The sequence below is a fragment of the Brassica napus genome, chromosome C3 (assembly GCF_020379485.1).
Source record: "Brassica napus cultivar Da-Ae chromosome C3, Da-Ae, whole genome shotgun sequence".
Lineage (NCBI taxonomy): Eukaryota > Viridiplantae > Streptophyta > Magnoliopsida > Brassicales > Brassicaceae > Brassica > Brassica napus.
The window spans coordinates 39,573,426-39,831,815 of record NC_063446.1 but is presented as its reverse complement, the minus strand read 5'-3'; the positions used below and the strand labels follow the sequence as shown (position 1 = coordinate 39,831,815).

The 258,390-nt window shown below is 35.9% G+C and overlaps 32 protein-coding genes, 8 long non-coding RNA genes and 1 pseudogene across 52 annotated transcripts; 16 read left to right on the top strand and 25 right to left on the bottom strand.

The window, feature by feature from the left end:
- Positions 1–4,392: 4,392 nt before the first annotated feature.
- Positions 4,393–10,938, top strand: LOC106348147 (beta-galactosidase 6). The gene is made up of 16 exons (XM_013787823.3): positions 4,393–4,849; positions 6,403–6,498; positions 6,600–6,712; positions 7,497–7,656; positions 8,210–8,353; positions 8,439–8,533; positions 8,618–8,723; positions 8,799–8,883; positions 8,967–9,250; positions 9,358–9,539; positions 9,625–9,716; positions 9,855–9,964; positions 10,059–10,166; positions 10,255–10,368; positions 10,463–10,608; positions 10,712–10,938. The coding sequence occupies exons 1-16, from the start codon at positions 4,583–4,585 to the stop codon at positions 10,851–10,853; spliced, it is 2,244 nt and encodes a 747-aa protein (XP_013643277.1). The 5' UTR covers positions 4,393–4,582; the 3' UTR covers positions 10,854–10,938.
- A 1,283-nt stretch (positions 10,939–12,221) lies between these two features.
- LOC106348130 (beta-galactosidase 10) lies at positions 12,222–16,520 on the top strand. Its single transcript, XM_013787800.3, has 18 exons — positions 12,222–12,609; positions 12,800–12,895; positions 12,976–13,088; positions 13,164–13,230; positions 13,319–13,411; positions 13,499–13,642; positions 13,740–13,828; positions 13,944–14,049; positions 14,217–14,304; positions 14,392–14,510; positions 14,588–14,752; positions 14,838–15,022; positions 15,099–15,208; positions 15,299–15,408; positions 15,502–15,609; positions 15,703–15,813; positions 15,902–16,122; positions 16,195–16,520. The coding sequence occupies exons 1-18, from the start codon at positions 12,427–12,429 to the stop codon at positions 16,310–16,312; spliced, it is 2,226 nt and encodes a 741-aa protein (XP_013643254.1). The 5' UTR covers positions 12,222–12,426; the 3' UTR covers positions 16,313–16,520.
- Positions 16,392–17,777, bottom strand: LOC106348140 (zinc finger HIT domain-containing protein 2). Its single transcript, XM_013787810.3, has one exon. The coding sequence runs from the start codon at positions 17,739–17,741 to the stop codon at positions 16,518–16,520; it is 1,224 nt and encodes a 407-aa protein (XP_013643264.1). The 5' UTR covers positions 17,742–17,777; the 3' UTR covers positions 16,392–16,517.
- Positions 17,778–17,921: 144 nt separating this feature from the next.
- On the top strand, positions 17,922–21,991 carry LOC106348121 (probable glucan 1,3-alpha-glucosidase). Its single transcript, XM_013787788.3, has 6 exons — positions 17,922–19,556; positions 19,943–20,216; positions 20,308–20,443; positions 20,683–20,893; positions 21,016–21,222; positions 21,454–21,991. Exons 1-6 carry the CDS (start codon positions 17,988–17,990, stop codon positions 21,820–21,822), a joined length of 2,766 nt encoding a protein of 921 aa, XP_013643242.1. The 5' UTR covers positions 17,922–17,987; the 3' UTR covers positions 21,823–21,991.
- A 2,144-nt stretch (positions 21,992–24,135) lies between these two features.
- Positions 24,136–26,982, top strand: LOC106348111 (amino acid permease 4). Its single transcript, XM_013787776.3, has 6 exons — positions 24,136–24,237; positions 24,371–24,431; positions 24,538–24,771; positions 25,095–25,188; positions 25,263–25,477; positions 25,991–26,982. Exons 1-6 carry the CDS (start codon positions 24,151–24,153, stop codon positions 26,785–26,787), a joined length of 1,488 nt encoding a protein of 495 aa, XP_013643230.2. The 5' UTR covers positions 24,136–24,150; the 3' UTR covers positions 26,788–26,982.
- Positions 26,983–27,569: 587 nt separating this feature from the next.
- Positions 27,570–31,149, bottom strand: LOC106348096 (ultraviolet-B receptor UVR8). Of its 2 annotated transcripts, none has more exons than XM_013787765.3 (12): positions 30,886–31,149; positions 30,554–30,740; positions 30,231–30,377; positions 29,981–30,062; positions 29,472–29,627; positions 29,153–29,326; positions 28,874–28,945; positions 28,552–28,623; positions 28,335–28,453; positions 28,147–28,232; positions 28,011–28,066; positions 27,570–27,816 (listed from the first exon to the last, which is right to left on the bottom strand). In XM_013787765.3, exons 1-12 carry the CDS (start codon positions 30,980–30,982, stop codon positions 27,757–27,759), a joined length of 1,308 nt encoding a protein of 435 aa, XP_013643219.1. In that variant the 5' UTR covers positions 30,983–31,149; the 3' UTR covers positions 27,570–27,756. The 2 variants fall into 2 exon arrangements, with proteins under 2 accessions (XP_013643219.1, XP_013643211.1); XM_013787757.3 differs by having other exon boundaries at positions 27,570–27,910; positions 30,886–31,140.
- Positions 31,150–40,406: 9,257 nt separating this feature from the next.
- LOC106367369 lies at positions 40,407–47,326 on the bottom strand (annotated as a pseudogene).
- An 11,284-nt stretch (positions 47,327–58,610) lies between these two features.
- On the top strand, positions 58,611–60,397 carry LOC106348087 (vacuolar protein sorting-associated protein 20 homolog 1). Its single transcript, XM_013787744.3, has 6 exons — positions 58,611–59,050; positions 59,249–59,401; positions 59,490–59,642; positions 59,733–59,816; positions 59,910–60,051; positions 60,142–60,397. Exons 1-6 carry the CDS (start codon positions 58,949–58,951, stop codon positions 60,165–60,167), a joined length of 660 nt encoding a protein of 219 aa, XP_013643198.1. The 5' UTR covers positions 58,611–58,948; the 3' UTR covers positions 60,168–60,397.
- Positions 60,344–63,202, bottom strand: LOC106348076 (histidinol dehydrogenase, chloroplastic). Its single transcript, XM_013787733.3, has 13 exons — positions 62,949–63,202; positions 62,742–62,851; positions 62,623–62,675; positions 62,482–62,554; positions 62,304–62,405; positions 62,130–62,231; positions 61,960–62,031; positions 61,790–61,852; positions 61,660–61,701; positions 61,507–61,566; positions 61,234–61,344; positions 60,950–61,120; positions 60,344–60,861 (listed from the first exon to the last, which is right to left on the bottom strand). The coding sequence occupies exons 1-13, from the start codon at positions 63,025–63,027 to the stop codon at positions 60,490–60,492; spliced, it is 1,410 nt and encodes a 469-aa protein (XP_013643187.1). The 5' UTR covers positions 63,028–63,202; the 3' UTR covers positions 60,344–60,489.
- Positions 63,203–68,169: 4,967 nt separating this feature from the next.
- BNAC03G50410D (retrovirus-related Pol polyprotein from transposon 17.6) lies at positions 68,170–72,615 on the bottom strand. The gene is given in 5 exon segments (XM_048749623.1): positions 68,170–68,548; positions 68,786–68,937; positions 69,261–69,400; positions 69,496–72,126; positions 72,129–72,615. Coding segments are annotated over 2 exon segments (1,686 nt in total). The 3' UTR covers positions 68,170–68,548; positions 68,786–68,937; positions 69,261–69,400; positions 69,496–70,927.
- A 3,877-nt stretch (positions 72,616–76,492) lies between these two features.
- On the top strand, positions 76,493–78,379 carry LOC106367352 (increased DNA methylation 1-like). The gene has a single exon (XM_013807115.3). The coding sequence runs from the start codon at positions 76,799–76,801 to the stop codon at positions 78,176–78,178; it is 1,380 nt and encodes a 459-aa protein (XP_013662569.2). The 5' UTR covers positions 76,493–76,798; the 3' UTR covers positions 78,179–78,379.
- LOC106348069 (farnesylcysteine lyase) lies at positions 78,247–80,528 on the bottom strand. The gene is made up of 5 exons (XM_013787721.3): positions 79,934–80,528; positions 79,502–79,675; positions 79,051–79,410; positions 78,779–78,954; positions 78,247–78,690 (listed from the first exon to the last, which is right to left on the bottom strand). The coding sequence occupies exons 1-5, from the start codon at positions 80,474–80,476 to the stop codon at positions 78,423–78,425; spliced, it is 1,521 nt and encodes a 506-aa protein (XP_013643175.1). The 5' UTR covers positions 80,477–80,528; the 3' UTR covers positions 78,247–78,422.
- A 1,400-nt stretch (positions 80,529–81,928) lies between these two features.
- Positions 81,929–84,872, top strand: LOC106409380. Of its 4 annotated transcripts, XR_007320580.1 has the most exons (3): positions 82,662–83,873; positions 83,935–84,281; positions 84,397–84,872. XR_007320580.1 is itself a non-coding variant. In XM_013850030.3 (2 exons), the coding sequence occupies exons 1-2, from the start codon at positions 84,267–84,269 to the stop codon at positions 84,737–84,739; spliced, it is 387 nt and encodes a 128-aa protein (XP_013705484.1). In that variant the 5' UTR covers positions 82,604–84,266; the 3' UTR covers positions 84,740–84,872. The 4 variants fall into 4 exon arrangements, 1 of the variants encoding a protein (XP_013705484.1); XR_007320581.1 differs by having other exon boundaries at positions 81,929–84,281; positions 84,400–84,872; XR_001282037.3 differs by having other exon boundaries at positions 81,929–84,281.
- A 2,006-nt stretch (positions 84,873–86,878) lies between these two features.
- Positions 86,879–88,848, bottom strand: LOC106380323. Of its 2 annotated transcripts, none has more exons than XR_002657133.2 (4): positions 88,337–88,848; positions 88,198–88,242; positions 87,607–88,051; positions 86,879–87,461 (listed from the first exon to the last, which is right to left on the bottom strand). It is a non-coding gene; the product is annotated as an uncharacterized LOC106380323 (long non-coding RNA). The 2 variants fall into 2 exon arrangements; XR_001276328.3 differs by having other exon boundaries at positions 86,879–87,214; positions 88,337–88,814.
- Positions 88,849–94,582: 5,734 nt separating this feature from the next.
- On the top strand, positions 94,583–97,340 carry LOC125583566. The gene is made up of 4 exons (XR_007320579.1): positions 94,583–95,341; positions 95,423–95,530; positions 95,620–95,708; positions 95,797–97,340. It is a non-coding gene; the product is annotated as an uncharacterized LOC125583566 (long non-coding RNA).
- Positions 97,341–102,704: 5,364 nt separating this feature from the next.
- LOC106367343 (protein kinase STUNTED) lies at positions 102,705–105,998 on the top strand. Its single transcript, XM_013807104.3, has 10 exons — positions 102,705–103,110; positions 103,199–103,281; positions 103,352–103,583; positions 103,664–104,230; positions 104,323–104,571; positions 104,652–104,815; positions 104,920–104,999; positions 105,087–105,234; positions 105,339–105,491; positions 105,579–105,998. Exons 1-10 carry the CDS (start codon positions 102,924–102,926, stop codon positions 105,810–105,812), a joined length of 2,097 nt encoding a protein of 698 aa, XP_013662558.2. The 5' UTR covers positions 102,705–102,923; the 3' UTR covers positions 105,813–105,998.
- Positions 105,999–106,380: 382 nt separating this feature from the next.
- On the bottom strand, positions 106,381–107,488 carry LOC106348057. Of its 2 annotated transcripts, XR_001270864.3 has the most exons (3): positions 107,315–107,488; positions 106,514–107,112; positions 106,381–106,432 (listed from the first exon to the last, which is right to left on the bottom strand). It is a non-coding gene; the product is annotated as an uncharacterized LOC106348057 (long non-coding RNA). The 2 variants fall into 2 exon arrangements; XR_002657132.2 differs by having other exon boundaries at positions 106,381–107,112.
- A 63-nt stretch (positions 107,489–107,551) lies between these two features.
- Positions 107,552–108,696, top strand: BNAC03G50330D. The gene is made up of 2 exons (XM_022698234.2): positions 107,552–108,093; positions 108,174–108,696. The coding sequence occupies exons 1-2, from the start codon at positions 108,055–108,057 to the stop codon at positions 108,468–108,470; spliced, it is 336 nt and encodes a 111-aa protein (XP_022553955.1). The 5' UTR covers positions 107,552–108,054; the 3' UTR covers positions 108,471–108,696.
- A 1,178-nt stretch (positions 108,697–109,874) lies between these two features.
- On the bottom strand, positions 109,875–111,272 carry LOC106348047 (pectinesterase inhibitor 12-like). The gene has a single exon (XM_013787695.3). The coding sequence runs from the start codon at positions 110,472–110,474 to the stop codon at positions 109,947–109,949; it is 528 nt and encodes a 175-aa protein (XP_013643149.1). The 5' UTR covers positions 110,475–111,272; the 3' UTR covers positions 109,875–109,946.
- Positions 111,273–114,784: 3,512 nt separating this feature from the next.
- Positions 114,785–117,383, bottom strand: LOC106348062. Its single transcript, XR_001270866.3, has 2 exons — positions 115,302–117,383; positions 114,785–115,221 (listed from the first exon to the last, which is right to left on the bottom strand). It is a non-coding gene; the product is annotated as an uncharacterized LOC106348062 (long non-coding RNA).
- Positions 117,384–121,089: 3,706 nt separating this feature from the next.
- On the bottom strand, positions 121,090–128,006 carry LOC106348031 (protein CHROMATIN REMODELING 24). Its single transcript, XM_048750699.1, has 22 exons — positions 127,750–128,006; positions 127,516–127,638; positions 126,438–127,390; positions 126,220–126,350; positions 126,053–126,107; positions 125,585–125,713; positions 125,289–125,396; positions 125,145–125,200; positions 124,978–125,068; positions 124,461–124,592; positions 124,296–124,373; positions 123,366–123,575; positions 123,208–123,279; positions 123,049–123,129; positions 122,825–122,943; positions 122,630–122,741; positions 122,468–122,536; positions 122,241–122,335; positions 122,028–122,159; positions 121,855–121,929; positions 121,632–121,767; positions 121,090–121,542 (listed from the first exon to the last, which is right to left on the bottom strand). The coding sequence occupies exons 1-22, from the start codon at positions 127,865–127,867 to the stop codon at positions 121,375–121,377; spliced, it is 3,243 nt and encodes a 1,080-aa protein (XP_048606656.1). The 5' UTR covers positions 127,868–128,006; the 3' UTR covers positions 121,090–121,374.
- Positions 128,007–132,650: 4,644 nt separating this feature from the next.
- On the top strand, positions 132,651–139,894 carry LOC106348005 (DNA polymerase delta catalytic subunit). The gene is made up of 29 exons (XM_048750698.1): positions 132,651–133,024; positions 133,107–133,217; positions 133,288–133,394; positions 133,470–133,629; positions 133,722–133,917; positions 134,024–134,159; positions 134,249–134,386; positions 134,564–134,641; positions 134,814–134,905; positions 134,984–135,050; positions 135,156–135,227; positions 135,304–135,390; positions 135,681–135,800; positions 135,882–135,980; positions 136,096–136,203; positions 136,311–136,406; positions 136,502–136,567; positions 136,659–136,715; positions 136,831–136,918; positions 137,000–137,079; positions 137,180–137,293; positions 137,435–137,722; positions 137,979–138,050; positions 138,656–138,730; positions 138,821–138,910; positions 138,998–139,158; positions 139,340–139,407; positions 139,484–139,571; positions 139,685–139,894. The coding sequence occupies exons 1-29, from the start codon at positions 132,754–132,756 to the stop codon at positions 139,770–139,772; spliced, it is 3,273 nt and encodes a 1,090-aa protein (XP_048606655.1). The 5' UTR covers positions 132,651–132,753; the 3' UTR covers positions 139,773–139,894.
- Positions 139,895–140,670: 776 nt separating this feature from the next.
- On the bottom strand, positions 140,671–143,121 carry LOC106348015 (E3 ubiquitin-protein ligase RGLG3). 2 transcript variants are annotated; one of them, XM_013787666.3, is made up of 10 exons: positions 142,828–143,121; positions 142,659–142,742; positions 142,475–142,559; positions 142,253–142,393; positions 142,045–142,158; positions 141,781–141,958; positions 141,589–141,694; positions 141,377–141,495; positions 141,056–141,248; positions 140,671–140,959 (listed from the first exon to the last, which is right to left on the bottom strand). In XM_013787666.3, the coding sequence occupies exons 2-10, from the start codon at positions 142,725–142,727 to the stop codon at positions 140,876–140,878; spliced, it is 1,089 nt and encodes a 362-aa protein (XP_013643120.2). In that variant the 5' UTR covers positions 142,728–142,742; positions 142,828–143,121; the 3' UTR covers positions 140,671–140,875. The 2 variants fall into 2 exon arrangements, with proteins under 2 accessions (XP_013643120.2, XP_013643112.2); XM_013787658.3 differs by having other exon boundaries at positions 141,056–141,251; positions 142,828–143,061.
- Positions 143,122–143,539: 418 nt separating this feature from the next.
- LOC106347997 (SAL1 phosphatase) lies at positions 143,540–145,580 on the top strand. The gene is made up of 7 exons (XM_013787640.3): positions 143,540–143,798; positions 143,983–144,058; positions 144,189–144,262; positions 144,345–144,556; positions 144,629–144,947; positions 145,025–145,178; positions 145,268–145,580. The coding sequence occupies exons 1-7, from the start codon at positions 143,583–143,585 to the stop codon at positions 145,435–145,437; spliced, it is 1,221 nt and encodes a 406-aa protein (XP_013643094.1). The 5' UTR covers positions 143,540–143,582; the 3' UTR covers positions 145,438–145,580.
- A 1,180-nt stretch (positions 145,581–146,760) lies between these two features.
- LOC106347988 (probable SAL3 phosphatase) lies at positions 146,761–149,143 on the top strand. The gene is made up of 8 exons (XM_013787627.3): positions 146,761–147,012; positions 147,354–147,429; positions 147,508–147,581; positions 147,656–147,861; positions 148,080–148,302; positions 148,380–148,469; positions 148,552–148,705; positions 148,806–149,143. Exons 1-8 carry the CDS (start codon positions 146,947–146,949, stop codon positions 148,994–148,996), a joined length of 1,080 nt encoding a protein of 359 aa, XP_013643081.1. The 5' UTR covers positions 146,761–146,946; the 3' UTR covers positions 148,997–149,143.
- Positions 149,144–150,295: 1,152 nt separating this feature from the next.
- Positions 150,296–152,236, top strand: LOC106347966 (SAL2 phosphatase-like). 2 transcript variants are annotated; one of them, XM_048750697.1, is made up of 8 exons: positions 150,296–150,523; positions 150,614–150,689; positions 150,757–150,830; positions 150,906–151,114; positions 151,189–151,402; positions 151,476–151,565; positions 151,664–151,817; positions 151,893–152,236. In XM_048750697.1, the coding sequence occupies exons 1-8, from the start codon at positions 150,458–150,460 to the stop codon at positions 151,898–151,900; spliced, it is 891 nt and encodes a 296-aa protein (XP_048606654.1). In that variant the 5' UTR covers positions 150,296–150,457; the 3' UTR covers positions 151,901–152,236. The 2 variants fall into 2 exon arrangements, with proteins under 2 accessions (XP_048606654.1, XP_048606653.1); XM_048750696.1 differs by having other exon boundaries at positions 150,297–150,523; positions 151,922–152,236.
- On the bottom strand, positions 150,326–153,843 carry BNAC03G50250D. Of its 2 annotated transcripts, XR_002657131.2 has the most exons (8): positions 153,607–153,843; positions 153,426–153,537; positions 153,154–153,309; positions 152,933–152,970; positions 152,721–152,814; positions 152,540–152,603; positions 152,340–152,442; positions 150,326–152,191 (listed from the first exon to the last, which is right to left on the bottom strand). XR_002657131.2 is itself a non-coding variant. In XM_013787615.3 (7 exons), exons 1-7 carry the CDS (start codon positions 153,799–153,801, stop codon positions 152,391–152,393), a joined length of 711 nt encoding a protein of 236 aa, XP_013643069.1. In that variant the 5' UTR covers positions 153,802–153,843; the 3' UTR covers positions 152,208–152,390. The 2 variants fall into 2 exon arrangements, 1 of the variants encoding a protein (XP_013643069.1); XM_013787615.3 differs by lacking the exon at positions 150,326–152,191 and having other exon boundaries at positions 152,208–152,442.
- Positions 153,844–156,642: 2,799 nt separating this feature from the next.
- LOC106347945 (protein trichome birefringence-like 14) lies at positions 156,643–158,836 on the bottom strand. 3 transcript variants are annotated; one of them, XM_013787595.3, is made up of 4 exons: positions 158,622–158,836; positions 158,208–158,443; positions 157,914–158,109; positions 156,643–157,771 (listed from the first exon to the last, which is right to left on the bottom strand). In XM_013787595.3, exons 2-4 carry the CDS (start codon positions 158,368–158,370, stop codon positions 156,901–156,903), a joined length of 1,230 nt encoding a protein of 409 aa, XP_013643049.2. In that variant the 5' UTR covers positions 158,371–158,443; positions 158,622–158,836; the 3' UTR covers positions 156,643–156,900. The 3 variants fall into 3 exon arrangements, with proteins under 3 accessions (XP_013643049.2, XP_013643032.2, XP_048606652.1); XM_013787578.3 differs by having other exon boundaries at positions 158,208–158,453; positions 158,622–158,802; XM_048750695.1 differs by having other exon boundaries at positions 157,914–158,114; positions 158,216–158,453; positions 158,622–158,802.
- A 7,843-nt stretch (positions 158,837–166,679) lies between these two features.
- Positions 166,680–171,200, top strand: LOC106347911 (probable methyltransferase PMT26). The gene is made up of 9 exons (XM_022699779.2): positions 166,680–166,869; positions 167,376–168,786; positions 168,863–169,012; positions 169,221–169,491; positions 169,620–169,730; positions 169,813–169,987; positions 170,086–170,358; positions 170,440–170,634; positions 170,720–171,200. Exons 2-9 carry the CDS (start codon positions 167,416–167,418, stop codon positions 170,949–170,951), a joined length of 2,778 nt encoding a protein of 925 aa, XP_022555500.2. The 5' UTR covers positions 166,680–166,869; positions 167,376–167,415; the 3' UTR covers positions 170,952–171,200.
- A 69-nt stretch (positions 171,201–171,269) lies between these two features.
- On the bottom strand, positions 171,270–172,286 carry LOC106347931 (photosystem I reaction center subunit N, chloroplastic). The gene is made up of 3 exons (XM_013787558.2): positions 171,766–172,286; positions 171,545–171,670; positions 171,270–171,439 (listed from the first exon to the last, which is right to left on the bottom strand). Exons 1-3 carry the CDS (start codon positions 172,060–172,062, stop codon positions 171,350–171,352), a joined length of 513 nt encoding a protein of 170 aa, XP_013643012.1. The 5' UTR covers positions 172,063–172,286; the 3' UTR covers positions 171,270–171,349.
- Positions 172,287–189,444: 17,158 nt separating this feature from the next.
- On the bottom strand, positions 189,445–191,220 carry LOC106380315. Its single transcript, XR_001276326.3, has 2 exons — positions 190,442–191,220; positions 189,445–189,648 (listed from the first exon to the last, which is right to left on the bottom strand). It is a non-coding gene; the product is annotated as an uncharacterized LOC106380315 (long non-coding RNA).
- Positions 191,221–193,755: 2,535 nt separating this feature from the next.
- LOC125583565 lies at positions 193,756–195,873 on the bottom strand. The gene is made up of 2 exons (XR_007320578.1): positions 194,752–195,873; positions 193,756–193,967 (listed from the first exon to the last, which is right to left on the bottom strand). It is a non-coding gene; the product is annotated as an uncharacterized LOC125583565 (long non-coding RNA).
- A 2,193-nt stretch (positions 195,874–198,066) lies between these two features.
- Positions 198,067–200,057, bottom strand: LOC111213550. Its single transcript, XR_002663360.2, has 2 exons — positions 199,063–200,057; positions 198,067–198,278 (listed from the first exon to the last, which is right to left on the bottom strand). It is a non-coding gene; the product is annotated as an uncharacterized LOC111213550 (long non-coding RNA).
- A 2,315-nt stretch (positions 200,058–202,372) lies between these two features.
- LOC125583564 lies at positions 202,373–204,237 on the bottom strand. The gene is made up of 2 exons (XR_007320577.1): positions 203,370–204,237; positions 202,373–202,584 (listed from the first exon to the last, which is right to left on the bottom strand). It is a non-coding gene; the product is annotated as an uncharacterized LOC125583564 (long non-coding RNA).
- A 3,784-nt stretch (positions 204,238–208,021) lies between these two features.
- On the bottom strand, positions 208,022–209,399 carry LOC111213551 (SUPPRESSOR OF GAMMA RESPONSE 1-like). The gene is made up of 5 exons (XM_048749622.1): positions 209,344–209,399; positions 208,917–209,062; positions 208,661–208,819; positions 208,471–208,575; positions 208,022–208,209 (listed from the first exon to the last, which is right to left on the bottom strand). Exons 1-5 carry the CDS (start codon positions 209,397–209,399, stop codon positions 208,022–208,024), a joined length of 654 nt encoding a protein of 217 aa, XP_048605579.1.
- Positions 209,400–223,063: 13,664 nt separating this feature from the next.
- On the top strand, positions 223,064–225,390 carry LOC125583073. The gene is made up of 5 exons (XM_048749621.1): positions 223,064–223,137; positions 223,281–223,701; positions 223,798–223,852; positions 223,906–224,715; positions 224,810–225,390. The coding sequence occupies exons 1-5, from the start codon at positions 223,064–223,066 to the stop codon at positions 225,388–225,390; spliced, it is 1,941 nt and encodes a 646-aa protein (XP_048605578.1).
- Positions 225,391–225,757: 367 nt separating this feature from the next.
- Positions 225,758–228,773, bottom strand: LOC106347903 (glutamate--tRNA ligase, chloroplastic/mitochondrial). The gene is made up of 12 exons (XM_013787524.3): positions 228,364–228,773; positions 228,171–228,292; positions 227,915–228,097; positions 227,665–227,783; positions 227,522–227,570; positions 227,322–227,423; positions 227,123–227,225; positions 226,959–227,022; positions 226,744–226,858; positions 226,559–226,659; positions 226,326–226,482; positions 225,758–226,232 (listed from the first exon to the last, which is right to left on the bottom strand). The coding sequence occupies exons 1-12, from the start codon at positions 228,713–228,715 to the stop codon at positions 225,999–226,001; spliced, it is 1,701 nt and encodes a 566-aa protein (XP_013642978.1). The 5' UTR covers positions 228,716–228,773; the 3' UTR covers positions 225,758–225,998.
- Positions 228,774–230,317: 1,544 nt separating this feature from the next.
- LOC106347893 (NAC domain-containing protein 82-like) lies at positions 230,318–232,824 on the bottom strand. Of its 2 annotated transcripts, XM_013787512.3 has the most exons (5): positions 232,676–232,824; positions 231,860–232,188; positions 231,489–231,766; positions 230,971–231,405; positions 230,318–230,857 (listed from the first exon to the last, which is right to left on the bottom strand). In XM_013787512.3, the coding sequence occupies exons 2-5, from the start codon at positions 232,014–232,016 to the stop codon at positions 230,687–230,689; spliced, it is 1,041 nt and encodes a 346-aa protein (XP_013642966.1). In that variant the 5' UTR covers positions 232,017–232,188; positions 232,676–232,824; the 3' UTR covers positions 230,318–230,686.
- A 1,255-nt stretch (positions 232,825–234,079) lies between these two features.
- Positions 234,080–241,599, bottom strand: LOC106347884 (phosphatidylinositol 4-kinase beta 1). The gene is made up of 16 exons (XM_013787500.3): positions 239,461–241,599; positions 238,996–239,187; positions 238,850–238,898; positions 238,187–238,319; positions 237,476–237,923; positions 237,121–237,204; positions 236,925–237,044; positions 236,487–236,556; positions 236,252–236,349; positions 236,045–236,149; positions 235,704–235,757; positions 235,374–235,517; positions 235,222–235,275; positions 235,038–235,112; positions 234,846–234,929; positions 234,080–234,737 (listed from the first exon to the last, which is right to left on the bottom strand). The coding sequence occupies exons 1-16, from the start codon at positions 241,015–241,017 to the stop codon at positions 234,636–234,638; spliced, it is 3,369 nt and encodes a 1,122-aa protein (XP_013642954.2). The 5' UTR covers positions 241,018–241,599; the 3' UTR covers positions 234,080–234,635.
- Positions 241,600–242,226: 627 nt separating this feature from the next.
- Positions 242,227–243,762, bottom strand: LOC106347873 (non-specific lipid transfer protein GPI-anchored 31). Its single transcript, XM_013787488.3, has 3 exons — positions 243,235–243,762; positions 243,006–243,032; positions 242,227–242,643 (listed from the first exon to the last, which is right to left on the bottom strand). Exons 1-3 carry the CDS (start codon positions 243,593–243,595, stop codon positions 242,468–242,470), a joined length of 564 nt encoding a protein of 187 aa, XP_013642942.2. The 5' UTR covers positions 243,596–243,762; the 3' UTR covers positions 242,227–242,467.
- Positions 243,763–256,543: 12,781 nt separating this feature from the next.
- LOC106380242 (peroxidase 69-like) lies at positions 256,544–257,997 on the bottom strand. The gene is made up of 3 exons (XM_013820046.3): positions 257,479–257,997; positions 257,227–257,386; positions 256,544–257,143 (listed from the first exon to the last, which is right to left on the bottom strand). The coding sequence occupies exons 1-3, from the start codon at positions 257,905–257,907 to the stop codon at positions 256,728–256,730; spliced, it is 1,005 nt and encodes a 334-aa protein (XP_013675500.2). The 5' UTR covers positions 257,908–257,997; the 3' UTR covers positions 256,544–256,727.
- Positions 257,998–258,390: the final 393 nt, after the last annotated feature.

The following is a 258,390-nucleotide window of genomic DNA, read 5'->3' as shown; positions in this document are numbered from 1 at the left end:
AGAGAAACCAGTTCAGACAGAGAAATAAGGTTGCGCAACTACACATCTAAGGTACCAGACCATGTAGTTTGGGACGCCAAACTGCAAGGTATAAAGGTCTTGGATAATAAGATCTCAAAATCTAATTAGATCATGTCTGGAACAGTATGAAACTAAAGATAAAGAGTGTTAACACTAAAGATGTATTTACATACATAAGAGCTCATAAAAGATTGTAGTACTTGGGATTTGAAGGATATAACCTGAGGATCATGAACCCACATAGAGTACTCATAAACCCTATATAGGGACGTGGGGTGTTCAAAGAATTCAAAGTAATTATAAGACAGATGGGCGTAGTAACCATGTACATACAAACTAGCCACCTAAGAAAGAAACCAGTGAATGGATCTTGTGAGATAAGAAATTTTGTGAGATTAAAGGACATGACCACATGGTATAGTGTGTCCATGTTCCTTCTAAATAACGTTCAAGTATAGCTTGATTACACAAGGATACTCACAAGGACCAAGAAACAATTTATAAAGAGATATGCTCCTATATGGTGGATGCTACTACAGAAAATCAAGTTTAATTTTGTCTGGATATTTACTAAAGAAATAATGGTGTAGTAAGCAGCAAATGGATCACTGGATAAAGGTATCAACGTACCATAGAAATATGAGAAAGAAATTCTTATAGAACAAGCTTTGTTCCTAAGTTGTTTATGGATTGTAATATACAGCAGCTGTAAGTAATATGAAAGACTAAGTATTTACTTAGTACAGTCAGTCCATACAGAAAATATTATAATTCCTTGTGATCATAATAAAGACCAACTGAGAGAAAAAGGTTTAATGGTTCAAAGGTTCAATGATACAAGTTGTCGATTGATTAAACAGGCTATGTTTTACATATGGAAAGTCTGTAGAAAAATCATAGCCGTGTGTGTGTGTCAGCACGCCTAAGTGAGAAATAAAAAGTAGTGAACTAGGTCTTGGATAATAAGATCTCAAAATCTAATTAGATCATGTCTGGAACAGTATGAAACTAAAGATAAAGAGTGTTAACACTAAAGATGTATTTACATACATAAGAGCTCATAAAAGATTGTAGTACTTGGGATTTGAAGGATATAACCTGAGGATCATGAACCCACATAGAGTACTCATAAACCCTATATAGGGACGTGGGGTGTTCAAAGAATTCAAAGTAATTATAAGACAGATGGGCGTAGTAACCATGTACATACAAACTAGCCACCTAAGAAAGAAACCAGTGAATGGATCTTGTGAGATAAGAAATTTTGTGAGATTAAAGGACATGACCACATGGTATAGTGTGTCCATGTTCCTTCTAAATAACGTTCAAGTATAGCTTGATTACACAAGGATACTCACAAGGACCAAGAAACAATTTATAAAGAGATATGCTCCTATATGGTGGATGCTACTACAGAAAATCAAGTTTATTTTTGTCTGGATATTTACTAAAGAAATAATGGTGTAGTAAGCAGCAAATGGATCACTGGATAAAAGTATCAACGTACCATAGAAATATGAGAAAGAAATTCTTATAGAACAAGCTTTGTTCCTAAGTTGTTTATGGATTGTAATATACAGCAGCTGTAAGTAATATGAAAGACTAAGTATTTACTTAGTACAGTCAGTCCATACAGAAAATATTATAATTCCTTGTGATCATAATAAAGACCAACTGAGAGAAAAAGGTTTAATGGTTCAAAGGTTCAATGATACAAGTTGTCGATTGATTAAACAGGCTATGTTTTACATATGGAAAGTCTGTAGAAAAATCATAGCCGTGTGTGTGTGTCAGCACGCCTAAGTGAGAACCATAAACCAGGATAGTGACCAGAAGGATGTTTGGTCGTGGCTTAATGATTATAAGCATTGTTAAAGCAAGAAAAGATCGATAACCATGTACAAAGGACATGAGTGTATGACTGCGAATTCTTTGTGTGATGAGTTTCATTGCAGCAAATAATTATTGATGGTATGACCTTAGACACTCATGATTATGAACGAATATAGACAAGGTCTATAGCTCCACATGGATCGACAAAAGAAAATAAAAAATGATTGGTTACAATGGATAAAGCCATTGGCACATACGAAGAGATATAAGTCCGAATGAACGAAAGATATGAAGTAAAGTTGTTCGTATGTGTTCTGGGTCTATGACTCAATATATATTGAATGTCCACGTTTTGGGAAAGCCATATAACCAAAGAGAATCCGTGGGACATGAAAAAGGACAAGCAAGTAAAGTTTTATTGCAGATTATAAAGTCCATCCGAGCACCGTTTGAAGCACCATTAGTTCATCCAAGACTTACAAGTTCATTCAAGGAGAATCCAGCTGATCATCTTCACCAAGTCATAGGCAACTTCAACGTTCAAGAAGACTCGGATACCAGATGGGAATGCGTCTACTACAGTGATGCATTCATCTGGGGGAGTTCATGTGTTGTACTCTTTTTCCTGTCCTTGGTTTCCTATTTTGCCACATTGGTTTTGGGGTTTTTCAGGAGAGGTTTTAATGAGGCAACATTAAGCATGCAACGAACCTGTACCGGATGTGTCGATCAAGGGGGAGTGTTATAAACCAAATGATGATCGACCATGGACCCGCCCGTACTGCAGGCCCAATCCGGGACATGATAAAGACAACCACAGACTATGTGTTTATCTAGTATATATTCCATGTATATCTGTAACATAGTGTTTATCCTTATTATTATCTTGTTAGGATAAACATGACCTTATGATGGTCTAATACCTTGTATATATGGATCTTTTGGTCGACAGTAATAATAACAGAAGGATTTCCCTTACACTTCATTTACAACAAAGTGTGCATTTTGTGGGCGAATCTTGATGTTTCTTTAATACAGTACATGGGTTAGTAGAAAAATGTTAATGGGTACTAAAGCACCCAGATGTAAAATCCTAATATATGGTGGGCCTTACGAAAAACTTGAGACCCATTTAAAGCCCTTTTATCATTACGTGAAGGCTGTGTTGGTGCAAGTCCTGACTTCCAAGTTCCAATTTCGGTGTCGTATATGCTAAACCCACGAATCATTTATCTGGGTTTCAGCTTTTTCCCAGAATTATGGTATTGACGAAATTACACTCCCCTTACTACTAATCTTTTTTTGTCATCACCTCTTCACTACTAATAGCTAGTCACTAATCACTTTGCAATCACATTTTTTTTTCTTTGGCTCACATAATGCACCATTGACTTTAGTATAGGAGCCGAAAATGTTGTCAAGACTCAAAAGTATCACCTAGCTAGGCAATTAGTACCACTGTTATGATCTTCATTTGTCTCTCAATAGTCAATAAATACATCTAGGCCTGGGCGTTCGGATCTTCGGATCGGGTTCGGACCGGTTCTTTTCGGGTCCGGGTCATTTCGGATCTTAAATATTTAGACCCAATAGGTACTTAGAAATTTTCGGTTCGGGTTCGGGTCGGTTTTTCTCGGGTCCTGGTCGGTTCGGGTCTATAATTAAAATACCCATAAAATACCCGTAATTTTTCGGGTCCATGTCGGGTCCGGGTCGGGTTCAGATATTTAGGATTTGAGAAGGACATGATATACCTAATTCCATCAACTTTAGTTGAATATTTGTCATATATATCTAAAATTTTACAAAACAGTTTAAATAAAACTATTAATAATTAAAATAAAATATTTTAAAACTCTAAATTTTACATTTTAAAACTTTATATTACTTACAAAATGTTAAAAAATAATAACAAATGTTGTTCACAAAAGATATTTCAACTAAATCATAAAATAATATATATAAAATAGAACACAAAAACTTCATAGTTTTAGATATACATGTTTTTAAGTCGGGTACAAATCGGTTCTTATCGGGTCGGATCTATTCGGGTCGGGTTTTTTCGGGTCCGGATCTATTCGGATCGGTTCCTTTTCGGTTTCAGTTCTTTCGAGTAAAAAATTTTTTTGACCCAAAAGGTACTTGTACATTTTCGGTCCGGTTCCGGGTCGGGTATTTTTGGATCGGTTCCGGTTCGGGTCTTCGGGTCCAGGTTAAAATGCCCAGGCCTAATTATACATCAAACTGTTTGGATTCTTTACGAGATTATTTTTGTTTATTTATAAGGTAATTTAATTTAGTTACTTGAATAGTCTATATAAATAGCTAGTCTTTCGGTTACACATATATAGATTGGTGGTTTGTACTAGTGTGGTTGATATGTTAGCATGTTACCATCCTGCATTTAACAAAGGAACAAAAAACACTAGTCTAATTAGAAGGGCACATTAGTAATATGTTGTTAGAATCGTAAGAAAAAGGCGAAAAGCATATTGCAGTTTTCCAGGCTTATATAATCTTACGAGATGCTCCATAACTTTCCCAATTATTTCAGTCCAGTCGATTTGTATACATACTATATATACATATATACAGCTCCAAAATCTCAAATCTCAAATCTCAAATCTCATCTTTATTCAACGCTTGCATATTATAGTTACACTTGTATTCTAATCATAAACTGTTCTTGGATTTATATAATGCGCCAAAACGTGTACCCACATGCTTGATGTGTATATATACTCACACACACACATGTTCGGACAGTAATACAAACATAAGAGGAAGAAGAAGAGAAAGGAGAAAGAGGATGGTGTCAGATCGGTGCGGGTCGTGTTGGATTATTCTGGCTATGGTTCTTGTTCTCTCCGCAGTTGGCGCCGGCGGTGCTACGGCAGAGAAGGGAGTAACGTACGATGGACGTTCTTTGATTATCGATGGACAGAGGAAACTTCTCTTCTCCGGTTCAATTCATTATCCTCGCAGCACACCCGAGGTAAATATTTTTCATCATATGTTTATGAATGTTCATATGATAATAACTGTGTATACATACATATATTCAAATGTGGTAATGTGATATATGCATATAATGTTTTTGGCAAATGTAAAACAGAAGAGAATGGTTGGTCGTTAAAAAACTAATGGTTGGGGCAATTGATGTAATATGACAAAACTCTGCTATCAAGTTTATTAATCGAGCATTTAAATTTTGGATATATATGAAAGAGTTTTAAAATATCTCAAATTATATGCGAACTAGGTTGCTTGAATTGCTAACATATATCTTACGAAAAAAATATTGCTAATATATTTTACTAAAAATATATACAAATTTCACCAAAAAATATTGCTCATACGAAATGATTGTTTTATCTGATTGTCCTATTTTATAAACATACATATATATCGTGGCTTCTGTATATATCAAAACTTAGTAACTGAATTTTCTTTCACGGGTTCCTTTACATTTGTTAAGTTGTTTTCGGTTTTCATGTACTTTGTGTTGCGTGAGAAACTTATTTTCGTCTTTTTAGAAAGAAAAAAAAGAGACTCATTCGGCGAAATAAACAAGGAACTCTTCTTCTTTTTTTCCTTGAAAAGAAATTAAACTTTTTGAGGAAATTAAGAAATATTTACATATTTGGTAATTTGGTTTCATAATTGAGTATGGAACTAATATCTAGTGGGAACCAATTTTACGCACAACAACAATATACACGCATCACAAATGTTTTGCCGTGTACGTGATTATTATTTTTGCTTTTTAGCGGTTATATATAATATACATATATAAATTTAAAATATTGAAAATGAGATGTACTCTGTATTGAAGAAAAAAAATCTGTCAAATAAATTTTAATCAAATATTTTATTGTATGGTTCAGTTCACAAGTTTTTTTAGCCTCACTATCAAGATTATGACAGAGATTTCATCTAACACAACATTTTTTTATTCCTTGACTAAACTTTACTGAAAATAAATGTCACGGGTCTCAAAACGACACAGTTTCCGTTCTTTTTATAGATTCCTCCTAACTTCTTGTCAGTGTCTCTACTTCTTCGACTCTTTTTGTACTTCCAGAGTTACCAGTATAGTAGTCTACACAAATACAATAGATTGCGTATTAATTCATTCATAATCTGAAACTAATTAGACACAGATCCGTCCAATGTGCTCAATGTGCTCCATTTAATGTTCTTCTCATGGTTTCCATAAATAAAGTAAGAGAATAATTAATCATATCAAATAAAAGGTCAAAATGTCCAAACATAACAATAATGTTTTTGTTGTGAACTTACATAACAATATTTTAGTATTAAAAAGCATGTGATGATCATTGATTCTGCACCTTACTATCATTTGGTCTTTGACAACTTTAACACAAATCACGTGAAGAAATCTTATGTCATTAAAATTCTCTAATCAATGGGGATCCAAAGACAGCCAATCTCATTTTCTTTGCAAAATGTATTAACATGTTAATTGGTTGGATAATTCTTTGTTTAAAGTATGTTAATAAATAAAATTATCCTCTTTGTTTGCAGATGTGGCCGTCTCTGATAAAGAAGACAAAGGAAGGAGGCATAGAGGTGATTGATACGTACGTTTTCTGGAACCTCCATGAGCCTAAGCTTGGACAGGTCTATCCATTTATTTAATTGCTCTCAGTGAATTTTAAGATTCGTTACCTTTTTATGAGATAAAATAACATAGTTTATTGCAATAATAATGAACAATGCAGTATGATTTTAACGGAAGAAACGATTTGGTGAAGTTTATTAAAGAAATTAGATCGCAAGGTCTCTATGTCTGCCTACGTATTGGACCCTTCATCGAAGCTGAATGGAATTACGGGTACTAGTTAATTCAAACAATTTTTTTTAGTTTTTAATAGGGCTGGGCAAAAAACCCGGATCCGAAGAACCGAACCGAATCCGATCCGAAAAAGTAGTACCAAATCCGAACCGAAATTGATTAAATATCCGAACGGGTTCAAAATTTTAGTATCTAAAGAACCGAAACCGAATCCGACCCGAACCGAAGTATGTCGGGTACCCGAATGTAACCGAAATAGATTTATATACCTAAATATATTACTTATTTTTAGATTTAATATATATTAAAAATCTCCAAAATATATAAGATACTTTTAAGCTGTCTAAAATACTTGAAAATATACATATATAGTCAAAAGTAAATGTCTAAAATAGCTAAAATATATTCAAAACACCAAAATGTTTAAAATATCTATTGATTTTCTATCCAAATATTCAAATCAAACCAACTTATATGTTAATTTTAGGTATTTTGACATATATTATACAAATTTATATGTAATATATTATTTTGTTTTATAGATTTTGAGAAATTTTAAGCATATAGTGAATATTAAATTTTTAAAAATAATTTAAATGGGTTATCCGAACCCGAACCGAACCCGCAAAGATCCGAACCGAACCCGAGTCTAAATTTAAAAATACCCGAATGGGGCTGAAGTCTTTAAACCCGAAAACTCGAAACCCGATTAGATCCGAACCGAACCCGAACTGGTACCCGAACGGGTAGCCGAAGGCCCACCCCTAGTTTTTAACATTGAAAATTTTGTTTAATAATTTTGACAACCCGTTTGGTTAATCAGGGGATTGCCATTTTGGTTACGGGATGTACCCGGTATGGTATACCGAACCGACAACGAACCATTCAAGTTCCACATGAGAAGATTCACGAGTAAGATCGTAAATTTGTTGAAATCGGAAGGCTTATATGCGTCTCAAGGAGGTCCGATCATTCTTTCTCAGGTACTTTTCTTCGTTATTGTTCATCTCAATGTCAAGTAGGATTAACTAGCTAAAACGAACCAATGCTTAGAAATGCAACCTAATCATAACCAAATGACTTTTAAACCAGTGTTATATATGAACCGCTTAATGTGAGTTCCCCAGCTAGTCCAGTTCTTAATTAATGGGGGAGTTGCTGCGCTCTCTTCTATGTAAATAGAGAAAATTAGAATTCCGGTTCAAGCTGGTATGACTTACCATATCTTGGACATGACTTTGAATTAGAACTTGTTTTGATTTGTATGATAGAGAGCATGAATTCATGGTACTGGTCTTTTCTAAGCAAAGCCAGATGACATACTCGTTTTTGGTTCCAAATTTTAAATTTAAAAGAACTATTATACATTTGTAGAATGACTCCTAAATTGTCCAAAAAAAATTAATTAAAATTAACGTAAAGATGTTTATAATCATTTAAATCTTAGACCACTTAAATATAAGATCTAGACATGTCCTCAGCTTCTAATTATGATGTGTGTTTGGGTTCTCGTGGACTGTGGTTTAAATCGTATAGATCGAGAACGAGTACGGAAACGTGCAGGCGGCTTTTCGTGAGAAAGGAGCATCGTACGTCAAGTGGGCAGCTAAAATGGCTGTAGGGCTTCAGACCGGAGTGCCATGGATCATGTGCAAGCAGCCTGATGCTCCTGATCCAGTGGTTCGTACCCTACCCTACTGGCTACGTGTCTAAGAGCAATGTTTCTTGTTTTTCTTTACGATTGTTTATGTTTTTAAATTTGTAGATCAATACGTGCAACGGAATGAGATGTGGCGAGACATTTCCAGGACCAAACTCACCCAATAAACCGAAAATGTGGACTGAAGACTGGACATCTTTGTAAGGGTTTTTACTTCCTTGTCTATACTGACCTGTTTCTTGTTCAATAAGTTAACTGTTTTGCTTTCTTTGTGATGAAAACAGCTTTCAGGTTTACGGAGCACCACCTTATATTAGATCTGCTGAGGATATTGCTTTCCACGCAGCTCTTTTCGTTGCAAAAAACGGAAGCTACATCAACTACTACATGGTAATATAAGTTTTGATCTTTCTTCTCGATATGATCATTAAGTACTCATCATTCATCAACCCTAATTTTATACAGTACCATGGTGGAACAAACTTTGGAAGGACATCATCTTCATATTTCATTACAGGATACTATGATCAAGCTCCTCTCGACGAATACGGTTCGATCTAAAGCTCTTAACCCCGTTGGGCGGTTCTTTGCATCAATTAAGTACCTGGTTTTGATCTTGTGTTGTGTTTCAAGGTCTTTTAAGACAGCCTAAGTACGGTCATTTGAAGGAGCTTCACGCTGCTATAAAATCAACCGCGAATCCTCTGCTTCATGGGAAGCAAACTATTCTCTCCTTGGGACCAATGCAACAAGCTTATGTCTTTGAAGATGCAAGAAGTGGATGCGTTGCGTTTCTGGTGAACAACGACGGGAGAAAAGTCATTCAAATACAGTTCAGAAATAATGCGTATAGCTTGCGCCCCAAGTCAATTGGCATCCTTCAGAATTGTAAAACCCTAATCTATGAAACAGCAAAGGTATATCTTTATATTCCTTATTTGACAATTTTCAGATAATATATACTAGTGGTAATTAACGGCTAACTAAGCATATGTACCGGCTTGACAATGATTATCGATGAAAGGTGAATGTGCCCAAGAACATGAGAGTTACAACGCCGGTTCATACGTTCAACGTTCCGGACAAATGGGAAGTGTTTAGAGAAACGATCCCAACCTTTTTAGGCACATCTTTGAGGGCAAATACTTTGTTGGAACATACTAAGTTGACTAAGGACAAAACTGATTATCTTTGGTACACTTTAAGGTAAATATAAAATACTTACTTCTCATTTACATTTCTAATGTTCATTTTCTCATTTCTAACACAGTTTTGGGTCATGGAATTTAAGGTTTAAGCGGGATTCAACCTGCACGAAGCCCTCTCTCTTCATCGAGTCATCAGGACATGTTGTTCATGTGTTCGTCAACAATGCACTAGCAGGTACTTAACTATTGAAAGCGGGAAGGGGAATGTGTTTACAAACTTTGATTTAAAATTGACTTGGACGATCTATGTTAATATATATTTTGGTTGTTAAAATTGTATATATATAAAGAAGCTGGACGTGTGTTCTTGCAGGATCTGGCCATGGAAGCAGAGACATAAGGGCGGTTAAACTCCAAGTTCCAGTTAGCTTAATCAATGGACAAAACAACATTTCAATCCTCAGCGGCATGGTTGGTCTACCGGTACGGCATTTGCTTTAACCAAAACCCGGTTTAACCTTTCTTTTTATTACATAGAGATATCATAACACGTTTTTCTCATCATATAAATAAAAAGGACTCTGGAGCTTACATGGAGAGCAAATCTTATGGACTAACCAAAGCTCAAATTAGCTGCGACGGGACAAAGAGCATCGATCTGAGTAGATCTCAGTGGGGTTACTCGGTAAAATAACAAAAACGTCTACGGTCATGAATCTGATTGAGGAATGTGTTTGTGTTGATACATAACCTAACATGTATGTCTTGTGAAGGTGGGTTTGCTTGGGGAAAAGGTTAGGATACATCAATGGAGGAATCTAAAGAGAGTGAAGTGGAGCAATAATAACGCTGGACTCATAAAGAATCACCCTCTCGCTTGGTACAAGGTATGCCTATATAGTATATACTTGTAAAATACTATAATTTTATCAATACGTGTGGGTGTGTGACAAATATGTAAAAATTATTTTATATATGCAGACGATGTTTGATGCGCCGAGTGGAGATGGGCCGGTGGGGCTTAACATGGAGAGTATGGGTAAAGGAGAAATGTGGGTGAATGGTGAAAGCATTGGTCGTTATTGGGTTTCCTTCCTCACTCCTTCTGGCCATCCTTCTCAATCTATGTAAGTGTCACAGGTCCTTTAAATTAGTAACCACTTACACATTTTGAATAATTTAAATTTTAACTGAACTTTTTTTTGTTGGATATGATTTCGATTGATGCAGATATCATATTCCAAGAGCGTTTCTGAAACCATCTGGAAACTTGTTGGTGGTATTGGAAGAGGAAGGTGGTGATCCTCTTGGGATATCTTTGAATACAATATCGGTTGTTGGTTCGAACAAATCTCAGTCTCAACTGTCCTGAATATTTTTTATACATTTGTTTTGTTGGTAATTGGGGGGTTCTTTGGACCAAAGTGATCAATAATAAATTTAATTGAGTGATCAAATATAAGTTGTATGCGGTTTAACACAACTTAATACCTACAATCTTATATCACTGATCTAAATCTTTTGGTGAATATACACACTGATTAAGTGAAAATACTGTGAATATACAAGACACACTAGAGTGTTACAAAAAAAAAACAATACACACACCACTAACAATTTATTAAGGTTTATATAAAATAATTAATATGGTTTATATTCTTCAGAGATTAAAAAATGAAATAAAATAGAAATATCCACCGATCTCGCCTCGTATCACAGAGTACTAAAAGATCTAACTGAATCCTGACACTTCGTCGGTCCGCCGAATCCAGTTGTCTCTTCACCGACACCAGTATTCACAGAACTTCACCCGCCGTTTTAATTGTGGAAGACACGCACACTCTTACGGTATTTTTACTCTTACCCCGTCTACCTCACGCTCCCTGAGCAACGCGTGGGTTGATAAGAAGCAGAGTCACGGGACATGGACCCCTTGAAGTTAAGACTTCAACTCTTTCGGCATTGGATTTGTTGGGACTTACTGTATAAGTCTATACTCCCTTAAACTTACAAAGAGGATGATGACCCACAATTACCAGTCTATAACCTAACTCAAAACAAGAACTTTCCTATTGAAATTCCGAATCATGAAACATGTTCAAAAGTAGAAAAACAGATGTTCAGTGTTTATTTGAGTTAAACACGAGTTGTATAATGACAATGTTCCTCAACCAGTGGAAGCCCTTCAAAATATAAACAGCTCTACAATGAAATTATTTGGTCACACATATGGCTAGATGAAAGAAAGGCACCGTGGAGACACGAAGATGCCAGAAAACGTGGATTTGTCGGAGAGGAGCGATTTGAAAAATCTGTGTTTAAATAAAATATCTGCAGTATCCATTTTCATTTATTCAGTGCATGTGATATGTTTGCTTTGGTGTTAAAAGTAATAAGACATATTTACGTATCATAGTACAAAAAATATAACAGGTATTTTTAGCCTTTTTCTTGAACGTCTAAAGTTGATTGTTTGATCTTACGTGTTGAGAGAACAAAGAAAAGGTTAAAGGTCCTTTTGTATAAAAGTCAAATTTGGTTAAAAATTATTGTAAAGGTGTAACGACTTTGCTTTCTCTCTTGAAGTTTACTTTACTTCTTCACTAATCCAAGGGACCATGACGATTGTCTATTCAAGGGCCACGCTACGACCACGCCACAGATGATCGTGTTATTTTTTTTCCTGTAAATGTAATCTGACATGTACATTAATAAGATAAGCCAAAAAAATCTTTATAACAATAAGATGCAATCTGCAAAAAATAAATAACGATAGTTCACACCGATGAGTGATTTGGTCACTCTCTCACACAAACCAAGAAAGATTGTTGGGAAGCTCTTAAAAGGGATAATAAATCTTGTTTCTCCCTCTCAGCCGGAGAAAAGAGGGTTTAAGTCTTTTTTACAAGACACAGAAGAAAGCTCACTAAAACTTGAAAAAGAAGATGAAGCGAGCTACTAAAAGCATTGCTTCACCTGCGATTCTGGTGTTGGCGATTGTGTTTCTCTTCTCGTTGAAAGCTATTGCAGTGGGGAATGTAACTTATGACCACCGTTCTCTCTCAATCGGCGGTCGCCGCCAGCTCATTATCTCCGCCGCCATTCATTATCCGAGAAGTGTTCCAGCTGTTAGTAACTCACTCCTCTTCCTCTTTTTTATTCTCTTACTTGATTTTGAGTCTGCTGATGCCAAAGTTCGAAGCTTTTTTCCGGATTCGTGCTCTATGCTTACGGTTCTTAGCTATGATTGTAGTTTGATTTGGAGAATGTCTCTCTTGGGAATTTTTGTTGCTGACAGTAGTAGATTTTTTATTGCAGATGTGGCCATCACTTGTAAAAACGGCAAAAGAAGGAGGCTGCAATGCAATCGAGTCTTATGTGTTTTGGAATGGCCATGAGCCTTCTCCTGGGAAGGTTAGTGTATTTGTTGAGCTTTGCGTCCATCATCAATCCTTTTTGCTAATCAAGATCCGGTTTTCTTGTTTGGCTTGTAGTATTATTTTGGTGGACGGTATGATATAGTGAAGTTCATCAAGACTGTTCAGCAAGCTGGAATGCATATGATTCTGCGTATTGGCCCTTTTGTTGCTGCTGAGTGGAACTTCGGGTAATGCTCTTTCTGGAGAATCTTTTCTATTTCACTAGTATGTAGTTGTGTTATTAAACTCTTGTTGGTTAATAGGGGAGTTCCGGTTTGGCTGCATTATGTGCCAGAAACAGTCTTCAGGCAAGATAACGAGCCATGGAAGGTATCAAACCACAAATATGAAGAAAAAAAAAAATCAGTTTTCTTTTTTACTAGAAAATTCATATGCTCTTTGTGAATTTTTGTTTCAGCATTATATGGAGAGTTTCACAACGTATATAGTAAACCTACTGAAGAAAGAGAAGCTTTTCGCACCACAGGGCGGTCCAATAATCTTGTCTCAGGTTAAGAGATATGACAAAACGTTATTAAACTTCAGCATCATTCTGTTTTGATAAAATTGTTCTTTAACAATGTGATTTTTTCATTAGGTGGAAAACGAGTATGGGTATTATGAGCGTGATTATGGGGAAGGAGGGAAGCGGTATGCTCAATGGTCTGCTTCTATGGCTGTTTCACAGAACATTGGTGTTCCATGGATGATGTGCCAGCAATGGGATGCTCCTGCCACTGTGGTAAAGTCTATATCCAAATCTGAAACACAAGATCTCTACAGACCTTAAAGTGTATATGCGCCGGGTCTTGATAGATTTCTCGTATTAACTTTTGCAGATTAGTACCTGCAATGGCTTTTACTGTGACGAGTTCACACCTAACACAGCGGATAAACCCAAAATATGGACTGAAAACTGGCCTGGATGGTAACAAAATTGATCATTGGTCCCTTTCATAATTCCTTATAGAGTCTTTTGGAGTATGTTGTTGTTCACTGAATCAAATCTGATTATGGCGGTCTCATTCTTCTTTTTCTTAAAGGTTCAAAACTTTTGGAGGCAGAGACCCACATAGACCAGCAGAGGACGTTGCTTACTCTGTTGCTCGTTTTTTCCAGAAAGGTGGAAGTGTTCACAACTACTACATGGTAAATAACTAAATACAAAAAAAAAATACCAGGATGCTCCCCGGCCGAATTCACACCATATAATATTAGTTTCGTCACAGCAGTCACTCAAAATCAGTAACCTCTGACACAATGGTTAGGGTCCTATATCAGCTTGTAAACTGAATGTGGCTTTGTGTTTTGTGTAGTATCATGGAGGAACAAACTTTGGACGTACTTCAGGAGGACCATTCATCACAACAAGCTATGACTATGAAGCTCCCATCGATGAGTATGGTGAGTTTGCTTAACAAAGAGATCACTATGGAGTGAGTTAGCTCTTTGATAATTATAACTTATGTTTTGCTTCTGTACCTTTGTTAGGATTGCCAAGATTACCAAAATGGGGACACCTTACGAATCTCCATAAAGCCATAATGCTCTCTGAAAACATGCTGATCGGTGGCGAGCATCGAAACTTTTCGTTAGGCCCTTCACTCGAGGTAGACTATTTCCGTAACAAAGCACTTCTGTTATTGTCGAAATGTTCCTTCTGATGGTTTATTGTTTCAATTTTCAGGCTGATGTGTACACAAGTTCTTCAGGAAGCTGCGCTGCGTTTCTGTCAAACTCTGATGATAAAAACGATAAGACGGCTGTGTTTCAAAACATGACATATCACTTACCTGCTTGGTCAGTTAGCATTCTACCTGACTGCAAAAACGAGGTTTTCAACACTGCAAAGGTAAAATGAAAAAGAAACTGATTCAGACAATGACACCCTGACCCTGAGTAACGCAGTTTGACTGATTTATTTACATTTGCAATAGGTAACTGCGAAGTCCTCCAAGGTAGAAATGTTACCTGAAGATTTGAAGTCTTCATCAGGTCTTAAATGGCAAGTGTTCTCAGAGAAGGCAGGTATCTGGGGAGAAGCAGACTTTGTGAAAAATGAACTTGTTGATCATATCAACACCACAAAGGACACAACTGACTATCTTTGGTACACAACAAGGTTAGTATTTACTGTTAATACCACGGAAAAGCCTTTTGAGAAAGAACCTGAAGCAACTATATCCAATCTCTTGCAGTATAACAATCAGTGCTAATGAAGGGTTTCTCAAGAAGCAAACTCTCCCGGTTCTCTTTATTGAATCAAAGGGGCATACTCTTCATGTTTTCATTAACAAAGATTACTTAGGTACTATCAAAACTCTCTGTGATTCTTTTGGTTAGTGCTCTCACTCGAGTTGCTCTTTGATTGCACGTAAATGTGTCTACTGGTTTCTAGGAACTGCGACAGGGAATGGAACCCATGTGCCTTTCAAACTCAAGAAATCAGTTCCTCTCAAAGCGGGAGAAAACAATATTGATCTGCTTAGCATGACTGTTGGTCTTTCGGTAATTCTATAAACAGAAAGTTTCTAAGTATTAATATCATTGTGGTTATGCATCATCATCCTCACTCATACATTTGGTTTATTTCTGGTACAGAATGCAGGCTCCTTCTATGAATGGGTTCCAGCCGGACTTACAAGCGTCTCAATCAAAGGACTTAACAATGGCACATTGAACTTGACAAATACCAAATGGACCTACAAGGTTATATAACTCTACCTAGATACCTCTCATTGTCCCCTTGAGTGATTCTCTGTTAGATGAGTACTTCAATACTAATCCCATGAAATATTGCAGCTGGGCGTGCAAGGAGAGCATCTAAGTCTATTCAAGCCAGGTAACTCTGAGGCTGTCAAATGGACTGTGACTACTAAACCTCCCAAGAAACAACCTTTGACTTGGTATAAGGTAATGCAACACTTTGGCATGATCCAAGATTGTTTGTAGAGGATCAAGTGTTGTTTCCTGTCTTTAAAAGATCTGAATCTTTTGGTAGGTTATCATAGACCCACCTTCTGGAAGTGAACCGGTTGGGCTTGATATGCTCAGTATGGGGAAAGGAATGGCTTGGCTGAACGGTGAAGAGATTGGAAGATACTGGCCCAGGATTGCTAGAAAGAACGCTCCAAATGATGAATGCGTTAAAGAATGTGACTACAGGGGCAAATTTATGCCAGATAAATGCAACACTGGATGTGGAGAGCCATCTCAAAGATGGTATTAAAGCCTCCGTCTTTCGTTTTTCACAACTCTCTTTTGTTCAAATCTGATTCTTGGCTTTTGGCTTAGGTATCATGTTCCACGATCATGGTTTAAGTCTTCCGGGAATGAGCTTGTGATCTTCGAGGAGAAAGGTGGCTACCCCATGAAGATAAAGCTGTCTAGACGGAAAGTCTCAGAGGTTTGAACAAGAAGTTAGAGAACAATGCATGAACCTGAGTTGCAATTGGCAAAGAAAAATTGAGATTCAGATGTTACCATGAAAGTGAAAGAAAAGATTGTATTTTTGTCTTTATTTCTCTGTTGCAATTCCAAAATAACAAACAAGATTTCCATTACATTATGAAGCTATAACTTAAGCATTGCTCACATGAAACTCACTACATTTTTACTCATTCTATCTCTTCAATCACCACGCCGCCTTTTTGGGTATGAGCTTTCTCCTTCAGGTCTCGGAACCCTTTGTAATCGTTAAGCTCAACAATCGAGTTCTTCTCTGCCCTTACCGATGATTCCAACGCTTGCCACACTTCCGGAATCTGGTCATTGACCCAACACATCATGAAGTACACTTTCCTATCAGCAAGCTTTAGTTTCTTCTTCAGATCACGCCCTGATGATTTCACTTCCTGTATTGCACAACGAATCAACCTTTGGAGATCACAGAGCAAGCACACCAGAGCTGCATTGCCAAGAGAAAGCAAGTGAATCACATCATCAACCAGATTCAACCCGAATTTCAGACCACCGCCAAGGCTTTTATAAGCTGACGAACATGTCTGTTCCAAGCAAAACGACAACACTTCCTTCATAGTCCCAGGTTGTGCATTCTGACCCAGCACTGATGAAACACTCAGCACCATTGTCGCTGCCCCTAACGAATCAGATTGCCATTCTCCGTTATAGATACGAAGAGTAAAACAGTAACTGTATAAAACGTCAACCAAGTGGAGTGGTAAGAGCGGAGATGGCTTCGTGGAGCTAAGCTTGCTTGGTGAGATCAGAGGTGCATCAGGCCCTCGAGGTATGTCACTCACAAAGGTTCCTTCTTTATCATCTTCATCTTCAACGCATTGTACCAATTGTTTACCTTGAGCCCCAAGAGAGATCCTTTGAGCTGAAGAGCTTAACCACCAAGGATCCCAAGGCTCAATCATTTTACTAAGCTCTCCAGAAGCTAACGCTCTTTGGAACCCTTTCCTCTCTTCTAAGCTCAGATCATCGAAACTGATCTCATCTCCGGCAAGAATCTTCTGAATAGTTTCCTCCGGTAGCGTCGAACTCGAACCTTCACCATCATCCGTCATGATATCGTCATCGTCTTCTTCTTCTTCTTCGTGAAACCGTTTCAAAATCTCGAGCATCTTCGTCTTCGTCTGATCATCGGAGCGAACTTGCCGCAGCTCGTCGACCACGTTCTCCCTCATGAATGATTCAGTGCATTGAACACTGTGGGATTTGTAACAGGGAAGAGAGCAGTAGCGGAAGTTGCAGCGAGGACACGTGTACTGTGCGAACTGCTTGTTACAAACATGGCAGATAATCCGCGTTGAAGAAGGGTTTAAAGGAGACGACTTTGAAGTCTCCGATGTAATGATCGTCTTCTCCGGTATCATCCTTCGCGAGGATTCCAAATTAGGGTTTGGTTTGATAAAGACAGGATCCGAAAACTCAATACCCTGATTTTGTAAATCGGATTTGGGCCGGGTTGGGGATAACAAGTGCCTTAATTGGGCCTTTAAGCCCAGACTAATTGTGCAAGTCAGGTATTCGGGTGGATATATCCGACCCGGAAAGATCGTCTCCCTCACCCTCAGTCTTCTTCTTCCTCAATCTAGAGATTTCATGAACGAGGAACCAAAATGAGATCTCTTCTCTTTATACTATCACTCATTTGCTTCTACTCCCAGACATCATTTTCATGGAAGAAGGAGGAGTTTCGCAGCTGCGACCAGACTCCATTCTGCAAACGCGCTCGATCCCGTTCTCCCGGCGCGTGTTCTCTCATCGCAAGCGATGTTTCCATCGCCGACGGAGATCTATTAGCGAAGCTCCTTCCGAAAATCGCTAACCAAAGCGACGAGGATCAGATCAAGCCGTTGGTACTCTCTCTCTCCGTTTACACCGACGGGATCGTGCGGCTCAGGATCGATGAGGATCATACGCTGAATCCGCCGAAGAAGAGATTCAGAGTTCCAGACGTTGTAGTCTCCGAGTTCGATGAGAAGAAGATCTGGCTTCAGAAAGTAGCCACGGAGACGATCGCCGGAGACGCTACTCCGTCTTCAGTAGTCTACGTATCCGATGGATACGAGGCGGTGGTGCGTCACGAGCCGTTTGAGGTCTTTGTCCGCGAGAAATCAGGCGATCGCCGTCGTGTAGTGTCGTTGAACTCTCATGGCTTATTTGATTTTGAGCAGCTGAGGAAGAAAGCTGAGGGAGATAACTGGGAAGAGAAGTTTAGGACTCATACAGATTCGAGACCGTATGGTTCTCAGTCTATTAGCTTTGACGTTTCGTTTTATGATTCAAGTTTCGTTTATGGGATACCTGAACACGCCACTAGCTTCGCCTTGAAGCCTACCAAGGGTCCTGGAGTCGAGGAGTCTGAGCCTTACAGGCTATTTAATCTTGATGTCTTTGAATACGATCACGAATCACCGTTTGGGCTTTACGGATCGATCCCATTCATGGTTTCACATGGAAAATCTGGTAAAACTTCGGGATTTTTCTGGTTGAATGCTGCGGAGATGCAGATTGATGTTTTGGCTAATGGATGGGATGCAGAGAGTGGTATTGCATTGCCTTCTAGTGAGAGTAGGATTGATACGTTGTGGATGAGCGAGGCGGGGATTGTGGATACATTCTTTTTCGTAGGGCCTGGGCCTAAGGATGTTGTGAAGCAGTATGCTAGTGTGACTGGTACTTCAGCGATGCCTCAGTTGTTTGCTACTGGTTATCACCAGTGTAGGTGGAACTACAAGGATGAGGAGGATGTGGCTCAGGTGGACTCGAAATTCGACGAGCATGATATTCCTTATGATGTTCTCTGGCTTGACATCGAGCATACGGATGGGAAGAGATACTTTACGTGGGACAGTGCGTTGTTTCCGAATCCAGAGGAGATGCAAAAGAAACTGGCTGCAAAGGGTAGGCGGATGGTCACCATTGTGGATCCTCATATCAAGAGGGATGACTCGTACTTTTTGCATAAGGAGGCTACTCAGATGGGATACTATGTTAAGGATTCATCTGGAAAAGACTTTGATGGTTGGTGCTGGCCTGGTTCATCATCTTACATTGATATGTTGAGTCCAGAGATTAGAGAATGGTGGGGTGGAAGGTTCTCGTATAAGAACTATGTTGGTTCAACTCCGTCGTTGTACATATGGAATGACATGAATGAGCCTTCCGTATTTAATGGTCCAGAGGTATAACATTCTGTCTTTATTGGCCTTTGCTTGTTCCCTTATTGTTTTTCTATTATTTGTGTAGCTCAAGATCTTGTATTCAGTGGGTTTGCGGTTCATTGTTTCCCTATATCGTAATTTTGGATAGGTTTGAACTCTGTTTGTTTATTTTATTTTACACATCACTAATCTGCCATGAACTGACACCTTTTTATTAGTTAAATATTGCATTGAATCTTCATCCTTGTGACTTCTAAGTGTAAGCTATGGTTGTTTATTTTCACGTTTGTTGGTTTATTAGATATCGACTTATCGTAGAGAAAGTTCACTTTTTCCCCACATTGAACTTTCATGGAAAAAAGGTTATCACTGGGATGAAAACTGACTGGCTTTTTCTGTTTGCATAGGTTACTATGCCAAGGGATGCATTACATGTTGGTGGTGTTGAACACAGGGAAGTTCATAACGCTTATGGATATTACTTTCACATGGCAACTTCCGATGGACTTGTTATGCGTGAAGAAGGAAAAGATAGGCCATTTGTATTGTCAAGAGCAATCTTTCCTGGTACTCAAAGATACGGAGCAATATGGACTGGAGATAACACAGCCGAATGGGAACACCTTAGAGTCTCTATTCCAATGTTATTGACACTTGGTCTAACTGGAATCACATTCTCAGGTACATGGAAATTATTATGTTCAAATACCGCTGGAGGATTTTTTTTTATATTTTTTCTCAAACCTAATGGAAGTTTTCTTTTATTTTGTAGGAGCTGATGTTGGTGGGTTCTTTGGAAATCCTGAGCCAGAACTACTGGTTAGGTGGTACCAAGTCGGTGCTTACTATCCATTTTTCAGGGGTCATGCTCATCATGACACCAAAAGACGAGAGCCTTGGTTGTTTGGGTAAGACTCTAGTACATTATTATTATAGTATAAACGCTTCAGAGGTCTAGTCTGTAACAAACATAAAAATGGATATGGGTTTTACATAAATAAGTGCTGCAGTCTAGTCAGTTAATTTTATTAGTTTCATCAAGTAGTTGTTGTAACGGTACGGTTGTCCAGAGGTTAATTGCCTTTGTTTTGCTGGCTTATTATTTTTGTTGTCTTGTTCGAATCAAATCAATTTCATTTTGTTTCAGTGAACGGAATACAGAACTCATGAGAGATGCCATACACACTCGATACACGCTGCTCCCATACTTTTACACATTATTTAGAGAAGCAAATGTTACGGGTGTGCCTGTTGTACGTCCGTTATGGATGGAATTCCCACAAGATGAAGCTACTTTTAGCAACGATGAAGCCTTCATGGTCGGTAATGCTCTTTTAGTGCAAGGAGTTTACACTAAGGTACTTCGAGCGCTTCTTTCTACTGATTTATTTCGCCTTCTCGTCTCTTTACTTAATGAATCATCTCTGAAGATATGAGCAAACCAGTGACATACTTTCTTCTCGTATATATACAAAATTAGGGAACAACACACGCTGCCGTGTATTTGCCTGGCAAAGCATCATGGTATGACCTGAGAGACGGAAAGACATACGTTGGAGGCAAGACTTACAAGATGGATGCTCCGGAAGAAAGCATTCCAGCGTTTCAAAGGGCTGGAACTATTATCCCGAGGAAAGACCGGTTCAGGCGAAGTTCTTCTCAAATGGACAATGATCCTTATACTTTGGTACGTTCGACTCTTCCATTATCACAGTGTTTTGTCATCCGCTAGCAGTTCAATGAACAACTCGACCAGGGAATAGTAATTGTAAGAAAAAGGCATCTCAGTAACTGAATCCAACGATGAACTATGTGATCCAACTTCGAAACACCAAGGGAACATAGTCGTATAAATTGATCCATAGAAAGTTAAACTGTGATTGGTTGGTAACGATCTGCAATCTTTATTATTATTCAGGTGGTAGCTTTGAACAGTACACAAGAAGCAGATGGTGAACTCTACATCGACGATGGAAAAAGCTTCGAATTCAAACGAGGCTCTTACATCCACCGCCGCTTCCTTTTCTCCAATGGTGTTCTTACATCAACGAACTTAGCTCCTTCTCAAGCTAGACTCTCTTCCCAATGTTCGATCGACAGGATTATACTCTTAGGACACACCTCAGGTCCGAAGTCTGCACTGGTCGAACCTTTGAATCAGAAGGCCGAGATTGAGATGGGACCATTGCGAATGGGTGGGCTAGTAGCTTCCTCTGGTACAAAGGTCTTGACTATCCGCAAACCAGGTGTCCGAGTGGACCAAGATTGGACCGTAAAGGTTCTGTGACTGAACCATTCATGCTCGTGGCCGGTATGTGCTTTACCAGCGACAGATTTGCATATTACCTTTCTTAAAATATTTTTGGAGTTTTAGACTTAGTAGTTGTAAGACCTAAGCAGATTGAAAGTCACTTGCATCGTTGTTTATTTTTGATATAAGAGTAGCGTTTTGATAATTTCATAATGACATGGTTTCATACTTAAATACACTCATCCTATAAAGAGTTGGGATCATAAAACGAATTGTCTTGTAGTCAGACCGTTCTATCCATAACCATTTTCGTTTTGCTCAAAACATCCACGGCTAGTTAATCAAATATTTCATTGCTGCAAACTATATTATTTCTCTACGTTTCACCCTAATTAACCCATTCAAGTATTACGTTTCAGGCTTTCAGATAAGACAAACAAGGATGTGAATGAGACAACGAACGTCGTCTTATTCTCATTTGCGTTTCAAAGTAAAACAAATGTTAAAATTGTAGAAAATTAATCAGATTCTGTGGGCTATATTTGATTGTCTTCAGTTTTGAACTGTATACAGGTTTTGGGTGTATAAAGTTACCGCTGTTTTTTACCAAAAAAAAAAGGTTTGCCGCTATTAGTGTTAGATTCGTGTAGGTAAAACAAGACGCCTAAAGTTTCGTGTAACAAGAGTCACGTAACTATCTAATTTTCGAAGGTATAGAATTAGATACCTTAACCTCATGTATGTTTCCAGACAGTATTCCGGTCATGAATCTCGAATTATATATAAACTAATAAATTTAGGATCTAGGAATGTAAATGTAGAATAATAAATAAAATAAGAGAATCTTGAATTCAAAAGGAGTTTTTGGAAATTTTCATCAAAGATACTCTTTAAAATTTGAAAATGCTATAGATAATAGCTCACTTGCATGACAAATTCGATTCTCTTCTGATCATGCATCGTCCCTTTATTTTGTTCGTTTAAACCAATAATACTATTGGCCTAGTACATATATATTTATTTTATTCATTAGTTCTTAATATAGCCTACTACTCGGAAGCAATTGAAGTAAGAATGAGCTTTGTTAATTATTGAGGGATTAGGTCGAACCCCAGGGTATGGAGGTGTAAAACAAGCATTTGATTCTTTTTCTTTTTACGTATCTTTCGCTAAAGAATAGAGGAATCAAAATAAATCTTAAAAATGTCCCAAGTTGACATACTTATATACATATTGTACACTTAGACGAAAGACAATATTATTCGCTTGTGATATATATATGTTTATGTCAGTACGTCTTCCTAGCTCATTCATGTTATATAATATTCTTAACTAAATACATATCATTCAGTAGACTTAATCATCAGCGATGTAAAAAATATATAGGATCAGAAATTGATCAACCCATGCAATCACATGCATTAGAAGAGTAGGACGAAGTATTCGAAATGTTCAATACTCAAAAAGAAGTATTCGATATGTCGACCCAGTTTGCGAATCAAGAATCCTTGATGAATGATCTATTGAGCGATTACATGATATTTGCAGTTGATGAGAGAGAATGAAAACATTTGAGAAGAAGGGTACACATTATATCACACACACCCAAAGAATGGGAGAAATAGGAGAAGAAAACCATATACTATGCTTTTAGTAGTTTTCTTATTCGTTGTCCCACACATGCAAATATGTATACTTATGACAAATGTTTTAGCATCCGGCCATTGATGTACAAGTACTGATGTACATACTCGCATGTAATAATACTGTGAATACTGATCATATACCCATATTCTTTTGAGGAATATTTATATTAATAGCCTATATTTCCATTATGAGAATAACAAATGTGATGTTTAGCAAGAAACTGTTTTTCTTTTAAAATGTATGTTATATATGCACCACAAACAAATTTAATTCACTTATATTTTTTTAATTCAGATCATATATAGACATGGTGGATGCCTTTAATAGCAATAAGCATATCATACAAACTATAATATAAAATGTGTAGGCTTACTATGTTGTTCAAGAATTTCACATATCTTACATGTAAAAAATAATTTCGTCGGCTTGGAGCTAAATTATCGATACTTTACCGGTTTGGACTTAAGTTTCGTCCTAAATGGTTAATATGGTAGGTCACAATCCAGATATTTCAAACTTAGTTCAAGTAATATGGTATTTTGGACTAGTTTACTCTGTAACACTAATTGCGTTCGTTCCGAAGCCGACAAGATCAACCGATAGTGCATATATAAAAATAATAAAAATAAATAATAATTTCGTGTACCGAAGAAATAAGAAAAGATTCTTCTCTCCACTTTTGATGGCTTATAAAAGATATGACCCAAACAATCATAAATGCAGCAGCAATATTGCTCTCACCACCGATCTCCTTTGCATTTCTTTCTTTGTCCATTGCTTATTCTCAAGGCTCAAAAACAAGAGGTACTCTATAACTACTCTCTCTCTCTCTCTCTCTCTCTCTCTTAGAAAATATATATTTACCCCCAAATATCGTTACTTATAACAGTATTTCGAACTAATATTGACTCTCTTTGTAACGTCTTACTAAACCTAGATGGATGTTCCTCGACCAGCTTTCAAATGTTTCGATGACGATGGTCGACCTAAGAGATCAGGTAAAGTAACAATAAACCTATGTAATGGACTAATGGTTAATTCTAGCTTAGAGAGTACGTAAAAAGAGTCAGGCCATGATAATAGATGAATGTTCATCTTTTTCAGGGACGGTTTGGACCGCAAGTGCGCATATTTTAACCGCTGTAATTGGATCTGGTGTTCTCTCGCTGGCATGGGCCATAGGTCAACTTGGTTGGATCGCTGGTCCTGCAGTGATGTTCTTGTTCTCTTTTGTCACTTACTACTCTACCACTCTTCTCAGTGACTGCTACAGAACCGGAGATCCTGTTTCCGGAAAGAGAAACTATACTTACATGGATGCTGTCCAATCAATTCTCGGTACTATAAACCATTCATTATGTTTTATAAAGTGTTATTTTGATACTTTAATTTCCACAAATTTTAAAAATTCGGTTATTCTTTTAATAATTAGCGAAATTATATTTATTCAACTAATAACTTCTAAAATAATTAACATTAAATCAAAATATTTTGTAACTAATACTGATGTTGAAATATACATAAATTGTGTTAGAATTTTAAAATGATATTTTTTGTGTAACAAATAAAAAATATTAAAATGATACTATTTGTAAAGCAGAATAACTCTGCTCTACTTTGCTTTCTTATGCCTTATTCTGTCCGGTTATGTGTTATGATAGGTGGGTTTCGGTTCAAGATTTGTGGTTTGATGCAGTTCTTGAATCTTTTCGGTACCACGATCGGGTACACTATCGCATCATCTATAAGCATGATGTGAGTGTCTCTAAGAAAGTTTCTTTTGATATAAATAATCAGACAAAACCCTAAAAGTCAAGTGTTTTCTTTAGGGCTATCAAGAGATCCAACTGTTTCCACGAGAGCGGAGGGAAGAACCTATGTCACATGTCAAGCAATCCGTACATGATCATGTTTGGTGTGATTGAGATCTTGCTCTCTACGATCAAAGACTTTCACCAGATTTGGTGGCTCTCCACAGTTGCAGCCATCATGTCATTCACATACTCTTCAATCGGTTTAGCTCTCGGTATCATTCAGGTTGCAGGTAATAACAAAAAATCTAACCACATGGCTGTGACCGAGTGGCACAGTGAACTCGGAAATGTGCTAAATGCTACGGATTCGAAATTTATCACTTAGATTTAACTCGCCTTCACCTTCACCGGTGGACTGCCTCCTAGGAGTTTAGTCGGGTATTCGCATTAGGATACCCCGAATTATCAGGAAAAAAAACATCTAAAAATTTCAGAAAAGATGAAAAATACATTCAAATAGCAATAAAATGACATTTTAATCTCAAAATAGCACATAAAAGACAAATTTACAAAATAGTATTTATATAAAATTGAAAAATATATAACATTTGGATTTAGTGATTATGGTTTAGTATTTAAGAGTAAGGTTTGGAGTAATTTAATCATTTAATAAATATTATTTGGAAATTTTTTTTGATGCTATGGTAAATTTTTTAAAGTTACTATTTTTGAAGATCTTTCCATATAAGATTCTTTATAAAAAAAATTCTACAAACAAACCAGAGTGCGTTAATGGGTTTCAGCAAATGGAGTCTTCAAGGGAAGTCTCACTGGAATAAGCATCGGAGCAGTGACTCAGACACAGAAGATATGGAGAACGTTCCAAGCACTTGGAGACATTGCCTTTGCTTATTCATATTCTGTTGTCCTTATCGAGATTCAAGACACGGTAAGATCTCCACCAGCTGAATCAAAAACGATGAAGAACGCCACAAGAATAAGCATTGCCGTTACGACGACGTTTTACATGCTATGTGGTTGCATGGGCTATGCTGCTTTCGGAGATGCTGCACCAGGAAACCTCTTAACCGGGTTCGGTTTCTACAATCCGTTTTGGCTCCTCGACGTGGCTAACGCCGCCATTGTTGTCCACCTTGTTGGAGCTTACCAAGTCTTTGCTCAGCCTATTTTCGCGTTTGTCGAAAAACAAGCAGCTGCTAGGTTTCCTAATAGTGACTTGGTCTCCAAGGAATTCGAAATCAGGTTCCCTGGAGTTAGGTCACCGTACAAAGTCAACGTTTTCAGAACAGTTTTCCGGTCTTGTTTTGTGGTTTTGACCACTGTGATATCTATGCTTATGCCGTTTTTCAACGACGTCGTGGGGATATTGGGAGCGTTAGCGTTTTGGCCTTTGACGGTTTATTTTCCCGTGGAGATGTATATAAAACAGAGGAAAGTTGAGAGGTGGAGTATGAAGTGGGTTTGTCTACAGATGTTGAGCTGTGGTTGTTTAGTGGTCACAGTGGTGGCCGGAGTTGGCTCAGTCGTCGGAGTAATGCTTGACCTTAAGGTTTACAAGCCGTTCAAAACTACTTATTAAGCAAAACCATGACGATCGATGATGATGAAAATGAGAGGAGAGAAACAAACGATTCAAAATTTGATCGTTAACATATTTCATTTTGGTGAAATGTGAATAATGTTAAAGCTTCTTTGTTTTCGTATAATTTAACCTTTACGTAATTCATTTAAATATCATATGTTGTGAATTTATAATCGACGTAAAGTTTGTTAATTTGATTTGTTGTCAACCACATGCATTCAAAGAAATAAACTATTGAGACTTGATAAGATGTATAAATTGAACACGCATATAATACAATACACACATCATAATTATCTAATTGTGTGTGTTATTTTTTTCTTCAAAATTTTAATACGACAAATTAAACTTAACATTGGCACACTATAGAACATATGTTGGTGAAAAGAAAATTTCTACACCACTTGCTTGGCTTCTTATGAAAAAAAAAATACAACAAAATAAGAAAATGTGGGACACTCGTGGAGGAGACGGGAAGAATCTTCAGAGAGTTTAAAAGATGTGACATGGAACTGAAAAAATGAAGGTACTAAAACATACATGGAATCGAATCTATCTAAGTGACATCAATTTTCGAATAACTGAGCAAGTAACCCGACACAGAAAGAGAAACACTCAAAGCAGCAATTTGGATGGTTGCTCTTTAAAGAGAATCCACTCAGATAGAAGATTTTCAACGCTGCACTTAGAATATTATAGCTAGGAATATTTAGCGAATTTAATGCATGTTTACTAATTTCTCTAGTTCCAAACTTCATTAGATAATCTAATTGTCGGGATGCTTAAAAGAATATATAGAACATGGAACATGCTTGATCAGAAGTGCAATCGTAAGAGAAAACCACATAATTCGTAAGACATTATTATGGTTAAAATAAAGAGACGACTCTGGAGTTTAAGTTACAAAACACGAACTAAACAAAAACGACCAAAAAAGAAAACTCAAAATCGAACACACGCTTGACATCAGTTTGTGGGGACACTCATATCACTTCCATTGCCTTTGCTTGAACCATCCGTTTGTCCCTGACATACAAAAAACAATACCAATGAATCAACACATATATTCTTCATCATTGTTCCTGAAACCAAATGTACTATCAATGACGTTCACTGATGTCTGCACATGCCAAAAAAAAACTATAATTGTTCCATTTGCTAAGAGGAAGTTAATGTATTAGAGAGCTTCTTAGGAAGAAAGAAGAAAAATAGAAGCTCACAGTTTTTTCATCAGGAACAACTGCATATCTCTCTGCCGGTGACACCCAGCTTTTCCCTGCAACATAGTAACGGAGCAATTGAAAATATTAGCTCAGTTGTACCCGTTTCAAGAATAGTTTAACGGTAATTTTTTACCTGAAGATGGATCAAAATTAGAAGACTCTATATGTTGTCCACTTTCTCCATCAACGCTCAATGCTTCTATAATCTGAGGATAGTTCCTAAAAACCACACAGAAGATCAATAGTCAATCTTCATGTTTCTGTTCATAAAACCAAAAGGCATATATGGAACTGAAAACATAAGATGATCACAACTTTTACCTGTCAATGGACTCTCCAATGCCGAGCTGTCCATTTGTACCTCTCCCCCAAGCAAACACATTATTTTTTTCAGTCACAGCCAATGTATGTCTCCATCCACATGAGACTTGAACTACTTTCTGTTCCACAAAGATATTTGTGTGTATATTAGAAAAAGAGTGTGACAAGCTGTCTGGTTAAAGTCTTGTAAGGGGTCATTGTAAGATAAGAAGCATGCCTGATCGTCGGGAAACCAAACTTGCAAAGGAGAACACTGATCTAGGTTATCGCCCACTCCTACTTGCCCAAACTGCATGCTAAAACGAAAGTACATTAGAAGCTTGTCCTATTCAAGGTGAGTTACTTAAATTAACCCAATATATGCATTCCATGTCTTGCTAACAAAGCCTTATCGAATTTTACTTAATACATACTATTCACGTGCATGCATAACGCAACTGAATGCAAGTCTAAGATGAATGTGTAGATTAAAGCTTAGAACATCATAGTGTGTGTTACTTATACATTACTACTAAATATAAGGTCCAGAAATTCTTGACCTTATTCCAACCCCATCCATATAGTTTCCCATCAGAAGTCAATGCCATTGTATGTCTCCAACCTCCCGAAATCTGGAAAAATAAATTAACCAAAAAAGGTTCATAAGATGTTGAGACATAAGAACACAACCAGCACAAACATATACAACGAGATAAACTGTCAGAAACTCTTACTACTTTGTTCATTCATCTAGAATAAGAAAATTATCCAAATATTAATCCCATCTGATGGATATTTCAGATGTAGATATAGAGTTTTTAAAGTCTAGCTAGGTAAACCTGGGAGATAACGCTGTTGCTCAGCGCTTCCAGTTTGTGAGGAACAAGGTGATCTTCCAAGTCCCCATGTCCTAACTGTCCATATTTGCTCCATCCATAAGTATACAATGCTCCAGAATAAGAAACTGCTATTGTGTGCCGCCATCCACAAGCAACCATAGACATCTTCTCACCCTACAAATTGTAGTTCCCACAACCATATATGGCTTCATTGAACTAACTTCGATTTATTTTATGTATTACTGAGTTTCAAATGCAAGTTGAACCAAGTAGCAGGTGCGTATAATAGTAATAGAAGAAGATTCTGATAGATTCTTACACTAGCAGAGGTAACTCTTTCAGGAACCAAGCGGTCATTGCGGTCACCTAAACCCAAATTTCCATATCGTCCCCATCCCCATCCATAAAGATCACCATCTTCTGTCACCGCAGCAGTGTGTTCTGCACCAGCTGCTACCATTTTGATTCGTAATCCCTGCACCCATTACCAAATTTCGAAGTGTTGATGTAAGTAACACTCTGGATTAACCAGCCTAATTACATAAACTTACAGTCTCCTATAGTTGAATCTTCTCATTTACTAGGCCATAGAAATTGTCAACAGACACTACCTTGTATCCGTGTTAGCAGATAGCATAACACACGTTATACGTTGAATATATATCCACCAAATAACTAGTATCTTTAAGAAGAACAAAGTTGCGTAAATGGACCCAACATTGACTCAATTGTGATGCACAAAGCTGTCTTTGGTGTAAGTTCAGGAAGCTACTATGATAAAAAGATGTTAACATTATGCCACTAGAAGAATATATAGGGGACACTAACCTCAAAGACTCGAATCTTCTGAGGCACTAGAGAATCTTCTGTGTCACCCAGACCAAGTTGACCATTCTGGTTGCGTCCCCAGCTTTATATACAGAGAAATCAAAAAAGGTATGTTGTCATCAACAAGACAGGAATGTACACAATAACCCAAACATATAAAATTATTACACACTTGAAGGTAAGTATTAACAAGTGACAACACTGAGCTGCGATATAAGTAGAAGAAGAATAGGTAAGTAAGAGTAAATACCTCTGCACCTCTCCGTCCATAGTAACAGCCAAACAGTGACTATCCCCACAGGCAATCTGCTTTATACGAATACCGTGCAGTGCTTTGATAGGCAGTGGAGTAAACAAGTCGCTAGAGTTCCCATGTCCTAATCTCCCAAAGTCACCCCTGCCAAAATAAAGACACACATGGAAGCAAAGCTTAAAAGTCTGTCCAAATGAATGTACTAAAGAAAACAAAATCTATCTAGCCAGTAAACGAGTGGTCATCATATCATTCCAAATACATCAAAGAATCTCTGTGAACAAAACAAAATGAAAGAAAGATGTTTAAGAGAAGCAAACCATCCCCAACTGTAGACCTCCTTGCGTGATTCAGAATAAGCAACCGTGTGGTCAGCACCACAGGTAACTGAAACGATTTGGTGGTCATCCAAGGCGCTTAGTTGAGTTGGAGAAGGTCTATCCTCTGCATCTCCATGACCTAACTGTCCATCCTCTCCTCTGCCCCATGAGCAAACAATGTCCCCAGCTACAATAATCAAAACATGAAACTATCACATCCTTTGCTTCCTCTTTATCCATTAAACGATCTAGAGTTTGTGAAAGCTCAGATCAAGAGAATCCATGTACAACGTATAAAGACTTGTAACCGACAAAAAGAGTGAGATACATACTGAGAAGAGCTACGGAGTGGCTAGCCCCAGCAGATATGATGAGAACCTTACGAGGCGGACCTGTAACATCACCAGCCACCATCTCCTCCTCCGCCATCGATCACAGTCTCTCTCTCTTTCTCTTTCTAAGATATTTTTTTATGTAAAGAAAATATCGAAAATAATATTTTTGTGATAAAATTTGGAAAAATTGTAGCTTCTCTTTCACTATCCGTAAGAGCAGCAGCAGATGGTTGGTAATAAAGGCGCCATGGCCGGTGCTTTTGCACATGTCAAAATTGCATTTTTTAACTTTTAATAATTTTATTTATTTTTTTGTAAACCAATTAATTTCGAATCGCATAATGACAGTTAATAATACTAATAGTGTTTTTACTGTATAATGATTATAATATATAGTTTTGTTATTTAACCGCACGGTAATCTGGTTTCCACTTGTCGTGTATGAGAGAAAGGTGTAGAAGCTTGTACAGAGGCTTTAATTGCATAGGGGTCCCTCTTCACATAATAATAATTCCAACATCACCGGTAAGTTTAATACTACTTTAATTCAGCGTTTCATTTTTACCTCTCTCTCCGCATTAACGATCTCTCTTGTCCGTTCAATTTTTTCAAATTTTAATGGGAAATTTGAGAACGAAAAAAACGTTTTAGAATTCATTCAAACTAATTTACTTGTCTTTATTGTTAGTCACTTGCGTTTCCGTACTGTATTAAAGATTCAAAACTCTTGAAATCTTTATTCCTTTTGACAAAAATGTCAAAGAGTAACGGGTTAAGAAGTAAATTACTTTCTTTTTGTTTGCTTAACCTGTGACGTGATATTACGTTTCAACTTTCAATCGTTATTTGTTTTGTGACTTTTTGTCTAGTGCTCAACTTTTCTTTGTGAAACTGAGCTGTATTTTTATGCATTCCATTAATCCCAAACTTTTATGATTATATAAACCATTTCATTAATTCATGTTGCTCGTTACATACAAATCCACACAAATTCAGGATCAGAGATATCACATAGATCGTAAATTAATTGTATGAACATGTTTGGACATTCACACGCGTAACACATATTAGATTGTAAGACCGTATGAGTCATGCATACGTGTGGAAGTGTAGAAGCTGGTCAATATTTTCGTGAGTTCCAAATGACATATTCAGTTTTGTCTACAGTTCTAGGTATTCTTATTTTGTTAGCGATCAAGGTATAAACTTGAAAATAAGTATCCATCTTTTTTCTGAAAAGTAATTTTTGCTACATTTTGTTAAATTTAAGCCCAAAACAATCCAGTTCAAATTATGCATGGGCACGAAGCGAATATTAGAAAAATTTGCAGTATTCGTGATCCGCTCGGTCCCAGATGAATATCTACATATTTGATTCGCTTCGATCTAGAAAATTCTGGATATCCGGAGTATTTTTAAGTATTCGCGGATTATTCGATTTGATCCGCTAATTATATCAAAAAAAAATTAAAAATAATATATGACATTAAAATTAAATTTAAAACTTTTAAAATATCAATTTAAAATAATAATAATAATATCATATGAAAAAACTAACATTTTTAACATAAATTATAAAGAAAAATTCAATATTAATAAACTTAATAAGAAAACTCATATGTTAACATTTGACTCAATATAAAAATTAAATTGGATATGCAATAACCGAAACCAAAATTTGAAAAAAACAACAAAAAATAAAAAATTAACCAAATTATATAATAAAATATGTATAGATATAGTAATTTGTATATACAATTACATTACATATCAATAAATATACGGATCAGATCGAATATCCGGCTTTCCAAAAAATAAAATTGGTGATTTGTTTCGTTTTTTACGGATATTACATTTTTCTATTTGTTTCGATCGAAGCTTTACATATCCGAAATTTTTGGATCGAATCAAAACAAATAATGAATCAGATTAAATTTTATGGATAATTTGTCCAGCCCTAGTTCAAATTACTCATATATATTCCATAAACTTAAAAACCTAAAAATTCCAAATAGAAATTCAAATTATCTTTTATATTTGTGTTTTGTTGAAACGGTCAAAGAAATTACATGAGTGACAAGATGTTTGATTGGATAGGATACACATAACCTTAAAGTATGCAACTATGGATACAGTTAAATATCCACCGGCTATCATCACATCGACTTTTTTTTTTTTTTTTTTTTTTTTTTTTTTGTCGACGCCCATCTTTTAAGATCAAGTGGTAGTCGGGTTTGAGTCGTTCCGAATAGACGCTCTATCCGGCTGAGTCTGATCTATATGAGAAAAAAGAACACCGGTACACCTTTCCTCCTTGGCGAGAGAATCTGCACGAGAATTCCTAGTCCTCGGTATATGGCTGATGTTGAACTCCAAGAAACCGGCTCGTTGAAATCGGAAGGAAGCTAACTCAGAGGCAAAGGCCGGCCAGTCAGTAGGGTTAGCAATTATATCTACCATGTCGGAACAGTCTGTCTCGATATGAATCACGGTGTACTGTAATTCTCGCAAACAGGACATCGCCCATATGAGTCCTTCCATCTCTGCATGGAGGCTTGATAGGCTTTTCCTGCAACCTTGTAGTCCAAATCTTTCGACTCCCATTTGATCTTTGTAGAACCACCCTAAGCCACTAACCGTGCTATTATCGATCCATGATGCATCGATTTGGCAGGTCGGACGTTGGGGGTCGACAGGAAGAGGCGAAACCAGCGGCGGAGCAAGATGTTGCTCCTCTTCTTCTCCCTCCTCCAGTAAATTAGCTTTTCTCCAACATTCAGCTTCAAGGGAAGCTAGCTGAAGGGTATCCAAAGGGGAGATATCCTTACCATTGAAAATTTTATCATTGCGAGCCTTCCAAATGTACCATAAGATCCATGGGAAAGTCTCAATAAGTGGTTCCATAGAGGCCACGTTTCTCTTCTTCCAAAAAAGGAAGTTCATGTTTTGATAAACAGAGGTACTCGGGAAGTAACCCGGAAGGGACGAATAGTCCGATAAAGCCCACACCTGGAGGGCTGGGGGGCATTCAAAGAGGAGGTGGTTAATGGTTTCCTCAGGGTCACCACATCTAGGACAGCTCCTATCGGTGCCCAAGTGTCTATAGGCGAGTCTCTCAGTTGTCGCTATACATCCTGTCAAAGCTTGCCACATAAAGTGTTTCATCTTCCCAGGAGCGGGGATACTCCACACATGGCTCTGTAAACCAGTAATACTCGGTTGTACAATATGAGCTTCATCATCACCCAATTTTGCCTTTTGTAAACGGTGATATCCTGATTTTACTGAATAAGCGCCCGATTTTGTAAAGTTCCACGCGTACCCATCCATCGACCACGTATTACTTGGTCGTAGTTTGAGTATTAACGGGATATCCTCAGGATGAAAGTATTCTAGTAACATGTTAGTTTCCCAATCCCTTGTATCACGCCTAATGAAGGAATGGACAAGGAGTTTTGGGTGTCTATGAGTAATTCGATCAGACGGTCTCGGTGGGCGAGCCTCAATGTCCGGGATCCAAGGCTCGGACCAAACACATGTGTTTTGTCCTGCCCCAATAGTCTTTCGTAGGCCCGATTTTAGGAGTGGTTTTGCTGCCATAATACTACGCCAGCCATATGAGGGTGAGTAGACCTTCCGATCTTCCGATCATCACATCGACTTAAACACAAGTTATATGCTTGTCAGCAATGTTTTTAAATCCGACCCGAACACTGCGATTTACCGGATCACTAGGTCAACCGCGGATGAAACGCGGATTAATAAATAAATTAATTTTATTATATAGTAACATATTAGCTATGAAAATAAAAATATCGGAACTAAAGTTTAATATTTTCAAAATGTTTTTAAGACATAAAATAATTGTTTGGATATGTATATATTTTATGTTTAAAAAATATTTAGAAAATACTTAACTTTATTTTTATATTTTATTTTCATTTGACACACAAAATATCAAAAAATAGTTTAGACTATTTAAAAAGTTTAGATTATTTAAATTTTTTTTGTAACAAGTTAAGATTTATGACATTTAAAAAAATCAAGACATAAAATTCATAAAGATTAAAGGGGTTTTTGCCAAAACTAACCCACAACTTGATTTTAATCCCAAACCTATACCCAAACTTGAATCAAATGCAAAACTAACCTAAAAGCCTAGTGAAATTACAGCTCAACCTCTTGTGACCAAACAAAAAAACAGAAGCCATTTTTACGAATATAGCCCCAGTAAATCGTCTGAGATGTTGGAAGTCGTCTGGACGACTGAAGTGTAAGTCGTCTGGTACCAGTTTATTTTAAAAATAATTTATAAATCTTGTAAAAAAATATTTTGATGCGTGAAAAATAAAAATCAAGTAATTATAAACAGTTTTAAGTGATATAAATTAAGATATGATAAAATTGATTTGTTTTGAATATAGATGAGTGGAAGTAGTGAATCATGAAATACTTTGGTTTAGGAGTTTGGCAAACATATGTTGTAGTATTGTATGTATTGTTAGGGTTAGATTTTGGAAAACTAAAATGTTTTTTTCAAAAATTAGTTTTCACCTATATGTGTTTATTTCTGTGTATAGTAAACACTTTTCAAGTTTGATTTGGTTTTATGAAGTGTTTAATTAGATAATTAAGTTTAGGGGTTATGTTTAGGGTGTGGACGACTTATATTTCAGTCGTCTGTTGAATAATTTACCCGGACGACGTATATTTCAGGCGTCCACATCGTACCGAACCTTTAATTTTACCAATGTACGTTTTAACCTAACCGGATCATTTTACTCGGACGACTTACATTTCAGTCGTCTGGTGAAGAAATTAAAACAGACGACTTACATGTAAGTCGTCCAAATATTTCCGCCTAAATTTTTTTAAAAAAATTATTTTCCCGCTTAAATAATTTAAACCAGACGACTTACTTGTAAGTCGTCTGGAAAGTCTTCTATTTTAGTTTCCCGCTAAAAATATTTAATTTCCCACTAAAAATATTAAACTCTTCTGGACGACTTACATGTAAGTCGTCTGTTTTAATTTCTTCAACAGACGACTGAAATGTAAGTCGTCTAGGAAGTCGTCTGAGTCAAAAATATTTAACCTAATTGGATTTTTTGTCTCCCTATATAAAGAAAAATTTACACATTCTCTCTCCTCCTCTCAAATGGCTGCAACAAAAATGTAATGTTCATCATTCTAAAACTCTTCAACCTCTCTCTAATCTCTTTGACTTGAAAACACCAAACTTTATATGAATTTTTCAGTTTTGTCTCATGTATTTCTTATTAATCTATCTCTTTTGCAGGTTTTTAATCAAATGGTACTCATCTTCCACTAATTTAAAGGTAGATCTATTAATTTTAGATATGTATTTTTGTGTGTTCTATAAATGTAGATTTAGCTAATCTTCCACTCATTTTCTCTATTTTTAAGTCATTTGAACGTTTTTGGATATGCAGGTTTTTCAGATCTGGAAGACTTCTGAGACGACTTACTTGTTAGTCGTCTGGAAGTCGCCTGGAAGTCGTCTGGACTTCTTGGAAGTCTTCTGACAAAGTCGTCTGGACTTCCAGGAAGTCGTCTGGATTTTTCTGAGCGTTTTGGTAAGTTCTTATGTCTGATTTTCTTCATTTGGTAATTTCTTGTTGTATAAAGTTCTTACTTTTTTCCCAAACTAAAACTCTCCAAACCCACTCTAATCTCTTTGACTTGAAAACACCAAACTTTATATGAATTTTTCAGTTTTGTCTCATGTCTTTCTTACTAATCTATCTTTTTTGCAGGTTTTTAATTAGATGGTACTCATCTTCCACTAATTTAAAGGTAGATCTATTATTTTTAGATATGTATTTTTGTGTGTTCTGTAAAGGTAGATTTATCTAATCTTCCACTCATTTTTTCTGTTTTTAAGCCATTTGAACGTTTTTGAATATGCAGGTTTTTCAGATCTGGATTTAATATGCAGGTTTTTCAGATCTGGAAGACTTCTGGGACGACTTACTTGTTAGTCGTCTGGAAGTCGTCTGAAAGTCGTCTGGACTTCCTAAAAGTCGTCTGGACTTCCTGTAAAGTCGTCTGGAAGTCGTCTGAACTTCCTAAAAGTCTTCTGACAAAGTCGTCTGAACTTCCTGGAAGTCGTCTGGACTTCTTAGAAGTCGTCTGGACTTCTTAGAAGTCGTCTGGACTTCTTAGAAGTCGTCTGGACTTCTTAGAAGTCGTCTGGACTTCTTAAAAGTCGTCTGGTCTTGTCTACTCAAGTGGAATCCAAGCTTGTCTTTGTAGAGGAATGATCTATAATAGTTTTGTTTGTGGTTTGTTTTGTGAATTGCATGTCTACTCTTTTAGTTGTGAATTTTTTGTAAAATCAGTAATAATGTTTTCCAAGATGTATTAAATGTGCTAACAATGTGTTTACACATTTACAAATCAATGAAATAATAGACTTCAGTAGCCTTTTTCTTATCTTTGGATCTCTCATATGCAATAATAAACTCCAATGGCCTTTTCTCATCTTAATAAACAAGAATGTTGGTAGCTTCATATTGATACAACTTCTTCCAACTCATAACAATAGTCATCATTAAGAGATGGAAACAAACAATAGTAACTAGTCAAAGCATATCATATTTTTTTATAAGTTTGCGTTGAAAAACTTAGTCAAATTTAGTAAAACTAAGGGAGAGAACATATTTTGTAAATATGAGTTTTACATATCTTGAAGTTACTTATCACTCTTAAAAATACAAGTTATTCAAAAACTAACGTAGAAGACTTAAAAACTAGCGGAGAAGACGCGGACGACTTCAATCTAAGTTGTCCAGACGACTAAACTATACGTCGTCTGGTCAACACAGAGGTTATTTTTGCAATTGATTTTGAAATCTGTTATTTCGGACGACTGAAAAATAAGTCGTCTACTATTGTTTGGTTAAAAAAAAACTCCAAAAAAGCTAGACGACTTACATTTCAGTCGTCATAGGTTAGTTTTGCATTTGACTGGATTATTTCAGAAGTTTGACTTTTCTAGACAACTTACATTTCAGTCGTCTAGTGAAAATTAAAATAATAATATTTTTTTAAAAGTAGACGACTTACAGTTAAGTCGTCATAGGTTAGTTTTGCAATTGAAAAAAAAACTTCAAGATTTAATTATATACAGACGACTTATAATTCAGTCGTCCACGAGACGACTGAAATGTAAGTCGTCCAGGATTTACGAGGTTTGACCAGAATCTCGGAAAAAAATCCTCGACGACTTACTTGTAAGTCGTCTGGTGGACGACTGAATTATAAGTCGTCTGTGTATAATTAAATCTTGAAGTTTTTTTTTCAATTGCAAAACTAACCTATGACTACTTAATTGTAAGTCGTTTACTTTTAGAAAAATATTATTATTTTAATTTTCGACAGACGACTGAAATGTAAATCGTCTGGGGAAGTCAAAATTCTGTAATTATCCAGTCAAATGCAAAACTAACCTATGACGACTGAAATGTAAGTCGTCTAGGTTCTTTGGAAATTTTTTTGAAACCAAACAATAGTAGACGACTTAACTTTCAGTCGTCTCAGGTTACAGATTTCAAAGTCAATTTCAAAAATAACCTTTGCGTTGACCAGACGACTTCCAGGTAAGTCGTCTACAGCCAGACGACTTCCAGGTAAGTCGTCTACAGCCAGACGACTTCCCAAGTAAGTCGTCTGACGAACAGATCTGGAAAAAAACTCGATGTCATACCTTAAATTGGTGAGATAAGTTCTTTAGCATACATAAGGCTTCTCCAAGCACACAGAATCACAAACGAAAGTCACCCACCCAGAATCGTTAGCTTCTATGACTCTATGAACCATAAAAATTTTAGAATCAAAATCTTGGGTTTTTTTAGCTCATTGTGGAGAGAAAGTGAGAGATATGTTGTGTTTAGTTCACAAGAATGGAAAAAGAAGAAGGGTAAATCGATTTTGGGAGCATTAAGAGCTTCAAATTGGTTGTTCATGGTGGTTGTGGTATTGATGACAATGGCAATCTTGTAATTACTTGAAGATGATGAGGGTGAGAGAATAAAGATGTCATTTTCGAAAAAAAAAAAAAATTGATGGCATTTTCGTAAATTATATGAACTTGTGGGGTGAATAGGGCAAAACCAATTTTCAAAAAAAAATGAGGTTAGTTTTGTGTTTGACTTTAATATGCAGGTTTTTCATATCTGGATTCTAATGTAAATAGTAAATTAAACTTCAAATCTAAAATAAACCAAAAGTAAAACATCATTGTTATAAATAGTCAATAACAAAAAAAAAACTAACACTAAATCACATCAACTAATTTTGGTTCTCTCTACGATTGTTCACTTCATTTTCTTCAGGTGGCATAGTAAAATCTTCATCAAAATCTAAAAATCATAAATATAAAATTGAAAAAATGAAAACCTAACTTCTTAGTTGAAAATTTAGAATATAAAACAAAATCTAAAAACATAATTAAAAAGTAAAAAAAAAAGTTATCTATTGGTCCAACCGGTGGTTCAACCGGTATCGGATTCCGAGTTTTAGTGGGTTTTTGCAAATTTTTGCGGGTTTTTAAATATTGAGTTTTTCATAAAACCCAAACCGAATTTTTTCTGGGTCACCGGATTTATCGGTTCAGCCGCGGATCTGGGTCGGATTTAAAAACACTGCTTGTCAGTGACAAGTTGTCACATCTCTAGTTAGGAAAATAATTGAACAAAGACATTATTGCATTGCCTGATACATCATAATTCATAGGTATTGTCCGATTATGGCATTAAAGTCAAAAAGACACAACTCTAGATTATTAAGATAGTCTCTAATTGGGACATTTGTTGTGACCTCTTCCAGAATGGTCTCGTCTCCATCACACAACACATATGTTTTTCGTTATCTTTATCTTTTCTTTCTAATATTTACAATAATTTAGGCTTGAGATGAAGTTTTAACAATTATTGTTGTGACACTAACTTTATGCACATGAAAGCATTAAAAACATTGAGGTGAGTACATGTCGAAGTTTGTCGATGAACAATGTACACAGTCAAAAGACTCAAAACCAACACCCACATGGGGGGAGCGAGTCTTTGTATATTTATGTCTCAAAACTTTAAAACCACTTTCGTCTTGGACATTATTTTGGCAAATATAACAGACCGATTCAGGTTCTTCATAACATCTTATCGAAAGACAAAAGGGGGCCGATCGAGTTTAACTAACATTCAAGGGCTGCAAGCAAAAAGTTCTAACCTTTTTGGAATTGAGGTATGGGGAAGATCATGTGAATATTTGGATGAGTGATGAAACTATCTGTAGACAGTTGAGAACGGGGATTGATAGTCTAAGGATAACTGAACTATTTAGCGGAATGCGCTGGTTTAGAGGTGGTCGAGCGAAGTTAAAGATGTTTAGTTAGATGTAGACCATTTTGTTCAAATCATGTTTGTAATCAAAGTTTGAATTCCCGTTGCGGGTTGAATCTTTTTTTTTTCCGTATTAGGTTTTGATGTTTAGTTTAATTCCGTAATCCGCTACTAGTTTTCTTTGTAATTTCTGTCACAAACTTGAAAACTTGGTATAATATTTAATATTTTTACCAAAAAAAAAAAAAAAACTATCTGTAGACAGGACAGGACAGTTTATCATCTTTAAGCGTTAGTACTTTGGATGTCTCGTGATTTTAGAAAATGAATGACATGGAGAGAATCATCTAGCAGATGCTTGAGTAGTAGCTTTATGTGTTGAGTTTGTGGCAACTGATAATGAAGCTGCTTGAAGCCCCTGCCGGATTCGTTCTCTCTTTAGACAAAATAAATGATACATTATTAGTTCAGCAGCCCGTGATAAAATCGAAAAAGGGTAAACAGCAATTGCAAGAAATGATTTAAAGTAAACAGCCTAAGGAAATAGCTAGGCATCAACCACATCTCATTACTATCTTTCAGTAAGAACCAAATATATCATTCAGAATGCAGCTAAAGCAAATCAACGCTAATGCTAGTTTGATCTGATCTACAGACTACAGTCCTCAATATTTATGCTAGACTCATATACACAAACAAATATCTCAGTCACAAGAACATAAAGTGAAGGGAAAGCAATGCACATTAGATGTTACTTGGAGATGAATACAAAGAAATACTTAAGCATAATAATTAACTAGGAATATAAGAAGTCTGTCTCCAAAGTTATTCTAGGACAAACATACATTCCCGTTTCTCCTAGTAAGGCAAGAAGCAGACAAAGTCATAAACTGGAGTAATGGTCTGCACCAGAACCGCGTCAGACCGCGTTTATTCCTGTGAAAAGCAACAGCCCCATCAATGGCCGCGTTCTGTGAGGCATCCTTTACCAACTTTATCAGCTACTCTGCAATCATTAGTTGAAACCTCAAATCAATCGACACTATCAATGTATCTACCTATTCTACAACTATCTCATTAAAACCTAAACCAAAGAGACTCACCACTATCTGTGGATTGTCCCCGTAATTAGCGTGGAGATTAGGTTTCCTACATTTACCTACATTTCGTTTCCGGTTAGTTCGGTTTAATAAAAACAACTGATGAACGTTTGGTTCCATTTTTCTTCGTGTAAAATGATTATCAAATTATAAAAAAAAAACTGTAAAAAAACTTCAGTTTCAAGATTCTCTTTCATTTCAGTTGTTTTACACAATCAATCAGTGACTTGCTGCTTGTTCCTCGTTGCCGTCCATTGCAGACTTATCCATCTCATTTTCAAAGTCATAATACGGATTCGCCTGCACATTTAAACAAAACGAATGTCACATCAAAAAGAAAAGATCAGTGATTCCTTCATTAAAAGAGTGATGAAGTCATTAACCTTTGGTCGTGGAGTAACTGCTTCAAAACTTCTAAACAGAGGATCAGATAAGTCAGGAGCCTGCAATATAATATATGCTCCTTTGTTTCTGTACCTCTCTCTCGTTGCCTGTATCACAACAACAACAAGATAAAGATTTTGATCCGCATCAATCTTCCTGTGTCAGATTACATCAGAGAAGTACCTGGAACTGTGGATAGTCTGGAGCACTGAAGATAGTGATAAGCTTTCCAGATTCAACATCGTGATCTATTGTATATCCTAAGTCCATACCAGCTAAGCCAGATCTCTTCTCTCTAGCATCTGGACCTTCATGTGATCTGATGATTAACTTTAGTTGGTACTTTTTCAAAAACTCTTCAGTACAATCAGGACCCCAAAGAAGACCAATGCCTCTCTGTTAATTTGGAGAAAGGCCTGGAATCAATGAAGGATCAGACCATAAAACATCTCCTGGAATCAAGTTGGAACCTTCCCAAGGAGGATCAAGAACTGATCTTCTAGCTTGCATCAATTCTTCTAAAGTACCAAGCTTCAATGAGCTCAGCTCAGGTTCTTGACGAAGCACCAGAGGGTTCTTCTTTCCCTTTGTTCTCTTAGGCACAACAGGGCTGCTACAGCCCTCCGTGTGCTGTATAGACACGTCCAGAGATAACGGAAGCCAAAGGAAGACCTTCAAAGCAACCTAAACACTTGAGGTACACATGTTTCCCCTTGTCACCGTATTTTGTAAGCACTTCCTTTTCGAAACCGTACATAGATGTACAGTACTTAGATTCATGATTACCCCGGAGAAGGAAGACTCTATCAGGCATCAAAACCTAAACAACCAAAAAAAAACATGAGCGTTAAGATAGAAACCAAGACCAAAGTATTAATTCTCGAAGTGTCTTGCACCAGGTAAAAGATCAGCATTAGTTGGACCGAACTTAGTCTTTTTAAAATTAAAAAACATTACTGTTTTTAAAATTAATTGAAAAAGAAAATCGAGTTTTGAAAGCACTATACATACAAATCAAAGAAATTGTATATTTATTCATTCACATAATTAATATATACATTAAAACGGGCATTTGATTCAATAGTATTTACTCTTAAATTTTCTTTGCTTTCTTGTAGTTAATTCGCGTTGGTTCATAGCATGAGCATATTCAACAATCACCTTTTTATATAGGTACCAACAAAGCGCCGTACAAGCGAGGTACCTCGCCTGGCAATGGGGTCCCTAAGCGTTGAGGTCCTCGCTTTTTCGAACCAAGCTTCCAGGAGAAGAGGATGAGGAAGGTCTCGAGACCCCAAGCACCACGATCAACGTAGTCACCGTTAAACACATAAAACCTGTTTTGACATGGAAAGCCAGCGTGTCTTTTAACAAGAAGAGAAGGTCATGCATGGAGCTGACCATGAATGTCACCAACCACAATGACTGTTGATTCAGAGTTGAGATCATCCAGATGGACGCAGTTACGTTCACTGTGGAAGATTTTGGAAGCGGTGAGGATGAGGGAGTCAAAGACGTTGACAGGCATTACTGAAGGTAAGTGGGAAGGAGGAAAGTTCCATGAAGACCATTCAAGAGATGACATAAAAGGCTATGTACCGGAATGTACTAAAATCATTTGTACTTACTTTTGTTAAAGTCGTAAGTCGAGGTTCGACAATCGTATAAAATTAGGTGGTTATAATGTTTTGCTAGAAACCGCTTATAATCTATATATTGAGAATCTATTACTAATTTTATATGATCCTACAGGTTCACACACCTAAGCAAATTGGATCAATAATATATATTGGAATTATGGGAATGAAATATCATAATGTATATATGTGTTTTATATGATATATATCTCCTATATATTATTTGTGAAACATTACAACTTCTTTTTGTAGCCACGTGTCATCACTAGGATGATTCTTAGAATTATTAGAGAAATATGTTGGTCCATCTAATTATATAATAAGATTTTTATTAAACTAACCATAAATTCATTATTAATGTCATTTATTATTTCCTTAAATAAAGATTACGGAATTGCCTAATGTGGCTAAAATATATATGACAATTAATGATTTTGAATAATAAAGATCTGATAAAAAAATAATGTATCTTCTATCAAATTTGTTTAATTTTTAACTATTAAAATAATTTAAAAAATCACAATAACCATATTATAAGAAATTTTGATTTTTCTTTATATGTTATATTTTGAATTTTTAAAAATGACTATAAATTACTAAAAGTGTTAAAAGTCTAACATTCAAATTTTGCGATCCATGGTTTAAAATTTTTGTTATGACAAAATACAAATAATTAGAAAATCATATAAATAAAAGTCTAACTTAATTAATCATTAAGATTTAAAATATAAATGTATATATATCATTCTAAATTAAACTATAAACCATATTGAATAAATAAATATTTTAATTTCAAAATTTACTTTGAATAATTTTTTTTGATAAAAGTTTTGAACTAACATTGATAATTTTTTTTTAAATTATAAATTACTAAAATTATTAATCCCACAATAAAAAAAATTTTATCAGTAATTTAAAGATACACATGATAAAAAAAACATATGAGTAGAAATCATCATTTAATAAACATTAATATTAAAAATATACTATGTATGTTAATATCATTTAAATTTAATTACATATCCTATCAAATTTTTTAAAAAAATTGTTTGGATTAATAAATTTGATTTATACGTTCACACCAATTTAATTATATATGTAATAGTTACTGAGTTTTAATTATTCAATATATATTTATTATTTCATAATATGTAAGAACATATAATACATAAAATAAGTTTTATATATAATGTTTATTCCGCGCAAGGTGCGGGTCTTAATCTACAATATATATACATAAACACGTGAAGGAATCAAGAGATGATAATCTCTTTCACGTCACATTGTCTACATGGGCTTGGCCCACATTCCTAATTAAGAGAATTAGGTTATGATTATTGTAATCGATTAGTTTTCACATGTTGTATTGTGTTGAATTGAACTTGCATGTCTCGTAGTTGATGCTTGTATAAATATATTATTTACATTTTAATATATGCATTATAGTAATGTCTCAATTGTTTATGTAAATAAATATATTTGGATTATCTCGATAATATCAAAGTGTTGATATGGGTTTAGATATTTATATACATGTATATATATTGATTTGGTTAAATCAACTTATTATCGTTCTAATTGGATTAGAACTAATATTATTCAATAAATAATATATTATTTTAATTAGATTAAAATAAATAAATTATTTATAATTCAATTAAAATACATATTAGATATGTATTAGTTATATTTATATTTTATATTAGATATAAATTTTAAATATAAATTGAAATTAAATTAAAATTTGTTCCTCAATTAATTTCAAGTACTTTTGATGTCTACCCAATCTTATCAACTATCAAGGCTCGTTTCGTTGTAAGATGAGCTTGCCAAAGCAAGGTGTCTGCAATTACATGAGTGAGGTGGATAGTAACGGTTACCATATGAATTAAGATTGGTTTACTTGACTAGGCTATCAAAACGATTTTGGGCTTAGAGACATAGGTTGGATAAGACATAAGATGTCGTCTGACAACCAAAAATTATATTTGATATAATTAGCAAAGTGTTGCTTACCTAAATAGCTAAACTCATTTGAAGCTCACTCGAATTTTAGTGAAATATGGATCTTGGATTATTATATTCATTTGAAGAAATTGTTTGAATATAATATGAGTTTTCTTAATTGTTAAGATTTCTTTAATTCCTGAACATCATATTAATATTCGCTATTCTTTTATTCCAGCAATGTTAACTCCTCACAACCCATTTTCATTCCAATATGCCCTTAAGAAGGACAAATTGAATGGATCAAATTTCCTCCAATGGTATCGAAACCCGAGAATTGTTCTCAAACAACAGTTTAAACCCTACTTGGAAGATCTGAAAAGAAAAAGACTTTTGAAACATCGTCTAGAGGTATTTATGTTATAGAAGTAAATATTACTATTTCTAGTTCTACTTCATGGGTATTGGATACCGGCTGTGGTGCTCATATTTGTACGAATATGAATGGCCTAAGCAACAGTAGAATTTTGGAGAAAGGTCAAGTGGACCTGCGAGTGGGAAATGGAGCAAGAGTTGTTGCATTAGCCGTGGGAACATTTCACTTGTCTTTACCTTCAGGCTTGGTTTTAGAACTTAAGAATTGCTACTATGTACCTGCTATAAGTAGGAATATTATTTCCATTCCTTGTTTGGATTTGGAAGGATCTCAGTTTTCGATCAAAAACAAGTGTTGTTCCTTTGATCGTAATGATATCTTTTATGGTAGCGGTCCATTAGAAAATGGACTTTATATTCTAGACCAAAGCGTGCCTGTCTATAATATTAGTGCCAAAACATTCAAGTCTAACGACACGAATCAGACTTTTCTTTGGCATTGTCGTTGGGGCCACATAAATGAGAAACGCATTCAAAAGCTTCATAGTGATGGACTTTTGAGCTCATTTGATTATGAATCATATGAAATATGTGAATCTTGTTTATTGGGTAAAATGGCTAAGGCTCCTTTTACTGGACACAGTGAAAGAGCCAAAGACTTTTTGGAACTTATACATACTCATGGATGTGGACCAATGAGTATACATGCTAGAGGAAACTATCAGTACTTCATTACATTTACTGACGACTTCAGTAGATATGGTTATATTTATCTAATGAAACATAAGTCTGAATCTTTTGAAAAGTTCAAAGAATTTCAGAATGAAGTACAAAATCAGCTTGACAAGAAAATAAAAGCTCTTCGATCTTATCGAGGTGGAGAATATTTGTGTCAAGCGTTTAATGATCATCTGAGAGAATGTGGAATTGTTTCACAACCCACTCCTCCAGGAACACCACAATGGAATGGTGTGTCCGAAAGGAGAAATCAAACTTTATTAGATATGGTTCGATCTATGATGAGTCATGCAGATCTTCCACCATCTTTTTGGGGATACGCTCTAGAAACGTCTGCGTTTACGCTGAATAGATGTCCATCAAAATCAGTTGAGAAGACTCCATATGAGATGTGGACTGGAAAGGTTCCAAATTTGTCTTTTCTGAAAATTTGAGGTTCTAATGCTTATGTCAAACGTATGTTTACGGATAAGCTTGGACCTAAATCTGATGAATGCTACTTCATTGGTTGTCCTAAAGAAACCAAAGGTTATTACTTTTACTACCCCAGCGAGAACAAAGTGTTTGTTGCTCATAGTGGTGTTTTTTCTTGAGAGATAATTTCTTTCTAAGAAGAACAGTGGGAGTAAAGTACAACTCGAAGAAGTTCAAGAAACACAAGAGATGGTTTCATCATCTTAGGAAGATGATCAATTAGATTTACGAAGAGTCGTAGAATCTACACCTGTGAAACCTGAAGTGCGTAGGTCCGAAAGGATACGTCACGAACCTGATAGATATGAGGTTTGGGTGACGGATCATCATATGATCTATTGATAGTAGATAGTGATGAACCTACGCCCTTTGAGGAAGCTATGATGGGCCCTGACTCCAATATATTGCTTGAAGCAATCATCTCGGAGTTGTAATCTTTGTTTTAATGAGGCAATCAAAGAGTTTGATTTCATTAGAAATAAAGAAGAACCTTGCGTTTACAAGAAGACTAGTGGGAGCATAGTTTTCCTTGGTGTTGTATGTAGATGACATACTTTGAGGTTGTTTCTTAATGAAACATGGAAAAAGCTATATATATCCTTGGAATAAGAATCTATAGAGATAGATTAAATAAGACTATTGGATTATGTCAAGATACTTATATAGGTCTTACATAGATTCAAGATGCATGATTCCAAGAAAGGCTTTTTGCCAATGTCTCACGGCATAACTCTTAGCAAGACTCAGTGTCCTTCGACACAGGATGAGCGAGAGCGCATGAGTAAAATCACATATGCTTCTTCTAAAGGATCTATCATGTATGCCATGATATGTACTCGTCCAGATGTTGCATGTGCTTTGAGAATGACGAGTCGATACCAATCTGATCCAGGTGAAAGTCACTGGACAACAGTCAAGAATATCCTCAAATATTTGAGAAATACTAAGGATAAATTCTTGGTTCAATGGAGGAATTTATGAGCTTGTTGTAAGTGGTTACAACGATGCCAATTTTTCAAAATGACAAAAATGATTTTCGATCACGAGTTGGTTTCATCTTTTGTCTTAATGGAGAGTGGTGGGTTGGAAGAGTTCCAATCAAAGCACCATAGCATAGTCTCAATGGATGCAAATGTTGTTGATACATTGACCAAGCCTCTTCCATGGCCTAAGTATGAGAGTCATACTGCAGCCATGGGTATTAAGTATATTAAGATGTGATCTTGATTTTAGTGGGAGACTTTATGTTTATGATATGATGTTCATATTAACATACATTGGTTATGTTTTCAAATTAATGAAATTGTTTCAGAATTATTTGATTATTAGATAATTAAATAAATGTCCCAAAATAATTTATAACATTCTTATAGGTCATCAAGTACGTGACTTGATCATGAAACCCTATAAGTGAAAGATGCTATAAATTATTGAGGTCCCTAGTCAAAGTTGTTAACGTGGGACATTAATAACCATGAATGGCTAGTATGTGAGTGATTGATGACTAAGTTTCATGGAGTTATTCAATATGTGGTATTAAAGTCAATCACATGGATATGTGTTAGAGAACACATGATCGGACTGACCCGCTAACGAGAACTCTACAAGATTGTTATATGAGTGTCATAAGAGTTGCTCATCACGACTATAGAGTATAGTCCTTAGACCTGAGTTCGTCATGATTCTTTACTTGTGGATTAGTTAACTTTGACCTTGTCAAACGTCAGTCGTAACTGGTGATTATAAAGGCATTGATTAGGTGTTCTATGAAGTGTGTAAGGAACAAGGATGGAACAAGATGGAATTTGTCCCTCCCATATAACGGGAGATAAATATCTCTAGGCCTATCGAAGATTTGATACCGAAAAATGCATGGCCGTGCTCAAACGAGGTGATTGTCAGTCGTTTGTTTTATCAGTATAAATCAGAGTTCGATAAACGTGATCTAGCTTAATAAGGATGACACAAGTTCTTGCCTTATGCTGAGATCGAGATATAGAGACAAAAGGATTATAAGAATAGATGATTCTAGTACAAGTGGGAGATTGTTGGGAATGTCCTAAAATCATTTGTATTTACTCTTGTTAAAGTCGTAAGTCGAGGTTCGACAATCGTATAAAATTAGGTGGTTATAATGTTTTGCTAGAAACCGCTTATAATCTATAGATTGAGAATCTATTACTAATTTTATATGATCCTACAGGGTCACACACCTAAGCAAATTGGATCAATAATATATATTGGAATTATGGGAATGAAATATCATAATGTATATATGTGTTTTATATGATATACAATATATATACATAAACACGTGAAGGAATCAAGATATGATAATCTCTTTCACGTCACATTGTCTACATGGGCTTGGACCACATTCCTAATTAAGAGAATTAGGTTAATGACATTTGTTATAAAACGTGAGACGTGAACATAACAAAAGGTAGAGACAAAAACCCTATAAATCCAAGACAGCGACAAAAGAGTTTGTCAAGGTTTTGAGATCTGATCTCGAAGGCACTAGCATCCCGTTCTGATCCAGTTTGTGTGCGTGTGGATACCGTTAGAGGCACGACGTTTGAAGTGCTTAAAATTTCGACTTGGTTTATTCATCTTTCCGCTGCGAATACCCAGATATATACGAAGCCTTAAAAACTAGATTTGTTTCAATATTGACATGAGATCTAGGCAAACTAAATTCATAAGTTGATTTATAAATCGTTATAAACCGAATATGAATTCTAACAACCCACTCGTTGGTAAGAGTCCCACCATTTGGCCATGTGATTGGTGGTGGTGAAAGAGGTTCCATTGGTTATAACTGAAAGCTTAAACTGTAAACATAATAGAGAAAGATGCTCGCTGATTCATCAATATACAAAAAGCCAGCATTTAGATTCATACATTGTTCTAACCAATCAGTCTAGACATGACAAAGTTGGTGTAGATGTTCGCCCTAAACATTAATCTTCTATAAGACGCCTAACTACCTTCTAGCAAATTTTCGGAACATTGGATTCATAAGAACCATAACAGCTCAAAATTAATCATGCTATCTAGTTGAATTATCATAAATCTATTATATATTAAAACACAAGTCATCTCACCAATAAAAATCAGACACATGGATAATATTTAAAATTTTAAAGAAAAAATGTAAATAAAGAAAAACTTAAATCAATAAAAAGAAAAGCAGTTTCGAAGCAAAAAAAAAGCAGTTTGATTTAGTAACTGGTCCATTTATTTTTCTATATAAAATAAAAAATTTAGATAAAAGTTTTTCTTATATTTCTCACACCACTTCGTTATCACACGATTTTTGTAACAGTTACTCTTCGTGTTGAAGGAGGTTTTGACTCACAATGTTATTGTTATAAATTCATCTCTTACTGCATTCAAGGTACTTTCTAAGATTATCGTAATGGCTCCATTTTAACTCTTCATATTAAAGAGTGATGAAATTTCATTTTCTAACCAGGTAAAGCGATGACTTCTCATGATATTCTTCCAAATAAATTCTTTTCAATGATTAAAAAAACACAAGTTTTGAAGTTTCAAAAAAAAAACACAAGTTTTATGGGAAGCTTAGTGCAAAGGCAGCTGAAGATTAAAATACAAGTTAGTGTCTAAATACACCCAAATTCTTCAATACTTCAATCTTAATTTGCATCATGTTGATTTTCCTTGAATCCTTATCTCCTCTAACCTACTTTTAATAGTTATCCTTATGAAAGTAATTCGTGCGATCAATTTTTAAAATATATTAAATTAATTTTGATTTGCTAGGAAATGTTTATTGGATGTAGTGATAATTAGACGAAGGAAAGCAAGAAGCTCACCTTAAAGCAAACTTACAAGGCTCCTAACAAACTTGAGAAGCACTACAAGTAACAAAAAAAATAAGAAAGTGTGGTGATAATTAGAAGGCAAAAATAGAGCATAAGAAGCGGTGGTAGAAACGAAGATTCACGTTTACTCTCTAAGATCAAACCGAACCTCAGGTTTGCTTTTTTTTTCTTAATCTTATAGAAATATTATATTTGTTTACTGTCGGACTGACACACACATTTTTTAGTATAACGTTACTAAATTTTGTAGATTTTCTTATAACAAATACTTCAAAAAGAATCTACCATTGGAAATGAATGAAATAAAAAAAAAGTAATACGAGAAAACAAAAATATACACGAAAGAAGGAAAAGACTACAAAAAATACGGACTTCAATTATCTACAAAAGTATGTTAATTGTTATGAATCATGAAGTGGATGGTCCATAACCTAGACCATACAAGTTCAAGAGTAGAGTCCATTGGAGGTTTACATCCAGCCACATGGAAAACCCATTCAACCTTAGTCTTTATGAGTTTGACCATGTCATTATGTAGAGTATCTTTATAATCAATTCTCTATTTGACTCCACCTTGTATGAACCACTATATAGTGGTGTAAGCAATAAGAAATATACAACACATTCTCACAAATCTTCTCTCAAATCTTAACACGTTATCAGCACGAGACTCTCTCAACCTGAGCAATCCCATCCGCCGGCGATCATCTCTTTTCCGGCCATCTCTTCCGGCCCTCAGCCTTGCTCCGCCGGCCAAGTCTATCTCTCTCACGGTTTTCCGGCCAGCTCCTCCACCTCTAGAAGAACCCTAAGATAGGGAGGATCACTTTAGCTGGGTGTTGGATATGATCCGAGAAGGCAAACGACACTTCTGGAACTGAGATGGATTGAAAGGATCCTCAAGAGATGCAGAATGACTCTTGATATACCCACGATCTAAGGCTAACCACCAAAGAAAGAATGAATGTGTTGGCTAACCACCAAACAACACACAAAGATGAATTGGCTGACCACCAAATCAACAAGCCGGTTCACACCAATGAACTAGCTAAAGAACTCTCTCTCTCTCTCAGAGAAGAAACAAATAAACAACCAAAACTGAACTGAACTGATTTTATTCATCAAATGGACTACATATTTATAGTGTTTTATAGTCAAAGACAATTAAAGAAAATGTGGGAAAACAATGCATAGAAAATACAAATTTGACCAGATCTGAATTAATGAGTCAAAGACTCAGTCTTCCATGCAGATTGGTCAAAGATGACCCTTCAGATAATGTCCAGGTTCATCCGAACCAGATGGATGCACGGGGTAACGATAAGGATGCTTGCGGGACTGTCCGGATGGTATGCCGGATGAGAATGCATGTCCGTCTTTGGTTTCTTCACCACCCAAGTCAAGTCTGGCATGATCCACGTCAAGTCTGGCATGATCCAAGTCAAGTCTGGCATGATCTTTCTCAAGTCTGGCATGATCTTTCTCAAGTCTGGCATGATCCAAGTCAAGTCTGGTACGGTGAAAAACATGAACCTCGGTTGAAATGTTCAGAACGTCCTGAACTCCATGCTGAGCTGGTTCCATGTAATGATTCGTGGACTGCGGCACATCACCTCTCTCTCAACCAGCTCATCCGCGGATCAACTCTCTCTCACGGTGGTCCATTCAGATCAATTTGGTATTTTCTAAAAGGTAAACTAATCTATCCATAAAATCTAAGAACACCACATATCTGAATCCTGATTATTAGATCTATTTGAATCATAAAACTTATAAAAATGTATAGATCTAAAATTATCACAAATATTAATCTTGAATCTAAGATCTATATGAATCTTGATTCTAAAATTATTTGAATCTCTAAAGATCTAAGAATCTCTAAAAACTTATAAAACTTATTAATAATCTAAGATCTATATGAATCTTGTTTCTAAGAACTATTTGGAATTATAAAAGATATTAGATAAAATCATAAACCCCTTTTAGCTAGCAAGCCTTAAAATCGGTTCCCCTTTCTCCTATTTTGATCCGGCCTTAAATCCGGATCGACTAAAGGATTGAAACCCATAATCTTTGTTTGGCCGTATTACCGGCTGTATATCCGGATGAATAAGCTGGCCATCAAAATCTTAATCCCATTCGATGTGCTTACCGATCCAAATCGGCCCTTATCCACATCAAAATCTCAAATCCCCTTGTTTGTTTTATAACCGGATATGTATCTTGATGGCCATTATACATATCAATTCCCTAAATCCTTTTTGCTTTATTTTTATCAATCCCCTAAACTCTAAGCAATAATCGGCTGAACCCCTAAATCCAAATCCGGCCATGTTTTTTTTTTTCCGGCCATGACCTTTTCCGGCCACAATCTTTTCAGCCATAATCTTTCAGTCAAACCCAAAGATATCAAAACTTAAATCCTAATCAATGCATATCTTTGACCATTGATGTTTTATATTGTAACTGATCAAAATTTAAAACTTTTATGATTGTTTTAAATGCATATGTTTGACTAGGTAGTATTTATCAAAATATTATAACATATAGTCTTGATTTAAATAGTTATGACATAGGCTAAAAATAAATACTAAGTTGAAATCATTTGATCACATAGTTGTTTGTCAAAAATTTTCTAAATCTAAACCGGCCTTGAAATCGGTTCATTATAGTTTGAACAAATGATATAAATTTATCTTGATCTAAAAACCAACCTTGAAAACTGATTTTGTGATGATTGAATTATATACTGATCATATATACATACCTGATAGCATCTATTAGATCAAACATGGATTAGTAAATTGTTAGATCATACACATATCATGAACTGATCATTTCCATGCATCCTCTTGTCATATAGTTTTATTAAAACTGAGCATGCATACATATAATAGATCATTCTAATCATGGGGCATTTAAAATAAAATCTAAATTGGTTCATATTGCTTGCATCAAATTAGATTAAATCGGTTATTTTTAAAGTTAAGCATGTTTGTTTAATTTGAAAACATAAACCAGCTTTGAAACCGATTGATTGAAAATCTAATTGAATTTGTTCTAGACATATCCTTAAAATTATAAAATTTTCTTGTCTTGGTTTACCCTGTAAAAGGAGGAAGGAATCGGTTTTTGCTTTATGATCTTTGAAAACCAAATATCCTCATGCATTAGGAATCACATATAGATTGTTTAAGTCCAATGCTTAGTTCTGAACATGCATTCAGCTATTTCTTGATCCATGCATTTGCTTGATTTCATCCATCTTGCTTGATCTCATTTAATAAAATGATGATTGATCCTTATTCAAATTCTAAAGGGCCTTAATACCCTATATATATAATCAATCCAATTTAAATTATAATTAAAAGGATTACTAGATGCAATGATCAATTGATCATTCTCATACTAAGATTGCTTAAGCAAATAGATTATATGATTTGGGGGAAAGCCTTATTAAAATCATATACATTGATTTATTCTATTGCTTACATAGAATTCTGAGTGCTTGAATTACTCGTTAAATATTCAGATGTCGAGATTTGAACCCTCAGATTACTCTGCCCTAAATCTCTCTGGAGATAATTACCTAGAATGGGTAAAGAATACTCTTGTTGCCCTGAGATCCAGAGGACTCGGACAATGCATCAATGAGTACAATGATATCATTGACAGTGAAAGGCATAGAGCTATAACGATTATTCGTTATCATCTCACTGAGGAATTAAGAGACATGTATCTCCATGTTGAGGATCCTTGTGACCTTTGGTTACAGTTAAGGAAAAGGTTCAAACCGGTATCGTGGCAAAAGGCCAACCATGAATGGGAGATCCTCAGATTCCAGGATTTTGAATCCGTGGACAAATATAATTATGCTCTGATGGATATTGCTTATAGTCTTGAACTATATGGTGAAAGGATAACACATTATTCTTTATTATATAAGACCTACTCCACATTCCATCCAAAGGATGTGCTGTTGCTACACACAGCTAAGAAGTTCACCACTTATAATGACCTTTTGTCATATATTTTGGCTTCTGAACAAAGAAAGCAGAAAATCAAAGATACCTTCAACACATTTGACAAGCTTCAGAAAAGATGCATTGAGCTAAAGAATAATGAGATGATGCCTCCTATAGCTGATGAAGCTGAAGTTGAGCGCCATATGGCAACACATGCATTGTGAAGACCATATTATATAATTGTCTTTTGACATTCTCATTTTCATGTTTCCTGAGTTTATGTTTCATGAATTGCTTTGATACTTTGCTTTATACACGACTTCATTAATAAAATGAATTACTTTGAGTTCATCATTATCTTATTCAAACTGTTGTTTGATAAGAAACTATATCTATATGCCTTTATTGTGCCAAGATAAATATGATTGAGGATTAATACCTCAACTCATTTTTCCAAAGAGTTCAAAGAAGCCTTTGACAAATGGCACTACATGCTCTGCCATCCAGACTCAGTTATAAAATACTCTTGAACTCAACTGGACATTCCTTGAAAGAAAGGAAAAGAAGTTCGACCAAGGATTTGCCTAAATGACATTATATTCACCCTATAAGGTCCATTGAATTAAGAAGAAAAAAATGGTTTCCAACAATGGATAAAACGGAATAATAGTACCTAAATTAAAATCGCCTAAGTGGTCGAGACTACATTCTCTATTGATCTAGTGATCAATATGATATTAGGCAAATAGCCAGGGCAATCATGTTTGATTAACCCACGGAATTTATCACTTAGATGGCATTACCATACTTAGCCATTCGGATTATGATGCAAATATTTAAAAGGGCACAAATGTTATCCCATAAGATCTCACGTGTGTGCAATATATCTATGCATAAGGGAATTTATTGTCCCAAGCACCTCGAATTTGAGTATGTTCATGAGGGGGAGTGAGGACAAATCCCAAGATACATGACCATACTAAAATCCGTGAAACATGGTCCACAACCATATTACATATTGGTTGAATTTGATATAAAGACCATTACCTATAAGGTTCAAATTCTAAAAGTCCATATGCTTGGGGACACCATGAGTTATAAAAGAATGAACCTACTACATCAGGCCATAGTAATTATATCAGGCCATATAAGTGATCATAGATATTCCCACCTCAGACTGATACGGGTCATGAGTCCAGACATATATCATCTTAAGATATTATGAAAGAATCCACCACAAATATATGTGCCATCTAAGATCATGTGATCTTAGAATCTCATAAACAGGATTGGGAATATATGTTGGATATATATTATGAATATACTTTCTCCATAAGTTTAAAAGAAACCTTGAGCCAAAATGGGTGATCTAATTATAGACCAAGGAACAAGGATTATATAAGGTTTATGAATCCGAATATCCAACAATGAAAGGAGAAAAGTAATAAGCTGGTATAAAGAATGATAAAGAATAGTATCTACCATCTGGTATCAACCATCAATGTCTTGGCAAAGATCCTCGGACTAGAAAATAATTTATAGACGTCCATATGCTACAATGATAGCAAAATAAAATGCCAGACACATTGACCTGAGAGAAAGAATGACTATGTCATCCCAGCTTAGCACCACACGGTTTTGATGTCTTAAAGACACAACCAAGTTGCTACAAAGTCTATATAAGATAGACCAAATAAATGTTCCAAATAAAGTTCCATAAATTCTAAGGAACTTCAGAAAGAAAGAAAGGTGCATGAGATAAAATCCGAGTTTTATTAAAGAAAACCATTCCAGACATTGAGATATAAGGCTGACCAGCTGAACAACTAGGTACTATACCATATAGCTTGGGACGCCAAGTTATAAGGTTATTAAAGTCCTAGATAATGAAATCTCAAATTGATTTATACCATGTCTGGAACTAAAATGAACTATATATATATATATATATATATATATATATATAAGTGTGTCGACACATACATTCATAGAAAATGCGCAAGTATGTAGCACATGAATACAAAGATATGAATCGAGGATCATAAACCCACACAAGAGTACTCATAATGAATAATGAAAGAAACGTGGGGTTTAAAGTGATATATAAAAGGCGTATTGTATTGGCCATGAATATGTAAACGCCATATGATGCCCAGTGAATATATAAATCCTGAAAGAAGGATAAATCGTGAGACAGACCGGGAAATGTCTATATAATCCAATGTGGTGGATACTACTACATATGATGTCTGGAAGAAATTCAAAAGATGTAGTATGCTATATATGACTCACTGGATGATGATGATAATATTATTGGTACCAAAAGGTTTACCAAACGGTATTGAGCTCAGAATCAAAAGATGAGAAAAGAAGTTCTCTTGAACAGCATTTTCCTAAAGTTGTTCATGGACTGAATTAAATTACTACATGTAAGCAAGTGAAGAGTTCTATAAAAACAATTCAAATCAGTCCATATAGGAATTTTAAATTCCTTGTGTTTTATACTAACCAGCCTAAGATAGGTTAAATGGTTATTCATTAAACCTTAGAAAAAGTTATAGACCATCACCACAAATTAGCCAAATTTTGGTAATACTTATGGTTGGTCGAATTCTCAGCATGAACCAACCAAGCTGTGGTATGAATGAATAAGCTATCATAAAGATAAGCTATAAGATCAAAGTTCATCTTTGAACAAAAAGGTATAGGACCACATTATGCTTCCATATGCGACCCAACGGGTCCGACCATCATATATGAAGATAATGCAGCTTGCATTGCTCAACTCAAAGACATGTATATCAAAGGTGACCGAACCAAACATATTCTACCCAAGTTCTTCTTTACCCATGAGTTGCAGAAAGCTGGAGAGGTCAACGTCCTTCAGATCCGGTCTAGTGAAAACTCAGCCGACTTCTTCACCAAATCATTGCCCTCTTGCACATTCAAGAAGTTCACGCAACAAGATGGCACGCGTAGACTCAAGGACCTTCAGTGATGTCCAAATCAGGGGGAGTAATATGTGTTGTACTCTTTTTCCTTTCTCTGGTTTCCTTTTTTACCACATTGAGTTTTGAGTTTTCCGGGAAATGTTTTAATGAGGCAATATTAGCATGTTACAAACCCTATATGGTTATGGCATTCAAGGGGGAGTGTTATGAATCATGAAGTGGATGATCCATAACCTAGACAATACAAGTTCAAGACTAGAGTCCATTGGGGGTTTACATCAAGCCACATGGAAGACCCATTCAACCTTAGTCTTTATAAGTTTGACCATGTCATTATGTAGAGCATCTTTATAATCAATTCTCCCTTTGACTCCACCTTGTATGAACCACTATATATAGTGGTGTAAATAGTGCTGGGTTCGCGGGTCAACCCGCCCCGACCCGCCCCGCCCCGCCGCGGGTCGAATCATTTTTTCGATTCAAAAACTCGACCCGTATAACCCGCAAACAAAAACTTTCATATCCGCACCCGCCCCGCCAAAACCCGCGGGTAATATTAATTATATTAAAAATAGTTATTTTAATTAAAAATAATTATTTTTTATTTATATAATAGTTATTTTTAAAAAATACTATTAAAAAATATATTTATAATTAAAATTATACAAATATTTATTGTTTTTTATATATTTTACGAAAAAATGTTTTTTTTTTCAAAAATGTTTTTTTTTTTTTTTTAATTTGCGGGTTGGCGGGTACCCGCGATTCAAATTCGGCTGACCCGCACCCGCCCCCCTCAAAATAATCTCGACCCGCACCCGCACCCGCGATTTAAAATTTTCAAATGGTTCGACCCGCACCCGCCCCGCGGCGGGTCAAACGGGGCGGGGCCCGCGGGCAATGATTAAAATTTCCAGCTCTAGGTGTAAACAATAAGAAATATACAACACATTCTCACAAATCTTCTCTCAAATCTTAACATTAATATTTTAGTTGTATCTGTGCAACAGGGATGCTTTCCCTTAATTTTCACAGTATCTAATAATTTTTATTGTTTTGTCAAATAAGAATCAATATATTTTTTTCGGTTCGATTAGTCTGTTCCAATTATTGGTCAGATCGAACCAATTTGGATAATCTAGATCCGGTTCTTGCTATTCTGTTTGTTGATCGAAACTGAAAATCGCAGAGAGGAAGAAATTGGCGTTGTTCTTCCCAATTTCTAGAGCCGTCTAATTAGTTTCTTTCTCTCATAATTGGATTGCAAAAGTGACGAAGGATGGGGAATTTGTTCGTGAAGAAACCACAGATCACGGATGTTGATCGAGCGATTCTCTCTCTCAAAACCCAGAGACGCAAGCTCGGCCAATACCAGCAGCAGGTTTTTCGATTTGATCCAATCTCATGTCCCTTTTTTCTATTTTGATAAACTGAGATCAAATAGGTTTAACCATTGTAGTTTTGTTTCATCCGAGGATTCGATTGTTAGTACTTCTGATGAGAAAAAGGCTCAAGCTTTTTGAGTTCTAGGCTGATTCCATTTTTAACCCATCATCTTCTTTAACGTTTCTAAATTTAGCTTGAGAAAGTAATTGAAGCTGAGAAGCAAGCTGCAAGAGACTTGATCCGCGAACATCGAAAGGAGAGGGCTTTGTTAGCTTTGAGGAAGAAACGGACGCAAGAGGAGTTGTTGAAGCAAGTTGATCAGTGGGTCATCAATGTTGAACAACAAGTAACTCCTCTTTCTCCTTAATGTTAGACAGCAAGTAACTCGTCGCTTTTGATGCATTGATGTGGCTCGAACTTTTCATGTGACTCAGTTGGCAGATATTGAACTTACCAGCAAGCAAAAGGCAGTGTTTGAGAGCTTAAAGCAAGGTAGCAGTGCTATTAAAGCCATTCAAAGCGAGGTTGACCTTGATGATGTTCAGAAACTTATGGATGATACCGCTGATGCTAAAGCCTATCAAGATGTGAGTCCAAGCATTTTTGTTTGTTTGTATCGTTTATGTGCTGCGTTTTTAGTCTCCTCTTTTTACAATGCTATATGTTTTGGATATTAGGAGCTGAATGCTATACTGGGCGAGAAACTATCAGCAGAGGATGAAGAAGAGATATTAGCAGAATTTGACAACTTAGAAAGTCAGGTATGTTTCACGAGTCAAATAGAAAACAAACTTGTTTAGTATCATCTTTGATATAGGGAGAGAGACTCATGATGATGTATGTTTTGTTTAAAGCTTGCTGTTGATGAGATGCCTGATGTGCCTACAACAGAGCCCCAAGAATCTGAGAATTTGCATCTTCCAGACGTACCAACTAAAAAACCTATCGCTTCCAATGCGGAGATCACACCAGCTGAATCAGACACAAAGAGAAAAGGTCTTTCCCTTTCATTTTTTTTTTCTTTTGATTGCCTTTTAGATTTGCAAGAACTCATACATGTTTTGGTCGGTTCCTTTCCCTCTGCAGTTCTCGATGAACCTTTGCCAGCTTGAGCTAGAAGAAACTGATCACCAAAAGATTATATCATTCTTTAAGCACTTTGTAATGCTCTTGAAGTTTACTGTACAATGTTGAAGTCTCTTGACGTTTGTAAAGAACGAAGTTTTTGTGGAATCCCACTGTGTTCGTTGGAAGTCCACATCACTAAGTACTCTTCGGTTCAATGATGTTACGCGTGAAAGGATTCAAATTTCAATAATGAAAGAAAATCCAGATTATGACAGAGAGTGTTACAACATCTCTTATATTATTCTTATTATTATTATATCTTTAAACCAATGTCACCTCATTTGAATATGAAGACAGCCATTCAATTCACTTTGTTTGGGTCTGTTTGGCTTCGATATCCTTGAGTCTGAGAGTGACGGCTCTCTTGTGTGCATCTAGACCTTCAATTTCAGCCATAGTCGCAACATACGGACCAAGGTTTCGCAGACCTTCCTCTGTCAAGGACTGTACAGTCATGAACTTCAGGAAAGAGTCGAGAGAGACGCCACTGTACATTCTCGCATACCCGTACGTTGGAAGAACGTGGTTTGTCCCGCTCGCGTAATCACCAACGCTCTCAGGAGTCCACGGCCCTATGAAAACCGAACCTGCGTTCTCTATCAGTCCCTCCCATTTCTCAGCGTCTTTGACATTGATGATCAAATGTTCAGGTGCATACAGGTTTGAGAAAGTTATTGCCTGGAGGATTCCGAAACAAATGATGATCTTTCTTACACATGCTGTTTTGAGTTAGTAACAGTAAGTGTGACGGTAAAAGAGAGATTACCTCAATCATATCTCGAGCAAATACTGTGAAGCTGTGACTTAGAGCTTTTGAAGCAAACTCGCCTCTAGGAAGGCTTTTGCATTGTTTGGCAATTTCTTCTTCGATGGCTTTGAGATTTACACCATCGCCTACAACAACAAGAACAACCTGACTATCTGGACCATGCTCAGCCTGCAGAGAAACCAACAAAAAAGAAAGAAAGAAAGAAATATACAAGTTAGAATCCTGATGAGTTAAACCTGAAAATGTGCTATGTTGAAAGTAAGTCAGTGAGAGAGGAATACCTGAGAAAGCAAGTCGGCTGCAATGTAAACTGGGCTAGCATGTTCATCAGCGATTACTAGAACTTCTGAAGGGCCAGCAGGCATATCAATCGAAACCATTGCCTCGCTGTTCTGAAGTAAGAAAAACAAAAACAAGATAAGAGGGAAATTTCAATCCAATAGGAATTATAGGATTCATAATCTCCTCTTTTTTTCTGTTTCTGCTTTCCAGCATGATAAAGACTACTCTAAACAAGTTAGACCCAGAAAATAATAGAGGAATGGTATCTGTACTTGAAGAATCATCTTCGCAGCTGTAACATACTGATTCCCAGGACCAAAAATCTTCTCAACCTGCCAATAATAACCAACGCAAATTCATGTGTGTTTGGCTGGAAAAATTGTCTGATATAAGCTACTGAGGCATATTATAAACCATATTTATACCTTAGGACAAGAATCTGTCCCCCAGGCCATGGCAGCTATAGCCTGCAAAGGCAAAATGGAAATTTTCAAAATCTGAAACAAAAAAATCGACAGCATGAAAACATATACGAAAAAGCTAACACAAACACACCTGCGCTCCACCAGCTTTAAGGATGTGGGTTACACCAGCCCTCTTAGCACAATACAGCACCTCCTGCATCAACAAGAAAACATACTTATCAACTCAGCAGCAAGATATATATAAAAAAAAGCGAGTAATACTGAATATAATCCCCAGAAACAAAGCAGCTAGAGTGCTACCTTGCATATGCTTCCTTCCTTAGTTGGTGGAGTTGCGAGGACAACTGTTTTACATCCAGCAATCTGAGCAGGCTGAGAGAGGAATTAAAGAAAAACAAAGACCACGTTATTGCACAACTAGAAGAAGAATGAGAAAAAAATCAAAAAGTAGTAAACAGAAGAGAGCTTACGATTGCAAGCATCAAAGCAGTAGATGGCAAAACAGCAGTTCCACCAGGCACATAAAGACCAACAGAACCAATAGATCTCGACACCCTTTTACATCTTACACCCTAAGAAAACGAAAGGAGTGAAGATCAGTGGATAGACTTTAAGTAGCTAATAGGTTTACCAAATCGACTTACTTTCATATTCTCAACGCTTTTCTCAGTTGACTTTTGGGCCAAGTGAAAGGCATAAATGTTGTCATACGCAACATCAAACGCTTCTTTAACTGCGGAGTCGAGCTGAATACAAAACAGCAGACAAGAAAGGATCATATTCGAATAATTTGTATGTACACGGTGCTAATCTATCTACTACCTCAGGGATATCAAGTTCGGACACATCCTCCACCACTTTATTGAGCTGGACTTTGTCAAATCTCTCAGTATACCTGAAAGATAACCAAGCTAAATTGGTTTCCACCTAAAATACTTCAAATATAAAGAATCGGTCAGTTACTCTTTGACAGCAGTATCTCCTTTGCTACGAACAGCGTCGATGATTGGGTTAACCTGATAGTAACAAGCTCATGTCATACGAAGAAGACAAGTGAGAGAAGGAGAAAGGAGGAAGCTTACAGTGGTGAAAATGGAAGAGAAGTCAATGCGAGGGCGTGCCTTCAAGTTCTCAACTTGAGAGAAACTAAGTTCAGATAATCTGTACGACTTCATCGAACACCTAACGAATCCTGTAAAGTAATCAATTTTGGGTTGAGCAAAGACGGAACATTTGAATCTAGACATCTGAGAGAAACCCACACATCAATTCTCATGAGATTATATTACCTTTCTTAGCAGCAGTGCGAGTGAGAAACGAGAGACGAGGCGAGGAAGTGAGGGAGAGACGAGATAGATCGAATGACATCCTCACCGGGTTTGCTCAAATAGGGAAGGAGATGGTTGACTTGATTTTCTCTCTCTCTCTCTCTCTCTACCACTTACATCATAGGTGTTATTTCTTGATTTTAGAATACAACTAATATCATATGAGATTTGAGTGAGTTAGAGAGAAAATTTAATGATGAGAGCTAAAGTAATATATTAAATTTTGGGTGTTTATTGTTTATAGTTTTTAAAACGATTTTGGAGAATGTTTGATTTATCGTTTGTAACCAACAATATATAACAGTCAGTCTCCCTTAAACAAGAGTAAGACGAGAGAATAATCTAATTAGTCTCTAATTCATCTTTGCGAACTTTACCTCTTGATAAATCTTTAACCATAGAGATATAGAGAGATCAATGGGATGATAATTCAGATTCAGTTTTTGATTCTCTTATTTTAGTTCTTGTGAACAACAAATCATACATTATCCTAAAAGAAAGATATCTTGAATAAGAAGCTAATATTCGTAATTCATAGATATTAAGGCCTAGATCACTTTTTCTGCACTATATTAGTACTCCGCTCTGATCCACTTCTTAATTCATAGATATTAAGAAAGATATCTTGAATAAGAAGCTAATATTTTAAGTTTTAATCTATGAAAAAATCACTTTTTCTGCACTATATTAATACTCCCTTGTCTTGAGGTAGGCTCAAATGAATCTACAGCGAAATGAGTTACTAGATCGGTTACCATACTGTAGGAGGTGCTTATGAATAAAGATTGTGATCTCTTTTTGAAAATGTATAATTTTTTTTGACATTTATATTAAACTGAACAAAGATCCAGTCTACCATCTATCTTGTCAAACGCACATATCTGCAGCAAAAGCAGCTCTACAAGTAGCATCACTCCATCTTTCGCAAGCATGATTAGGAATGGAATTGGGAAACCCGCCCCGCTGTGGCCCACCACGCTGAGGTCTCTATCTCTGGTGGATCTTTGCGGGTCAACCCGCCGTAACCCACGGTTCTCAACCCTCTACCCAAACCCCCCGCTTGCTACATAGAACTTTGCGGTCTGGCCTGAGGGTAGCGAAAATGCAGTCCTCATTCTTTTGTTGTTGCTTGACTCGTGTGGTGGTGGTTCATATGTGTCTCCTCTCTGTTCAAAGGAGCTTGGTCTGAAGTAAGGCAAACAATAAAGCAAAAGATCAGTTTCTATAAGAGAAACATATGAGCAGTACTAAAACAATAGTCAAGAAGTGGATCAGAGCGGAGAACCATTTCCAGTGATTATATCAAACAACTTATAAACAAAAAAACAATCTCTTCTGGAGTTGATGATAAACCAGATATATGAGACATGATCACGGTTTCTTTGGTTTTTCTACTAAAGATTGAAAGTGTAATATTGTATCATACGACTCGTATCAATCTGATACCAACGCTTCATTTTATGTGACAGTGATATTGTTTGCAAAAGTACATAACAATTCTTATTGAAACTGGTGTTAATTATTAACTGTACACTATTTAAATATATGAGAAGTATAGTATTGTAATAGTGTTTGGAATTTTTTTGATCCAAAACACTTAAATATTCATCAAATATAAAAATAAATAATTATTTAATTGTGTATATTATATTTTTTAGTTATTTATTATCTGTCATTTGTCATTTATGTTGTTTAATACTTTTATCTCCTTTTATATTTTGTTTTCTTTAATTATTATGATAATGTTTGTGTATTATATATACAGAAATAAAATTTATTGTTCATCAAACAAAATATATGCAATAGGAAGTTTGTTTATTTTAGTTAAGAGTGTGAATTCTTAATATTCAGAATATTAATGTTAAATATTTCAGCATAAGTAAAAAAATTTATCTTTTGGGCTTCTATTTAAAATGATCCATTAAATTATTACTTATCATATTAATTCATTATAATTTATTGCATATGTTTTGGTTAAATTATTTTATTCATTAAATTCTTTATTTCACCCACTTACTCGTATCAAATAAATAATGTATTGTATTTTTCTTTATTGTATATGTGTTACTAAAAACACAATATTAAGTGGCCATCTTGATATAGAACCATAGATGAAATTCTATTTGGGAATTGAGGAAACCAAAACTATTATTTGTTACTTAAGCTTAAATCTTAAACAGTTTGAATTGTTGAGTATTATTTTACATTCCTTAATACTTAAGTTATTATATAAAGTTAAAGTTTAGTTTTTTCGAGCAATAATAAAATTCTGCATAGGAATACAAAACCGGAAAAAAAATTGACAATCTATAAACTGTAAAATCTCATTGTTCTTCTCCGACATTAGCATGATCAAAACATGAAACAAATATTTCTTATTCTTCAAGTGCAGCATTCACCAGATGTTTTTTTTCACCATACGTTTCTTGTAATACAATTGTTCAAAAACAACAAAATGAATGTCTATATAATTGCCTATCCCCAAGCCTTGGGTGAATGTTTTCTTCTTGGCGTGTTATGTTCCATTACCTAACATTAAATCAATTTAAAAAAGCAAGACTATATTTACCTACTTACTCAATATATTCTTATGGAATATTATTTGATTACTACAATATAAAATCACTAAAACTAATCACCTTGGAGCTCAAAGATGTAAATTAAGAAAATATACATTTTCTGTTATCATTTGAAGAAAATAATTTATAAAATTATTTTAAGTTCTCAGAATGTATATTACATGATTGTTTTTTACTATGTTTAATTATATGGAGTTTCAGAACCCTTAGATGCTTAGCATATGTGTAATAATGTGTATATTTTATATTTATATCACATGTTTAATTTTCAGTGTGATTTCTTAGTCAGGCTTTTATATACAAAACATTGAAAGATTTGAATTTAAACCAAACACCAATTTGAATTGGAAAGAACACGTAATTGGAATTTGAAGACTCTTTATATAGTTTTCAAATTTGATTTACAAAATTTGTTTCCAAAAAGAATCTAATACCACTTGAAATGATAATTCAACCAAGTCATATGGTCGTTATATAGATTAATATTTGTCTTTTTCATAATGTATAGATCATTGTGAATGTGAAATTTTCATCTTTGTATTTATGTATCTTAGCTTCAGTTCCTTATTTAGTAAAGAACTTATGGAAAATTATGACGAAGTTGACATATACGCAAACAACTATAAAACATACACACGTCCCGTCATGCTATTGCAGCACACAAAAACAACCTATATAACATACACACTGATGTGTTGCAAAAATAAACATACACACTAACGTCATGCCATTGCAGCACACAAAAACAAAGAAGCAGTAAAGAGGAGTTGGTTCGTCGAAGTCAAATAAGTTCCAATATATATAAAAGCTGAACAAAGAAAAAAAAAGCATAAGTGCCCTTTTACAGTTAAAAAATATAAATTAAACTTATTCCAGCAAACATAATTTGTCATGTTGGAACAACAATCTCTGACTTTGGCAGTAACTGAAAACTAAATAACATACACATTGTTCTAACTGTAGGAGAAGACGTGAAGTTGTCTTTATTACTCTCTTCATAAAACTCTTCACCTCTTGGATCCCTACACAATGATTTTGTGATTCTTGAGCTTGATTCTACAGATTATCAACTTTGCTTTCTGATTCTCCGAGCATTGACAGCATCTTATGAAATTGATTCCCAGCTAATGCATTTTCCTCTTCAATCAGTTTGACTCCATCACTTTAGGTTTTCCACAAGACACTTATATATTCATAAAATATAAAATAAAATAATAACCTGATTTTTTAGTCCAAAATCATTATTTATGTTTTGCTAATGAAGTCGGGTAATCAGGATGACACAACACACCTCCTGACATTACTTGATATGCATCAGTTTCTTGGAACGCTATTGCTACGTTATCTCCAGCTCTTGCAATGGTGAAGCCCTGAGAGTCATGCTCCAGAGAAAGCAAGATTTCTTGATCTCCCGATGTCATAACCATTACCTAGCAGAATGTTCCAGTAATGTAAGCCATTAGTTGAAGCAGACTCATTAGTATCTTTAAACAATATACTAAAAGCACATCCATAAGAAAGTTTTTCGATTTAAAGCTAATGACAACAAAGAGAACTTGGAAACTCATAACACCTAAACATAACTTGTACACAAAGTAGTAGTTCTGTTTAAGGATACTAATGAAAAACAAACGAAGGGAGTGCTCTGTTAAACCCTTGTTGAGCGAATCTGGTCTGAGTCAAACTCTCTCAAAGACTGCAACTTTAACTGTCTCTGTGTCTCTCTTCATCTCTGTCGCAAACTTGTGTTCCAACTTTCCGACATGTCGTTGTGTACATCTAATCTCCACCCTTCATCTTCTTCTACCAATCTCTTCTCCAACAACAACAACTCCCCAAAACCATCTCTCAACTCTCTCTGGTTCTTCACCTCTACTTCTCCTTCTTCCTCTGTTGCTCCTCTCAGTTTCTCCACCACCAACCACGCTCTCGTTTCCCTTCAAACCATATCCAAAGCCGCCAACTTTGGCTTCGTTGCGTCACGTTAGAGTCCGAGCTCTCTATTTCGGTTTCTCCCGGCGGTAACGGCGGCGCTGGTAAGTTCCAGTGATACCCTTTTGCTCGCTTAATATTCAGTGTACTAACTTCGTTTCAGTTACTGCAGAAGAGAGAGGGATAGTTCTTGTAATCGGTACCGGAGGGAGAGAGCACGCCCTTTGTCACGCCTTGAAACGCTCTCCTTCCTGCAACTATGTGCTATGCACGCCTGGAAACCCCGGCATCCCGAGCTCCGGAGACGCTACTTGCGTACCTGACCTCGACGTATCAGACAGCTCAGCTGTCATCTCCTTCTGTCGAAAATAGAATGTGGGTTTAGTGGTTGTTGGTCCTGAATTGCCTCTTGATTTCGTAGCGCTTTAAATAGGAGGAGGATCAACGGGAAGTGAAACGAAACAATTAAGAAGAGTTTAAAGATCATCATTGATTGATCAGTAGTGTCTCAAGGAAACTGAAAATTCTGAGTGTCGGGGAGGATCATCGACTCTCAAAACTTTAGAGGAAAAACAAAAGTTTGGCAACACGGGCCTGTATAGACTGAGTTAAAATGTTAACTCAAAAATAAGTTCAGTTTTACTCTTCTTCGGTAGAAAGCAATGGTGACGTGGTGAAAACAAACTTACTCATTGGCTGATTTTTTTTTGAGGACGTGGCATCCCTCTTTGTTGAGAATATTGTGTTTTTAGTATTGTTAGATTACATCATTATAGGGATGGGTCATCAACAAGACTACAACTACTGTTCTGACCGTATGGTCACTTCTTTTACCAAGAAGCACATCTTCCATGAACCTTAGACCGCACAGTCTCCATAGCTTCAAGACCACCCGGCCATTGCTTCCATTAACAGAGCCACCTTCGGTTTTTGGTGTTCTCTCCGCAAGTCTCTCCAGCAGCTCCTGGCAATCAGCAGAAGTGACCATTATACCGAAACTATTCTTCCCTCTCCAGCAACTTATAGCTATTGTTGATGCATCCACCTTCACTGGTTCAGTAACAAACAGAAGACCAACATTAGTTACTGTTACCAACTTCACATAACACACCACATGAAACTAAAGCTCCTACTACATGTAAACCATAAGCAAAGCCAATACACATGAGACAAGGAATAAGGAACAATAAAAGCAACAACAACGAATGAGATTCATCCCACCTGCCACAAATTTTAATAGCAGACAACAAAGAAAACAAAGAGAGGGTGTTATAGGGACAGTGATACCGATTTTGTTCTTCCCAATAGTTCTTCTTTCACCCACAGCAACGACTTCACCTCCTTGAGCCGTGGATGGAAGTAAGATACCTCCCATAGTCTTTTCCTCCGCCTCCTTAATCTTCACCAAAACTCTCTCCCAGTGGCTTAATTGAAGTGTACTGTAAATAACCATACACAAGAAAACATCAAAGAGAGAAGCAAATAGGCAGGAATGGAGATTCCTCCCAGATTCACCACATTTTTTAGAGTCTATCATTCCAAAGTTCAGACCTTTATGTTCAACTCTAGTTGTTAACCATAAAAGACAGTGAATAGAGTGTAACCAAGTGATGAGAAGTGAGACTCTTGATACAGCAAGAGAACAAATAGTCAACCAAAATCAAAACCCCCGACACAGATACAGATAGTCACGACAAATCAAAACCCAAACCTAAAAATTCCACAAATCGAAACCCTAATAAAGATTTAAGAAGAGAAGTACCCAGGAGATTTAACTTGGTGGTGGTGGTGAATGTCGCACGAACAAACCACCGTCGCTTCTATATCTTCACCGCCGTCATCCTCCTCCTCTGTCTTCTCCGTCTCCGCTTCAGAGGAAGAGAAGCTCTGCCGTGGGTTCACCTTTGTCAAAATACCGTCAGATTCAAAATAGAGAGAGTGAGGGAGAGATAGAGTAGAGAGAGACAGAGTAGAGAGTGATATAGAGACAATCTCACCTCGTGGATGGTGGAGAGTCATCGGGTTTCTTCCTGCATCTTGGTCTCTGCTAGAGGACGGCGGGGACGAGCTGGTCTCCGGTGAAGTTGCCAAACGTTAAACCAAATAATATCATCACTTAGTGCTTTAGCTCATCTTAAAAACAATTCATGTTTAGTAAATCTTAATTTATATCAGTATCTTAATTTATATCACTTTAAATTGTTTATAATTGCGTGATTTTAAGTTTTCACATGTCAAAATATTTTTTTAACAATTTAAAAATTATTTTTAAGATCAACTACATCAGAAGACTCTCCTGAACGTCGTCTAGACGACTTACAATATCTCAGAAGACTTTCTGTGGCTATATTCGTAAAAATGAGTTTTGTTTTTTTGTTTGGTCACAAGAAGCTGACTGTAATTTCACAAGGCTTTTAAATTAGTTTTACATTTGATTCAAATTTGGGTATAATTTTACATTTAAAATCAAATTTTTAGTCATATTTTACAAATTTTCTAACAATTAATATAAATAATTGAATAAAGTAAATATATTTAGCTGAATTATATAGACTAAGATTAATCAAAATATTTACTCCATAATAACAATTATAATTTATATCTATTACATTTTGAAAAATCTGTTTCAATATGCAAATTATATCTTGACAAGGTAATCTGAAAGAAAATAAATCTTTCACACTAATATTCATATGTAATTAGGCAAAGGAATCACTTTTATATTATTTTGACTATAAATCTCATAAAATTAATTGAAAGATTTTCCTTAAAAATAAATATATTTTATGCAAGTTTATGTTTATATGTATATATTTATCAATCTAAAATATAATAGAACTCTCAAACAATTTATAAAACATCCTACAAAATGAGTCTCTCCAAAAATATACTAATCGCATTTGTTTTCACTCTTTTCTTCGTGATAGGGGTGGGCGTTCGGGTACCCATTCGGGTTCGGTTCGGATCTAATCGGGTTTCGAATTTTTGGGTTTAAAGATTTCAGCTCCATTCGGGTATTTCTAAATTTCGGTTCGGGTTCGGTTCGGATCTTTGCGGGTTCGGTTCGGGTTCGGATAACCCATTTAAATTATTTTTAAAATTTTAATATTCATTATATGCTTAAAATTTCTCAAAATCAATAAATCAAAATAATATATTACATATAAATTTGTATAATATATGTCAAAATACATAAAATTAACATATAAATTGGTTTGATTTAAATATTTGGATTGAAAATCAATAGATATTTCAAGCATTTTGGTGTTTTGAATATATTTTAGCTATTTCAGACATTTACTTTTGACTATTTATGTATATTTTCAAGTATTTTAAACAATTTTAAAGTATCTTATACATTTTGGATGTTTTTAATATATATTAAATATAAAAATAAGTAATAAATTTAGGTATATAAATCTATTTCGGTTACATTCGGGTACCCGAGATACTTCGGTTCGGGTCAACTTTAGATAAAGTTGAGTGTTTATGCGTCTGACAGATCCCACATTCCGCCACATAATGTTGTATCTGTTTTTGCATTCCTTTCCAAAAGAACGACCCCTGAACTCGCTTCACGGTCTTAAGAACTTCTGAATTTCCTCCTACTTTACTGTCATGGGCCTCTTGCAATATCACCGAAATGAAACGAGAAGATTTTGGTATGACCAAACGCCTTTTAGACCATAACCTCCCCTCGATGACTTGGTATTTAGTTGAGACCAACGTTCCATCTCGTATCTTTCGAATGATGTCTTGCAAACCCACATCTTCTCCAATCTCCTTATACAAATCTTCCCATTGAAGCACAGTAGGGACAGTAAGTGCCACAAGGGAAGAGGAATTAGAAACAGAGCGAGATAATCCATCTGCCGCTTTGTTCTCCTGGCCCGGCTTGTAAAATATATCAAAATCGAACCCCAGTATCTTTGTTAGCCATTTCTGATATTCCATATTGATCTCTCGCTGTTCCAATAAGAACTTCAGACTCCGCTGATCCGTGTGAACATGAAACTTAGGCCCAATCAAGTAATGTTTCCATTTGCGGATAGCCATGACTATTGCCATCAGTTCTCTCTCGTATGCTGGTTTCAGTTGTTCCCGGGGAGTAAGAGTGTGACTAAAGAAAGCAATAGGTTGCTTGTCCTGCATCAATACCGCACCCAACCCGAATCCCGAAGCGTCTGACTCTACCACGAACACCTTCTCGAAGTCTGGTAATGCTAACACTGGTGCGTGACCCATAGCATATTTCAACCCATCAAATGCCTCTTGTGCCTCCTGAGACCAACAAAACTGATCCTTTATGAGTAACATTGTCAGAGGACTTGCTATAACTCCATAACTCTTGACAAATTTTCGATAGTAACCCGTTAATCCCAAGAATCCCCTCAGCTGTTTGATTGATTTCGGTGTTGGCCAGTTCTTCATTGCTTCAATCTTTTCTGCATCTGTTGCCACTCCCTGAGCCGAAATCATATGACCCAAGTAATCAATTCTCTCAACACCGAACGTACATTTCTTCTGGTTAGCAAACAGGCTCTGATCGCGTAACACTTGTAACACCAAACGAAGATGTGCCTCATGTGTTTGTTCATCCACACTATAGATCAAGATGTCATCAAAAAGACTAGCACAAACTTTCGGAGGAATGGTTTGAAGACTTTGTTCATCAATGCCTGAAACGTCGCCGGGGCATTAGTGAGTCCAAACGGCATAACAAGGAATTCATAGTGACCCTCGACGGTTCTGAACGCAGTCTTATGAACATCAGTCTCCAGCATGCGAATGTGATGATAACCTGAACGGAGGTCGAGTTTAGTGAAGACAGTAGCCCCATGAAGCTCATCCAACAATTGATCTATCACATGAATAGGATACTTATCCAACACTGTAACTCGATTCAATGATCTATAGTCCACACAGAAGCGAAAGGAACCATCTTTCTTCTTGACCAGCAGGACTGGACTTGAAAAAGGACTTGTACTTGGTCTAATGATACTTGTAGTAAGCATATCATTGACCATCTGCTCCATTGCGACCTTACTGGCATGAAGATATCTATAAGGACGCACAGACACAGCTGAAACTCCTGGTTTCAGGATGATTGCGTTCATTTCCTCTGAATGGAGGTAATGCCGTAAGGAATGGTGAACACATCCTTAAACTCAAAGAGTAACATAGAGAATTTTGTACGAACTTCTAGAATCGCAGATGTTGCTATAGAAGTAGCAAGTAGCACTTCTCTTCCTAGCTTACTACTCTTATAGACTGGCATCAATGATTTGAAAGAGAGTTTGGTGCAATGTAGGGATTTATCACCCAATAGAGTCACCTTATTCCCTTTATAGACAAACGAAAGGAGCTGCTCCTTCCAATCCACTTCGCACTTGCCTAAGGTTTCAAGCCACTGAATGCTGAGTATCACATCCACGTTTCCCAGTTCAAGAGAGATGAAGTCACTTATGAAGTTGGTTTCATTTAATTGGAAGTGGACTGCTTGGCAAATTCCCAAAGCGTTCACAGTCACTCCATTACCCAACAACACGTCCAAGCTACTATCAGCATAAACTTTCAATTGTAGCTTGTTCACAACTCCTGGTGTGATGAAGTTGTGAGATGCTCCGCTATCGAGCATGACTATCACCTCTTTACCGCATATGTATCCCCTCATCTTAGTCGTATTAGGAGAATCAATGCCAAGATATGAGTTGAATGACAACGTGTAAAGTGTCTGTTGACGCATATCTTGTAGCTGATCTTCATCATCGTCACGTAGATCAACCACTTCCATCTCAAGGCCATTAATGACTGTTAAGACTCGCAACTCTTTGTGAGGACACACGTCTCTATGTGCTGGTGACCAAGGTGCCTTGCACTTGAAGCAGATCTTATCCTTTCGCATACGATCGAGCTCTGCGTCAGTATGTTGTAATCTTGGTCTCACATTGTTGCGTTGAAGGGGTGTGTTTTCCTTATTAGCCGTTGAGTCCAGCTTTAGAGTATCAGTACGGTGCTTGTTGTTATACGTACCAGCACGTGCTCCCGACGTCTGCCTTTGATAGCCTCCCCGCCCTTCACCAGCGGCCGAGCTTATCATGCTACAGAACGTCGTACTCTGCATCTTCAGCACTGCCAATTTGTGTTGTGTTAACGTGACTGGTTCCTTCAGGCGAATTACTTCTTTCATGTCTGGTTTCAAGCCATTAAAAAATACTTTAATCAAATTCCTCTCATCAATCCCTGTGACTTGATTCCGCAAAGCTTCAGACTCATTCACATATTCCTCAATCTCGCCTTCTTGTTGTAAACGGAATAATCTTGTTGCAGGATCATTATCAATAGGGCCACTGAATCTGTCAAGCATTCGATCTGTGAATTGCTCCCAACTCAAGAATGGCTCACTGAGAATCTCCCCGTTGAACCACTGTAACACCGGTACTTCTAAGCTTAGTGACACCAAATGAAGCTTCTCCTCTTCATTGTAGTTACCAAACCTGAAAAACCTCTCCACACGAGAGATCCAATCGAATGGCAAAGCACTAGAAAACACATGCATTTCTATTTTCTCAGCATCTTATCTCTATTCGCCAGAGTACCATGGATTCCCCGATAACCTAATAGCGTTGGAGATCCTTCCGTTTCTGAGATAGGAATTGATACCTGATCAACTGGAGGCGCCGACGCGGAAGCAACCTCCTTCCCTGGTCTTTGAACGAACGGCGCCGAGGTCTCAAACCGGCTCAAAACGTCGGTGATATGATTCAACTTCGCTTTGATTGAATCCACCTTCGTCTGTAACGAATCGAGCTTCTTCGTTGTCGTTCGATCGTTATGAACTAGGTTCTTGTGATTGAGCTTCGATTGAGCTATATCGTCTTGAATCTGCTGAAGATCCACCGATTTTACTGCATCTGAGGGCATCGTCTTTTCCCGATCACTTCCGTTACGCGTTTCGACCATTGCTTCGATTCGCGGTGGTTCCGATCAAGTTTCGCCGCACCAATGATAGACTTTAGGTCTATTCTCTCGTAATGTAGCAAACTCTGTATCGAATAACGAAGTACAAGTGTTTATAGCTTTGTAGTCGATCTCGAGTTACACTCTCATGACGAGCTTCACTCTAAATCACCGATCTCATATCGATCGGGATGTACAGACTCATGACGTCTATAACAAACTACAACAAAGCATGAGCATCACATATTCAATTACTACTTTATTTATAAAGTTACTCTCTTTTCTTCTTATTAATAATACTTCTTGACTTCTCAACACTCTTCCTCCAGTTCTAGTTCTTCCACTCTCTCATTTCCTCTTCTCTTACGATAATAAACCTTCTTTAGTCTATCATAATCTCCCCTCACTAATTTATTTAAGAGTATTGTCCACTAAATTCTGTAATAATTCATCCCAGCCGCTGGATCCAACCAACATTGCCACCTCCTTGAAGAAGGGAGGATCTACCACTCACTGCCATCTACCAATCTAGCAGGAACTGTTTTCATGTGGGCAGATTTTCCTGCATGTAGTGAAGGTTGTGAAAGTGCAGTTAAGAGATGTGGTGGTTGCCTTGGGGGTGCAGGGAAATCTGGAGTGCCATTGCTCTTGATAATATCATTTGTAGTTCTCGGTTTATTTACGGTTATGGGTATAATCTCTAAGATATTGGTTGCAAACATGGTTGATCAATAGTCTTTGCATCGCCATAGCCATATTATAGCTAAAATAATGTTAACAAAGGTGAGATTTTTACTACTTATATTGTTCTCTGTTGGCGTGTTTTGTATAATTTATTTTTCATTTTTGGCATTCGGGGAGTATGTGTTTTAAGGATGTCCCTGGGAAATGATGGGATCTGCATGGTCACCACGGACTTCACCGTCTGAACATGTCCACCAGCTGAAGACGCTTAGCCTTCTTTGAAAATCGTATGGCTTGTCAAAGATGTTTCAACTGCTCACAGGGAAATCCATCTGACCAAGTGGTGAGAGAGAACTCAAAGAGTTTATAACTTACGTAGACTTTTTTTAGAGATTCTTTGTGTTTGTAAGGAAATCCCGTTGACGAATTGAACATTTGAGAGGCATGTTTAATAGGCAAATACTAAATATCCACCAACTGTTGCTTTTCTTTGAGAAAACTATTAGTCTATTAAATAAGTGGTTGAAAATTGTTCATTCTTCCGCAATCATAATATTTGGTCTGTGATCGTCGCAACCCAGTGCTTCAATACATATGCGTAACCAAGGCTGACAACACTTAGAATTTGAGAGGGATATCAACTCTGAAACACATAAAATTTGAATATAGTGTAATGTTACACACCGGAACAAAAGAACGTAAAAAATGGATAACCATAAGCAAATCTAACATCAAATGGCAGAATAAAACAAAATGTCGCAATATATAAAACACACAGTTAGTCCCCGCAAGTGCGCGGGGTGGAGCACCGAACGTTAATGTCATCTCGGACATTTCAGACTTTTTTTGGTCGACCTATTTCAATTTTTTTTATCCACCACAAATCATTATTAACAAAATCCAGTAAGAACTCTAAAAGTAAATAATTTTGTAACTATATAATTTTATGATTTTTAAGAGTTATTAATTTAAAAAAAAACAGTTTATTACAATTCTATAATTTTTGAAATTAATTTTGGGTAAAATAAAGAAAATTAATTAATTTATTATTCGTATAAATTGTTAAAAAATTTAATCTGAATTTTATATCTCTTTTTTATATTATTTGATTTATATACTAACAACTACTTAAAGTAAACACTAACCAATCCATAAACCTCAACTTTTGAACGGTAATGTGATCTTTCAAATCATTAAGAAGATAAGATATGAAAATATCAAAAAAGGACAAATCCCCTACACAAAACGCATCAACAACATATTGGGCCCGCGCGCTATGCCCCTAGTATTAATAATGTAATACATCACAAATGCATAGAACTGTAAAATATGGAAGGGAAACACATGAAGAACATGCAAAATCAACGTTACATATACTATATCTCATGCAAAAATAAATGAGGTGAAAAAGGAAACTAATAAGTGAATGTAAATGTAACTAAGTGAAAATATTCATTTTTTCCTTTGTACATATATATTTCCTTTTTTCTTTCTTTTACCAAACAAAATATTCATTTTTTTTTGCAACACAAATATTCATTTTTTTTGTCAACATATAAACAAACCGTATGAACGGAGACGTCTCATGAAACCTACATATATGTAGTAGAAAAAAAGAAGCTATCATAGGTAAAGTCTTGGAAAGATTCCAAGAAGATGGAGGACTCATGTTTATTCATCACTGTCGAAGCGGAAAGGAACCCAGAATCACTCCGAAAATGGCTGACCATTGCAAAAGAAAGAAAGACGACGACGAAAGGAGCTCAACATTTCTCGTTGAAGGCGAAGAAGCATCTCTCTGCTCTCGGTTGGCGTTTCGCTTACGTTAGCAAAGGGACGTCACGAGAGCTGCGCTACAAATCTCCCGAGGGTAAGTGGTTTAACTCTTTAGTTACAGCTTGTGGTGCTTGTCTCGAAGATGAAGACGACGACGACTCGAGTACTCAAGAACAAGATGATAACCTAGAAGCGCCTGCTTCCGGTGGTGTACCGAAGAAGAAGAGAACGAAGGTTTGTGATACGGCGCCGTTTACTGGGGACAAGAACCGCTCTTCTCACTTGGCCAAGAAGATTCTCAACGAACAGGCCGAGAAGGCGTCCGATGAGGCTGAGCTAACGCCAAAGCCAAGGTTTGGGAAATCGAAGAGGACGAACTGTGATGTGTGTTGTGTTTGTCATCTTGGTGGAGATGATTTGCTTCGATGCAATGGTTGTCCTTCGGCATTTCACCCTGCTTGCTGGTCGATTGCTCCCGATGAACAGGATTGGTTCTTCTGTACTTGTTGCTTCTGCGATATCTGCAATCAAAGGAGAACGCCAGGAACCAGCATGTTATTGACTTGTGAGCAATGCCATAGAAGATGCCATCGAAATTGTCTTGAACCACCTGAGCCTTTAATTGATTTGCCATGGTTCTGTAGTTCACAATGCAGCAGTGTCTTTTCCGCGCTTCAGAAACTCCAAGGAACTAAGATTGCATTAGTAGGCGACGAGGGTTTGGTCTGGAGTTTGATGAGAGTTCCTAATGACGGTGAACAACAGCTGGATTCTGCTGTTAAGATGCTTCAACGCTCGTTTAAGCCTACACCAGACCGTTTCTCTGGGAGAGATCTTGTTGAGGAATTGATATTCAGCAAAGACTCAGATGGCGTGGGACGCACGTTTTACACGGTTTCAATTGAGAGGAATAATAACCCTATCATTGTGGTGGCAATGAGAGTTGGCAAAGATGTAGCTGAGATCCCTTTGTTGGCGACACTGACTAGAGATTCTTATGACAGGATAAGTAGCATGTGTAGAGCACTTATGGATGAGTTGGAGAAGCAAATGTCTGAAATTGGAGTTCGTAGATTGGTCTTACCGGCTTTGGCAGATGATGTGCACACTTGGACTCAGCAGTTTGGGTTTTCACATATGGAAAGTTCTGAGAGGTTGGAGCTTCTGAAACATGGATTGTTTGATTTTGTTGGTACTGTAATGTGCCATAAGTTTCTGAAGGGAAGAGAAGAGCAAGGAGAGTCGAGCCCAACCGATTAAACGGTGGAACCAATCCTGATACCTTTCTGTGATGTATTGATTGATTCTATGTGATGTACAGTGTGGAATTCTGTTTTCACAACTCTTATAAACTTCATGATAATGGCCTGAATCAACAACTGTAGACAAACAAACCATAGTTTACAGTTTTTACAGCTTTACGGTTCTTTATACACATCAAAGCATATTATTCTTCAAAGACCACAGTCAAAAAACCTTGTTCATGCGGAGATAATAAGTTTATTCACATGTCTGAGTGCAGACCAGAGCTACAGCTTCTTGTGTCGGACGAAGGTGATGATGATGATGATTCTTTTGTCCTGAATCTGGAAACTATTAGCCTCGCCATATTCTCACCAGCCACTGCACTTGTCTCCATCGTGCTAGCCGCGTTTTCAAAAGCATTCACATAGTACAAATGATGATCATCTAATATGAACGGTGCAAAAACTTCAGGAGCGTGGTACTTTGGATATGCACCCCAGTCTATGCGAACGGTCTCGGTTCTCGCACTGTCACATGAACAAGAGAAGCAAGTCTAAATGAAACTGAAGAGATCTAAGTTAGTAATGAATCTGACACGGGTTGTGCTGTAGCTACCTGAAGAGCTCATCAAGCAATGAATCTGATGCTGGTTGTCGTGTAAACATCTTGTATGTCATATCTGTTGCACTATATTTCCTTAGAATCGAGATGCATGAGAATGGAATTAGAGGATCTTCAAGAGTTCCCACCAGAGCTGGAACATCCGAAACCAATTTCATCCCAAAATATTCCTTTGTACAAAAAGAAAAACATCAAAGAATCAGTTGTGGAGCCAAACAAACTCATCATCAGTTCATCACCAACACCACAGTGATCGACACACTTACAGGGTTTAAAAGTCCCCTCACGAATGTTGCGTGTGTGTGCTGTAACTCCCTCTTGGGAATTGAGATGGCGGGTGAGAACTGAATATCCACCTCGTCTAACGGCGTGGAAACTACAGTGACGTCACATTTGAAGCTGTTCCCTTTTGCGGACTTCAGCTCGTAGTAGTCACCAAGGTGTGAAACGGATTGGATTTGCTCGTTCAGGTGTAAGGTAACATCCGAATGATTGATCAGCTTCGCAGCCATCTGCCAGTTCCCACCTTCAACAGACCATAAACCTCCACCAGAACCAGCCAAAGAGACTGCACCTGCTAGTCCACTGATAAGTACACTCTGCCCATAGTTTATCCTCGTTATAACCTGAAAAAAAAATGGAACTTTTTGTCAGCAGAGGAACCATGCCGCACGCAAGTAAGAGATTAAAATGACTCCAGAGAGAATGAATACTTACGGTAACAAGCTCGTTGACTAACAAAGGAGATAGCTGAGCTTCGGATAACTTCTCCTGTAGAGTGACCTTAGTGAGATTGTACAAGCCTGACCATTTAAGCATCCCTTCAACACTGTCGAAGACAGGTCTCGACTCTAGGCTTTCATAGTACTTCAAGAAGTTATCAATCATATTCTACATCCATAGAATGTACACATCAGTTAACACCAGTGTTCTAAAAATCGGTGCCTAGTTGGCAAATCGAAACCATTTTTCTAAAAAAAAAATCGGTTTAAGACACCCGCTTAACCAATAATCTCATAATAAACCGTCTAATTAAACATTGGTTAACACAAATCCACACAAAGGCAAGACTAATAATAAGTCACTGATACATAAAAACATCACATAGAATAGAAGTAAGAAAGAAAAAAATCATTTTCATTAGGTTACCTCAATGAAGTTACTCATTCTCAACAGTGAGAATCCGTAACGCACAAACATGTACACATCATTCAACCAAGAGACGATCTTATCCACAAACGGTATACTCGAACCGAAGGTCTTGAAGACGAACCTCTTCCCATCCCAGATTCCCACGGCCGAACACTCTTCAACCGCCGTCGGCGATCGAACCGTCAGATTGAACCTCTCGACGAAGTCCCGCGCGTGGTAGTTTTTCGGGTGCAGAATCGAGCCGCCGGCTTCGAACGTATCGCCGGAGACGGTGACGGTCCTCATGCGCCCGCCGACTCTCTCGTGACGCTCGAACATCAGGATCCGGGAACGCGACAAGGCCGTGGATGCAGAGTAGTTACGGAGGAAGTGAGCGACGGATGAGCCTCCGATCCCGCTTCCGATGATACACACAGTTGGTGGAGATTCATCCTCGACGGTGGTTGAATCGCCGGAGCAAAGTAGAAGAGTCGGCGAGAGGAGAGCGAGGAGGAGGAGAAGGGAGACTGTTTCCGGAGAGAGATTCATCATCTTAGTCATCTCTCTTACCGATTCTACATTATTCGTTTAAACCATAGTCTATAAACCATATTGTATAGTGGGATTATAATTTTAATTGCTGTCTTAACTATTTTGATTAATATTCGAAAGATAACATTCTAATAATTTTGGGCCCTACATAAAAACAGACTTTGGGCCGGCCCATGAAATAACAGCAGATCCTCTAAAACCAAGTGATTTTGCCACATGTCCTCCGTACAATCAATTTCACGAAACAAATATGACATGACTACTGAAATTGATAACATGGCTTCCAAAAAAATATGACATGGATAATTTCATTTAATGTTGATTTATATTTTTGGCAAACTTATTAGTTAGTGGTAATAATTCATATATTACATTTAATATTAATTTTTTGTTTGGTAAACTTTTTTTTAAATATGATCATAGCTTATACATCATCTATAAAATAAATATATTCATATATAACATTTCAAATTTTGAAATATTATTATTTTTGTATAATTATACAATTTGTATTACTAAAGCTTTCAAAAATTTCTACAATTTTTTAAAAAATTAAATATCTAATCGTAAAATCATTAATTTCTTATATATCTACAAATTTTATAAATATTGTTTAGGCTAAATATTTGATAATTATATAATTTTTATTAGTTTTATGCAAATTGATTTAATATATATCAAATCTATATATTAAATATTAGTAAGAAAATAGTAAAATTTATAATATTTAATAAAATTTATTTTTAAATTAAAAAAATTCTTTATCTGCATATGCAGATATATATATTTATATACTAATATCAATATTTGGAACGGAATGGATCATCCTTTCTATAATGTTTTCGCAAACAAAGATCATGTCATATATCTCAAGTAAATCGTCTAAGATCAAATCTTCCTTATCGACATGATGTGAATTTCATTTGTCATAATGCAGATGAAACTAATGTTTTCATGTAACACTTGTGGAACACCATCTCCCCTTCGTATAGCCAACAAACATGGGAAGGATGTTCTTCTCATGTCCATCACAAGGCTGCAACTTCTACGCATAAAAATCCATGACTCACGGCTTCCATAATTATTAATACATTTTATTTGTTCTTGTGAATCTCTAAATTTGCCTTTTTATTAATGAATCACGGCTTCTATTTATTAATACACTAGGAGTTTGCCGGCGCGTAAGTTTTGCTTTGGCTATAATTTTATAATTAGAATATTTTTAATAATATTTTAGAAAATATGTATTGATGATATGGAGATATATTAATTTGATTGTAGTATATGCATAGTTATTATAAAAGAAATTTAAGTTTAAATATATACATGGCACTTAAAATTTAAATATATGCATAACAATTAATTTGAAAGTGTAATTGCCAAATTGTTTATTATTTGATTGAAAATTATAATTTTATTTATGATATAAGATTAATTTATAAATGTGCTTCATCATTAAATAATTATATTAAATTAAAGTTCATATATATATATATATATTATGTTGTGAAAATATTACCTTTTGCACCTAATATATATCAACAATTAGATATGATAGTAAAATTTCCCAAAATCTTAAATTTGATAAATCCATGTTAGCTATATAAACTGCATTCTTTATTTATCTTTTATTTTGCATCATCATTTGGAATCAGATGAACTCTTCTTTTGTCATTTTTCATACTTATCAGCTTTATATTTGCTAGTCGCAACTATTTTTCTTATCTTCCTCTTGTTTATAATTTCATTTTTTTTTTACAAAATATTAGCCTATTAGCCTTATTTGTTACAAAGTTTGTTGTGTTATCGATAGTGTTCCAAATTATGGAACAAACTATAATACATCTTCTTGTGAAGAGAAGTAACCGATATCGAATATTATTCTTATAAACTAATACGTTTTCTTTTACATTTGGTTTGTTAATCTCAACTTTAAAAAACATATTTCATTACTGTTAGTTTTGATCATCCAACCAATTAATCTCTTTTACTCTTCACAACATGACTTGCTTTTGTTATAAAAGGAAAACATTTGCAAGTTAAATAGTTTTAAAAACGGTTTATTATATATGTGTGGGTGGATTGATCACTTTTCAATGAACGCCAACACATCGGCCACGTTTTAGTTTTTAACAATGTTTTTAAAACTAGACTGGAAACTGAACCAGATAATTATGTGAGTCACGATTCAATATTTTTCGACTGAGTCAAACTTGATTCAATAATATGGTTCAATATTTTAAATTAAAGAAATTTAAAAGTAAAGACAGTATCTATCCTATACTAAAAGCACGATATAGAGTGATTTTACAGTGTCCACGTCGACAAATTTATTCAGCCAATCAAAACATTTCAATAATACACGTATGATCTCCTAAACTGTTGCTTTTGTATGGGCTTCAATGTGGTTTTACTGGGCTTCGTCGGTTTCAATTTACCGATACAATTAGAAAAAAAAAACCCGAGACGGATAACACGATGCTCTCTCCTCTATCGCTTCGTCTTCACCGTTTCCTCTCCATCCTTTCAGTTTTCTCGATCCTCATATTATAAATATTCGGCTTTAAGGAATTCGGAGAAGGAAAGAAGGAGACCATATTGACAGACATGCATTTGAAGATCTTCACAACCACATCAAGAGCTCGGCGGTGATCGTGACGGAGCCCGATTTCAACGCCAAGATCTGCCACTTCTCTGCCACTTCGGCACCGTGCAGCTCTGCGGGGAAACAGACGGATCGAGAGATTCCAAAGCCGTTAGATTCGAAGGAGTGAAAGGATACATGTCGCCGGATTTTCAGGCTTCGGGGGTTGCGACTCAGGAATCAGACGTGTTCGCCTTCGGAGTCATGATGCTTGAGCTTCTCTCCGGCGAGGAGCCGTTGAAGTATACGTATGAGAAAACTGTCGGGGATTTTGAACGGACTTTGGTGATTGAAACCGCGAAAGCGGTGGTTGACGGCGGAGATGGTGGTGACATAGGGGGCGGTTGAGGAGGTGGATGGATCGGAGGTTGGGGGATTCGTTTCCGGTGACGGTGGTGGAGAAGTTAATGCGGTTGGCGTTGGAGTGCGTCGAGGATGAGGCGGTGAACCGGCTGGAGATGGGAAGAGTCGCCGGAAAGATATCGCAATTGTATTTGGAATCGGAGAAATGGTTGGCGAATATGAAGACTTCCTTTCCAGGTTTCAGAAGTCTCATTTCTTTGTTAGGATCGCAGAGTCTGGTGAGCCGCTTTGGTCAAAGAAACCTCTGTGTTGGGAGATACAAAGCTAGAGGAAAAGCGGGAAAAAGAGACCTTGTGTTAGTGCTTTTTTAGATAGAGGAGAGTTTGATCTTAATGTTGCTGGAGGTGCAGCAAGAAGTAAGGCAAAATGTTGTGCCTTACCCAATGGAGACACATGATGGTAATTCTTATAAGTTGTTGTTTTAACCTACTGATTCTCACACAATGTCTTTATTTGGAAGGGTGAAGGTCTCTTTACAAGTTTATATCGCTGACTGTCCCAAAGAACCAATCATTGAGATACTGCAGTTTGAGAAGCATCAAGACATGGACCAACTTTCTGATCATGAACACAATGATCCATATGGGAACCTTTTGAAGTGGTTGATACCGTTGGATAACACTATTTCTCAGCAACCCCGTTACCTCCTATAAGCTCTACCCCAGATATCAGCAGCAGTGCACACAAGCCATTACTCTCTTCTGGCTCAGGATCTCAGCTCTTCTCATTCGTCCATTTTAGAAGCTACTCCATGTTAGCTCTGCCGGCGCCGTGTTTATAGTTTCTGTACGTATGTGTTTGTGGAAGGTAAAGGTCTTTCTTTTTGAATGTGGGTGTGGCTAATGAGCTCAAGTGTTGTGGTTTCATGGCTCAAGTTGTTCTTTTTTGTGTAGCTTAAGCGTTTTGGTTTCATGTCTTACAGCAGTGCACACAAGCCATTACTCTCTTCTGGCTCAGGATCTCAGCTCTTCTCATTCGTCCATTTTAGAAGCTACTCCATGTTAGCTCTGCCGGCGCCGAACACTGCACCAGTTACTGGACCCGTAAAAACTGAAAGCTCCAAACCATCATTTGACCTTGAAGACTGGAACTGTTACTCAGGTCAAACATTATGGAACGGTCACAAGTCTGGGACTGAAGAGCTCTTATCTTTCCGGGGTGTCCCTTTGGAGCGGGATAAATTCTCTGTTCGTTGTGGACGTGAAGGCATATGCATTCCTGGTAAGAAGATGGAGGAAGAAACTCGAAATCATTCAACCTATTGATATCAATTCTTTTACAGCTGATTGTAATACAGATAAACATTTAATATAAATAGTTTTAAATTTTTATAATAAATTCTAATGTATATATGTAACATGGTCATATTTAATATAATATGGGTATATTTTGTTAACTCTTTGGAGGTTCAATCTTGACGGACAAGAGGGAATAGCAGAGCATAAATCCCAGTGATATATTGATGGGCTTTAAAACAAAAGAAATGTCAAAAAAATGTTGATTACATACAATCTGTATCACCTGTTTACGAATTTATAAACATAAACAAAGAAATAACTATTTAATATCACTAAGCTTCAATGTGAAATAAACTTTAGTATCATTTTTAACCATAATTCTACCATTTTATTTATAATTTCTGCTTCTTTGTTTTAAGACTTTAGCATTTGCTCTTAATAATGATAATAACTTTACTCTGCTTCTAAATATGATATATAACAAACTTAAATATTAAAACTGATCTACCAAATGTTTTTAAATTTACATTACTGCTTCCTATGTCAATTAAAATAAACATTGTATCATTAAGTTCTAATAGCTATCGATAATACTTTTTTCATTCAATGATTATTTTAATCCAAACACTATTTTACATTAAAACATGATTTAAACAAAAATATATTAAATTAATATAATGTTCTATTTTAATATTTTCATAGAAAATAACCCGGGCGTAGCCCGGGAACTGCCCTAGTATACATAATTAAAATATAAATAGATATCATATATAAAACACTATACATATATACTATTTTTGTTCATATGGCTTGTTTATATATTTTTGATAGTTTTAATGATTTTATAAAGTTCAATAACTTTGAAATTTAATCGGACTACTTGATGATTCATGGTCGAACCAGTTATTAGATCCAATTCGGTTACATAACTGGTTCATGGTCGAGCCTGATACAACCATCAGGTTGGTCAAGTTTTTAAAACACTGAGTTTTAATGTACACTACAACTTTGCATATACCTAGGTATATCTCTTGTCAAAGGTCATAAAATTCAATATCGAGTTTAATTCAATATCAAAATAAAAATAAAAAATGGATACTATGATAAATACCCTATTTATTATTTATCTTTTGAAATTACACCTTTTAAGACATTTTAATCTAATTTTAATCTTAATTTTAATTATATTTAAAAACTATAAAGAACTAAACTATATATTTGAGTTTATTATTTTTAATATTTCAAATTGATATATATATTTGAGATAAATACATATTAGTATTTTTTTAAAAAAATTGGATAGAATTTCTGAAGTTTTATTAGGGTTTCTCTAACTTTTTCAGTTTCAAAACTCAATACAAAATAATTCACACTACAACATTGTAATCAAATTTATACTCCTTAAAAATAATTATATTCCTTATTTATACAATCTTTTGTGTTTTCCACTAAGTCAATATTTATTATTTAATTTTGTTATAAGTTCAATCTAATATCTTAGGTTTTTATTTGCTATTCTTCCATCCTCTATAGTGATTGTTGTTGCTCAGATAGTTAAAGTGTTATGACTTGTTTAAATTTAAAGCAAACATTTGATCTTTTTCTTCTAAATACGTTTTTCCTTAGATCATTTCAATATTATGGAATATATATAGTTCAAAGAAAAAACTGGGGAATTAGGGGGGAAGGAGATGTGAATAATTTGAAATCAAACAATATAATTGGTGGAAAATGACTTCATTTTTAGTGGAATGTCAATTTGGAATTTGAGGAACAAAAAAAACAATAGCCCAACATCCGTCGATTCTGAAACTCTGAACAGATGCTTCTTGATATTGTTAAACCTTATTCTTATTTTAATTTCAACTGATTCTTGCTTCCTCCCTTCTGCTACTTGAAAAACAACATAAAAGTGTTAGATACAAACTTATACACATTACAGTAACAAACAAAAAAAAAACTTATACACATTTTGGAGTTTCTCTTTAGTTTCCCCCTTTCTTATCCAAGTAGTTGTTCATTAGTGTATAATATCGTGTTTCTCTTTAGTTTCCCCCTTTCTTATCCTAGTAGTTGTTCATATTGTTTTTTGTGCCACAAGCAAAGGTTATCTAAATACGTTAATAACCAGAGCTTGGAATAAATGTCAACCAAAACTGAGGTGGATTAAAATGAAATATGATTTTATTCATTTAGAATATAGGAAACGTGAACGTAGAACCATAGGTTTTTTTAAAGAAACTAAAAGGAAAAAAGCTTGCGAGAAAGTGGAGGAGCCTTCATTTGGCTATCTTCAGCATCTATGCTTTGGGTTCTTTCTTAAACTCCCTCTCTGTTGTTGAAACATGTGGCTCATTTGCTGAGCTCCCAACTGTGTGGTGCTCAGCTACTGCTGTTTCAGTAAGTGGACGCCATCACTGCCGGTGGCCTGATCAGTTGCAGACGACTTGTGGCTTTTAGAGCAGATGCAGGACACACATGTAGCTCCTGGCAGATCATCACCTAGGTTGTTGTCCCCGCAAACGCATTATAAGATGTTAGACCGTATGTTAAAAGGAGAAGTACATAGTATGAAAAGAGATGGTTAACATGTAATCCAAAAGTTGCAGTAGAGCTAAGCTGGTGGCGATCAAAGAAACATGTGTATAAAACTAACCAACCATGAATAGATGGATGATAATAACCAAAGCATGACGACCTATTCCGAATCTTTTTTAAGATCTAAGATGCTGCTGATTGGATGCAACGCCTTATAAATAACACAATGTTATATTAAGAGACGAAGTTGTTTTGCAAACTTGTAGTAAATCGGAATCAAGCAGTCGGGCTATTGACCTCTCTCACTCTCAGGTAAGTACTTGATCGATTTAGTGATGGAAAGTACTTACACATACCTCATAAGCAAAAGTTTTCTCAAGCAAGGAAGCATAATCATTCCAAGTGATTTGATGAAGCTTTAAAGTAGCAGGACTAAGCCACATCCGTAGTATGACTAATGAAGATCAACAGGATTGAGTATTTAACATCTGAAAGAGAGTTTCAAACGTTGGCTTGAGAGCATGTCTCATATTCCACTCAATGCGATAGGAAACAGTAGATAAAGCCTCATTATTTGTAGAACGAAGCTCTCCATCGTCACCTAAAGAGCGCTCGTTCATCAAGAGAGAAATCTATTGAAGAGTATCAATAAAAAAACAAAAACATAAGGTTTATTGGGTGGATTCTCAAGTCCAAGTTATTGCCTAATGAGTTCTCGGACTTGCTCTCTGTTAACACCATATTCTTTGGCTAAAGCAAGCAGTAGCTTCACACGGTCTTGAAGCGAGAGGCTAGAGTTTCCTAGAATCATTTTGAAGATAAGTAAGAACATGGACAAAGCACTGTAAAGATAGTTTATTACCGCTTGAAATTCAATAAGAGGAGTGTCTGAGACACCAATTTTACTCACTGATTACGCAAAGATAAAATGGCAGCAGTTTAATTACCTTCCTTAGGCGATGAACAAATATGGAACTTTGGAGACGTGTTGACTGAAATTTGGTTAAAGCATGAAGAAGGGGATCAAGTTAATGAGTGTAACCAGCCTAGAATTGAAATATATATGGGATGGAATATGATGCAAACCTTTTCATCAAGGAGGAGCATGACTACACCCATCAGCTCACCGATTTTCTTCGTATTGCGCGCTTCAATGTAGGAGACGCGTCACCACCGTTTGAGAACACGGACTCGGCTTCAAATCGGAAAGAACATAAGGGATCCCACCATTGATATAGGATGTGTTTGTAAGGACGATCGGTGAAGAATCTGGTGAAGCAGTGAGATTTGGAGATGGTTGCATCATTATTTATAGTATAGAAAATTAGGGATTTCAAAAGGAGGTGAGGAGAAAAGTAATTAAATTTGACGTAGTAGGAGAACTTCGAGTTAATGGTGAAACTTAACGAGAAGGGACAAGGCGTTACATATCGTTCTGGTTGCTGTAGTGAAAAAAAGAGGAATAGAGACGATGAAGATGGTCAAAGACGGTCAAAGAAGAAGAAGCTCCGAATGGGTCTCTAACATGGCTTTAGGTCCGGATTTAATTTGCATATGTAATAAAAAGCCCAGATCACGTTAGAGAAATAGGAGAAGCGCCTACCGAAAATCGCAAGGATGTTTGGCGTGTCGACACGTGGCAAAAAAACCCCATCTCCAGAGCGACGTGGACGCTTGAAAAGGCAGATATGTCAACTTTATAAAATTTAATTGTTCTTGTGAATCTCTAAATTCGCCTTTTATCAATGCCTTGCGACAGATGGAGATGGGAAGATAGCATCAGCAACGGTACTGGGAATGCGACAATAGGTTCTAATAGTGGTGGACGCGGTAGTTCTTCTCATGTCCGTCACAAGGCTGCAACTTCTTCGAGTAAGAATCCATGACTCGCGGCCTCCATTTATTAATACAATTTTGTTCTTGTGATCTCTAAATTCGCTTTTTATAATGCCTTGTGACAGATGGGAAGATAGCATCAGCAACGGTACTGGGAATGAGACGACAGGCTATAATAGTGGTGGACGCGGTAGACGCGACCGTGCTCGTGGCCGTGGAACAAGCTTCGTCTCTGCGACTGGAGAGCCAGTGAGTGGGAGAAAGTGCTTCTCATGTGGTGATCCTTCACATTTTGCCAACGCTTACCCTAATCGTAACTCTAACGGTAACTTCTAGTAAAGCTACTTTACTTTGTATATTTTAGTAGGACAGAACTTAGGTTCACCCTTAAGGGTGAACCTTTAAATTCAACCCATCCTTTAGCACCAATCAAATTTCCACATAGATTATTAATTAAAAAACATTAAATTAAATAAAAAATAGCTACAAAAAATAAAATTTTTAATTTTAACGACGCTAACGCTTCCAGGTAAACCCTAAACCCTAAATTTTAAATTCAAAAACCCATACCCTAAATTCTAAACCCAAATCCAAACCCCTAAACCCAAACCCTATACCCTATACCCTACCCTAAACCCAAATTATATACCATAAACCCAAAAACTAGACTATAAACCTAAACTCTATACCCTAAACTCAAGTCCTAGACCCTAAATCCAAACCGTAAATCTTAAACCCAAATTATATACCCTAAACCCAAAACTTTAACCATAAGTCCAAACGGTAAATCTTAAACCCAAACCGTAAATCTTAAACCCAAACCCAAAACCTATACCCTAAATCCAAATCCTAGACCTAAAACCCAAACGGTAAACCCTAAACCCAAACCCCAAACTTAGATGCTATAGGGTTTGGGTTAAGGTTTAGGTTTAGGGTCTAAGACTTGGGTTTAGGGTATAAGTTTTAGGTTTATAGTCTATTTTTTGGGTTTAAAGTATATAATTTGGATTTAGGGTCTAGGATTAGGGTTTAGGGTATAGGGTTTGGGTTTAGGGTCTAGGATTAGGGTATAAGGATATAGGGTTTAGGTTTAGGGTCTAGGATTAGGGTTTAGGGTTTAGGATTAGGGTTTAGGGTATAGGGTTTGGGTTTAGGGGTTTGGACTTGGGTTTAGAATTTAGGGTATAGGGTTTTGAATTTAAGATTTAGGGTTTAGGGTTTATGTGGAAGCGTTAGCGTCGTTAAAATTAGTATTTTTTATTTTTTATAGCTATTTTTTGTTTAATTTAATATTTTTTAATTAATAATCTATGTAAAAAATTTATTGGTGCTAAAGGGTGGGGTGAATTTAGGGTGAACCTAAGTTATGTCCATTTTAGTATGAGTTATTAGTGTGAACCCGACCAATATCCTTGGACTTGAACGGTAAGAACATATTTACAGTTGTCTTTACTAGACCAACGTTCTTTAAACAAAAAAAATATATTATACTACGTAAATTCTAATCGAATAATATATAATACTATAATTTTTGTTATACTAACATTGGATTTCAGTCTTGGGTCAACACAGTTAATTGGATGAACTTTAATCATAACTAGACCCTCATCCGCGCGCTTATGAATTTTCAGTTTTTAATTATTTATTTTATTAAATAATGTATTTGTAATATTCGTTTATATTATATTCATTAAGTAAATATTTTTTGTTGCATCTTAAACTATTTATTTTTTTTACGAATGTGTGATATCATATAAAAAATATAAAAAATGAGTATAAAATTAATTAGATAATTTTAAAAACAAAAATTTTTCTTTCGTGTGCGATATCATATAAATAATAATCCGCCCAGTTAACAAAAATCATGATTATTTTATGTGTAATTTTTTTTATTTTGACCATTTCCATAAAACTATATTAAATTTTACATATTTTAATTAGAATAATTTTAATATCTTTACCTTTTTATTTGAAATGCAACTCAATATTTTTTTAACAATTATAACAAAATATTTAAAAACTATTTTTAGAATTTGTTTGAAAAATATGAAAATTACATTTTAAATTAAAATTATTCTAAAATATGATAAGTTTTGATGTAAACGAAAACTCAAATTATGTCAAAAATAATGATATTCAATGATAATAACAATTTTAATTGATTATTTTTTAAAAAATACATTTACAAAAATATTGTTTGAAAGAAAATTCATTTATCTTTCAAATATAAAATGAAAATATTATAATTAAATAATAAAAAATATAAATAAAAACCATAAATTTAGCAAATGACAACTGAGTTATATTATGCTAAAATTTTCTTTCTAACAATTTATCAAATGACAAATGAGTTATGAGCAAATAATATCATATAATTTTTAAAAACATAGTCATTCTTAAATATTTTTTGAATAAATAATTATTTTTAAATTTAATCAACTGAAAATAATATCCGTACAATTGTGTGAGTCAAATTCTAGTTTTATTGATGCATGTTATATATTAGTGATGCATGTTTTAGGAAACATTTTAATGATGCACGTTTTTAAAAATCTCAATTATTAAAATTATGAACGTAAGGATAACTCATGAGTTTTTTTGGTTGATTAAATGACATTATGTCCAAATTTATTTAAGGATATTTCGTTAAGGTAACTGAAAAAGACAAATAATAAAATAGAAAGTTTAAATCTATTTAATCATATTTCATTAATGTAACTGAAAAGACAAGTAATAAATTAGACAGTTTTATTTGTTTTAGGATATTTTATAAATGCAATTGAAAAAAACAAACAAAAAAAAATAGAAAGTTTAATTAATGAAATAATAACATTTTCAAATGAGTACTTTTCTTTTAATAATATAGATTGAATACTAAGTTGTCCATGTACTTGTGAATTATACATGATTTTTGTAAGGGTTAGGTTTATAATTTATTTTATTTAACGACAACGACAATAATAGTTAGCGGACACTTTGGTTCACAGTTTAGTATGATACTAGGATAAGACCCACGCCTTGCGCGGGATTAAGTTATTATTTTTATTATATTTTGAAGAATGAAACAATAGTTTGGCTTCATTTGGATTAGGGGTGTTCAATCCGGATATCGGGTTGGTTTCGGTTTTTTTCGGTATTTCGGTTAGTAAAATATAACTACTATTCTAAATTCATATTTACTTTGACTTTAGTCTTTCACATACTTTTGAAAGATTTCAAGTGGACGACAAAATTGATCAGCCAATCTTGTTGCTTTAAATCATTAGTATTTATATATATTATTTAGTTTGAATATTTATTAAATAAAAATTCATATGCGTTATATTTTATGATCATTTGTAACTTATTATAACAAAAAAATAATCTATTGATCACAAAATTTTCACAGTGGAAATCTTCAAATTTCTAATAATATATAGACGTTTTGAAAAATTCAAAATATAACATATAAGAAAAAATATAAATGTTTTTATTATATATTTAATGTGGTTTTTTAATATCTTTCAATAATATAAAATTAAAAAAAAGAACTAAGATACCAAAATTGTTATCAAATATTTATTATTCATAATAATTAATTTTTATATATACGTTAATCATATTAGGTAATTTCGTAGCTTCTAATTAAGGAAAGTGCAAAAAAAATTTGGTAGATTATTTATCAATTCGATAGTTAGTTTAATAAAAATATAATGTAAGTTAAGATGAATCAACCTATTTTTCTAAGAATAGTATATTTTATATAGTCATTTATTAAATGAGAATTTATAATCATACAGTTCTATGATCATTCATATCGTTTTATAACTGAATATTTAAATCATCGATAACAAAATTTTCAATGTGAAATCTTTAATAAGTTTATAATTTATAAATGTTTTTGAATATTCATTGAAAGTTTTAATATTAAAATATTTATGTAATCTTATGGTATATAGCTTAATCTATAAATATATATGTTTTATTATTAAATGATATTTTTTACTCATATGGTTTTAAAAACATGTGTATCTTCTTATAATATTAAATAAAAGTTCATATTAATTCAATTTTATGATCATTTGTAACTTATTATGACAAAAAATAATCTATTGATCACAAAATTTTCAGAGTGGGGATCTTCAAATTTCAAATAATTTATAGACGCTTTGAAAAATTCAAAATATAACATATAAAAAAAATATAAATGTTTTTATTATATATTTAATGTGATTTTTAATATCTTTTAGTAATATAAAATTAAAAAAGAACTAAGTTACAAAAATTGTTATCAATTATTTATTATTCATAATAATTAATTTTCACATATACGTTAATCATATTAGGTAATTTCGTAGCTTTTATTTAAGGAAAGTGCAAAACATTTTTGGTAAGTGATTTATCAATTCGATAGTTAATTTAATAAAAAGTGTAATATAAGTTAAGATAGACCAACCTATTTTTCTAAGAATAGTATATTTTATATAGTTATTTATTAAATAAGAATTTATAATCATACGGTTCTATGATCATTCTTATCGTTTTATAACAAAATATTTAAATCATCGATAACAAAATTTTCAATCTGAATCTTTAATAAGTTTATAATTTACCAATGTTCTTGCAAATTTATTGAAAGTTTTAATATTAAAATATTTATGTAATCTTATGGTATATAGTGTTTAATCTATATATATATATATATATATTTATTTTATTATTAAATGATATTTTTTACTCATATGGTTTTAAAATCATGTGTATCTTCTTATAATAAAAATGTTAAACCATTGATCATTAATTTTTAACATAATAATTTTAATAGTTTTAGTCATTTATTGTCGTTTTTAAAAATTCAAAATATAACATATACGAAAAAATCTAAATTTTTACTTTTATAGCTAATTTGATTGTTTAATTTATTTTAATAATATAAAATTAAACAAAAAATGATGGAGGAGATATAAATTGTTATCAAATCTTTATTATTAAAATCATTAATTGTCATATATATATATTAGTCATTTATGGTAATTCCGTAGGTTTTATTTATGGAAAGCAAATAGCATATCATATCATTATATCATATAGTTTGACCAACTTATGTATCTAACAACATATAAAAATCGAATGTGGACCTACTTATTTTTCAATTGAATGTAATTGACTACCTAATTGAGTGCCACCTATGCATTGGAGCCTCTTTTAATTAATACAAAATTGAGGTTATATCTTTTCAAATGTTCCTCAATTAATATATAAGGGATTTATCAATGTACTTATGAATTATACAATGGTTTTTCCAAGTGATTAGGTTTATAGTTCCTATTGTTTAATGACCACTACCATCATAATCAGCGGCCACTTTTGCTCATAATTAATACAAAAAATATCGATGTACTTGTGAATTACATTATTTTTCAAGTAATTAGGTTTGTAGTTTCTCTTAGTTAATGACCACTACAATCCCACTATATAAAAGGAACTAATTTTGTGGCTTCTAAAAGTGTCCACTTCAGCTAAAATATTCAGGACCAATCAATGTGACATGTCATCTAGCATATTCTCCAGCCCAAAAGTATACTATTACAACATATATCCGAGCCCAATTAATTTTGTGGATTGGTCTTCCGTAAACTCATTATGTGGCAAGAAAGTAAATATTAACCTCTACTCCACTTACGTCGTTAACTCTCTTCATCTCCCTCATTGTGACCAGCCAAAACCAAACCTGATATACTCTTCAAGATCTCCAATGTAACGCCTACCATTATGATTTATTGAGGGCTTCTTCATGAAAGTAACTATAGAAAGCAATCAACCTCTTCAACATCCCTACCTTCACAACACTGTATATAGATATATGTCAGCTGGTTCTCTCGCATCCCTCCTACTCCACAAAATTTGCTAAAATTCATTCACATCCATATGGAAAAGAACACAGCAGAATAAACCAGACCCGTCTGTTTATTTCTTCGACTATGCTAATGTTAGACAAAGAGATACAGAAACTTTCCGTAAATTATTTATTTTATTATGATTTTTTTTTTGTTTTTGGAGATCTTTATAATTTAAAACATTGTTGATCTAATCTAATTTTTACCCTTCTTCTGTTACAGAATGGCGATGAAACATCTTTTTCTTACAGTTGACTGAATGTGCTTTGAGCCCTTGATAGTAACTGAGTAATCAAGTATTAACAGTACAATATTTTTATTGTAGCGTTTAAAACAAGATCAGCTGCATAACACTTTCTATGCTCTTATTGATACGAAGGTAGTAACATAATCTCTAAGCAAATAATATTGATATATTTTGTATGGTGACACTAATTCATAGAACCTTTTAATATATTAGGGACTGCGGAAGAAGGTATTGTTGTTAATTGGAGGTGGATGCATTCGGCTAAGATTTGCATCGAAAGTGGATGCCATTAAAGGGACTCTAGCAGAAGATAAAGAAAAGGTTAGTCTATACTACTAATTACAGCAGGAAAAACACGTGAATGAGTTACATGGTTATAATAGCGTTTTTGCAATAATTTTATCCGTCAGGTGCTGGCGTTGATAAGAAAGCATTGAGCTGCCTGTTGAATTTAACCGCTAAGAACGCTGGTGTTTATGGTAGTGTTGTCATCGAAAAGGTAAAGAATGTAAAAGCATATTATATATATTGCAAGTTGGAGTTTTAATATAGAAACTAAGCTAATATTCTTTTCCTCCGGTTCACAGGTACTCTCTAGCTGCAACCAGAAAAACTGCCACAACAATGCAGCTGACACATACAAAGATCTATTTTTAGCAGTAATCATTGATCCAACCAAAGTGAGTAAAGATCCTTATTTTATTGCATATTGAAATATCATATTTTTTATGTTCTAAACGAAAGTTTTTGAAGGTTGTAAGATGTTGCTTAGAGTATGCTTCAGCCGTGGCTAAGACATTTTTTTTATGTCTGATTGTGTTGTTGTTGAGATGAAGGAGCCTGAATCAGCATTTCCCGCTGGTAAACCTATGGACAATTCAGGCTTCTCTGTATTCTTTTCTATCCAACCCTCAGATACATTTTCGATGAAGGATTCAGGTTCACTCATATCAGTTATGGTGATGTACCAGAAACACTGTCGATGAACGATCCGCTCACTGCTGTCAATAATGCCACACAAGCATCTGATCGTCTTCATCAAGTGTTCACAATGCAGTCACTCCATCGGAAACAGCAATCTGATTTTTGTGCAACAACAAGTTCTTTGTATATCACTCGAGTTGGCTGTTTCTATTGCATATTGAAAGACTAAGAAGTCAGGACACAGTTGTGTGTTCTTCTTGCTGTTGTAGTTCAAATTCAGAAGGAAAAAATTGGTTGGCAGAAGAGAAAGGAGTTCCTTTTGCACCAACAAAGAATCGTCAAGATTTAGGACTGGATAATTTATGTAAAACGTGTTAAGGTGTCCAGCTTTATTTTTTTTAAGAACAGGTTTATATAGCTTCGTTTTCTTCTGCTTCTGTCTTATGGCTGGGTTTCACTGATTACCCTTTTAGTAACATTTTTCCATGATCCCGCAACTGTTTTGAGTAAAATCTCTTTTGCTGGGTTATAGGGTTCTCTGTTCCTCAAACTATTAAAGTTTCTGACTCTATGCTTCTCATGATCCCTTTGGCTGAGTCATGCTTATTTATTTTTAATACTTCTTAGGGCTTATAGTCTATAGAAAGTATGTTCATACGTACGTGTAATCATTTTGATGCCTTCGAGAATTGACAAACAGAGGCTTCAGTGAAATCAGACGAGCTTCTTTTGTTGTTAATCAGACGAGCTTCTTTTGTTGTTAATATGGAAAGTATGTTGTTGTTGTTGTTTTTGTTGTTTCTATTTCTTTCTTGTGTAATAAGTTGCTTGCAACAATGTGAAAAATTGAAAATGGTATAATATTAATATTTTACCAAAAAAAAAAAAAAACCCTCAACTCTCCCTTAGACATGATCATTTTACGGGAATCCGACGCAACTATGAGCTGACTATATGTTCAAAAAAAAAAGCTATGATCTGGCTACAATTTAGTTTACATAGAACGTTTTTTAAAAACTGTTAATTACATTAGGGGTGGACGTTCGGGTGTCCATTCGGATTTGGTTCGGATCTAATCGGGTTTTGGATTTTCGAATTTAAAGATTTCAGTCCCATTCGGGTATTTCTAAATTTCGGTTCGGGTTCAGTTTGGATCTTTGCGGGTTTGGTTCGGGTTCGGATAACCCATTTAAATTATTTTTAAAATTTTAATATTCATTATATGCTTAAAATTTCTCAAAATCTATAAAACAGAATAATATATTACATATAAGTTTGTATAATATATGTTAAAATACCTAAAACTAACATATAAATTAGTTTAATTTGAATATTTGGATAGAAAATCAATAGATATTTCAAGCATTTTGGTATTTTGAATATATTTTAGCTATTTTAGACATTTACTTCTGACTATTTATGTATATTTTCAAATATTTTAGATAACTTAAAAGTATTTTATATATTTTGGATGTTTTTAATATATATTAAATCTAAAAATAAGTAATATATTTTAGTATATAAATCTATTTCGGTTACATTCTGGTACTCGAGATATTTCGGTTCGGGTCGGGTTCGGTTTCGGTTCTTTAAATACAAAAATTTTGAGCACGTTCGGATATTTAATCAATTTTGATTTAGGTTTAATACTATTTTTTCGGATCGTGTTCGGTTCGGTTCTTCGGATCTGGGTTTTTTGCCTAGCATAGCGTTCTCGATTTGACAAGCGAATTGGTTAATAAAAAAATTAACATGTCAAAATTTTATTTACCGTAAATGTGATAAGTTTGATTCCGAACAATTACACCCGAAAAAATATGAAAAAGTTAACACAATCTCCATTATCATCTAAAACATTACTGTATGGGACATATGTACGCCTTTCTATATGTGAAAAACATGCGACTAATTTTTTACAATTACGAAGTGTCAATGATTAGAAAACCAAGTTGTCTTCCTAAGAGTATTAACCCAAATATAAATACACCTCAAAAGCAACATTTGAATTACCATGTACGACATTTTGTATTTATTGCTCGATTCAACAATATAAACGATATTTTACTTCAACAACAATATAATCAGAAGCTTTTAAAAGAAAAACAAACCAAGATTTCCAGGTAAAGAAATTCTTCAAAACATCGACTTACAACAAGAGAAGATCCAAAAAAGAAAAAAGAAAAGATCATCAAATAAAAAATGACAAAGCTGACACCTCAATTTATCATCATCTACTTTTTTTAGTCAAATATTCTACGATTATGGTCGAATATTATATAAAGCTATTTCAAATTTTAACAAAATTTCTTTTAAAATCCAACTTATGATATTGTGATATGCAATCCGCGCGTAGCGCGGACAAGACTCTAGTCTATATTATAATAGATCAGTTTTTGCTCACTCCTCAGCGCGCCATGTCATTATTTTGTAGGCTCCACTTTTAAAAAGTGTAAAAAAGTGTCAAATCCATGGCTCGAACCCGGGTTATTGAGATATAAACACCAACATTTATACCACTAAGCTAACTGATCCCTTTGTACATTGATGGCCGAACCTAATATATATTTATAAAGGTCGGAAGCCCTTGCTTCTTCGGCTTCCTCTGAGGGTCGGACCTACAAGTGTGTTATGAGTTTCATTTTTAAATGAGATTCATCACGTTATGAAAAAAGCTTAAGTTTGCAACAATTATGGTTTTCCTATATTGTAAACTGTTGTAGTTTAATATGGGTTCTTTTCATCATTGTCTCAAACAAGTCTGAGTTACAGAGTTGCGCCGTGTGTATGTTCGTAATCTATTTTTTCACCGGTGAACTCTTCATGTCCCCATCTTAAATCGCTTGATCATAAATGTTCCTGATTTGTAGCCCCTCTGTAAACCATATATATATGATTCTCATCTTTGATGAACTCAATCTGCATCTTCACAAAACTCATTGATTCCTCTTAGCTTTAACCATCTTCTAGAAAATGTTTCTCTCTCCCTCTCCAGTTCGTCAAACCGGCGTCCCGGTGTCCGTCACTCAACCTTCGAGTCTCTCCGTCTTGGTCTTAGTAGTCAGAGCATAGCCTCTGGCTTCCTCCGCTTCTGGGATTCCCTGAACTTCAAGAAAGACAGGGAGTTTGTGGAAATCACGGTTCTTTTCCTCGATGAAAAGGTAAGTTAATCTTCGATCTATCACACTTATTTAACATAATTGTTTTAATTTATTTCCTGATTCTTTGTTGGATAATACTATTTGCAGATTCCGTGATTCATGAGTTTACTCCCGTCGGACATGCTAATCATTACATGCCATCTTTGAAAGCAGATTCCATTGTGAAAGTCGATCGTTTTGAGGTTGCTAGGTGCTCCAAGTGATTGCGAACACAAACCTAGAAATTGGTAAACATAACATATTTGGCAGCTTCAAGCAAGATTACAATCATGCAAATTCAAGTGGAATGACATACCAACAACTGAAACAGGTAATTAGTCAATAACTTATCCCATATTTTCCTTATCTGAAAAAATCTATTGTGTTTCTGATCTATTTTTTTATCTACGCAACTTTAGCCTCTGTCATGGATAGCTCTCTCCCAAGAATTGCATTGACTATGATTTCTGGGAAGAAAAAGATCTTGCTCCTGAAAAAAAATCGTGACAACCCTGTTGTAAGATTTTAGTTTGTGCAGAACAAAAAACTTTGATTTATTTTCTATTTAGTATAGTGATAGTTGTTGACAATCATTAGTTATTTGCCAATATGTTTTTTATGCGGCATTTCAGAACTCTCCATTCCAAGCGGAACAGCAGATGGAAGTTAATTTTTCTGGAAGCTCCTCGACTTCAAGACAGAATCAGAAGATAGATGTTGGTGGGAGGTTAATCAAGGGAATACTTTAGAGAAGTGAGACAGCCTAGCCAGACTTCATCTTTTGTACAGCCTGAGCAGAGAATGGAACCCACAAAACACGAGAGAAGAAAAAACAAAATACGAAATTAACATATTCAGATCTTCTCTCTTGCATGTCTAACATATGGCGCCGACGAAACTCAACACCCACGGCAGACGAAGCTGATGCAAGTAAACCTCTCATCAATCATGCTTAAAATCAATATACGCTTTTCAATCTCACAAACTAAGAAACAATTTTACCTACATGAATCGGGAAATTAGTGCCCACATTCCCGACATAGAGAAAAAAATGAGTTGAAGTCCTAACAGTTTTTTCAGTATTAGACTAAACCACAGATTTAAGGCCCAATTATTTTGAAACCCTAACATTTTAAATCCAGATTATTATCTTTTTCCATGCACTATTTGATTTATATACAAACAACTACCTAAGTAAACACTAACAAGTTCCATCACCCTCAACTTTGAACATATAAGATATAAAAATATCAACATATGACTTCGTCGTTCATTCTTATATCAAACTCATTAATCTATGTAATATCCAAAGTCTCATCAATCACATTATAGACAAAAAACAATAAAATCTTGTAAACAAAACTATACAATACACCTATAATGTAGCCGACTCCGCACTTGCGCGGAGACTATGCACCTAGTAGTAATAATTAACTACCACTTTTGCTCTGGAAACCATGATTTGCGTAGATCCCGGTTAGCTGGATTTCTCAAAATATTATATTTCACGTGCTATTCTAAATCGTGCTCACCAGATTATATATCTCATCTATAATGATTTTATATGTTGTAGTGAGTTAATGTGGATCCATTTTCTTTGGTTATTTTTTTGTTTGTTTTATATATCTCATCATGGTCTTCTTCACCTTCGAGGGATATGATTTTAAATCAAAGATTCGAGTCAAATTAGACTTATTTTAGTACACCATGAAAGGTATTTTATTTCTTGTCTTCCAAAACAATTTTAAAATAAAAGTTGTAGCGATACTAATAAGCGGCTAAGTTCTATTTTTACGTTTCATCCCGTTGGTTTAAATCACGATGGTAATGTGATAGCGAGATACTGATGACATGCAAAAGCTATTTTCACACCCAAACTTCAACATTAACAAATGGCCAGAGTTTTTATACTGTTTAGACATAGGATTCGGTCACGTCAGAAAGAAAACAACGAAGATTTAGGATTCGTCTCTTGATTAATAATCAGTCCAGTACGATATCTTTAGTGGAAGGCTGATATGCAGAATTTTTTTACCTAACTCCATCATACACTTTTATATGACTGGTAGCAAATAATGTAAGTTAATAGGTAAGTGATGCTTTTGAGACATAATCTAAGGAATAAATTTAGTTTTTGCTTTGTCGTTCCCAAATCCCAATGTTAAATGGGTTGATAACATATTTACTATGATTAACATTTGATTACCACATAAAACTGAACTCGTGGTAGTTCCAAAGCATTTAGAAAACCTCTGCACCAGCCTCTAATCCATCCAAATAAACTTTAATCACAAAGTCAACATCTCACCAATATAGTTGTTGTTAAAAACAATTTTTCTTTGTTTTTATATTCAATATCAGCTACATAGATAGAACAGAAATATGTTACACATGATTTGACAATACCTACCAAAATGGCTGGGGGAAAATACAAAGCAAAATCAAATCAAACCAAAATATAAGAGAGACATTTTTGGTCTTCACGGACGGATCTATTCATGTCCTCTACTTTTTAGCTGATTTTTCTTTTAATTCAGAAATAAAAGAATGGAGGCGTGGATACACAGTTGACAGAATATGAAACATGCATGAATATTTTTGGGGGATGAGACATGTACGAAAATGACATTTAATGAAAACTTAAAATGATAAAACTGATAACTAAAAATAAATAATAAAAATCAAAAGTTTAAGGAAAATAAAGGAAAGTGGGGGAGATTAGATATATAGGTAGCCCTGGGACGGATCCGGATATCCGGGAAATTTAGGGTATCCGGATCCGGATCCGGATCCGTCGGATCCGTGGATTTAATATCCGGATCCGGATTCGTGGTTTCCGGATATCCGGGTTTCGCATATCCGGATCCGGATCCGGATCCGTCAAAATAATTAAAAATAATTTTTTAAACAAAAAATACTATTTTTTTTAATATAATACATAAATTAAATATTTATAAATATATTTATATATGTTTATAATATTTTAAAAACTAAAATATAATATTATAAGATTAATTCATATATAAATATTAATATATCAAATATAAATATTAATAAAATTTAAAAATTTAATGTATTTTAAAAATACGGATCCGGATATCCGGACCTAAAAATTAAGATATCCGGATCTGAATTCGGTTTGCACGGATCCAAGATTTTACTATCCGGATTCGGATCCGGGCACCCCGGATATTCTATTTTCGGAACGGATCCAGAGCGGATCTCGGATCGAATCTGGATCTCGGATAATAAGTCTCAGACCTATATATAGGAAAAGATATTATTGGGTCCGGAATAAAAGAGAGAATGGAAGATATCGTTGTCCATTAACCCATTCATTATTATTCGCTCGTGCTTAACTAATTAAAATTAATAATTTTTTAAAAAATTAAAGTCATGATCGGATCAAGAGGGTAATCAACGGCTCAGATTGATTCAAACCAGAGGACACAAAAACATGGCTCTCTCTCTCTATTCCCACTTTTCTCCCGGAGACAGTTAACTTGATTCGCTCTCTCCTCTTTGCCTAATTGCAAAACGACAAACACGATAGAGAGAGAGAGAGAGAGAGAGAGAGAGAGAGAGCGAGAGCGATTTGCCACTTAGAGAGAGAGAGAGAGAGTGAGTGAGTGAGTGAATCGCTAAGAGAAGAGATGACACCTAGCGGAGGAGGAGGAGTGGAAGAACCGGCGACGGCGTCAGATGCGGAGGGTTCGGCGTTAGTAATAATCGGTGTGAAGCCCGACGAATGGAGCCGAGAGGTGCTAACGTGGTCTTTGGTGAATGTAGCTCGTCCCGGAGATCGAATCGTTGCTCTTCACGTTCTCGACTACTCTCTCGGTCTCTCCTTTTTTTTTAGATCTCTCTCTCTCTCTCTCTGTTTTTTTTTTTTTCGTTTTTTTTTTAATTTATGTTTTTGGTTGTGCAGAAGGCTCAACGTCGCTTGTTTCGCTGGTGAGGACTTTCGACACTATGCTTGGTGTCTATGAAAGCTTCTGCAACTTAAAACAGGCATGTTTCGTTTGTTTGTTCTCAAACGCTTATAAAAGTGGAAACTTACTGATGGATGGTTTGTAAACAGGTTGATTTAAAGTTGAAGGTTTTCAGAGGGAAGTCAGCTAGGAAAGTTCTTGTTCAGGAAGTGAAATCCTCCGGAGCTGCGAGTTTAATCGTTGGTTCTTCTAAGAGACATCACACCATCCGTTCTTCAGCTTCCTTAGCTAAGTACTGTGCGAGGAATCTTGCCAAGGATGTCTCTGTTTTCGCTGTTAAGAGTGGCAAGATTATGTTCCGGAGGGTGCCTAGTAACAACGGTATGCTATAAGGTTTTAGATTGCCTACTTTGGTTTGTTCTCTGTTTTATGAAAGAAAGTTTTGTGCTTTGAATGTGTAGATGGACCACACATGGTTGTTCCCTGTGGATCACCCAACATTGCTATTGAAGCGGCAAAGATTGGAAACAGCTTTAGCCCTGCAAGATCGAGCTCACGCTGGACTACTAGACCGAGTCGCACCTCGTCATTACAGTCTACTGAAAGCTCAGGTGTAGACAATTCGTTGGCTTTAGTGCCAGTGCAAACGAACGAGACTGATTCAGAACAAGGTTGGCATTTCTTCCGGGGGCTTTACGGTAAACGAAGTAGCTGGACCAAAGTCTCTGCTAAGAGGGCTGTTCTTCAGTGGGTTTCGAGGCTAAGGGGTCGAAACTCAGAAGCTGTAGCGTATCTGGACAGGAAACGGAGTGATTCTGGTTGTGATGAAGATTGCTCTTCTAGCGTCGACGGTGAAGATGTCTCCGTTTCACGTTCTGGTTCTGAGCATATGCTGTCTCCTCTTTCTCCCTGCCTTGGATCAGACAACGTTCCGGAGGAGCTGCAGGGTCTACATGAAAAATACTCCTCCACGTGTAGATTATTCACATACGAGGAAGTTGTGTCAATTACCTCAAACTTTGCATCCGGTATGTCCCTTTCCACGTTCTAACATGTGTTTGTGTTTGGTTTTGGCATGAGTTCGCTAATGGATGCATCTTTTTTTTTCTGTTGTTTCCAGATAACTTGATTGGAGAAGGTGGTAATAGTTATGTTTATAGAGGAGACCTATCAGATGGGAGGGAACTGGCTGTCAAAGTATTGAAGCCTTGTCTGGATGTGTTGAAAGAGTTTATACTGGAAATTGAAGTCGTTACAAGTGTGCATCACAAGAATATAGTGTCACTCTTTGGTTTCTGTTTTGAGAACAATAATTTGATGCTGGTGTACGACTATGTACCACGAGGAAGCCTTGAAGAAAACCTGCATGGTATATAAACTGCATTTTCAAATTCCCTCTGGATTCTCATTTGAATTATCTATCTTGATTGTTCTCATTTATTGGTTCAGGTAATAGAAAGGATGCCGCCACCTTTGGCTGGCTGGAGAGATATAAAGTGGCAGTGGGTGTTGCAGAGGCGTTAGACTATCTACATAATACTCATGATCCAGAAGTGATTCACCGGGATGTCAAATCTTCTAATATTCTTCTGGCAGATGATTTTGAGCCACAGGTACTGATACATTTCAATCTCAATCTTAGTGTTCATTCACAGATGCAATGAAAAAAATTAATCTAAATTTTTGTGACTGACATTGAAATTATTTACTGGTTCAGCTCTCAGATTTCGGATTTGCCAGCCTGGCTTCAAGTGCTGCACAGCATGTGTCATGTGGGGGTATTGCGGGAACATTTGGGTATTTAATTTGTATCTTTAGTCCTTCCCTGATAACCATCATCACTCTATTAATCATCCTCTTAAACTTTCACGTTTCTTTTGACAGTTACCTAGCACCAGAATACTTCATGCACGGTAAAGTAACCGACAAGATTGATGTCTATGCGTTTGGTGTTGTATTGCTCGAGCTCATATCGGGTAGAAAACCAATTTGCGTTGACCAATCTAAAGGCCAGGAGAGCCTTGTCATGTGGGTAAGCATAGCTGTCCATAACTTTCACATTTTTCTATCCTGCAAATTATGCCATTGGGAGAAGCAATGTTACTCTTTGAAATGACAACTGCATCTCTTTCCCAGGCAAATCCAATCCTAGAGAGTGGAAAATTTGCTCAGTTACTGGATCCAAGTCTAGAAGCTGATGATAGCAGTAACGATCTAATCGAGAAGCTATTGTTAGCTGCCACACTATGCATTAAACGCGCACCTCATGACCGTCCACAAATTGGCCTCGTAAGCTATATATATCTATTATCTTCTCCATCTCTCCTTTCTTTGCACTGTTTTGGGGGGTGATGTTAATTCATTATTAATTTACAGGTGGTAAAGATATTACAAGGCGATGAAGATGCAACGGAATGGGGAAAGCAACAAGTAAAAGCCTCAGAAGATGCAACGGCGTACTTGACAAACATAGAATCACACATAAACCTTGCACTGCTTGATTTGGAAGATGATGCAGCTTCGGATAGTAGCCCTGAAGCTAGTAGTATCTCCGTTGAGGACTACTTGAAAGGAAGATGGAGCCGCACTGCTAGCTTTAGCTTCAACTAATAATAATAGTTTAATAACTAGATTTTAGCTGTTTTGACGATGCAAGTTGTGTGTAAATTTGTAATGGATTTTTCTAAGGTTTTCAAGAATGCGTCAGTTTAGAAAGAGTGAAGAGCTCTTGTAGAGGCCACCAGATTATTGACTTTGTGTTCTGTGTTTGTGAAGAGTAGAAAATATTTTATTGTTTTTTGAATGTTTTTTTTCTTTCTGTATTGATGACAACGTTCTTTCCACTTGTTTTTTTTTTCTCTTTCCAGTTCGGTTTTAAGGATACAAATTGTAAGTATTCCAGTTCGGTTTAAGATTGGATATGAAGAGAAATTGTAATTCTGGTTTACTTTTAAACCGTATCAAGGAATTAGGGTTTAGTTAAGTATTACACCAGCCCTAGGAAACCCAAAAAAAGTTATCACAGATCTTCTGACTTCTGTATAGATCAGATAATCAAACATTAAGATACTAGAAATATTATATTATCGAACAAAGGATATAGTAATTTAAGATCTTTGGATAAGTCATGAATTTGTCAAGGTTTATCGCTGGAATAGAGGTATATAGAGGAAGGATGAACATATAATGAAGAGAAGTTCCAGTTAGAAGCAAAATATGACAGGAGTGATCTGTGAAGATAGAAAGATTGAGTTCAAAACAAGAAGATGCAAAATATATAATAACAACCGATAAGGAAAAGCTCTAGTAACCTCATGAGAACATGTTCTCAGGCTCAAATAGTCTTGTCCAGTCCAATTTATGAAAACTCATACCACTATATTCCTCACATAGTCACATCACGTCTAACTTGACAGAGTCATATGCTCAATGTTAATCTCCAGTAGCAGAACATCATTACTCCCTAAAGGCAGATCAAGTCCATAAGGCACAATTAGAAAATGTTTCAACTTGAACAATTTTTGATAAAATTAGCCTCTCAGTTTTCCTTGGCAAAACGTGATTTGATCCAAAGTGAAGTAGAACACAAAGAAGTTCGGATGTGCAGCAACACAGCTTATCTTGATCCCATAGGCCATAACACAAGATATTTACAAAACGTAGAATCATGAACGTTTCCATATGCCGAGAGAGGGAGTTTAGTTCAACATCCAAAAAGGTGATGAGCATATATCATCATGCTTAATCGTAAAATAAAAAGTACACGTTGCATTGCTTAGTAGATCTTTTTTTGTAGTATATATTTGAAAAAGGTTGGAGTTAAGAAAGAAGAAGATTGACAGCTCACTGTTCTAAACGTAGAGAATCATTAACGTCATCAACTCAGCGTTTTGCATGCTTTAACTATCTTCTGTAAAATTAAGAGAGATAGAGAATTAGAGATGTTTTTTTTTTTGGTAGTTGTTTCATGAGTAGTAGTAGGCTAGTCCGTGAGTACACCGGAACCGCCGGTCTCGGGTGTGACTGCCGTAAACTTGATTTTACATGAATCCTAAGATCTTTAACATCTAGACTAATCACATGATATAACTATAAGAGAGATTATAAAGTACCTCCATTCATTGTTGCGGAAATCTTCTTGAACAGTTTTGATCATGGAATATGATTGCTTGATCTTTAAGTTGGAGTTAGATCTTCTCTCCATAAGATGATCTCTTGATCTTTAAGTTGGAGTTAAGTCTTCTCTCCCCTTGCCAACACTTTTTTTTTATGTGTTTCTCTTAGTTTTGTTGTGATGCTTTAGGATGGAGCAAAGACATCTATTTATAAGTGGGGAGAGAGACCTAGCTTCCTCATCAAGTTTTGATAACTTTCTCACCAATTTTTTTTTACTTTCTTGACAAGTTTATCATTTAATCTCAACCATCCATCAAAGTTAAGTAAGTGACAAATGTTTTGCTTAAGGTGACTCATTTTATTAGGATAAGACAAGTGTGAAGTGTTCTAGAACATTATATTCATACATTGAATTTGTTCTCTTAAGCATATTCCATTAGACTTGTCCTTCAAGTCACTCTTCTCTTCTAGAACATTTGCTACTTATACTTTAGTTAAAACACTAGGAAATAAACTTCTGTATTTACCAATTTTATTGGTTACCAAGTGTCATTAAGTTTAACAATTTCAATAAGAAATAGATTACTATAAGACCATATCATGAGAAAGAAATATCCATTCATATACATTCATATATATGATATTTCTTACAACTGCGGCGAGATAACTGGCGTGGATGCGAAGATGAAAGATGGAGTCTTGAGGATGATTGTGTCAAGGGTCAAAGTCAAAGACCATGGCAAGAAGTGTACTCACACTCTCCCTCCCAACACAGGTTCGAATACACTCAAAAAAACGATCACACCTTTCCTTTTTTTTGTATTTATCCATTAAATGCTTTAGTTTATTTTATAGGTAAATCTGGAAGATACAGTATGTGGTGATGGAAGTTTTTGCATGTCATTTGACTTGCCAGGTGTCTGTGGTGATGATATCTTGGTGCTGCCTAATGAGAATGAAGTCAAGTTCTATGGTGAGAACAAGGAGGTGTATGAGCACGATGAGAGTTGCCGTATCTTCATGGGAGCCGTCAACGGCGCCTTCTTTTGTGCTCCTGGAGTTCCACTTTCGAGCCACCACATCGCCTGGGATGCTGAGTTTGGTGTTCTCAAGGTCCGTATCTCACCTCCTGGCAGAGCGAGGAGTAGCTAGTTATCTCTCCACTTCATTTCACATGTTATGGTCTTCTTTTATTTGCCGAGAACTTTTGGTTGTCTTTTGTATGAATCAATCTATATTTTAAGTTCTTGAAGACAAGTTAAAGCTTTCATCTTTACATTTACTTTCTTGCACACAATAAAGCTCTATGAGCTATTTTCCTTTCTATCTTTTATGTTTAATCAATTATGAGAAAAGGTCTAGCCTTGTTTTGAGATTACTTACAGTTACTCCCTAAAGACAGAGCAAGTCCATAAAGGTACAATCAGAAAATGTCCCAAAGTGAACAATTTTGATAGATTCAACATGTTATGAAAAAATGGTATCACCACGGTAGCCAAGGAGAGCATCAGAGCATGTGACACAAATTTATTATAGCCTCTCAGATTTCATTAACAGAACGTGATGAATACTGGATCAAGATATTTTGGTGAAGAAGCCAGGGACATTTTTTTTTTTTTGAACACAAACTTTCATTAGATTCAAATTCAAAGACTACAAAGACAAGAGGGAATTAAACATCCTCTTGAAAACAATTCATGAACTACAATAGCAAATAGAACTAAGCATGATAAATCTTCATATAAAGTTGACAGCAAATTCAAAGCCAAGCTTGAATGCGTCAATAAAGCTTTCACGACAAAGTCGGACAGCCGAGAGATAGTCACAAGTGACGTTGAGAAACCTCACCAACGAGAAAAACCGAAGTAGTCTCGATTGCACCTTCAGGGACGTATACTACTATCATTTGGTCTAAAGTGAAGTAGAACACAGAGAAGTTCGGATGTGCAATATCACAGCTTATCTTATGGGTTTGATCCCATAACACTAGATACTTACTGACTTACAAAAAAGTAGAATCATTGATGTTCCATTTGCCAAGAGAGTGGAACATCCAAAAAATGGTGATGATCACATCATTATGCTATGCATTGATGATTACTACCCTCTTAATCATAAAATAGTAAAATTTAAAAATTTCAATAAAATAATGGTGACCAAGGAACGAAATGGAACACTGAATTCCTTAACATTCCCAAAAAAAATCACCATTCACAAAGAATAGTTTTTCTTTCTTGTTCCTCCCCGTTCCTTTTTTTGTAGAGAAATATATAACAAAAACATTCCTTGTTAAATTTGATAAGGAACAAACATTCATTTTCATTTCTGCAATTTTATTCCTATACGTTCTTTTCCTATTCGTTCTTCGTGTTCCAGAAAAGGTCACCCGTCGTATTTCTAAATCATACTTATATAAATTGTTACATACTGTATTGACTTTCTTCCGGTAAGATCAGTGCAGTATTTTAATTTTTTTAACAATTATTATTTTTGTGTTTCTTAATCTCAAATACATAATTTCACATATGATACCAAGCTTTTTCCAGTAAGATAACGTTTATTTGCTCTTAAATTTATTAGGTAAACGAAAATCTATATTACATAATACAAGGACTAATAGTAATTTCATCATAACATATTTGTAAAAGCTAAAGGAATCACAATCTTCTGAAACAAAACATTGTTCTCGTTTGTGACGGGAGAAGTCGTGTGCTTCTCTTTGAAACCATCTTTACAAGTGCTCGGTGCATCCAGAGCAGCACTCAGATGCACATTAGCACTTCTATAATCGCCGGATTTAACGCTCATCAAAGCTTCATTTAAAGAACCATTAGCATCGTCATAAAGCTTTACGCATGTGCGTAACGCAGGTTCAGTACCCGGTGGATAACTTTTATTCTTGAGAATAGTTTCAACTATTCCTTTAACGTTCGTTGTTTTGGCCTCAGCGTTATTCGTTGACGCTAAGACCAATCCTGATAGACTAGTTGCGGTTTTGCTTTGCGGATCTTGTTCAAGTGATTGGACGCAAATATCATATTTGAGATTAGGGTCTTTTGCTGCAACTGTTCTGCAAGAATTTCGAATCAAAGTTTGCGCAGTTGCGAAACAGTTTAACAAGAGAAAGAACATGACAACTAAAACGAAGAACTTCATGTTTTTTCTTTTCTTTGTGAGAGAAGAGAAGAGATGAATATGATGTTCACTTTGTGATTTTACGAGGCTGTTATATATATATGACGTAAAGGTTACATTGTCGTTTCTTATATGTCATTGTTCCTGTATTTGTGTGTGTTATGATAAAAAGAATATTTCAGTTTTTAAAAGAAGATACTATTCCTTATTAATAACTTGATTTATATTTTCATAAAAATCATAACATATTCACTTTTAAGGATTATTTCTCAAATTGTCAATTTATCTTAACTTGGTCAACATGTAATAGTTTTTTTTTAATGAACAACATGTAATAGGTTAAACATAACATAAATCATTATTTGTTTTCAAAACTAATACTATGTATTTATAAAGAGTTATCAAGATTTAGATTTCCTAATAATTGTAGTGTTATTCAATTATGACTTTCCAAAACTATATTAAAGTCTGATATTATTGGTTTATGATTTTTTAATAAGTTGTTAAAAGTTTATAAAAAGCTGGAGTTAATTATTAGATTTGTTATTTTAGGAAGTCAACAAAAATCTTGTGTTATTCAAAAAAAAAATAAAAGTAACTAATGTTGTCATTACTTAGAAGTATGTTCATTACTTAGAAGTATGTTGTCTGTTGTTATTCGTTTATTGATTCTACATATTTTTCTTCATAAAATCTGTTTAGCAGAGTATTGCACATTAACCATGTTTTGTCATATACTTTTTATAATTTAATAAGAAAATTACCAAAACATAATGCAAAACAGCCTCTTTGTCCCTTTAGTATAAAATTTTTTTTGTCCATTTTTTTCGTTTTTATGTTTTTCATTTTTCAAACTTAATGAAATAAATAGTTTTATGAATAAAAAAATATAATAAAATATAAATAATTGATAAAATATCCATATACACAAACTGGTATTTTTTGGTATGAAAATTTGTTAAATTAAATCTTTAAATTATGTTCATGAGAATAATCTATTTTTAAATAAAATTATAAATAAGAGGAATGCGAAGTCTACAAATTGTAAAGATAGCTACATTTTCTTTGAATGCAGTTTCTACTTTATAAACAATTATAAAATTCTAGGAATACAAAATCCAAACATAACTCTAAAGGCTACATATGGTGGAATCTGCTTGTGGAATAGTTGTGTGGTTGCTACATTCCAAAAATATGGCAAGTTCAGTTACAAAATATTCTAAAATATTTGGAATTTTTAACTTTCCTAAAATGTGTTTCAACGATTTTCTTGTAATTTTTTAAAAATTTGTTTAAAAAACATTAAAAACAATTTGATTTATTTTAAATTATATTTAAGAATATATATATATATATATATTTATGATTATAATTTATGTAGATTATAATTTATTTCTTTTGGTTAAGATATATTAAATCAAACTGTATAAAGTTAAAAATGATATATAAATAGTATAATTATCAAAAAAAACTAAACAAAATTCATATATTAAAGTGATTTGGGGTTTTTTTTTTTCTTTTTGTTTCCATTTAGATTTTTTTAAAGTAGATTTTGATTTAATTTATTTTTGTTTTATTTTTTTATCTTAATTCGTTTTTGTTTCTAATTGATATTTAAAAGTGAAAATTTAAATGTTGATTGATAAAGAAAGAGTTAGATTGGGGTTTTAGTAAATATTATACTAAAAAAACTAGGATATGCGGGGTTGTGGACAGAATTCTTGTTTCATCTCAATATTTGCTAGGATTATTCTAGTTGTGAATTTTGTGTTTGGGGTTGATCATTATTTTTCAAGTTCTTTATTTTTATAGGGTTAGAGTTGTGATAATGAACTATGTAGGTATTGTTCTCCACTTATGAATGACTAAATTGTGTTAGTAATGTGATTGATATAGTCTGTGGTGTTGGTTGCTGTGCAACTGAGACTTATTGTTTGTTTGTCTTTTTAATTTGTTTTTTGTATTATTGAGAGTACATAAATTATATTAAGGCTGTTGAGAGTACCTTTTTGTTTCTAGATATTTTTTCTCGAGTTTAGTTGTGTAAGTTGTGTTTATTAAGTAATATTTTTATTATCGTTATTATATTTGTTATATGTCTTTTTATTTTTACAATTGTTGCTTTTACCGGACCTTTAAAACAAATACATGACTTGTAGAAATAACTATAAAATGAGTGACAATTCTGAGTATTTGGGCCTTAATGAGTTTCAAACGAATTTACGTATTTCTCATAAGAAGACAATAGCATTGGTTTGTTTGACATGTAAGCTATTTTCATAAGACAAGAAGAGTGAGCACGTGGAGATGTTGTTGCCGCCCTTGTGTCTGTCGGGATTGTCTCTTGCATATTTTGGTGTGCATGTGTTTGTTTCTCTTTTATTTGATGGGTAATATGTAAACAAAAATCATTGTTAGTTGTATTTATCAGAGTTCGTAACTTACTTTGATTTTACGTTTAGGTGATTTCACTGATCTTGGTTGTCGTCTTCGTCTTCTTCATAAGCATCTGCAAAAGTAAGTTTGTAAATTGTTAAATAGCTGGTCGTATATTTTGTATTTGTTTAGCCGACTCAATGTATGTGTTGTTGAGTTTTAGTTGAGGTGATTGGTTTGATATATTTGTTTTGAAATTTATTTATAAGATTAGACAAAAAAAAAGAGAGGTGATCATTAATGATTCGTCTTTTTTGGGATTCTAGTTTTTGGTGTTTTGATTGTTTGGGTTGTTGTGGTTTCTTTTAAGCTGTAAAATAAGGTTTGTGTGAAATTAGTTTGATAAGTAAGGGAGATAAATAGACACAGATCTTGGGTAGGAAATATTTTTGATCATTGATGTTAGCACAATATAGACAGAAATATGAAGGGAATTGTGTGTTGATTGTTTCTTACGGATCAATGAGGAGACGGATAACGACTCGAGATGTTTCTTTGGTGAGGTCAGAGCTCTGGACAGAACGGATTTGTCCAACCACATCTGCGAGTTTAAATATCAGTTATGATATCGAAACATAATATAAACTCAGATGCAATATGATAATATACATGTGAGTTCTAGGTTTGTGTTCGCAATAACTTGGAGATTGTCGAACAGTCTAATCATGACTGGAGATTGATCTCAGGAGCATGGGTGATGACTTGATCAATAATGGTTGATGGGATGAAACAAATGAAGAATGAATTATCAGTTATATTGTACATACTTGAGCACCTAGCAACCTCAAAACGATCGACTTTCACAATGGATCCGACTTTCAAAGATGGCTTGTAATGATTAGCACGTCCGGCGAGAATGAACTCATGAATCACGGAATCTGCAAATAATATTATTCAACAAAGAATCACGAAATCAATTAAAAAATTTATGTTAAATAAGTGTGATAGATCGAAGATTAACTTACTTTTTTTCAAAGAAGAGAACCGTGATTCCGATAAACTCAATGTCTTTCTTGAAGTTCAAGGAATCCCAGAAGCGGAGGAGGCCAACGGTTATGCTCTGACTACTACGACCAAGACGGGAAGACTCGAAGGTCGAGTGACGGACGTCGGGGACGCCGGTCTGAGGAACTGGAGAGGCAGAGAGATAAATTTTCTAGAAGATGGTTAAAGCTAAGAGGAATCAATGAGTTTTGTGGAGATGCTTATTGGGTTCATCAAAGATGAGAACCATATATATATATATATATATGGTTTACATAGGGACTACAATTCATGAACATTTATGATCAAGTGATTTAAGATGGAGAGATGAAGAGTTCACCGGTGAAAAAATAGATTATGAACACACACGATGCAACTCTGTAACTCAGACTTGTCTGAGACAATGATGAAAAGAACCCTAACTCATGTTAAACTACGACAATTTACAATATGGAAAAACTATAATTGTTGCAAACTTGAGCTTTTTTCATATAACGTGATGAATCTCATTTAAAAATGAAACCCATAATACACTTGCAGGCCCGACCTTAAGAGTAAGCCGAAGAAGCAAAGGCTTCCGACATTCATAAATATATATTATTTTCGGCCATCAATGTATAAAATATATTTTAGTTTAGTGGTATAAATGTTGGTGTTTGAATCTCAATATTCCGTGAGCTCACAAAACGTTAACGTGGTGTACTGAGAAGTGAGCAAAGTGATTCGTTATAATGTAGATTATACTAAAAAAAACTAATTTAGGTTGGTTTTATAACAAAGGGAAGAAGAGTATATTTTCTGTTCTATTTTAGTAAATTTCCCTAATTTAATCACATTTTAATTAATAGCATTTCAAATAGAATTCTACAAATTTTGGTCGTAACACGTCTCCACTCACTGGCCACCATAAAGACTGCAACAACTCTCGTTCACTTACCCCAATGTAAAATGCCAACTAAGAACATAAAACCTATAGAAGCATAAACTAGTCGCCAATGAAAAAATTAGAAATTAGTCAATGAGATTCTTAAGAAAGTGAATGATCTGGGAAGTGGACACAAAATCTTTGATAAAAGAAAAAATTTAAATTTGCGAACTACGAGATAAAGAAATGAACTGCTGCAAAATGCAAATACGAGAGGAGCAAAGGAAGAACAAGAAATAAAGCTTTCTAACATGGCTATTCGTCCTAAACCGCTGTCCAACTAGGGATCGTCTTCGTAGCTGGGGGCTCCAGACAGATGCAACTTGCTTACTCTGCAATCAGGCGCCAGAATAATGGGATCACCTATTCTATCGATGCCCTTTTAGCTGGGCAGTTTGGGAGGAAGTAGCTAGGAGATGCAACCTGCAACCACAAAGGAACTGGGATCAGACAATGATTCAGATGCAATCACTTCAAGGTAGCAAATACACAAAAAGACTTACTCTTCTATGTTGGCAAGCGGAGATTTATTGGATTTGGCAGGAGAGAAATAAAAGATTGCACACACAACAATTCCGTTCTCCAGATGTTGTTATTTCTCTCATCATTCGTCAGATCACCGATCGTATTTCGAACCTTAGACAGAAATCTCCGGCGGAATCTTCGAGATACATGCAGCTTTGGTTCTCGACTCGTGTTTGAAAGTGGAAGCGTCTTAACTTGTTCATGGGCTTTGGGCCAGATTCTGATCTTCTTATTTAGGTATGGGTTAAAACTATGGGTGGGACTATAGTCATGTTATATAAACATGGGCTTGTAAAATACTTTTGTTTCTATTATAATATATGAAAGCCATTGGTCAAAATAAAAAAGAACAAAAAATAAAATGTAAACTTGGAAAATAAAAAAAAACTTGGACTGCTGCAAAATGCAAATACGAGATGAGCAAAGGAAGAACAAAAAATAAAATGTAAACTTGGAAAATAAAAAAATGAACTGCTGCATCTCCCACCCAGAGGTTAGGTCTGTGTCTTTAATAGATCCAGATTTAATATTTTTAGTTTCAAAAAAAAACTTGGAAAATAAAGAGGATAACAATATTTTAAAATACTCTTATAATTATATTCAGATAAACAATCTAACAATTTACAAAAGTCTTCAACAAAATTTTAAGAAAATATAAAAATCATCATAACTCTTTTTAAATTAAGAAACTAAATAAAATTAAAAAATCATCAAAACTCTTTTTAAATCACAAACTAATAATAGCCCCTTAGTTTAAGATATTAAATCCACCAATACTATTCATATACTTATAATTATACGTTTTTTACCAGAAAATTTGATATCAGATTCTTTGTAAACAAACTATCCTAAGAAAAATCTCAAGTATCAATTTTCAAAAATATAAATATCATCATCCAGTTTTATTGCGTTACCCGAAAATAATAAAATTGTTTAACCGATTTATTGGTCAATATATAACAGTGAAAAATTAAATTATCTTATACGAGAAGATCTATTAATCTTTTGAATAAAAAGATTCGCCTATAATTGTTTCCCGTTCTATTCTCCATAACCAATAGTTATTGATTCCAAAATTCTAAAAAGTAATCTATATAGCCTGCAACCAAATTATATAACTAATCCACTCTAATGCTTACTAGGTGTTTTGCCCGTATATATGAACATAATTATTTTGCAAGTATTTATTAATAATACATTAATACATTATCAAGTCAATTATAATGATAAAATCTGTATAAAATTTAATCAAAAACGATAGCTTTATGCCTTTACTATCAATTTTTAATCATATTTGACTATCTATTTCATTAATGAATCATATGAACAATTAAAAATCTAAAGTTATAAACATTTCTTACTCAACCTTAAATTTTTGTTCTATATAATGAGTTGAGTTTCACTAATCAAATATAATTGATATGAACCAACATTTATCGAGCATTTTTTATTTATAATCAAATTTTTGAGAAACAAATTCCACTAAATGTAGTTAATGATCATATTAGTTTTATACTAAAAACTGGTAATTGTTAGTAATTTATTAACAATTTTACTTTTAACATTTTATAAATATATACTTTTATTCTTATTTTTAATTAATTTTAAATAATAAAATGAGAAATAATATTTTTACATAATAATGTAGAATAATTTTGGATAATAACATAATAGATAATATTGTTAGATAATGATAATATGACAAATAAATCTTGTTGATCATTAAACACAACTAATATATGAATTATATATATGAATTATCTTTTATTTATTTTTTAAATATTTTTTTATTTTTGGATAATTTTTGCTACTTTAAATTAAATTCGTTTTTTTGTTGCTAATTTCTATTATATTAATTTATAATCAATAATAAATTATAAATCTAATAAATATTTTTAATTATTCATTAAGAGTAATAACAACTTTATCAATTCTAACTTTTAACGTGAGAGCACGAATGTGAAAAATCAATTCGCAAATAATAGTATAGATATCTCATTTAAATTTGGATACTTAAACAATATATCAATATTCATGGCATATTCTTTTTGTTAGTTAAAGAAATTAGAGATAAGAATTTATTATGAACACAATTTTGTAAATACAGTTACAAAAAAAAAATTATTACTTATTCTACACGTATTATGCTTCCTACAAATACAGATCTACCACTCTCTTTTTTTTTTGGTTAATATGTTAAGATATTATAACCAGTTTTCAAGTTTTACAGAGTTGTGGAGGACCATTTATTACAAGAAAGAAACAGAAGCTTTAGACAGGAGAGAGTGAAAAAGAGAAGAAGATTTGCAGCAGGGAAGGAGCCGGTGGAGGACGCGTAGGAGGCGTTGTAATGGAGAGCAAGCGGTCCCGGATCATCCTGTCAACCCGAGAAGTGGAGGCCTGGAAAGTTGATGAGGAGTCTCTGAAGATTCGGAAGTTCCTTTTTTCGCCAGAGAACATACGTGATGACTTGCAGCAACAGCTTTAGAACCGATTGAGCACCAGGTGTAGACGCCAATGGGCCTTGATCCAGCAGAGCAGTACACGAGAGGAGAGAAGGCGGAGGAGCCGCTAAGTATGAAGCACAGAAGTGAATTCAAATCGCCACTGCATATGGGCATTGAAAGAATAGGTGATCATGGGACTCAATTCCAGATGAGCGTAGGACACAACTCAGCGGAACAGTTAACCCCCATGAAGCTAGACGGTCTCGAGTTGGAGGACGTCCAAGGATGGCTTGCCACGCAATGAAGGAACACCTCGGGATTTCCTCCTTGAACCAAATTAGTTTGTGCCAAGGGACTGGGTGAGAAGCAACTCGAGTTCTGTTCCAAGTAGCTCTTGTTGAAAACTTGGGAACGTAGTGATCCGCATCATTTCTCCATACGTATTTATCAGGTCCTCTTGATGCTGAAGGAGAGTTGATAATACTATTTGCAGTGTTCACATAGTTGATAATACGGATCTACCACTTTTTCATTTGCATGTTTGGATTTTTCACAAGAATAACAATATTGTACCATAAAAAAATTGTACACTTATTTCTCCTTCGAAACACAAATTTATCACCTAAATTAGTTACTAATAAATTAGATTTTTTCTTCAATTTTATATATTAAAACAGAAGTCACAACCTTGATTCATATGCGTATTTTTAAAAAATGGATCTAATGGACATATTTCTAAAAAATCATGTTACATTTAATCTCTAATCTTATCATTTAAATTTTGGGTGTACCAGAAATTTTTATTGAGCTATCAATAATTGGTTTAAACAATAGATGATCCATTGGATTTAAATATAGTATAAATTAACTAGATATAATTTAATGTTGTAATACTATACTTCCATATTTAATTATTTAAATATTTGTCAATGTTAACTTTTAAAATTATAAAAAAAAATTTTAAACAACAAAAATCATATTATCTAACAATGATTAATCTTTACTACCTCAAACCAATGAAAACAAATTTTAAACTATATAGTTTATTTTAAAAATTAAACAAAAACTAAATGTTTAATTATTTACTCGATAATATAAATCTATGAAGCGAAAAGTTTAATTTTTTAAAAACTTTTTAAATTTGTGAAATGTTGCAATATTTTTGAATATGACAATAAAACAATATTTTATTAATATTTATATATATAGTTACGATTTTAATAATGAAATAATAATCCAAAAACATATATATAGAAGAAGATACAAATACATGTGAAAGTTTGAAACAATCTATTCAATGAAAAAATATACCGTAAACTTATTATGTTTAAAAAATTGATAGACACATATATATTATAATATATACCAATTTAGAATTGAAAACAAAATATTTATATAAAAATAAATGAAAAAAAAAAACCGCGCGGTTGTGCGGATCGAGATCTAGTAATTATTAAATTTAGAGTCATTCGAGTAGAAAACCATGAAACAAAAGTTATTTAACCAAAAAAAATAATTAGTTGTATGGATAAAACAACGAAAGCAAAGTTACCTTATTGTCCTTTTAGTGATGTGCGTTCACATTAAGTGTAAAACCGGTTATGTTTGTTAAACATAAATAATATAATCAAATTGATTAAAAGGATATGGTAATAGTCCAAAACCCAAAATAAAAAATTCTAAACCCAAAGTCCAAATAGAAATTCTAAATTCTAAATCCAAATAAAAACTATAAACTCTAAACCCTAAATCCAAATAAAAACTCTAACTTCTAAACCCTAAACCCAAATAGAAACTCTTAACCCTAAACTCAAATAATAACTCTAAATTCTAAACCTTAAACCTATATAGAAAATCTAAATTTTAAACTCTAAATCAAAATAAAAACTTTAAACTCTAAATCCAAATAAAAATTCTAAACCCAAAATCCAAATAAAAACTCTATATTCTAAACCATAAACCCTAAACCCAAATAGAAATTCGAAACTCTAAACTCTAATTTTTTTTATATGAGCACTATAATACTTTATATGGATAACTTCACTATTCATACATAAAAAGATTACACATAAAAGGATATGATAGAAGATAAATATAACTTGGGTTCAGTCCCTCTTAATCCCATGTCGGTTTATAAATAATAGGGTAAGGAAAAAAAAAAAACCAGACGTCAAAGAGTTCGTTACAGAGGGAGCGGTCAGAGAGAAAAAAAAAGAGATTTTTTGTGACCTTGCGTCAGTGGCTTTTTGAGTATCGGTGCTGAGATTTATCTTTTAATAGTCTTTTCCAATGTTCTAAAAAGTGGTAGGCGGTAACTAGGCGCTTTATGGAGGACTATCGACTAGGTAGATTATAGGGGCCTAGCAAATTATTGATTTATTTTATATATTTTATACATTTGTATGGTTTATTTTAGTTTTTACGTTAATTATAAAATTATTGTGATGCATTATCAAAATAAGATATACAAAACATACGAAATTAGACAAATTTGTAGATTTGTAATACTATTATTTCTTAATTTAACATATTTAGACAAATTTAGATCGGTTTAAACCGTTGTAACCCGATTTAGAATAATTTAAACCAATTTGAATCGTATAAATCGGATTTTAAGAAAATCGTTTCGGATAGTACCGAGTTGCCGCCTAGACCAATTTTTAGAACTTTGGTCTTTTCTTCTTTGTTCTCCAGTCTTATGGTTTTATTTTGGATTTTTTTCCCTAAGTTTTCGGAGATATTTTCGTTTTCTGCTGGCTTTTGTAATCAGAGATATGTTCGTTTTTCTCTGTTTTATTGTTGTAATGGTTATCGCAGATTGTTCGACGGGTTCAAGAATAAACTTTTCGGAAGGGAACTCTTCCTGAACAGCTTTAACCAAAGAAAAAGATATATCTTTATCTAGAGAACTTTTCTCGTGTAGGCAACGCAAGTGACTGCAGCCCGTTGTGATGCGGGAAATCACTTCGGTTGTTGACAAGCGCGAAACAAGATCAGCTTGATATCAATGTATTGTCATCATCCAACCAATATTCGGTCTGGATTTCATCATTGATTTCTCTTGTAATCGTAATTGTCAGATCATATTTTCGGTCGGATTAAATTGTTTTCTCAAGAGCTTGTTTTGGCTTTCTTGATACGATGTACCATATCAATTATTATATGTTATTTTCTTTGATAGACAATATTGAATAAAAGAAACCTTAGATGGAAAAAAAAAAGAGTTCGCTACAGGGGAAATTTTGGGTTAAACCAGAAACTGTACAGTTTTGTTTCTTTGCTATGACCATCCACCCAAATAATGTTTGAAACATAGACATAGCGTGCAATTACTCTTAAATTTAATTTCAGATTTATATAATGTAGTGTTGAAATATTCGTTTTACTGATAACGGTCTGCGCTCTCGTCTTGTTCAAGATGAAAAGAAAAAAATCTGGTTTAATACACCGGAGAAATATCAACAGCCGTTTATAGCTTGAGCAACAAGTCATTTGGTAATTGACTTGTTGTCAACTCATGAACTCAACCAATCAAAGATCTGGCGAGAAACAAAAAAATAGCAATAAAGCGTACGTTAGTCATCGCATTTTTCTCATCTTACTCCTACAGATTCAATCCTTTGTGCATCTTCTGGCTTATATCCTCCAAGTCAATAACTTGATGAGGCATATCGTTGCTTTTCACTGCCTTTATTTCTTCGAGCTCTCCAGTCAATTCAGCAATCTGTTTCTGTATTTTTGCTCCTCTGTCAGGTAAACTTGCGACCATACTCTGCGACACAAAAACAAAGACTTAGAGAAACCTGAAGCTTTACTAGATATAACATTGGTATAACAAGTGTTGGTTGATGGTGTCTTTACCTTGTTCTGGAATAGCATAGATAGCCTACTGATTCTTGCTTTAATCTCGCTTTCCGACCTTTCACTCTCATCGATTGGAGAAATGTTGATTCTCTTGTCCAAATTCACGTCCTTTGGTTTGAAAGCATACACAGCCCTAACAGAAACAAATTTTTCAAACTGATGAGAGATTATAGAAAAACACAACAGTTTAATTTGACAAAGGTTGTTGATGGTAATATACCCATTGATCATGTTGTCCTGTGAAGAGCTTGCTAATTTTGCTGATGGACCTCCCACGAATGATGTTGTTCTTCTCCTTTTTTGCATCAAATATTTACGAAATAATCATAATCAGGATGTGCAGATGAAGGAAGTCTAGTCTGTTTTATAAATAAAAGGAAAGAGAAGTTTCACCTTATTTCTTCTACTTCGTCCTGTTGTATAGGTTGAATAGGAGCAGTCTTGGAGAAGAGTAAGCTGTGATGACTCACTCCAGCTATACCCAGAGTTTCCAGGAACTTAACATGTGATTCCAGAGTTTCATCTCTACGGAAACAAACAAGCAAAAGTGAAAATCAACTCAGAACACTTTCTTTTCTCTTTTATCAGAATCAATGATTTCCTTACAGTTTGATCTGGTTGTAATGCTCTTCGTATAGTTGCTGTTGTGTAGGTGAAACATCAAATCCTCCCTTAGGAAGACTGAAAAGTTCTCGAAGGTCCTGAGATATACAAAAAAAAAAAATTTGGTAAAACGATTAGAAAGTAGGATAACAATTAGACCACCATTGACAACAGAGATTAGAAAGTAGGATAACAATTAGACCACCATTGACAACAGAATGCGACTAAACCTGTTGGCTGAAATAGCGGATTTGTTCTTTTTGCTCAGTCGCGGTTTTAAACAAGCCTCCCTTGTACACCTACAAAAGCAAATACCATTGGCATTACATCATACAAAATGATCATATCAAATCACTCAGCTAACCAAAAAAAAAACAGAAAATCTAACAGACCTGCTTTCGGTAAATCTTTTCTTCGACAGTTGCTGAGCTCATTAATCTATACACAATGACATCCTTGGTTTGCCCAATTCTGTATGCTCGATCAACGCTCTGGTTGTCAGTACTGTACAGAAATCAGAAAATTATGTCATGAACATATTTTCAATAGAGTAAGAATATCAAACAGTTTTCAAAAGAAGGAAGTACCTTGGATTCCAAGCCGGGTCAACCACAATCACGCGGTCCGCCTTTGTCAAAGTAAGGCCGAGACCACCTACTTGAGATGTGAGAAGAAATATAGGCGCCACATGACCACTTTGAAATTCCTGTAATAGATTAAGGTTTAAAAGAACTGTGATAGCATGAAGACAAGAGGGAATAACTAAGCTCATGATGAGAAGATAATGAAATGTAATGTTAGAAAAACTCACTTCAACAGTCTTCAATCTGTCAAGGCCTTTTGTTGTACCATCAATCCGCAAGAAACTATAACCGTTGGAAGTAAGAGAATCCTGAAAATGCCAAACGCAACCTGTAAAGAATCCATAAAATTTCAAGGATAATCGTCAAGGGTGAAGTTGGGAGCAAACCTGAATGAGATTTAGCATCTTGCGTGTCTGGGAGAAGATTAGAACACGGTGCCCTTCTGGAATCAAATTTTCCTGAGCAAAAACGAAGCACAAAATGTCAGTCGAACAGAAAAACATCAAAATGAATGTCACCAACTGAACCATATATGTGATCTAACCAGTAGTGACATGATAAATGTCAATTTGCAAGAGATACTGTCATTCTTGGTCTGAAAATCATCTGTATCCACATTGTCTGCAATATGCATAGCCAATCTCTCTGCCACGCCTGCTTCTTCCTGTGTTAATGTTGATTCCATTCCTTCGAGGACGTCCTCAGCAGCCCTCTTAGTCAAGAGAAGCGGATGATCACATATTTTCTTCAAAATCTGTTTATAACAAAACAGTCAATGTAAGCTCCCAGATATTGAACAGACAAGATTTGTAACAGAAATATATGTTTGAAGCATTTAAACAGAGAAGAAAGGAAACCATTTTCACCAAGTAACATATAGCCTAAGCAAAATGGATAGAGATCTGAAATTGAGACCACGTTTACATAGAGGTTAATTGTTAGTAGTTTTTGGCTTTTTGTTTTTCATCCAACCAAGATTTTTAAAGAATAACTTCCCTAAAATGTAGGGAAACTAGTTTTTTCAAGTAACTGTTTTTCACACAAAAACCAAAACCAAAGTTCTCCTGGTTTTTTCAAAAAAAACTTACGTTGATTTTCAAAATATAGCTATTATTTTTATTTTATAATATATATTTTTTTAAAAATCTTAACTACTAGTTGTATAATTTTCTAGAGATATAAATTAAATTTATTTTAAAATATAGCTATTATTTTAATATGTTTTTTTATTTTTAGTGTTAATAATAATATTTTGTATTTTATTGTTTTTAAAGAAATATTTTATTTTTAATATTAAAATCTAATGTCACCATACTTGTCTTTTGAAAAATTAAAATCTACAGAAAATTCAAAATTCAAAAACTAAATAAAAAAACAAGGCAAACAATCACCACCATAATATTACTGGATAAGACAAGACGTAGACGCTCATACTTGATTTAAGAAAAAAAACAAGAATAGAGCTTCAAGTTACCGTAAGAGCTGCTAGAGGCGAACCATCAAAAGCTGACAGAACAATTTCACTGTTTAAGAAAGCCTCATATATTTGCCTCTGCAACACAAAGAAGTAAGTATCAGTGAGTCTGTCTGATTGAAAATATTAGACCAACGACTACGTTAATGTGTTAAGGAGTTAAACCTGGCAAGCTGTTAACCGTAGCCATACAACAATTTCGTCCTTCTTTGAAAGTTTGGAGGTTGTGGCATCATCACCAAAGACTTCACTCTTAAGGCGACGCAAGAAGAAAGGTTGAATATGCTCCCTCAATTTCTATTAATCAAAAAGAGGTAAACAAGGTAATAGTAAGATCATAAGCGAATTGATAGATTATTTTCTTCTTTCGGAGGAACTTAGCTTGTGTACCTTCGGTAGCAATAGCACACACAGAATACCTTCGGTAGCAATAGCACACACAGAATGCAATCTCACAAAAGAGTTCAAGACTAAGACTGATACGTGAAAAGACTGATACTTCAATATTTGCTATCTACCATTAAAGACGTTTCATTTTCTGCCTAATAGGTGAAAAGTGATATAGAAAAGAGCTAGATTCACGAGGCATGCTAATATAAGAGGAAGAACTGAAGTTCAAAACCTAATAAAAACGTCTTCAGCTACTGTCTGAAAAAATAATAGCCACCAATGAAATCCTCACCTTTGCTACTGTTGAGCCTATTCGCTTGTCTCTATCAGAGGCATCTTTGTCATTTCCACGAAGAATGTAATGCTCATAATTTTCCTTAAACCTGTTGAAACTTATAAGGATTAAATACAAAGCTAGTATATGTAATCTGACATGTATGGATTAGTGAAGATAATTACCATTTCTTGTCACCAAGGAGCCCGGGGCAGCTGAAATTGAATAAAGCCCACAGTTCCTATTAAAAATAAGATGGAATCAGTCGACGCCATTAGCATTGGAATAATACATTCTTAGATGAAAAGACATTGACAAACGTGAAATACCTTTAAATTATTTTGGATTGGTGTACCACTTATAATTATACGGTGAGAACTTGGAATCTCAAGCAAACTTTTCGCCCTTTGCGTGCTGGGGTTTTTGATAAGATGTCCCTAGAAATATAGACAATATCAATACATCACTATGGTACCAGTTGAAAAAGGTCAAAACTTACACTAATGCTACCATCTCAACGATTAATACATCAAAGTGCATAAACATTATACCAAGCACCGGTTTCTAAGCAGGACACTACTAGCACGCAAACCTTGCAAATGACAAATGATTTAATATGCCTTACCTCGTCCAGAATCATGTAGTCCCATTTGATGTCATCATCGTCATCATCATCAGTATACAGTTGATAACCTTGCAAAGCCTTTGTATTGTTCCGCACGATATCATAAGTCGTTAGAAGAACACCTTTACCCTACAAAAGTTAGAGATATCTCAGCTTGAAACCCCATACTTCAAACAATCAAAAATTAACTATCTGTAGGAGAACAAGACCAAGAAACAACTGATAAAATATTTCTCAGCTTAATAATATGAACAGTGCTGCAACACAGATAAAGATGATTAACAACAGGATAGGATGTAACAGTTTAAGGCAATTGAGTTTTAACAATACAGCACATAAATTTCCATACAAGTTCCTTGTTGATCTTCTCGTCACCAAATCAAGTCAAAATGCAAAATGAAATATGATTGCATTGTTAAGGCACTTAGTGATATCTCCCAGGCTAACAATGGAAGAAAGAACAGGTACCTGTAGAATGTGGTTGAGATCATACTCTCGGGCTTTTACAGAAGTGCCGTAGTATCTATAAAGAGGAAAGAACAAAAATCAGAAACACAATATTTACTACAAATAAATAACATGATCTTAGTATCTATAAACTTCAGTATATAACAATGACAGAAAAATGATCTTACTCCCTAGTCATTTGTGAAAGTCCCACGGTAGCTAATTCTTTCATCCAGTGAGGCAGCAGGGTTTTTGGTGCCACTACCAGGGCACGTTTGATCAACTTCGAGTGGAACAAACCGACAAGGAAGCTACATATCTGTAATGCAAATCAACCCAAATCAGCAACGTTACATTATTACGGAAAAAAAGAAAGAAAGAAAGTGTCGGTTGCAAATATCCTTACCTGCATAGTTTTACCCAAACCCATATCATCTCCAAGTATTCCACCTTTCTCTTGGATGTGCAATGACCAGAGCCACTTCAACCCTTCCCTCTGATGTGGATATAAAATTGTTGCAATCTTCCCACGCAGTGTGTAAGAAGATTTGGGGCCAGTGAAAGTGATGGAGCCTTCATCCTCCGACACTTTCTCTTCATAAGCATGTGTTGCAGTGTTGTGACCCCGAGCTGGCTTTGTAGGCTTTTCAAGATGGATTTTCATTTCAGCCGCCTTTTTACCAGTCAACACAACACAATCATCATCGTCGTCTAAATCTCTTAGCCTAGCAGCATTCGACCTTCCCACTGATCTTAGCTTCTCACTGAGCTCTACATGTCTAGCCGTCTTCAGACTTCGGTCGACTTCTTCGAGTTTGCCCTTCCCACGGTCGAGATAGTATTCCTGTTTATACCCTTCAGACTTATCAACATAGTGCTGCTGACCAGAAAAAGGTTGCTGCTTTCCAACGTTTGAAACTCTTTCCCCCCTTTCGCCTGCAAAGGCATTACTAGCTTTCTCTTCCCGGATGGCAAAACCAACATGCCCTTGCCTGTCACCGAGACTATCAGCACCAGCTTTAGTTGTGGTAACGACATCTGACGAGGATGACTCGGATAGATCCGATATCAAGGAAAATGAGGGTTTAACACTCTCAAAGTCACTGCTTTGGATATCTTTTTTCTTCTTAATAGACATAGTCCCGAGCTTAGAGGTCAAATCATCCAAAATATCCATAATCTCGTTCTGTCCTCCACCACCTTGCCTTTGCTCAAGATGAGGTGAAGGTGAACCAAAGTCTGTGATCATCGAAAAGCTAGGCGCCACACCCACCTCTGTTTTAGCTTCCTTCGATTCCTCATCCCGAGATGTGAACTTGTTCCCAGTTTCAGCTCTCTCCAGTGGTGTATCTCCTTTACCTGATTCGAGCATCATATACAAGACAAAAGCATTCGATTTAGCTTATCTAGCGAAAATCAAAGAAAATATACAAACCCAGATTTGGAAGAACCCTAATTTCACGTTAAAGCTAATAAGAACAAGCCTGGGGAATCGAAATCAGCCAAATCAGGATCATCATCTTCATCCGATACATCTTCCTTCACCGAGGCCTTGCATAAACGACGCCGTCCCGCGAGCTTTATCTTCGTTCCTTCATCTTCTTCATCTGAAAATTAAAAAAAAAAAAAAAATTCTAAAATCAAAGACGGAAACGAATCCGAGACAACAGAAAAAAAAAAGAAAAAACAATCGAGGAGGAGGAGGAGGAGTTTCGTACGGGTGGAAGAAGAAGAGGGGGCGTGTTTAGGAGGCGCAGAGAGATCCTGGAGGAGACGATAGTGACGATCGTTCAAGCTCTGAGGCCTTCTTCTAGTGCTGGTCGTGTTTTCCGCCATCGCCACAGATGTGTTTGCGTCTCCCGATGATGAGATTTTGTACTAATAAAGGAGAGAGAATCCCGCCTTTCCTTGGAGCTTTTGAAATTTGAAAGATTTTCTGAGAGTTCCAATACACAAATTAATGCCGAGTGGCTGCGTATCTGCTGTTTTAACGGTAATAAAATATTGTTTTCCTTTTCTTTTTCAGATTATGCTTTTAATTTGATTTTTTTTTTAAATTTGTTCTATGTATTATCACATCATTGGTTGCTGGATTGTTTTAGGCGCGGGCTACCGTATTATCACTTATGTGTGTATATAGAGCATATTCGTTTAATCCTATTTAATGTCATATGATACATACCCTCGAACCCCGTATTTGATAAACAGATTGGTTTCGAAACAATGCGAGATGCGGGAAGGAAGGGGTTTGAGATGGCAATCGAAAGATGGTTTGGTACAAGGTGAACTCATTCTCTGTCGGGGTCGTGTTGTTAATAAGTATAATCTTGTTGGCTAGAGTTCAGCTATTGATAGATCTCAACTTTGGGCTGCATATTGTAAAAAACGATTTTTTTTTGGTTGAATTAATTTTATTCATTCAAAAAATAATGTCATAGTTTAGCAAAAAAAAAGTCATATGATACAGAACTTATAAAAAAGAACAAAGCAAAAGTTCGAGTACAGAAGATTAAATTCAACAGACGAAACGCAAAAAAGAAAAAGAAAAGAAAATACAATTGTTTTTGACTTCGTCTCTAACAAAGGGAGACTCTCGTGCACTGCAACGCTCCCACGGAACTTACGTATTTTTAGCGTTTGCGACTGTGAACCACTAATATGGCCATAAATGGACCGGCCCTTTCCAATTCCTTTTGAAAGGCCGAAACAAGCCCCGTTCTCAAAGCAATCACGCACCGAATATAGTTTCGATTTACATGAAAAGTCAATAAAATCTTTTGACATACAGTATAAGACAGTGTTTTCACGCCCGACCCGGACCCGCGGACGGACCGGTAAACCCAGTGACCCAGCATATATTCCGGTTTGGGTTTTAAAAAAATTTCCACTATTTAAACACCCGGTAAAATCCGCAAAAACCCGTTAAAACCCGGAACCCGGACACCGGTTTAACCAGTGGATAACTTTTATTTACTTTTTTAGTTTTTTTTTTAAATTGTGATACTAAAATCAGTTGGATATTCCAAATAAAAGGATTAGGTTCTCAGTTTTTCACTTATCAATTTCCTAGTATTGTTTTTCTTGCGGCTGTCTCACATACTCTGTATCCCCGACTAGGTTTATAGTTTTTATTTGTTCATCATGATATGTTTTGTATGAATCAAAGTTAGTAGTCTTATTCTAATTGTTTATGCAATACCATATGACATGAATCATGTTCTGCGTGACTTTTTTTTGCTGTGACTATTGTTTTGTTTAATCACAATGATGTGTCATGTTGTGTTTGTTTTGTACAACACTATATATTTCCTTTGTCCCATGATTTTTAAAAAACTTTGTGTATGATTTTTACAGGCAATGGAGACTGGCCCTGAGGAAAACTACGAAGAAATAGCTGCTGCAAACCGTTCGGTCCGAGAAAAAAAAGATATTGCATGGTCCTATGTGATTCAGTCAAACGATTCAAGAGGAAAACTGGTTTTAGAATATGGATTTTGTCAAAAAAAAAAACTAGGAGGTGGTATTAATAGGATGAAACATCATCTTGCTGGTATGAAAGGGGATACTGATGCATGTACGAAGGTTCCGACAGATGTGCGATTTAAGTTTATGCAAACACTGAAAGAAATTGAGAGCAAGAAGAGAAAAAATATCCAGTTAGATGATTCTAACTTAGTTTATTTTTATTATTGACAATCTATTACAATTATTACAATTTTGATGTTTTAGTTTTTTGGAATTAAATTTTGAGAGTATTATTCATATTAGATTTTCTAATATTTTTTTAATAGTTATATACAATATTAATTTTAATGAATTTATTGACTCATGGTTCGTCCGCGGTCGAACCGGTGACCCATGAAGTATTCTGGTTCAGTGTCCGGGTCGGGTTTCAAAACATTGGTATAAGGTTAAAAAAAGAAACAATTACACTTAGAGGCAGTTTTATGTTTTTATTAACACGATAGGTCAGTTTGTTCTACTAAAACACTTTTCTCTAACATCTTCCCTGATTTCTAACTAATTCAGTTACTCTCTAGTTAAATCATAACCAATATTACTTTTTTCTTTCTCATATCTTATTTTTTAATAACTAGATCTAAAAAAATAACCATGCATTCTGCCTTGTGCTTGTCTCCATCGTGCTCTACAACTCCAAGCATCATCCTCAGCTCATCTCCGCCCCATCTGTTGCTCAACGACGTTTATCATATGCCGCATTTCCATCGATCTCGTCGCGTTCTCCATCGATCTCGTCGCATTCTCCACTTGTTAACTCGCCTGAAACCCTCCCAATTCGAAGCTCTCCTCTTCCACGATTGAAACCATGAATTAGGATTGAAATGTAAAGCCATGAATTATGATTGAAATCTATCAGATATGGACAAAATACATAAAAAACTAGTGAAGAATGTAAAGAATCGTGAAAAATAGGTGCAAGAGGCGGAAATTAGGGTTTCTGGTCGACAGTGACCAAGAAAGAAGACGAGGGTATTTTCGTAAATTTCCATCATTAATCAAAAAAATCAAAATAAAAAGTTTGTGTGTACATTACTTTCAAACTGTACATGTGTACACCTAATTTTGTATTATACATCAAAGTGATTGTGTACACATATTTGCTTCTTGTAGATTTTCTATCTAAATAACTAAGCATCTCCGACTTCGTGAACTCACGATAATGCTAACACAATGTACATGTGATTTTTTCATTCTTCCCACGTACACGCAGGGTCGGGGCATCTTTGAAATTTGACTGAAACCAAAGTCATTGAAATGCATCTTTTTAGCAACCATACTCAAAATCATTGAAATTATTACATATTTTAGCAATGTACAAATGAATCGGTGTACATGTGATTTTTCGTATTATATTGTACACGTGGACAATAAAATATATTTGTACACGTTGACGATATTTGACACACTGAGTATCTTTCAAGTATCATTCTCATAACTAAATTAATATCAATGTCGTCTGTACATTACATTTAAGCTATACATGTGTACACCTAATTAAACCATTATTGAGCAACATTGAAACTCGCTCGTACATGTCCTGTGTACATTACATTTAAGTTATACACAAATGTCGTGTGTACATGTCGCTCGTACATGTCATGTGTACATTGAAACTCGCTCGTACACAAATGTCGTGTGTACATTACATTTAAGCTATACATGTGTACACATGTACACGTTTGTTTGCATGCAATTGTGGTACAATTTGTTTATATCTAAAAGAACATATATAGTGTACACATGTACACTTTGAAGTTGATGTACATATGTACACTATGATATATATGTATGTGTACAATATGAACACTTAGATGTTACTATTGCATCTTAATCAAGCAGATTAAATTATTTAAGTAGCATTTAATTGTTAATAGAAAATTGTATTTACATACATAATTGCATAACCATGGTCTGGAATGCATCCATGTGTAAATAAATTGTGGATAATAAATTGTGTGTACATATGATTATATACATATATCACAACAACAATGTACACAATAAATGATTCATACTCCAATGTTATGATTTTAATGATATTTAATATTTTAATGATATTTAGCATCTCATTGAGCTTATTTTAATAATTTAAAGATGCATTTAAATATATATATATATATATATATATAGTTATTTGTGTGCTCATTTACATAGAACATAGGCTAAAGTGCATATTTAAAATTTGGGTCCAAATGAAAAATGTTTATTTGCAAGTCAAAAACATATGGGGCATAAACACAATTAAACAATACGACAAGGACTAATGATGCAAAAAAAATATTTGCTTGGTCTATATTTCACCTTTTAAAGTTTCGGGGCAAATTCATGAAGAAACTTGAACTGATTAAAACTTTGAGATAAATTGGAGAATAAGAAAGAATGGGAGGACCATAGTTGCAAATAATCAAAAGTTAACCATTGTTGCTCCTATCAAGCTTCTGCAACTGAAGCCATGACGATTTCGACGGCCACAACTCATGTCCCGAACATGAAGACCACGACGAGAAGGAGACGACTTGACATTGAAGCGGATTACGGTAGAACTCTGCCAGAATTTTGCTCACGGTTTGAGGTTACGGACAATGGAGCTCTTCGGCTTCTCCATCACGTTTCTCTCTGGAATCTCCGGTGTTTCGCGACTGAAACCAAGGCGATTCTAGCCGCCACAATTCTGGTCCCAAGCACGACGACCACAGTGGAATGGAACTTGCTATTTGAGGTCCGTCACGGTTTTTTCAGATGCTCTGTCACCTACATATAATATATTTGCCTATAAGTCAAAATAAATTAAATTGTTACCGTTTAAAAAAAAGTAGATCTGATTCATGTAAGCTTTTGAAATTCAAACACACAAAAAAATTGTAGAAGGTAACTAAATCAGCAACTAGGTTTCCTTATAGTTAGGGTTAATGTTGTATTTAGCCACCAAAAACTGCCTTAGTAATACGGTACATAGTAGCACAAACTGATCAATGGTGTAATAAAACTTGGAAACTGCTTTTAACTGTTAATAACTCGAAACTCTTAAAAAAACCATGATTATGATGTCTTAGTCTAATAGTAAAAAACCCTTAAAACTGGCGGGAATCGCAGTGGTATAATCTACGCCCCCTTTCTCATCTCTCAGAGATTCAGAGACCTATCACGCACTTTTTTTTTCTTTCCTCTCTCTCTCTCTTAATTTTCCCGCGCATCGAACAATGAATCGAGGGGGAAAGTCCAAAAAGCGACCGCCTCCGTCGACTACCTTACCCCCGGGGAAACACCGGGCCACGGGTACTCCGTCACCGTCCCCAGTCGTCGGAACCCTAGAAGACGAATTCGTGGACGAGGATGTGTTCGTGGACGAAATCGACGAAGAATCCCTAATCCTTCGCGATATGGAAGAGCGTGAAGCCCTATCCGCACGCTCATCCACTTGGGCTCGGCCTCCTCTCTCACCCGCGTATCTCGCGAACTCGCAGAGTATCAGTATGTTAACTCGATTAATTTTTTTTCTAGGGTTTCTTCGATTGCTGGGGAAGTGCTTATCGTTTCGATTTTTTGCTCTTAGTTTTTCAGCAATTGGAGATTGATTATGTAATCAAGGAGATTCACAAGGAGCTTTTACCTGGTTCCTCTGGGCAAGCTGCAGTCATCAGGATCTTCGGGGTAACCAGAGAAGGTATCTATTTAACCATTCTTGACTCGATTTGTAAATCGAGAGGCTTATTGATGAACTGTTGTGTTTCCAGGTCATAGTGTGTGTTGCTTTGTTCATGGGTTTGAACCTTACTTTTACATTGCTTGCCCTCCTGGAATGGGCCCAGACGATATCTCTCGTTTCCATCAGAGTCTTGAGGTATTTACTTTCAAGGCCAAACAAAATCTCTGAGATTGTTCTAGTTTTTTTCTTAACATTCATTGCTTAATTCAGGGAAGGATGAGGGAATCCAATAAGAATGCCAACGTTCCGAAGTTCGTCCGTCATATAGAAATGGTGCAAAAGAAAAGCATTATGTATTACCAACAGCAAAAGTCCCAAACTTTTCTCAAGATTACTGTTGCGTTACCGACTATGGTGGCTAGCTGTCGCGGTATGGTTTTCCAAAAGTTTTGTGCTTTATATGTCTACTATCTGCTCTACTTGTATTTTTTTCTGTTCTGAATGCAACTATTACATTGGCAGGCATCCTTGATAGAGGCATACAGATTGATGGACTGGGTATGAAGAGCTTCCAAACATATGAGAGCAATATTGTTTTTGCTCTCCGTTTCATGGTTGACCGCGATATCGTGGGAGGAAACTGGATCGAAGTGCCTGCTGGGAAATATAAGAAGGATGCAAGGACTTTGTCATACTGCCAATTGGAGTTTCATTGCCTGTATCCTCATCTTAGTTCTCTGAGTTTCCTTTTTGAAGCAAGATCTTGTGTTGTCATAGTAACAGATTCTAGTTTATGTCATCACTTTCTTTAACATGGGGTTTAGGTACTCAGATTTGATCAGTCATGCTCCAGAAGGTGAATACTCAAAAATGGCCCCATTCCGTGTGTTAAGTTTCGATATTGAGTGTGCTGGTCGTAAAGGACACTTTCCAGAGGCTAAGCATGATCCTGTGATCCAGGTTAGCTGTTTTTGCTATGATTTTGTATCTCAATATTTGATCCCTTTGATATCATGCTTCTGAAAACAACATTCTCATTGCTTTTCTAGATAGCCAATCTTGTAACTCTTCAGGGAGAGGATCAACCATTTATACGCAATGTCATGACTCTTAACTCATGTGCTCCAATCGTAGGCGTAGATGTTATGTCTTTTGAAACAGAAAGAAAGGTCTTACTAGCTTGGAAGGTAATTAGTTTTACCTCTTTCATTACCATCTTTCTCTTACAGTTTACCCTTTCTATAATATAAAATTTCCGGAAGGACTCGGTAAATGATTTAGTTAACTTTATGTTGGCACTGGAATTTTGTGGTGGGTTTGGTGAAGCATGTATTCTGCTGATGGGTAAGATGTATTGGTTGCAGGATTTTGTTCGTGATGTTGATCCTGATATTATCATTGGCTATAACATCTGCAAATTCGATTTACCTTATCTGATTGAGGTACTTGAACATTGACCTCTGTTTTTTTATTTTCGGATCATCTGGTTAAAAGAAGCATGCTGTTACATTTCTTGAGCATTCTATGTATTACGTTGATATGTTCTACTGCGCTGAATGGTACATGAATATCACGAATCTTTACCTGGAAAATATGTTGTTTTCTGATTCTCAGAGAGCTGCAGCACTGGGAATCGAGGAATTTCCTCTTCTTGGTCGTGTAAAGAACAGTAGGGTCCGGATGAGGGACTCAACGTTTTCATCAAGGTTTTCGTGGCTCATGAGTTCTCTACACTCAATTCGTTTAATATATTACTTCCCATAGTAACACGTACCATGTTTCAGACAACAAGGAACAAGGGAAAGTAAAGAGACCACAATTGAAGGACGATTTCAGTTTGACCTTTTTCAGGTTTCTTTCCCAGGCATATTATTTTTGGTTGATCCATTGTTAGATTTTTTACTTGTAGTTCATTGCGAAGAGACATCAACTTACCTCTTCTTTCATTTGTTGCAGGCTATACACAGAGACCACAAATTAAGTTCCTATTCGCTGAATTCTGTCTCAGCTCACTTTCTATCCGAGCAGGTGAAATGAGTAATCACGCTTAGACTTTTAGATTATTTCCCTTTTGCTGTGTGGCTAACATGATTGTCTTCTACAGAAAGAGGATGTCCACCATTCTATAATAACCGATCTTCAGAATGGGAATGCGGAAACCAGGAGACGTCTTGCTGTTTATTGTTTGAAGGTACCTACTTTTGTTTATTCTGGAGTATTGTTGCATGTCTTGTTGCATTGCCTGCTGTTAGATATATATAAGAGTTTCTAAGTAGTTTTCAGGCTTGTCTTATTAGCTTAAGATCCTATTGCATGTTGTCACAAGATTTTTCCTTTTTGTTTTAGAGATCATTTTGTTAATTGCAGAAACTAGGTGGTCTCATTATTTATGGTCTCAGTTACTTTTTCTCTGTTAATAGTCAACCACTTGATTCTTATGAAAATGTAAAAACTTAACTACGATCTTCTTTGCTGTTACAGGATGCATACCTCCCTCAGCGGCTTCTCGACAAACTGATGTGTATATATAATTATGTCGAAATGGCTCGTGTGACTGGTGTTCCTATTTCTTTTCTTCTTGCTAGAGGACAGAGTATCAAGGTAGGTCCCAACTGATACTTGGATTAAATTATCAGTTGAGTATGGTGACTGATATTTTGTATCGCAACATTTTGTTTCTAGGTTCTATCTCAGCTTCTTAGGAAAGCTAAACAGAAGAACATGGTTCTTCCGAATGCTAAACAGTCAGGGTCTGAACAAGGAACTTTTGAAGGCGCAACTGTAAGTTGGTTTACGGGTGTAACATTTACTTTCTTCCTCTCGTTTGTATTAGTTTCTATATTTTGAGAAAGCACATGGCAGTGATCTGTTTCTGGATGTTTATAATGATAACCAGGTTCTAGAAGCAAGAACAGGTTTCTATGAAAAGCCAATTGCAACTCTGGATTTTGCTTCATTGTACCCGTCAATTATGATGGCATATAATTTGTGCTACTGCACCTTGGTAATTCTTTTAGGCATTTTCTTTTTAAGTTTTATTTATTTTATCATCCTTTGTTCATACATCTTACTAATTTGCGATCATAATTTCCCATATTCTTATCTTTGTAGGTGACACCTGAAGATGTGCGCAAACTGAATCTTCCACCTGAGCATATCAATAAAACTCCATCAGGGGAAACATTTGTTAAGCAAAGTTTACAAAAGGTTGCCACTTTTTGGATTGATTATTCTCAAATTCTGTTGGGTACTTTCTTCAGGAAATACATCAGTTTACGAGCAAAACGAATAATTTATTTCAGGGTATACTTCCAGAGATTCTTGAAGAGCTCATTACTGCCCGTAAAAGAGCTAAAGCAGATTTAAAGGTAACTTGTGATTCTGTAGAAACTCTTGTCATATGTGCATACTTATATGCAGTTTTTAACAATTACTAGCAAAACTGGTATTGTCTAATAGGAGGCTAAGGATCCGCTTGAGAAGGCTGTTTTAGATGGTAGACAATTGGCATTAAAGGTAAACTTCTTACTGCCAGTTTATTTATATTGCCCATTCTGGAAAATTGATTAATATGTTCGGAAATTATGAAAAATATTTCCCTGTAATTTATCCTTTTCTGTTGTTGTCTCAGATCAGTGCAAATTCTGTCTACGGGTTTACAGGAGCCACTGTTGGGCAGTTACCTTGCTTAGAAATATCATCAAGCGTGACTAGCTATGGTATTTCTTTTGTGAACGCTACAACTTGTGTAGACACGTACTTTTCTATGATTAATCTGATGAATGTCTATCTTTTTGAAGGTCGTCAGATGATTGAACAAACAAAGAAATTCGTGGAAGATAAATTCACAACATTGGGAGGGTATGAATACAATGCAGAGGTACATTTTCAATTGATTAAATCGTGTTATTGAAAAGTCTGACTGAAGCATAAACTTGGTCTTAGATTTTTTTGAATTTGATGGACAAATCATGTATTAGGTCATTTATGGGGACACGGATTCAGTCATGGTGCAATTTGGCGTACCGGATGTAGAAGCTGCGATGACCTTGGGGAAGGAAGCTGCAGAATATATTAGTGGAACTTTTATCAAAGTGAGTGATTGGTTTTGCTAGGAGCATATTGTAAACTTCTCTTTAATCCATGGGAGGTCTGGAAGATTACATGATATTTTGAATGCAAATTCTAACAGGCTAATCGTTTTTCGTTTCTTGATTTTGTATGATGTCGTAAAGCCTATCAAATTGGAGTTTGAAAAGGTTTATTTTCCATATTTGCTGATCAACAAGAAGAGGTATGCTGGTTTGGTGTGGACTAATCCTCAAAAGTTTGACAAAATGGACACCAAGGGAATCGAGACAGTACGAAGGGATAATTGTTTACTGGTTAAGAACCTTGTCACTGAGAGTCTTAACAAAATACTAATCGATAGAGATGTTCAAGGCGCAGCTGAGTATGTTAAAAATACAATTGCGGATCTTCTCATGAACCGTATCGACTTATCACTTTTGGTGATTACTAAGGTACATTAATATGTTTTGCTTGGTATGGCATTCCTTTAACATTGATATGTTTTCGCTTTATCTGGAACCAAGAAACATATGAGATTATTCAAAATTATGTTTTCCCCGATTATTAACTCTTAGGCTACTGAACAGGAAGCTCAAATTAGTGATGCTTTGATTCATTAGAAGTCTTTAGATCTGATTGTAAAGCATTCATTTTTAGCAGTCTTTTGGAATCGACCTATATGCTACTGATGCGTTTCTCAAATCATAGGGTCTAACTAAAACAGGAGATGATTATGAAGTTAAATCAGCTCATGGTGAGCTTGCTGAACGCATGCGTAAGGTTTGTGTTACTCTTTATCACTTTTTGTTTATCTATGATTTGCAATTATTTAGCGTTTCTTAATCTACATGTTAACATAACTCTTGACTAGTTTTTAACATAACTTTTGACTAGTTTCCATTCATCAAAATATATGAATAAGTTTCCATTCATTTAACTTTTGAACGCATGCGTAAGGTTTGTGTTACTCTTTATCACTTTTTGTTTATCTATGATTTGCAATTATTTAGCGTTTCTTAATCTACATGTTAACATAGCTCTTGACTAGTTTTTAACATAACTTTTGACTAGTTTCCATTCATCAAAATATATGAATAAGACGTCTGTAGGGGAAATTTCATTCCGTTACTTTCTCTAGTTTCAGCATCACATTGACATGCACCCTCAAACTGAAAAATGAAAAATGCTAAAGTTTGATTTTGTTTTTGGCTTTTAGAATACCTATCTGATTCTTTAAGTGTCATCTAGTAGGTGCACAAGTGCAGGGATATTTTTCATTCATTCACGTTTTTGTGAATATATGATAGCATTCTGTTTTACAGAGTCTGATGATCTATCATGTGAAATTTGACAACTAGAGATGTTTGCTTTTTCATGTGTGACAGAGGGATGCTGCTACAGCGCCAAATGTTGGCGACCGGGTACCATATGTTATTATTACAGCAGCCAAAGGTGCCAAGGTAGCTTTCATATCAACCTTACTTTATATTTTCCCAAGATGTGGAGATCATTTCTATTCTACCTACTTATCTCATTTTGATGCCAAATAGGGTTATGAAAAGTCAGAAGATCCGATCTACGTACTTGAGAATAACATCCCTATAGACCCAAAGTACTACCTAGAGAATCAGATTAGCAAGGTAAGTTAGAAATGGGGATTGCCTATAAGTTTCTTTATCTACTCTTTTATTCTGGTGCGTGGAGGTTAAAGCAGATGTTGTTTTCAGCCGCTTCTTAGGATTTTTGACCCGGTCTTAAAAAACGCTAGCAGTGAACTTCTCCATGGAGATCACATGAGGTCAATATCAATTACTACTCCTTCGAACAGTGGCATAATGAGATTTGCCAAGAAACAACTGAGCTGTGTTGGCTGCAAAGTGCCGATCAGGTACTTTATGGTTAATATCCTACGTAAATTTTCAGGAATATTAGGATCCTGCAAGTTCTACTTGATTCTGTGTTTTCAAAGTTCCTTATCATTTACTTCCTTTGTCCCTTTAGTCTCTAGCTTATCTGATTGTATATGTGGGATCTTCTTATCGAGTTTTTTTGCTTTTAACTTCAACCAGCACTGGAACATTGTGTGCACGTTGCAAGGGAAGAGAAGCCGAGTTATACTGCAAAAACGTATCACAGGGTAAGCTACATATTCCTCTTTTTCTGAACAAACTTCTAGATCCGTCACTAATGTTCTGAAAAACATTTGTACTCAGTGTCGGACCTAGAAGAGCTCTTTGGAAGGCTGTGGACACAGTGTCAGGAATGCCAAGGCTCTCTTCACCAAGATGTCTTGTGCACCAGGTTTTGCTTCTATATCATCGACATATGCATTAATTTTGTGTCTTTGTCACAGGTAAATTGATACTGATCCAACTTGTTTTTTTTGGGGGGGATTTCTTATTGGTCTTTGACAGTCGAGATTGTCCAATATTTTACCGGAGAATGAAAGCACAAAAAGACATGGCCACAGCCAAGCAACAACTCGACCGTTGGAGCTTCTAAGTTTTTTTTAGCTTCGATTGTTTCTTTGCTCTTGTAAGTTTCCGTTTCATTAGAATTTTCGGTTATTACAAACTACTGCAGCTCATGATTTTAGTTAGGTTTTTATTATTCTGGTTGAACTATTCAATATGGTACACAAAAGTAGAGATGTCAAATGGGCGGGTTGGGCGGGTTTGGGTGTGTCCGAATGGGTTTCATTTTTTTGCTGGACATTTTTGGTCGAAGCCCAAATAGAACCATGTCCAAATGAGACCATAACCAAATAAGACCATGATTTGTTGGGCTATCCATGGACGGCCCATACGCCCATTTAATGTAAACAACATAATTTCAGTTTTAAAAATTTAAAGATTATTAAGTTTTCAATTTTAAAGATGTCACATACTTAAACTTTAAGTTTTAAACTTCATGTTTCAAAGTTATAAAAAATTCAAGATAAGTTTAAAAAATTCGTAATTTCGTCTGACTTGCGGAAACAGAAACAGTCGCCAGACTCGCCACCAACTTCGTTATGAACACAAATCACCGATCTATTTAACACATAAACCATAACACAATATTAGTAGATGATACGAATCAGTAGCTAATAGTGAAAACCCATAACACAAATCACGAAAAATCAAATCTTAAGAGATGATGAAATCAGAAGTTGGTGAAGAATCGAAAAAAAATTGAAGAAGAACGAAGACGAGGAAGAAGAATCGAACACGAAGAGGAAGAATCGAAGACGAGGACTCGAAGAGGAAAAATCGAAGACGATGATTCGAAGAGGAAGAATCAAACACGAAGAAAAAACACAAGAGTGAGACGGGAAGAAAAAAAAAGGTGATTTGTGTTTTCTCCCAATTTTTCAAACCCTAGACATTTAAGTTTATTGGGCCGCCCATTGTCCAAGTGGTTAAGCCCAATATTGTCCATGAATATAATTGGGTTCACCCATCTGGACAAATTTTAATTATGGTTTAATCTGGGTCTGTCCATTTTGGACCATATCGATTTGGACACGGGCCACCCATTTATAGCCCGCCCATTTGACATCTCTACACAAAAGTATGGACATGGAGCTTAGCTGCCTAAACTATATGGGCTTTTGACTCATCGAGTCAAGTGTACAGCCTTATCCTCGTTGTGATAGGCTGTCTGCACATTGGGCATGTCTTGACAACGACACCACATTCCTTGCACGTCTTCATATGAAAACAAAAGCCACAGAGATATCACAAAACCGATCTTGTTTATGGAGCAAGAGTTTTTAATATATTTGCATATATTCATTCACTTACAGTATGGCCGCAGCTAAAGGCCATGTCCTTTGGTTTCGTCAAGCAAATCGGGCATACTGGAGCCGTTCTTTCACTTTTCTCTGCAGTTTCTGTTACCGGATTTGGCACTGCTCTAACAGCATTGTCACGCTCTATGACCTCCGGTGGTGGAGGGAGTGGCTTGTGGTGCAAACGAGAAGCACGCACTTGTTTTCTACTGTTCACAAGCACAATCAAAAGTCAGTTTAGTTGCCAAACTTTTCAAGAATCTAATGCAAGAAAGTGTATAAAAATAATTATTACGGTAAATTCCCCCAAAATTCAAACTTGTGCTCCACTTACTCGAGACTTAATGTAGCCTTGTACTGAAAAGGAATCTCCATTAGAGCTGCGAGTGCAAAAGCAGCCTCTTTTTTAGCTGCGTCTTTGTGCTCTGACATTATCTCTGTGAAGTTCACAAACTGTGAAAACGGAAGAGTATTGCAATTATCATCATCAATCATATCACGTAAAAGAAACAATGAGATTGCTATTCTAGGTTTGTAATACTTTACCTGGAAGTTATCGAATTTGCGGTGAGGGATATTGTCATCAAACTGTTTCATTGTGTCCCAGGGTCCGTCTCCTACTCCAACCAAGACGATGGACAGCGGGTAATGGCTGGAAAATATATATATATCAAACAACATTAGTATGAAGAAACAATGACCATGAATCTGAGCTTATTGAATAGTCTTTTTGTTTACCTAGCTGCCACTATGGAGTTCATAGTAGCTTCTTCCTGTGGACTAAGCCGACCAAATGGCAAATCTGGATTCCTAGTGACCTGACCATCTGCTATAATGACAAGAACATGGTATTGCATATTGTTCTGCTCCACTATGTCGATGGCTGCATTGATAATCGGTGCAAACGAGGTTGGACCTGAGCGAGAGAGGAAAACAAAATGATAAATGTTTTAGATTAAGCCAGAAATTAAACCGATCTCTTTGGTGTGTTGACACAAATACCGGACAACTTCAAATGTGGAACAATCTCTCTGTATCTTTTAACTGCGTTTTCAAATCCATCGCAGCTTTTGTTCTCAGGATAAAAGCTGAATACATATTGATCTCGTGTTGTTACTGCATGAGGAAGAATACATATAATAAAAACCATTTAGGTTTTTTTTTTTAAAAAAAAATCTTCGTCTTGAAAGATTAAGTTAAAGAAACTAACCATCTCCAAAGCCGAAACAAGGGATAAGGTCGTCTTCATCAAATGGAGATAGTGTACGGCCAATTATGGATATTGCTTGCTCATATGGATTCTGTCTTTTACCAATGGCGTGAAGGCTTTTTCTATTGAATGAGTGTCTTCCTGCAACGACAGTCGGAACATAAAAAACACCAAAAACCATTTGTAGTCATCTTTTATCAACATGTGAATTAAATAAAGCACCTGTCCACTCATTGCTCTTGGTGAAGTCAATTCCTAAAATCAAGTTTGAGGATTCTAGTCCAGCTTCTCTCAAAGAAGTTATCACCTAATAAAGAAAGCAAGGCTTCTTATGAATTCATTACTACTTTGCTTCAACAACTATAAATAAACAAATCAAGAAATGAAGTAAAAGAAAGTTGGAAACCTGATCCAAGCTCTGGAAATGATCAGCAATAAAAGAAGGTTGCTGATTACGTTGATTGTATCTGTTCATTAAAAAGCTCTTGCTCTGCTCCACAAGAACCGAGTCAAAGTGAGGATATATTATTCGCAAAATCAAGAACAGATATATAAGTAAGGAAGTATATATAAACCTTGAGTTTGTGGGAAGGTAGACCAAGAAGACTTTTTGTAGAATAATACTTTTATTGGAGAAAAAAAAAATACTTTTATTGGAGATTGTAGAGAATAAAAAGAAGAAAGAAGACATAAAATTAGGTTTGTTTGTATCGTGAAACATGACCTCTTTGCTTGCGCCCGCAAATAACCACTACGTAATTTTGCTTTCCAAACACGACATCAAATCTGAAAAATCTGGTCTTTTTTTTTGTCTCTTGGTCATTAATCATGTAATTATCCGAAAACCCCAAACTTGTTAAACAAATGTCTAGATGAAGAATAGAATATCCATGTGGATGGATATAGACTATAGTGGCCAAGCCGTCGTCAGATTTTTCGTCTCTAAAGATATAATAAGAAATGGGCTTTTGATCATCTTGGGCTTCAACTAATCGAGAAGCCCTTCGCTACCTATAATCTTCACTTTGTTTCCGACACAACATCCACGTGCGATCTCTATTAGCACAAACTCAACAACCACCAATCTATAAAGTTTTTGATTTTCGTTTTTGACCCTTTGCTTTTGTTGTTTCAGGTTTGGTACTAAATGAACGACTTAACAAGGAGAGCAATTGTGGTCTTTTTAAATAGAAATAAAAGTTAGGGTTTAATTTAAGAGAATAAATAAGTACGAGGGTATATACGGGAAATTCTGAAAATAATAATGGACTGTCAGACTGCAATTAGAAAAATGTGAAGACAATTTTTCTTCTTGTTGAAAAGGAGAGAGATGTCATCTATAAATTGCTTTCGAACAGCCAAGGCACCGCTTCAGACATTCGCATCAGTTTCGAGATTCAGATATTCACCGAACCGTCTCGTTTCTGTATTGAGAAGGAAGTCGTCTCCTTCATTTGTTACTCTAAGAGTAGTTTCATCCATGGCTTACGAGAAAGAGCTTGACGCTGCTAAGAAAGCTGCTTCCCTCGCAGCTCGTCTCTGTCAGGTCTCTTTCTTGATTCAATCATGACCCAGATTCTAAAGTTTGATTCTTTTCGAAAACCCATTTTGTAATCTTCCCAGTTTCGATTCCAATTTCTGGATTTGGAGATGAATGTGTATTGATATGTGATTCAGATTTTCTCTAAAAGAATGTGTGTGTTTTTTTCCTTCTGTTTGGTTTGTTTCAGAAAGTTCAAAAGGCTTTGTTGCAATCAGATGTTCAATCAAAATCTGATAAAAGTCCAGTCACCGTTGCTGATTATGGTTAGTTTTTTCTCTTTCAATCTTCTCTGAGATTGAAATGTAATTACATAAGCCAATGGTTTTAGACAAGTAACACTGTCTTTGTTGTATCTTTAGAGTAATTAAGCTGACCTTTGTGTTGAGTTTTCAGGTTCACAAGCAGTTGTCAGCATAGTCTTGGAAAGGGAACTCACTTCTGAACCCTTTTCATTGGTCGCTGAAGAGGTGAGTATGTCTCTCTCACAATACTTATCTTGAGTTTTGTTTGTTTTATGACTCACATTGTCTTTTTAAATTATGTTTACAGGACTCAGCTGATCTACGCAAGGATGGTTCTGAGGATATTCTTGAGCGCATCACGAAACTCGTCAACGACACTTTGGCTACTGAGGATCTAACCAAAGCCATTGACTCTACTTTAACCACAGATGATCTACTCAGAGCCATCGACTGTGGCACATCTGAAGGTGGTCCTAATGGTCGACATTGGGTCTTGGATCCTATCGATGGCACTAAAGGGTAAGTTCTTAAACTATCTATTCTACCCTCAAAGATCAAATGTTGTGTGTTCTTGACACTAAGCTTGTTTAGGTTTTTGAGGGGAGATCAGTATGCTGTAGCACTAGGATTACTCGAGGAAGGGAAAGTAGTGTTAGGTGTTCTTGCTTGTCCAAACTTGCCATTAACATCCATAGCTGGAAACAAGAACAAGAACTCTTCTTCTTCAGAGGAAACCGGATGCCTCTTCTATGCTACGATTGGTTCAGGGACATACATGCAGCCCTTAGACTCGAAATCCGAACCAGTCAAAGTACATGTCTCTAGCGTTGAGAATCCTGAAGAGGCATCCTTCTTCGAGTCGTTTGAAGGAGCTCACTCTCTTCACGACTTATCCAGTTCCATTGCCAACGTAAGTGGCTTCTCCCTTACCTTCTCGTGTGATTCCAGCGAGTAACTAACTGGTGATCTCTTTGTTATATAATATAGAAACTCGGTGTGAAAGCGCCACCTGTCAGGATAGATAGCCAGGCAAAGTATGGAGCTTTGTCTAGAGGAGATGGAGCTATATACTTAAGGTTTCCTCATAAAGGTTACCGTGAAAAGATTTGGGACCATGTCGCTGGTGCTATTGTTGTAACTGGTAACATTATAATAAAGCCTTTCTCCCTTTTTTTTATAATGAATGTGAATGTGATTTTGATAATGAATGCAATATCTTTTTGGGAGCAGAGGCGGGTGGAATCGTGACGGATGCAGGTGGAAAGCCATTGGATTTCTCGAAAGGCAAGTATCTTGATTTGGACACTGGCATCATCGTTGCTAATGAGAAGCTTATGCCTCTACTTTTGAAAGCAGTTCGTGACTCCATTGCCGAGCAAGAGAAAGCTTCATCTCTCTGATTCTTTCTCCTTTAGTGTCTCTGTGTTTGCTGTAACTCTTGTTTCACTTCCTTTCACCACTACAGCTAAACATGTTTCTTCATTACATGGTGAGAATCTCTTGGATTTTCTTTTTAAAATAAAACATATATATAAATGTCTAATATGGGCCGAGTGCAACATGATCAAGAGTATTTAGTTTGGGCCACTATGAGGCAGAAAAGGCCTTTTAGTTTACGGTCCCCGACGTGTCTATAGCGCGTTATCTACTCTCATCTTCATAAAAAAAGGGTAAGCGCGTTGGCAGAATCTTTCCATGCTACTGTTTTATATAATTATTTTGTAAGATCTTTTAATCCATAAGATTAAAGTTGAAATTCTAGATTTTATTCCCAAAAATAATTTCCCATTCACGATGAAGGATTCGTTTTCGTTTTCGTTCGGTCATATTTTATATAAGTCAAACTTAAACAATAAAAATGGACGAGTATAAGTCTAGTACTAGCACGCAAGCTTTTTTAATGTGAATGGTATATTTATTTACCTTCTGTTAGTGAAGATATTTTTTTTGTGCTAATGATAACAGTGACACAACCTCTCTAATTGACGAGATCCGGACAAAGGTTCACATGTCATATCCAACGTACTATAAGTCTATAAGCAAGCAATTTGCTGTATGGTCAATTATTAAGATGACACTACTCTCTAGTTAACTATAAAAATGAAAGAAGGAACCTATTCTCCCTCTTTACCGTTCTTTGCAAAGGAAAAAAAAAAATAAGCATAAACTTTAGAGTGAAAGCATTTTTAAAAAAGGTCAAGCTAAACAAAATAATTTGGTAATTATATAAAATGGAGAGGTAACAATCAAATACTATTTCTTGCCAGACAGAGAACGTAACATGATATTATGCTCACCTACAAAAGGAAGCATTATAGTTAACTGTTTAAAAGATACTGGAGCTTACAATTTGTTACTTCAAAAAATATCTCTTTCTAAAGAAAAATATCTTTCTATTGGACCAATTCATTCTTGGATTGTTTAAATATAAATGCATCTGGATTGTAACTTACAAGATAAGGCATTTTACAATTTGCAGAGTATAATAATAGAAAACAGTAATTTATTTATAGTAGGTGAATTTTTTTATACATATAAGTAGGCGAATTTGTAAATTTATGTAAAAGTTTTGTGAATAAAACAAGAGAAGGGAAATATAAACAACGTGAGGGAAACTTTCATTGTCCAACGGTAGGGGGACTAGTCTTCTTTCTATACAACGGTTGAGATGTGAAAATAATATTATTATATAAACCCAAAAAACAATAAAGAAAGAATGACTATATATATATATATATATATTCACGTATTAAAAAGGAATAAATAAGTGAAAATTGTGAAGAAGTTGGTTCAGAGTCGCGAGAGGTTTTTGGGTTCATATCGTCACGAATCGAGATTTTCACAGACAGAGAGAGAGAGAGTCTATCTTCTTCTCTTTCGTCCTTCTTTCTTCCTCTCTAGTGTTAGAAATGTCTTACGATGAGATGCTTGCTGCTGCGAAGAAAGCCGTCTCTCTCGCTGCTCGCCTAAGCAACGTACGATCACTATCGTCTCCGTCTCTGATGATGATCATCATCTTTGATTTCTAGATTTATCTCGTTGACATTGCGATGATGCGTGTTCGAGTGGAAAGAGTCAGATTTTGTTTTTCTTCTAAAAACTCTCTCTCTTTTTTTTTTTTTTGGGTTGTTTCCTTGGAAAATCGTCAACTTGATATTATTTGAGTCTTTTCGGATTCTAGGTTTTGGAATCTTGAATCTGATGGATCATAAATTGTGCAGCAGATTAATTAATCTAATTATGAGGCTGAATCTTTGGTTTCTTCTTTTTTGATACGTACTTGATGTTAACTCAGATCTTCTTTTATTTTTTCTAGGAAGTGAGGAAATCTCTGTTGGTGTCTGACGTCTGGAACAAATCAGATGATAGTCCTGTCACTGTTGCTGATTATGGTTTGCAAAGTCTTAACCTTTATTTCATTGTCTTTCTCTCTCTTGGCTCGTAAAGGTAACAAAGGAATCTTCTTTCAGGGTCTCAGGCTGTGGTTAGCATTGTTCTGGAAAGGGAGCTCAAGAATGAACCTGTTTCTTTAGTGGCTGAAGAGGTGCCTAACTGCAAACAAGACATATTATATTGCTGGGACGTTTATGACTCTTTTTTACGTTAATTTGTGTGTAGGATTCTGCTGAGCTGAGGAAAGTTGCTGCTGAGACAGTTTTGGCACGTATTACTGAGCTTGTTAAAGATACTCTTGCATCTGATGAATCATACGCTTCTTCTCCTTTGTCTTCCGATGATGTCCTCACCGCCATTGACTCTGGCAAATCAGAAGGAGGCCCTAAGGGTCGCCATTGGGTCTTGGATCCTATTGGTGGCACCAGAGGGTCAGTCCTTTTACTTCGAATGCAATTTCGAGTTACTTGCTACTAGTAATTGGATTTGTTTTGCAATTGCAACTTCTTTGTAATCAGTCTCAGAATTGTAGTATATGTTTTCTTGTTTTTTTTTTTGTTAAATACAGACATCACTGAACTGCCATTAGAGTATTATTTGTAGTTCAGAGAACTTTACTTATGACCCTTGAATTTCTGAAATTGTGTAGATTTATAAGAGGAGAACAGTATGCAATAGGATTAGCATTGCTGGTGGAAGGCAAGGTAGTGCTTGGTGTAATGGCTTGTCCTAAGCTTCCTTTGGCTTCTACTGCTGCTGGTATTAACGCAAACAAGTCTTCACCTGAGAAAGTGGGTTGCCTTTTCTTTGGCGCGGTTGGCACTGGGGCTTATGTCCAGTCACTCAATGCTCTCGACTCTCCTCCTGTCAAGGTAAAACCCTACTCAGAGAGACACTCTGTTTCTATATGTTTTGCTCAATGTTATTGACTCTCTTCGTACGCTATCAGGTGGAGGTAAGCAGCAATGATGATCCGGCTAAAGCGAGTTTCTTTGAGTCATACCACACACCTGTCCCTATCCATAACACCATTGCTACGGTAAACATCTTTCCTCACACACTCCATGTATATATCTTCTTGTGTTTCGGTCTGAGTCTGACTCTGTTTGCGTCTGTGACAGAAACTGGGGATAAAGGAATCTCCAATAAAGATCAACAGTCAGACAAAGTATGCAGCTTTATCTAGAGGGGATGGAGAGGTGTACTTGAGGTTTACCCGCAAAGCTAGACCCGAATCAATATGGAATCACGCCGCTGGATCAATCCTAGTTTCAGGTAATCAATCACCCTTTAAACCTCTTATCTGACTAGCTTTTGCTCTCCAATGTTTATGAATGGATCTCAAAGCGCTGTGTGAAAATTGTTTATCTTACAGAAGCGGGAGGAAAAGTGACTGATGCAGCAGGGAATCCATTGGATTTTTCGAAAGGGAAGTATCTTGATTACAAGAGAGGTATTGTCGTCACGACGCAGAAACTGTTGCCAAGGCTTTTGAAAGCGGTGAGGGAATCACTTAAAGAAGAGGAGGAGGAAGAAGAGAAAGCTGCTTCTTTGAAACTTCACTGACACGCAACTGTAATATACCTTGTTATTGTTCTCCTTTGGGGTCTACTCTCTCTGTGTTTTTCTCACACAGCAGACTACTATCATTGAAAACAAAAAATTAAAACTCAAACTCTGATATTTAATAAAACACTAATCCTCTTTTGAATAGTATAATTTTCCTAATTGTTTATGTTAATGTAATTTGAAAAACGTTTGGGGGCGATTGTGTGAAGTTAACTAAATCTTGGGGAGAAAATGAAAATGCGTATGTAGCTAACTGATTGCAACGCATGGGAATATAAAAAGACAATGCTTCTTTTCCTGTCAGGTACTATAAAAAGACAAATTAAAAAGGACCTTTCGCATATAAGAAAGAAGAATCAAATTGATAATTATGAAACGAATATAACAAACTTCTGCGAAGCTTCTTGTATAAATGTTTAACATATAGGGCGAAGATTAGTAGATTGATTAGTTGGAATACAGCTGATTTGTTTAATGCTTGACGATTAGTGATAACTCTTGTCCTGTTAAGAGTTTATTAAAATATGATGACCGATACAAAAGTCCGTTTAATAGTTCTACATAGGCCTGGGCATTTCGGGTATCGGTTCGGTTCGGGTATTTCGGATTTCGGGTAGTTCGGATAGGGGCTAGAGGATCTATTTAGTACTTGACCTATTTTTGGTTCGGTTCGGTTCGAATAGTTTCGGGTTCGGTTCGGTTCGGATAGTAAATGTAGGAACCAAAAAATATCCGAAAAAAGTCCGGTTCTCATTTGGATCCGGTTCGGGTTCGGATAGTTCGGGTAGTTCGGATAATTTGGATAAAATATCGGTTATTTAGGGTAAAATATCAAATAATTAGGATGATTTAGATAAACAGTTTGGACATTTCAGATTACTTTGGATATTTCGGATAAAACTATCCGGATAGTTTCAGATACTTTCGGGTAGTTTGGATACTTTATAATAATTTAGTTATCCTCAACTATTTCCAAATACTTTTAATAGAATTTTAAATTAAAAATATATATTTAGTGATGTTATATGTATATGTAATTAATATTTTTATATATTCGGGTACCCATTCGGTTCTCGGTTCGGTTCCGGTTCGTTTCGGTTATTTTGGATATAAAAATATAGGAACCGTTCGGGTATTTGAGGGTATTGGTCCGATTCTGGTTTCGGGTATTTCGGTTCGGTTCCTGTTCGGTTCTTCGGTTCCGGTTATTTTGCCCAGGCTTAGCTCTACATATTACCAATTTTTTTTTTTTGAAGTTTCAATTTTAAACGTCAACTTGTTATGTCATTACGTGGAAGAAGGTTTGAGCCATCACCCCCACGAAACTCCGTTTTAAACGTAAAATATAATCTATGAATTGTATATATGTAACAAACGTCTATGGATTGTGGTTCACTAGAACCATATTCCATATAGCATAAAGTGTTGTTGATATTTATATTCTTGAAGCTTTGTAAAATGTCTTACGAGAAAGAGCTAGCCGCTGCAAAGAAAGCCGTTTCTCTAGCTGCTCGTCTCAGCCAAGTAAGAAAGTGTTACCATCTATCATTGAAATTAATCATCACTTGGAGCTAGAACCGATTCCAAACCTTGTCTTATATGAATATGATGTAGGGAGTACAGAAGACTCTGTTTCAGTCCGAAGTATGGACAAAATCAGACAGAACTCCGGTTACTGCAGCTGATTTTGGTTTGTACCTCAGCTTTTGAAGTTTAAAGTTCACTTAACTCTACCATTAATGGATTTGTTTCTTCAGGGTCACAAGCTCTTGTTAGTATTGTATTAGAGAGGGAGCTTCAACCTGCAACCTTTTCATTAGTAGCAGAAGAGGTGTGCAGTAACTCTAAAACACAATCGTTAATCAGATGTCTTATAGCGTTAAATGATTTTATCATATTCTTGTAGGAAACCGGAGAACTGCGGAAGCAGGGAAGTGAGGTGTTTCTAGAAGGTATTACGAAGCTAGTGAAAGATACTCTAGCTTCTGAGGAATCATACGCAGACTCTCCTCCTCTATCCACAGAAGATGTGTTGAACGCTATAGACTGCGGTAAATCAGAAGGTGGTTGCAGTGGTTACCACTGGGTTCTTGATCCTATAGATGGAACCAGAGGGTAACACATCTCTGTAATCAATATCTTTTGATACGCTTTACCTTCCCGAGTAATAAGATTCTCTGCTTGTTTAGATTTGTGAGAGGAGAGCAGTACGCTGTGGGATTAGCGTTGCTTGTGGAAGGCAAAGTGGTGCTTGGTGTCATGGCTTGTCCGAATCTTCCTTTAGCTTCTGCGGTTGGTGAGACAGACATGTCTTCCAAGGAGAATGTTGGCTGTCTTTTCTTTGCTACAGCTGGTTTAGGGGCCTACGTGCAACCGGTTGAAGGCCATTCTCTGCCACAGAAGGTATCATCATCTACCTTATCCAAAGCTGAACCGTGTAATAAGTGTTAAAAGAGAGTGAAAGCTGTGTTGACAGGTACGAGTGAGTAGCAATGAGAATCTTGAAGAAGCAAAGTTCTTAGAATCATACCACAAACCAATTCCCATCCATAGTTCCATTGCCGAGGTAATGTCTTACTTTCTTGTGTTACAGTATTGCCCTCATGTAGGCATAACCACGTAGGATTCTTCTTTAGTAAACCGGTATGGTTACGGTTAGAGCAGAAACTTGGGATCACAGCATTACCAGTAAGGATGGATAGCCAAGCAAAGTATGCAGCAGTGTCCAGAGGAGACGCAGAGATATATTTGCGTTTCACTCTCTGTGGACACCGTGAGACTATATGGGACCATGCCCCTGGTTTCATCATCACAACAGGTACTGTAAATAAAACCCTTTTTTTTTTTAACACTGAGAACTGTGAGCTCTAATTCACAGCAACGGGTTAAATAGGGAAGTGAACAAAATATAACCTTGTGCAGAAGCTGGAGGCGTGGTTTGCGATGCTGCAGGGAAGTCTCTGGACTTCTCGAAAGGAAAATATCTTGATCACAAGACAGGGATCATTGTTACCACCAAGAAACTCAAGCCATGCGTTTTGAAGGCAGTCAGAGAAGCCATGGAAGAGGAGAAACTCATTTCTGAAACGCACAACCCAAACTGTACTCTATCTGTATGTGTCTGAACTGGTAACTGGTGTGTATGCTTTGTTCATATCTTGGATACGTAATAATTTGTGCTTGGAGGAAACACTACAAGAATGAATAATGACACTAAGAAAGATTTCAATTTATTTATTCGTTATCTTCCAACAAAAGGATTGTAATATGAGTCCACTAGCAATCTACTTTAACGTTACATGTAATGTCACAAATCCATTCACCCAAAGAGGAGAAAAACCTGGGAAATTAATAAGAGCATTAAGCATAACTCCCCATGAGATCCAGAGCGTTAGCCGTCCTCTTCATCTGAGTCCTGCAGAAGAGCACCTCGTTTACGGGTTCTGCAAAAACCGTAGATTGTTTTTTAGGCCAAGATTATCGAAGATATTAATACCAATGTTGCTTATGAGGTTTAGAGAGGAAAAGATATGTAGATACCTCCGGTGAGCAGGCACTCGTTTAGAAGGCTTTATTATATTAGCTTCTCGAGTTGATTGCTTGGCTGCAGTAAAACGATACGAGGTGAAAACCGGTTTTGTTGATGATCGTGGTTTAAATATGAGCCTTTGTGAATTGGAAACAAAAGACTAAATGCGGTTAAACAGTGAACAGGACTAACCGGGAGAGTCTTGCCGGTTATCTATTGATGGAGCCATAACATCTAGTTTTCCAGAGTATCGTTCCGGTTGGTTATGGGAAGCGTCCCTCTTATCCTGATCACAGTTACAGCTCATTTACATTTCTCAACTAAGGTAGGAAAGTAGGAACAGAGTATATCAAGAACTGTTGATTAGAAAGACAGAATTAGAGAACTTCTAGACCAAAGGATACCTTTTCATCAGTTGCCGCAGCTGAAGTGCTCGTTTCCCCTGAAGACAGAAACAGGAAGGAACAAAAGAATAGAACCTTGAGAGGTTAATCTCAAACTTTACATTGCAAAAATAAGACTCATCTTTGTTTTTTGAGGTTTATCATTTGTAAATCAGTGTCTGGTCTCACTTGCAATAACAGCAGAGTGGGCTCGTTAAGATATAAAGAATATACATATATACCTTGTAAGTGTTGCTTTCTCTTGAATGATCTGAACAACTCGAGAGACAGAGTTGCCATTGCCTCACTAGCAGATGATTCAGCCATCTTTGTTAGAGTAACTACTATGCGAGGCATTCCTTTGGCCTTCTGGGAAACTAACCTCGCACTCTCTACACCTAATAAACAGTATGGGATGAACAGTTGAACACACAAACATAACGAGAAGATAGATTCAACAAGAAAATAAAGTTTTTAAATTTGACAAATAAGCTGAAAGAAGGTTCTATTCTACCTTTGGAAATTGAATGATCACCAAGGAGAAGCTTCACGTTTTCGGATTTCAAAGAAGCAACAGTGTAATCGAGGAACTCAGACCACGTTCCACCAATGCCAACAGTATCCCTCTGTTTTCAAAGTCAAGCCATTGATATATTCATCACAAGAGGAGAAGCTAAGAAAGAGAGTAAACGAACCATATCGTCTAGCTGCGAGACGGAGAGGATCGTCTCCCAGGCCCCGGTGATAAAGTCCGTCACATGGACGGTGAGGTGAAACGAATCGGAAGCGTAGACGTGGAAGAGACACCGCCGGAGTAGACCCGAACCCGGATCCGAGCGTTCGGGTACGACTTCTCCGAATACGGGTTCGAATCTCTCGAAACTCGCCATGTCTAGAAAAAAAAAGTCGCCTCCTCCCTTAAACCGGTTTATAAAGCCATTTAAATACTAACCGCTTAAACCGTACCGGTTTGGTAGTTTTTTAAAAGATTGGTTTGATGTTACAATCAGATGGGAACCACTACATAAGTTTTTCATACGAATCATCAAACGTATAAGTATAACTATGCGTGCGGGTTCAGGTAGTTTGCTTCGACCAAAGTCAAAGTTTTAACCAACTTAACCAGAAAAATGTTCGGTCCAATACTTGGGTAGTTCCGCTTCTTTTTATTTTTACTGAAACCAATAGTTTGATACATAAGATGGATCACTCTGTAGCAAGTAAATTTGTAAACTGATATCATTAGGTCTTTCTCTCCATGAAAATGTGTGATATTTAAAGAAAACTAATATCCTTCAATGTCTAATAACAAAAATAAAGCTACACTGATCTTAAACTAAAAACCACTCACAGTTTTGAAATTATACATGAAACCTGCAGGGAGAAGCTCTACTAAAACATAAACGAGATGGATATATACCTAATATATAAAAAAAAAAAACTCTCTTCACTACTTATCATTACCCTTCTGACTCGCACGGTTATAGACACTTATCACCCTACTTGTTTTCGCCCTTGTCATCTCCTCATGCGTACTCTGCAACATAGGTAACATACATATTGCCGCACGTTTCGGATGTGTCTTATATTCTTGTGGTACATCCTTGCCTCCGCAAAACCAATCCAAGACTCTGTTAAATCCTAGTGGAGGCTTCTCAAAGAGTTTCAAGGCATCCTTACCAAACCTAATAACCGCAGCTATGTCACCCATGAGCATGTCTTCCTTCATGTACTTGTCCTCAAGGTAATTCCTTTTCTTATTGAGGCAACGCTGGTGCTTCTTCTGCCATGCGACCTCCGGATCGTACGGACTGACCAAATAGTACTTCTCGTTTAAAACTCCACCGGAGGAAGAAGACCCCTCTTCAGCTTCAGGTCTAATCTGATACGACGGCGTGATCTCTACGCTTTCTTCGCGTTTGCGTTTGAGTAAACGGGAATCGACTAAGAACGTTTCAAACTCCTCTTTTAGAGACGTGTGGTCGCGTAGAATCTCGTCTAGTTGTTCAACCATAATCTCCATATCGCCGGGAAACGCTAACGCACCGATAAACGCTTTGTACGCACTCTCGCCTAGGGCTTCGATTTTCTTCAAGAACCCTACCGTGCGTCCCACGTCTGATTGCACGTTCCCTTTGTTTCTTATCACAGGAGAATCAAAACTCGACTTAAGCTGATGGAACTCGTCGAGTAAACCTTTGTGATCACGGAGAATCGAAAGAAGACGGTTTTTGAGACTGATGTAGGTTCCACCACCAGATCGATAACACTCAATCGCACAGCAGAATCGATTGAACATGCATGTTTCATCATCGGCCTGTTTCAGTTTCTTCATGAACTCGAGGATTCCTTGAGTCTCTTCATCCGAATAATCAGTCGGAGATTGATAAAACAAGTCTCTTGACGGTCTTCCCTGACTCCTCGTACTTGGACGTGGTCTCTTCTTGCAGTTTCTCATGATTGGTGTTTTGTTACTTTCTTGTTGCGTGAGCGGCTTTGTGTTTATGATGAGTGAACGAATGAACGAGTGATGTATTTATACTAGTGTAGGGCTCTTTGCTTATTTCCTTTTTTTCGTTTCTGCATTTATTCTAGAGTTATTCTTGGGTTCAGGGTGAACCTTTAGATTCACCAACCAATAGAAAATTATCATTTTAAATTTAGTATCTTTTAATTAAGGAAACCAAATAACTTGGCAAATTATATTATTTTTTCAAAATAAAATTTAAAAATAAATAAAAATAATATATAAAAAACGAATTTAAAAAAAAAAAATGTTGTCAACAAAACACTAAACCCTAAACTCTAATACTAAACCCTAAACTCAAATCCTAAACCCTAAATCCTTGGGTAAACCCTAAATCCTTGGGTAAACCCCTAAACCCTTGGAAAAACACTAAACATGTTGTCAACAAAACACTAAACCCTAAACTCTAATCCTAAACCCTAAACCCTTGGGAAAACCTTAAACCCTTGGGTAAACCCTAAACCCTTGGGTAAACCCTAAACCCTTAGGTAAACCCTAAACCCTTGGAAAAACACTAAACATTTGGATAAATTCTAAATTATAAATCTTAAACACTAAACTCTAAATCTTAAAAATAAATATTTTTTTTAAATAATCTTTTTTTAGAACTATTGTTATTTTTATTTATTTAATTTTTTATTTTTTATTTTAAAAGCATAATATAATTTGGCAAGTTATTTTGTTTCCTTAATTAAAAGATACTAGATCTAAAATGACAACTTTCTATTGGTTGGTGAACCTAAAGGTTCACCCTAGGGGGTGAACCCAAGAAAAAGTCTTCATTCTAATACTACATGGGTTACGTTTATTATATAGTTCCTAATCCTGTTTGCGTTTATATATTTCCTTTTCTCGTTGGAATTTTCCATAAAGCTGAATAATTTCTTGATTTGTGGGACCATCTAATTTGGACTAACCATCTACGTAAGATTAAGGAAACTATGGAAATAAAAAAAAACGAAACTAATTTGGACTTAACTAATTACGTTTATTACGTTAGCCGTCGTAAGTTGGTTTTTACTGAAACCAACCGAAGTTTTAGTTTCGATTATGGTTAGTTTCGTTCGATTTCAGTTAAAATTTTGGTTAATTTGAATCGATTTTTTGGTTTGTTTGATTATTTAGATTTGAAATTTGGTTAACAATTATATTTTTTGAAAAACTAAACTAACCTATTACCGAACCAAAAAACAAATTTTTAATAAACATGCCCAATTGAACCGAACTCGTAACTGAACCAACCAAAAGTTCAAAACCGCAGGGATAATACAACAGTCGAGTGCAGAACTATCAAACGTGATTCGTTCTCAACCGCAGCAAACGCTAACACTATTTGTATGACAAACTGTAGTCTTTGTTTTTTTCTCCTAAAAAGAATGTAAACAAAAAACCAAAATCTTTCTATAACAGAGCCAAATACACTGAACTACACTTTGTGTATAATGAATGGTGTTGGATTACTTTAAATCTGAGCAATGAATAGTTCATTCCAAGTATCTGGGATCCCAGGTAAGCACCAATGCAAGCAATCGTTGACAATCGGAGTAGTGGAGGTCACGTTACTCACCTTTTTCGGTTTTCTTGGTTTGAGTTTAGACCCTGAGATATGAGCTTCATCTCTCAGCTCAGAGAGTGCAGTTACGTCGAGAATCTTGATCCTTGTCCCATTCACAGAACTCTCCACCGCTGTATCAACCGATCCATAATCATCCCCTGTGATCTCGCTTCCTCTAGACAAAGGGACCGTGTTGTTACAGTTCCCACCCGTGTTCCAATCTCCGTTTCTAAAATGCCTCGGAGATATCGTCCTAAAGAAAGCTTTCAAACGCGGATGCAACGGAAGCTGTGCGTCTAGCCACTTCGCAACGCTGCGTATTGTGAAATCTTTAGCGTCTTTGATGTCCTTGAGAAACTCTCCTTCGACTTGTGTTCCGTTCACGTGCATCACCCAGTGGTTTCCTTCGATCTTGCCTCTGTTCCAGTGGTGGCCGGTGTTTAGAACCAATACGTCGAAACGGTGGAGGTAGTTTCTCATGAACGCTGGTGGACGGTCAAGATGCATTGCAGTGAGATGAGGTGGATCAGTGTTGTTCATGGGTACTAAATCAGATAAACTAGCTGACCAGTAGTATAAGATGGTTGTGTTTGTGGTGGGGAACCGATAAGCCCAACCATCAGGACGAATGGCTCCTTTGGGTTTCACCAAACCGTACTCCCATCCCACGTTCTGAACCTCTGGGCTCTCTTCACCACCCGTGGCCATACACATGAGAGACTGAAACTGTTGCCGTCCCAACGAGTCTCCTATAAATGCTATCGTCTTATTCTGCATCCTAGAAAAGAAAAGAAAAAGCTGCAGTAAACGTTTAAGAACTTGCTCCAATACAATCCAATCTCTATACATCACATTACATAAGAAGAAGGCCATGTGAATGAATCAATCAGTGAAGAGGTTGGAGAAAAAGCTTTGCATACCTATTAAAGAAGGTGAATCTATCAAAGTTAGGCGTGTTGCAACCTTGCGGTTGCCACCTGTAACCCTCAAATGAGAAATCTGGTCTGCCCATTACTCTACAAGACCACATGGTTGACAACCACTGTTTACATTCAAAACCAGAATACAATGGTCGGTTCCTGTCTTTAACCCATCTCCCCTTTGCAAAGTTACAAACTGAACAAAAAAAAAAAACAAAATGTGATAACTGGAGTTCAAAAAGCTTGGATTTTTATCTTACTGAATAAGAGAAGACAGAGATGAGAATAGTATACCTGAAGAAGAAGAAGAAGAAGCTGTGAATTGACGTTTCACATCAAAGAGAGAAGTGTGAAGCGGGTTATCCTCGGAGACCAGGAGGGTTATCATGAAAAGGATGAGGATGACTAAGGCAAGTGATACACTGCCTCTGAGTATGTAACTTTTCCCACCAAGCATCTTAGTAGATTGAATGCGAGAGATAACATTAACAAAGATAGGTCCTTTGCTCTGTTGTTGAAGTTCAAGGTCCCTGAAGAGACCTGTGATTGAATCATTCAAAAGCAAAACAAAACCAAAAAAAAGGTATCTTTTTGACAATGGATCAAATGGGTTCTCACATCCAAATCCCTAATGCTGACAATTGAGATGATAAAGTGAAGCAAAAAAAGAATTTCTGAATTACAGGCGAGAAGATAAAGAGTCTTTACCGGGTAAACGGGTTGATGATCGGATCTTCCAGTGTAGTCTGTAGATCTGGTGAGGGTGCAATTTACGAATCCACCTCTGAGTGATTAGTGAAGACTGGATCACTCACATGTTCGTCAATAAACAATTTAACTATTTTGGGCGCAATTAAGATTTGGTTATTTGGTTATTCAAAAAAAAAAAAAAAAAAAAAGATTTGGTTATTCATCTTCTCTTCTTTATGTTCCGACTTAACTCTTTTTATAAAAACGCATACCAGCTACCGTTAAGTTTTGGATGATTTAGCCAGAGGTTAACTATTTTAAGTTTTAGTTATAAATTTAGAAATCGTGTTATTAAATTATGAATTTTACTATTTACTAAAATTACTTATTATTCATTTAATGATTTCTAACTATATCAAATGTTATTTACATGCACGTATTCTTATAATTTTGATTTTATAATAAATTTTAGTACATTTAAAAATTTTCTATAATGTAAATTTTTTACCACAGCATACTGTAGATTGGTTCAAGCATTATCGATCGGCTCAAGGATAGTTCCTTTTGAGACATAAGAGACACTCAAAAAGGTTAGTGGACGTGGAGAAAACTTCTCAAGTTGCGTGGTGTGGCATATGGATTTCTAAAGTTTAAGGTTCATGATGGGAATTCTACTTATTTATGGTTTGACAATTGGTTGGATATGGGACGTCTGATTGATATTACAGGTGCACCTGGAACAACATATCTTAGGTTTCCTCGTCGAGCTAAAGTTATTGATGCGGTAAATCAGAATGGCTGGTCTATTCGAGGACAGAGGAGCCGACACTATCACGAACTCTATAATACCATTACAGATCAACCGGTCCCTACTCCTCAAAACGGGAGAGATGCAGTTCTTTGGAAGTTTGGCGATGATGATTATCAAGTCTCGTTCTCAACTTCTAAAACTTGGGAGCAAATTCGTACTAAAAGAGATCCAGTGGGATGGAGCAGAGTCGTCTGGTTTACTCAGGGGGTTCCTCGGTTCTCTTTTATCACCTGGTTAGCAGTTAAGAACCGGTTATCAACAGGAGATAGGATGCATTTTTGGGGAATGATTCAAGGGTGCACTTTATGTGGAGAACGAGACGAGACTAGGGACCACCTCTTCTTCGCATGTCCTTATTGATTTACGGTGTGGCATGGACTGGCAAACCGTATCCTTGGTACTCATACTGACCCGGACTGGCACTTGACGTTGAACCATCTGCAGGGCCTCGGTTTGAGCAGTCTTGATACTATCCTTATCAAACTGCTCTTTCAGACGACTATATACCACCTTTGCGAGAAGACACCATACAAGCTGGATGACCGCATATGCTATATGCACTGTGATTGATAAGGCGATGCGAAATCGCATATCATTACTAAAGTACAAAGTCGATCACAAGTTCTCAGGGCTCATGCAGCTCTGGTTTTACCACACTATGTAGATTTGATCTTTTTCTTTCATTCGAACTCTTGATTTACACTTAGGTAAGCAATCTCCTATTCTTTTGTAAATGTCAATTTCTTAAAAAGATGAATAAATTTGAAATTTCATAAAAAAAAAAAAATGACACATCTTGAAGTTAATTATGACAAGTACATTTATATTTAATGTATATTTATATTTATGTAAGTTTTTATAATATGATAATAAATCATACATCATCACTAAATTAAACATATTCATGTATAATATTATAAATATAATAGTATAAATATAAATATAGTAATATTTTACAATTTTTGAATACTTTTTAGTTTTATTTTTTATAATTATACAATTTTTATCACTAAATTTTTTAATGCAATTTTGTAAAAAGTTGTAAAATTATAATCATAATACTATTAGTTTCCTTTTAATATCTAAAATTTGTAGAAATACTAATTACTTTTACTTTTTGATAATTATCCAACTTTATATTTTAAGAAAATTTCTCTTAATTTTATACAATTTGATTTAATATATATTAACTAAAATAACTAGATGAAATCTATTCACTTTTTTGTTTTTTTTTGTTTTTTCTGTTTTATCACATGTTGGCAATGTTTAAACTACATTCAAAACTAAGCAATTCCCGTCAAAAAAACAAGAGAGTTATAATCTGACGAAGCTCTCAAAGGCCAAAACTATGGAGGTTGCAATATGCAGATAAAGATATAACCTTGTTCATGCACCACTAATTGGAGCGTATTTTGGAGCTCACATTAAAAAAACAGGCCAAACGAAACTAAAGTTCACCAGTTCAATTGCTAAAAGTCAAAGTTCCAAAAAAAAGACTTACGCTACAAGTAATAGATATCCTAATGAGTTTAGGATAATTAAAGTGTTATATAAGGAGATATCACTTGTGATATAACTTAAGAGTTTATGAGTTGAGAGCTTAAGGTTTTGTGATAGTTTCCTTAAGAGAGTTTTAATAAGAAGTGTTCTTATCTTTAAAAGGCAATTAGCTTGTGTTCGAGTTATACAAAACTACACGTGGTATCAGAGCTTCGATCAATCATGAGTGACATCGTTGCTGTGACCGAGAAGATAAAAGGAGGCGGAGGACCTTCATCCATTAAGTGCCCAATGTTGAGCGCAACAAATTACACTGTGTGGGCGGTAAGAATGAAGATAACCTTACGTGTTCACAAAGTTTGGTAAGCCATGGAAACAGAGCTGAGTAATGATGAGAAGAACGATATAGCGCTGGCCTTGTTGTTCCAATCAATACCGGAGAATCTCACTCTGCAAGTAGGAGAGCTAGAAACGGCTAAACAAGTCTGGGAAGCAATAAAAACTCGACACGTTCGAGCAGAACGAGTAAGAGAGGCGAGATTACAGACTCTAATGGCAGAATTTGAGAGGTTAAAGATGAAAGATAGCGAGAGTATCAATGACTTCGGGGGGAAGTTATCAGAGTTAGCCTCAAAATCTGCATCCCTTGGTGCCACCATTGAAGAAGCCAAAATTGTCAAGAAGTTTCTTATGAGCCTTCCTCGAAAGAAGTATATACATATTGTTGCTTCGCTCGAGCAAGTGCTCGATCTTAATACAACAAGCTTTGAAGACATAATGGGACGATTAAAAGCGTATGAGGAACGTATTTGTGAAGAAGAAGAGAAAGAGGATGATCAGGGAAAACTAATGTATTCAAATACAGAAAGTCGTTCCCAACAAGATCAATCTGCTCGCGGTTATGAACAAGCAAACCGTGAATACAACAACGACTTCTATAGAAACAGAGGTCGTGGAGGACGTTTTAATAGAGGACGAGGACGAGGACGCTATAGAGGAAGAGGAGACTATAATAATGGAGGAAGAGGAGACTATAACAGAGATCCATACGCCGTAAGAGATGCATCACGCGTCACTTATTACCGTTGTGACAAGATAGGTCACTTCGTTGCCAACTGTCCCGACTTGAAACTGAAGTTACAAGAAGCTCAAGAAGCTGACAACACCGAGACACAGGAGGCGGATGAACTTATGATGCATGAGGTGGTCTATTTAAACAAGAAGAATGTCGTGCCAGAGAAGTATGAAACTAACAGTGGAGATGACAATACATGGTACCTTGATAACGGTGCTAGCAATCATATGACCGGGGATCAAAGATACTTCTCAAAACTCGACACCACAATTACTGGAGAGGTTCGTTTTGGAGATGATTCTAGGATAGATATCAGAGGAAAAGGTACAATTTCTTTCACTGATATGAATGGAGATTCTCGTAAGATGACGGATGTCTACTTCATACCTGATCTCAAGAGCATCATTATATGTTTGGGGCAAGCTACTGAGGCAGGTTGTGATGTAAGAATGAGATGAGAGACGCTCACAATGCATGATCCACACGGCAAACTACTAGTTACAGCCATGAGATCAAAGAACAGATTATACATAGTGAGAATGGGATTAAAGAATCAATCACGCCTCTATCTCACGGCAGATAGTGAATCATGTAAGTGGCATGCTCGTTTAGGGCACATCAACTATGAGACTATCAGAAGCATGATACAAAAAGAGCTAGTCCTCGAATTACCGACTATTAATATTGAGAAAGAAGTATGTGGATCGTGTCTCTTTGGGAAGCAGAGTCGTCTTGTCTTTCCAAAAGCAACAACATATCGCGCTGACAAGATACTAGAGCTACTACACGGAGACCTTTGCGGACCCAGAACACCGAGTACACAAGCCGGCAAGAGGTATGTATTTGTTGTAATAGATGATCACATCAGATACATGTGGACAATGCTATTGAGGGAAAAATCAGAAGCTTTTGAGAAGTTTAAAAAGCTAAGGAACATTGTTGAGCAAGAGACAAAGCAGAAGATACAAACTTTGAGAACCGACAGAGGAGAGGAATTCATATCACAAGAGTTTAACTCTTACTGCAACCAAGCAGGAATAAGGCGACATCTCACCTCGCCATACACACCACAACAAAACGGTGTGGTGGAGCGTAGGAACAGAACAATGATGGAGATGGCAAGAAGTCTTATGAAACATATGAGTCTACCAAGCTACTTGTGGGGAGAGACTAAACGACATGTTACCTATCTACTCAACATACTGGCAACAAGATCACTGAATGATAAAACTCCATACGAATTGTTTAGAGGCAAGAAACCTAACGTAAACCATCTCCGGGTCTATGGTTGTGTTGGATACGCAAAGATAGTAGGCGTTCATCTCAGGAAACTTGATGATAGATCTCGAAAGCTGGTTCACCTAGGGACAGAACCAGGGTCCAAGGCATATAGATTGTATGATCCAAACACAAAGAGAATAGTTGTGAGCAGAGATGTTGTATTTGATGAATCAAAAGGCTGGGAATGGAACAAAGAAGGAGCTGAAACCAGTAACAATGACGAATTTGAGATACAAGTTGGAGGTCTGGGGAATCACGGACTAAGTGAAGTTGAAGAAACAGGGCCAACAAGTGAAGATGATCAAAGAGACGATACAGAATTCAAAGAAGAAGCTGAAACAGAGAACCTTGGAGAGGAAGAAACAAGAAGTGGTGGCTTTATCGAGTTGTGAAGCAGAGTTCATGGCTGGAATGGAAGCCGCACGGCAAGCCATATATGGCTGCGAGATTTACTTAGTGAGATAACCGGCCAACAAAGTGAGAAAGTGGCGATACGCATTGACAATCAGTCTGCTATTGCATTAACTAAGTAAATCTCGCAGCCATATATGGCTTGCCGGCCGGAGATTCCATTTTATTCGTGAATGTGTCGAGAATGGTCAGATTGAAGTTGAGTATGTTCAAGGTGATAAACAGAAAGCTGATATATTGACTAAAGCGTTAGGAAGAATCAAATTTCAAGAAATGAGAAGCTATATTGGAATGAAAGATAACTTCAAATTTAAAGGGGAGAATGTTGGATAAGCTTGAAGTTACTTAGGCTACAAGTAATAGATATCCTAATGAGTTTAGGAAATATTGTGTTATGTTTATCCTAATGAGTTTAGGATAATTGAAGTGCTATATAAGGAGATATCACTTGTGATATAACTTAAGAGTTTATGAGTTGAGAGTAAGGTTTTGTGATAGTTTTCTTAAGAGAGTTTTAATAAGAAGTGTTCTTATCTTTAAAAGGCAATTAGCTTGTGTTCGAGTTATACAAAACTACAACATGTTGGAAACTTCATGAGACACCGACATGGCTACGTTCATTGTCCACTTTCTTAAGGTGGCATGGTCGTTTAAGATCCACCAGATCCGGCAACACTCGTATTAAACACAAAATACAGTCAAAACATCGTTAATAATTTTATACTTATCGTTACATTGTTATTAACTTATCTGGATATGTCATAGATCATAAAGTTAAGTTTTAGATTAGATGTCGTTTTTATTAGGTGAGGAAAGTGTATCAAAGATGAGCAAAACAGAGCACATGCCTGCATGGGATAATAGGTTATAAAACAAGCAAAGAAGTGAGCATTTGGGTGGTCTCTGCGGGTTAAAGAAACTGTAGGGATCGTGATTGAAACTTACGGAATCAATTTTCCCCTCTTAAGTTAAACTACACCCTGAACCGCGCGCCAGCGCGGATATGAATTTTCAGTTTTTAATTATTTATTTTATTAAATGATGTATTTTTAATATTCGTTCATATTATATTCATTAAGTAAATATTATTTTTTGCATCTTAAACTATCTATTTTTTTACGAATGTGTGATATCATATAAAAAATATAAAAAAATGAGCATAGAGTTAATTAGATAATTTTAAAAACAGAAATTTTCTTTCGTGTGCGATATCATATAAATAATGATCCGCCCGGTTAACAAAAATAATGATTATTTTATGTGTAATTTTTTTTATTTTGACCATTTCCTTAAAACTATATTAAATTTTACATATTTTAATTAGAATATTTTTAATATCTTTACCTTTTTATTTGAAATGCAACTCAATATTTTTTTAACAATTATAACAAAATATTTAAAAAATATTTTTAGAATTTGTTTGAAAAATATGAAAATTACATTTTAAATTAAAATTATCCTAAAATATGGTAAGTTTTGATGTAAACGAAAACTCAAATTATGTCAAAAATAATGATATTCAATGATAATAACAATTTTAATTGATTATTTTTAAAAAAATACATTTACAAAAATATTGTTTGAAAGAAAATTCATTTATCTTTCAAATATAAAATGAAAATATTATAATTAAATAATAAAAAATATAAATAAAAACCATAAATTTAGCAAATGACAACTGAGTTATATTATGCTAAAATTTTCTTTCTAACAATTTATCAAATGACAAATGAGTTATGAGCAAATAATACCATATAATTTTTAAAAACATAGCCATTCTTAAATATTTTTTGAATAAATAATTATTTTTAAATTTAATCAACTGAAAATAATATCCGTACAATTGTGTGAGTCAAATTCTAGTTTTATTGATGCATGTTATATATTAGTGCTGCATGTTTTAGGTAACATTTTAATGATGCACGTTTTTAAAAATCTCCATTATTAAAATTATGCACGTAAGGATAGCTCATGAGTTTTTTTGGTTGATTAAATGACATTATGTCCAAATTTATTTAAGGATATTTCATTAAAGTAACTGAAAAGACAAGTAATAAATTAGACAGTTTTATTCGTTTTAGGATATTTCATAAATGCAACTGAAAAAGACAAGAAAAAAAAAGAAAGTTTAATTAATGAAATAAGAACATTTTCAAATGTGTACTTCTCTTTTAATAATATAGATAAATAAGTTTGATAAATAAGTTTGACATCGTTGTAGTAAGAACATTTTTTTGGATCAAAGGGATCTATCGAGAGCTTATTGGTCCTTCGCCTCCTTAGTCTTTACTTCACTCGTTTTCACGGCCAAAATGATTATATCAGGTAATCCAAATTACCAAACACTCACTCAAATAAAAGCGATCGCTGAAACTATTAGTAATTGAAACTTGGTAGTATAATTTATGTGTCACATGAAAATTAGTACAACATTCCAATAGTTAATAGAGACGTAGAAGGATAAACACTCATTTTTAAACGATCAAATTTAGATAATTTTTAATTGGTTGGATTGTTAATTTCCACCGGCATTTTTCAAATTTAATTGTTCAAATAACGTAGCTGCGTTTTGTGTTTGTTAATTAAAATGGAAATTTATTATCTACCCAAGAGGTGACCAAGAAGAAAGAGTTTATTAAATGAAGGAAAGAGTAAAGCTTAAAAAGTGAGGATTTTACTTTGAGCTAAAAACATGCTATAATAAGGAACACCACCCCTCAACAACTTTGCTTTATATAATAAGATTATATCATATGATAACTATATACAATTCTGATTATTAATATATAAAAAATGGCTAAGGTCGTGTAATAAGCAATTGACTAAACATACCCAAAATAATCTAAAAAAAGAAGGAAGATTTGAATAGATTTTCGACCACTACTAAATTCACGCCTGCTCCGTAGTTCCCTCTCTTCTCTCCGCTACTAATCGTCGTCACGCATTTTTCTAAAATAAGTATTTTCCCTCCAAATTGAAATCTAAATTAATAATACACACTTTTAGATCAAAACTCATAATCAAATCAAACCTCTCTACTATATAAATAATACACTTCTCTCCTCACAAATCTCAAAAACCTCTCCCCAAACGTCGAATTTTCCCGAGAAACTGACGGAAAATGGCTCCCTAGCTGAAATTTCGAGATTCAGATTATCCCTTCTCACATTGCTTATCGCCTGTATCAGGTACGCTTTATACACATTCCTAATATTTTTTCACTGTGTGATTTTTTTTTTTTTTTTGTATTTGCTTTAGTGATGATCTCGATAATTAATGTAGAACAATGGTTATTCTACGGAGATCTGCTGTTTTTTTTTTCATTCGTTATTAAGCTTATAGTTTTTTTTGTTGTTGATGAAGTTGATCTCCGAGGCGTCGTTTATTCCTCGTCGCCGGAGTAACTTTACCTTATATGTGTTTTGAACCGTAGTCGCTAGAGCTTAAAGCAGATCTGGGTGACATTACCTTTATTTCGATCTATGTTTTACATCTCAGCACGTTCTTATTCAGAATTCTACAATTAAACAAACATGCATGCACAAGGCCTCGCCGATTTGATTAGCTGATTTATGCATCTGGAAGAAATATTATATAGTAGCTGGCGTTGCCTTGTCTTGATATCTCTCAGGATATGATTTTGATTGCTTGCCTAACATATGTGTGTTTTCATTGTTTCTCTCTATCCGTGTAGGCGTGTACACGTTTTGTTATAGTCTATTGTTACTGGAATCATGGCACAAGTAAGGTACACTAGGTTAGATAACAGGAGGCCCTCCTCAAACTATTGTTCTACAGTGACTGTTGTTGTGTTTGTGGCCCTATGCTTAGTCGGGATCTGGATGATGACATCCTCCTATGTTGGACCCGCTCAGAATGTTGATGAGGTTTCTCTTGACACCAAAGATGGGATAAAGAAACAGATGACCCCACCTGCGGAGGAGGGCAATGTCCAGAAGTCTGAAGACTCAGCTGGTGAAACACCTAATGAGGAGAAAAAAGGAGATGGTGATGCAAGCTTTCCTGAAGTTGATGAAAGTTCGAGCAAACAAGATGACCAGGAAGAGAAGAAAGAAGAGAAAATTAAAGAGGAGCCTATTTCATCTGGTGATGAGAGCTCGAGCAAACAAGAGGATCAGGAAGAGAAGAAAGAAGAGAACACTAAAGAGGAGCCTACTTCATCTGGTGATGAGAGCGCGAGTAAACAAGGGGACCAAGAAGAGAAGAAAGACGAGAAAACTAAAGAAGAGTCTACTTCATCTGGTGATGAGAGTTCGACCAAACAAGAGGAGCAGGAAGAGAGGAAAGAAGAGACTGCTTCATCTGGCGAGACAAAAAGTGAGACCGAGGGTGGGGAAAATAAAAACGATGACTCCAAGTCAGAGAATGGTTTTGATGGAAATGATTTGGGTGAGAAAAAAGATTTGAAAGACCACCCAGATGAAGAAAATCCTGAGTCCAAGTCAGAGAATGGTTTTGATGGAAGTGATTTGGGTGAGAAAGAAGATTTGAAAGACCACCCAGATGAAGAAAATCCTGACTCCAATGATAAGCAAACCAAACCCGAAACGGAGGACAACGAGTCTGGTGAAAACCAAAAGAAAACTACAGCTGATGAAAGTGAGAAAAAGTCCAGTGATGATGATACAGAGGCAAAGGGTGATAAAGAAACCAAAACAGGCAATGAAGGTGCTGAAACGAAGACCGAGAAGGAAAGCACCGAGACAATTGTAGAGCAAGAGAAGAGTATACCTAAAAACGGGACATCAGGGGATCTTTCGCCTCCTGGGACACAGTTAGAGCTACTGAATGAAACTACCGCACAAAATGGTTCTTTCACAACCCAGGCAACGGAGTCCAAAAATGAGAAAGAAGCTCAGAAGGGTTCTGGTGATCAAGTTGATTTCAAATGGACACTCTGCAATACAACTGCCGGACCGGATTACATTCCCTGTCTCGATAATGTGCAAGCCATTAAGAGTCTTAAGACTACTAAACATTATGAGCATCGTGAGAGGCATTGCCCAGACACCCCACCCACCTGCCTTGTTCCTTTGCCTGAAGGATACAAGCGCCCAATTGAGTGGCCCAAAAGTCGAGAAAAGGTATGTTGACTTTGTTCACTCTTTATCATTTATATATCTCTAGAGAACCTAGTAAAAATATTTCTCGTTTATGCAGATTTGGTACACTAACGTCCCTCATACCAAGCTTGCTGAGTATAAGGGGCATCAAAATTGGGTTAAAGTTACCGGAGAGTTTCTAACTTTCCCTGGAGGAGGAACCCAATTCAAGCATGGTGCTCTTCATTACATCGATTTCATACAGGAGGTTGGTAATTTTTGTTGTTAGAGCGTCTGAATTGGATTACTGCTCTAAATATAATCCTTTTTTTACCCATTGTTTCTTATATGCATCCAGTTGTTTTCTACTCCCCTATTGTGTTAAATAATGTGAATTGGTTTGTACTTTGATTGCTTAAGGGGTAAAATATTTGTGCTTATGGAGTTCCTCTTCTGATGAAAAATCTGCTTTACAGTCTGTCCCTGATATTTCTTGGGGTAAACGCTCTCGCGTGGTCTTGGATGTTGGATGTGGTGTTGCAAGCTTTGGTGGTTTCCTCTTTGACAGAGACGTGACCACCATGTCCCTTGCGCCTAAAGATGAACATGAAGCTCAAGTGCAATTTGCTCTTGAGAGAGGCATTCCCGCCATTTCTGCGGTGATGGGCACTACAAGGCTACCTTTCCCTGGCAGAGTCTTTGACATTGTTCACTGTGCTCGCTGTAGAGTGCCATGGCACATAGAAGGTAAGTCTCATAACCGCCATGCATGTAGCTTTGAATGGATAACTCCTGGATCTTAACCATCTGTTTCTATTAAATTCATTGAAATCTTTATTACCTATCTGATGTTTGTGTCCACTATACATGGACAGGTGGAAAACTCCTTCTGGAGCTTAATCGTGTATTGAGACCCGGTGGCTTCTTTGTGTGGTCTGCTACTCCAGTTTATCAGAAGAAGACCGAAGATGTTGAAATATGGGAAGGTTGTAGAAAAACGCTATCCTCCATATATAATTTTTCTGAACATGTTTTCTCACATCTACCTCATGTTGGCCAATTTTGCAGCTATGACTGAACTCACTAAGAAAATGTGTTGGGAACTCATATCCATCAACAAGGACAAAATCAACGGAGTTGGTGTAGCTACTTACAAAAAGCCTACTTCAAACGAATGCTACAAAAGCAGATCAGAACAACAACCTCCGATATGTGCGGACTCTGATGACCCGAACGCATCTTGGTATGCCTTTCTCTTATAATATTTGGTACGGTGCTATAAAAAAATCAGCCAGTGTACGTTGTATCACATACATGTTTATTGGGTGTGGTTTTTTACAGGAAGGTGCCACTTGAAGCATGCATGCACACAGCACCAGAAGACACAACGCAGCGTGGATCTCAGTGGCCCGAGCAATGGCCAGCGAGATTAGAGAAACCACCATTCTGGTTATCAAGTTCCCAAACCGGAGTTTATGGAAAAGCAGCACCAGATGATTTCAGCGCTGATTATGAGCACTGGAAACGTGTAGTCACCAAATCATACCTTAATGGTTTAGGAATTAACTGGGCATCTGTTAGAAATGTCATGGACATGAAAGCCGTTTATGGAGGGTAAGCAAAACAGAACATAGTGTCTTTCATTAGAATTTTAGACGCATCTTCAATGTTTGTGTGGTTTGGTTCTATTTGCAGATTTGCAGCGGCTCTAAGAGACTTGAAAGTGTGGGTGATGAATGTGGTTCCAATAGATTCACCAGACACACTAGCTATAATCTATGAACGAGGACTCTTCGGTATCTACCACGACTGGTGTGAATCTTTCAGCACTTATCCGAGATCATACGATCTTGTTCACGCCGACCATCTTTTGTCCAAACTCAAGCAAAGGTCTGTTGTGTAAGAAACAGAGTCTATGTTTTATGTTTATGATAACTAACTAACCAATCTCTCCTCTTTTTTTTGTACCTTACAGGTGCAATCTAACGGCGGTTATTGCGGAAGTGGATCGGGTTCTGAGACCGGAAGGGAAACTAATAGTCCGAGACGATGCAAAAACCGTACAAGAAGTGGAAGCAATGGTGAAAGCAATGAAATGGGAAGTTCATATGACTTACTCTAAAGGCAAAGAAGGTTTGCTTTCTGTTCAGAAATCAATTTGGCGACCCGAAGATGTACAAACTCTCACTTACGCTATTGCCGCTTGAGAACAAACTTAGTCCCGAGTCCCCACGCTTTTGTACGTAAACACACACACACACACACACACACTCTTATTAACTCGTTATATCATTTTTCCTTTTTGTCGTCTTTTAGGGTTATTCTTCCCATTTTTAGTGTATTAAGTCTGAGTTGAGTCGTTTGTCTGTATTACTCGCACCTGTTTCTCGTCTTGAAGATGCAGAACTTTCTTGAGGTCTTGTTTTGTTAATGTTAATACTCGATTCTCATCCAAAGTGATCTATCTATGTGTGCATAATTATCTTTCATAATACTTAATTAGAGGTTAAATTGGTAGATTCAAATGAGCATGAAAACTTTGATGAATAAAGGGAGATACATTGTTGGGTTTATATAAGAATTGGATAACAACAAACAGAGTTCTTCACCATTTCCAGAAAACATTGGAACCACACTTGAACTTGTCTTTGCCTTCACATTCCAACGCCAAATCTTCAGAGATAAATGGGACTTTCTGCAAATACAAGAGAACGGAAAGAAGAACATGATCATCTCTTCAAAAGATTAACTACCTCCCAAGGAAAGAATAAAAAAAGGGTTAAGTTTTAGAGGAAAAAACCTTTTGCTTGGCAAGATCTTGGCAACCAGTGAAATTCTCAGGGAACTTGCAGCTTCCGAATTGGACAGTGAACGCTCTCGCAAAGTTTGCTCCACTTGTTGCCAATCTCTTCTTATCATTCAGTTCCTATAAATCAAAATTTCAACATAAAACCATTACTTTACATAAAGAGGTTTCTTTAGAGATGTCAACAAGATTCAGAAAATGTTTAAGGACTTTACTTTGTTGGCTTTGCTCTTCTCGAGGTATTCATCGAAGACGCTAGCATTAGCAGAAGCAGACACAGCAGCAGATGAGAAGAGTGTAGCCGCTAAGAACACCATGGCTGATCTTCTTCCACTAGACCCATCAACATCATCACCTCCAACTCTTTGAGCTTTGATCACAGGAACCGTCTGTTTCTTCTGACCAAACCCAACTGATGAACTCACCAAACCCACTTTCTGGTTTAGCTCTACTGATCCAGCACCAGAGATTGCGTAGCTGCAGGTGAGAACACTTGAGTTCATGGCTGCCATTGAGAGTTTTTTGGGGTTTGATTGGTGGACTGGGGAAGGAGGAGATTATGATTTAGTATAGGATGATGCTGACGTGGACGTGAATGTAATAAGGGATTGTGGTTGGAGTGTGGATAAGGTGAGATTTCCCTTCAGTCCTATTGGCAAAAGTTATTACACAAAACTTGAAGCTTTTAAAGTTTTGAGTCTTTCAGATTCTCTTTCAAGTGCTTCTGTGGTTATTAGCTCCACTTCAGTCCCCACCTCTCATCTATCTTTATATAGATCTAGCGATTATTCAGAACCTATACACAATGCTAAGAGTTTTCCAGCGCCATGCGCAGAAATAGTAATTTTTAACATAATATTTTTTATTTCAATTTTTTTTTTTGATTTATATTTCAATATTATTAATTTATATTTAACTTCAATAGTTATAAAAAATCATAAACGTATTTTTGTAATCTTATTTCTTTTGATTTGGTATAACTATTTAAATTTGATTTTATTCAAATTTTAATAAAGATAAAATTAGATTTTATAAAAATATTTTTAATTATATTATTGTGTTTAATGATTATTTATTTTAAATATATATATATATCTTCCCATCTAATTTTAAATATATATATATATATTTACATATAAATATAAATTCTAATAAATTTGAGACTTTGTTTGTTTTAGTTAAACTGCAAAATATCTTTGTTAATTTAAATGATGAAGATGAACAGATAAATTTAAATAATGTTTAAATATTTAACTATCAATTTGTTTTTGGATTAGTGTTACTTTATTTAGTTTATTTTTATAATGTGGGATACATATATACATATATATATATAATTATTTTAATTGTGATATTTGAATTATTAACATATTTAATAGTTTACCATAAATAAATATTTATATGAAAAATTGACATTAATGATGATTTATGAGTTATTTTTATTACCATATTTTAAATCCCTGCATAAAAAATTTAATTTTTTATAAAAAAATTTTACATCTCACAATTAATATGATATCATGTCACTATTTTCTAAAACCATGTCATCTATTTTAAGTGTCATGTCATCTTTTTCAGCGAGAATGATTGTAGTGACGACATGTGTATAAATCACTTTGCAAATATAGTCTAGGAATATACATATATATATACATATAAATATAAATTCTAATAAATTTGAGACTTTGTTTGCTTTAGTTAAACTGAAAAATCTTTTTGTTAATTTAAATGATGAAGATGAACAAATAAATTTAAATAATGTTTAAATATTTAACTATCAATTTTTTTTTGGATTAGTGTTACTTTATTTACTTTATTTTTATTAACGTGAGATATATATATACATATATATATATATATATATATATATATATATTATTCTTTTAATTGTGATATATGAATTATTAATATATTTAACAGTTTACCATAAATAAATATTTATATGGAAAATTGACATTAATGATGATATATGAGTTATTTTTATTACCATATTTAAAATCCCTGCAAAAAAAATTAATTTTTATAAGGAAATTTTACATCTCAAAATTAATATGATGCCATGTCAATATTTTCTAAAACCTTGTCATCTATTCTAAGTGCCATGTCTTCTTTTTTCAGCGAGAATGATTGTACTGACGACATGTGTATAAATCACTTCGCAAATATAGTCTAGGGGATTAGTTACATCTAATAATAATGTGATCATTTATTTTATTAATAGTCCAATCTTGTTTTACACATTTGTATTTATTTAACATTCATATTATTATTTATTATAAATAGATCCACGAATCTGAGACAAACATTTAGACATTTATTGTTAAAAAAATTATATACTGTTATAAACGTGATGGAACGAAGGAAAGTAAATGTCAATGTTTGTTGCACCGAAAACATTGACATTGTGTGCGAACGTAAATCATGTGGAGCCCACCGTCACTATGCACGTACAGTAAGTCCTACTTTTTCACTTCTATATAAACGATCGTTTCGATCAATTGTAATACACCATCCCTTCTTCTTCTTATAACACATTTTCTTTTGTTATCAGTGTTATCTTCTTCCTGCGGGTATAAAATTTTGCCCTTATTTAAAATTTTTCGATACTATAAAATTATATGTTATTTTATAACACGTTATCAGCACGATCACTCTGCGATTCGGTAAAATTTATATGTATCATATTTACTCTGCTATAATGGCCGGTATACCGCCTATATTATTATTAATTATTTTATAGTGGTTGTTTTAATTATTATTATTTATCTATATTAATGCGGGCGGTATGTCGCTTCGTTAATAAACCTTGATTACTAATTACACTATAATTATTGGCTTGGGCGTGCCGCCGCATAATTTGTTTAATGTTATAATTTTTATATCACCATAATATGATTGATATTTGTTTGTTTATTATATTATGGTTATTATATAAATGTTTAGTCACCTATATCAAATATTATGAAATTTACGGAATTTGGTTGACTGATTATTACAGTATTTTCAGATTGATTTTCGGTTTATACGATTTAATCCCAACGGTCACAAAGAAAAATTTCAAATTTTTTACCCTTTTCCAAACGGCTATAAACAGTGTTTTTCATCTATAAATACACTCATACTTCACTCATCTACTTCATCCAAAACATTTCATCTTCTCTCAAATATTTTCAAATCGCTCCATTCCGGTTTTTCGTTGAAAGAAAGATGATTCGCATATTTTTGGTCTTATGTGCAATTCTTATTTTTGCTTCTATGTACGGTATTTTTATTGGAGAATTTTCTCCTGAAGAAGTTACGCTTGATGTCGGTTTACTTTTCTATGTGTTGTTTCTCCTTGTAATTGCGTGTATTATTAATATAAATGGTTCATTTTAAAATTACGAAATTCTAATAAAATATATTATTTTGTGTTTTAGAAATACAAATGGCAAACATCGAGAAACTTCAGTTCCCGGCTCTGAAAATAACTGGCGAAAATTATATCGGATGGGTCACAAATGTGAAACCTTACCTTGTAATGAAAAAGATAATCGAAACGATAAAAATCGGTAACAAATCGCCGCCCAAGCATATAGCCGAAGCGATAATCTTCCTGAAGAAGCATTTAGATGAGAATCTAACGCATGACTATGCACGCGTAGAAGACCCAGCTGAACTGTGGCAAGCTTTAAAAGAAATGTTCGATAACCAGAGAGAAGTCAACCTCCCTCACGCTCTAGAAGAGTATAAAAATCTGAGGTTCCAAGATTTTCAAAAGGTTGAAGATTACAATTCCGCTGTCCTGAGGATAGTTTCACTCCTGAAATATTGTGGTAACCCTGTCTCTGAGGCAGAAATGATGAATAAAACGTACAACACTTTCCACAAACAGCTTCACTTCTTGCCCGAAATTTACAAAAAATGCGGGTACACGATATTTTATGAATTGATGGTTGGGCTCATGTTGGCTGAAAAGAACAATGAACTCCTGATCAAAAACCACAATTCCCGACCTACGGGAGCCAAAGCATTTCCTGAAGTGAATGCTACGGCGGTAGAAAATTCGGAAAGGAGAAACCAGACCAACCGAGGTCATGGTCGCCGTTTCAACAGCAAACGTGGAAAAACTTACAATCCCAAATGGAAGGGATCTAACAAGTGGGTTAGATCCAGACAAGTTTCTAAGGGTAAAGAAACTCAAGAGGATACCACCCAGAAGCGTGGGACAGTGTGTTACAGATGTGGCTGTAAAGGACATTGGTCCTGTACCTGTCGTACTCCTCCACATCTCTGTAAGTTATATCAAGAGTCCACGAAAGGCAAAGCTAAAGAAGTGAACCTCACTGAAAACTTTGAAGGGACATCGTACCTCGATGCCTCCGACTTCGCTAATGAGCTGGACTAGATTACTCCTGAAGAGAACCGAAATGCCTAAAATAAGACTATTGAATAGTTTTCAGTATTGTCATGTATAATTATTACATTTCCTGTTTTAAACGAATAATGATGTTTTAACGTCACCTTAATGTATAATTATTGTGTGTTTCCTTATATAATTATTATATGAATGAATTTTATGTTTTCTTTTATTAATATTTATGAGAATTTCAGAAATGGATCAAAATGCTAATGGAGCAAAATCCAAGAAACGGATTCGAGAAATATGTATACCAGATAGTGGAACAACGCACACTATTCTGAGACAAAAGATATATTTCTCTGATATAAAACCGACAAGAATTGTCGTCAATACAATATCAGGTCCTGCAGACGTGATTGAAAGAACTGGTAAAGCAAATTTTACGTTGCCGAATGGAACAAAATTTTCCATAAATAATGCTCTATATTCTCCGAGTTCTAAAAGGAATTTGTTGAGTTTTAAAGACATATATCTTCACGGATATGATACTCTGCAACTGAGGATGGAAAGAAATACATGTATGTAACTTCTGAGCAATGTGGCAGAAAACACATATTGGAAAAGTTTCCAGAACTTCCTTCGGGACTACATCATACTTATATCGATGAGATCGAATCAAATTTTGTAGTAAAACGGAACCCAGAAGAGTTCACATTATGACATGATCGCCTCGGCCATCCATGCACTACAATGATGCGTAAAATCATAGAAAGTTCACATGGTCATTCACTGAAAATCCAGGAATTTTCTCAAGGGAATAAAATGACATGTGTTGCATGTTCTCTAGGAAAATTGATCGTAAGGCCATCACCAACCAAAATCGATAAAGAATCACCAAAGTTCATTGAAAGAATTCAAGGCGATATATGTGGACCTATACACCCACCTTATGGACCATTCCACTATTTTGTGGTATTAATTGACGCATCCAGTAGATGGTCACACGTTTGTCTATTATCATCTCGAAATGTGGCATTTCCGAGATTTCTAACTCAGATAATCAAACTGCGAGCACAGTTTCCTGATTATACTATTAAAAGAGTTAGACTAGACAACGCTGGTGAATTCACATCCCAAGCATTCAATGACTATTGTATGGTAACAGGAATTGAAGTTGAACATTCGGTTGCTCATGTTCATACGCAAAATGGTTTGGCTGAATCTTTAATTAAGCGTCTGCAATTGATTGCAAGACCATTGATCCCGAGATCAAAACTTCCAACCTCTGTATGGGGACATGCCATTTTGCATGCAGAAGCACTCATTCGGATCAGACCGAGTGCATACCATAAGTATTCCCCACTACAGTTAGCGTTTGGTCGAGAACCAAACATTTCCTATTTTAGAATCTTTGGTTGTGCGGTATATGTGCCTGTAGCACCACCACAACGTACAAAGATGAGACCACAAAGAAGATTGGGAATATATGTTGGTTGTGATTCTCCATCAATTATACGATATCTAGAACCACAGACTGGTGACGTCTTTACGGCACGTTTCGCCGATTGTCATTTTGATGAGAAAGTATTCCCAGTTCTAGGGGGAGAAAACAAAAATGTAGAAAATGATATCAAATGGAGTGTATCTTCGTTACTATATCTTGATCCTCCTACTAAAGAGTCTGAACTAGAAGTTCGACGAATCATGCATTTACAGAGTATAGCTAATCAGCTACCTGATGCATTTGCGGATACCAAGACGGTAACTAAATCTCATATACCAGCCGTGAATGCTCATGCTTGTATCAAAATATCAAATGAACAAGGAAAAGCAGATGATACACGAGAGTCTAAAACGCGCTTGCAGCGTGGCAGACCTGCTGGTTCTAAAAATAAAAATCCTAGAAAACAGAAGGATGTCAAGATAAATGACACATCCAAAATAGCAGAAAGTATTTTGGAAGAAACAAATAATGAGGATAATGAGAAAGTTGAGCATCATGAGTCGGAAAGTAATCATGAAATTTCTATCAACTACATCCATAATAAGAAGATATGGAATATAAATGAACAAGATGATCTTTATGATGCTTTCTCATATATTGTGTCAAGTGAAATAAATGAAGAAATTGATGATCCAGAACCAAAATCTGTCTATGAATGTCAAAAAAGACATGATTGGGAACAATGGAAATATGCAATACAAGCCGAACTTGATTCGCTTAATAAACGAGAAGTATTTGGCTCTATTGTACTCACACCTGCAGATGTGAGACCAGTTGGGTACAAATGAGTTTTCGTTCGAAAGCGAAATGAGAAAAATGAGGTTACGAGATACAAAGCTCATCTAGTGGCTCAAGGTTTTTCTCAAAGATCTGGAATCGATTATGAAGAAACGTATTCTCCAGTTATGGATGCAATCACGTTTAGATTCCTGATGAGTCTAGCAGCTGATAAAAATCTAGAGATGCGTCTCATGGATGTTGTTACAGCCTATCTATATGGATCACTAGATACTGATATCTACATGAAAGTTCCTGATGGATTTAAAATGCCAGAAGCATTAAGTTCCAAACCTAAAGAGTTATGTGCAATAAAATTGCAAAGATCACTATATGGGTTAAAGCAATCTGGACGTATGTGGTATAATCGTCTCAGTGATCATTTAACAAAAAAAGGATATGTAAATGATCCTATATGCCCATGTGTTTTCATCAAGAAAACAATATCCGGATTTGTAATAATCGCGGTATATGTTGATGATCTTAACATTATGGGAACTCAAAAGGAAATACAAAATGCATCAGACTATCTCAAAGGAGAATTTGAGATGAAAGATCTTGGACAGACACAGTATTGTCTTGGTCTACAAATAGAACATTCACAAAATGGTATATTTGTGCACCAATCTACATACACTAAAAGAGTGTTGAAACGATTTAACATGGATAAATCAACTCCTCTTAGCACACCGATGGTCGTCACTTAATATTGAAAGTGATCTATTTCGACCACCTGGGGAGAAAGTATAGATACTTTGTAACACCCCATAACTGTTTTAGACATCGGCCAGTCAGCCGGGAAACAATCAAACAAGAACATCCCCGAACGACCTTCCTCTGCCAAGTCCGGAAGTGTCACGACGGGTTGAGAATAGACTTTCCAAGTCACAAAACATAATTCTATAACCCATAATATCCATTCAAAACTCGTTTCCTCTAATCTTCGGTCTGAGGCTTTGCAACATGTACCGAATCAAAGAGTTGTGTTAGGTTGGACTAACCTAATATCAGATTCAACACATCACGAATATAAAACATACTGTATTTCATATATATAAAACATGAAGTTCACAAGCCCAAAATATTATACATATGGTCCATGGACGTAGCCGAAGGTAAAACATACATTCATATATCTTGAAAACGAGTCTGTAGCAAAAGATGTCCAATCTACACCAGCTCCTACAGTTCCGCGAGCGCTATGGTCCTTTCTACTGGTCACCTGCAAAAGGATGTGAGGAGTGAGTGAACTAGTTTCACTCAGTGAGCCAGGGTTGCCTATCTAGCATATACAACTACCCGTCATTCTAAACCCAACCCCAAACACAAGCAAGACGGGTAGTTCGACAATCAATATTCAAGACAAAGCATGACCGATTTAGGCAATAAACCATTAAACTATATTAAATCAAAACACTCTTTATGAGTGTCACATCAATCAACCATATATATATACTCCTAGGGCCCAACAAAATCATTCTTCCTCCACATAAGGGACACCGACTATCCCTTCACTATTACACCACACAGGCGTAGACGCTCGGGAATTACCCGGTCACGGTCCTCAATCGGAATCGCCGTGCCCCGGTCCTCTATCGGACTCGCCGGGGGCTGTCACATCCATGTGTGACACTCGGCCTTGGTGATCAAGCCAAGTTAAACCGAGCCCACCACTTTCCGGACCACGACCGGCTTGGTGGTACCATTTGAGGAAGCAATGACCTGCAAACTACTACTAGAACCACCACGAGGTTCTCACACAACAGTACCAACACGAGGTACACACCATAACAACATATAATAATCACACAATCACAATAACCCGGGTGCTTAGACTAGTCTTGCTATCCACTTAGCCCAGACATCGTCTCAAGCCTCGGATCCACAAACTGACACCTAGAGCGGTCCGGCTTTCCTAGCTCGGAAGCCGTCTCCGATGTCAGGAACCTACATTAAAAAATTGTTAACAAATAATTAACCGTTACTCACAGTGATTAAGCGATGTGGCTCGACTCTTTGATTCCGGATGTTGACCAAACCCTTTTTCTCCCCTCCAAATCTTCGTCTAGGTACCGTGATGTTAAATCCCAAAATCCAACGTCGATGTCTTGAATGGACTGGTCTGGACTGATCAGAACTCGGAAAGAACCTTCTTTCACTTCTGGACAGTCTTTCGGAGCTTCCCGGCAGTTTATCGGTCTTCGGAAATGTCTATACTTCTAAAGCACCTCACTTTTTTTTTTTTTTCTCTCTAGCCACATTTTGCTTTGGTTTCTATGGAATGAGATGAGTAAAAATGGTGAAGGTGGCTGGGTATATATAGAAGTTGCCAGCCAATTAGAATGAGCCACCCGATCGCCTATGTCGTCATGCATGCTTCCGGTCGCATGCGTGGCGACACATGGGCGTCCACATGCCCTGTTGCATGCCTCTTTTACATGCCAGGAGATACCACCATGTCCACATAGCTCTCAGCATGTCTGGAGTTCATGCGTCGCGACACACGGGCCTCTGCATGTCTGTTCGCATGCGCAGATCGCAGGTACTGCGACACCTCGTGCTTCTGTGTGTCGAGCTGTATGGAACTGCTTCATGCACGTCTACACCTCCTTTTTGTGTTGACACTCAGCAGGTTAAATGGTTGACACCACGTCCTGATCCGTTAATCAAGCCACCTCGAGCTTCTCGATCGATTTGCGCGATTTCGGCCCTTCTGGTGATTTTTCGTCCCGCGATCAATCCTGAATATTTTTCCGTTCCCAATCTGATGAGCTGAATATTTTTAATAGACTCCAGACTAAGCTTAACCTTGAGGATTAAAATTCACGAGCCTTCGGCTTCCCCGAGAAATTCCATAAAACCGAAATTAGGTTTTTTTTTTTAAGACGGGGTATTACATCCTCCTCCCCTTATTAGAATTTGTCCCCAAATTCTCTAAGAATCCGGTGATCCCCCTTCTTCTATTACTACATCTTCGTGGAAGAACTCTGGATGCAACACTTTGAATATTGATTCATCCCCCCAGGTCACAACTACACGGTTCCGCTTACCCCAGAAAACTTGGACTTGAGGAATTTTACGATTCTTCAATCTTCCTATCCGACGTTCACCTACTCGGATTGGTCCCTCTGGATAAGTGAGGTTTGTTTGCAGGTTTTCGATTTGCTGTGTCTCAATAGCGTTAGGATCATGAACATGTTTCCGCAGCATTGATACGTGAAATATCAGATGTATTTGCATCTCTTCAGGTAGGTTGAGGCGGTAAGCAACCTCTCCGTTTCGTTGTATAATTTGGTAAGACCCGATGAATCTTAGCGCTAGTTTCCCGACCTTCCCGAATCGGTCCTTTCCTTTTTGAGCTGACACTTTCAGATAAACCCAATGCCCATTACTGGACACCATTTCTCTCCTTGATTGACCAGCGTACTTCTTTTGTCTATCATGCGCTTTCTTCATATTGGTTTGAATGATCTCCAACTTTTTCATCGTCTCTTCTATAATTTTGGGTCCAAACTCTCTTCTTTCTCCAACTTCGGTCCAGCATAAAGGTGTTTTGCATGGCCTCCCATAAAGCGCCTCATATGTTGCCATACCTATGCTAGAATGAAAGATGTTGTTGTAGGAGAATTCGATTAATGGTAAATGCTTTTCCCAGCTTCCCGCCCAATCAAATATACACATTCGCATCATATCTTCTATGGTTCGAATGGTTCTTTCGATTTGGCCGTCCGTCTCGGGATGATACGCGGTGCTTATGAATAACTTAGTTCCCACTGCTTCTTGTAACGCCTTCCAAAAATTTGAGGTGAATCTAGGATCTCGATCGGAGACTATATCTGTTGGCACACCATGCAACCTCACAATTTGGTCCACATACATCTCTGCCAATACTTCTACCTTATCCGTTTCCTTCATGGGTAACAAGTGCACCACCTTCGTCAGTCTGCCGACAATCACCCATATTGCATTATTTGAACGTCCTCGAGCCGCGGGTAACCCAGTGACGAAATCCATGGATATGGAATCCCATTTCCACTGAGGTACTGGTAAGCTTTGTAACAACCCTCCTGGAATCTGATGCTCGACTTTGACTTGTTGACAAGTTTGACATTGAGCCACCCATCGCGCCACTGATTTCTTCATTCCTGGCCAATGATAATACCTTCGGATATCTCGGTACATTTCGTACTCCCGGGATGGATACTGAGTAACGAGTGATGCGCCGACTTCAAAATCTCATCTCGTAGCTCTTCTCTCTGTGGTACTGATATCCTCCCATTAAGTAATAGTGTACCATATGCCACCACATGATAGCCACTTGCGTTTGGAGATTCTTTATTTTTAACTTCTGTGATGATTCCTTTTAACTTCTCATCACGTTGTTGCTCCTGTCTGATCCGTGCGAGTAAACCTGCCTGGTTTACGGTACGTATGTCTAAAGGCTCACTTGGCTCCCCTTCAATTGCCCATAAAGTCATCAACTTGAGTTCACTTGATAATGCTTCCACTTCCTTTCCAACATCGGACGCTAACTTTCTACGACTTAGTGGATCTGCGACAACATTAGCTTTGCATGGATGATATTGAATCTTCAGGTCGTAATCTGCCACAAACTCCATCCATCGCCTTTGTCGGAGGTTATGATCAGGTTGTGTAAACAAATAGTTGAGACTGTTATGATCTATGAATACTTCCACGACTTCTCCATATAAGTAGGATCTCCAAATCCTTAATGCAAACACCACTGCCGCCATTTCTAAATCATGTGTTGGGTAGTGCTCTTCATGCTTCCTGAGTTGCCTTGAGGCATAAGCAATTACTTTGCCTTCCTGCATCAACACAAAACCCAACCCAACCCTAGAAGCATCTGCGTACACAGTATAAGGTTTACCTTGTTCAGGTAATGCCAATACCGGTATTATGGTCAAAGCTTTCTTCAGTCTCTGAAATACTTCCTCCGTTTCTTTTCCCCAGATGAACGGAACACCTTTTCTAGTCAACTTCATTAGGGGCTTAGCAATCGAAGAAAAGTTCTTGACGAACCTTCGATAATACCCGGCTAACCCGAGGAAACTTCTTACCTTGGTTACCGTTGATGGCCTTTGCCATTCCTCGATGGCTTTCACCTTTTCCGAATCTACGGAAACTCCTTCTCCAGACACACGGTGCCCCAAGAACCCGATCTCTCTTTTCCAGAAAGAACACTTGCTGAACTTGGCATACAGATTCTGGTGTCTTAACCGTTCCAACACTAGCTTGATGTGTGCTTTGTGCTCTACCTCTGTCTTGGAAAATTTAAAATGTCATCGATGAAGATTATCACGAACTTGTCGAGATAATCATGGAAGACTTCATTCTTCAATCTCATGAAGGCCGCCGGTGCGTTAGTAAGGCCAAAAGGCATTACTACGAACTCGTATTGTCCATAACGAGTTCTAAACGCAGTCTTCATGACATCACCTTCTAAAATTGGAATATGATGATAGCCAGACGCCAAGTCAATCTTTGAAAACCAACTGGCTCCCCTTAGCTGATCCAACAACTCGTCTATCCTCAGAAGAGGATACTTATCTTTGATGGTGATAATCAATGCAAGCTTCCCATGGTGAAGAGTTAGGTCTTATGAAACCTTTCTCCATTAAATCTTCAAGCTGTTTCTTCAACTCTGCTAACTCTGCAGGTGCCATGCGGTAGGGAGCCTTTGCTATCGACTTCGCTTCAGGTTCCAAGTTAATTTTGAAAGGGTTACTTAGAGGTGGAGGTAACTCTTTCAACGCTGAGAACACATCCTCAAACTCTTGTACTACCGCAATACCCGTAATTTCAACTCCATTGCTAGCGGGTCCTTCACTAGCAGTTACTGTTGCCAGATACGCTTCTCCATCCTTAAGCAAATCTTCCACTCTCAAGGCAGCTACTAAAGACACAGACTTGCTTGGACTGATCCCGTAAAACACTATTTGTCGTTGCCCGTTATCCTTGAACAAAATACGACCTTTTCCACAATCTAATTGTGCCCGATAGTCTGATAACCAATCCATGCCCAGGATAACCTCATATCCCTTTAAGGGCACCACCAACAAATCTGCCAAGAACATCTTCTCGTAAATGACTAACAGAACTCTTCTGAGGCATCCTTTTGCTTGGAGGGTTTGGTCTCCGGGAATCTCTTCACTACTACACCACAGAATCATTCTTCCTCCACATAAGGGACACCGGCAATCCGTTCACTATTACACCACACAGGCGTAGGCACTCGGGAGTTGCCCGGTCACGGTCCTCAATCGGAATCGCCGTGACCCGGTCCTCTATCGGACTCGCCGGGGGCTGTCACATCCATGTGTGACACTCGGCCTTGGTGATCAAGCCAAGTTAAACCAAGCCCACCACTTTCCGAACCACGACTGGCTTAGTAGTACCATTTGAGGAGGCAATGACCTGCAAACTACTACTAGAACCACCACGAGGTTCTCACACAACAGTACCGACACGAGGTACACACCATAACAACATATTATAATCACACAATCACAATAACCCGGGTGCTTAGACTAGTCTTGCTATCCACTTAGCCCAGACATCGTCTCAAGCCTCGGATCCACAAACTGACACCTAGAGCGGTACGACTTTCCTAGCCCAGAAGCCGTCTACGATGTCAGGAACCTGCATTAAAAAATTGTTAACAAACAATTAACCGTGACTCACAGTGATTAAGCGATGTGGCTCGACTCTTTGATTCCGGATGTTGACCAAACCCTTTTTCTCCCCTCCAAATCTTCGTCTTGGTACCGTGATGTTAAATCCCAAAATCCAACGTCGATGTCTTGAATGGACTGGTCTGGACTGATCAGAACTCGGAAAGAACCTTCTTTCACTTCTGGACAGTCTTTCGGAACTTCCCGGCAGTTTATCGGTCTTCGGAAATGTCTATACTTCTAAAGCAGCTCACTTATTTTTCTCTCTCTCTCTAGCCACGTTTTGCTTTGGTTTCTATGGAATGAGATGAGGAAAAATGGTGAAGGGTGGCTGGGTATATGTAGAAGTTGCCGGCCAATAAGAATGAGCCACCCGATCGCCTGTGTTTCGTCCTGCATGCTTCCGGTCGCATGCGTGGCGACACATGGGCGTCCACATGCCCTGTTGCATGCCTCCTTTACATGCCAGGAGACACCTCCAAGTCCACATAGCTCTCAACATGTCTGGGGTTCATGCGTCGCGACACACGGGCCTCTGCATGTCGGTTCGCATGCGCAGATCGCAGGTACTGCGACACCTCGTGCTTCTGTGTGTCGAGCTGCATGGAACTGCTTCATGCACGTCTACACCTACTTCTTGTGTTGACACTCAGCAGGTTAAATGGTTGACATCACGTCCTGATCCTTAGATCAAGCCACCTCGAGCTTCTCGATCGATTTGCGCGATTTCGGCCCTTCTGGTGATTTTTCGTCATGCGATCAATCCCGAATATTTTTCCGTTCCCAATCTGATGAGCTGACTATTTTCAATAGACTCCAGACTAAACTTAACCTTGAGGATAAAAATTTTCCGAGCCTTCGGCTTCCCCGAGAAATTCCATAAAACCGAAATTAGGGTCTTTTTTTTTTTAAGACGGGGTATTACATACTTGGTCTAGAAGTACCATATCTAAGTACAATTGAAGCGCTGATGTACCTTGCAAATTGTACACGGCCTGATATATCATTTGCTGTAAATCTTTTGGCAAGATTCAGCTCAACTCCAACTCGAAGACATTGGAATGGGGTTAAACATATTTTTCGTTACCTCCAAAGGACCATTGATCTAGGCTTGTTTTATCCTAAAAGTTCAAAAGGTCAAATGGTTGGTTTTGCAGATGCAGGATATCTTTCAGATCCACACAAAGCCCGATCGCAAACAGGATACGTTTTCACGATCGGAGGCACTGCTATATCTTGGCGTTCTCAGAAACAAACGCTCGTGGCTACTTCTTCAAATCATGCTGAGATCATTGCACTCTATGAAGCAAGTAGAGAATGTGCATGGCTAAGATCAATAAGCCGACACATTTGTTCAAGCAGTGGGATTGACGAAAATACAGAGCCAACTATTCTATATGAAGATAACGCGGCATGTGTTGCTCAAACAAATGAAGGATATATCAAAAGCGATAGAACATAACATATACATCCGAAGTTCTTCTCATATACTCAAGAGCTCGAGAAGAAGAAAGAGATTGAAGTAAGATATGTCCGATCATGCGACAATGCAGCCGACCTCTTTACAAAATCACTTCCTACCTCAGTATTTAGAAAACATGTCCATAATATTGGAATGCGTCATCAAAAGAATTTATGACTGCTAATTCGAGGGGGAGCTTACGTGGTTGTACTCTTTTTACCTAACTACGGTTTTTCCCATTGGGTTTTCCTAGAAAGGTTTTTAACGAGGCAACAAAGACGTTAAGCAAGAAGAAATAATGACATTGGTCTCCAAGGGGGAGTGTTATAAACTTGATGGAACGAAGGAAAGTAAATGTCAATGTTTGCTGCACCGAAAACATTGACATTGTGTGCGAACGTAAAGCATGTGGAGCCCACCGTCACTATGCACGCACAGTAAATCCTACTTTTTCACTTCTATATAAACGATCGTTTCGATCAATTGTAATATACCTTCCATTCTTCTTCTTATAACACATTCTCTTTTGTTATCAATGTTATCTTCTTCCTGCAGGTATAAAATTTTGCCCTTATTTAAAATTTCTCGATACTATAAAATTACGAGTTATTTTATAACATATACAACTTTGGTTGGACATTATTAGATTCATAACACTTAGCGAAAACCTTTACTTACAAGCGAATCTACAAATTCTTTTTTTTTTTTCTCCCGCACAACTACCAATACTTCCTTGTTGCTTCTTACACATATCCAAGCATTTATTTGGAATACAATAGCTTCCTTTTATTGAAATTTTATGAAGACAATTATTTTTATGTGCGTCTGCTATCATTTATGTTAGATATAAAAACTCAAATTTTAATTGTTTGAAAATATATACATTTTCTGTAATATAAACCTTATTTATCAACAAAAACTGTTCAATAATTTTTTTATCTTAAGCGTTATAAGTAAAAAAAGGAGAAACAGTTTTTGCCAGCAAATAAAGAAAATGAGCATATGGTTTGGTCAAACATTTTTTTTTTTGTGAAAATATTGTTTTAAGAATTGTGTGCATATTAATAAACATTACATATAAAAATTTGATGTTTTAAGAACAACTACTGTATGTATTGGAAAAGCATAAAAGATTACCTATAAATATATAAATCTAATTAAAATATCACATAAATTTACATCAGAACTATAGTTCATCCATATTATGCAAAATGTTGGTTAAATCATTTGTATGTGCAGGAACAAACATTCATAAATAGATGATAAAAAATGAAACTATTTAATATTATTTTATCATACAAGTTCTTCATCATATATAAACCCATACATTAAAAAATTATTAATGGACTAAAGTATAAAAAAACAAATAAATACTTCAGGGATGATCCTTTCAATTTTAACGCAAAACTTTTTGACCCTATTTTCTAGAGTTGAAGGGATTTCTTCTTCTTGGATTATATTAATGGATTGATATTGAGTTAAAAATTTTGGAATGAGATGATGTATTCTATTTTTTTTTAAAACATAAGAAGTCTTCTTACATATATATACATATTAAAAATCGAATTTAAGAAACTCATATTAATATGTTCCGATTTAAACGAATCTAATTAGAAAAATCCATGTTTTGCTCATATAACATGTGGAAGCTTTAGGCTCGTTCATTTTCCTATAAGTAAATAAAAAGGTATGTGTCCTATGCGTCTACATAATTCTGATGTTCTCAAAAAGTTATTGCTATTTTTAGAATTATGAATTTATTTAAAGGAATGTCAATAAAATACTTTTCAAACATTACTATTTAAATTTATAGTTTATTAGGTGGATGTCCCACACGTAACATAATTTATAAGATTATATTAAAAAAATTAGTAAGTATTTAATTAAATTTTTTAATTCATTCAATAAAATAATGAAAAATGAAAACTATATAATAATCGGATAGATGAATTGAATTCAGTTTTAGATTTAGAGAGTGAGAATAAATTTTATTAGGAAGCCTTGGTCTAAACTATGTCATTTGGTCATTTAATTGGTCTTTCATGTCTAAAGATGAAACTTTGCTCTTGGTTTCATATTGACAAGAGATGGGAGGAGCGTATTATATTAGAAGCATCAGAAGTTAACTATCAAATAATAAAAGTGGCTAAACAACAATATTGAAGCAGTCTTCATACTAACTCGTATGTAAAAGAACACATACAAAAGTTGCTTATGTATCTATAAATCAGTGTTTTGTGTGTTTTTAGAACCATCAAGGTGTTGAAATGCTTTAATGATTTAATGAAAAGATGTTTACTTTACCTTCTTTGCCCACATATTTCTCCTTGTTACTTGAACATGTGGATATAAATCACTCCACTGGTTGCAAGATGGATCCGAACATGCACAACGCTTTACATTCACATCTTCGTTGTAAGACATAGACTGTTTCTTCTCAAACAGTGATTCTGGAACAAGAAGATAAAGAATACTGGTTGATCGTCTCTTCTTAGCTTTGATAGATTGTGTCAGGCACATGTAACTTGGCTTTCTATAATAACCTCATTCCTCAAGGAAACTTCTTGAGAAGGGAACTGGGGACTGAGATGTGGATGAAGTCTCAGAACTCGTAGCTGATGATGACATTGGAGGAGGTCTACCCAAAATTCACCTATGGTTGTGAGATTGTTCTTCCTGGCCAGAGCTTTGTCATGTTCAGAAACAGTGATATCAATTTTCCTTCCCATGACATGTATGCAACCCTTCTGTCAAGCCAATTTAAACCTGGACTGCTCTTCCATGATCTGTTGCTCTTTCTAACATTTTCTTGTTTGATAATCAACGTTTGCTTTTTTTTTACAACGCGTACAAAATTACATGTTAGTTGATTATCTCACATTTAGATATTGGTTGTGATTTCATTTCTATATTTTTAACTCGTCTTAAGCTTTTGATTTTACACATAATATTGGTTACTTCTAACAATAATGTGATCATATATTTTATTAATAGTCTACTCATGTTTTACACATTTGTATTTATTTAACATTCATATTATTATTTATTTTAAATAGATCCACAAATATGAGACAAACATTTAGACATTTATTGTTAAAAGAAATAATATAAAACTTTGGTTGGATATTATTAGATTCATAACACTTAGTGAGAACCCTTACTTACAAGCGCAATTACAAAATCCTTTTTCTTCCGAACAACTACCAAGAGTTCCATGTTGCTTCTTACACATATCCAAACACTTAGTTGGAACACAATAGCTTCCTTTTATTGGAATTTTATGAGGACAATTCTTTTTCTGTGCATCTGCCATCATTCCTGTTAGATATAAAAATCTCAAATTTTAATTGTTAGAAAATATATATAGATTTTATGAAATAGAAAACTTATTTATCAACAAAAAAAGTTTAATAAAATTTTGTTTTAAGAGTTATAAGTAAAAAAAAAAGAGAAATATATTTTGCTAGTAAATAAAAAATATGAGCATATCGTTTGGTCACACATTATTTTTTTACTTTGTGAAAAATATGGTTTTAAGAATTGTGTGCATATTAATAAACATTACATATAAAATTTTGATCTGTTAAGAACAACTACTGTATGTATTGGAAAATATGTATTGGAAAAGCATAACATATTATCTATAAAATATATAAATTTAATTTAAAATATCACATAATTTTACATAAGAACAATAGTTCATCCATATTATGAAAAATGTTGGTTAAATCATTTGTATGTGCAGGAAAAAATGTTCATAAATAGATGATAAAAATGAAACTATTTAATATTATTTTATCATAGTAGTTCTTCATCATATATAAACCCATACATTAAAAACATTATAAATGGAATAAAGTATAAAAAACACTTAAATACTTCTGGGATGATCCTTTCAATTTTAACGCAAAAATTTCTGACCATACTTTATATATTTTCTAGCCTTCTACCAATTTATGAATTTTACACCAAGAGATAATTTAATGTTATGTTTTATATAGTAAACAAAAATTATTATACGGGGGTTTACAATATATTAAAAGTAAAATTTTAGGATAATCAATTTATTATAGAATTACTATATGCAATAAATTAAGATGTAAATACAAACCTTGTGAGAGAATGATGAAGATAATTAAGAACGTAAACGAGAGTTGAAGGGATTTCTTCATCTTGGATTATAGAAATGGATTGATATTGAGTTAAAAATTTAGGAAAGAGATCAACTATTATATTTTTTTTAAAACATAAGAAGTATTCTTACATATATATATACATATTAAAAATCTAATTTAAGAAACTCACATTAATATGTTCCGACTTAAACGAATCTAATATAGAAAAATCCATGTTTTGCTCATATAACATGTGGAAGCTTTAGACTCGTTCATTTTCCTATAAATAAATAAAAAGTACGTGTTCTATGCGTGGACATAATTTTGATGCTCTCAAAAAGATATTGCTATTTTTATAATTATGAATTTTTTTAAAGGAATGTCAATAAAATACTTTTCAAACATTACTATTTAAATATATGGTTTATGAGGTGGATGTCCCACATGTAACATAATTTATAAGATTATATTAAAAATTAGTAAGTATTTAATTAAATTTTTTAGTTCATTCAAGAAAATAAAGTTGTTATATAACATATAAAAATAGAATATAATAAAAAAAATTCCCTTCCATCTCAAACCAAACTTATGATTAATTAAAATTATATACTGCATGGATAGTTAAACATCACATTGAAATTTTGTTGTTATATACAGTAGAACCTCTATAAATCAATAGTCGATAAACTAATAATTTCTATAAATTAATAAATTTTGCTGGTTCCAACTTGTGCCGGTTTAAAATTTGACACAAATCGATAAAATTATAAGATAATAAAATTCTATGTAAATATGGTCCCATTAAAATTATAAATTTAAAATTTATTTGTATATATATTTTATATAAATAAGAACCTATTATTATATTATTTTTTATTTACAATGGAAGTATCTTTATATTCTCTTAACACCTAATATAATTTTGATAAGATTTAGTAATATTATATCTAAAATCAAATTTAAGTTCTATGCAATATATATTATATACACCAAATAATATAATAAAATTAATATAAATGTCAAATGTAAAAAAATAACAATTAATGTCTATATATTAAAATAAAATATTTTTCTTATCTTAGAATAAATATATCTTAAGATATGAAATCTAAATAAAGAAACTCTTGTAAATTAATATCTCTATAAATTAATAAAATTTTAAAATTCCAACATTATTAATTTATAGATGTTCTACTGTATCATTGTTTTTATTAAAAATTAACTCTTAGAGTTGTCAATTGTGTTATGCCAAAGAGTTGAATTATATTATTTAACTAGAGGGCTGTCCGTGCTTCGCGCGAAATATTGTTTTATTGTTCTTGAATATGATTTTATGATGATGTGATTATGTGGTCAGTATTTATTTGTGAAGAGCATTATTTGATGTTATATTATATTATGTAGTAGTAGGTAATAAGTTAATATATTATGTGTTTGTTTTTTTAATAATGTGTTGTTGTATGTATAATACTACTTGTTAGTGGTGAAGTGAGGTTCTGATGTAAAAAATATTGAATTTCAATAACTTTGTCTTTAGGCATTTGTTGATTCTAAGATTAACGGCGTCAAAATTGTATTTTAATTTTTTTACATTTTTTAACTTTGTTCTTTTTAGGTGTTTTTAGCACTCTCCCCCCATCTTTTGACCTTGAGCCATCACCATCTATGTATTTCGTTTACCTCTCCGGTGTGAAGTGCTTCTCACCATCACTGGGAAAAGACTCACCTCCGTGCCCTTGTTTTACCCCACCTTCTTTTTTTTTGTGAGATTATCTTGTATTTGTTATAGATCAGACATATTAGTTCTATGTTGTACGGTTGTTTCTTACGGCGTTTTATGTTATTTTGGTTAATATTAGTCATCTTTTTCCTTAGGTTTTGGCTAAGGTTAGAAACTACATCTCATTGGGTTGGGTCAGAGTTTAGTTGTCATTGATGTTGTTTTCCTCGTTGCTGGTTTGCCGTTAATAGTCTATATTCGTCTTGGTTTTCAAGATCTGCTTTTTGGTGATCTGACTTCTATGCTCTTTTTCTTAGCTCGAGGATGGCTCCACAGTTTGTTGATTTCATTTTGTCTCTTTTTATTTCTTTGTTCTCTCGTCTCGTTGCACCTTTCATCGTTGATCACGTCTCTTGTGGCTCTCCCTTTCGCCATATTTGCTACTCCAGGTTTGGTAGTGTTTTTCTTTGTGTATGTTTTGTGTGCTTGGAAGGTTGTTTATGGTCTCAAGCTTAAGCTTTGGTTTCTCGGTAGTTGGCTTCCATTTCCCCCCCACCCAGGTTATTTATCTTCTTCTCATGCATCACTTGGTGTAGGTGTGCGGAGTTAGTCTTTTGGAGCTTTGGTTTCTTCTATTCAGAGTTTTGTTGTTCTTCGCTGGCATGAGCGCCTTGTATGTGCTTGTTTGGTTTGTGATGTGCTTCTTATCTCTTATCTGGTGGTTGTGCTTCCGGTGCTTTAGACATGCATCTTTTTATTTCGTGGTGACTTTTTTCTTCCGATGATTATTCTTTCTCTGACCCATTTTTTTAATTTTTTGCACTGGTGCTTGATCGCGATCTTTTGTGTTTCGGGGATAGCTTTGTCTCATATTTTATCCTTTTACTTTTTTTCTGACATGTGCTTGTTCTAACCAAGACATTCAACGGTAAGAAGAGATAGGTTAGTCTTTTTTATTGATCTTTTTTCAGCTCCAAACTTTTAATGACTTAGTATTACTATGGTATTTTGTTTTTTCTCTCTTACTGCTGAAGTTTATATTTAGATTATGTATTGCACTCTAATTTTTTCTTACTAGTTTGGTCATTTTATATTTTAAACAGTTAAATAAATATATTATTTGTTAATTAAATAATAGAAAATGGTTAAAAATAATAAAATAACAAAATTTATGTTAGTTTTAGTTGTGAATAATTAAATATGTATAATATATTTCTATTATTTTATTTATTTATTTATTTATTCATCTTGAATTTTAATGAACAATAAATTAGATTATCAAACTTCGTTTGTGCGAAAAGGATTAGATAGTTCACGATTAGAAAGTATTTTGCCAAATTGCAATAATCTAAAAGAAGAAGGACATAAAATGTAAAAAAATATACATGGATGACATGTGTCGCAAAACCTCATGCCACTTGTTAGAAGAAGGGAAAAAACCAACTTTACAATAATGTGATCATATATTTTATTAGTAGTCTACTCATGTTTTACACATTTGTATTTATTTAAAATTCATATTATTATTTATTTTAAATAGATCCAAAAATATGAGACAAACATTTAGACATTTATTGTTAAAACAAATAATATAAAACTTTGGTTGGATATTATTAGATTCATAACACTTAGTGAGAACCCTTACTTACAAGCGCAGTTACAAAATCCTTTTTCTTCCGAACAACTACCAAGAGTTCCATGTTGCTTCTTACACATATCCAAACATTTAGTTGGAATACAATAGCTTCCTTTTATTGGAATTTTATGAGGACAATTCTTTTTCTGTGCATCTGCCATCATTCCTGTTAGATATAAAAAATCTCAAATTTTAATTGTTAGAAAATATATATAGATTTTATGAAATAGAAAACTTATTCATCAACAAAAAAATTTTAATAAAATTTTGTTTTAAGCGTTATAAGTAAAAAAAAGAGAAATATATTTTGCCTGTAAATAAAAAATATGAGCATATCGTTTGGTCACACATTATTTTTTTATTTTGTGAAAAATATGGTTTTAAGAATTGTGTGCATATTAATAAACATTACATATAAAAATTTGATCTGTTAAGAACAATTACTGTATGTATGGGAAAAGCATAACATATTACCTATAAAATATATAAATTTAATTTAAAATATCACATAACTTTACATAAGAACTATAGTTCATCTATATTATGAAAAATATTGGTTAAATCATTTGTATGCGCATGAAAAAATGTTCATAAATAGATAATAAAAATGAAACTATTTAATATTATTTTATCATAGTCGTTCTTCATCATATATAAACACATACATTAAAAAAATTATAAATGGAATACATAATAAGTATAAAAAACACTTAAATACTTCAGGGATGATCCTTTCAATTTTAACGCAAAACTTTCTGACCATACTTTATATATTTTCTAGCCTTCTGCAAATTTATGAATTTTACACCAAGAGATAATTTAATGCTATGTTTTATATAGTAAACAAAAATTATTATATGGGGGTTTACAATATATTAAAAGTCAAATTTTAGGATAATCAATTTATTATAGAATTACTATATGCAATATATTAAGATGTAAATACAAACCTTGTGAGAGAATGATGAAGATAATTAAGAACATAAACGAGAGTTGAAGGGATTTCTTCATCTTGGATTATAGAAATGGATTGATATTGAGTTAAAAATTTAGGAAAGAGATCAACTATTATATTTTTTTTAAACATAAGAAGTATTCTTACATATATATATACATATTAAAAATCTAATTTAAGAAACTCAAATTAATATGTTCCGACTTAAACGAATCTAATATAGAAAAATCCATGTTTTGCTCATATAACATGTGGAAGCTTTAGACTCGTTCATTTTCCTATAAATAAATAAAAAAGTATGTGTCCTATGCGTGGACATAATTTTGATGCTCTCAAAAAGATATTGCTATTTTTATAATTAAGAATTTATTTAAAGGAATGTCAATAAAATACTTTTCAAACATTACTATTTAAATATATGGTTTATGAGGTGGATGTCCCACATGTAACATAATTTATAAGATTATATTAAAAATTAGTAAGTATTTAATTAAATTTTTTAGTTCATTCAAGAAAATAAAGTTGTTATATAACATATAAAAATAGAATATAATAAAAAAAATTCCCTTCCATCTCAAACCAAACTTATGATTAATTAACATTATATACTGCATGGATAGTTAAACATCACATTGAATTTTTATTGTTATATACAGTAGAACCTCTATAAATCAATAGTCGATAAACTAATAATGTCTATAAATTAATAAATTTTGCTGGTTCCAACTTGTGCCGGTTTAAAATTTGACACAAATCGATAAAATTATAAGATAATAAAATTCTATGTAAATATGGTCCCATTAAAATTATAAATTTAAAATTTATATGTATATATATTTTATATAAATAAGAACCTATTATTATATTATTTTTTATTTACAATGGAAGTATCTTTATATTCTCTTAACACCTAATATAATTTTGATAAGATTTAGTAATATTATATCTAAAATCAAATTTAAGTTCTATGCAATATATATTATATACACCAAATAATATAATAAAATTAATATAAATGTCAAATGTCAAATGTAAAAAAATAACAATTAATGTCTATACATTAAAATAAAATATTTTTCTTATCTTAGAATAAATATATCTTAAGATATGAAATCTAAATAAAGAAACTCTTGTAAATTAATATCTCTATAAATTAATAAAATTTTAAAGTTCCAACATTATTAATTTATAGATGTTCTACTGTATGATTGTTTTTATTAAAAATTAACTCTTAGAGTTGTCAATTGTGTTATGCCAAAGAGTTGAATTATATTATTTAACTAGAGGGCTGTCCGTGCTTCGCGCGAAATATTGTTTTATTGTTCTTGAATATGATTTTATGATGATGTGATTATGTGGTCAGTATTTATTTGTGAAGAGCATTATTTGATGTTATATTATATTATGTAGTAGTAGGTAATAAGTTAATATATTATGTGTTTGTCTTTTTAATAATGTGTTGTTGTATGTATAATACTACTTGTTAGTGGTGAAGTGAGGTTCTGATGTAAAAAATATTGAATTTCAATAACTTTGTCTTTAGGCATTTGTTGATTCTAAGATTAACGGCGTCAAAATTGTATTTTATTTTTTTTACATTTTTTAACTTTGTTCTTTTTAGGTGTTTTTAGCACTCTCCCCCCATCTTTTGACCTTGAGCCATCACCATCTATGTATTTCGTTTACCTCTCCGGTGTGAAGTGCTTCTCACCATCACTGGGAAAAGACTCACCTCCGTGCCCTTGTTTTTCCCCACCTTCTTTTTTTTGTGAGATTATCTTGTATTTGTTATAGATCAGACATATTAGTTTCGGTTGTTTCTTACGGCGTTTTATGTTATTTCGGTCAATATTAGTCATCTTTTTCCTTAGGTTTTGGCTAAGGTTAGAAACTACATCTCATTGGGTTGGGTCAGAGTTTAGTTGTCATTGATGTTGTTTTCCTCGTTGCTGGTTTGCCGTTAATAGTCTATATTCGTCTTGGTTTTCAAGATCTGCTTTTTGGTGATCTGACTTCTATGCTCTTTTTCTTACCTCGAGGATGGCTCCACAGTTTGTTGATTTCATTTTGTCTCTTTTTATTTCTTTGTTCTCTCGTCTCGTTGCACCTTTCATCGTTGATCACGTCTCTTGTGGCTCTCCCTTTCGCCATATTTGTTACTCCAGGTTTGGTAGTGTTTTTCTTTGTGTATGTTTTGTGTGCTTGGAAGGTTGTTTATGGTCTCAAGCTTAAGCTTTGGTTTCTCGGTAGTTGGCTTCCATTTTCCCCCCACCCAGGTTATTTATCTTCTTCTCATGCATCACTTGGTGTAGGTGTGCGGAGTTAGTCTTTTGGAGCTTTGGTTTCTTCTATTCAGAGTTTTGTTGTTCTTCGCTGGCATGAGCGCCTTGTATGTGCTTGTTTGGTTTGTGATGTGCTTCTTATCTCTTAGCTGGTGGTTGTGCTTCCGGTGCTTTAGACATGCATCTTTTTATTTCGTGGTGACTTTTTTCTTCCGATGATTATTCTTTCTCTGACCCATTTTTTAAATTTTTTGCACTAGTGCTTGATCGCGATCTTTTGTGTTTCGGGGATAGCTTTGTCTCATATTTTATCTTTTTACCTTTTTTCTGACATGTGCTTGTTCTAAACAAGACATTCAATGGTAAGAAGAGATAGGTTAGTCTTTTTTATTGATCTTTTTTCAGCTCCAAACTTTTAATGAGTTAGTATTACTATGGTATTTTGTTTTTTCTCTCTTACTGCTGAAGTTTATATTTAGATTATGTATTGCACTCTAATTTTTTCTTACTAGTTTGGTCAATTTATATTTTAAATAGTTAAATAAATATATTATTTGTTAATTAAATAATAGAAAATGGTTAAAAATAATAAAATAACAAAATTTATGTTAGTTTTAGTTGTGAATAATTAAATATGTATAATATATTTCTATTATTTTATTTATTTATTTATTTATTCATCTTGAATTTTAATGAACAATAAATTAGATTATCAAACTTCGTTTGTGCGAAAAGGATTAGATAGTTCACGATTAGAAAGTATTTTGCCAAATTGCAATAATCTAAAAGAAGAATGACCTAAAATGTAAAAAAATATACATGGATGACATGTGTCGCAAAACCTCATGCCACTTGTTAGAAGAAGGGAAAAAACCAACTTTACAATAATGTGATCATATATTTTATTAATAGTATACTCACTCATGTTTTACACATTTGTATTTATTTAAAATTCATATTATTATTTATTTTAAATAGATCCAAAAATATGAGACAAACATTTAGACATTTATTGTTAAAACAAATAATATAAAACTTTGGTTGGATATTATTAGATTCATAACACTTAGTGAGAACCCTTACTTACAAGCGCAGTTACAAAATCCTTTTTCTTCCGAACAACTACCAAGAGTTCCATGTTGCTTCTTACACATATCCAAACATTTAGTTGGAATACAATAGCTTCCTTTTATTGGAATTTTATGAGGACAATTCTTTTTCTGTGCATCTGCCATCATTCCTGTTAGATATAAAAAAATCTCAAATTTTAATTGTTAGAAAATATATATAGATTTTATGAAATAGAAAACTTATTCATCAACAAAAAAAGTTTAATAAAATTTTGTTTTAAGCGTTATAAGTAAAAAAAAGAGAAATATATTTTGCCTGTAAATAAAAATATGAGCATATCGTTTGGTCACACATTATTTTTTTATTTTGTGAAAAATATGGTTTTAAGAATTGTGTGCATATTAAAAAACATTATATATAAAAATTTGATCTGTTAAGAACAACTACTGTATGTATTGGAAAAGCATAACATATTACCTATAAAATATATAAATTTAATTTAAAATATCACATAACTTTACATAAGAACTATAGTTCATCTATATTATGAAAAATGTTGGTTAAATCATTTGTATGCGCATGAAAAAATGTTCATAAATAGATAATAAAAATGAAACTATTTAATATTATTTTATCATAGTCGTTCTTCATCATATATAAACACATACATTAAAAATATTATAAATGGAATACATAATAAGTATAAAAAACACTTAAATACTTCAGGGATGATCCTTTCAATTTTAACGCAAAACTTTCTGACCATACTTTATATATTTTCTAGCCTTCTGCAAATTTATGAATTTTACACCAAGAGATAATTTAATGATATGTTTTATATAGTAAACAAAAATTATTATATGGGGGTTTACAATATATTAAAAGTCAAATTTTAGGATAATCAATTTATTATAGAATTACTATATGCAATATATTAAGATGTAAAAACAAACCTTGTGAGAGAATGATGAAGATAATTAAGAACATAAACGAGAGTTGAAGGGATTTCTTCATCTTGGATTATAGAAATAGATTGATATTGAGTTAAAAATTTAGGAAAGAGATCAACTATTATATATTTTTAAAACATAAGAAGTATTCTTACATATATATATACATATTAAAAATCTAAATTAAGAAACTCACATTAATATGTTCCGACTTAAACGAATCTAATATAGAAAAATCCATGTTTTGCTCATATAACATGTGGAAGCTTTAGACTCGTTCATTTTCCTATAAATAAATAAAAAAGTATGTGTCCTATGCGTGGACATAATTTTGATGCTCTCAAAAAGATATTGCTATTTTTATAATTATGAATTTATTTAAAGGAATGTCAATAAAATACTTTTCAAACATTACTATTTAAATATATGGTTTATGAGGTGGATGTCCCACATGTAACATAATTTATAAGATTATATTAAAAATTAGTAAGTATTTAATTAAATTTTTTAGTTCATTCAAGAAAATAAAGTTGTTATATAACATATAAAAATAGAATATAATAAAAAAAATTCCCTTCCATCTCAAACCAAACTTATGATTAATTAACATTATATACTGCATGGATAGTTAAACATCACATTGAATTTTTGTTGTTATATACAGTAGAACCTCTATAAATCAATAGTCGATAAACTAATAATGTCTATAAATTAATAAATTTTTCTGGTTCCAACTTGTTCCGGTTTAAAATTTGACACAAATCGATAAAATTATAAGATAATAAAATTCTATGTAAATATGGTCCCATTAAAATTATAAATTTAAAATTTATTTGTATATATATTTTATGTAAATAAGAATCTATTATTATATTATTTTTTATTTACAATGGAAGTATCTTTATATTCTCTTAACACCTAATATAATTTTGATAAGATTTAGTAATATTATATCTAAAATCAAATTTAAGTTCTATGCAATATATATTATATACACCAAATAATATAATAAAATTAATATAAGTGTCAAATGTAACAAAATAACAATTAATGTCTATATATTAAAATAAAATATTTTTCTTATCTTAGAATAAATATATCTTAAGATATGAAATCTAAATAAAGAAACTCTTGTAAATTAATATCTATATAAATTAATAAAATTTTAAAATTCCAACATTATTAATTTATAGATGTTCTACTGTATCATTGTTTTTATTAAAAATTAACTCTTAGAGTTGTCAATTGTGTTATGCCAAAGAGTTGAATTATATTATTTAACTAGAGGGCTGTCCGTGCTTCGCGCGAAATATTGTTTTATTGTTCTTGAATATGATTTTATGATGATGTGATTATGTGGTCAGTATTTATTTGTGAAGAGCATTATTTGATGTTATATTATATTATGTAGTAGTAGGTAATAAGTTAATATATTATGTGTTTGTCTTTTTAATAATGTATTGTTGTATGTATAATACTACTTGTTAGTGGTGAAGTGAGGTTCTGATGTAAAAAGTATTGAATTTCAATAACTTTGTCTTTAGGCATTTGTTGATTCTAAGATTAACGGCGTCAAAATTGTATTTTAATTTTTTTACATTTTTTAACTTTGTTCTTTTTAAGTGTTTTTAGCACTCTCCCCCCATCTTTTGACCTTGAGCCATCACCATCTATGTATTTCGTTTACCTCTCCGGTGTGAAGTGCTTCTCACCATCACTGGGAAAAGACTCACCTCCGTGCCCTTGTTTTTCCCCACCTTCTTTTTTTTGTGAGATTATCTTGTATTTGTTATAGATCAGACATATTAGTTCTATGTTGTACGGTTGTTTCTTACGGCGTTTTATGTTATTTCGGTCAATATTAGTCATCTTTTTCCTTAGGTTTTGGCTAAGGTTAGAAACTACATCTCATTGGGTTGGGTCAGAGTTTAGTTGTCATTGATGTTGTTTTCCTCGTTGCTGGTTTGCCGTTAATAGTCTATATTCGTCTTGGTTTTCAAGATCTGCTTTTTGGTGATCTGACTTCTATGCTCTTTTTCTTAGCTCGAGGATGGCTCCACAGTTTGTTGATTTCATTTTGTCTCTTTTTATTTCTTTGTTCTCTCGTCTCGTTGCACCTTTCATCGTTGATCACGTCTCTTGTGGCTCTCCCTTTTGCCATATTTGCTACTCCAAGTTTGGTAGTGTTTTTCTTTGTGTATGTTTTGTGTGCTTGGAAGGTTGTTTATGGTCTCAAGCTTAAGCTTTGGTTTCTCGGTAGTTGGCTTCCATTTTCCCCCCACCCAGGTTATTTATCTTCTTCTCATGCATCACTTGGTGTAGGTGTGCGGAGTTAGTCTTTTGGAGCTTTGGTTTCTTCTATTCAGAGTTTTGTTGTTCTTCGCTGGCATGAGCGCCTTGTATGTGCTTGTTTGGTTTGTGATGTGCTTCTTATCTCTTAGCTGGTGGTTGTGCTTCCGGTGCTTTAGACATGCATCTTTTTATTTCGTGGTGACTTTTTTCTTCCGATGATTATTCTTTCTCTGACCCATTTTTTTAATTTTTTGCACTGGTGCTTGATCGCGATCTTTTGTGTTTCGGGGATAGCTTTGTCTCATATTTTATCTTTTTACCTTTTTTCTGACATGTGCTTGTTCTAACCAAGACATTCAATGGTAAGAAGAGATAGGTTAGTCTTTTTTATTGATCTTTTTTCAGTTCCAAACTTTTAATGACTTAGTATTACTATGGTATTTTGTTTTTTCTCTCTTACTGCTGAAGTTTATATTTAGATTATGTATTGCACTCTAATTTTTTCTTACTAGTTTGGTCATTTTATATTTTTAAATAAATATATTATTTGTTAATTAAATAATAGAAAATGGTTAAAAATAATAAAATAACAAAATTTATGTTAGTTTTAGTTGTGAATAATTAAATATGTATAATATATTTCTATTATTTTATTTATTTATTTATTTATTCATCTTGAATTTTAATGAACAATAAATTAGATTATCAAACTTCGTTTGTGCGAAAAGGATTAGATAGTTCACGATTAGAAAGTATTTTGCCAAATTGCAATAATCTAAAAGAAGAAGGACCTAAAATGTAAAAAAATATACATGGATGACATGTGTCGCAAAACCTCATGCCACTTGTTAGAAGAAGGGAAAAAACCAACTTTACAATAATGTGATCATATGTTTTATTAATAGTCTACTCACTCATGTTTTACACATTTGTATTTATTTAACATTCATATTATTATTTATTTTAAATAGATCCAAAAATATGAGACAAACATTTAGACATTTATTGTTAAAACAAATAATATAAAACTTTGGTTGGATATTATTAGATTCATAACACTTAGTGAGAACCCTTACTTACAAGCGCAGTTACAAAATCCTTTTTCTTCCGAACAACTACCAAGAGTTCCATGTTGCTTCTTACACATATCCAAACATTTAGTTGGAATACAATAGCTTCCTTTTATTGGAATTTTATGAGGACAATTCTTTTTCTGTGCATCTGCCATCATTCCTGTTAGATATAAAAAATCTCAAATTTTAATTGTTAGAAAATATATATAGATTTTATGAAATAGAAAACTTATTCATCAACAAAAAAAGTTTAATAAAATTTTGTTTTAAGCGTTATAAGTAAAAAAAAAGAGAAATATATTTTGCCTGTAAATAAAAAATATGAGCATATCGTTTGGTCACACATTATTTTTTTATTTTGTGAAAAATATGGTTTTAAGAATTGTGTGCATATTAATAAACATTACATATAAAAATTTGATCTGTTAAGAACAATTACTGTATGTATGGGAAAAGCATAACATATTACCTATAAAATATATAAATTTAATTTAAAATATCACATAACTTTACATAAGAACTATAGTTCATCTATATTATGAAAAATATTGGTTAAATCATTTGTATGCGCATGAAAAAATGTTCATAAATAGATAATAAAAATGAAACTATTTAATATTATTTTATCATAGTCGTTCTTCATCATATATAAACACATACATTAAAAAAATTATAAATGGAATACATAATAAGTATAAAAAACACTTAAATACTTCAGGGATGATCCTTTCAATTTTAACGCAAAACTTTCTGACCATACTTTATATATTTTCTAGCCTTCTGCAAATTTATGAATTTTACACCAAGAGATAATTTAATGCTATGTTTTATATAGTAAACAAAAATTATTATATGGGGGTTTACAATATATTAAAAGTCAAATTTTAGGATAATCAATTTATTATAGAATTACTATATGCAATATATTAAGATGTAAATACAAACCTTGTGAGAGAATGATGAAGATAATTAAGAACATAAACGAGAGTTGAAGGGATTTCTTCATCTTGGATTATAGAAATGGATTGATATTGAGTTAAAAATTTAGGAAAGAGATCAACTATTATATTTTTTTAAAACATAAGAAGTATTCTTACATATATATATACATATTAAAAATCTAATTTAAGAAACTCACATTAATATGTTCCGACTTAAACGAATCTAATATAGAAAAATCCATGTTTTGCTCATATAACATGTGGAAGCTTTAGACTCGTTCATTTCCCTATAAATAAATAAAAAAGTATGTGTCCTATGCGTGGACATAATTTTGATGCTCTCAAAAAGATATTGCTATTTTTATAATTATGAATTTATTTAAAGGAATGTCAATAAAATACTTTTCAAACATTACTATTTAAATATATGGTTTATGAGGTGGATGTCCCACATGTAACATAATTTATAAGATTATATTAAAAATTAGTAAGTATTTAATTAAATTTTTTAGTTCATTCAAGAAAATAAATTTGTTATATAACATATAGTACTGTAAAATAGAATATAATTAAAAAAATTCCCTTCCATCTCAAACCAAACTTATGATTAATTAACATTATATACTGCATGGATAGTTAAACATCACATTGAATTTTTGTTGTTATATACAGTAGAACCTCTATAAATCAATAGTCGATAAACTAATAATGTCTATAAATTAATAAATTTTGCTGGTTCCAACTTGTGCCGGTTTAAAATTTGACACAAATCGATAAAATTATAAGATAATAAAATTCTATGTAAATATGGTCCCATTAAAATTATAAATTAAAAATTTATATGTATATATATTTTATATAAGTAAGAACCTATTATTATATTATTTTTTATTTACAATGGAAGTATCTTTATATTCTCTTAACACCTAATATAATTTTGATAAAATTTAGTAATATTATATCTAAAATCAAATTTAAGTTCTATGCAATATATATTATATACACCAAATAATATAATAAAATTAATATAAATGTCAAATGTAAAAAAATAACAATTAATGTCTATATATTAAAATAAAATATTTTCTTATCTTAGAATAAATATATCTTAAAATATGAAATCTAAATAAAGAAACTCTTGTAAATTAATATCTCTATAAATTAATAAAATTTTAAAGTTCCAACATTATTAATTTATAGATGTTCTACTGTATCATTGTTTTTATTAAAAATTAACTCTTAGAGTTGTCAATTGTGTTATGCCAAAGAGTTGAATTATATTATTTAACTAGAGGGCTGTCCATGCTTCGCGCGAAATATTGTTTTATTGTTCTTGAATATGATTTTATGATGATGTGATTATGTGGTCAGTATTTATTTGTGAAGAGCATTATTTGATGTTATATTATATTATGTAGTAGTAGGTAATAAGTTAATATATTATGTGTTTGTCTTTTTAATAATGTGTTGTTGTATGTATAATACTACTTGTTAGTGGTGAAGTGAGTTTCTGATGTAAAAAATATTGAATTTCAATAACTTTGTCTTTAGACATTTGTTGATTCTAAGATTAACGGCGTCAAAATTGTATTTTAATTTTTTTACATTTTTTAACATTACTCTTTTTAGGTGTTTTTAGCACTCTCCCCCCTATCTTTTGACCTTGAGCCATCACCATCTATGTATTTCGTTTACCTCTCCGGTGTGAAGTGTTTCTCACCATCACTGGGAAAAGACTCACCTCCGTGCCCTTGTTTTTCCCCACCTTTTTTTTTGTGAGATTATCTTGTATTTGTTATAGATCAGACATATTAGTTATATGTTGTACGGTTGTTTCTTACGGCGTTTTATGTTTTTCCGGTCAATATTAGTCCTCTTTTTCCTTAGGTTTTGGCTAAGGTTAGAAACTACATCTCATTGGGTTGGGTCAGATTTTAGTTGTCATTGATGTTGTTTTCCTCGTTGCTGGTTTGCCGTCAATAGTCTATGCTCGTCTTGGTTTTCAAGATCTGCTTTTTGGTGATCTGACTTCTATGCTCTTTTTCTTAGCTCGAGGATGGCTCCACAGTTCGTTGATTTCATTTTGTCTCTTTTTATTTCTTTGTTCTCTCGTCTCGTTGCACCTTTCATCGTTGATCACGTCTCTTGTGGCTCTCCCTTTCGCCATATTTGCTACTCCAGGTTTGGTAGTGTTTTTCTTTGTGCATGTTTTGTGTGCTTGGAAGGTTGTTTATGGTCTCAAGCTTAAGCTTTGGTTTTTCGGTAGTTGGCTTCCATTTTCCCCCACTCAGGTTGTTTATCTTCTTCTCATGCATCCCTTGGTGTAGGTGTGCGGAGTTAGTCTTTTGGAGCTTTGGTTTCTTCTATTCAGAGTTTTGTTGTTCTTCGCTGGCATGAGAGCCTTGTCTGTGCTTGTTTAGTTTGTGAGGTGCTTCTTATCTCTTAGCTGGTGGTTGTGCTTCCGGTGCTTTAGATATGCATCTTTTTGTTTCGTGGTGACTTTGTTCTTCCGATGATTATTCTTTCACTGGCCTTCTTTTTTTTTTTGCACTGGTGCTTGATCGCGATCTTTTGTGTTCCAGGGATTGCTTTGTCTCATATTTTATCTTTTTACTTTTTTTTCTGACATCTGCTTGTTCTAGCCAAGACATTCTATGGTAAGATGAGATAGATTAGTCCTTTTTGTTAATCTTTTTTCAGCTCCAAACTTTTATTGAGTTAGTATTACTATGATATTTTGCTTTTTCTCTCTTACTATTGAAGTTTATATTTAGATTATGTATTGCATTCTATTTTTTTTCTTATTAGCTTGGTCATTTTATTTTTTAAATAGTTAAATAAATATATAATTTGTAAATTAAATAATAGAAAATGGTAAAAAATAATAAAATAACAAAATTTATGTTAGTTTTAGTTGTGAATAATTAAATATGTAAAATATATTTCTATTATTTTATTTATTTCTTTATTCATCTTGAATTTTAGTGAACAATAAATTAGATTATCAAACTTCGTTAGTGCGAAAAGGATTAGATAGTTCACGATTAGAAAGTATTTGACCAAATTGCAATAATCTAAAAGAAGAATGACCTAAAATGTAAAAAAATATACATGGATGACACGTGTCGGAAAACACCATGCCACTTGTCAGAAGAAGAGAAAAAACCAAGTTTATATATAGATAACGTGTGATTACATTGTTCATATCATGAAATGTAATTTAGTTTAGTCAATGGATTTATAATATTAATAATACTAGACAGACAATATATGTTATTTGTTGTTTACTTAAACGGTGTGGCTTATTATAGTTGCATGTTTGAATATAATAAGTAATAAGATGTGCTTCAAATGAGGAAGACAATTTTTTTATTTGCGTAAAAAGTAGCATAGCTTCATTAGAAACCCATTTCTGCTGTTTTGCTAGTTATATTTTGGCCTACAGTAGTGTTTTAAAAAGAAAACAATAGTCAATAGGTGAGTAAGTGTAGGGTCGATGGTGTGGTGAGTTGAAATTTCGTAGAAATGATAACTCGCCTCTTCATTGCGTGAAAGTTGATTAGCTCGTCGTAAGTGCTTAGTCATTTAGTGGGCTAACTTGGCCTTACCTTTGCCGATTGTTTCCATTGGCGTGCCAATGCTGGTAACTTTGGTGTCATGTGACCATGGCCAGCTTCACACACCGGCTGCGTTGGCGTTGTGTTGTTACAGATTTTACAAATCAATTTCATGAAAAACAAAACCCCGAATTGTTTAGCTATGCGGGATTGAGACGTGTTGTTGTTAGACGATCCCCTCACTACTCTTTTATTTCTCTAGCAATGTTTTTGTATTTAATAAGCTACTCTGGTTTGTAAATAAATGTGTATGTATTTGTGGGCATGTGTAATCATTTTGTTAATGAGTTGATGATGGCAGACCTATAATGATTTAAATGACGAGGTACTTGTGAAAGACTAGTGATTCACTATGATACCTTGGCATTCAACATCACCTCGTTAAATCTAGCTGCTCTGAAACAAACTTATGAACGGTAAATATTGAGGCCTCATCACTCATGAAAAAGTACTAAAACTTGAGGCAGAAAAGCCAAAACAATATAAAAATTGGTGCATAACAATGAATGAATAGCTCATTCGGCTAGCAATCATTAGCTCTACAAACTTGTACTTACTGAAACGTCAAACATAACCAACCTGAAAGAAAATGTGTGAATACTCTTCCTATTAAGACTTTCCCATCGAGCTTAATGTGCATATTCAAGTAACAGAAATACATTTTTACTCAACTCAGGACTCAAAATTAGTCAAAGCTAAAAACATTTCATTACTTAAACCTGTTACAAATTGATACATAAGCAAGTTGTGTTTCCGTTCAGCAATCTAGTTGTACCACAATAAGTGCTGCATCTCAACATTACAACACCAGGAGCAAACTTCACAATGTGAACTCCTTAAATCCTCGTTCAGGAAAAAGTAAAAGGCTAGTTTCAGTATAAGAAAGTGGGAAGATTAGATTACAATTCATAAAGCATCTTCTGGAAATGAAACAACACTCTTCAATGTAAGCAATATGTGAAGTAGAATAGCAGATAATGGGTCATTTGTTCAGAGCAGAGAAAAATTGAAGGTTATGAAAGCATCTTATGTTTTCACCTCATTGGTGGGCTGTTGCAGGTGAAGAACCTGTAGTCCGGCTGATCGACTTGCAAACGCTCAGGCCATTTATCTGCAGCTTGATCTCTGTTTTGGTTTCACACAAATACTTTGAGTTAGAAGATGCGAGTCCAAAAGCAGGCAACAGTAGCTTTTTGGATAGTTCCGCCTCACTACAACCCACAGAACCTGCTTGAACAATCATGCATACATATTATCTTGTTAACATCAAAAGCATCGGTCACTACTTACCTTGAGGAGGTGATGTTGAGAGAGAGAGTGAAAAGTTCGAAAACAGGCATCAAATTTTGTAGTGTTGGACCAACATGTATACCAACAAATCAAAAGACCACCGTTTCAAGTCCATCCATGTATATATTCCATAGATAACAACCTCAAGCTCCGAGAAAAGGTTCGGATGAAACATACCATGACAGTGACTAAACGTACCATCCAGAACGACCAGTTTAGTTCTTCCTGTTTTATGCCAGCACACATCCCCAAAATCTTGTAGCTCTATGGAAAAGTGGGACACAGTTCCATCGTGCTTAACGCCTAGAAAATTTTAAAATTTGATTAAGATAAACTTAGCAGAACTCGTACGATCACTAAAATGGTAAGTTCTTAGGATGTGTGTAACAGATTCCATCATCTTGATTGACAGTTGGGATGAACTCAATAATGAAAGGGTGGGAGAAAAAACCCAACAATACAGATTTTGCTAGCAAATGGCAGATGATCTCCGGATCAGAGGGATCAAATTTCACACCTCCAGGCAAGCCTGGCCAGTCATAACTTCCTGGAAAATTTACAAAACTCGTGTTGGCAAATACATTATACATAGATATGTAATATAAAGAGAATAGACATGAAAAGAAACTGAAGAAAGAGGAAACCGTACGTAACTGTTGTCAATGACGTATGACAGTTGGGACAGTGTCTTGTAGGATTGCTGTTCCAGACCACTTGGTGAGGATCATTCTGACCCGATGCAATCTTTATTTTGGTTGCAATGCGGTTACTATCAACCAGCCATGATCGTCTGCATGAAAAAAAAAGACAGTAATTCATAGCCACAACTATGGAGAAATATGTTACCGAAACTCGAGGTTCTAATGAAAGAGCTGAACATTATTATCCATGCAGTAATTTCCAATATAGACATAAAAACAAAACTAAATGAGAAACATATAGTTCTCTGGAACAAAGAGGATATGAAGTATGATCAGTCACCCCACCGTAACAAACCATGAATATCTATTTGGAGAAAATGGAAAGACCTAGTTTTGAGATGGAATTATTTGAACAGATTAAAGACTAAACCTTTTAGGTCTCTTAGGGTCAACGACCCAAAGCTCAGCGAATTTATCAGAAGCCATGGCTTTCTTAGCCTCTATTGATTCCAAATTCGAAGACCCATCAACGGAGAGGTTGTGCCCGTGTCTAGTCTAAGTCTCAGTTCTCGTGAGTCAGATCCGGATTCGAGTTTCTCAATGTCCATGTATGAGCAGAAGAAGTCATCATCGGATCCAAGCTCGTTGAACCCTCTGAATGTTTCAGGTCTAGATCTTCAGGTAAACAGAACTGAACCTCTGAATATGCTCGCCGGTAGTATAGACCACCTAACGGCGAGAAAGATTAGCTAGAGGTGGGCATTGAACAGTTAGAGCTGATAATTTGCAGAGATTGTACTTTTAGATTTCGTAGATATGGGGGTGTTCCTTGCTGCAAGCATGTAAACTTATTAAACATCTTCCACCGGTTACACATGAAGAGGCTGAGTTAGATTTAATTGGGCGAGTGGGGTGAAACATGTTAATGCTCGGATTAAAGGAACAAATAAATGAAAACCAAAGACGTTATAGGAAGTTCATAGGAGCCGGCTTCATCGGGTTAACAACGACGAAATATTATCTATGCTGAGTGCTGAAATCCATGAAAGATTGGGCCTAAACAAAAATAACATAATATAAACCCAAATAAAATAACCGAAAATGTTTGTTTTGTTGAATTATTTGTAGGTGACACATGGCCCAGAATATAAAGATATGAGAGATGAGATGGCCTATTGTAAAGAGTTTCTCTTCAACTTTGTTAGTATAGATTTATTATATATTTGGTTTTTATATTCAATATTTTAGTTTTTGGATTTAATTTATAAAATTATTTTGATAAATTATAAATATTTGGATATAGAAAAACATAAATCATATAAACTTGTGGATTTTCAAGGCCCCACAATTTCACGCATACCTTTATGGCCGATTTTTCTCTCTAGAAGTAATAGTGCTAGCGGAATATGGGTCCCGGTATTTGGCAAGAAAAACATGTTTTCTTTACTCTTTGTAACCACTTTGGTGTACTTTATTGTACTTTTGTTTCGAAAAGTCAAGATAAGATCTAGGGTTCTTCAGATCCGTTTTGGAAAAAGCATTCAATTTCGGAGTTCTGGTGGTTGTTTCGTCTTTAAGTCGTCTGGTTGGTTGGTTGCAAGTAACTATAAGATATATGTTGCTATGGATAGAGCTTTAATGGCTCTTTCTTTGGATTAAGAAGATGAGCCTTTTGAGATGCCGCATCTTCCGGGCTTCTGTTCGTACGAAAAGAATCTGCTAAGCATTGTGGGGAGAGTTCTTAACCCTGAATGTCAAAAAATGTCTTCTCTTATCTGGAGGATGCCTGGAAAATGGCAAAAGGAAGGAAAATGTCGTGGTGTGGCTCTCTCGCAAGAGCGTTTTCAATTTTTCTTCGACTTTGAGCATGATTTGGTGGAGGTTCTGGAGAAAGGGGTTCATACCTTCAATGAATGGGTCATTTTGATTGAAAGGTGGGTTGAAGAACCCCCAGATGACTATCTGCAGCTTTGGGTGCGAATAAGCAAGATACCAACGAGCTACTACACAGAGGAAGCCATTATGGCTCTGGGTGAACTTGTGGGTGAAGTTAAAGAGATGGTTTTTGATCCCTCGAAACCTCAGACTCAATCGTTTATCAGGCTACAAGTCAGGTTCAATGTAGCTAAGCCTCTTAGAATGGCAAAGGTGGTGACTACTAAAGGAGGCAGGTCGTGGTCAATTCACTTTGATTATGAAAGAATTCAGAAGCGCTGCTTTACTTGTCAGAGATTAAATCACGAGCAAAAAATTTGTCCTCTCATGGTAAGGAAGAGACAAGATGAGGCTATGGCGCATCGTCAAGTGGTTGCTAAAGAGCTGGAGAAAAAGAAGTCGGTTCTTAATGAAAGTGATCCTCTCTATGGTGTGCTCAGGGAAGATCAGGTGGGGATTAATTCTCTTATTGGTAGGCCTAAGATCGCGAAGGAAGTGATGGATGAAATGAGACAGTACTTGCTTTTGGCTTCAGAAGAAGACAAGGTCATAAGGGAAGACAGAGTTAGAAAGTTTGTAGCTGAAGTGGAACAAGATCCTATGTTGCAGAGGATGGTCCTTAGACTGGAAGCACCTCTTATCATCTCGTATGACGTGAACAAAGGGAAGGGGATCGTTTTCAACTATGAAGAGAACGTTAAGCGGCTCAGAAGTAGCGCTGGAGTTCCTGCATCTGAAAAACTGATGGCTGCGGCCATTGGCGCGGGAACGGCGATGAGGTTAGGACCGAAGCCAATGGCCCTTACCGAGAGTGAAGATGCTAATTTTGGCTTTAATGCTAGGGCACTTTCTTCTGGTTCAACGGTGTTTAGCACGGGTTTCTCGGAACCATGTGCTTCTTCCAGGACCAAGAAGAAGGTTGACCAAAGAAGATGCCCTCCAAAATCCAAAAGGAAACTGAGAACTATTGGGGAGCCTTTCATTGAAGCAGCAGCTTCTACAAGCAAGGAGGCTGGTAAACTAATCGTAGGAGGAGTGAAGAGAAAGGTAGAGATTCAAGAAGGGGAACTTCTAATCTCGGCGAGGTCCAAATCCCTAAAGGTAGTCCCAAGTGAGGGACTGTCCAATCTTTAATGAGCATACTGAGTTGGAACTGTCGGGGCTTGGGGCGTACTCAAGATCTGACTGTTCAATTTCTTCCGGAGTTCAGGCGACTTTACTTTCCGGAGATAATGTTCTTAATGGAGACAAAAAATTGTAGAGATGTTTTGGTTGATTTGCAGGAGTGGTTGGGTTATGATAGAGGTTTCACGGTGAATCCTAGAGGTTTGAGTGGTGGCTTGGCTCTATTTTAGAAAAGCACCATCAAATTGGATATTAAGTATGCGGATAAAAATCTGATCGATATGCAGGTTAAGTTTGGGGAATTTAGTTTTTTTCTTTCGTGTATATATGGTAAGCCTGCTCGTGAAGGGAAAAGTATTATTTGGGAGAGGCTGAGCAGGATTGGAGTTGGTAGGAAAGAGCAATGGTGTTTGGTTGGTGATTTCAATGAAATTCTGAATAATAATGAGAAATTGGGTGGGCCTGCTAGAGCTGAAGAGTCTTTTCAGCCTTTCGGAGATATGCTCTCAGTGTGTGGCATGGAGGAATTGGAGTCTTCTGGAGACAGGTTCACTTGGTCGGGGCAGAGATGGAAAAAATGGATCCAATGCTGTTTGGATAGAGCGTTTGGGAACAAGGAATGGCTGCGACTGTTTCCTGGATCCAATAAGAAATTCCCAGACAAGCGGAGTTCTGATCACAGGTCGGTCCTGTTGAATCTCCAGTCCTATCAAGTAGCTTTCAAGGGTCAGTTCAGGTTCGATAAAAAGTTTCTTTTTCAACCCGTGGTTAAAAAGAAAATCTTTGAGACTTGGAGTGCAGGAAGTGCTGGTGCTGAGAACCGGAATATGTCTAAAAGATTAAGAGACTGCAGAGGTGTTCTGAGTCGTTGGAAGAAATCGAGGGTATTTAATGCAAGAGACAGGATCCACTTACTTGAACACCGTCTGGAATGGTTTGAGTCAAGGAACTACCCTTGCTTCCATGCTATCAGGGTGATCAAGAAAGAATTATACAAGACCTATAGAGAGGAGGAAATTTTCTGGCAGCAGAGAAGTCGAGAACGGTGGCTACGTCATGGTGATAGGAATTCTAAATTCTTCCACGACTCAGTGAAATCTGATCGCTCAAGGAAACTCTTAAGAAAGAATAAGGATATCAATGGGATTGAGCAATGGTCGGAGGCAGCAAAAGCTCAAGTGGTTGTGGATTACTTCTCGGTTTTGTTCAAATCTTTGAACTCATCAAGTTTCCAGCTGATATTTCAAGACATGGTCCCTCGTGTCACGGCTGCTATGAATGAAAGATTGGTGGCTGATGTTACTCGTGAAGAAATCAGGGATGCAGTGTTCAGTATAAAAGCTTCTAGTGTGCCTGGACCTGATGGCATGACTCGGCTGTTCTTTCACCAATACTGGGACATTGTGGGTCCGCAAGTAACATCAGAAGTTCAGAAGTTCTTCAACACTGGGGTAATGCCAGATGATTGGAACTTTACCCACATTTGTTTACTGCCTAAAGTTCCGGATCCTGAGTTGATGAGTGACTTACGACCAATCAGCCTGTGCTCGGTCCTCTATAAGAATATCTCGAAGATAATGGTGCGCAGACTGCAACCTTTGCTGCCTGATATTATTTCGGTCAATCAGTCGGCTTTTGTAGCCGAGAGACTTGTGGGAACCGAAATTCGCACTGTCGATTTTCGTTTAAATAAGGAAACTAGGAAAACCCTAATTTCCCAGAGGTCCCGGATATCTGCTAATACCACACGCCAAGCAATCAGAACACAAGAATAACAACGATAAAGTATAAGAAATCGAAAAGAGAGCAAAGTAGATCTTATTCCGAATTCGCGTTTGGGCGTTACAACAAGGTAAGAGCCTGGGCTACGAGAGCTATCGGCGAGATTCCTAGTTCTAAAACCCTAAGACGGCAATAACCTAGTTGAGTCGCAGCTCGAATAACAAAAACGGAAATATGCCTAATTGCTCTAAGTGCTAAGTTTGCTCTGAGAAAATTCCTCTCCATGCTTCTCGCCTAGGACTCCTTATATACTGGCTCCTAGGTCGGTTTGCGCTTTTCCTCTTCTGCCCTTAAGCCGTCATAGCGTAAAAATGGAGATATTTCATTTTTTCCGATCTTCCTAATTATCTTCAAAATTTCGTATTTATCCGCGGAAACTTGACATTTATCTTTTCTTGCGAACCAAGCGTAAACCGTCATGCGGCTTACGGGCTGTTGGTTAAGAAATCGTAAGCTGGGCCTCGATTCATGTCTTAGATCCCTTTGGGCCGTCTTCTGACTCGAAGCGTTTATTACGGCTTCTTTCGATAAATTTTGATCGATGACTTAGAATGGCGGGAAACAAGAAATGGGTTCGCTACGGTCTTCGGAAGATAGTATCGAAGGGTAGACGAGAATGCATGGACTAATTGTCGTTTCGATGTTTCAGAAGAGCTCGGTCGCTACGTAGCGATCGAGCGGAACGGACGCTTGGTCGCTACGTAGCGACCGAGCTTAGGATCGAGTTCGGTCGCTATGTAGCGACCGAGCGGACGAATGCTCAGTCGCTACGTAGCGACCGAGATTCGGCTCGATCTCGGTCGTTACGTAGCGACCGAGCGTAACGAATGTTTGGCCACTGTGTAGCGACCTTTTTCGAGCTCTTGTCTGATGTCTCGTGTTTCCTCCGCAAAGATTTTTTGTAAGGAAGAATCTATTTCGAAAAAATATTTGTCGAAGAAACTTTCTCGTTTTCTTCTTCGAACGTTTTGAATGTAAACTTCGTCGTACCCGTTTTTGACCCAAACAGTTAGCCCCCAAGCTCGTTAGAGTCGAGACTCTAGCGCGCGGTTTGACGATTTTGGAAAAGTTAGGCGTATTGAACGAAGTTTACTTCAACCTCCGCGGAAGAGAATTCTTGAGAAAGTATATATTAAAAAATATAAAATTCTGAGCTCATACTTCTATAAGTAGTGAGCTCTCGTCATTCATTTCCTTCACACCTTTCCTTCTTCAAACCTCCAAAACCTCTCTAGCTCCAAATCTTTTGCCTTCAACATGTCTTCTTCCCATGGTGACAAGAGAAGTTCCGATGTTGAGATGGGCGAGGCCACCTCTCCAGCTCTGATTCCGACTTCTCCGGTCGAAGCGCCGGCTTGCGTTGCCGACCATCTCTCCTTTCGAGAGAGACTAGTTAGTCGCCAAGCCGAGAAGGAACAGGTTCGAGCCGGCGCCGAGTTCCCATCCTCTTCTGCACTAGCCATTGCTCCGGGTCATGGGACCGAGGTCTTAACTCCGCGAGATGTGGGAACTCTCGCAGGCTTGGTCATTCTGGATGCTTCGGCTTTACCTGCTGGATCGTCCACGACTCCGATTCTTGTCGAGTATAAGGAGAGGGCTGCCGACTCTATGCCTCCTCCTCCGGCCAGGAAAGAGATCGTTTTAGCGCTGCGCGCTCCAAGTGTTGTTCCGGTTGCTCAGCCTAAGGGCCGGAAGAGGAAGTTTACCAAGGGCGGTGACGGGGAATCTTCGCAGCATGGACACTCGAGCATAGCGTCGGGGCTTCGCGGAAAGGTTTGTCGCTCACTTACTTTCTTGATTGTTACATATTTTCTCTAAAAGACAAAGAATCCCTAATTTTCTTCTCGCTTCGCAGTTCATGTTGTTGATCGACGGGATGATCAGCGAGTGCGGTTCTGAGACCAGTCGTCTTGCCGGGGAGTTGTTGGAGCTGCAGGGTAGATGGTCTGAAACCGAGGCCATGCTGACGGCTGTCAAGGATTCTCACTCCATGAAACTGTCGAAACTCGAGGCCAAATCTTCGGAGGTGCGTCGTCTTCAGCGTCAGATCGAGGGCGAAGCAGGATTAGCAAGCCGCGGGATTCGAGAGGCCAAGGACGCTCTTCGTTCTGAGTTTCAGGCTCGCTTGGCGAAGATCTCCGCCCTTCTGGGATCCCTCGAATGCATCCGGAACAGGGATTTAGCCTTGGCGACGATTGAGGGCGGGATGTAGAGCTGGGAATTTGGGTCATTACCCGCGGGTCCCGCCCCGTTTGACCCGCCGCGGGGCGGGTGCGGGTCGATCGATTTACAAATTTCAGCATGCGGGTGCGGGTGCGGGTGCGGGTTGAGTCGATTTTTAGCGGGGCGGGTGCGGGTCAACCAAATTTGAGTCGCGGGTACCCGCCGATCCGCAAAATAAAAAAAAATACTATTTTTTTCTAATTTTTTTTAAATAAATAAAAATAAAAATAAAAATATATAAAAAATATATAAATTAATGAAAATTATATAATTTAAATTATAAATGTATAATTTTTATTATAAAAAGTAATTAATTGATAATAAAAATAATTATTTATTAAATTTAATATTATCTGCGGGCCCCGCGGGTTACCCACAATCTTAGCGGGGCGGATGCAGGTTTACGATTTTTCTTTCGCGGGTTATGCGGGTCGAAATTTTGAGTTTAAAAAATAGAGTCGATCCGCGGGTTGGCGGGTCATGCGGGGCGGGTTGACCCGCGAACCCAGCCCTAGCGGGATGGCCGTGGTTCAGTCGTTCCTGAGTGGGACTCCTCCGACTTTAGAGGCCAAAGAGGCCCGACTGTCTGGCTGCAAGGGAGATTTTGCAGTCGTGGATGGAGATTTCGATCTTATCCTAGCTGACCTGAAATCCGCGTGCTTTCTTCCGACGTGTTCAGAAGGCCCAGAGGGGAAAGATCTTGTGCTCGGAGAAGGCGGAGGTGATGCGGCTCCAGGTTTGGAAGAAGCGACGGGTGAAGAGGGAGCGTGAGCTCTGAGGATGACTTTGGTTAGATCTCTTGCGGGAGATTTTTTTTAATGTTTGATGTTTCGGCCTTAAATGACCACATTTCGTGTTTCGGGACTGGCCGTATGTGGCTTTGAATCTATGCCGCTCTGCGGCTTTCTTTTTATGACAAGATGGTCGAGTTGTATTTTTCATAAGCTTACGTATGGCGTGGAAGAAGGGTGATGAGTTGTCGTCTCATATCCTTCTTCGATGTGAAATGTTTTGTTCGAGATCTGTTTCGAGAATTTTTCTGCGAGATATCGACTTCGCGGGATATCTGAAGATGTCGAATATAAACATAGAGGCATGGTTTTGGGATCTCGTATCTTTTGGATATCATGCCTTGAGATGTTAGAGACCAGTGCGCTGGGTTTAGGGCAAGACCTAGGTTTACTTTTGGTTTTAAGATTTTATACGGTGACAAGCCGGCTATCGATTTATCTGTCGCGATTTTAACCTGATTCGTACCGATATAAAGTCCGCGATAGGTTCTCGGCTTATATGCCTTGTAAGATATGAATCGAGCATCTCTCCGGAGACAATTTTTAAGCCAACCGGAAGTGCTGGACCAAAATTCCGGGTTTCTTTTATAGCGCTATTATCCTTGTGTCGGATGTACGAGAGTCATCTTCGTGAGATGGCTATGTCTGTTTAGGACGTTCAAGAGTTCGATGTGATCAGCACCGGACTTGGCGGCAGATGCCGTCGTTTAGAGTTTTTGCGCAAGATATGTGTTAAAATGTTCATCATTTTTTTACGGAGTGTCCGTTTTCGTCGTTCGGAAGAAGTAACCCTCGAGGCATCGCTAGCGACGTCTCGCGATGCCAAAGGCTGCTTCTCCCTAACGGCTGATTTATTTCCGAATATCGAAAATATTTTACGGATAAAAAATAATTTGCTTGGTTAAGATATGTCAGAAACATCGAAGGCGTGGTCGATGTTTTCGAGTTTGAGAGTATACGAGTATACGTATCCACTTCCCCCCTTTTTAATGAGGGGGGACAGCTGAATTTGCTTTTCGACAAACTGCCTACGTACTCCTTATGGAGATCAAGTCGTCTCGTAGTTCGGTCGTTGTGAGTTGGTTTGTTTAGTGATAGTATTTTTTGAGATGCATCGCGTTCCAGGTCCTTGGAATTTTTATGCCTTGCATGTTGGCTATTTCGTAGGAGCCCGGTCGAATGAATTTTTCGATTTTATAGGGTCCTTCCCAGTTTGCTCCGAGCTTTCCCGCGTTTCGTTCAGCGGTGTTTTGGAAGACTTTGCGAAGGACCAGATCTCCTTGATTAAATCTGCGAATCCGTATGTTGGAATTGTAGTACTTTGCGGCTTTGTGTTGGTAATTTTGGATTCGGATGAGCGCTCGATCTCGGCGCTCGTTAATGAGATCGAAATCATCGAGGAGCATTGCGTTGTTGAGCTCCTCTCGTTCGAGAAGTAATCTTCTTCGAACACCGGAGAACTCTACTTCTGCGGGAAAGATGCATTCCGTTCCGTACAGCAGAGCGAAAGGGGGTTCTCCTGTTGCTCGCCTCGGGGTGGTACGGTGGGACCAGAGGACTCCCTCGAGTTCATCGGCCCACCGGCCTTTTTTGGCCTCTAAGCGTTTCTTCAGTCCGTCGAGAATTGTTTTATTAATCGTTTCAGCTTGTCCGTTACACTGCGGATACCTGGGCGTCGACTTGTTAAGTCGTATCTTCCATTTTTCGCAGAACGCTTCGAACCGGGTGGAGATAAACTGAGATTCGTTATCGGTTACGATTTTGTAAGGAACTCCATGCCTACAGATGATGTTTCTCCATACGAAACTTTCGACTTGGACATCTTTTATACTCGCGTACGAATCTGCCACTACCCATTTTGAAAAGAAATCGGTGAGGACTAAAAGGAAACGCTTTTGCTTTGAATTATGAAGGGGACCGACGATTTCCATGGCCCCGCGCATAAATGGATAGGGAGATGTGATGGAGGAGAGAACTTCGGCTGGTTGTCGAATGGTTGGAGCATGCCTCTGGCATTTTTCGCATTTTCGTGCGAACTTCTCGCAATCTCCGATCATCGTTGGCCAGTAGTATCCATGGCGTTTGATTTTCACTGCCAGCGATCTTCCGCCGGAATGATTGCCGCAGGACCCAGAATGTACTTCTTCCATCATTTTTCTTGCTTTTTCCCCTTACAGGCACGTCATGAGTGGTCCAGAGAATCTCCATTTGTAAATTTCGCCGTCCACTGTTACGTAGCGCGCGGCCTGTGTTTGGACTTTGCGGGCTGTCCATTTCTCGGTGGGCAGGTGTCTGTTGATAATGTAGTCTCGAATAGTCTGCAGCCATGGGGTATCACAGCCGTAATCTGATTGCTCCGATTATGGTTGTATCGTAACTTCTTCTTCGTCATCTTGACCTTCTATGAGGTTGACGACGATTGGTGGTCCGATGCTCGGATGTTCGATGAACTCGACCGGAATTACCCTTTTAAGTCCTGGGTCAGAACTTGATGATAAGGCCGCGAGAGCATCTGCCTGGACGTTTTCGGAACAGAGAATTCGCGTAAGGGCAAAACATTCAAACTTTTGAGCTAGTTTTTGGACCAGTTTGAGGTACGCATCCATCCGTTCGTCCCTGGCTTCATACTCTCCGCTGAACTAACTTGCCACTAACTGGGAGTCGCAGTAAGCGTGGATGTTTCGTATCTTCAAGCCGTGAGCCAAACGCAGCCCTGCGATGAGTGCTTCGTATTCGGCCTCGTTGTTTGAGGCGTGGAATTCCAGCCTGAATGACTGCTCTAAGATCTCGCTCGTCGGAGATGTGAGGCGAATTCTGATGCATGATCCCTGCTTGGACGAGGATCCGTCGACGTGGAGGAGCCAAGTGGAATTTGGTTCCTCGTTGGTTATGGTCTCTGTCGGTAGTTCGACCAAGAAGTCTTCAAGCACTTGTGATTTTGCACTTGTTCTCGGTCGGTACTCGATATCGTACTCGCTCAATTCGACCGCCCATTTGGCCAACCGGCCCGATTTACTCGGGCTATGCAGAATCGTCCGTAGGGGAAAAGTCGTTAGGACGACGATCGTGTGGGATTGGAAATATGGTCTTAGTTTTTGGGCCGATGTTACGACCGCGCATGCTAATTTTTCCATTAGCGGGTATCTTGATTTGGCATCCTGCAAGGTTTTGCTTATATAGAAAATAGGTTTCTGTTCGACGCGTTCTTCCCTGATTAGCACGCCGCTCACAGCTGTTGCCGATACAGCGATGTACAAGAACAAAAGTTCCCCCTCCACGGGTTTTCGAGGACTGGAGGGGAAGCTAAATACCGCTTCAGCTGTTGGAAAGTATTTTCGCATTCTTCCGACCATTCGAATTTTTTATTTCCCCGTAAGACATCGTAGAAGGGCAGACACTTGTCTGTTGATCGTGAAATAAACCGGTTAAGTGTCGCGACTCTATCGGTCAGCCTTTGGACTTCCCGCTTATTCTTCGGTGAAACCATCTCGATCAGTGCGTTGATCTGTTTTGGATTAGCTTTGATGCCGCGGAATGTGACTAGGTAGCCGAGGAATTCCCCTGATGCTACGGCAAACCTGCATTTTGTCGGGTTGAGCTTCATGTTATGGGAATTTAGCTGCGCGAAACATTCCTCGAGATGTGAAACGTGATCCTTTGCTTGGAGGGATTTGACGAGCATGTCGTCGATATAAACCTCCATCGTTTTACCGAGTTGTTTGAAGAGCATACGGTTCACGAGTCGTTGGTAAGTTGCGCCAGCGTTTTTTAGGCCGAAGGGCATTACCTTGTAGCAATAGGTTCCGCGATCGGTAATGAACGCATTCTTCTCGCGATCGTCAGGGTTCATCATAATTTGATTGTAACCTGAGAAGGCATCCATGAAAGACAGAAGTTCGTTACCCGTCGTTGCTTCTACTAATCGATCGATATGTGGCAGAAGGAAACTATCTTTTCGACAAGCCTTGTTTAGGTCGGTAAAATCCATGCAAACTTGCCATTTTCCGTTTTTCTTTTTGATTAGCGAGCCAGTCTGGATACCTCACTTCTGTTATTGACCCGACTTTAAGCAATTTTTCGACCTCGTCGTTTACTGCGGAAGCCAGTTCAGGTCCTAGCTTCCGCCTTTTTTGTTTGACGGATTTGAAGGTCGGATCGATATTTAATTCGTGACACGTTATGTTAATGTCGATCCCTGACATATCTTCCGCGGCCCATGCGAAAGTATTGAGGTTCTTTTTTAGACAGGTTATGAGCTTTGTCCTCAAAGGCTCGCGGAGATTGGCTCCAATCTCGACGCATCGTTCCGGAGATGCTTCGTCGAGACAGACTGTGACCACATGTTCACAGGTTGGTTCGCGTTTTTCCTCTAGGGTCGTGATGTTACGAGACTGCCAGAAGAGTTCCGCCGAATCTTGACTTTGAGAATCCTTGTTGGAGATCTTTTTCTCCGCTTTTCTAGGAGTGGTCTCGAGGTCTGGTATTTTTCGTTTTTGTTCTGCGGTGTAACACACCTGTGATACTCTTGGGTTTCCCCATATTACCTCGACTCCGTTACGGGTTGGAAACTTGAGGCAAAGATGGTACGTTGATGGGATGGCACGCATGGTGTTCAACCATGGCGTTCCCATGATAACGTTGTAAGATGCGGGATGGTCAAAGACTAGAAACTATGTGACTCTTGTCACGGTTCCGGCTTTGACTGCGAGATTAATCGACCCGTAGGCCATGGTCGTTTCTCCCGAAAGTCCCAGTAGTGGGCTAGGGTATTTCACGATTTCGGATTGATCGATCCCCATTTTCTCAAGAGTATCTTTGAAGATGATATCGGCCGAACTTCTGGTGTCGATTAGCACCCTAGCGACGTCGACATCTTGGATCGTCAGTTCGATAACAAGGAGATCGTTTCGAGGTTTGGCTCGATCGACTGTTGCTCCCCCCTTGAACAAGATGACGTTCGCGCACGTCGAGTCTTGCATATCGTTCCTGATCGTTGAGTGGCTTTTGCGGGTTAGATTGATCCGTAGATCCTCCTCCTTCTAGCGCCAAACTGTGGGACCCGAAATTCGCACTGTCGATTTCCGTTTAAATAAGGAAACTAGGAAAACCCTAATTTCCCAGAGGTCCCGGATATCTTCTAATACCACACGCCAAGCAATCAGAACACAACAATAACAACGATAAAGTATAAGAAATTGAAAAGAGAGCAAAGTAGATCTTATTCCGAATTCACGTTTGGGCGTTACAACAAGGTAAGAACCTGGGCTACGAGAGCTGTCGGCGAGATTCCTAGTTCTAAAACTCTAAGACGGCAATAACCTAGTTGAGTCGCAGCTCGAATAACAAAAACGGAAATATGCCTAATTGCTCTAAGTGCTAAGTTTGCTCTGAGAAAAGTCCTCTCCATGCTTCTCGCCTAGGACTCCTTATATACTGGCTCCTAGGTCGGTTTGCGCTTTTCTTCTTCTGCCTTTAAGCCGTCATAGCGTAAAAATGGAGATATTCCATTTTTTCCGATCTTCGTAATTATCTTCAAAATTTCGAATTTATCCGCGGAAACTTGACATTTATCTTTCCTTGCGAACCAAGCGTAAACCGTCATGCGGCTTACGGGCTGTTGGTTAAGAAATCGCAAGCTGGGCCTCGATTCATGTCTTAGATCCCTTTGGGCCGTCTTCTGACTCGAAGCGTTTATTACGGCTTCTTTCGATAAAGAACAAACTTTCCTTGGTTTTTACCGTAAAGTTTGATCGATGACTTAGAATGGCGGGAAACATGAAATGGGTTCGCTACGGTCTTCGGGAGATAGCATCGAAGGGTAGACGAGAATGCATGGACTAATTGTCGTATCGATGTTTCGGAAGAGCTCGGTCGCTATGCAGCGATCGAACGGAACTGACGCTTGGTCGCTACGTAGCGACCGAGCTTTGGTTCGAGTTCGGTCGCTACGTAGCAAACGCTCGGTCGCTACGTGGCGAACGCTCGGTCGCTACGTAGCGACCGAGCGGAACGAACGTTCGGTCACTGCGTAGCGACCTTTTTCGAGCTCTTATCTGATGTCTCGTGTTTCCTCCGCAAATCTTTTTTGTAAGGAATAATCTATTTCGAAAAAGTATTTGTCGAAGAAACTTTCTCGTTTTCTTCTTCGGACGTTTTGAATGTTAACTTTGTCGTAACCGTTTTTGACCCCAACAAGACTCATCACAGATAACATTGGGATTGCTCATGAGGCGGTTCATGCTTTACGCTCTCATCGTGAGGTGGAAAAGGAGTTTATGGTGGTAAAAAACGGATATGTCCAAGGCTTACGATAGGATTGAATGGAGTTATTTGAGGAGACTGCTGGAAGCTCTAGGATTTGATCAGAAGTGGGTTGGCCTTGTTTTGGCATGTGTGTCCTCGCTGTCTTTTGCGGTGTTGATTAATCATCAACCTTTTGGCCTCATAAAACCGCAACGAGTGATTCGCCAGGGTGACCCTCTGTCTCCGTTCCTTTTTGTGTTGTGCACAGAAGGGTTAACTCATATGTTAAGCAAGGCAGAAAAGGACCATCTATCCATCATCTCCTATTTGCCGATGACAGCCTCTTCATGTGTAAGGCTTCGGAGTCGCAAGCGCGGGTGCTTCATGATGTCTTGCGGACCTATGGAAAAGCCACGGGTCAAGCCATTAATGTGCAGAAGTCGGCGATCTCTTTTGGTAGATTGGTGAGGCAGGAGGAAAGAGATTCTATATCTCAGGTGCTGGGAATATTTAATGAAGGAGGCTCCTCCAAATACCTCGGGTTCCCGGAGTGTTTCAGTGGCTCTAAAGTTGACCTTTTGGGCTATTTACGAGAACGAGTCACTGCTCGGCTCAATGCTTGGTATCTAAGGAAGCTCTCTCATAGTGGCAAGGAGATTCTAGTCAAAGTCTCAGCTTCTGCCATGCCGGTCTTTGCCATGTCAGTTTATAAAATCCCAAAGACAGTTTGTGGTAAAATTGTATCAGTTATGGCTGATTTTTGGTGGGGGTCTGACTAACATAAGAGAAAGGTGCACTGGATAGCATGGGACAAGCTGTGCTTGCCAAAAGATATCGGAGGTATGGGCTTCAGAGATTTTGAGGCTTTTAACCAAGCGCTACTTGCTAAACAGGCGTGGAAAGTGCTATCTGCACCTCAATGCCTTCTTGCTCGGATCCTGAAAGTAGATACTTCCCTGAGATTGATTTTTTAGAGGCGAAACTTGGAAACCGTCCATCTTATGGGTGGAGGAGCTTGCTGTTTGGGAGAGAGTTGCTAGTGAAGGGGCTTCAGAAGAGAGTAGGGGATGGGAACTCAATCAATGTGTGGTGTGATAAGTGGTTTGAAGATGAGCGAGATGGGTATGGGCTTAGAGCTCCTTGGATCAAAAACTGCACGTTTGATCTTAATCTTAAAATGAGGAGTCTGATTGACTTTCAGGCGAGAAGATGGAATCACCAAGCGCTGGAAGAAATCTTTGTTCCTTCGGATATTGAAGTGTTGCTGAGGAACCAACCAGTAGTTACGAGAGAAGACTTTTGGGTGTGGAAATTGAACAGGTCGGGTGCTTATACTGTAAAATCAGGTTACTGGTTGGCGTCAAACGAGAAGAACAAGGAGCTGCAGGTGCTGGCTGAAGCGAAGCCTTCTCTTAATGATCTCAAGGTGCAAGGTTGGAAGGTGCATACCTCGCCCAAGATAAAATTGTTCTTGTGGAAGGCCTTGTCGGATGCTCTCCATGTATCAGAGCTTGTTCTTGCGAGAGGTATGAAATGTGATGAAAGGTGTCAGGTCTGTGGGAGAGAAGGCAAATCTACCAATCATGTTCTGTTCCAGTGTGATATAGCGAGACAGACCTGGGCGCTTTCGTATATCCCTACGCCGCCGAGAGGATGGTCGGAGAGATCCATCTATGAGAATATCTCTTATATGTTGTCGATGAGTAAGAATGTGAAGGTTGATCCTAAGATCTCAAGGGCTTGGCCTTGGATCCTATGGTATCTTTTGGAAGCATAGAAATGGTTTTCTTTTCGAAGGAAAAAACTTAACACCTGATGATATTGCGAGCAAAGCGTATAAGGAAGCTGATGAACAGTTCATGGTTCAACAGATAGAGGGAAGTATAGAGAGGGAGGAAGCGGTATGTCTGCCTGAAGCCTGTCCTCCATTCATTGCGCCTCCAAAAGGCTGGGTGAAATGTGAGATAGGAATAGAGTGGTCAAAAGGGAGTTCTTATACAGGTGCGGCTTGGATAGTTAGAAATGATGTTGGCAGAGTCCTACAGCACAGTAGAAGAGCTCTCTCTGCTGTTCCGACATTATTGGAGGCTAAGCTTCAAGTCTCTCTCTGGGCGGTGGAAAGTACGAGAAGTCTTAGATATCAAAAGGTGAGCTTCTCATCTAGTTTTGATGATCTGTCTGAAGCTGTGGTTAAGCCTTGGTTGTGGCCGGCTCTGCAATATGAAGCTTCTGATCTAAGGAAGGAGTTGCAGGTTTTTGTACAGTGGGAACTGAAAGTGGAAGCTTTGGTTTTGGTTGGATGTGCTTCTTTCATCGCACAGAGTGTGGTTAACCTTGGTTTAACACAGTCCTATGTTGCCTCAGGTCATCTTTGGTGACTGGACAAGTTCTTTGTAAATGAAAGAAATATCTCTTGCCAATTAGAGTAGAGGGGTATATTTTGTTTGGTTATTCTGGAGGTTGAAAGTTTTTGGGAGGTTTAGGTTCTTGGTAGTGGTTAGAGACTGATTGGTTTTTGTGATCCAGATGGTATGTCATCTTTGAACTTTTAAAGATGTATGTTGGTTTCGTTTATATATAAATTTCAATCTGAGGAAAAAAAAATAAACTTGTGGATTTTCACTGACCTTGTTTCATTTACAGATTTACACAAATTTAAACCATTTAGAACCGCTTAAATCGGATTTTAAGATTATCATTTCAGCTATAACCGATTTGTATTTTTAGAACCGGAACAAATTCTGCTTTTAAAAGAGATTATTCGACATTATGAGATTATCTTAAGAGAATAAAAACAAATGTGAAAAAACAGCATGGAAAGCAAAATAAAAACTGGCTTTAAGACGTTTCTGCTCTCTGGTTTGTTCCTAAGTTAAGGCAAAAAGGCACGCTTGATCAAAGAAAAAATACTCTACAAATGAACGAGAAATCAATCTTTGGGGGGAGTGGTCATTTCAACCAACTAAACTCAGATTAAGAAAATTTCTCAGGTAGATGCTGCGGCGGTAGATTCAAGAGGAACACTCTCGCCTTTGTTCAAAGCTTCCCAATCCATCTCCCTAAGGATCTTAAACCGTTCTTCCATGGACACAAACTCGGCCTGAGGAGCCACAATACCGGGACTTCCAGCTTTGTGAATCAGAACAATACTAGTGGCCATCTCAGGTCCATGGAGTTTACCCGTTAGCAACACACGTAGTGGCATGAAAAGTGATTTCCCCTGTAACCAAGAACAATCTCTTGTAAAGGTTTGTTCATTTTTAAGAGAGATGATGTTTCTCTATTATAAAAATGGATCAGAGATATGACTAACTTTGCGTTTCGTTGATTTGCCAAAGGCTTTCACCCATTTCTGCCAACCACTTTGTCCTTCTGCTAAAGCTCTTGGAATCTCACCGCTGTCATAAGCAGCTACGAGGCTGGCTGCTACTTCACGAAGCTTGTCTTCAACGGCGGGCTTAGCTTCAGGGCTGCAAAATCCATAAGAAGGGTTTACTGAAAGGAACAAGGCAATGATGTGTGATGCTGAAATGGTTTGATAGTTACCTAGCCAATGTAGCGTGCAAAGGATATGAAAGCAAGTTTAAAAGTACGTTGTCTGAATCAGTCACCACGTCAATCCCATCCTTGAGAAGCTCCACAGCTTCCTGTACTTCCAACAACAAGCTCAAACTCCGTAAGTCTATACAGAAAACATCTCTTGTTCTTAAATCCATAACTAGAAACCTTACATCTACGAAGCTTCCCTCAGATTCCGTTAATATGCCAGCGCTCTTCCATTGCTCACCAACAAGTTTTGTTAATTTTTCAGATGGAAGTGCCTTAAGATGTAGGCCATTCATCCATCTTCCCGTTTATAGACATGCAAAATCGAAGCTAATTTATTAGCAAATAAAAAGAGAAGAAGATTATATAAATCAAATAGCTAAACAAGTTCTATAATCACCTTAACTTTGTAGAATCAAAAATCGCACCACTTTTGTTGACACGTTCAATGGAGAACTTCTCAACTGCAAATCAAGAACAAACATGCAACCAAGAAATCAGAAAAGTGAAGGATGACAATAAACATCATACAAAGTAAGATTATAGTCAACAAGAACGACTCACCAAGTTGCTCGAGTGTGAAAAATTCATTTTCAGTGCCGTCTCCCCAACCCAAGAGCGCCAAGTAGTTAACCATCCCCTGAGGTAGAAATCCCATCTCTCTGTACTGTATTATCAACGTAAAGCAGACGTTATATGATGAATCAGAAGTTGAGTAACCTATGATCAAACGTGAAGAAAATGCAATAACAGCTTTAAACACCTGTCCTACAGAAGTTGCACCATGTCGCTTTGATAGTTTGCTTCTATCCGGAGCTAGAATTAGAGAAACATGTGCAAACTGAGGCATTGGAAACTCCAGAGCCTGCCATTGATAAGACACTAGTAAATCAAACTTCCTATCTTCAGGATCACATGACTTCGTATAGCAAATGAAAGAAACAGACATAAGCTAGTGAGTACCTTGTAAATTAGAGCCTGCCTTAATGTATTAGGTAGGTGTTCTTCAGCCCTGATATGAAAGTTTAAGATTTCTGATCAAGATCACATTCAAACATGTTTTGAAAGCAAAAAAAACAAACGAAGGCATTGGAGTGAGTAGTAACCTTATGACATGTGAAATAGCCATTGTAGCATCATCTACCGTAACACAGAAGTTGTAAACAGGCTGGCCATTACTCCTCATCACCACAAAATCTCCGAGAGTATCCAAGTTCCAAGATACCTTCAAGACACTATCACACATTCTCAATAACAATACATCAATAGATAGACCTTTCTACAAGATCACAACGAAAGGTTCCAACTTTATCTCATCTAACCATTGACAGAGAGATAAAGACACAAAAAACGTACCTCACCACGAATCAAGTCATTAATTTTCAAAGAGCCTTCCTTTGGCACACGGAACCGGTAAGTAAAAGGCGTTCCCTTTTCCAACTCCTGCTCTACTTCAGCATCAGAAGCGGTTGCCCATTTACCAGTATACACCGGAGGCAACTGTTTTAACTTCGCAATCTCCTTCATCTTCACAAGCTCCTACAATAAACATTAAAGCCAACAACACAGTCAAAACACAACAAGGTGTTAAGCGAATTCAAAAGATAATCACCTCACTGGAGCAAAAGCATCGATAAACTTGGCCAGACTCTAAAAGCTTCTCCGCATATTGTTTATAAAGAGCATTCCTTTCAGATTGTCTGTAAGGACCAAAGTCTCCACCAACCCCAGGACCTGCAATCTCAAATCCAAATTTCAATTACACAACCATTGTAGAAACTCAGCATCTGAAGTAAAGACCTTACCTTCATCCCAATCAAGACCAAGCCACTCGAGATCCTGAAGAACAGCTGCTTCAGATTCACGCGTCGATCTCTCCAAATCCGTATCCTCAACCCTCAGCACAAACTTCCCTCCTTTCGACCTGGCGAAGAGGTAGTTGAAGAGAGCAGTCCTTGCTCCACCCACGTGGAGATTCCCAGTGGGAGAAGGCGCGAAACGGACTCTGACAGGGTCACCACCGTTACCGCCCGGTGATGAACACGCAACCACGGAGAAGCTTCGCCGTGAAGATTGACGCCGTCGGAGGAAAGTGGGAGCGAGCTCCGGTAACGACCTAACCCTAAGCCACGGGGTGTTGAAGACGAGGCTCGCCATTGTTCGTTTGCGATTTTCAGAGAGGATAAAAAGGATTTTAATTTAATCGGACAAGTATGAAGAAAAGTCGTCTTGCTTTGAATTAGAAAAAAGCATAAATTCTAAAAGACCCCTTCTAACTTTCGTAGATTTATATTGACATCCCTGTATTCTATTTTACATCATAATAACCCTCGGTTATAACGCAAATTCGATTTATTCCAATAATACACGTGGATAGGGGTGATGAAGGAAACGACGGCGTTATGTCTGCTGCTTGAAATGAAGCTTTTTTATTTACAAAACCTCCCATAGCTTTTGTTTCCTTGAATTTACATACCTTGATTATGTCTTTTGCATATGTGTACACCCATTATAATTAGACTGAATGTGTGGAATATACCCAATTAAGGTCTAAATTAGCTGAATGTCTATAATTATGGATAACCCAAAAATGAGTAACTTTTTGACACTGTGCGGATGAAAATATCCTCATGCTTTATCGAAAACAAGTAACTCTAGATTTATTAGCTAAATATTTACATATCATGTAACAATCTACATATCAACTAACATATCAGCTAATAATTTCAGTATCATCTAACAATCTATGTATCAAACAAATGTATCGACTAACAAATCATATATCAGTTAATGAAACTATTAACAATTAATTAGTTATCTATCAAATAGCCCCAAAACTATTTGTAACAGCTAACACTTCATGTATCGATTAAGAATCCATTAAAATCTAAATAATAGCAGATAAGTAATAAAATACCTACTAACGTATATATTATCTAAAAGTTGATTGTGAGTCGAAATTAGAAACATTGGAATTGGGGTGAGATAATAAGATTAACATTATGGATGTCAAAAGAATCAGAATAAAAAAATAAAGATTTGTGTTGAATTAGAAGATGATTTGAAGAATCTATACGAGAGATAATGAGATTAGAACACATAAAAGGGAAAAAGGTGAGAGATAGAGATAAGGGTATTATAGTCATAAAAATATTAAAAAGAAACAAAGATATATGGCAAATTATATGGGCTTTTGGGTGCATTTTTACCAATTACTCTTATAATTACTCGTTTACATTTAGAGAAATTGCACCCAATAGGTAAGAAAAAAACCAAAATTCACTATCTAACTAAAATCCCACCCCCTATCTGATCTTTTTTTTTTTTTTTTTTTGTAACTCTGGTATCTGGGCAGCCACATTCCCAACTATCCCCCCGTAGGGGGTCCAGCGCCCCAACGGAAATGATGTTAAATCCGCTGTGGCCGGGGCTCGAACTCGTGATGGCGGGCACCTCAGCCGAGGTTCCTATACCACCAGACCACGAGGTTCGGTTCCTATTTGATCTTTTCTCTTCCTATCTCTCTCTTCTCTCTCTCTCAAAATCTAATTTCTCTTTTTTTTTGGTTATTCCCTAAATAAGCCCTTACATTTAATATTTGTATCCTTTGATTACAGACTAATGATAGTGTGATGTGGTAATTACTGTTTAAGCTATAAATCCATGGATTTGCATAACTGCATAAGCATAACAACTTAATGAAAATTCCAATTCTTTCAATATAAATAATCTTTGTAGCCTTTGATTTCAGACTAATGATAGTGTAATGTGGCATTCTGATTTAAAGCTAAGAATCCATAGAAATACATTAGTCCAAATGATTTTTTTCTGATACATAGATGATGATGATGATGATGATGATGATGATGAATGCTAGTTAAGGCAACACAACATATAAGCTACTAGAGCTCAACATCTGATGGTTTTAAGCTACAACTATTGAGTTTGCTCAAAAAAAAAAAGCTACTACTACTGAGTCATGGTTTTGTCTCTCATTTTGTGCACACTAGAGGTTGCAATAGAATAAACATTCTGGTTAAAGCTTCACAAATTTTTGGTCTCTGTTTCCATGCCAGCAAATCAACAAGGATTCTCAAAACAGCAATGGTTTTAAGTCTGACTATAGACTCATGAGTCACCAGGATGACCGCCCTGAGCAGCGGGAGGAGTAGATGGCTCAATCAGTTCCTCTATGCCTATGAATAGCTCATCGCTCAAGTCTTGTATCCAGCTCATATCGACATCTTCTAAGCAAACAGGAGCTTCCTCCACAGCAGGAACCTCAGTCTCATGTCTCACCTGTAAATTTTTAAAAATACTCGGCCTTTTAAACAACAGATCAACAACCACTAAGATCATTATAAATTTAAAGACTAATCTTGGTTCATTAAAAGTATGATTTAGAGAGTTACCTCGAACTGGTTGTTGAGTCCGTCAAGATGTAAAGACTCTTCGTTATCAACAACAAAGAGATCCAACATAGAATAAAAGTCATCGTCATCTTGTACTGCATGAGGAACCTCAAGAAGAGGAGGAGGAGAAGAAGGCAAGGGAGTGTGAGCTACAACATCACTTGCTAGAGGTGGAAGAAGCACTGTGGCGGCAGTTAGTTGCGGTACATCAGAGACGACGCAAGATTCTGATATCACTCCAGTGATACAATCCTCAGGACGATGTGAGTGTGATGCGGAAGCAACTCCACTGGTTTCTTTGCTAGGACCAGGATCAAGACTCTCTATATCTTCCTCATCACTCCAGTCCTCATCCTTAAACGGAGCTCCATATTCAGATCCATGCCTTGGTCCAAGTCCATTCTTCTTAAAGAGTTTACAAATCACATAAGTATCCTGCAGGTTACAACAACAACAACAACATATTTTTAACTATGTTTTATCTAAAACATAAACTTTGCTTAATTAAGATTCATTACCTGAGGAATATTCCTCTGTTCCAGTGTTCTGTCTTCAAGTCTGTACTCATGCATGACCCAGTCAGTACGTTCCCCACGAGGCGTCTTCCCGTAGTGAAAAATCAGAGTTCTGATTTTTCCAACGACCTCATCATTGTAAGTCACGTCTCTATCTTTTCCTGTGGTCTTCCAGTAACCAGATTCAGTAGAACGGTTTGCCTTACCGCCGTTGGGATACTTCTTAAGCCTCGGACAGAAGAAGTACCACTTAAGATCTCCTGTCCTTAAGCATGACTTCTCTGTAAAAGATTAAAAGTCTTTTTTGAGTTGGATGAGTAACCAAACCACATACAGAACTAAAAAAAAAGAAGCAAGAGACTGTAAGGTGTTACCGGGTAAATCAGGTGGTTCGAACTTGTAAATGTCGACCTCAGCAATGGCATTAGTCATGAACTTTTTTCCAAGAACTTTTCTCTTCAAGTAGTATCTTACAAGTTCAACATCAGTGGGATGAAACCGAAAGCCAGGTGCCAAGCTATTTTTCCCCATTGCAGAGAAACTCTCAGAGTAAAAAATGTGACAACAACTAAAAAATCAAAATCGAATTTTGCAGGGTTTTAAGTCCAAGTCTACTGTTTGAAGAAGGAACACCACAACCTCTTCCTTTGCTCATATAACCATAGTCGCACGATGGATTCTTCTTGCAGATATCAACTGACATCTGATGTGTAATCGAGAGAGAACAAACAAATAAACATTTGTTAGACATTGAACACATAAAAAAAAGAAGAGAAACTTAATTAGTAAGCAAAGTTCATTTTGATGGACTATATGGAACAACAACATCTAGGGTTTGTGATTGCGTAAACTAATCAACTTGGTAAGCAAAAAAAAAGCTTCAAACAAGTGTCACTAAACGAGCAGACTTGGAGAAATCAAACTAATTCTTATAAACCCTAAAACCCTGCAAAAATTCGATTTTGATTTTAAGCAACAAGAAGATGATGTCTCAGCAAGACACTAGCAAACAGGTAAGAATGTCGATTTTGATCATGAAATCTCATATAAAAACAGTGTTAGTCCACTTAGATTAAACCCAGAAATCTCAAGCAGAGTAAAACCTTTGGAAACTGAAAGTAAAGAAGAGCAGATCACACTCGGATCATAAAAAAAAAAAACAGAGAAGATAAAGAGTATCGAAATCGCACCCGTGGAGAAGAAGAACCGGAGGAACAGACAACTGGTGGTCGGAGCGAGAGAAGAGAGAGAGTAGCTTGAAAGAGAAGCCAGAAGGAGTTAGAGAGTGTTGTGTGTTGTTAGGGTTTATAAACATCTAATTACGCGTTTTATTAGAGAAAGTTTAGGGAGTCAATATGCAAAAAAAAAAAAAAAGAGTGAATGTTTTCGTGTGTTACGTACTAACCTCCACTAAGCTATAAGATTTATATAATTATTTTTGTAACTGAATTTTGATAATTATTAGTATATAAATTATGGGTTTTGTCAATCCAAGAAAAGGATTTGTCAAAGAAACAAAAAAGATGCATCTTGAAACAAAAAATAGATTGGAAATGAGTACTATAGTCCAAATGCTAATCATATTTTTTTAAAAGCTCGGCTAAGTATTATTGTTTTTATATAATTGGGGGTTAAAATCCAATGTATATTAGTTGATAAGCTATATAAAAATGATGCTTATTTATTGTTGTCATCAGTTTATAAAATAAAGTTATAGTACTTTTGTAAAATATCAATATAAACCATATAAGCATGATGAGTGTTTTAAAAAGGAAAGTCTTGTAATCAAGAAACAAATAAAAAAAATAAAGAGACAAATGAGCACATCCCCCTCATTGGCCCGATGACTTTTTTTCTTCTTTTTTTGGCCCGATGACTTCCCCTCGTTGGCCCCATGACTTCACCTCAGTTTTTCCCTTTCGTCCACAATACTTTCTTAAAATAAAAACTAAATTTATTAACAAATTGATTATTGGTTCGTTTACACACAAAATATAAGTCTTTACGATTAATTGTTTTTTCTATGCTATTTTATTCATCTCCCAGACTTGATAAGACTTTTAAACGGTACGTTTCACAATGTCTATATGTATATAAAGACGTTCCATAACCTTGGAAGAAATTGATTCTAGGTTAATATATGGGGGTTGTTTTTAAAAAAAGGTTGATATACGGAGGAAATTTAATGTTAAATAAGAAAATGTGGATTAGTGAGGTTGTCTGGCCTAGTAAAGGAAATGAAGGAGCTTAGATGTTAAATGGGGGAAAACACACTAACGAAGCTACCACCAATCTTTACTCAAAAGTTAACTAGGTGTACAGCAAGAATATTTCCTTAGATAGTCTTTTAGAGAATGTTTACGTGTGTAATCCTCAGTCACATTTTAGTTAGATTTAGATAGTCTTAACGTGGCTCATCCTCATCACGGCCTCTAAAAATGTTATTTATAATGTTATCTGTTGATGAAGTGCCTTAAAATGTCTGTTCATATATTTCAGCAACTACAAGGGATAGACGTGAATGGATCTAAATGTCAAATTCAGCCCCCATGCGAGATTTACATAAACAGAGCGTGAAGTAACACACATCTTGGTAAAGCTTCAACGATATGTTTATATGTTCTATATATTTTGTTCTTGCTCAGATTCTAACTTAACAAAAGATAATACACAATTTATACAATAATATCACATCATCAGTTTTCACTAGGGGAGAAAAACAAAATAAAAATAAAACCCTTTCTTGTTCTCTCTGAAAGGGTTTTGTTTAAAAACTTTTGGAAGTAAGATAGGCTTTTGCCTTTTTGCTTTTCTCCTGCAAGTAGTAAGTAAGTAAAGTAAAGATAAACAATCAAACCTCAGCAAAAAATCATTCTGTACAGAGTGTGATTTCTCTCTTCTACGTGTGAGTCACACGTGTGACTAGTTTCTTCTACCATTCACGCGTGGGCGCACACACGCTGATCGCTTCTCTTCAGGTGAAAGGCTTTTTCTGCCTCAGGAAGGATTCTGATCGCTACAACTATGACAAAAGGGTTTTCCTCAAAAACGCATATGGTCATTAGGCGTTTTAACCCAACATACCAATGTATGTTTTGGGTTTTACTCCTTGTTATGCAGGTTTCTCTCTGTGAAATAGCTAATGGAACATCACAATATTCCATTTAAGACCCTTTGGTAGTAGTCATACTGCCGTGTTCGCCAAGCATCTAAGCTACTGCTGATGAGAGAGAGCACCAAAGAGACACATTGCTGGTTTCGGGATCCAACCAAGTAAACAAGAAAAAGAGAAAAAAACGTTACCAACAGTGGATCATGAGAAAAGTTGAATTCGACAGACATGAAACAAAGACTCTTTACCTCTTCGGTCAAGCTTAGATGGAATCGTTTTCTTAGGTTTTGAATGGTCCGTGGACCACCTTTGAAGCAAGGGAAACCAGAGTCCTAATCAAGACGATACCAGAAAATGTAGTTCACATGGCAAATAATTAGGCTTGTTGCCATGTTATAACTATATATGATTCAGGTTTCAGAAGCAAGATATTATGATACCTGTAGCATTTCAACTAAGAGAATAATTCGCTCGGCATGCTTTCTACATGTAAGGAATCCTTGAATGCATAGCACCTAAACAATTGACAATTAAAAGCTTTTATTCCACAAAATAGATATAGACAGAAAAGTTAGAGCCTCAGGTGATAAAATTTAAAGGCGAAAGGGAGAGCCACGCGGATACCTTGAAATAGTCAAAGAACTCACTTGGAACCCCATCGGCATCAGAATCCATGACCTAGTTGTGCAAGTATTATTTTGTACGAAGTTAAAGTAGAAACGAATCTTTAGAGACGAAAACCCAATTTATCATGAGACCAAGAATGAATGCCTTACCTCAAGAAGTTCACGTGTTAACTTAAACGGAGCACTCTCAAAGTTCACACCACCAGGAGAATTCGAAAGCATAAAACCAAAATCAATGTGTATTATGTGACCATCTTCATCCAAGAGAAGATTTCCATTATGACGATCTTTTATCTAAAACAAATGAAACCATGGGCACATGAGTATTAAAACAGCAACACATGCTATTCATGAAGTAGTAAATGAACGGCATGAGTACATGTAAAACATATAAGTTAAGTCCTTCGTTTACAACGCACTTAGATGCTCATATAGATAATTAAACAATGTACTGAGAGAAAAGGGCGCTTAGACAGGTACCTGCAGAAGGTAACAGACCAAAGAATATCCGGCCATACTCTCAACAAAATTCCTCTGCAAAAGAAGCCAGCTTGGAAGGTTATATAAATTAAATGGCATACGACAAAAGAAGGTAAGATTGGGTCATTCAATATAAGTAATAAAAACTCCTAAATGTTTGAACCAAGCATGTTCTTTCCCTAGAATGATCCACAAAAGATACTAGCTCAAAAATCCAAAGCAACTAATATTCTCAAGATAACATGTTTAACAGACTAAAGTCAAGCAAATTCCTGAAACAAATAACCACATGCTGATTGAATTAAACTATTACGATCTATCATGGCAGTAACATTCGTTACCTGGGCGAGCTTAAAACTAGGAGAGTTTTCTTTATACTTTGCAGCAAAGAAATCACGTAGGCTCGTGATGTTGGGATATCTACTTTTGATAGAATGAATAGAAGCCTGCAGGAAGGGAAAATGGAACTTATTACATACGCTTTCAATTTAAACAGATCGATGACAAGATACAACGTAACTAAACGAGGTTCTGGTTTACATAATTACCGTATCTGGAATTGTTTCTATAAGGGCAGTATACGAAGATGTAACCAAAACTTCATAAGGACGTAACCAGAGGGGTAGACCTGCTTCCTGGAATATGTCTAGCACACAGAGAAAACAATTCACTATTTAGATAACAGAATAAGAAAGCCATATAAAATAATGAGAACCAATACCTTAAGAAATAGGATATAAAATTATTAACAGACATTAGTCGATTTAAGAAAGTATCACCCACCATAAAAGTGAGAAATGAGTTGCACAGCAAGATGTTCCTGCCGACAGTCATCACCGCTCTTCACTATGATCTGCGAAGAGCTAAGCCTTTTAAAAATAGGGTAGAAAGGAATATCATATGGAAAAATGGTCAACACACAAGGACACAATTCAATCAAGATTAAGCAAGGAAAGTATCTAACGCTTTTGACAACAGCTTTTCAATGTCAACAAATAAAAATATCTTCAAATGCAAATGGAAAGAGACCAAAAGCAGAAGCTTATCATGGGACTCTCAAAGTGTTAGCGAAGACTCCTGCATTAGTTATTATTTTGATGTCTACACAGTACATGGATACAAATTCCTATTCTAAGTTCAATAACGAACTATTTAGAGGAATTTATTTGATAGGAAACACAAGTATTAAAGACAAATGGAAACGCTTTATGCAGCACTTACAGAACGCAGGTCCCAACCAGGTAATTTTCCGTATATTGAAGCTTTACGAATTCTCTCTCGCTTTTCCTCCCAAAGTTCACCTGATAAGGCATCACCTTCCTTTAACATTCCACCATTGGCCTGGTGAACATCACAAAAAAAACATCACATTTAAAACTGGACCGGGAAAAGGAAGATCTGTTAAACACGCATTTACCCTTGGTTGTGCATCTGACGAATCCTCCTGACCAGCCCCTTTGAGAGGAAGGCCTGGAGGTGCCTCTCCCTTCGCTGCAGCAGCCTGCATAAGTGATTAAATTAAAAGTTACTGACGGGCAGAAACAACACTAAACAGAAGACATGCAATATGGCTTTCCAACCTTGGTACCTTTCTAAGTAAATGAAATGAACAGAACAACAACAACTACAAGCACAAAAATTTCAAATGAATTGAGCATCAGAGGTATTGCAACGATTCAATGACTAAAAAGAGACATCATTTATCAGATAGAATTCAAATGGCGAAAACATACAGGTAATTGCCGTCTATAAGTTAATTAAGACGCACTCACCCTTACTTCCTCCATGGCAACAGTACTTGGAACACGACGATGTTCCTTTTTACGTGGGACTGCTGGATCAGGAATGCTTTCCATTCGAAGTCCTGGGTCAGCCGTCACGACCACCCTTACCCACTCAAGATCAGTGTTCAGACCAGTTCTTGGGGCCTCAGACAGAACATCATCAAATGGATCACTCAGTGATTCAAGAGCTGAAGTACAATTCTCCACTGAGAGGCTCACATTGACAAGCTTCACCTTCCCCTCTGGCTTGGGAGTCATTGCTTGATCAATTGCTTGGGCAGTGGATAGCGACATTCTGTCAGCACTGTTGCGATAAACCTCCTGAGTTGTCCACAGTGGATAAGCCCATGGAGGTGGCTTTTGCAAGAATGCGTCCCCGTTTGCCAATGGAATGCCACCTTTAGAAAGCTTCTGGGAGTTAGATGTATCTTTAGCACTGCCACAACAACAAAAACAAATAGAGCAATGGGAGATTTTTATCATGTAAGTTTTACACGACCAAGAAAATATGGTAATTTCCTATCAGATTTATCATAGCATTGCCACAGCAAACATCAGAAAACAAAAAGAACAATGTGAGTATTATCATGTATAGTTTTACACTTGGTACTACTAATGGGACATAGAAAAGAAGGTAATTTCCTAGTAAAAGTAATAGATAAGCAGATAAGGATTACATTTAAGAAAATTTAAACTTACCTGAGTGTTTCTGCTTTTAAAACTTCTACGGAGATCATGTACGGCGCTTTTTCCCTAGAATTCAAAAGAATGGATTCGTCTTCAGGAATATGAACAACACGATAAACTCCTCTCCCCATTGGAAAACAAATTCCTGGAACGTTATTGGAAAGAAAATTAGTATCTGATAACAAAAACAGTCACCACAACAGAATCAATGTAGATGATAGAAAAATACAGGAATCCAAAAATGCTTCCAAAATTTAACGTTTATATGCCAAAAAGATTGGACCATATGATTGTCTCAAGCGCAAAGGAAATCCTATATAAGATAAATGATAAAAGAGAAACAATCACGAGGAAAAGAAAAAAAAATCTCGAAACAAGAGTGGAACGACTGCAATATGTTCTGAAAATCTAATCAGACAAGACAATGACCAACATCTACCCTACGTGGAACTTGTGTGAACAGCAGAAATATGATACAAAGGACATACTACGTTTTTAAAGACAAGGAACATGATGTAGATCTCAGCAATATAGAACGGGCTAAAAGTTTTCACATACTCTCTCAGAGAAAAGCATACGTGACCGAGATAATGTATGCCCGCTCAACAGACATGAGTTACACAAGTAAAGTAAACCTCCAAATGATATCCCTTAAGATCTAATTTCAGAGAATACCTCCGGTGATTTCAGCTTCAGATAAATGAAAGTTAATCTCTGCAAGAGACTAAAACCAAACGGAAGAAACAAGAAATATAGTCAGTTGTTATAATTTAACACTTAAACTTAATCATCAATATGGAAAGTCAGGCGGAAATGATCACCTCCCGAAGAGCAATCTTCCGATCTTCAATGGGAAAGATATCTACCAAGCCATATGATGTTTCACATAACGCTTGTACAAACTCCAACGACTCATGGTAAGCCCCTTTCCTGAAGTGTGATGCGGTATTGTTTGGTAGTGGGGGCTTACCAGATGGAGTATCATCCCGCTGTCTAGGTGAACCTGGGCGCTTCTGCAATGGTTACATTTAGAAAGATTGGTATGAGCAGAATCAAGCACACACTGCAGTAAAGAATTTCCGTATAGATAAATAATCAATTGCAGTCGACAACACCCTGTTTTAGCTAATATTTGCGTCAAGAAAATTTCACAAAAAGTCGAGATATATGATTATATCCTACAAGAATCTTGACAAATGAATCTGTCGATATGGATCGGAACAAAGGCGAATGTCAGAACAGTGCAGATAACAGAAACATAACGAGCAAGTCAAATGAGAGCAAACCTCTTTGTGTTTCTTTGATCCAAATATCTCAGAATCTTCAACAGACTGGTCACGATCTCTAAACAATTTACGGAAAAAGTTCTCTGTCCCAGGACTGCTTTCAGCTAAGCCATTGCTGGTATTTCCATTTTCTGAAGTAGGTTTTGCATCTTCTGGGTGTATACGGAATAATCTTTTGAACAGAGAAAATTCTGGAGATTCATCACCCTCGCTTTCATTCCCGTCATCAGCTTTGACAATGTCTTTCTTGTCGTCAGGCTTTTCCTTAAAGAACTTTTTAAAGAAACCCTCCCTTTCATCCTCTTCACCAGGTTTATCATCAGCAAGCACTGCTCCATTCATCTCGTTCTTTTCATTAGCCTGTCTTTTGTCATCAGATTTATCCTTGAAAAGTTTCTTAAGAAACCCATCTTTGTCCTCATCATCCATTGCTTTAGGACCTTTCTCTTCCTCGTTTTTGCTGTCACGGAATAGTTTCTTGAAGAACCCTTCTGAGTTTGCATTTGAATCCTCATCCTCGTTTTTATTCTCCCGTAATAACCTCTTGAAAAAACTCTCTGAGTTTGCATTCAGTTCCTCTTCATCGCCCTTATTGTCTCGTAACAGCCGCTTAAACAGCCCATCTGAACTCGATGTCAATTCCTCATTTTCTCCTTTACTACTTAAGAGCCTCTTAAAGAACCCCTCAGAACTGTTTGTTATCTCCTCGTCTTCTGATTTATTGTCTTTCATAAGGCGCTTAAAGAAACCCTCCGAGTTAGATGTTGGTTCATCACCGTCACCTTTGCTGTCCCTCATGAGCTTCTTGAAGAATCCTTCCTTTTCACTCTCTTCATCATCTTTGTCAACTGACTTTCTAAACATCAAAGCATCTCTAACTTTAGGACTTGGGATAAGTTTCTTAAAAATCTTATTATCCTCAGAAGGTAATTGACTACCATCATCCTGCGTGCTTCTCCCTGGCGGCGGTGAGAACGACAAAGACTTCTGGGAAGGCGGAGATAAGTTCAACGAGAAGAGCTTCTGCTTCGATGACAACAGTCTACTTAGGACCTGATTCTTGCTCCCAGGAGTTGAAACCTCATTCTGTGGACGCATAAGAGGAGACCACTCACCCATCAGAGTAGCTGCAATCTGACACTTCTCCTGAATCCTGCTAATACCTTCATTATCATCAGAATCCTCAAGCTCAGCCAACAAAAACCAATGCACTTTCAGCGCAATCTTCAATGACTTGGCACAGATATCAATCACAAACTTATCAAGCGAAGGGCTCGGTTTGTGAACCATCATGTAGCAAATCTGGAAGAGATAACTCTCGATACCTGACAAAGGAAGCGTATACATCCTATTGCATAAGTAGTCCCTAACACCAGCATGAGGGTGCTTGTAGAGATAACTAACAGCAATCCACTCGCAGAAGAAGGCAGAATCGAAAAACCTAATAAGCCAACCATTAGAACCTGACTCGCCGATGAGATTACTGTGTGTGGTAATCTCACGAGGTGACTCAGCCGAGTCTCCCCTGACCAGAGATAGAAACCTTCCCATCGACATTTTCGTTGCTGATGATCAGTCAAACGTAAAAAGCCCTAGCTCGCAGACGCAAATCATCCAGATCCAGGAGATTCTTAACCTAAACTGAGTCTCTCTCTCTCCGATATAAACTAAACCCTGGGATTATCAGTAAACCTTCTTCACTCATAAACCTAATCGCCTTCTCTCAGAAGCACAAATCTCGGGGTTTACAATGCTAAGCCAGCAAACCTAATCGCGAAGAAAACCACGGGAAACAGAGACTCCTAGTGTCTTACTCAATCCAATCGCCGGAAACTGGAGGCGATCTGAGTCTTCGGCGAGATCAAAACTAAGAATCTGGCGATCAGCTAATTCGATAAACAATCCCTTCTTCGTCTTCTCCGAGATTGCTTGCTTGTAAAAAAAAAATCAATTCGAAAGCAGAGAAGAGACGAGTAGCCACACGGCGAGAATCGATCGCCGTCGTCTCTGCCGAAAGCGGTTGTCGTGGTGGATACGGTCGTCGTCCTCGGCTGTTGTTGGCAGACAACGAGAGAGAGAGAGAGTAATTATTGTTCGCAATACTTTTAAAATTATTTAAATTTTGGTCCTTATTTAGTTTATTTGATTAGAACTATAGTGTATTATTTTTGTATTGGTGAGGGAAGGGAACTAACGTGCGCTGGAAAGTCCGCGCAATCTGAAAGTTGAACATTTTCGTGGGAAAGTTATAAAACGTGGATCCGTCCACGCGGACGGATGACAAATCATTACATGTGATTTTTTGAATTTTGAATCTGATAAGCTAAGTAACTAATCTCTCACATCAAGACACGGAGTAATTTTAGGAAAAAGAAAGCTACTAATCAGTTCAATTTAGAGCCCAACAAAAGTTTTTGAAAAAATTAAAAGCTGTATATGATGTACAATGCTACAAATAAATAAAACAGAACAATCATAGAAAATTTTAACCAAATAATTTGTTTCAAGAAATTTCGAATATGTTTTGGTAAAAAAAAATATGGCATCTCTCTCTCCGTTATGCAATTTAACAAAACTCTTATTCTTTTTTTTTTTCTTTTGGACAAAACAAAACTCTGTTCAGACGATCAAGCTTTTGGGTAGATCTCATTTGCGTAATCTATGAATCATATCTCATCATTAAATTCATATAGTTTTTCGTACCAATAACTTCTTATACATATTGCTTCCACCAATTACCCAATGTATCTTAAATAAACCAGCAAATTGTCTTTCTCAAGATAAATTCAATAAATCAGTCATCCATAGAAGAGGAATCAGAGATACCACTAATATAAAAGACCAATGTGCGACAGAATAATAACATAAATTAAGAGAGTAAAACTACTGCAGAAACCAGACACTGTCTAAAACAGAAGACACTCCAAGACACAAAGCTCAGTCTTAAAAAAACCTAAAGCATATCATAAAGCCAAATCTATAGATGGTGAGGAAGGCGCAGGCTCTTTTACACACGAGACAAGAACAATACGAAGAATAAAGCCCTAAATAGGGTGGTGAACGAGATCGGAATCAAGGAAGATCCGTCGTTCCCTTGAGACGGGGTTGGAGCTAGGGTAGTTCCAGCTGCGCCGGGTCCAGCTGCGCCGGGTCCAGCAGCAACCGCACCTCCTGGAGCAAGACCTGTACATTATTGATACCAAAAATAAGTAACTTCAAACACATAAACACCTCAACAACAACAATTAACATGCTCACTTTCAGACAAAACATTACAAGTGCAGGCAACTTATCGACAACTGATCTTAGTCTATCTTTTAATAGGTTTTATAACCACACAAACTTCGTTCAAAAAAAAAAAATAACCACACAAACTTTTGTCATGTTTCATGTGCTAGCATCTCTAAGATGGTCTCAATATATAAATAAAACAAAAAATGATTTTAAGTTGGCATTTAAAACAGAAAAAAAAAACATTGCACGAGACAAAAATGAAGACTAAAAACAAAGAAATATGAAAATAAATAAAGAAGAAAGATAAATACCTGGAGCCATAGTAGGAGTCATAGACACTGCAAACAAAACAAAACAAAACAAAAAATAATGTAAATCTATCAACGAAACAATATCAGATGGTTGTTCACAAAAAAATCCTTAAATAAACTAAAAATATGGAGATCTAAGAAACTGATAAAAATTAACAAAAATAATATAGATCTATAGAATCAGAAGAGATCTAAGGAAAAAAAGGGTTAACAAAGTAATAGATCTTACATCCACAGTTAGAAATAGAGGGAGCATGAAGCTTGCATGCGGTGGGAAGTGTAGCAGCCTTGGTCATGTTCAAGGTGATTCCAAAAGAAGCACTGTTTTTAAACGCCTCACAAAGACACTCTGCGTCAGCCTTAAGCACTGTCTTAAGCCCCGCGCAACAGGAACTCTTCGGTTTCGCCGACGTGCCTCCGGCCGTGACGAAGTCCAAACAATCCGCCATGTTGATTATGAGAGTCGAACAGTCTACAGCCGGAGCCGGAGCCGCCGTGTGGTGGTGAGATGCGCCGTGAACGGTGACGGAGGAGATGGAGAGGAGAAGGATGAAAACAAAAGGCGTCGCGGTGAAGAAGGAAGTGGCCATTGTGGGTTTCTTTTCTCTCTGGCTCTTTGTGTGTTTTTGGTGAGGTGTAAAAGACAGAGAGAGAGAGAGAGAGAGAGAGAGAGGAGGTTCGATGGAGAAGAAGGGTCGTGGAATCTGGAGTGTGAAATAGAAAAAGAAGAAGAAAGGTCGAGGGCAAATTTTTATGTCGGTTGCTTCTGGTGCTGCGCGAAACGGTGACGTTTTGTATACGTGTCATGCATTTCGTATTGATGCGTGATCGTGGTGGGGTCTAAATACGAAGACTCTTGCCCTTTCATCTTTCCTGCATTTGTTGCTTTTATTACACTATGTAACTTTATTTATCGGTAAAAACCCCTCAAGTAAGTTTCGTTTAGGTAAAAACCCGTCAATTAAATTTGTAACATAAAAAACCCTCAAGTAATAATCTGTTAATGTTTTAGCCCCTTGTCTATGATGATGTTAAATTAAAACGATGCGTACCTTTTGTAAGAAAACCAACAAGAATGTTAAAGTAAAACGATTCGCCGTTTGACCCAAGCAACACGATGTCTGTTTTTATATTCTTAAATCTACGTATCAAGCAAAAAATTCCTAGTTAATCTAACCCTAATTTGGAGATGATGAAGAACATAACCTTCATGAGATACCAAGAGGTCTAGAGAGAGGATTCGTGGTTGTTTTTGTGGTTAGGTTTTGGGTTCGGGAGATTTTACGTCTCGACAAAGACGTGAACAAAGAGACGAATCAGGATCACGAGAGAGATTTATTGTGGAAGGAGCTGGTAACATGACGAAGTAACTGTCTATTGTTCTTAATTTCGATTTGGGCAGAGTTGATTTTGTTATTTGTTAACAAAAATCGTTTTCCCTTCTTCTCAGGACACTTTACGTACGGTTACATGATGGAGGATATTGGGCAGCTGATGGGTCGTATAATGGTGGTGAAACAAGATGTTGCAGAATTGATTTTGAAAACCCAAGCTTAAAGATGCTCTCAGATATGTTGTCGAGTGGTGGATTTCCAGAGAATATGAGTAAGCTCTCTTACTTTCCATATGGGGTTGTTGATCAGAATCGAAAGGATATATGCTCTGATATTGATGTTGCTGAAATGTTGAGCTTCTCATCTGATCTGGAAAGCATGAATCTTTATGTTGTAAGGGCAGATGATCCGTACTTAGACGATGTTCTTATCGGAGGAGATGAAGAGGAAGAGGAACCGGAGAGAGATGGTGAATGGGCAGATTTTTACAGAGATGATTATGTTGATAGTGATGATTCTGATGATGATGGAGGTAAGATTGAGTTTTATGTGGGGCAGTCATTTGTTTCAAAGTCCAAGTGTAGAGAGACCATAGAGAAGTATGCGATAGGAGAGAAGGTTAATATCCATTTTCAGAGATCCGAAAAGAAGAAAATAGCAGTCGAATGTGTTGCTGAGAACTGTGAGTGAAGGTTATATGCTTCTATAAATAGCAGGTCTGATAATATGGTGGTTAGATCTTACAGAGGAAACCACAGTTGTTATCCTACAGAAGTTGTCGATCTTTACACTGCACCGAAGATAGCTGCTGATTTTCTGAACGAGTTTAGGACTAATCCGAATCTGAAAGTTGAGCATATAATGCAGAGGTTGGCGCTCAAGGGGCTTCGGGTTCCCAAGACTAAATGTCAGAGTGCAAGACAAATGATGTTGCACATCATAAGTGATGAGTATGCTGAGCAGTTTACAAGGATGTATGACTATGTTGAAGAACTAAGGAAGACAAATCCTGGTTCAACAGTCATTTTAGGTACAAAAGAGAGAGTGTTCGAAAAGTTTTACACTTGCTTTCAAGCGCAGAAGAATGGTTGGAAGAGTGCATGTCGCCGTATAATACACTTAGATGGAACATTTTTGAAAGGCCGCATGAAAGGGCAATTACTTACTGCTGTGGGAAGGGATCCTAACAACCAAATGTATATCATTGCTTGGGCTATCGTGCCAGTGGAGAATAAAGTTTATTGGGAGTGGTTTATGGAGCTGTTGCGAGAGGATTTAAGTTTGGAGCTTGGAAATGCTCTAGCGTTGTCTTCTGATCAGTAAAAAGGATTGATTTATGCCATCAAGACTGTGCTCCCATATGCAGAACACAGAATGTGTGCTAGGCATATTTTTGCAAACTTGAAGAAAAGACATGGTCAAGTGGATGAGTTGCATAAGCTCTTCTGGAAGTGTGCTAGATCTTATAATAAGTATGTATTCGTAATTTGGAGAAGATGAAATCAGTCAAAGTTGAAGCGTATGAGGAAGTGAAAAGAAGTGTTAGCTCAAACTGGTCAAGGTAAGAATCTGAAACAAATTACCTTTGTTTATTAGACTTGTTGCTAAGTACTTGTTTATGTTTGACTGCAGAGCCTTTTTTAGCGATCTTACAAAGTCACCTGTTGTTGAAAACAACATTAGTGAATCTTACAACGCTGTTTTGAAAGATGTTAGATTCAAACCAATAATTGGATTGCTAGAGGAAATTAGAAGGCATGTGATGGCAAGCAACCTTGTCAAGATCAAGGAGATTGAAAAAGCTATTGGCCTCATTACACCCAAGGCTTTAGCTATCATAGAGAAGCAGAAGAAGAGTCTCGTGTGGTGCCATCCATTTTCAAATGGGAGAGGAATTTATGAGTTGATCATGGAAGGAACAAGTATGTGGTTAATGTTCATGAAAATGTGGCTTGCACTTGCAGGGCGTTTGATGTCAGTGGCATCCCTTGTTGTCATATAATGTCTGCAATGTGGGTTGAGTATAAGGATACAAGACTACCCGAGACTCTGGTTTTAGATTGGTACTCCGTTGCGAAGTGGAAGCTTTATTACGACTCGCTTATTTTTCCTGTGAATGGGATGGAGATGTGGGAGACACATAATAAGGTAGTTGTAATGCCTCCTCCAGACAGGATCATGCCGAGAAGACCGAAACACAATGATAGAATTCGTGATCCAAGCGAAGGAAGAAGCCGTGATCCAATTCAACCCAAGACTTCTCAAACCGAGACTTCCCAAACCGAGACCACTCAATCCGAAGACTTGCATGAGAAGATAGTAATGGTAAAGAATCTCTTGTTAATGGTTACTTTTAGTTGTTTGCTCATGGTTTTCTGATGCACCTTTCAATTGTATAAATGCTCTAAATGTGGACAAGCTGGCCGTAACAAACGAACATGCATAAAGGAGCCAATCAATCTGCCTAATCCAGCTAAACAACCATCAGAATTTCCTTATGTTCATGCAAATGTTGTTGTGGTAATCATTACTAAACATATTTCAATTGTCTGTTATTTTGTGTTATTTGGTTGGGTTCGATATGTTTTGTTGTTCATATGTAGACATTTGGTAATTGTCGCCAAACCGGTCACAACAAACGAAAATGCAAGCTGCCTCCGGTTCCTAAGCCGCCTCTGTTACCACCAGGAAGACCTTCTAAGAAACCAAAGGCAGTGGGTGCACTCAACAAGACGACAGATGCACTTGGCCAGACAGTAGATGCACGTGACTAAGACTTATTTTGTTGCAAACTCTTTATTTTCTTTTCTTGAATTTTCATGTAAACTCGGTTAAGGTCTTGCTAGAACATATCTATTTAGGATTTTTTCCAGGTCTATATAGAACCATCACTACAATGGGTTTCATGTAAACCTGTGGTTGTTCTTAGTAAACTCATCTTTATTTTGATGTTATTTGTTTCCTTGTCTTCTATCTTTAAAGCATCAACAACATGTCTCTTAAAATGAGATATTCTAAACAATTAAGCAACCCCAAATGACTATCAATAACTTGAGCATAAGTCACAAATAATCTTTTCAAATAACAACAGCGAAGGAAAAAAAGTTGACCAAAAGACACCAAAAACTAACGAAACTAAGGACAATAATTTGACCGAAGGACAACAGCAACTAACGACAACTAATTGACCAAAATAGACCAACAATAATTCTAAAACTTAGCTCTAATACTCTCCAAGACACCAATAATCTCACTTATGTCTTTCTTCATATCAAACAAGTCTTACTACAGCTCCATCAACTCCTTTTCTTCCATTGCTTGTTTATCAGCCAAGATTTATCTTCTACGGCATCTACGATAGCTATTTCACCTCTTCTTCCCTCATAACCCTTGTCCGTGTTTCCTACTTTTCTCTCACCTGTAGGTTTCTTATTTGGTACAAAAGCCACTGACGTTGGAAGCTCAACCAGAGGGTCTTCAAGAGGCTCATCTCGGCTCCTGATCATGTTGAGCAACTCCATGTACGCTTTCCTGTTGGATTCTTCATCAACCTCACCTTCATCAAATGTGTATCGAGTGTACTTCGATGGGTTTCGAACATAATCTGGAACTCCATATGGATGGAGCCGCTGCACTATTCTCTCCTTGTGGAAACTTGTCTCCATCGCAGAATCTCTGTAACCTCCAGTTGAATTTTCATCGCTAATATCAGAGAACTAAACCGAACATGCTTATCAATCTCTTTCACACTACAATTTAATTGAGAGTGGAAACATCAAAATATAAATCCACAATTAGCAAATACCACACGAAATTGAAAAGAGAAGATCTGAAATAAAAATAAAGAGTTATCTTAACTTACTGAAATAAGAATAAATGAAGAAGATGGGAGATCCAAAGGAACTTTTGATTTGGGAATTTTGGTTTCAGACGAAGAAGATATGAAACACGTGACATTTTTTCAAAAGCCATGAAACACAGCGTTTTCACTTAACGACAAAAACTCAGTTTTTAACGTCACTGTAGACAGAGGGACTAAAACATTAAAAAATATAACTTGAGGGGTTTATATGTTACAAACTTACTTGAGAGGTTTTTACCCAAATGAAACTTACTTGAGGGGTTTTATGTTAAAATCCCTTATTTATTTGATCTAGAAAATTTGTTAGTTTTCAAACTATGGGAAATGTATAAATGAAACTCTATTTCTTTCTTCTTTTGCTGAGCAAACCAAACCCAAAATATGTTTTTCCCAAATCTGTTGAGTCCAAAACGTCTTTTAACGCCCACATTCACAACATCTTCCCACTCCTCTCACGATCTCTCATTCAATGCATCTCCCATTACTTCCATTGAGTGAATCTTAGACTATATATATATATATATATATAAATGTAAGTCTCAATCTGTGAAAATTCATATGTTCGGTTTGGAACCAAAGAGCAAAAAAAAACTCTTTTTGTTAACAATATTTGAGTAGCATGCGTCTGTTGTGTTGTCGAAATTTGGGAATCATCTGATATTATTTGATCGAATGCTTCGTCTTTATGAAAGGAGGCGATGTAGAAATCCATCTTCGAGCTCGCAAATTAATTCTACTGTTTTTTCTGATTGATCATGTTAACTATTGCTCTGTTGATTTGTTTTCTTTTTATTGTATCTGAGGGGCAGGAAACTGTTTGAGAGCGATAGGTAGTGAGAGAAGAGAGGATGGACAGTGGTGATGAGGTCGGAGGCTCGGAGCTTTGTCGCCTTTGGATTGGAGATTCTCAGTTATTTGGTGAAGGCAGCACTGGCGAAGAAGTTCAAGAAGGTATCCCCATCAATTCACTTTCCTGTACTTTTCCATGCATATGTTTCTCCTATCTGCCTGATTTGAGATTAGTGTTTATTCTAGATTTATTAGGCTTCTTGAATTGCAAGATAACTACAGTTTTAATTTGTGGGTCATTGTGTAGTTTTGGTCTTTGATCGAAAGTTGTAGGTTTCTGTGATTTTTAGTGGTTTCCTCTTTTTTTTAAAAAAAAATATTTTATGTTTAGTGGTTTATTTTTGCATGGTTATGCTATGTGATTACTTAGCTAAGCAAATTTTGTTAACTTTTAAAAGGCACTGACGAACATGCAGGCAAGAGGTTTGCTTCATACCTTTCTGCTTTGCCATGCCATAAGTGTTTATATCTTCTGGAGTTGTGGTGTTTTTGAACTTGCCCGAGAGCCATGGTGGTTGTGGTGTCTTAGTGTTTGTAACTCTGTAAGTTGTACATGCACGAACCCAATCAAAACTTATGGTCAATGCTTAAATTTCGTTTGGGGAAGGGTCTGGGAATTTTTACCGTCCACTACATATGTAGCGTGTCTTGGGCCCATTATTCACAATACTCCTTCAACATGTAATTTGATGACATATTTTAGTTTTTATTGATAACCAGTGTTATGGTGAGCTGAATGTTATTGGCATAGGTCAAGTTTTATTCTCTCCGGAAAATCTTAACCAGTACTCACACTTTTTTCTTGGAGTGTTTTCTCACATTTTGATGATCTCAAAATTCTTTGTAGTTCTCGAGCTTCCTTCCAATCTGTTTCTGTGTAGGAGAAATCTACAAACAAACTATTGCAGTTCTTGTGAATGTTGTATTTGAAAGATTCATGAGTTTTAGTTATGTTGATTCCAAGATTGCATAAGTGGTTCCATTGTAATAACTTTATGTTACTAATATATAAGTTGAATTGAAATTATCTTAAAACATGTACGCAGTTGTTTAAGAATTTGATGTTTGCTCATATTTATGATGTGTAAGTTTGGATCTTTTTCTGTATGTTTTAAACACATGTTTTGAGAGAGGTGTAATGTAATGTACACAACATCCAGACACTTTACTACGAGAATCAACTTTCTAAGTACATATCTAGAAACAGAACATGACATAAGCAAATATACAATATAACAATCATGTAAAAAAATTAGAGATCAAAATAACATATTCCGCGCGAAGCGTGGATTTCCCCTAGTGTTATTATATAAAGAAGGGTTTCTTCTCTCCTTAGTCCTCCACGTCATCAATTCATCTTCTTATTATATAAAGAATGGTTTCTACTCTCCTTAGCCCTCCATGTCATCAATTCATCTTTTCTAAGCATGGCACATGTCCAATTCCATTTTAATTTGTTTCTTTTTCGTTTGAGTTCTATTTTGGGCTTCATGAGGTTTATTGAATGGGATTTGGCGTTTATTAAGTGGGCTGATGGAAACCGTAATCGGATCCCAAAAGTCGCACGCTTTGTCTTCAAGAATTGTGCCCTGTGATTTAGGGTTGATGTTCTTTAGCCTCTTCTTCTATAAACTGACCACTGAGTTTAAGAAAGGTTATGGGAGACTATTCACGGCTAATATATAGACATAGCTTCCGTTAATGTTGTTTCTTCTCGAGGCTCTCTCTACTTTACGGTTTTATGAAAGCCATCTCTTCTTCACTCAAAACTGTAATCTCATCCCCAAGATCTCTATCTCCTCTCCATCCTCACTTGAGCTTCCTCCAAAAACACTACGTCGTCAATACCTACTTCTGGTCTTGTTTCTGCAACCACCGTGGAGATTCCAAAGCATGCTTCTGCTTCTGTAGAGGAGGGGTCGACTAATCTCCAACGAAAAGCTCCTCCACGTCTGACAGTGGAGGAGATATGACTGATTTGCCAACCACCACCAAACTGATATGCCAACCACCCCGACGTAAATCATGTTTCAGGATGCAAAGTGGGTTAATGGAACTTGGGATCTGAAACAATTCGAGACAGAAGGCAAAATATATTGAGATTCAGTGATAGTTACTGGTTAGATCCTCTAAAGCTTTAATCTTTATTTCAGTTCACCCTCATGTTCTGTAATTTGTATTAATGTTTTGTTTCAAAGTGATAATGTTTGAAACATAATGATGTAGTTTTAAAAACAGATAATGTTAGTCAAAACTATCTTAGGAGGAAGCTTCATGTTATAGTTTTGTAATAAGGTATATGAAGATGTGATTGATTGTGTTATGTGTGCTATTGCTTTGCTTATAGGAACACAGAGGAGAAAGTACCTTAATGATAACCTATAAACAACTACTAACGACGAGTCTCTTCTCTTCTGTACCTCGATTACCCCATGGTGGGCATGGATGAAGCGACGCCATCCACCAGAAGGTGTGAACTCAATTAATATTGATTTTCATATGGTATGTACTTTGCAACTAAACATAATTTGAAGTTTGAGGTGTTTTCTTTTTGTGGTGGGTTTGTCTTGCAGGTCGTGATCAATTGATATGGTTCTTCATGGCTTACCTCCTTTGTTCTTGTCATGCATCCGGTTTTATTGAAATTTAGAGGTCCATTTGAAGGTTGAAACATGGGTTTAGGATGTTGTCCAAGAGATTGAATCTGAAATTAGCTGCAAGCTAGAGCATAACTTTGTTTTGATGATGATGGACAGATGGAAATTATTTTCTACAAACATAATTCGGGATAATTGGGCTAAAAAAAAAGAGCTTTATAGATCCTTTGACCAAGATGATTATGCATATTGTGGGTATGACAACGCAAAATGATTATCCATATTGACTATTAAGTGTATATGACAAGGTAAACTTGGGATACCGTTAAATAAGAGATTCATCAGGAGTTTATTGAATCTATACCTTGTGTGTTTGTGTATTTTCAGTTTTCACTAGAAAAATAGTGTAAGCAGCAATGATAAATTTTCTTCTCCTGCAAAGTATCTTCGCTTATTTATGAATAAATAAATGAAAAGAGTCGAATCTCCAACACGGGAATCTTTTTTATTTGTGTTCATGGCCTGATTTGTATGATTTAAACATAACATTTTGGCATTTTGGGTGGTAGTTTTCTTAAGAGTTTGTCATTTAGTTTGGTTTTTCTCAGACTTTTCATTTGTAATGGCTTCTCATAAATTGGTTTGGAGGACAATAGCATTCAGTTGTTTTGGTTAAACTTATTCTCTATCATCAAATAGTTCGGTTTGTATGAAAAATAACACTTTAAAATTATTGGTTAAACTAAAATCATATTAACCAATTTTTACGTACCAATTTAGCTAGAGAACTTTGGTTTTCTATTTGCCAGGCCATTAATTTATAACTATAACTATAACTATCATCTCTATAGTTTATATTATAAAACACTCAACAAAATATGAGTGCCAACACTGTCAAATTTATTAAGCATAAAACAATGAATAAAATAGTTCTAAATTGGTACATATATATATATATGTACATACAAATAAAAATTTAATAAAATTTAGAATTAACAATGACGTCTAAGATCAGATCCCGTCTACCAACAATGGCGTGTGAGGTGGTGACTCGACCCTTCGTCATTAATTTCTCCATCGAAATCTGTTCATGTCGTTTTGTTCTCGATTCTTCATCTCCAAACCGTTACAAATCGCAGCGATTCAGTGTCATTAACGAAAACTTAACTCTTCATGCCCAGTTGCCCACTATAACCATGATCTCGCATTCAATGAATATTATCCATTTTCAAGGCGGTGATTCTCAGATATAAAAAAGTAAGGCTTATCCATTGAGCATCATCCACAGTTTCTAATATCGAGAGACATTTGATTTCCACGATGGAGGTGTTACTGCTCAGTTTTTGCGAAACCAGTGAAACCGAAAGCAGATTGATCTTTTAGTTCCAGCGACATAAAAAATTTTCTCCAAGTAAGAAAAATCCCTAACATTCTATATATAAATTTTTTTCTCCAAGTAAGAAAAATCCCTAACATAAAAAATCACTCTTACGGCCAAAATAAATTTTCAAACCTGAAAACATAGAAACATGGTCAACAACATAGTTTACCAAACTTAAAAACTTAGGTAGACAGTATAGTTTTTTTTTTTAAAGATTACAATTCTTTTGGATGTTTTAGTTTTTTTTTAAAAAAGATTACAATTATTCTTTTGAATGTTTTCTATCTGGCCTAAAAATTTGAGTTCATGTTTCTTTATAAAGATCTACATTATTTGTTTTTTTTACGTTTTAGATACTCCGTTACCATCCACTTATATTGTAGAAAAAGAGAATCCTTAAAATTAACAATCAAAATATATCTTATCACATCTAATCTCTTCTCGGAACTTTCCGAAAGACAAAAATTATTCGCATACACATCTCTTGCGGATGCAAACCTATAAAACACAAACCACAAAATTATACAAAAAATAATAATCTAAATCACAGGTAAAATATATCTAGCCCGTATGACGGACCGATCCTAGTATATCTATAATGCAAAATAATGATTGAATCTTTTTTTTATTTAAATGCAACAAATAGAGAAAAACGTTATTTAGTTTTCATGATAACTCTAAATAAAGACTTTCTTGTTCGAATATTTAATATGGAAGGTAGAGAATAATAAATGACATATGTATGTCTTATTCTTTACTCTTCACCTCAACACATGCATCTATAACTATATCTAGAATGATTTTCCATCGCATGTTAGAACTTAGAACTTAGAAGCATCAATTACAATTCCCCAAAGATAAAAGAATCCGGTTGGTGATTGGTACACGTGTAAAGATCACATATTCGAAACTCACGTAACCTGGCGCTATCATAACATCAGCATGACTGGGCCGTAGCTGGAAGCCCACGTAACCTGGCCCTATATTACCTTTTTCTTTTAAGTTCTAACTTCTACCATTTCGGTGGCCCATTGAAGAAATACATAGAATAAATAGACCCTATAACTTGGGGTGTCAATTCAGGCTGGCCCGGCCCAAACCCGCTAAGCCCGTAAATATTTGAACCCGGCCCGGCCCGGCCCAAAAATAATTTGGGCCTAGAATTCAAAGCCCGGCCAAGGGCTACAGGGCTTTTCGGGCTTTTGTGGGCTTTTCGAAAAATAATTTGTCATTGTCATTTCCTTCGTTTTAATACATGTGAATTTTCATTAAAAAAAAGAGTTTCATTTTTAAAAAATAAAAAAAGTATAAAGTGAGTTTAAAATTTTCTTGTCTATCACAAATTTTTTTATTTTTCGTATGTTTTAAAAACATTTTATACACAAACCAAATTTAATAAGATTTAAATAATCAAATATCAATTAAAACAAAAAATATAAGAGAACAAAATTTATGATAAACATGGTCAAACGTTTTATACTTTATATTTTGAAAATAAAAACATGTTGTATATGAAAGAAGAATGTACTTTTGTAAAATTTAAAATGTAACACTTGTAATGATGAAACAATAAAGTGCATTAAAAACTTTTATATTTGCTTTATTAGAGTTTAGATAAAAATATTAAAATAATATATCAATAGTAATAATAGTTTCGATTACAAGAAAGAAGGATAATATTTACGCTAAAATATAAATTTCGGGTTTTCGGGCCGGCCCTAGCCCAAACGGACTTAAGCCCAAAATACCCAAAGCCCAAATGGGCTTAGCCCGAAAGGCCCAATTTTTTTTGGGCTTATAAAGCTAAGCCCAAGCCCGGTAATTTTTAGGGCTGGGCGGGCTCGGGCTACGGGCTTCGGCCCTAATTGACATGTGTACCTATAACTTCCATATCTTTCTAAATTGCCTCATAAAATGAATTATACCAATCAGTCCTTATAATCGATAGGAAATAAATCATTTCAACCACCCTTCATTTTTGGTGTTCCTAAAATATAATTACCCTCTTCATGCACTGACTACTCCTTGATCACGACTTTTTTTGGCTATCCAACTTCTGGATCCGGAATACCACATCACAAGCCTCATACAATTCTTTTCCCTACGAAACCCACTATAGAATTTGCACTCCACCATTGCTCTTCACTCATGTTCTCATCTCTCTTGCCTCTAACGATTTCCATGTTCAGCACACTCCATTTAACAGAGCTGTGTATCGAACAATGTTTGGTTTGTATCCATGTGTGTGCATAACCAGAAGCAGATTTTTATGAACACATTATTTGGCAGTATAACGATATTTGTTGGCTTTCCATCGATCAACGAAATCAATTGCAAGAGCTATGTCGGTCTCAGATGACAACAATAAATAAAGTTCGAGTTGCTTCTCTTCCAACTGCACCATGCTCTCTTGTCAAATGAAGAAGATGAATTAGTTGTTTTAAAAACAAAATTCATCCCTTTAGTTGGTATTCTTTTTAATTGGATTTGAAATGTAAATCTGTTGTAGTAAACCAAAATAATTTTGATGAATATTTTTTGTGAAATCTTTGTTTTTCAATAAGAAAATTTTTAATGGGATTTCTACAAATGTTGTATCCAATAACCCGGTGTTTAATGGGAATTATAAATGCTATTATTCAATAAGAGAGGATTTAGAAAAAAAACCTAAAATTTTCTGAAGTCTTTAATCCAATAAGTTCTCCTTAGCATTTAGGAGTTTCAATTTCAAAAATCTTTAAATTTAAACATATGCATGGGTACATTAATCTGGAAATCGAAGAACCGAACCGAAAAAATGTTTGGTTCGAGATCCTGCCAAATACCCAAGTGGATCTTATATATTTAGAATCTAAGAACTAGAACCGGACCGAAACCAAACTGAAAACAAATTAAACCGAAGCAAGAACCGAATAAATACCCAATTTCTATAATATGATTTATATATTTATAAATATTAAAAATACTATTTGTAAACCGAAATACCCAAAAACCGAATACTTATGATCCTACTATATTTAGACAAAAATTGTGAATTTATAAATCTTAAGAGATTACACTATTATGATCTGACTCGTCATCCTTTGTAGTTTCCGAGTTTAGTCGTCCCCGTTTGATCAGGATATCTAATTAAATGTGTATATATGTTGTGTATACTATATAGTTGTTTGCAATAGCAAGATGAAAATTCATGCGACGACTTAATTAGATTTTACTTTAAAACACTAATTAGAAAAAGTATTTTTCTAACTAAGTAGTTACAATACAGTTAAACCATGGATCATGATTAGTGATTGCAACTTCGCCGGAATCCAACATATTGAATTCATGCATTTGACCAAACCATATAATATATAATCATCGAATGTTTTGATTAATCTAGAATAGTTATTAACTTACATATTTAATTATGAATCGATAATCATTACTGATTAGTTTTCATTCATCTAAAGTAATCAAACGTTTTCTTCTTTATATAATTCGTTCATGCAAATACCTTCCGTACTCGAGTAAAGAAATAAATGACAATCTTAGAGTATAATACATTCATGTTACAAGTACAATCTTACACTTGAAAATTCATAACGTAACAATCAAACCACAAGATGATATAGCAAACTTATTGTATAAAACAAATGATTATTCATTAACCATCATAGATTAAAACCAAACCACACTGTTGTGCTTTCATATTCTTAATCAGTTGATCCTAGAGCAAACCCTACGAATCTCCCCATCTGATCCTGTCTTAACGTCTATAAGACTCATCTTGACCATCGACTTCCCGAACTCTGTTCCAAACCTCAGTGATGGTCGGCGTAAGCCTAATAACCGTTCTATGATGCCTCGAGTCTCGGGGTCCCTCCATAAGACTAGGTCGGATTGGAGAACTACACGGCTTGACCTCACGTTCCTTAGGAACGACGTGTCAAACCTGCCAACACTACCATCGTCTAAGTCGACTCGGGCTGATGCGTCTCCGGTTAGAGGGCATCGATTCTGAACCAATGGTACGAACCTCGGATTGATTGATGGGTCGGGTTGTCCTGTGCCGTTGAAGTTAAAGAACCTGCCTCTTACCAAACCGCAACCAGCAGTTCCTATTGTGTGTCCGCCTAGTCAAACCAAAACTCGTAATATTAGCATTATCAGCTAGTACTGAATGTTTTTATACTCGCTGAATGTAATGAAAACATACCAACAAGGGTTACGAGGTCTATTGTATTGAGAGTTTTAGCAGCGAAGTCTCGCTTCTGCTTGTCGACGGGGTCGAATGGTCCGGGTAAGATCACGTCCGAGGCTTGTGAGATTCGGCCGTCCAGACGTCCCAATGGCACTCGCCACCCTTGACCACCGGTCTGCATTCGGTTACACACAATACATTAAATACTATATGTTTATACGTGCGTGTAACAATTTAAACCAAAATAATTAATTTAAAATATGTTACCAAAACAACAGCTTCGCGTGCAGCAAGGGTGAGGATATCAGCGCAAGAAACAGTTCTAGGACAAGCAACCTCAAGCCTAGCCTTAGCTTCTTCAATAGCGTCAAACCCTCTCAATGAACGGTTTGGAACGGCGGTTCTCTCGCTAGTATCACCAGCGAGGAGAACTGAGCCATCGCAGCCACGAACAAAGCAATCGTGAAAATGCATACGCAAAATCCCGGGTGCATTAGCCGGATTGGACCGGACATGTGCTCGAACCACCGAAGCCACGATGGACTCTACGTTCCGGCATCTATTGCCATAATACCCAACACGTGGTCTTCGACCACCACCTCCACGGCTTGAACCACGATTTCCTTGTGCAGTTACAGCTGCAACCAATACTAAAAACGTTACTAGAATGGATAGTAAGTTATAACCACGACCCATTTTGTATTTTGTTTGGTAATGTATAAGAAAGTGTTTGAGCTTTGTTATTGTTTGTTGTGTGTGTGTCTGAGTTTGGTGTTAAAGGGTTAGTCTTTATAGGCAAAAAAAGTCTTGGTAATAAGAATTGCAACGATCAACTTCGGCACGCGACGCCGAATTTTATGGGAGTTATATTATTATAAGTTGCTATAGTTAATCATGAAATAATAATTAGTTGCATTATGGTTTTGACGAGTCGGTTCATTTAACATATATGTATGTATTATGCTTTTTTTTGTAACAATTATATTATGCATATTTCATTGTTTATGTATCCTTGATCGAAGCTATCTTCGCTTTAAATTATAAAATATAAATGGTTGATGATAGATTCAAAAGTTTGGTAAAATCATAGTTATAATCCGATCATATGGAGATAAATTGTACGTATAATTATTGCGTGGCGATAATATAGTTTTCGATTTTTTGGTCAGAACATGGTAA

Bases quoted from the DNA above. Each gene is read 5' to 3' on its own strand.
- LOC106348147 (XM_013787823.3), top strand. From the start codon at position 4,583: ATGTGTATATATACTCACACACACACATGTTCGGACAGTAATACAAAC. The intron at 4,850-6,402 runs GTAAATATTTTT...CTTTGTTTGCAG, and splicing joins ATCCTCGCAGCACACCCGAG to ATGTGGCCGTCTCTGATAAA. The intron at 6,713-7,496 runs GTACTAGTTAAT...TTGGTTAATCAG, and splicing joins GAAGCTGAATGGAATTACGG to GGGATTGCCATTTTGGTTAC.
- LOC106348130 (XM_013787800.3), top strand. From the start codon at position 12,427: ATGAAGCGAGCTACTAAAAGCATTGCTTCACCTGCGATTCTGGTGTTG. The intron at 13,089-13,163 runs GTAATGCTCTTT...GTTGGTTAATAG, and splicing joins GCTGCTGAGTGGAACTTCGG to GGGAGTTCCGGTTTGGCTGC. The intron at 16,123-16,194 runs GTATTAAAGCCT...CTTTTGGCTTAG, and splicing joins GGAGAGCCATCTCAAAGATG to GTATCATGTTCCACGATCAT.
- LOC106348140 (XM_013787810.3), bottom strand. From the start codon at position 17,741: ATGATACCGGAGAAGACGATCATTACATCGGAGACTTCAAAGTCGTCT.
- LOC106348121 (XM_013787788.3), top strand. From the start codon at position 17,988: ATGAGATCTCTTCTCTTTATACTATCACTCATTTGCTTCTACTCCCAG. The intron at 19,557-19,942 runs GTATAACATTCT...CTGTTTGCATAG, and splicing joins CCGTATTTAATGGTCCAGAG to GTTACTATGCCAAGGGATGC. The intron at 20,894-21,015 runs GTACTTCGAGCG...ATACAAAATTAG, and splicing joins TGCAAGGAGTTTACACTAAG to GGAACAACACACGCTGCCGT.
- LOC106348111 (XM_013787776.3), top strand. From the start codon at position 24,151: ATGCAGCAGCAATATTGCTCTCACCACCGATCTCCTTTGCATTTCTTT. The intron at 24,432-24,537 runs GTAAAGTAACAA...CATCTTTTTCAG, and splicing joins TGGTCGACCTAAGAGATCAG to GGACGGTTTGGACCGCAAGT. The intron at 25,189-25,262 runs GTGAGTGTCTCT...TGTTTTCTTTAG, and splicing joins GCATCATCTATAAGCATGAT to GGCTATCAAGAGATCCAACT.
- LOC106348096 (XM_013787757.3), bottom strand. From the start codon at position 30,982: ATGGCGGAGGAGGAGATGGTGGCTGGTGATGTTACAGGTCCGCCTCGT. The intron at 29,327-29,471 runs GTAAGAATCTAT...TACAATTTGTAG, and splicing joins AAAGAGTTACCTCTGCTAGT to GGTGAGAAGATGTCTATGGT. The intron at 28,233-28,334 runs GTAAAAGTTGTG...TGTGGTTTTTAG, and splicing joins ATTGGAGAGTCCATTGACAG to GAACTATCCTCAGATTATAG.
- LOC106348087 (XM_013787744.3), top strand. From the start codon at position 58,949: ATGGGGAATTTGTTCGTGAAGAAACCACAGATCACGGATGTTGATCGA. The intron at 59,643-59,732 runs GTGAGTCCAAGC...TTTGGATATTAG, and splicing joins ATGCTAAAGCCTATCAAGAT to GAGCTGAATGCTATACTGGG. The intron at 59,817-59,909 runs GTATGTTTCACG...TTTTGTTTAAAG, and splicing joins TTGACAACTTAGAAAGTCAG to CTTGCTGTTGATGAGATGCC.
- LOC106348076 (XM_013787733.3), bottom strand. From the start codon at position 63,027: ATGTCATTCGATCTATCTCGTCTCTCCCTCACTTCCTCGCCTCGTCTC. The intron at 62,032-62,129 runs GTAAGCTCTCTT...TTCCTCTCTCAG, and splicing joins CTGCTTTGATGCTTGCAATC to CCTGCTCAGATTGCTGGATG. The intron at 60,862-60,949 runs GTAATCTCTCTT...GGAATCCTCCAG, and splicing joins TTGCTCGAGATATGATTGAG to GCAATAACTTTCTCAAACCT.
- LOC106367352 (XM_013807115.3), top strand. From the start codon at position 76,799: ATGGAGGACTCATGTTTATTCATCACTGTCGAAGCGGAAAGGAACCCA.
- LOC106348069 (XM_013787721.3), bottom strand. From the start codon at position 80,476: ATGACTAAGATGATGAATCTCTCTCCGGAAACAGTCTCCCTTCTCCTC. The intron at 79,411-79,501 runs GTAAGTATTCAT...TTTTTTTTTCAG, and splicing joins TAGTCAACGAGCTTGTTACC to GTTATAACGAGGATAAACTA. The intron at 78,955-79,050 runs GTAAGTGTGTCG...TTTTGTACAAAG, and splicing joins TGAGGGGACTTTTAAACCCT to GAATATTTTGGGATGAAATT.
- LOC106367343 (XM_013807104.3), top strand. From the start codon at position 102,924: ATGACACCTAGCGGAGGAGGAGGAGTGGAAGAACCGGCGACGGCGTCA. The intron at 103,111-103,198 runs GTCTCTCCTTTT...TTGGTTGTGCAG, and splicing joins CGTTCTCGACTACTCTCTCG to AAGGCTCAACGTCGCTTGTT. The intron at 103,584-103,663 runs GTATGCTATAAG...TTGAATGTGTAG, and splicing joins GAGGGTGCCTAGTAACAACG to ATGGACCACACATGGTTGTT.
- BNAC03G50330D (XM_022698234.2), top strand. From the start codon at position 108,055: ATGGCAAGAAGTGTACTCACACTCTCCCTCCCAACACAG. The intron at 108,094-108,173 runs GTTCGAATACAC...TTTATTTTATAG, and splicing joins CACTCTCCCTCCCAACACAG to GTAAATCTGGAAGATACAGT.
- LOC106348047 (XM_013787695.3), bottom strand. From the start codon at position 110,474: ATGAAGTTCTTCGTTTTAGTTGTCATGTTCTTTCTCTTGTTAAACTGT.
- LOC106348031 (XM_048750699.1), bottom strand. From the start codon at position 127,867: ATGGCGGAAAACACGACCAGCACTAGAAGAAGGCCTCAGAGCTTGAAC. The intron at 127,639-127,749 runs GTACGAAACTCC...TTTAATTTTCAG, and splicing joins CCCCTCTTCTTCTTCCACCC to ATGAAGAAGATGAAGGAACG. The intron at 122,160-122,240 runs GTAAGGAAATCA...TTGTTTCCGTAG, and splicing joins CATTACAACCAGATCAAACT to AGATGAAACTCTGGAATCAC.
- LOC106348005 (XM_048750698.1), top strand. From the start codon at position 132,754: ATGAATCGAGGGGGAAAGTCCAAAAAGCGACCGCCTCCGTCGACTACC. The intron at 133,218-133,287 runs GTATCTATTTAA...TTGTGTTTCCAG, and splicing joins CTTCGGGGTAACCAGAGAAG to GTCATAGTGTGTGTTGCTTT. The intron at 135,051-135,155 runs GTTTCTTTCCCA...CATTTGTTGCAG, and splicing joins TTCAGTTTGACCTTTTTCAG to GCTATACACAGAGACCACAA.
- LOC106348015 (XM_013787658.3), bottom strand. From the start codon at position 142,727: ATGAACAGATACAATCAACGTAATCAGCAACCTTCTTTTATTGCTGAT. The intron at 141,959-142,044 runs GTATTTGTGTCA...TCTCTCGCTCAG, and splicing joins TCCACATTTGAAGTTGTCCG to GTCCAACCTCGTTTGCACCG. The intron at 141,695-141,780 runs GTAAACAAAAAG...TATATTTTCCAG, and splicing joins AACTCCATAGTGGCAGCTAG to CCATTACCCGCTGTCCATCG.
- LOC106347997 (XM_013787640.3), top strand. From the start codon at position 143,583: ATGTCATCTATAAATTGCTTTCGAACAGCCAAGGCACCGCTTCAGACA. The intron at 144,263-144,344 runs GTGAGTATGTCT...TTATGTTTACAG, and splicing joins TTTCATTGGTCGCTGAAGAG to GACTCAGCTGATCTACGCAA. The intron at 145,179-145,267 runs GTAACATTATAA...TTTTGGGAGCAG, and splicing joins TGGTGCTATTGTTGTAACTG to AGGCGGGTGGAATCGTGACG.
- LOC106347988 (XM_013787627.3), top strand. From the start codon at position 146,947: ATGTCTTACGATGAGATGCTTGCTGCTGCGAAGAAAGCCGTCTCTCTC. The intron at 147,430-147,507 runs GTTTGCAAAGTC...ATCTTCTTTCAG, and splicing joins TGTCACTGTTGCTGATTATG to GGTCTCAGGCTGTGGTTAGC. The intron at 148,470-148,551 runs GTAAACATCTTT...CGTCTGTGACAG, and splicing joins TCCATAACACCATTGCTACG to AAACTGGGGATAAAGGAATC.
- LOC106347966 (XM_048750696.1), top strand. From the start codon at position 150,458: ATGTCTTACGAGAAAGAGCTAGCCGCTGCAAAGAAAGCCGTTTCTCTA. The intron at 151,115-151,188 runs GTAACACATCTC...CTGCTTGTTTAG, and splicing joins CCTATAGATGGAACCAGAGG to ATTTGTGAGAGGAGAGCAGT. The intron at 151,566-151,663 runs GTAATGTCTTAC...CGGTTAGAGCAG, and splicing joins TCCATAGTTCCATTGCCGAG to AAACTTGGGATCACAGCATT.
- BNAC03G50250D (XM_013787615.3), bottom strand. From the start codon at position 153,801: ATGGCGAGTTTCGAGAGATTCGAACCCGTATTCGGAGAAGTCGTACCC. The intron at 152,815-152,932 runs GTATCCTTTGGT...AACTGTGATCAG, and splicing joins CTGCGGCAACTGATGAAAAG to GATAAGAGGGACGCTTCCCA. The intron at 152,604-152,720 runs GTTAGTCCTGTT...GTTTTACTGCAG, and splicing joins TAACCGGCAAGACTCTCCCG to CCAAGCAATCAACTCGAGAA.
- LOC106347945 (XM_013787595.3), bottom strand. From the start codon at position 158,370: ATGCTTGGTGGGAAAAGTTACATACTCAGAGGCAGTGTATCACTTGCC. The intron at 158,110-158,207 runs GTATACTATTCT...TTTTTTGTTCAG, and splicing joins TTCTTCTTCTTCTTCTTCAG to TTTGTAACTTTGCAAAGGGG. The intron at 157,772-157,913 runs GTATGCAAAGCT...TTTCTTTTCTAG, and splicing joins AGATTCACCTTCTTTAATAG to GATGCAGAATAAGACGATAG.
- LOC106347911 (XM_022699779.2), top strand. From the start codon at position 167,416: ATGGCACAAGTAAGGTACACTAGGTTAGATAACAGGAGGCCCTCCTCA. The intron at 169,013-169,220 runs GTTGGTAATTTT...TCTGCTTTACAG, and splicing joins ACATCGATTTCATACAGGAG to TCTGTCCCTGATATTTCTTG. The intron at 169,492-169,619 runs GTAAGTCTCATA...ATACATGGACAG, and splicing joins AGTGCCATGGCACATAGAAG to GTGGAAAACTCCTTCTGGAG.
- LOC106347931 (XM_013787558.2), bottom strand. From the start codon at position 172,062: ATGGCAGCCATGAACTCAAGTGTTCTCACCTGCAGCTACGCAATCTCT. The intron at 171,671-171,765 runs GTAAAGTCCTTA...TTTGATTTATAG, and splicing joins AGAAGAGCAAAGCCAACAAA to GAACTGAATGATAAGAAGAG. The intron at 171,440-171,544 runs GTTTTTTCCTCT...TTGTATTTGCAG, and splicing joins AAGATCTTGCCAAGCAAAAG to AAAGTCCCATTTATCTCTGA.
- LOC111213551 (XM_048749622.1), bottom strand. From the start codon at position 209,399: ATGGCTTCTGATAAATTCGCTGAGCTTTGGGTCGTTGACCCTAAGAGA. The intron at 209,063-209,343 runs GTTTAGTCTTTA...TTTTTCATGCAG, and splicing joins GACCCTAAGAGACCTAAAAG to ACGATCATGGCTGGTTGATA. The intron at 208,210-208,470 runs GTACGTTTAGTC...TTGTTCAAGCAG, and splicing joins TAAACTGGTCGTTCTGGATG to GTTCTGTGGGTTGTAGTGAG.
- LOC125583073 (XM_048749621.1), top strand. From the start codon at position 223,064: ATGTCCAAGGCTTACGATAGGATTGAATGGAGTTATTTGAGGAGACTG. The intron at 223,702-223,797 runs GTCTTTGCCATG...GACTAACATAAG, and splicing joins TCTCAGCTTCTGCCATGCCG to AGAAAGGTGCACTGGATAGC. The intron at 223,853-223,905 runs GTATGGGCTTCA...CTTGCTAAACAG, and splicing joins CTTGCCAAAAGATATCGGAG to GCGTGGAAAGTGCTATCTGC.
- LOC106347903 (XM_013787524.3), bottom strand. From the start codon at position 228,715: ATGGCGAGCCTCGTCTTCAACACCCCGTGGCTTAGGGTTAGGTCGTTA. The intron at 228,293-228,363 runs GTAAGGTCTTTA...TTGAGATTGCAG, and splicing joins TGGTCTTGATTGGGATGAAG to GTCCTGGGGTTGGTGGAGAC. The intron at 227,023-227,122 runs GTGAGTCGTTCT...CTTGATTTGCAG, and splicing joins TTTCACACTCGAGCAACTTG to TTGAGAAGTTCTCCATTGAA.
- LOC106347893 (XM_013787512.3), bottom strand. From the start codon at position 232,016: ATGGGGAAAAATAGCTTGGCACCTGGCTTTCGGTTTCATCCCACTGAT. The intron at 231,767-231,859 runs GTAACACCTTAC...AATCTTTTACAG, and splicing joins CGAACCACCTGATTTACCCG to AGAAGTCATGCTTAAGGACA. The intron at 230,858-230,970 runs GTAACTCTCTAA...AAAAATTTACAG, and splicing joins GACTCAACAACCAGTTCGAG to GTGAGACATGAGACTGAGGT.
- LOC106347884 (XM_013787500.3), bottom strand. From the start codon at position 241,017: ATGTCGATGGGAAGGTTTCTATCTCTGGTCAGGGGAGACTCGGCTGAG. The intron at 237,045-237,120 runs GTAAATGCGTGT...GATGTTCACCAG, and splicing joins CGTCAGATGCACAACCAAGG to GCCAATGGTGGAATGTTAAA. The intron at 235,758-236,044 runs GTAACGAATGTT...CTTCTTTTGCAG, and splicing joins CTAGTTTTAAGCTCGCCCAG to AGGAATTTTGTTGAGAGTAT.
- LOC106347873 (XM_013787488.3), bottom strand. From the start codon at position 243,595: ATGGCCACTTCCTTCTTCACCGCGACGCCTTTTGTTTTCATCCTTCTC. The intron at 243,033-243,234 runs GTAAGATCTATT...TTTTGTTTGCAG, and splicing joins CTCTATTTCTAACTGTGGAT to TGTCTATGACTCCTACTATG. The intron at 242,644-243,005 runs GTATTTATCTTT...AATAATGTACAG, and splicing joins GACTCCTACTATGGCTCCAG to GTCTTGCTCCAGGAGGTGCG.
- LOC106380242 (XM_013820046.3), bottom strand. From the start codon at position 257,907: ATGGGTCGTGGTTATAACTTACTATCCATTCTAGTAACGTTTTTAGTA. The intron at 257,387-257,478 runs GTAACATATTTT...AACCGAATGCAG, and splicing joins CACGCGAAGCTGTTGTTTTG to ACCGGTGGTCAAGGGTGGCG. The intron at 257,144-257,226 runs GTATGTTTTCAT...TGGTTTGACTAG, and splicing joins AGACCTCGTAACCCTTGTTG to GCGGACACACAATAGGAACT.